Raw genomic sequence first — 253,454 nt, 5'->3', positions numbered from 1 at the left:
CGTTGAAATAGACATAATTGTCAATATTCGATTTGCATTTCACGTCTAGCCCAAAAATTCAAGTTTTTCGGGCAAAATAATTGTTTAAAAAATGTTTTAATTAATTATATTACCGGAACTCTTTAGAAATTTATTGTATGCGTCCGGAACTATATAAGAATTCCGTTAAAATAAATAGAACTGTCGATATTTGAACAGCATCTCACCTTTAGCCCTCAAAAGTAAAGTTTTTCGGACAAAATAATTGTTTAAAAAATGTTTTAATTAATTATATCACTGGAACTCTTTAGAAAATTATTGGACGCGTCCGGAACTATATGAAAACTGCGTTAAAATAAATAAATCTGTCGATATTCAATTAGCACTTCACGTCCAGCTTTCAACATTCAAGTTTTCCGGGCAAAATAATTTTTAAAAAAATGTTTTTATTAATTACAACACCATAACTTTTTTAAAAACTATTGACACACGTTTAATCGGCATCGCGGAAAAGCGACAACAATACTTCGAGAGATGCGAGTATTGATGCCATGCCCTTTTTTAGAAAGGATTCTTACTTCTCCCCCCCCCTTTCTCTCTTTCTCTCTCTCTCTCTTTCTCTTCCTCTCGTATATTTTTTATTTGGCTCTTTTTTCTTTTTCCCTGATTTCTTGTAATTATTTCAATCAGCTATCAAAAGTGACAGTTTGACAGCTGAAAATGACACGAAGTGAAGACAGTCACAACGCACTTAACAACTTTATAGCGAGACAGCCAATCAGCATCTCGGAAAAGCGGCAACAATAAATTCGATTCGATTTAACATCTCCTTTTTTAGATAGGACTAGAACATGCACGCGCTTCGCGCGCGCCAACTGTTATTTTTTTATTTGTTATTACACCCTGCATAAAATTACTATTGCATATAACATATATACAACTCATTTATTTCTTAAACATTTCGGCCTTTGAAAAAAGGTTACATAGCTTAATTACATAATAACATAGGACTCTTAATGACTATTTACGCTTTTCTTTGTCATTTCTCGTCTTTAATACATTTTTCATCCATTTTGTACCTATATCTACCTCTGATAACATTTTCCTAACAGAGAAATTTTGTCTTCGCAATTCTGTAAATTCTTCTAATATTGGTTCTAAAGTCTCTACTTTTAAATTGTATAGCCTACACTTTTTCCTTTTTCCAATATCTATTCCCTAATGCCTCGTTTCCGCACTTAAATCTCGCTATCATAGACTAACTCCCTACTCTTATTTTACCCCACTAAAATATACAAAAGCTTCTCATCTATTTTTATTTCTTTGTACACTCTATTATATTTTGCCCATATTATTTTTTCATATCTTCCTTGTTTTTGTTCGTCTCTGTTTATCTTTCTAACCCTTCCAGTGAGAAATAACCATCAAATCGACATCAATTTGATTTGATCAATGCAATTTATATCAATTCTCCCTTAATAAGATATCAATTTGATGGGTTATTTTTCTAACTAAGTTATGTATATACATAAAGTTTTTTCATAGAATTCCTGATAAGTTTCAGAAATAGTTCCGTTGATTTATTTAAAAAAAATTGATATTTGAAAATATGAGGTGCTATTTTCCCCTGGCACCTCATTAATAAAAATTGAACGTTTTAACAGCAGTTATACTTGCACCCGTAATAGTTCTAGAGTTTTTGATAGATTTTAACAATAGTTCTGTATTTTACATTAAATATATTTAAACAATTTTTTAATTATACGGCTGGCACCGCACTAAAAAAGTAAACTACCATTTTATAGCGAGTTCCAGACGATTACATAGCATTTTTCAATAGTTCAGCAATAGTTCCAAAGCTTTTTGCAGGTTTCGTCGACAATTCCGGTCTTTAAGCATGTTTAAACAATTTTTTTATTAGACGGTTGGCACCGCACTACAAGAGTAAACTACTATTTTATAGCAAATTCCAGACGAGTACATAGCATTTTTCAATAGTTCTGCAATAGTTCTAAAGCTTTTTGTAGATTTTGTCGACAGTTCCGGTCTTTAAACATTTTTAAACAATTTTTTATTTGATCCTGTCTCGCACTATCAGATATGAATATTACGCTATGGTATTTAAACTTCAGCCAATTTTATGGTATCTGATAGGTATGTGTTAGTAATGTAATTGACATTTTTAAATTTTAGAGTTGGGTTAGTTAATCTAATTTTTAACTAAGTTAATGAAATTTAATTGATTATGAAATGAATTCTATTATGTTAAAAGTTACGTAAATAAATACTAATTCTATTAAATTTACGTTAAGATTAATTTGTTTCTAGTTAAAGTAAAAGTTAATTTTGAGAAACTTTTTTATATTAAATTAAAAAGTCATATGATTTGTTTAAGTTAAATTACCAACATAATTACAATATTATTTGTCAAATATATTTAATTTTAATATAATATTTTATTTGTAAATCAACTTACAATGTCGCTCTATTGTTAACCAGTAATTCATGACATGTATAAATACTTATCCTTAGAGGTTTAGAAAGAGGTTACTTATAAATACCATTGTTTGTCAAACGAACTGTCGATAAAACCTACAAAAAGCTTTGAAACTATTGCAGAAATATATTGGAGAATGCTGTGTGGTTGTCTGGAACTCGCTATAAAATTGTAGTTTACTCTTGTAGTGCGGTGCCAGCCGTCTAATAAACAAATCGCCTAAAAATGCTAAAAACCGGAACTGTCGACAAAACCTGCATAAAGATTTGGAACTATTGCAAAACTATTAAAAAATGCCATGTACTCGTCTGGAACTTGCTATAAAATGGTAGTTTACTCTTGTAGTGGAGTGCCAGCAGTCTAATAAAAAAATTATTTAAAATACTTAAAGATCGAAAATGTCGACGAAACCTACAAAAAGCTTTGTCACTATTGCAGAACTATTGAAAAATGTTATGTACTCGTCTGGAACTCACTATAAAATGGTAGTTTACTCCTGTAGTGCGGTGCCAGCCGTCTAATAAACAAATTGCCTAAAAATGCTTAAAGACCGGAACTGTCGACGAAACCTGCAAAAAGCTTTGGAACTATTGCAGAACTATTGAGAAATGCTATGTACTCGTCTGAAACTCGCTATAAAATTGTAGTTTACTTTTGTAGTGCGGTGCCAGCCGTCTAATAAAAAAATTTTTTTTAAATACTTAAAGACCGGAACTGTCGACGAAACCTGCAAAAAGCTTTGGAACTATTGCAGAACTATTAAAATATGCTATGTACTCGTCTGGAACTCGCTATAAAATGGTAGTTTACTCTTGTAGTGCGGTGCCAGCGGTCTACTAAAAAATTGTTTAAAAATACTTAAAGACCGGAACTGTCGACGAAACCTGCCAAAAGCTTTGGAACTATTGCAGAACTATTGAGAAATGCTATGTACTTGTCTGAAACTCGCTATAAAATTGTAGTTTACTCTTGTAGTACGGTGCCAGCGGTCTACTAAAAAATTGTTTAAAAATACTTAAAGACCGGAACTGTCGACGAAACCTGCAAAAAGCTTTGGAACTATTGCAGAACTATTAAAATATGCTATGTACTCGTCTGGAACTCGCTATAAAATGGTAGTTTACTCTTGTAGTGCGGTGCCAGCCGTCTAATAAAGAAATTGCTTAAAAATGCTTAAAGACCGGAACTGTCGACGAAACCTGCAAAAAGCTTTGAAACTATTGCAGAACTATTGAAAAATGCTATGTACTTGTCTGGAACTCGCTATAAAATTGTAGTTTACTCTTGTAGTGCGGTGCCAGCCGTCTAATAAAAAAATTCTTTAAAAATGCTTAAAGACCGAAACTGTCGACGAAACCTACAAAAAACTTTGTCACTATTGCAGAACTATTAAAATATGTACTTGTCTGGAACTCGCTATAAAATTGTAATTTATTCTTGTAGTGCGGTGCCAGCCGGCTAATTAAAAAATTCTTAAAAATGCTCAAAGACCGGAACTGTCGACGAAACCTACAGAAAGCTTTGTCACTATTGCAGAACTATTAAAATATGTTATGTATTCGTCTGGACCTCGCTATAAAATGGTAATTTACTCTTGTAGTGCGGTGTTAGCCGTCTAATAAAAAAATTGTTTAAAAATACTTAAAGACCGGAAGTGTCGACAAAACCTGCAAAAAGCTTTGTCACTATTGCAGAACTATTAAAATATGTTATGTACTCGTCTGGCACTCGCTATAAAATGGTAGTTTACTCTTGTAGTGCGGTGCCAGCCGTCTAATAAAAAAATTGCTTAAAAATGCTTAAAGACCGGAACTGTCGACGAAATCTACAAAAGCTTTGACATTATTGCAGAACTTTTAGAAAATGTCATAAAGTTGACTGAAACTCGCCAAACAGTGGTACTTTACTCTTGTGGTGCAATGCCAACAGCCAAATTAAAAAACTGTTTAAATATATTTAATGTACAGAACTATTGCTAAAATCTATCAGGAACTTTAGAACTATTACGGGTGCAAGTAGAACTGCTGTTAAAATGTTCAATTTTCATTAATGAGGTGCCACTGGAAGTTAGCACCTCATTTTTTTAAATTTTATTTTTTTAAATATTTTATGTATTCGTATGGAACTCGCTATAAAATGGTAATTTACTCTTGTAGTGCGGTGCCAGCCGTCTAATAAAAAAATTGCTTAAAAATGCTTAAAAACCTGATATGTCGACGAAACTTGCAAATAGCTTCGGAACTATTACAGAATTATTGAAAAATGCTATGTACTCGTCTGGAACTCGCTATAAAATGGTAGTTTACTCTTGTAGTGCGGTGCCAGCCGTCTAATAAAAAAATTGTTTAAAAATGCTTAAAGACCGGAACTGTCGACGAAACATATAAAAAGCTTTGAAACTATTGCGGAACTGTTAGAAAATGCCATAAAGTTAGTTGAAACTCGCCAAAAAGTGGTACCTTACTCTTGTAGTGCAATGCCAACAGCCAAATTAAAAAACTGTTTAAATATATTTAATGTACAGAACTATTGCTGAAATCTATCAGGAACTCTAGAACTATTACGGGTGCCAGTACTATATTGTTACTCCATCGCTGTTAGAAGGATAGAGAAGAGACGTTGAACCCCACGACAGTAACACATATTTATCAAGTAATTTTTAATTATCTTAATTATCTTTTTTGCCAATACATTAAATATAATTATAATTCTTTTTTTTATTTGTATTAATTAAAAAATTAATATATTGTTATGTAAAATGTATATTTTTAATTGCAGGTACGTTTAACTGAATACCATATCTAATTGTATATAATTGTATGTGGCGCCATATATAATGCTGTGTTAGTAGTGCATTTTGTATATAATTATATATAGCATTATATACAACTATATAGTCATATATAGCCATATATATTAATGTGTCTAATCTGGGTCCATATATAATCAGATATAGCACCATATCTAATTTTATATAATTGTATGTGACGCCAGATATAATGCTATGTGAGCATCCTATATATAATTATATATAGCATTATACATGGCGCCATATACAATTAGATATGCAGACTTGCCCGCTAGTTAGAGCGCGGCGCCGTCGATAGGCGGCGTACTCTCTCAGGAGCAAAGTGCAGTCGATCGGCTACATAAAGATCACTCGTAGCGTGGTTAAGGCAAGCAAAAATTAGCTTCTTGTTCCTGTCTGATGTGGAAGAGGACTGCCACTATTTTTATGATTTACTCATTAGAAATATCTATATATGGTTATTTATATATAAATATTTATATATCTGTATATGGTTACATACAATCTGATTGTATATAATGTTAATTATATATAATCATATATGATTATATATAATTATATGTGGTTGTATATAATTATATATGGCTATGTGGTTATATATGTTTATATATGGTTACATACAATCGTATACGATTGTATAATGCCATTTTTTTATATGATTGTATATAATGTCATTTGAAGATCTGAAGAAAATAATGTTATTGAACTTTTACGAGAAAGAAATCTTGATATCTCAAAATTGAGTGTACCAATTTATTTGGATTGGTTGCAATTGAAAACTCACATTAATATTATCTCATGAAAAAATAATTTAGATATAATTATATATAATTATTTTTTCTCGGAAAGATTCATATATAGACTCAGTTGTTCTTATTCTTTCATATATGAAACTATATATGACTTTATAGGATTATATATATATCTATATATGATTACTCAACTTCAATAGGTACAATCAGATATGACCTGATATTATTATATATAATCATATAAAGCATTTGCATTTCTTCAGATATAAGCCGGCAAGAACAATGGAGTCCATATATAAAAATATATATAAATATATATAAATTATATATAAATTATATATAGTGCCCATAAATAATTTATATATAATTATATATGCTGGTATATATAAATCATATATAATTACATATAATTATATATAACGTCATATATAATTATATCTAAATTATGTTTTCCTGAAATAATATTAATGTGAGTTTTCAATTGCAACCAATCCAATTAAATCGGTACACTCAATTTTGAGATATCAAGATTTCTTTCTCGTAAATTCATTATTTACATTATACATAATAATTTTGTTTTAGTAAAATGAAATTGTATGTAGGCACATTGTAAAGCCTCTTGAATGGCAAACTGGATTTACATGTGTGTATATTACATATGAATCTGATCTGAAGAAAATAATGTTATTGAACTTTTACGAGAAAGAAATCTTGATATCTCAAAATTGAATGTACCGATTTAATTGGATTGATTGCAATTAAAAACTCACATTAATATTATCTTATGAAGAAATAATTTAGATATAATTATATATGACGTATTTAAATATATTTGATTGATTTTATTGATCTTTCGACTGATTTGTGAATGTATATGTACTTAACGTTTTTTTTTTTTTTACTTTTATAAGGTTTTGATAGAATTTATCTTCTTTTTGTAAAAATTAAGTGATAGTGTTCCTTACATAATTTTATTTAAATTGATTTATTTATTATACATTATTCATTTTTTAATTATAAACATATGTAGATGTACATAACATTATTAATATTTATATTGAATATACATGTATACGGCAATCATATTTGTTAATGCACATATGTATAAATTCTAATAACAATATTAGTAAAAACACAATATAAACACAACAAATAACATTAATATAAATAAAATTATATATGTATATACATATATACAGGGTGACAGCTAACTGGCAGCCAATCTGTAATAGATAGATATATATAGATATACTAATAGATAGATGTATAGATATACTAATATAGAAATAAACATAAATATATATATATATATTTACGTTTATTTGTATATTAATATATCTATTAGTATATTTGTATACATCTATCTATTAGTATATCTATATATATATATATATATATATATATATATATACATATATCTATCTATTACAGATTGGCTGCCGGTTAGCTGTCACCCTGTATATATGCATATACATATATAATTTTAATTATATTAATGTTATTTGTTGTGTTTATATTGTGTTTTACTAATATTGTTATTAAAATTTATACATATGTGCATTAACAAATATGATTGCCGTATAGTCATGTATATTCAATATAAATATTAATAATGTTACGTACATCTACATATGTTTATAATTAAAAAATGAATAATGTATAATAAATAAATCAATTTAAATAAAATTATGTAAGGAACAAACTATCACTTGATTTTTACAAAAAGAAGATAAATTCTACCAAAATATAACCAAAATATATTTTTACCTTATAAAAGTAAAAAAGAAACGTCAAGTACATACACATTCAAAAATCAGTACAAGATCAATAAAATTAATCAAATATATTTAAAAAACTTCGAAAAATCCTCCAAAGAATAAAAATTTATTCGAAAATTATTTAAGAAATGAAAATGTTTACCAATTATAAATATTGAAACAAAAACTTAACATGTTCGAGTAGCATTAATTATATTCTTGTATACTTATCAATATCAATAACATAATATTTATACCTTCTTTTTTCTTATCTTATTTTAATCCTGATCCTTATCTTGTTTCCCGTTTCTTTCTCTCTTTCTCTCTTTTTTTCGTACCACACAATTTTTTTTCTTAATTTTATATTCTCAACTGCGAGGTTATTTAATTCGCCATACAATATTTTTAGCAGTAATGCCTGTAATTGTCAACTATATATTTAAACTTATTATAATAAGAACTTAATTAATATACATACATTTACATAACAATATATCAATTTTTTAATCAATACAAATAAAAAAATTATAATTATATTTAATGTATTGGCAAAAAAAATAATTAAGATAATTAAGAATTACTTGATAAATACGTGTTTCTGTCGTGGCGTCCAACGTCTCTTCCTTACCCTTCTAACAGCGATGGTGATACAAAAATGGTTATATCATAATATTATTATATTAAATTAAATATGTCATAATATATTGTATTAAATTTCAACTTACTTTGTTAAGCATCAGTTAAACGTATCTGCAATTCAAAACAAATACTCTCTGCTATTTTATAATCTTCCAGTCTAAGTAATTTTTTCCCGGTATTTTTCTTGCTTCTTTTTGTGTCTTTCCGTCTCTCGTTAAACAGTCAAACTGTCAAAAACTGTCAACTATATAAACTGTCAAACTTCACACACGAACGAAGCGAGTCAAGCGCGAGACAGCCAATCGCGATCGGAATAAAGAGGCAACAATGCAATCGCGATTAGCAGGCAACTTTAGGGTTACATGGCTATTTTATAAGAGGATTGAACTTTCAAATCTTTTCAGAATTTTTGAGTCCATTAAAATGGTTTAATAAAATGTAGATATACATAAAAAGTTAAGTTCAAGTTCCAATTAATTTTATAAATATCCGTTCATTGGACTGATTCATAGGAACGATTCGATCAATCAATATACTTAAATGGTCAAACTTTAAAATTTTTTTCTTTAGATTGATAATGATAATACATGTAATAAGTTTGAGATGTAAAAGCGACGATATGAATATCTCTAAGTATAAAGATTGCAACGAAATATAACATTCCTGGCTTTCTTTCAGTTCTTTTATCCAAGCTCGTTCGGACGAGCAAATTATTTACTAAAATCAGAAAGATGTTACTTAAGGTGTATTTACACTAGGGACTCGGACCGGGCCGTAACCACTATTGTAGTCGAACCGACTACAAAAAACAAAAAACCGGATTAAAATATTATGCAGGCTAGTAGACAGGAATCATAACCGGACCGAAAATTTTATTTCGGTTTTTGAGCCGGGTTTTTTAAATGTTATTTTATTTAAGTCAATCTGTCATCAGTCGCTCTATTTTTAATATGTCTAAACGTTTTCTAACTACAGACACTGTGTTGCACAAAACAATTCTATTAACCACATATTAACATATTAACAAAATAGATTAAAGAAAAATTTTTTTCTATAATTTCTGAACATAAAATAAATGCAAAAGAATGAGATCTTATAAGAGTAAAATTTTTTTATTTTTCTGCTTATACTATAATAATTTTTGTAAAATTACTGTTTTTATAGAAAACTTATAAATAATATATAATATAATAAATATTTTATAACTTTGAATCGAAAATCTAATGAGCACTTTGATGACTATAATCGTAAAATTTTAACTCAAAACATTGATTATTAACGAAGTTATTAAATAAAATATAAGTAACAAGCTTAAAACGATCAAACGACTAACTGCAAGTTGCTATTGACGAAACGGAGGAAAAAAAGAAAAAGTTTTATTTATAAAACCTAAAAACTTCTCAATAATGTGTAACTTTTTATTTGCAATAATAAAAATGAATTTTTACAGTGTGCAACTTAATATACCAATTGGATTAGTTGATATTTCTGTAATTGAAGAAGACTGGTAAGGTGACCAAAATTTAAATGATTACGGTCACACGGAGAGAATTTGTATAAATTTTTATACGTTTAATAAAAAAAGCGTGTTATTTTATTAATATTAATAATTATTGTATTAACTTTTTTATATAACTATTATGTATAAAATGCTAACTTTGGTAAATAATTTTGTGATAATTAATTCTGTACTTTGTAAAATAAATAATAATACACAGTAGTTCTGACAGTAAGTTGACTTTGTGATTTATTAATAGTTATAGCAAAAGCTAATGTTATCAAAAAATATTTTTACTTAAGTAAAAGAATATACCTATATTTTTGCAAAATAATTGATTTATTCTGGTGTTTTTAACACAAAGTTTTAATATTTCTGTTATATAACTACTATATTGCTAATAATAATCTGTAATAATTAATTTTATGTCAAAATATAAATTTACGTTTTTAAAATGGTGCATTCGATTTGATCTTCTCTATTATGTCAAAGACCCTGAGATAAATCACTTTTTTATGTTAAAAAAAGTTTACTTAGTTATATAATATATTTTAATAATTTAAATTAGTTATTCAAAAAATGCTCAAATGGTAAAATTGTAAAAATTGTTAACAAAATCCGATTCTTTTTTTATTATAATTATACAGAGGAGAAGGTTGTAATATGGCCACTCATTTATATTTTATTTAATAACTTCGTTAATAATCAATGTTTTGAGTTGAAATTTTACGATTATATATTCATCAAAGTGTTGCTCATTAGATTTTTGATTCAAAATTATAAAATATTTATTATATTATTTCTCGTAAATTTTATAAAAATTATTGTAAAATATAAACTTTTCCCTACAAATTGAAAAAAATTGAAATCTGTACGGTTTTTTTGGGCGAAGTTATTAAAATTTTAAGAAAAAATGGTCATTTTAACTTTTATCGCTTGTTACTCGTGAACAGATCAACGTACAGCGCTCAGCAAAAAAGCATTGGAAAGCTGGAAGTTTGCACTTTCAAATGCTATTATTAATTTTTTTATAAATTTATTTTTTCTAACAACAAATCGCATTTTTACAGATTACGTAAAAAATCGCATATTTTACGGTTTTCATTTATTTCAATGTATTGTCGTGAAAAAAAATCCAATCACGTCGTTAAAGCAAAGTTTTATAGTACGATTACTTCCCAATAATACACACTAACGTTCTTTGATCAATTACTGCTTGTAAACGTTCTTATTTGTTTATGCACCTCTCAATAATTTTTTGCGGAATTTTGTGCCAAATTTGCCTGAGCTCTTTTCCCAACTTATCAATTAATATTTGAAAGTGCAAATTTTCAATTTTCCATTGTTTTTTGCGGAGCACTATACGTTGATCTATTCACGACTAATAAGCGATGACAATCAAAATGACCATTTTTTCTTAAAATCTTAATAACTCCGCCAAAAAAATCGTACAGACTTTAATTTCTTTTCAATTTGTAGAGAAAAGTTTATATTTTACGATAATTTTTATAAAATATACGAGAAAAACTTACTGCACCCCATGGAGCGCGTTAAAGAGTGAGTCCCAGATGCGCACAGTAATAAACGGACACAGCAAGCTGAGTGAAACAGACACAGTAACAAACGGACACAGACCAAACGGACACAGTAACAAACGGACACAGTGCGAAACGGACACAGTAACAAACGAACACAGACCAAATGCGCACAGAGCGAAACGGACACAGACCAAATGCGCACAGAGCGAAACGGACACAGTGCGAAACGGACACAGACCAAATGCACACATTGCACATGCGCACAGACCAAATGCATACACAATGCACACAAGCCTTCGGCCCCCCTCCCGCATCCACCCCGTCCAAGTCGCTAACCTATATGGACTTTACTCTGCTTGCAATGTACATGGATTGCATTTGGTCCGTGCGCACGTGCAGTGTGCGCATGTGCAGTGTGCGCATTTGGTCCGTGTGCATTTGGTCCGTGCGCATTTGGTCTGTGTCCGTTTCGCACTGTGTCCGTTTCGCTCTGTGCGCATTTGGTCTGTGTCCGTTTGTTACTGTGTCCGTTTTGCACTGTGTCCGTTTCGCTCTGTGCGCATTTGGTTTGTGTCCGTTTGTTACTGTGTCCGTTTGTTACTGTGTCCGTTTATTACTATGTCCGTTTGATCTGTGTCCGTTTGTTACTGTGTCCGTTTCACTCAGCTTGCTGTGTCCGTTTATTACTGTGCGCATCTGGGACGCTCCCGCGTTAAAGTATAAAAATTTTTTAAGACAAAACACGTTCTTACTTTTAAAGAAATGCCGAAAAGGGAAAAGGTGAGTATCAAAATCTGACAAATGCTCTTTAAAGTAGAGATGTCAAGCTTTAAAATAAAAAAAAGAACTTTCCAATACGATAAGTTTTCGCGAAGTTACAATTATTTGAAGTTGAGTGAAATTTTGGTAAAAATTTTTGTTGCGTTAATTTTGTTGCTCAGTGTATATATAATGTGCTTTCAATATGCCAATGCACTTTGTCATTATTCTATCTTTTTTACGTTCATTAAACGTAAAACAAGAATAAAATGAGAAGAAAATACGCTAACTTCTTTAGAAATGTGTTCTGAATACGAGTCATACAAAGGTATTATATTTTATTAAATCAATAATTTTTTTAAATTAATTTACATATAATTTTTGTATTCCAATAAATTGGTAAATATATGTAAAGAATTACGTAAAAACGGAAGAGATTGCTATTGAATACATGTTTAACATTATTTAACAATTCCACGTGTCATTTTATTAATCTTTAATCTTTCCTTATTTACGAAACCTTTTTGACGCAATACGTGTCAAGGTTACTGAAAAATATATAAATTCTTTTTGAGAAGAAAATTTTATTAGTAATTTATTAATACATTATATGTCAAATCATCTACATATGATTACACTCAATGACAAAAAAAACTTATAGAAAAAAATTAAACATATATGTTTCCTTATTATTTATTATATGTATTAGACGCCAAAGAAGAATAAAATAATAAGAAAACACGCTAACATCTTTACCCACATAGCACGTAATATTACTGTGATATTATTATAATATTACATGCTATGTGGATAGAAACGCGTTCTGAATACGGTCATAAAGTACAAAGCCATTATTTTATTAAGTCAACAATTATTTTTAATTAATTTATACCTTTGTATTCTATTAATAGTATGTAAAGAATCATGTGAAAACGGAAGAGCAAAGTATAATGGTGCACTGTTAAATATACAACATGTTTAACGTTATTTAACGATTCCACATTGTCATTGTATTAATGTTTAATCTTTCCTTTACGAAACCTCTTTGACGCAATACGTGTCAATGTTAATGAAAAATTTATAAGCTACCAAGTGTATGTAGAAAATTACGTTTCAAATGTAATTTATTAATACATTATATGCCAACTCATCTATATAGTTTTGGTTAAACTTAATCATAAGAAAGACTCAAGAAAAGTCAAACATATATGTTTTTTCTTATTTATTATATATAATTGATATTTAAAACATCGATTTATTCTACCAAAATTTTATTATTTATATTTGAATGCTGAAATGTCTTCGGAAAAAAGTTTTCATTACTCTTGTATAAATGATGTATGACATGTATTACAGTAAAGAATTTTATTATTAATTGTCTGTCAATAAAATAGGTTACTGATTGCGCTTAAGCAAATAAATTGCATACATTGTTTGCAGAAAATATAAAAGTTGTCCTAAAATATGTCTTAATAAATCAATAACTTTTGATAACAAACATAAATATAGTATAGTGCATCAAAAAACTATTATAATTGAAACAATATTATTGAAAATTATTGACTGTGATTTTTTGTCCTTTTTCATATCCCTAAATATTATAATCTTTTATATCTTCTTTGATATCCTCAGGATAAAGTGTGCTGTGTGGGTTTATTCTTACTTCATGGGCGCGACCAAAATAGTTTCGACAACACGCAACAACTGATCCCGCAAAGAAGCCACCACACGGACACCTGTAAATATTATATATAATCGCTGGAAATAATAAACTGTAATTAATTAGAACATTGTATCTGCTGTTTTGAAACCTTTCCGTCCTCCTAGCGAGTTAGTTTGTGCGCGAGAACGAGTCGATCGTTACATATCAATATGCAGATATAATATCAAAATTATGGAAAAAATGTTGCAGGTAAGGGTTATAAGAATCACATCTAGTATTGATGTTTCGTAAATAAAAAACTTATATTTTGCATCACGATATTTTCCTTCGTATAATATGTAGAAAAAAAATAAAAACAGTTTTTTACAAATTATTTGTTATATAAATTAAACCCACGCTTTCGATTGCATTAGAACTCGATTGATTTAATTGTTATTGAGATCTGATAATTTAGAGTGCCTGCAAATCGTTTACTCGTGTATAATACACAATGTGATTTCGCGCTGCGCTTTCACTTGATGCAAGACAATGACATGTATCTTGATATACACATTTGTATATTTATTATATGTTTACTACATTCCATTTAATTAAACATAAAATAATTTATTCTTTGCCTACTTTACATATTAATAATGTACATTGATCAATCGTTTCATCATTTTTTCATAGAATTCATGGCAATAAAATAAGACAAGGTCACATTTGTTAGCTATAACAAAAAAACAATAGTTTTATTTTCTTATCTTAAAATGTTTTAAAATATAATATATTATGACATATGTGAAATGTTTTGTACCGTAGCAAAACGTTGTAAGGACCCCTCAAACATTTTACCAATTTTCATAACAAAAGGTTTGTTGCCTCTTAATAACAAAAATTGTATTAATTTTTGTATATGTAGAGGAGTTGCGTACCACCGGACATCATATCTACATGCGGTAACACAATATCAACACAATATCATTTGAAAAAAAAAAAATTTATAAATTATTCTCAGTTATGTATGTATGTGTGTGTGTGTGTGTGTGTATGTGTGTGTGTATTATATTAATTTTTACATTTGTTATTAAAGTTTATAAAACAGTTATAGTAAACTACGATGTTACTTACGCAGTGATAAATATAAGATTATAATGATCTGTAATTTTTTGTCCCATAAAATTAGAAAAGAACAAGTATAGAAAAAAAGATAATATTATTATAAAATGTATTAGAAGTTCCTCAGTATTAAATCCAGATGATAAGATCTGAAAAGACTAATGTACGAGTATAAATGTTGAAATCAATTAAAAAATCACAATTTAAATTAGATAACTTGTTTAACAATCTATTATACAAAATATAATTAAAAAATTTTTAACTACATTTTTAACTACATATTTTAGAAACAAATAAATTCATATTCATCTTAAGAGGATGCTAAAGCCGTGTGTTTTACCGACATTCTGTATTTATCACTTAATTTCGAATTGAATTTACAGAATTGATAATCCTTTTACACTTTTAAAGTACGTACACAAATAAACCCGGGGACGATTAGGTAAAGACCAAAAATGCAAAAAATTTTTTAAAGTTTATTTGTTCATAAAAATATTTGCTTCAAAATACAAGTTATGTAGCTTATACGTACAAATAAATGGTGTTCCCGGGTTCGGAATAGATTGAGGAATAAGATTATAATCGTCAAATTACGATTACAAGCCGTACAAAAAAGATATTTTAAAAATAGAAGCGCCTAAATGAATAAAATTTTTGATCACATAAATATGTTTTTTTACGGCTTGTAAACGTAATTTGACAAATATAGTCTTATTCCTTCTATTCCAAACTACAAGACACCATTTATTTGTAAGTATAAGCTATATAACTTGTATTTTAAAGCAAATTTTTTCATAAACAGAGATAAATAATGACTCTGCATTATCGACCTCAATCAAGTTTGATGGGCAGTTTAGAGAAGGCCTAGAAAAGACACTTTTTGGGGATTTTTTCTTTAAAGCTACAGTATTATATTTAATTTATGAATATTGGCACTGTGTTACATAACATTTAAAGAAGATTTTTAAAAAATTTGAAGTAAAAATATTAAAATTTAAAGAAGTTAGAGTTAATTATAGAAGCCGGTTAAAAAAAAATACTTTAAAACACGTTTTGCGGTGCCAACTGCTGTGTGAAGCCGGATCATGTGAAACAGATAAATAAACAAGATTTAATTTGTACATGAAATTTTCTAGTCCTTAATCAAATATTTTAGGAAAAAATTAATTTAGGACAAAATGGCAGCTGTCAAAAGTCAAACATCCGATTTTCGTTAAAAAAAATGCCTATTTTTTGTACATAAAATTGAAAATATAAGTAAGAAAAAAAAATTCTATGATCAAGGACTTGCATTTTATGTTAGAAGAGACGTAAAATTTCAGATTGATCGGTTGAATAGTTTTTCAGAAATCTTTGGTACCGTATTTGAAAATGCAGTTCTGAGAAAGACGCGTTTAAAGTTTTAATTACTGTTTACGTATTTCATTTAAAAATCATGTAATCAATTTGAATAAAAGGTGTATTTTTAAACTTACACAGAGTCATCAATTTTAGGCCCATATAGCCATAGAGCTTGTATTAATGAGGGGGGCCATTGTTATATGCCGGAGTCTGCGCGGGGAGAATCGACAGAGACATGAATATATTCTCATAATATTCTGTCTCTTTTCGTTGGACATCCCCACCACTCCGTTTTCTAAAAAGAAAGAAGCGCACATACGACAGTACGACAGGTACGAGCCTACCTACTTGGTGCCTACTTGGGCCTTGGGCTGTTACAATTAGTACAAAAAATACACACGAAAGTAATACTGTACATTCATTGATTGGCATGCATCTTTTAGATTCTAAATTATGTACCACTTAATAAATGTACAGTGTTATCTTTGTAAGCAATTTTTTTTCGTATGAGTTTGAGAATTGGGCCTCAGATTGTATAGTTATGAACCTGTTCCCACACGAAAAAAGACAGAATATATCCACCTCTCTGTCGATTCTCCCCGCACGCATAACTTTTTTAGCACATTTGATCATTAAAGTATTTGTAAAAACGTCATCTTGTGACAGATATTATTGACATTTATTGACCCTTCATCGTTTTCACGAATTTAATGACTTTGATTGATCTATCAATTTGCGAGAATTCAAGATACTCAAGGGATTACATCAACGCACAGTTAACAAAAGATACGGTACATTTCCAAGAAAACCAATATTTAACCAATATTTGCCAATATTCCGCCAATGTATTTTGCTACTAGGGTACAAAATATATTACTACTAAATCTTCATTGCTGAATACCGAACAACGGTCAAAGTTTGTTACTTCAAAGTTTATTAACAATAAAATATTTAAGAAGCAATGTGTTAATAAACAATAATATTGATAGATGTTTTATGATTCCTTCAAACTTTTTGATTACTTTAAAAAAAGTAACATCAGACGCAACAAATCCATATATTCAAGAAAAAAAGTGTCGAAAAAGATATGTTGAAGTTAATAGGTTTATTGTAAGTTTGAATTATATACTGTTTTTATTGTATTACATTGTAATGATAAATTCTTTAATCCATTTAGTATTTAGCTATTTAAATAAACTTTAGCTATTTAAATAAAACAGCATACATTACATTTAATATTTTCTAGTTAATTAAGTTATGAACGTTTTGTTTAATTAAATAATTGGTATTAAGCCTTAAATGCCACACGGGTGCAAATTTGCCCTAACAAAAATTTCATTCTTAAACACGTGTACGTCCTAATGATTTCGACTCACTACGACAAATATGTTATTGAGGATTTCAACTTAATAAGATATTCCAATCGCGTTATACCTTTCGTACAGGTAATATTGAAAGTTGGAATTGGTGCAGATTTGCACCCGTGTGGAAACGACGCTCACAAAGTACGGTCCTAACAAATTTTGAGTATTGTGATTTTTTTATAAATAAGCAAAAAAAGTGTATTCAATAAAAGCAATTACACATAATATATCATTTTTATAAAATATACGCATTATATACGTTATTATACATATAACATATATGTATATAATGTATTACAATAAAATAGCATTATAATGAAATTTTAGAACTTTATTCTAACTTATCAAGAATAAATAAAAAAATTTTTGTAAATGTTTTGTTCCCACATTTTTAACTCTTAAAAAATTACCCTATTTTCAAATACCTTTAAAGAATCTTTAATTTCTTAGGATCAATCGAGGCATTTATAAAAATATAAGTTTAATCTTCAATCTCCCAAAAGGTTCATGCGAATATCGTTGGAATCAAAATAATGATTTTTTTTAAATTCAATTTTTAAAAGTCGTTACGGTTTTGGTCATTTTTTAGTAAAAATATTTTTTTTGGTTTACAAGTTACTCTATTGCATTCGTCAGGAAATTGTATTCCAAAAATATGCACCTTTAAATTAAAATTTAGTTTTACTTCATTAAGATATAGTGTGTCAAAAAATTAAATCCTAATTTGCATCCGTATGGGTACAATATAATATAAATCGGGGTGTGATATTTAAGGATTAAAATTAATATTATAATATAATTTGATTTTTGTCATAACGTTTTCTTAACTTTTAAAAGCCGCACTTTTGTCGGTTTTAAAACACAGTCACTACATAAAGTCAGAATGTATAATTTCACAAATCAAATTGACAAGTAATTTAATAATATTGATGTTCAGAAGCATCTATAAGATCTCCTTACAAAAAACTGTAAATAATCTATCACAAAAAATAATACTTAACCCTTAGTAACCATACTTAAACTCAATATACGTACACACTAATGCGATTTGGGATTTTGCATTTTTAAAGTTGAATAATTCCATAAAATAAAAAATTAAATTTATAGCCTATATGTTTTTTGGGGTAAAATTTTTTTATAAATACAATAAATATACCTGTTAAAGCAAAAAATAATTATTTAACTATAAAAAAGGCCAAAATAAAATAGACATTTTTAAAAATTTAAAAGAAGTTTTAAGCGATACAAATTCGCATTAGGGTCGATTGTTTCAACTTCTTGGTAAATTTACCTATCAGGTAAATATATGTTTGTCTTTATTTATTTAAGAAAAGAAATGAAGATGGACACATGCTTACTTGGTAAGTAAATTTACCAAAAAGTTGGAACAACCGGTCCTTAGTGTGGTTACTTCAGGCCAGGATTCAAATCTGAATCTTTCAACATTCTGTATGGGTATGTTCTCAAATCGACTATCAAGACATATAATATTAGTTTTTACAATAACTGATACGAGTTAGAAACTTTTTCTTTCAAGCAACGTAATATCAAAAACAATTAAAATAGGACTAATAAATAATTCAAAAAACCTAAATACACTGAGAAAAAAAATACTAGATTCAAATAAATATTTCTTGAAATAGTGCTAATAACATTATTTTATAGAAAATCAATAATATTTATTTAAAACAAGTACTAGTTTTCTATAATTTAGAAAATATTACTTGTTTAAAATAAATATTATTTTCTATAAAATATATGTTATTAGCACTATTTGAAGAAATATTTATTTGTATCTAGCAATTTTTTTTCTCAGTGTATAAATTTAAAATTTAGATAATTTGAAAAATAGTCGCCAATAACATTACAAAATTGGAATTAAAAATTTTTTTCTATAAATGTCACAAAAATTTTTTATTTAAGTTGCCAAAATTATTATTTAAAATATAATAAAATATAATAAAAATTATTAAACGAATATAAAACAACATAAAGATATGATATACAATATTTATTAAATGTAAATTTATAAATAGAACTTACTTGGAAAATATTAAGACTCAAAGCAGATATTCCAAATATCATTACAAACATAAATGACATCTCAAAGTTAGATATTATATATTCGGAAAACCTTTAAGATATAAATTAAATAAATTGTTATTACGTATTTAACAGAAATATTGTATTACAGAATGTAAATACTTACATTATTGCCTTTCGATGAATATGTACACCATACAAAAGACTATTATGAATCAATTTTTTGTTTTTAAAATTAATACTTCGAATGTAAATTTCTATTGCTTTCTTGACACGATAACTGCAAATAATTTAGCAATGAATATTAAAAAATGTCGATGTCTCGAAAAGAAGTTGATAGCAACAAAATTGATATAAAAAATAGTACATTATGTAATAAGGATGGAAGGTGGGTCTTTCTGGCATAAATTTTAAAGAAGAACCTGTGTTACACACCATAGTTTTTGTTACGTGTTAATGTTCGCTCTCTAAGGGGATGTTGGAGTCGTCTGTTTTACTGATTAAACGCTCATTATCTTTGGATACGCTTTGCTCTTAATTGATTTCATAGAATTGTAAATCCTTCTCCAGAATTGAAGTAGTATAGACAATAACAAAGGGTAAGTAATTACAATTTCATATAAACAACAAAAAAAAACTTTTGTGCAGTTGTCTCCTGACTTTAATCTGCAGCACTAACAAAGGAATGGACAGAATTGTCCCTCACCAATTTTAATAGACTTGGATATGTTGTAAAACATGAAAAAAAATTAGACCTATATTTCTTCTTTTAGTCGCGTATCTTGACGTTTAGAAGTTAAAACCATCCCTCGAAAATAACGCATTTTTTGTTTTTGGCAAATATCTTTAAAATCTTTATTAATTTAAAAAATGTGCCGATTGCTTAAAACACAGTCCTTACGTGAGCGACCGAGAAGAGCGAGATAGTAAGAGAAACGAGCGAGATAGGAGTAACAGGAAAAGGATTGGATGCAATTCTCGAGCCTTCAGTGTTCGGCGCACAGACTTCTATAATATATTATAGAAGTCTGTGCGTCACGTTTTGTTTTGGCGGGGATTTGAAATCAGGGTCCCAGACAGCACCTAAGACTAAAAGATGACGAAAAGTTGACATTTTTAAGTTATCTTTTCGTCACAGCCAAAAGACGTCAGTAAGACATCTTTTCGACAAGTCGAAAAGGACAACATAAAAAACTGATATCTTTTTGTCATCTATTTTTTGTTACGTTTTCGGCAAACTAATAAAAAATGATAAAAATATATTTTTGACAAATCTAATATAGTTATTATTTTATATTATTATTTTAAATTTATATTTGACAATAAAATCATTTAAAAAACTACAAGAATATTTTCCATCGTGCATGTGCTTACAAAGATAATATAGAATTCACTTATATCGACCGAGTACTTTGTGTCTGACGATCTGAGAAGAAAGCAAGTGTAGCGTGTAGCGAAAATATTAGTTTATATCTATGGTGTAGTCGAGCGGAGTTAAGCCCTGTCTTAGTTGGTCTTAGTGCGTGGTTAATTGAAGTCTTTCGGGCGCGCGAGTGTTTACGGACATATTTAAAACCGAACAAATTTTTATATGTGCTTTTTTGGCAATTGGTAATGGCATAAATTACTCCGGAGTTTGCGTCGCTGTGTGTTTGCTCACTCTACGATGGGAAACATAACCTCCAAATGACAGGTACGTTTTTTTCTGAATACACTAATCCACTTTGTTTACTTTCTTAATATTGGTTCAAGCCTTTTTATCTATTTTTATAATTGATTGTCAATCAAGTCGATCCATGTCCATGATCTTGTTACAGTTTCCTTAATGTACTGGACTATATAAACAATTTATTTCCCATGGAACAGTCACTGTCAAATATCAATGAAGTGGTGAATAATATAGAAAATAAAACACTATTAATAGGATATATGACAATTCTGTGCTCGCTGGACAACAAGTAGTCATCCGAGAAATTTCAGTAAATGATTATGTGTGTCGATTCTGATTTAGTCTAATTTAGTTAAGATATTGCAATATTAATTTATACATGCGATGTTTTATATGCGTCTTTTTAATTTGATTTTTTCCAATAACACATATTTATTTGTTAGGGTGATATGTACGTGTACCGCCCAGATAGCACAACGAATTCGAAAAGAATTCTTTTTGGGCACCTAAATTTTGAAATGAAGTCTTTTTCTAATCCACTTCTGTACCAAAAAGGATTCTTAAGAGTTCAAAAAAAGTTTTTTTGTATGTCACCAATTCTGAGCTCCTTTTGTAATGCATATAAAGTTCATTTTATGTTCTATAAGAATTTGCATTGAATTTAAAATTATTTTTTAACAGTATTCTAATGGAACTTTATCGAGATACTTTTCTGAATTTATTATGATTTCTTTTATAGTACAAAAAGGAATTGCTTTTTCGTGTAAAAAAGGGATAATAAAGGATTTTTCGAAATATAGGAAATGTTAATTTAAAAATATACTACTACAAAAATAGAGATTTTGGTATATTATTATTATAATTGAGAAACTCTCTTATTGTTACTATACATGTATAAATTATGTATAAAATTTTCGCATATTTTATTGTAGTATATTATTGAATTAACATTTCCTGATTTTATATAAAAATAATATACTTTTTTACAATCTTTTTTTACAAATTTTTTATTAAACACATTATATGTTTATTATAATAAAAAAAATATTTATTTAATTATATATCAAATTTATGACAAATAATATATATATAACATATATAATAGCGTAAAGTATTTATATACTATTTAGATAATAATAGTATTTTTGACAAATAACAAAGAGATATATATTTTTATGTTCTTTTTAATAAAATAAAAAAATGTGTTATAAAAATGTTTTGCTTTGTCAAAAAAAAAAGTAAAGAGACACTTATATTTGTTATACCTTTCTGTAGCGTTACGGCTCTTTATAAGAATTTTAATATTGACTAAATTATATAAATTCATAATAAATTTGTATGCGGTATTCTTTTTGAACTAATTTCAAATTAATTGTGTGAATTCATAACGAATTTGAATATTGAATTCTTTTTTAACTCATTTTGACTAAATTATGTTAATTCATAACAAATTTAAATGTGGTACTCTTTTTGAACTCATTTTGAACAGATTACGTAAATTCTTAAAGTATAAAAAAAGGTGAATTCTTTTTGAACTTAAAAGGATCATCTGTGCTATCTGGGCGTTTATCTACCTACCAAAGTTTGAATTGCAAGCCTAATATATGATCAACTGGAACCTGTGGTACCATGGCGATCGAATTAAAGTGATACTAATTGTAAGTGAAGACCGTGAAGCTGTTGGCACTTCACTTTCGATCATTTGCATATGCTAGTGGAAGGAGTAGATAATCTAAAGTATGTATATTAAAAATATTTAGACATTATATTATTTAAACATTGTCTTAAAATTATAAAATCTACTGTGGATTTCTTTGGTCTGGTTTTAGAATATTAACACAAGAAAACAACATGGAAAAATTATTGTACCATTGCAAGGAGTGATGCAAATGATTTTAACAGTTATATGGACATGTCACAAGTGAAGCAATTATCTGATCAAGTAAGGACACACATTGTATTTTTAACTCGTGTCCTACAAACATTTTGTCAGATTGATTTCCCCAAAAATTTCAAAAGTAATTTAGTTACACTACATTTTTTCTAAAACAAAGGTAGTGATTGTGACACAGTGACTTGTGTGTCTGCTCTCTGATTACACGGTTTTGAATCCAAGTCTCGGGCAGAGAGCAGACACACAACTCACTGCGCCACAATTGTTTGTATGGATAAAGCTTTTTTCACATTATATTATAAGAGCTAATAATTAATAGAATTGTTTCTTTGATTAAGTATTTTATCTTTGTTTGAATAAAGGGTTCATCAGATTCAGCATATGTTGGCCTAGCGGATTTCAAACAGGCCTTTTCGAGTCAAAATCCAAAATATTTCAACCAGTTAACGGAGGGATGTTTAGTGTTATCAGAATTGCATCCTAAAGTAAAGTATGTACATCATAGAAATATTTGTAGATTTAGTATAAGCAATATACTAAATTATAATGATTTAAGATATTTATATAATATTTAATTAATGTTTATTATTAATTAATATTTTAATAAATTGTTTAAAATAATATTTACGTAACATTTGTTAAATAAATATTTATATTTATATATTTTATTATATTTTTACCCTTTTATTTAATGGAAAATTTTATTTTAAATGCCGCTTTTTATCACGTCCATAGGACGTCCATAGAACGTCCATCGGACATATTTTATGGATATAGCATGTCCACCAGTTTCATAAACCAATATCCCATGGACGTCCATAGAATGTCCAAAGAACATAAAACGGATGTTCTGTGGATATCCTCAATATCCGTTAAGGACATCTTATGGATGTCGTTAGGATATCCGTGTGCTGTCTGGGTCTTTGGTTCTTATTTATGTTAAATAAATTAATTTTGTTATATTGTGTTAATAATTGTGTTTCTTATATTTTAAGAAATTATGCTTTGCTTAACGCTGCTTTGCGTTGTGGTGGAGTAAAACGCCAGCTTATATTTGCTCCATGAAAAGGATAGGGGCGATAGCGAACAGCTTTTAAACGCTGCTAACAAAAATTTTCATAATTTCTCCTTGGCCCGCGTTTACTACTTACCATAGTAATTTTTATCATAAAGTTTTTTACGTGTATTATAAGTCTATCACAAGGATTAATTTTATTAAAAATATAAATATCTTTATAATCCCTATAAATATAGTTATTTAATTTTTAATTAAGAATATAAAGTTGAAACAAACATTTTATTTGGTTGTCATTTTCATTTTAATCGATAAAATTTTGTAATGTATTTTGAAGAAGCATAAATTTTGTTTCGAGCATATGATAACAGCTTCTTTTAAAATTTATAATGACAGTTTACGGCGTTTAAGACTATCATCAAAAAAATATTTTTTATTAAAAATAATCGTTATTTATTAAAAAAATGAATTTAGTAATCACTTCTTTAAGCATTAGAACTGATATTTTTTGTACACATGTACGTACACACATACTTTTTGTCGTTAGAAAATTTTATTTTCATTAAAAAAAGTAAGGAACTATCATAACTCGAAGGAAAAATTTAGCGTTATGTGTCGCTTGTGTGTAGCCATTGTCGCTTGTTGTAACAACTCCCCCCGCTCGCTTAGCAATCTCAAGGTTCAAGCGCTAGGGAGGGGCGGCCGCCCCGACCGGCAGCTTAGCGCGCTTGCATTTGCCGGTAGGCCGGGCTAATACATAAAATTTTACAAGTCACTAACTTGTTAACTATTGCGAAAATGGAAAAACGGTAAGGACTTTTCTGTTCAGTTTTATGCGCTCTACCTGCTTATAAAAATTCCATAAAAAAATACCAGACACTCTGTATATATGTATATATTATATATATGTATAAGCCTATTATATATATGTATAAGTATATAACTTATATATATGTATAAGCCTTTAGATAGAAAAAAATGTAATTTATTTTCTTAATTTTACTATGTTAATAATTTTGATTATCACATACATATATTTGAATATTTATAGTTTTTTACCTAGCAATTGTAAACATTCCACATACATGTTGACCACATGTAAGGAGCATTGATCCTGTTGTTACAAATGCAGTGAATCCTATGCAAAAAGCTGCATTTATGTGAAATTGCTGTATATAGTAATATCTTTCTTGATCAATAAAGTATTCAGTAAAGATTTGCAGGCGACGTGATCGAGACCCATTTGTAGATAAAATAATATCAATAAAATCTGGCCATAATTGGACGCCAACAAAAATAAGTAAACTGCAAATGAGATCTACTAAACAACATTAGAACAAATAATTACTCATGTAAAGTAATCTTTTTATAATGTAAATTTAAGGGGATGCTGGAGACATCTGTTTTACGGACAGAAATTTCTGACAGTAACCCAATCAGCAAAACAATATTTAAAAAATGTTTTCAATAATATTTAAAAAACATTTTAAAAAAACATTTATAAAAACGTTAAAAATAATGAGATAATTTCCCTTTTTTTAATTAAAAAAACGTTTTTTTAAATGTTTGGACAATATTTTTTTAACATTTCATAAATATTTGTTTTAAAATTTAAGAAAATGTTTTTTTGACATTTGGTAAATGATTTTTTAAATATTTACTAAATATATTTACAACAAAAGCAAAAAATTGATTGCATTATTAAATAATTTTGATAAATTCAACGTAACCTCATCAATCTAATAAATTTCTACGATAATTTTGTAAAGGGGAGAAAACTATAACATGATTCAGCCAAGCCACAGTATCTGTTAGAACATATTTAATTTCTGCGCCTGAAAAACCCGTCACCCATCTAAGTGTCAACCACTCCCGACGTTGCTTGACTTCGAAGATCGTACGCATCCTAGTGCTTCGTGATAATCCATGAATACTTTATGTTAATGCATACATATTTGTTATACATTATTTCAATAGATATTGTCAGAAGGATGAAACATGTATAGTTAACTTATATTTTTATAAATGAATATAAATATAAAGTATTACAATTTTTTACTGATTTTCACATATGCGAAAGAGTATGTGAAAAATATGAAAAGATCTATTTCTGCTCTGTTCGTAAAAAAATAAAAAATAGATGTCATTTCTTATAATTTTTGGGTATTGTTAATATGCCATATTGTTTCAATAAATGCAATGTTGTCTTAATCTCCACTTTCTTTATGTTCCGATGTTTCAATCTGTGCCTCAGAGGTTCTATTTATACGCTTTTGTGACTCTTTCATTACATAGATTCACTTCCTCTTTACACTTGATTTACGCTACATAATTAGTGAAGCTTTGCAACCATAATTTAAATATTTTTTTATATATTATTTTAAACAACTTTTTAAATGCAAAATAATTATTATATAAACATTAAATGAATGTTACGTGAATATTATTTTAAACAATTTATTAAAATATTAATTAATAATAAATAAACATTAATTAAATATTATATAAATATTATATAAATATCCTAAATCATAATTATTGTAACTTAAATATTAAATCAATATTAGATAAATAAATATAAAATATTATTTTAAATAATTTTTTAAAGATAAAATAAATATATAAATATATAAAGATAAAATAAATATATAACATAAACATTAAATAAATGTTATATCAATATTAATTTAAACAATTTATTAAATTGTTAAATTAATATTAAATAAATATAAATTAAACATCATATAAATATTTGTTATTATTATTTCAAATAATTAATCATTGTAACATAATTGTACCTAAATTATTATTTCAAATAATTAATCATTGTAACATAAATACTATGTATTAAATAAACATTAAATAAATATTGCGTAAATAATTTTCTTAAACTATTATTTGTAATAAAAAACTAATTATTTTTAAATATTAAAATAAATGTTAAATAAACATTTTATAAATATTTTTTTCTAAATCGTTATTTAAAATGAATAATTTATATAAACTAAATATTAAATAAATGTTAAATAAACATTATTTGTACAATAAACATTAATAATGTAAAAATAATTAAAAATAAATATTTAAAAAACATAAAAAAAATATTGCTTGCTGATTGGGAATTTTTGTATTGTAATATCTTTTTATTTCTTTTATAGATCTTTGAAAATCTTTCTTAAAAAAGAAAATATATACGCATTACTACCAGTTTACGGAGCAGAGTTTATACCAAAAACGGAAAAAATTGTTGATTTGTTGTCACATCGTAACAAAATGGTTACGTTCAGAAAACACAAGTGATCAGTAAGCGGTCAATGATTATTGGTCCTACTGTTAGATCTCTAAATTTAGACCAATTATATTAGTGAATTACTTAACTGTTGTGCAACGGTTGTGTTTTCTGAACGTAGCCTATGTTTGCTTAATTTAAAAGTTTGTACTTACAAAATTCGTATCCATAGCTTAGTAGACAACAGGAACGAACAGTGTCAACTTTTGAAAATTAGATTTTGATTAATTAAAAGAAATTGCGCTACGAGAATTTAAATTACATACCCGTGAAGACTCAATAAGTAAAACAATATTAAAAAATTGTTTTTCGTTCTCGATATAAAGTTTAATTCACAAATTGATATTAATATGTGTACTTTAATTCTGGAAAAAGATTTCCAGGTCTCTATAAAAGAACACATATAAAATTTTATTAATGATGTGCACGAATAGACTCTACATTATCGACTCCGAGCAGGTTTGAGAGGCAGTCCAGCATTCCCTTAATTTATGTACAATTATAGGATGACACAGGACTGTCATTTCTGACCCCAGTGCAGCGTAAGTACACAAGCAACGCGCCGTGTTGTATGTGGTTGTATACGCTGAATGCACATATTAGACTTGACGCCCTTTTATTCGGAAGCGACAATATTATGAAGTTAATTCTATTTTTCAGGATTTCTATAGTGCATGTAACGTATTCTATATACAAAGCCGAAATGCAGCTAACTTTATATGGCCAGACATTCCGCGTGTATATACGTCTCATCTGAACGATTCGCGTGAATGTTACATCATACAGATTTTGTATGGATATTCTTTTCTTGCAACGTCCTTTAGTAAAAGTCTGCTACATGATATTTGATAAAAGTACATACATTTTATTGTAATAAAAATATAAAAATAAATTCATTTTTTAATAACTTTATTTGTACAATATGAATTTATTAATTATAATTATTAAAATGTATATATATTGAAAAATATTTTGAAACAAAGTGTACAAGATATTTTAATTTTCAGTATTTTTTAATTTGTTGTGCTTTTAATTTTTTTATTTATATATAATATATCTAAATTTAAAAAAATTAAATGTTGCAGTTCAAGAAATTAGAACAAGATGTTTTTATTAAATGTTGTTATTAAAATTTCAGATTTGTTAATATGTTATAGATATAATAAATAAAAAGAATTACTTACTTATAATAAACGTAATTGTATAACGTTTTGAAATGTTTCCATATCTTTCAAAGATGGCAATTTCATTATTGTCCATTAAGTCATCATAAATGAGCTGAAGTTGTTCTATTAAATACCTTAACTATTTGTTTAAAAAAATTTATTTTAATTTTTATTATTTTTTTTAAATAAAAAATAATAAAAATAATTTCTAAAGGTTGTAAAATTATGTCATGTGAATATTTATTAAAATAGATGTAATTAACTTACTTTGTCACTGTTAATGTAAAACGAATTGTATGTAACAGCTAAAGTAATGATACCAAATGACAAAGAACATAACTTTATAACATAATCTGTTGTACATTCTGAGGTCACAAGTATTATAAACTGTAATTAAAAACTTTGTTAAAAATATTAGTAGCATTATGCATTACATGTCTTCATTATTTACCACTTTAAACATAAACCTGATCATACATTATGTTAATGTTTTATTTATTAAAACCGAGTTTTTGAAACAATTCCTACTGTTAAAATTTTTGGATAATAATAAATTATTCTATTTTTAATAATATTTTACTAATAACTATTTTAATAACATTTTAATAATATTATACAACAATAAATTGTACTTATTTAGAAATAGTGCTTTATTTATTTAACAATCAATCTATGTCTATTAATATTATTTAAAAAATAACATCCCACTCAGTAAGATATCATTAATATAATGATATTTTATAACACGTAACGTTTTCAAATATGTAGTTTTTACTATTGTATACAATGTTATTATAAAAAAATATTTCAGTAAAACGTTAAAAATAATGTTTGAGAAAACATATTGAAAACGTTTTATGAGGCTAAATGTAAAAAAATAAAAATTTGTTAATGTGAGCAGGCTCAGAATTATTTTTTTGTGTATAAGTACTAAGATTTATAACAAGTATTTGATTATTTTTCATTTATAGGACATAAATTTAATAAAACAGTTTTACTTTAAGTATTTATTTTATATATTTTACTTAAAGTACAATTGTTTTACTAAATTAATGTTTTATAAATTAAAAATAATCAAATATTAGTTGTAAATCTCAGTACTTATACACAAACAGATAATTCTGAGCATTCTTACATTAACAAATTTTTATTTTTTTACTTTGAGGCTTTATAAAACGTTTTCAATATATAATTCTTTTAAATATTATTTTTAATGTTTTACTAAAATATTTTTTACTGCACATGGTATTTTAATTTTCAAATTGATAAAAAAGTCCTTGAGTATTAAAATAATCTCTACATTATGTAATATAAATGTAGTCAGAAAATCGACATACCTGAAATATAATGGTAGTTACAATAATACTATAGCAACAAAATAAGTAAAATCGAGCAAATTTCGATTGTTGGTAAGGCCATAGACCAACCATCAGCAAAGAAGAACGATGAAGACTGAAATATTTATGTACGATATTGGTCATCTTTCTACTAACGTTAAATACGTTTAAAAAAGATAAAAGAAACTGAAGTTCGCTTAAGCCCTCTCTTAAGTATTAAAGAAATATTAATATCTTTATTTTTTACATTTTCTCTTTTTGTAAAAAATGTTGAGGTACTATAAATTGTGCTATAATATAAGTGCTATAATATAAGTGCTATAATTTATTTTCTACAATTTAGTCTAATCGTGCAGTTATAAGATAATACAAAATATTTCCATGTGCAATTGAAACACTCGCAATTTAATACTATAGCATGTATACGATAGTCGTCGATTACATCGAGCCAACGCCAAGAGAACATCAGATGTTTCTTTCTCATATGAAATATTGAGAAAGAATTTGAAATAAAAGTTACGCATATATTAATGTATATTGTTACGCGCGCCGTCCGTTACACTCCTCGACCGTGAGTTAACTGTCCGATCATGAATATTGATCGGCGGCAGCAACCAACTGCAAAGCAGCTATAACTGCATCGCGCAACCCTACTCGCAGATGCTCACGCGAGTAGGGTTGCGCGAGCGGTGGGAGTATCTGCTGTCTTTTTTCGTTACAAACTGTCACTAGAGAAGGAAAGAGATAGCAGATCTCCTACCGTTCGCGCAGCTCAGCTGGCGTGGCCATTTGAACTGACATCGCTGCTGCCAAGCAACGAAAATAAACTAGTTCAAAAGAGATCGCGCGTTTATTCAGACGTGTCACGACATTAATCTGTACTTGTTCTGAATAAAGTTCTTTGGTTTGTTCAGAAAAGTGAAAGTATGTTTTCTTTCCGTCCGTGGACACGCAAAAAACATTTTAATCGGTCGTTCGGGATTCTATGATCGGATCTTCTACAGAACACGTGAACACGTGGTCCTTACCACAAGGACCACGTGTTCGCGTATTTTGTAGAAGATCCGATCGTAGAATCCCGTGGTCTAGCGTGAAAATATGTGAAAAAGTGAAGAATGGAAAAAGCGACTTCCACGACGCCTGCGACGGAGGAAACGTCAACGTCAGGGAAGAGATGACACGGCGCTCCGATTAATTGTAAGAGAATGCGAGCTGAGACACCTGAATCTACATCGAAGGTGATAGTTTTACGTGCTGTCCTCGAGGAAATGCGACTTCTTCGGAAAGAACAGGCGCGTCGGGAGGCGGAGTTCTCGCCACTGGATTTCGCCGATGCAATGAGAAGCTGCTGCGTCTCCAAGAGAGTTTTTAATACACGAAAAAAAAAATTTTGATAATATGTTAATTCTCGACACATAACTCTTAAAATGGGATTATAGAGAGTTAAACGGATATAATTTAGTTGCATGAAGAAATTTTATGTTGTTTCACCAACAACAATATATTCTATGAATTTTAAATCGCCCAACGGTCTGCATCGAATCTTAGTAATGAATATAACTTATCTATTAAATTTAATTTTTTAGCTGTATTTTAAACTGCGCGCCGACGGGTTTCGTCGGACTTAAAACACAGTTACTAAACTAAATTTTCGATGCTTGGGAGCATTTTAAAATCTCCCCTTTTGCCTTGGTGGTTGAATTGGCTAGGACGCTCGTACGGAATGATCGACGAGAGTTCGGGTTCGAACCCCGGCTGAGGTATTATTTTTCGCAATAAATTAATAGTTTTTTGGTGAAAGTAGGAAAAGGGAGATTTTAAGATGCTCTTGAGCATCGAAAATTTAGCTTGGTTGTGTTTCAAGTCTAATGAAACCTGTCGATGCGCAGTTTAAAATAAAGCTAAGAAATTTAACTTAATAGAAAAATTATATTCATTACACTAAGATCTGATGCAGACCATTGGGCGATTTAAAATTCATTGATATGTTTAGCATATATCAGTCGGTGAGAATTAATGTACTAATTTTGAAAAATATATTCTCATTATTGAATAACAATTTTCTTAAATCAGATAAAAAAATAAATAAAAAATAACAGTATTTTTAAAGAAACAATTATTACTTTTTAAAAATCAAATCAAGTTATTCTTATTTGACAATATGTTATTCTTAGAAAAAGCTGTTCATATAATTAAATTGAATTATTAAGAGTATTTATTTACAACAATTCTTTTTTCTTGTTTTAAAAATTAAAGTATTAATTGATTAATCAATTTAAGATTAATAATGTTTTACTAATTCTATCAAAAACTGTAAAAAATTGTATTTATTTATAAAAAATTATTTAACTGTACAATGAGAAAAAAATGTTGTTAACTTGACTAAATTTTTTAATTAAATTAAATTTTTTTAGTGTTGAAAATTTGAATATAAAAATTTCAATTCAAGAGTAATTTTTTTCTGTGTCGACAAACGAAGCTCAGACCCCGATTCGCGCGTACGACGAAGCCGTTCTTATGCAACTCGGGGGCGTGGGTGCGAGCGCATGCAAACGCTTTTGCGTGAGCGGATATTTAAATAAAAAACCATGTAATTTCAGAATAGATACGGGGTCGGATGTGTCGGTTTTGAACGCCAGAATTCTCTTAACCGTCTATACACTTATTTTTACTAACACAGTCTGTATTGACCTTCTTTTGTCTTGTCCATTTTTTAAATATTAAATACATGCAAAAAAATATGAAAAAATTTCGATAGTTATTTTAGTCATTTATTAAAGGGGAGTCAAGCTGCGTCTATCACCAGTCTTGTTGGTACAAAAGTGAAAAATTTTGCTTGTTTCCTTTTGGGGTCAGTATACAGACGTAAGGTTAAACAACAGTGTATTAAATCTGCAATTTAAAATATCCTACTGAAGAAATGGGATCGATAATTTTACGTGTTTATGTCTCACAATCAGTTTCTCTGGGCAAATTTTATGTTGTTTTGCCTATCTATGTCGCGAATATTGGCGACAATTGCATACTCGGAGAAAACGAGAATTTTAGATGAATTATTTGAGAGTACTCTTGATTTGACGAAGAGCGAAATAGAGGAGCGCGGACTAATTTGTTCTCGAAAAAAGACTGCCCTCGGCTTTCCGGCTCTCTCGCGGATTTTTTAGGAGAGTTCTCGCAACCAAAAAATTTTTTTAAAACAAGTTTTATTTAATTTTTTGGATGAATTTGGTGATGCCTTTTCTCAGAATATTATTGGTGGAAATTGTAATGTTTATGTCATAATATAAGATTGTGTAATTTTTGTCTTATAAGCAGGTACCTCGCCGAATTCTCCTTATACACATACAGTCGGAAGTGAATAAAAAGTTATTGAGGAGTCGAATAACCTATGGATTTCCCCGACGGTTTTGATTAAAAAGAAGGACGAAACAATAAGATTTTGTATGGATTATTGGAAGTGAATTCTGTTACAATAAAAGACTCCTAATCACTTCGAAGGATTAATTCATAATATTTTGTATTGTTTTAGCGGGGAATTGGTGATTTTGCAACTCTCGATTTGAAAAGTGAATATTAACAGGTAAGCTTTAGAACCTAAGAATTAAGAAAAAACTGCATTTTCCATTAGAAATAGTTATGTCTTTTGTTTTTTGCAACGCTCCACAGTGGGGAAAAAAAAGCTCATTTTTTAGACAAAAATTTACAGACAGTGTAATTCTCAACTGATTTTAAGGTTATTTGACTTGTTTTACTTGTTAAGGTGTGCTCTTTGACATAGTGCTGCGGCATTATCGATACAAAGTTGAAATACAAAATGGCGGATAAAAATAGAGCGTCAAAAGTATTAAAATGCTGTCTAATAATGCCTTTTCGCCTATGATATCAAACATATTTACTTCAAAATGGGTACATATATGTTTTTTGGTCCGCGGCACATGAATTTGAGGTCAAACTAAACATTCAAAGATTACAATTTATTATAACATTTATTGTAAGGTTCAAAAATACTAAATCTTTACAAGAATCATGGATGTACAAAAGAGCAAAATTATGCACTTAATGTATTATTATTTATCTGCCATTGTAAGGGTTCTTCTTTATTAATAAAAATTTTTTTTGTTTTAACGTAACGAATAACTTTTAGAAAGTAACTTTTCCATCCCTCGTTATATAATGTATTATTAAAATGCACAACGATACACACTACCTATTTACATTTTTATTAATTTTAAGGAAAATAAAAAGAGGTAAAAAAATAACCTTATATTGTAGTATATATATGTAGTATTTATTATACGTTACAGATAATTATAATTTTTTTTAACAGCACATTTACACCTTTTCTTTTAATTCAAGTTTAGTACACTGTAAAATTGTGTGTGTGTTATTAATTTTTAACGATTATTCGCTGATTTTTATCTTTTAATAATGTTGCATAAATTATAATAATAAAAGGCTCAAATGATAAAAGGTGGTTCTCCATTGATTGCAGCTGATACTTTTTCGTTTCTCAATATTGTCACATGATTACCGTCGACGTAATGTATTTGAATCGTATTTTGAGTAACCTTAAATAATTTTATTTTTTATTAATCCCAAAAGTTTTGATAACTTATCGCAACAAGAAATTATTATAAATTATTATAAGTATAACTTTTTAAAAATACCTTATGCAAACCATAATCTTCATCTGTCATTGATATATTTAACGGCTGTGTAGGTTTTAGCAAGATTATAGGAGATTTAATTGGTGGCAAAGTAGAAGGATCGTAGTACCGAATAGCGGATGAATATTTGTAAACTGTAGTACACAGCGTTTTTAAATTTGCTGGAGATAGTGACCTATTCATAACTAAAAACGACCTTGCGAAAATATCGTATCGCTCCTCCCAGGTATTACATTTCTCCAATTCCATTACAATCTATCATATTACACATTTTTTTAATATAAAAATTTACATTAAAACAAAAACCCATAAATTACAAAATTATAAAATAGAAAATAATATTGATAATAATTTCCACAAAAAATACAAAGTATATTATAAATGTACAATAAATTTGAACTTATAAATCTAAGAAAACGATTATACCTCTTTACTAGTTCCTGGTGAATAAATTTCCATAATATTAGTTAAAACAACAAACTGAAGATCCGTATCGTTAGAATTTGAGGTAAAATGTTTGTACATCGTTCTTATTTGTTCAGGAGTACCATCGATAAGAACCAAACGGCCTTTAAAATTCAAAGCTTCCAATCTTCTTGTTAACTCTATTGCAATAATAGACCCGAAGGAGTATCCTACCATTATAAAGTCTTTTCCATCTTTTAGTTTTGATAATATATGCTATGCAAATATTAAAGTAAATGTTAAAATATTTTTTTAATTTGATGCCTTAAAAAGTAAAATAATGAAAACTATGTAATTACAATATAAAGTTATTAGTGCGTTTGCTTACATTGATAAGACGATCAGTTGTCTCCAATATGATGTCTGTAGCATCGATGTTATTTGTGTTATAATGCAAAGACGTTGCTGAAAATTTAATATCTGCAGCTAAATGATTAAATACGGTTCCACAACCGTCGATTCCCGGTATGAGAAACACTTCAGTTATAGTGTTCTGTTTTTCGGTCAAAAGATCAAAACAGTTTTCTGAAATAAAATCTTTGTCTTTTACAATACCAACTGGCAATATCATGACATCCAACTCTTTTGCATCAAGATATTCATTCTGCGTATTATTATCACTGACGTTTAGATTAAACATTTTGCTAAGTTTTGCAAAAGTGAGGTTATACACTTCTCGTGAAGTGAGAAAAATGTCAAATTCCCGTTCCAAAGTTTGTTTGACTTCTATGCTCATCACGGAGTCCATTCCAAGTTCAGCCAGAGATGTATTTTGACTTACAACTTTCATGTCTTTTATATCTGTAACACAAATAAAAAGTTATTTTGACTTGTACTGTAATGTAATACACTGCGCTTCAACGACTCATTCCATTCCCCTAGCAAGTTTACATAGGATAAGTAACATATTCTATATAAACTCGGGAATGGAACAAATTGTTGACATGTAGTGTACTACCAGTAACTAAATATGTAAAATAAAACTAAATAAAAGATACAGTAAATATTAAGAAAAAAAGGAAATAAGAACTTACTTAAAATATCAGCGATAGCTTCTGTCGGAGTTTCATGTCGGATAAATCTCGACTTTTTTTCAGCTATTACCATACTGCTCACTACAGGTTGGCTTTGAAGTAAAAACTTATCAAGTTCTTCGAGGCAGTAGGAAATTGTTTGTTGTGAGGTACCACCAATAATCAATTCTTTCTCACCTTCCTGCATGTCAGCGACGAGACCCACGTCACCAACAGCTCCCCATTGAATTGCTAATCCAGGTAATCCTTCCTCCACTCTCTTTTCACAAATTCTTTCCATAACAGAATTGGCCATGCCATAATTAGTTTGTCCAGCGTTTCCTCTGCCACAAGAAACGGAAGAAAACACTACAAAATGTCTTAGTTTAGCGCAATACTTTCTGGAAAGTTTGTCCAAAGTTTGCGTCGCCCGAGCTTTTGACTGAAAGGACTCTGCAAATGTCTCCACTGTTTGATTCTTTAGAACATCATCCTTCAACACCGCACCAAGATTGAATATCGCATCCACAGGTGCTTCGCTTTCCGCAGTTTGCAAGAGGTATTCACAACCTGCGAAATCAGCGACATCGATATTCTTGATGATTAGCACATTTACACCATACGATTCCCATAGTCGAATCTTCATGCGTTGGTAATCGTTTTTTATGCCAGTTCGTGAAACCAATACTATATTTCTGGCACCACGAAATATTAGCCAGTCTGTTAACTCTAAACCAAATCCACCCAAACCCCCCAATATAATATAACTTTTATTCCTGAGACAATAATAACGACGATATGCCATAATAGGCTCATTTAAAGGTTTATTTCTGCCCATATTCAATAAAAATTTTACAAATTCAGTTTCTTCTGGAAAAACTCACATGTTTTCTGTTAAAAGAAAATTTTAAAAAATGTATTCAAGTACCCAGTAAACACTAATTCGTAACATTTATGTGATCATTATGGAACAATGTTCCACTGTTCTCGTAACAGTTACGTCATTTTCCAGTTACAATTTGGTCAAAATGTCAGCATATTCTGGGCAACAAAATCGGAAAAAGAGAGAGGAAACATATACATAATGGTTTCGTATAAAATAACATTACTTTTACGTATATGAAGTCACATTTACGTATAAAATAACGTTACTTTTACGTATAAGCTGACTTTTACGTATAAATTAACGTAAAATGCTCGTATAAAATTACGTACCAGAAAGATTCTTCTTGTAACTATTATGTCGTTTTTACTTTATTTTTCTTAAAAAGGAATTCCTTACCGAAGCTAAAATTTAGCCATAACAGCTAAGATGTGTCTTTAAGACGTAATATAAAATACATATGCCCCGAAAGCTCACTATGATAACATAGATTGATCCGGTTTCTGTCACCGTGGGTGGTCTGTTTATGTAGCCTTTGGAGTGTAAATTGCATTAGGAGAAAGATGCCGCGTGCGTCGTCTAGCGGCAATCCGCCAACTACATACTTTTTAAATTTATATAATATAGAATAAGTTCTAATCGGCTGATATGTAAATAGATTTTACCTGGTTCAAGTAGAATGTTATTGATTTTAATAGATTGCGTACATACTAACTACAAAACTGTTTTACTAAATGCAGTATGTTAACTAAAAAGATATAATAATTACAAGAGGCTATAATCAAAATTTCCGCATAATTGTAAATTATTTATTATTTAACAAATTATTATTTTTATTTTTATTTAATAAAATTATATTTCTTCTTATGCTTAGTAAATAATTAATAAGTAATAATAGTAACAGTGGGAAGTCCAGAATGGATTACAGTGATTCACGTGGCACGGAAGGTGTTAAAGATATATGATGTCGTAATAACATTATTACATTTATGCTACATTAACAAAACTTTTATGTTAAGCTCATTGAAGTCATCAAAATTACATAATTGTTACGTATTAAACATGATGTCACAATAACATTATCACATTTATGTTGCATTTACAAAATTTTTATATTACGCTCATTGACGTCATCAAAATTACGTAATTGTTATGTATTAAACATGATGTCACAATAACATTATTACATTTATGCTGCATTTACGAAATTTTTATGTTACGCTCATTGGCGTTATCAAAATTACGTAATTGTTATGTATTAAACATGATGGCGCAATAACATTACAATGGTAACATCACATTTACGAAACATTAACATTTGGCTTATTGACGTCAACAAAATTATGTAAATGTTACGTAACTATGCAACAAAATAGTGACAACACAGACATACGTAACAGTTATAGTCTCGTTACGTCAATGACATACTTGTCACATTATTAGTTCGTTGTGCTGGTCTGTAACATTTATGTGCAATATGTTTTATAAATGTTCCGTAAATGCTCACAGTGTGTTCATTGGGTTATTTGTTATAAACATGGACATATTATACATGTTTCCGTCGTGATTTATTTCAGGCTAGGATAATTATTTGTTAATTTGTTTATAACAAATTGTAAAAAAAATTTTTTTTGCAACTAATTGTTACAAAAATTATTGCAAAAAACTGCATTAACATTTTTTCGATATCGCAACTTGTCCTTATTAGCTTTTCGTAACCAAATCTTATTTAGTAAATCTAAGGCAGATCCTTAATAATAGTACCTTGTAAGGCCCTTGTTAGTTTTTCATAACAAAATCTTACTTAGTAAATCTAAGGCATCCTTAATAGTACCTTGTAAGGCCCTTATTAGCTTTTCGTAACAAAATCTTACTTAATAAATCTAAGGCATCCTTAATAGTACCTTGTAAGGCCCTTCCCAGATAGAACACAGAAGTCACAATAATGTCATTTGTCACTTAATTCATCATGATGATGTCATAAGAGTACCTTTTATGTACTTATAAGTGACAAATAAAATCACAATGACATCATTATGATGTTATTGTGATTTTGTGTTCTACCTGGGTTATTAGTTTTTCGTAACAAAATCTTATTTAGTAAATCTAAGGCATCCTTAATAGTACCTTGTAAGGCCCTTATTAGCTTTTTGTAACAAAATCTTACTTAGTAAATCTAAGGCATCCTTAATAGTATCTTGTAAGGCCCTTATTAGCTTTTCGTAACAAAATCATACTTAATAAAGCTAAGGCATCCTTAATAACACTTTGTAAGGCCCTTGTTAGTTTTTCATAACAAAATCTTACTTAGTAAATCTAAGGCATCCTTAATAACACCTTGTAAGGCTCTTGTTAGTTTTTCATAACAAAATCTTACTTAGTAAATCTAAGGCATCCTTAATAACACCTTGTAAGGCTCTTGTTAGTTTTTCATAACAAAATCTTACTTAGTAAATCTAAGGCATTCTTAATAACACCTTGTAAGGCTCTTGTTAGTTTTTCATAACAAAATCTTACTTAGTAAATCTAAGGCAACCTTAATAGTACCTTGTAAGGCCCTTATTAGCTTTTCGTAACAAAATCTTACTTAGTAAATCAAAGGCATCTTTAATAACACCTTGTAAGGCTCTTGTTAGTTTTCCATAACAAAATCTTACTCAGTAAGTTTAAGGCATTCTAAATAATACCTTATAAGGCCCTGATGTGATAATATTAAGGTAGCCCTTTTTATGGCATCCTTATTAAATCCTCATCAGGGCCTTATGCTACATAAAGATTTCCCTAACTATTTTCTATTCGGGATTGTGCTCTTCCTGATTCTATAAGGATCGCGTAAAGTCGTGGTCGCGCTGCACGTTGGGGTCGATTTCTTTTTTTAAGTGTCCAATCCCAATCTTCTGCGGAGTGCTTGATACACACGTCTCTTCAGGACGAAAAGAATGAAGATCAGTAGACCTTGGAGACAATTGAAGACGTCGCTTGTGTAGAAGAATACGTAATGCCAGTTCTCATCTAAATATTTTGTCACGAAGAACGACAGCACCTCACAAATCCAGGACATTCCCATGACGACGAACAGTTTGATGTTCATGATAAATCTATTAAAAAATAATATAAATAATCCGTTTGTGAAATAAAATTTTAGATAAAATAATTTTACATAAATATATAAAAAGAAGAATTTCATTAAAAAAATATTTTTCTCTTTCCAAAAGTCGATTATTACATTTTTGATGACATTCTTTTATAGTTTGAATCTTGATAGAAAGAGAATAGATTAAAGATAACTCGTAAAAGTTTTTATTATTATATCAACTGTTTACGAATTTTAAATAATTTTTTTCAAAACATTTTTCAAAATTGTTGTCAAAATAACATTTCCAGTTTTATCCAATTAATTCAAAATTACTAGAAAAAGTATATATTTTTTTCTCTCGTTCGAATTACAATTAAATAAAAATTTAAACTCTTAGATTTTTCTGATAAAATAAAATCTCGAAAAAAGATTAATTTTTTTCACAATTTTGCCGTTTTTTAATAAAAAAGTTAATTAAAAAAATTTTTTAATCAACCTTTTGCTAGAGATAATTTTTACAATTTAAATCACGACAACTTATAGTGACACTTTCATATGCCCAGATTTGAAAATAATTATAAAAATTTTTTTTATGTTTAATAAGATTTGTAAAGGATCTAATTTAAACATAAAGAATAAAAAAATAATATAAAGAATAAAAAGGCTTACGTTTATAATTGTAATTTTAAGTTTTTATGTTTTTTAAAAAGATTTCTTAAAAAATGATACAAAAATGGTACCAAAATAAAAATACTTCTTTAATAATTTAAAGGTAAAAAACCCAGGTAGCAAGGTGTCGTCTAATTGACGTCATTTTTGGTCATTTTATGACGAAGTAGACGTCACTAATTGACGTCTTAATGACATTAAAATGACGGTTTAATGTCACAGACCGTTGACGTCACAATAAAGATGACATTTTAACGTCATTTTTATGACTATCCCAGGTTGTAAAAGTCGCCGTTACTTTGACGTTTTAGAAAATATTTTGGGTATATGTTCTATATATGCAGTACTTGCATTGTGAAAATATTGAAATAACATAATTATAATGTAAAAAAAAAATTTACGTTGTTTCTCAACAAGCATCGTTACCCACCACACTGTTACGTCCGGCTAAATCATTCGCACCGTCCGTTACGATCATGTGGAGCATCGCGCCGAAAATCGTGTTGCCTGGTAGCTAGGCGCTGACGTTCACGCGCCGTAAGCATGCGGTCCATACGGATGGCACGCATGCTTAATCTAAAACGCTAATTATAAGCAAATTATCGAAGGAAGCGTAAAATCTCCAAAGGGAAGCGACCCCCTTTTTTTTGCAGATTCATGTTGAGGCACCTCAGCCCCAGACTGTTAATATAAACTGCGTAAGTTAATTAACCAAATTAATGATCGATAATGATTCATTAGAAAGGGGACAGGGCTCTACTGTTGCGCGTGGCTGTGCACCCGCAATCGTGGGGAAGTATTCGGCGCGGGGCAACGATGGCCGAGCGTCTTTAATTAATGATAAATGACTTCAACGGACTTCGGGAGCGATAAGAAGCACGCGAAACCTCCGTGGTCGCAAAGCGTCGTATCCCGAAAAACGAGAATTAGGAATTCGTTCAATTAAAAAGAGCGGGCGATAGTCCCGCGCCGCGCAAGTGGAGAATATGAGCGCGGGAACGGAATCCCATCTGACGAAAGTAAAATCAGATACAAAAATTGACTAATTGCGGAAATAATTGACAGGCGTCAGGTAATTTACGACCCGCCGCTCATAGCTCTTCACCCCCGATTACCCTCACTTTAAAGTATATAAGGCGAGATTTTCAGGCGAAACACGGATTTGCCTTCTCGATTCTGACAAGAGTACGTAGCGAGTCGTTAATAGAATTGCTTTTCGGACTTAGATTATTTCCGCGAGAATTGAAATTGTGATCACGGACTTAGCCGTTCGAGAGTGAAATAAAATTGCAAAATTCGGACTTTGACTATTTCCGCGAGATTATACTCCGGACTTAGCCGTTTGAGTGAGAATTAAAATAGTGAATTTCGGACTTTAATTATTTCTGTAGTTTCATACTCAGTTGTGTGAATCGAGGCGGCAACTTCCGCACCTAACCATCTCTTACGTTTCTTTCTTTTTTTTTATTATATAGATCCGATTGCGAGCGAGTATAAGAAAAAGTGTGTAAAGGTGCTAGAGTTCAACGCTGTTCCCCCTTTTTTTTATATAAAGTGAGTGATTATTTCTAATTCTGAACGATTTTTTTTGTTTCTTTCCCCTTTTCGCCTAGTAAAGAATTATACGGAGGAGAGTGAGATTCGCTCGCGCATCGGGAGGACTCGCGACGTCCGCGCGTCTTCCCCGATAGCGCGGCCACGCCGGTCCCCCCTGCGAGAGCGCGCTTTTCGCGTTTCCTCGGAGGGGTCGGGCGCAGACCCTCTCTCTCTCTTTCTCTCGCTGACCGCATTTCCCGTACGAATCTTTTGTGCCGGCGTAATTGTAAGGCGATCAAGCGGTTAAATTATTCACGTAATAAAGATATCCCTATCCCATCCTCATTTATTAGCAATATCGAACCACGCGTTTTACGCATGATAATTATAAAGATGGCATTACTGCGTTCAGAATGGGCAGATCACGGCGAGCCGGACGCCGTATTCAATTGAAGCAGCTCCAGGCCGAATACGAGTGCGGAGGAGTGTTCGACCCGCGGGTATTTTTGCCTCCACTCCCTCAGGGGCTAGTCAGAGCGCCAGCGGCACCTCTCCCGACATCTCGAGAGCTTTTTTCGGTTCGCGCGCCAACACCGCCAACGCCGCCTCTCCGCGAGGCTGCCGCTAACGCCGGACCATCGACGGCCGACCCGACGATCGTGCCCTTCAGTCTAGGCACCCCTCCCCAATCGGACTATCAAGGGCCCGTAATAATTGAAATCAGAGCAGTAAGGTCGGATACAGTTATCCCGGCCCGAATGAAACTAGTTCTACCAAAAATAAGCGAGTTAAACTAATATTATTTTTCGTTCGCTTTCTTTATCATATCTTATTCCGCTCATACGCTTCCTAAAACCCCCGCCGGACGTAACAACACCATAGCCACATCTGGGATTGCCTAACTTCCGCGGTCACCCATCCAACTCTGAACCGCCGTCGACGTTGCTTGACTTCGAATATCGTACGCAACCTGGCACCTCGTGATGATCCATGAATACTTGATGTTCATGAATACATATTTGTTATAGATCAGTTCAATAGTCAGAAACATGAAACTTGTAGTTAACTAATATTTTTATAAATAAATATAAATTTACAGTTTTTTTTCTGATTTTTACATATGCAAAATAATATGTGAAAAAACTTATAAAAATTTTTACTCTGTTCTTTTAATAAAGCTAAATTTATACTCTAGACAGTACGCAATATTTATAAAATATTTATAAAATATCAATTAACTGACGTTATTAATTAGTCAAGAATATAACGTCGAAAATACGTTGTAGGATGGATAAATGACTGACGTAATTAATAGGTCAAAAAATGACGTTACTATTACGTCTTAATTTGGTAACATGACGTCCGCGACCTTAAATGACGAATTATTGGCGTCAAGTGGACGTCACCTTGCTGCCTAGGAAGCTATCAAATTCGCAACAGACATTCTATCGTTATATTCTGTCCTAACTTATATTCTATTTATTATTTCTTGTATTCGCTATAACACTAAAAAAAGTTGAAACGTTTCGCAATCATTATAATAGCAATAGTTATTTGTATGTAGCTAAATCAAACTGTATTGGTTATTTTTAAAAGAGTATAACTAACTACTCAAAGCTGAAATCAATGGTGTATAAACTAAACATGGTTCTAAACAAGCACGATTTTATTGGCGCATTTCCAGTTTTAGTTTCAAATACCAATTCTCGTGCTCTTGCGTAGATGCAGTAAAATTACTTCGAAGAAGTAGTTTCAACGAGGATAATAAAATCGACACTAAAAGTCCAAAAACACATGTACCCAAAATTTACGTGCACTAACCGCAACTGTACTTCCAAAGTTTTTTTTTTCATTTATGATTGCATCCGAAAGCAAAAAGAAAATCGATGTTCTTTTACAAAAAAGTTGAGCACTTGAAAAAGCACTCACCTCTTCCTGTCGGAACGGAATTGTCTGTTTCTGGAATCCATAGGATCCGTAGTTACCCTTCTTATTTCCGCTTTCACCTTATTGTAATACGTCAGTGTGAGGATGAAAAACACCACATTGGATATTAGGAGAATCATCACCGGTCCAATAAAGAAAGTTAATTCGCCGTATGAATTTCGTTTTTCTGTAACATTTGTAATTAAAATATTTAACAAAATATTCAATTAAAATATTTGTCTACATGAAGAAAATTTAAACATAAATATAGAATAAAACTATTGTTTTTGTCCGATTTTAAGTCATTTAATTACATCGTTTTAATTAATATTAACCCTCGGAGGACGCGGAGACAATTTGACCCATACATCGACTTTGTTCGAAAATATCTTTAAAGCGGTTTTAAAATTGGTTCTAAGAAAAGCAACAAAAGCAAAACAACAAAAATAAAAAAAATTTAGGGAAATTTTTTTTGCAAATTTTTTAAATTATATATGTTAGTAATTGTAACTAAACTTTTAAACTATATAAATTTATTTTAAAAGGTTCGAAGTATATCTCAAAATTTTTTTACAACAATCGTATTGAGTGTCTTTAAATGGCAGAAGATGAAAAGAGTGCGCAGGTTACGTTGACTCAGTGTTCGAAAAAATAGGTGTTTTCCGAGAGTTAAAAAATTTAATTTGATGTGCTCCATTATACAAATAAGAGATGACGTGACTATGAATTAAAAAATATAATTCAATAATAAATCTTAGGCTTCGAAAACCGTCGCTTTGAATAATGCAGATTGTTTATTAATCAAAATTTTTTCTTACTTGACCGTTATCGAGTGCAATTACTTTGACGATATAAATGATGAATGATACTTATTACGCAAGCAGTTAGTTTAATTGCATTTTATATATCGAAGAGCAATGATGCTTGAATTTACTCTGGTACGATCAATACAATTGCTCGAGAAAGTTTTTAATTATCGGATAATTGTGAAACGATGATAGAAAGAAAACTTTACATTTGCCTTTCCCTCGATACGATCAACTTTAAATGCCGAATTAATTTTGTGATTGCAATTTATCTGTACCAATTCTCAATTTTATTTATTCCCAATGTATAAATTATAATGGCAAGGAGGCGCGAAGAAATAACTAACGCCGCGTCAAGTCAGCTTTCGTTACAAGAAGTTTGTGATTCTTCTAAGAACTCCGTAATTAGCATTGACAAATTTGCGTTACGTCATTTGAGACAACAGTTGGTTGTAAGTGACTCACCTGTAAACCAACATCTCGTATTGCCAATATCGGGCTGCAGATAATCTGGCAGGATATCCGTGTTGTCGGCAACGATAGCGAAGATTGACACCAGGAAAGAGAGGCCCCACGCATACAAACAGTATAATAGAAACTTTTTTCTATCCTTGCGCGCCATCGTATTCGTATTTCCACGTAAAACGCTGTGAAGAAGATAAATTAACATTATCTTATTTAGTTCACCCGGCATACAGCACAGGACTTTGTAGTTATACTGTAGCAACATTGTAATCTTGTAAATTGTAATGGAATGTTTCAGAACTATTTCATTCAACACTTAAATATAGATGTGCAATATAATTTTAATAATGTTGCAGTAATATTTTTAATTATATATTATGAAAATTAAAACTAAGATTTTATGTATAAGGAAGAATTGCGAAATTTGTAACATTTAAATTATGTTTTATTATATTTCACATTTGATATATTTCATAATTGAGATGCAAATGAACGTTGGAAGTTATAGCTTGATATTTAAGGAATTTATTATTATATATTAGACATTTCACTAATAACAAATGTATGTGTTATAAGCTTTTCTGTAATATGCAGAAGGTACAATTTAGGAAACCGGTTGCCTGAATTGTACTTTCTTTGAAAGTATTAAATTTATGAATAAAAATAATTCAAAATATAAGATTAATAAGAAAATGTGTGTGTGTGTGTGTGTGTGTGTGTGTGTGTGTGTGTGTGTGTGTGTGTGTGTGTGTGTGTGTGTGTGCGTGCGTGCGTGCGTGCGTGCGTACGTGCGTGTGTATGTGTGTGTCACGTAGCCCAAAAATGAAAGTGCATGGATATGAGCATGTGTTCCTAAATCGTACTGGTACAAAATAGGAACTTATGGTATTTAGGAAATTTGGTAAATTTTATAAAAATATCAATTTAATCTTTACAATGTTTATCTGAAATTTATATGTGTTATGAATGTAAAACATTTTACAATACCTTCTTTTAGAAACACATAAAAATTCAGTATAAAACAGCATAATTACATTATTATTAATTACATAAATTGATTAAAAATTCATATTAGTTGTACCTATTTTTTTTTTAATGGTGAATAGCATGCACAAAACAAGATGTAACCTGTTGACTACTTATTCATATTATTCATTTTTTACTTACCGTATTATATATATCTTGGTTGCTAAATGTTGTTTATACTAAGTAAAACTATAAAATATTGAAAAAGTACGATTTAGGCAATTATTAATATACTTTCAGCAACTCTCTCTTAAATATTTGTGTATGCGTGCATATTTTTTGATTCTCATCAAGTTTATAATTTTATACGAGTCTTCTACAGCTCTTAAGCACACGAGTCATAATTAGTCATGTGGAGTTATTTTAAAAAATACTTAATATAATGACAATTTCCGTAATTAAAAAATGTGTGTTTTCAATCAAAATATAATTCAATTGAATAATTTTGTATTTACAACAAAATAATATTAAATGTTTAATGCAATTTTCTAAGGTACTTTAAAAATTACATTATTAAAATCAATATTAGTACATTAATTCTAACCGACCGTAATATGTTAAACACATCCCCAATCAGCAAGCAATATTTTATAAATGTTTTTTAAATATTTATTTTTGATTATTTTTACATTATTAGCGTTTATTGTACAAATAATATTTATTTAATATTTATTAAACATTCATTTTATATAAATTATTTATTTTAAATAATTATTTTAAAAATATTTATAAAACGTTTATTTAACGTTTATTTAATATTTAAAAATTATTAATTTTTTATTAAAAATAATAGTTTAAGAAAATTATTTATCTAACATTTATTTAATGTTTATTCAAAATTTATTTTAAATTTAAAAAAGTATTTAAAATAATATTAAAAAAATATTAATTTAATATTAATTTAATATTTATATTTTAATAATTAATTATTAAAAATAATGATTTAGGGCAAATATTTATATAATATTTAATTAATATTTATTTAATATTAATTTAACATTTTAATAAAACGTTTAAAATAATATTTACATAAGATTTATTTAATATTTATGTAACATTTATCTAAACCTTTAAAAAAATATTTTAAAAAATATTAAAAAAATGTTTATTTAATATTGATTTAATATTTATGTTACAACAATTAATTGTTTGAAATAATGATTTAGAGCAAATATTTATATAATATTTAATTAATATTTATTTAATATTAACTTAACATTTTAATGAAACGTTTAAAATAATATTTACATAAGATTCATTTAATATTTATGTAATATTTATTTAAACCTTTAAAAAAACATTTTAAAAGATATTTAAAAAATGTTTATTTAATATTAATTTAATATTTGTTACAATAATTAATTAATTGAAATAATAATCTAGGACATATATTTATATAATATTAAATTAATATTTTTAGAAATGACATCTATTATTTATTTTTTTACGAACAGAGCAAAAATAGATCTTTTCATATTTCACATACTATTTCGCATATGTGAAAATTAGTAAAAAATTTATATATAATATAAATATAATACTTTATATTTATATTTATTTATAAAAATATAAGTTAACTATACATGTTTCATCCTTCTGACAACATCTATTGAAATAATGTATACCAAATATGTGTGCGTTAACATAAAGTATTCATGGATCATCACGAAGCATTAGGATGCGTACGATCTTCGAAGTCAAGCAACGTCGGGCATGGTGGACACTTGGATGGGTGACCGTTTTTTCAGACGCAGAAATTAAACATGTTCTACAGGTACTCTGTGACTTGGGTGAAACATGTATAGTCTTCTTTCCTTTACAAAATTATCGTAGAAATTTATTAGATTGGTAAGGTTACGTTAAATTTATCAAAATTATTAAATAATGCAACCAATTTTTTGCTTTTGTTGTAAATATGTTTAGTAAATATTTAAAAAATCATTTACTAAATGTCAAAAAAATATTTTCTTAAATTTTAAAACAAATATTTACTAAATGTTAAAAAAATATTTGTCCAAACATTTAAAAAAACGTTTTTCTAATTTAAAAAAGGGAACTTATCTCATTATTTTTAACGTTTTCAGAAATGTCTTTTAAAATGTTTTTTAAATATTATAAAAAAACATTTTTTTAATATTGTTTTGCTGATTGGGCTGTTAAAGACACATATTGTTGAAAGTGATATAATTCCGAGTATATGTTAAGTAAAATTCCGACATTCCAAGCTTGTTTCTTAAAGTGACACTTTCAATATTAATTAAACGATAAACAAGGAAAAATAAAATTGATGATAAGGTGAATGACACGTGAGTAACATTTGAATATGACATCAAAAAGATTGCACACAATCCGATTCATTACGACAGAATCGTTCTTAATTCGAGGAAGTTCATTGATTTAAGACTGCCGTAAAATTTCCGTGAATACCGCATGAATATCACATGATTTACTTTTTGATCTTCGTGGGGAATGAACATCATAAAAAAATACGTAAGAAACGGACTCATGGAATTCTCGATCAAGTAAAAGAGAGAGAGACAGCGTAACCAGCCAGCAAGCATTAAGATGTACCGCGGCATTATCGCCGCGACCGACGTGTAGGAAGTCTATTTTCTCCGTATATTTACAAATCCCCCAGCTAGAATAGCATCTTGAACACACAAACGTTCGTAACCGACAGACGAGATACGTCCAGTTCCGAGCAATCGTCAGGTCGTTCTTGGACGCAATGTGTCCTTGTTTCTTCTTTTTTTCATAAAAATTTGCGAGTATTTATTTTTGACAGAATCTATTTTTCCAAGAGATATTACGTCTATATTTCTCTATGATAATTCTTGATTGCAATGTTGACTTGTCGAAAGAGAACAAAAATTAAAAAATACTTGGTAAAAAGTCTCTTTTTCTGAAAGATTTTTTGAACCCTTCATGAACTGAATACTTTCCTACGTGTTATGCACATAATGGCGGCGCTATATAAAACGCGTTGAGTCATTTCAGTGTTTAATGTTTGGCAATGTATTGTTTTTTTACCGGCCGGCATACGTAGAACACAATGAATTTTCGTATAGATAAGAGACGAAGGAACGGCCACGGTAATAGGAGAGAATGAGAATGGATGAAGACGACCGATGAGACATTCTGTGAAAGGTCAATGGGGCAATTGAGATAGCATTGGAACAACTATCGGATAAATGAGAAAATACAATTTGTGCGCAATGACATACTTCATAAAATTATTTAAAAAGGCCGGCTAGGCCGACTTCATTCCATACTTAAGAAAAGACAATTATTAAATTTCTGCTCAAGAAAATTATTGCGTCATATCATTTATCCAATATCTTCGATTACATTTGATCTAATCATGTGATCGTGTATGACTTACCCGAAAGTCCTCCACATGTCGAAGCACATGACGTTAAGCCAAAAAAACGCCGATAGAGAGGAAAAAAGCAGGATGTAAGCTGGAAAAAACATTTTCCTTTTCTTTCGTTTCTTCAACGCTGTTTATATACCAAATATTTCTTAGTACAAACCTAAAACTTTGCATGTTATACAATCGAATGTGAACCAAGTGATGATGGACAGGCAAGTGAAGGCCAAGAGAAGGCTGACCACATGGCACATGAGCGTTTTACCATGAAGATTTTGCAGACTTGGTAAGCACACATACACTAGCAGGGTCATCAGCAGAAAAGCACAACTGGTGATCTGTAGGGCGGTGTTCATCTGCCACCTGTTAGTTTGGAAATTAGGGAGAAATGCTTTTTATATTTCAATGGATATACGCGTGTGACACGAGGTTTATCTAACGCTCGTAAGATTAACCCGTTCAATGTTATAATTTTCATCAATTTCATGGACATTGACAAATGTTTCTCTTTGCTCCGGGTATACAACTAAAACGTTTACAACTCTCGAATACTGGAAGATCGTCTATTGTACCGCGGTGCTCCAGCACGCTACGTTTGTTTGCGAAGTTTAAACAAATCAAGCCTGCCTGAGTTTCACCAAATTTGACAGAATTTGCAGTGGGAGAGAATGTACCTGAATGCATAGAAGTGCTCTACTGATCTGTGCCAATAGAAATCTAATACAACGTGTATTCGGTAATTCCTAGAAACTCAACACAAGCGCATATTTTTCTGAAATAACTTTCCCAGTATCACAGAGCGCTTTGGCAAATTTACATTTAATATAATCTTTCTGTTCGGTTACATCTATCAAGATAATTAAAGCTAAAGCGATGCAGAATAGAGTCTATTTAATAATAAGGATATATAAAATGTAATTGTTATCAGTCGTGTACAAATAATACATTTATAAGAATATACATAATTAAGAAAAATGAAACTAATATACCTTAATAAATCATTTTGTGTTGAGGCGTTGAAACATACGAACAAATACAAACGGTCGTATTCCAATCTGTTGTAAAGGATGTCCATGCAGTACTCGCTCTGGCTGTAATTCTTGTCATAATTCTTGATGGAAACATGTCCCTTTGACGTCAGCGACCAATCTTTCTTTCTTGGATCGATGAGATCCATGAACTTGCTGTACTTACACGGATTCCCAATCAAGACTCCGTAGTCTAAGCAATCAAATAAAGGTTTATTAATTTTGTGTCTCCGTGCGTAGGATTCTCGAGTCGACTTGTTACAATTGTTATTGATTACAGTTTCCCCCAAAAATCAAAATGCGACTAGCTATGTCCTATAATTTTTTAAATATTGTATATAAATCTAGTTTCAATATTACTTCATCGTATTATAATTAAAAAAAAATTTTAAAGTTAAAGTTAAAGTTGCAAAATATTAAAGTTGAAAAATATGTAAAAATGGATTTTTTTTACAATTTTATTGTAAATTTTTTAAAATCATGACATGATAAAATTTAGAAACTAGATATGTATTTTGCATTAAAGAAACTATAGGAAATAATTCTTGTTCTGGTTTTGTATTTAAAAAATAGTACTGTCTGCAACGAGTGCTGTGAGTCCGGCTATTGCCTGTAAGTGCAGGAAACGGACGCACGAAGACGAGTGCATTCACTCGCATGAGCAGGCAATAGCCGATCCGCACATATTGCATAATATTTTTCGTTATTTGTGCGTCGAAGTGTGGGCCTTGAGTGTAAATTGACAGGTGAGAAAAGAACCATTTTTGACGCACAGGTATTGAAGAAGTCATTTTTGTTCTGTGATATCTACGTTGAAAGTGGTCCCTTTCGTGTTACTTTTCTGAGTAAAGTCACGGATTTCAGCATTTCTCGCAGTTTTTGTCTTCCAATACATGGCGTGAATCGTGCCGAAAAACTTTTTAGCACGACTTTTTTAGCACGTTTGATCATTTCAGCCACATTTCAGCACGCATATGGGCGTCGTTTCACGACACGTATATAATCATTCTCGCAGACACTACCCAAACTATCGACTTACCGATGTTTCGTCACTTTCGTCACGAATCTAACTCTGATCTGTCAATTTACGAGAACTCAAAACACTCAAGAGTCCACACATCGACGCATGGGTAACAAAAAATACGATATGCAACACGGACGTAGCGATTTTTTATGCGGATGAACGCACTCGTGCACAAAAAGCCGATTTTACGTTCTTGTCATATAATGTACTATTTTTTTACATTATATATATATATATATATATATATATATATATATATATGTGTGTATTGTAATAATAAGATATAAATCAAATAGAAATAAAATAAAGATAAAAAGTTAATTTTTTTTTAAAGCAATAAGCGTGGTTAAATCATTAAGTCTCGTCTACATAATTGCACAGGCCGTGTCACACGTCGTATGAGAATGTCGCAGATGTATTGTAAGGTTGTCGCAGTCACGAGGAGTTGATCCAACTTCAACTTTCTGCGACTGCGACAAGCATGTCGCACGAAATCGACCAATTAGCGTGGTTTTCTTAAAAATTCCAATTTTATTTACTATTTACAGATCTAACCCACCATTCTAATATTTGATTCACTAAGCAAATGCGCATATAAAAATATTAATTTAAAAAATTGCAAAGTTGTAGAAATTCTAAAATTAATAATAGTTGCTGGGCGTCCATTATATCGCAATCGCCTTGACGCTGAATTTTTACGACTATTATAGACATTCATGTAGCGATATTCAAATGCAATAAACTTTCTTGTGACATATATTCCGACTGGCAATACGGCCTGTGTGACTATTGTCGAGGCTTTTGAAGTACCTTCGGTCATATTAAAAGTAGATGATTTCGTTTGATTTACGGCATCTGCGAAAGCCTCGTAAAACTCGATCGGTTTGTTAGGTACAGGGAGTTTATTCCATCTCTCAATGGAAAAATATTCATTTTCGGCACAGCACTTTCGGATGCAGGCGTTCGTGTCGCAGAATTTCAAATCTCTGCAGACGCGCGCTGTCAATGTTCGATCAGATGCAAAATCCGGCGTCACCTCGAGGCAAGCGTTATCTGCAGTAATCAAAAGTTCCTCTTTGATGTCTTCATTCTCAAACACTGGAACCATCACCTGTCAAATTATTTGGTTTTGTCTAATGTGGTTTTAATTCGCATCCATAAGGCAACAATTGTTTTCGTTTATTCTATACATGAAACATTTGAAATATTTTTATTCTAAAAAATTACGTATTGTAATATACTTATAACAAATCACAAAAATTCTTGAATATATGAATTAAAAGATGCATTTTTTTTTATTGTTAAAATTGCATCTCAGTTGATTAATTTTAAATGTATGAAGAGAAAATAATTAATTTTCAGTTAAAAACGTTTTAATGAAAATTTTATGTGTTTTTGAAAATAAGAAAAATAATTTTATTTTTGCTTATCTTTTTTCTTATTTTACTTATTATCCATTAATTATTGTTTATCTATATAAAAAAAAATTCTTAACATCTCGAGATAACAGTTTTATAAAGGAATATGTAATTATAAGAAGTTGAGAAAAATTATCTTAAAAGTTTTAGTTTTGTCTTGCTCACCGAATATGTATTGTTCCGCAGAAAGATATCATTTTCGTTAATTTTGTAGTCTACGATTGGCCCTTGGCACGTGGGTGGACCTTTGGTAGTTATTATCACAAGTTCTGTATCAATTGATCCATTTAGCAAAAATTCTGCGAAATTCTCCGATTCGTTTAACCGGGTCACGCAAGCTTTCGTGCGACTGTCAAATACTGTATCGCGAGGGCAACATTTTCTTATGTCTACGAACTGCGGAAAGGATGCATTAATTGTTTTCACTCGTTGATCTTTATTCGATCGACAATGAACGACTATTACACTGCTATTTCCAGTTACTTGTTCGTGAAGTATCTCGAGGCAAGCTGGTACCTACAAACAATTTATGAAATTGATAACTGTTACGTCCGGCAGACTCCACGATTTCCGTTCGTCAGGAAAAACTAATAATTTACAAAAGAAATTCCGTTCCAACGGTCTGCGATCATTTTTTATGCGTCTAGGATTAGTCTATTAGAAACGTAATAACAAACATAGATGAACGAAACGACCAAGTAAATAATTCCGACTCCTTTTGAATATTGAGTCAACAAATAATAAATTCTGAAGATAGAAATTCAAAAACAAACATGGGATCTAAGCAAAGTTTCACGTTTCCTCACAAAAAATGAGCAATAAAGTACCTAAACATAAGCAAAAATAAATAGCCGTTTCCTCCATCTGCAAACCATACCGTAGCACGTCTAGCACGATAGAAAAAATTATTTATCTCTTAAACCCAAAGGGAAGATAACCTACGCGATAGGTCGGATCCCTTCGATAAAATTAAAGGAATGTGGGAGAAAACAGAGAAACTTTCAACAAAGTACTCAACGTATGATTGGTCAAAATAGAAAATTATTTTTCCAATAAGAAAACGTAGAATTCACCCACCGCGCAATCCTGAAAAAGAATCCTACCAATTAGAATATTTGAAACACCTACATCTGGATCCTCCCCTTGTAAGACTCTGTATATATAATACCAAATCTTGAAAATAGTAATAGAGTAATAATCAGTTAGTTGAGAGTAGTTAGTTGTGAGTTCAGTTACGTTTAGAGTTTTTAGTTCAGTTAATAAGAGAGTTAGTTAGTTAGTAATCATGTAGAATCAGTGCGCAAGTAAACTTTAGTGCCGTTCCATCCGGTCAAAAAAAAATCCCTTCGATTCCAACGGATTTATTCGAGAACCATCAGTAATGAGTAAGTCCTACAATCACAATTTCTTTCTTTGTTTTTACGTTACCCATCTACTCCCTTCCGTTTTAATTTTTGAAGAGATGTTTCTATCATTTTATAAATAATTTCCCACTTAGTGTTTCTTGACCCTCCTCTCCTACCTCCCCTTTCGAAGAACTTCGTGTTCCTCGACTCTCCTCTCCTACCACCTCTTTTCGAAGAACTTCGTGTTCCTTGACTCTCCTCTCCTACCACCCCTTTCGAAGAACTTCGTGTTCCTCGACTCTTCTCTCCAACTACCACCTTCGAAGAACAAAGTGTTCCTCGACCCTCCTTTCCAGCTACCACCTTCGAAGAACTTAGTGTTCCTCGACCCTCCTTTCCAGCTACCACCTCCGAAGAGCTTAGTGTTCCTCGACCTTCCTCTTTGCCTCCAATTACTGAAGAACATGAACACGTTCCTCAGATATTCCCAACATATTCCTTTTCTAGTTCACCTCCTCCTTCTTCAAGTTACTCTCCCATAAGTTCTCCTGAATCCAAAGACATTCCACCCCCACTCTCCCCGCTATGCTTTATCCTCTTATAACTCCAAGCATCTCTGTTTTTCCCATCTAACCATTTAATAAACCCTTCGTTTATTTCTTTGCTCCGCGTTTACCGTTAATACTGTAGAATAAAAAAAACAAAAATCTCTTTGTTTCCCTTTCTCCGCCCACTATATACTTATTTAATATTTATACAACTATATTCATACTCACTATGCGTCTTAAATTTAATTATACCGTTATTACAAAATTGTCAAATCACGACTTCAGCGCTTATTTGTATTTCTTTTTATTTTTATTTTTATTATTATTAGAATAAATACTTTTGTTAATTTTATGTAAAACTTTATCATTTATTGTAATTAATAACGACCTCGCTCATCCCGAACAAAGACTGCACCTGGTCCGATCCCGAGTTAAAGCGATTCAATTCGTTGACTCGAAACTTGGACCGACGGACGTACGACTCGAAACGGGTTATAGCGGGCCTATCGGCACGTTGACCTATATTTTTGAGTCATAAAAAGTGCGTTCGACCTGAGGCACATACCCTCTCTTAAACTGTGTGCCTACGGGAATTCTACACGTTTTGTTACGTTCTTCCCTGCCTTACCTGTTCTCCCCGAAATATCCTTTCTACCGAATAAAGTGTAAAATCCCATAAGGCTGGACGTAACAACATCATTTCCAAGATATCTAAATGTTTTCTTGAAAAAGTTCTCTTAAAGTTGAATATAATATGCTTATTATAATATGCTTATGCCTTACGCCTTAAATCTCATTGTATAGACACCGCTTTAGACCGTGTCTAAAATACGTCTTAATGACGTCTTTATGTCCCGATTTTGGATGTGTGCTGTCTGGGAAAATAATCGTCAGATTATGACTGAAATATGATTTCGAAATGACGTCACATCATGACGTCAATTTTAGGCCATGTAAAAAAATGGTCATTTTGACGACATATGACCAGATATGACCATTTTAGAACGTCAAAATGACGTGGGCTTGCTAGCTGGGTATTATATAAAATTGCCTTTCTTTTTTATTTCTTTATTAAAGATACCTAACTTTTATCTTATTGAGCAGTAAAGTATCCTTTATCTCAACGATAAAAATGAAGAAAATTAAGAAATTAAAGACAAAATAAAAAGTGTTGCTTCATTGAAAAAAAAAGTATTTTCTGTTATATGTATTCTCTCACAAGTATTTTATATTGTCACTAAATAATATTTTTCTTTATATATTTTTATTGAAGACCCTTGACTTCTACCTTGTCACTCATCAAAGTGTCAGTTTCTTCATTTTAATAATAAAAGTTAAAGTAAAATTAAAAGAATAAAATAAAAATACATAAAAATATTACTCATTGAAAAGAGTGTATCGTTTGTCTTAATTAAGTTTTCTGTTAGGAGGATAAGAAGTTAGAAATCAATCTCCGTAAGTTGTAAAAGTGACGCCAAAATCTGTTTATGACGCTGATCACGATAACATGCCGGAAATATTTATACTAAATTGTTGAGTCTGTAGTAGTCGATCGGCAGTAGTGTGCAGCTGTATATTATAAGAAAGCTGAGCTAAGTATTTAGAATACAAAATTACAAAGATTTTTAATATAAATTTGCATTTATTCGAAAACTTTTGTGCTACGCGAAAGTAATCAGTGCAAGTCAACAAATTTGGAACTATGACTTTTTTAACACAATTTTAATGGTTTAATTAGGCCTAGTTCGGTCTCTCACTAGTCATTCTAATCTTCATATTTTCTATTATCAATTTTTATGCATTAGAGAAATACTTTTTCTTTTGTAATTTTGTATTTTTTTATGAAAACACTTGACTTCTACTTTGTCAATCAAAACATCGTAATATTAATTGAAGATAAAGAGGATCAGAGAGAGAGAGAGAGAGAGAGAGAGAGAGAGGAGGAAGAAATTCAATCTTAATTTACCTCTAAAAAATTGGTGGAATTGCGATCGTCAAGTGGCGTTGTCGTAAGATCCTTGGGTTCATCGCACTGTGGAATTCCTTGGAACCCCATAGTGGTGTTCCAATGATGAACATAAAGCTCGCTAGCATTCCTCGGTACTGAAATGCACTCCACAGTTCCTGAAAAGATCTCTCCTGGTGGGCAACATTTTGTCAGGTGCAATTCCGACGACGCTCTTGTCAAAGATAATATCAGACCGAGCAGAACGAACCTCATCAAGGACATAGTTATGTAAAAATATAATTACTCGTTTATCCAAACCAAACGATCTCTGTCTATTATTCCTTCTCTGGACATTGCTCGATGTCACGTCCAACAATGTCTACATTGTTATTCCCTGATTATCACTTATTATTACTCTATAATTATCACTTCCGTCACCTTGCAGTTTTATTTCAAAACTGCGAATACATTTTTCATTTCATATTTCTCGCGTCTCTCCTTTTCTCTCTTTATACATTTTATTTCAGTAAAAATATAATTCACGTATCGTCGATCGGTTTCTTTTTCCTTTGTTTAAAAAGAATTTCTTCAGATTTTTCTCTTATTTCTTTGATTACTTGAAATCGCATTTAATTTAATTCTTTAGAATACGTACTTAAATCTGCTGTTTACAAGTTTTATACATAACTAAATTAATATTTGCTTACACTCGATTTCACTTTGTTCATATTTCAAATCATTGTTCATCTCAAATTGCGTATACATCAGCTGATTCGAACAGTTGGTGTCCATGTAAATGCTATTAAACACCCGGGCAGACGAACGGAAATAGTTGCTATCTCCACAATGATAGCTTGAATGATTATCCTTCCATTCAGATCATTCTACGTAGAAATTTACATTATTACATTTTTAAATTGGATTATTATGTTATCATTGTAAACAGTGAAGGATATTTTGAGGCAATGTATAATCCTGTCCAAAATACATTAACGTATGATTATCCTTCGATATTCGTACTTCGCACTGTTTCGCATGAGATACGTGCGACGAACACGAACGCGCGACTCGGACTGCTGTTCATGCGCTTCTCGATCCCACGAAACCGGACAGATCACTACGAAAAAGCGAAATGAGAGACGCTTCAACTAGCCCAAATAGCACACGACATTCTATGGGTATCCATTCTTGATCTATAAAGTGAAAAGTATATACAGGACATTATACATATATAAAATAAATATTTATGGATGGATATAAATGTATGTACGTCATATGTACATAATATAAATATACTTCGATGGATTAATTACTTATACATCTCCATGTATATTGTATGTATATTGTATTTATATACATGCAGGTACGTATTGAAACATACATAAATGTACTTTCATGTACATTGGACAAACATATTTTCATGGATTAATTTAGGATGTTTTCCGATGCATGTCGAATGTTTATTGTATGTATACACGTGCACGTACGTGTCGAAATAAACATAAATGTACATCGGATGAGTATACTTTCGTAAATCAGTCATGTATATTTTTCTGCCGGTGAAGGGTTTGAAAACTTGGCGCTGCAAAAACCCTCATTTGAAGTCTGAACATATATGATCGATATAGTTAACCATCTAATTAACCATTTGAACGCTTCAAAGTATTAGTGCTAAATAGATCGCAATTTCCATCAAATTATTAAGATTATGGAAAAAGATAAATTTAACAATGAAATTAATAAGTAAATAAATTAATGCTATTTATTTTTAATGTTTTGATAAATTTAATTGCTTTTATAAAAAATAATATAATTGCGACAGTTTATAACATGTAGGTATATGTAGACAATAACAAGTACCCATATCGATGAGTCAAATTGGCGTAGCAGATAGAGTACAAGGTTAGTCATCCTAAGGTCCGGGTTCAAAACCTACCAGCGGCAAGTAAGAATAAAATAAAATAATATAATTTAAATTTAATTAATTAATAAAAATTTGTTCTAAATTTAGTATGTACTGTTGATAAAAATAATTGTTAAAAAATATAATTTTTATTTTATTTTTTTAACAACATATTGTTCACTGGGTATATATATATATATGATATACATAGAACGTGCAGTTGTATGTTTTATGGATAAACAATGGATCTCATATGGAGTGCATTTGCTGATACAATGGATATACTATAAATGCTAATTTAAGTACATGTGGATATCCTATGAACATCCAATATCCATGAACATATATATAATGTATATACATTGTATATTTTTGTGCTATTTGGGGCTATAACGTCTCGGCATACACCGGATGCACTGAGAAACGCCCGCGTGAAGAGGAGGATACCGCTTCTACAACCGTCCGATCTTTTATCATCCTTTGTATTTTATTTTCCTTCTCTTCAGCATTTTTTCTTCTCTTTCTCTCTCTCTCTCTCTCTCTCTCTCTCTCTCTCTCTCTCCTCGTTTCCTCCTTTCGATTCTATTTATCTTCACACTCATTCACTCATACGCATGTATAGTATGTCCCCTCACTTCTATTTTTTCCCTTTATGGTACCCTACTACTTTTCCTTTTTTTCAGAATTTCTCAGATTCCTCGAGTTTCCACTTGGCGTCTGTCTACTTATTGTTTTTTTAGAAGGGTCTTGAGTCATTATAATCCGAGAGACTTTTTGAGATTTCTTCGTAAATCAACGTTATTTTGAGCGACGAAATATTTATATATGTGACATTTCCGATAATATAATTGTTACTACCTATATACTTTTAACGTTGTGCTATCGTTTCTTTCTTGCCAATCTAATATAATAAATAAGTAAATAAATAAGCAAATAATGTTAATTATTGCAAAATATCTAAAATAATATAATAAAAATATATCTAGCGTGCATTAAAAAAAGAGAAGGATTAATAAGACCGTTTTAATCTCATTTGCAGCTGTAGAACTACTTTAAAAACTAATTCTGTGGTGTTGCTATGTACCCTTAAAAAAAGAGGAGTTTAACCCTACATTCCATGCCTAAAGACCGGTTGGAACAACTTCTTGGTAAATTTACCTACCAGGTAAGCATGTGTCTATCTTAATTTTTTTTCTTAAATAAATTTACCTAATAGGTAAATTTATTAAGAAGTTGGAACAATCGACCCTAAAAGTTTAATATCTGTCGATCTTTTGACTCGTTAAATTTGAAATTGAAGTAAATTTGCACCAAATGACAAGTACGCAAATGACATAATTCTTTGGGTCCAAACATGATGTAAAAATGTTAATTTTTATTACAAAATTTTTAAAAAATATATATTCTTGAGGTATAAAATTTTGTATTTAGTTATAAAAATTATAAAAAGTCATCAAAAGAGAAAAATCTAAACGGTAGGTTTCTAAGTTAAAATAATTGTACAATGGCAAATAAGTTATAATTTGAGAAATGTTATTACTGTGAATTATCAATGTTATTATTAACTAATAGAGAGAATAATATCTTTTATATTTTTCATATAAAAGATAATAATATTTTTTATATAAAATTTTATATTTTAATTTTTTATTTTACTTTTGTATACTTAATGTCTTTATTTTTTCATTTTTTTAATAATATTACTATTTTCTATATATGTAAACTACGTTTTTTAATAAAAATTATCATAATTTTTAACAAAAACTCCAAATTATTTTTTTTCTTCGCCCAAAAATACTCAAAAAATAGGTCATTTTAAAATTTAGGAAAAACATATATTTTGGAGAATTATCTTCCTCTCAAAAATTTATTTTAATTTTTTTTTCAATTTTGATAATACAAAAATGGAGAATATTTTAAAAAATGTGTTTTTTCACATTTTACTTTATTTTTGGATCTATTCAATATATTTATTGGGCCTTATTACGTACGCGTCAAAATTTAAAAATAGTAAAATTTTAACTAGCTTTAATTAATTAATTTAAAACTTAGTTTTTAAACATAATTTTAGAATGCGACATACAGTAGAAAAATATTAATTTCTTATCTAGTTTCCGACCGATATCGTAACAACGTATAATAACAAAAATTATTATAGATCTTGTTAAAAAATATCCTGGTTAAAACTTTTATGTTAAAATTTAACATATTTGCTTGTTACTTTAACATATTGCTGTTGTGTTAATTCAAGTAAAGTGTCAAATTACTAGAATAACTAAAAAAAAGTGTAAAAGTAACACAATGTGCACGTACTTTTAATTTTACACCATAAATATGTTCTTTATTATTAGTAATAGGATTTAGCTGTTAAAATTGACAGAAAAAAATGTTGAATTTACTCTATAATTAAGTTTTAACAAGGACCATTTCATTTTTGAGGACTTTACTACTAACCCTGAGATGGCGCATTTCTCGTGAAAAAGATTGACCTATTAGGTGAATAAAAGGGAGTCGCCAAGAACAGAGAACCAAGTACGATTGCATTTACATATATTATAATATTGGACTGATTCCAATAATATACACAAAAAGTTTTTATCGATAATCCTGAAACGATCTATATATGCAATTGTAAACATTTTTTTCAGCATTTCTAGAATAATTATTATTTAACATATATAATATGTTAAATTAATATATATAACGTGTTAAAATAATATTATAATTGTGTTAAAATAACATATATAATATGTTATTGTTACACGTTATACACGTTACATTAACATTATTATAATGTTAAAGTAACATATTACATGTGTTACTTTGACATAATATTTTCATTAAATTGTTACATAAAAATTATGTTAAATTATAAAATTTACATTTAGTTTTATGTTAAAATATAACATAATATTTATGTTGCTATTTAACATATGCTTAATATGTTAAATTAACAGAAAAATTTCTGTGGACCGTTTTGGACATGCGATATCTGTTAAATTTAACACAAATTTTTTTACTGTGCACAAATTCCTGACGTCATAAAATGTACCGTGTATTTTGACGTCATGGAATGACGTGAACAATATGTAGTAAAAAAAATCTCTTAAATTATCCTGTTTCTGAATATAATAACATAAAGAGACTTCTAAAAGATAATATTATAATGTCAGAATGTTAACTAATGCGTCGTTTTTTTAGAAAAGAAAGATATCATAAAACTGATATCTAAAAGATTTCTTAAATCGGATATCTTTAAACTGCAACTAGAGATAAAAAATAAAATAAAAATTTTATTTTTTTAAATTATTCTTATCAACAGTACATACTAAATTTGGGACAAAATTTTATTAATTAATTAAATTTAAATTATATTATTTTATTTTATTCTTACTTGTCGCTGGTATAGGTTTTGAACCCGGGACCTTAGGATTACAAACTTTGTACTTGCTTGTACTCTATCTGCTACGCCAGTTTGAATCATCGATATGGGTACTTGTTATTGTCTACATATACCTATATGTTATAAACTGTCGCAATTATATTATTTTTTATAAAAGCAATTAAATTTTGCAAAACATTAAAAATAAATAGCATTAATTTATTTACTTATTAATTTCATTGTTAAATTTATCTTTTTCCATAACTTTAATAATTTGATGGAAATTGCGATCTATTTAGCACTAATACTTTGAAGCGTTCAAATGGTTAATTAGATAATTTTAACTATATAGATCATATATTTTAAGAAAAATTAATGAATAGTTTATTATTCTGTTTTTGTATTTAGTACATGATAAATTTAGATTTTGTGCATTTTTTGTGCGCAGTAATTGTAGACAAACCGTTATTTTTGAAAACATTATCTTTATGATAATTTTTTTAAATATCAAATAGATCTCTCATTCAGGATGCTATAGTGTTGTCTGATTTCTGAGTCAACTACAACGCGCATGGACGGCTCAAAAATCGGACAGCATTGTGATATCTTTTATGAGATATTAAGCTGATATCATTTAGCTGTGATATCATAAGGATAACATTTTCAAGAAACTTAAATGAAACTCTTCCATGAGATATCTCAAAGATCTATCTTAGTAGACGTCTCTGATAAATGTTACCATTTGGACATCATTTCCAAGATATCTAAATGTTTTCTTAAAAAAGTTCTCTTAAAGTTTTCATTCTGACAAGCGTGTTGTCTGGGTAACTTTTACCATGAAAATAAATGTTCCATAGAGCTATGGAAGTTTAATGGATCCTTAATGGACGTCTGTATAGCTTCCATCATGAAAATAATGTTCCATAGAGCTATGGAAGTTTAGTGGATCCCTAATAGACATCCATCTAACTTTCACTATGGAAGAAAACATCCAATGGAGCTATGGATGTTTAATGGATCCCTAATGGATGTCTATCTAACTTCCACCATGGAGGTAAACCTCCAATGGAGCCATGGACGTTTACTGGATCTTTAATGGACGTCTGTCTAACTTCCGCCATGGAGGTAATCCTTCAATGGAGCCATGGAAGTTTACTGGATTCCTAATGGACGTCTACCTAACTTCCGCCATGGAGATAAACCTCCAATGGAGCTAAGGAAGTTTACTAGACCTCTAATGGACGTCCATCTGACTTCCACCATGGACATAGACGTCCCATGGATCTATGGAGGTTTAATGGACGTCCATTGGACATCCACTGGATGCCAATTTCTATGTGGGTCCCATATAGCACAGAAACCTTTCAGAGATATTTCAGAAAAGTTTCAAGTAAAAAGTAAAACATTTCAGAAACGTTTCCAAATGTTTCTGAGACAGCTCTCAGACAGCTCTGAGATAGCAAAATGTCCGCGATGCTTGCACTTGACACATTTATGAAAGTGTACTGAAAGGTTGCTGATACATATCTGCAACCTTTCTGAACATTCAGAAATGTTTCAAGTGCAAGCATCGCGGACATTTTGCTATCTCAGAGCTGTCTCAGAAATATTTTGAAACGTTTCTGAAATAATTTACTTTTCACTTGAAACATTTCTGAGATATCTCTGAAAGGTTTCTGTGTTATATAATAGGTGCACTACACGCAGAAAAAGGATTCGTTACCAAAGCTAAAATTTTTAGCCATGAAAGATGTGTCTTTAAGACACAATAATAAATATCACGTAGGCCCCGAGAGCTCACTACGATAGCATAGGTTGATCCGTTTTCTGTCACCGTGATCACAGTATAACCAGTAGCGACAGTAAGCGTTGGTATCTTTGATGTTGGGGTTTGCAAATCACGTGACGTATCGCCATATCATTAGTTGGATAAAGCACCAAATTTTAAAACAAGCACGTAAAATTTTATATATATGTATATTAAATATGTATTGTATATATTCAAAGTAAAATCTAAATAAAAATGAACAATCGATGTATATAAAAATAAATACATTAAAAACTTATTATAAGTACTTTATTATATATACATAAATAATATAATAAATAACACAACACAATAATTAATAGTAAATAGTAAATAGTAAAATTATACATATATATAATTACATTTATATTTTTGAACATATTGTTATTATGTTGCAAAATTTGTTACACACTTAACACATGTATAGTAACACAAATAGAGGTGTAGATCACATAAACTGAATTTCAGTTTAGCTTAGCTAAAAAGCTGTAAAAAAAAAATAAAAAATAATAAAACAAAAATAATTCTGACAGTAAAATAAATTTTTAGTATTTAATAATAATAAATAACAAAATAAATATCTTAAAACTAACCAATTATATTTAATTAATAATAAACTAAAAAAATAAAATTTAAAAATGTTTAAAAAATTTAATTTTTTTTAAATTTTATAAAAACAAAACTTGAAAATACAATATATATTGCATATTTAACGTTATATACTTATTGATAAGTTGGTTATTGTTGTTCAGGAACAAAAAAAATAAATTACAAACTTTTTGAAAAACATTAAAGATGTAAAATTACTAATTTTGTATGACTTTTTTGAGATCTAAAACATCTATTAGCAAATTTTAATGTATAAAATAATCGTACTCTGCTATACAATGTTAATAAATACTGTTTTGGGAATTGGTTACAGGGATGATTAAATGGTACTTCTAAAAATAATTCTAATAATTTCTTGATTACATGTTTCTGTATAATAAAATTGTTTATATTATTGAAAAATATTGTTTCTAATGTTTTGATAAATTGAACAAAATTGACATTTGGCATTAATAAATCACCAAATAAATTTTCCTCTGCAGAATTATATGCTCTATGAAAACAATATATAGTGTTAGCATCTAATTCATTATAACTTTTGGCATATTTGGTACAAATATCACAAGAATATTTTTGAAGACACTTACGGATAAAGTAACCACAAATATATCTAAAAGCATTTTCTTCCGTTAAATTTAAATGATGGTAATCGTGATTATCAAGTAATATTCTTGTTCCTCGAATAGGTTTTTCTCTAATAAAAAGAGATTGATTAAATTCACTTAAATTAGTTAAAATTTGATCTGAATCATTTAAACAGTTCCCAGTATTTATATTTGAATATTGTATGAAAAACAATTTTCTAAACGTAAAATAAAATTGTATAGAGGTTGGATTAAATGCATTGCCATTTATCGACCAAATTTTACCCAAAAAGTTTTCTAAAGAATCTTGGTTAAAACGTCTCATAAATAAATATTTTTCTGATATCGTTTCTTGCAAATTTGACCATAATTGAAGTAAGCTATTAATATTTAATTGCCACAATTTAAATGTTCTTACTTTATTAGTTATATCATTACCCAATTTACTATATATCCTTAATGTTGAAAAATATTCTTTCATATAAAGTAAAAATTCGATTTGATATTCATCACCCTTAAATGCTTGTTTATATTTTCTTGAATGATCTATTGTTAAAGAATTGAAAATATCGAACAAATTATTTATGTTTTCTATAAATGTTGCAGTAGTTGATGCATCTTCTGGTAATAGATTTAAAGAAATAAAAGTTAGTTAGAGGAATCAGTTAGTTCCGGTACTAATCGGTTATCTTTGGTTTTATCTATATTATACAAATCTTTGACATAAGACCAAGAAATATGTTCTGATTTTATCTTAATATTATTTGTAATAAAATTATTACGAACTGCTTTTAGAATATATGATGGATCAAAAAAATAAAATATTTTATTATTGTCTACTTCAAAATATGGTTGTTTGTTTGTAACACCTAGTTTTTCTGACATTTGCACAAAATTACTACCCATATCACTAATAACAGCAATTACTTTTAACTTAATTTTTTGCAATTTTACAATAGCTTGCAAAATAATTTCTTTGACATCATCAGCTTTAAATGTAGAATTAAGGAAGAAATAAGCAAGTGGCTGTTTCCAAGATTTATAATATATACCTCGCAACATAATAACAGCTGCATTACATGCTGGTAAAAAAGATTTGTCACGTCCATGATCTTCAAAACCAATAATTTCATCGAGATTAATGTTATAAAAAAGATTTGCTTTTATAGCAGCTTCGTCAATGCATATAATACAAAATTTGTCAATATCATAAAAATTGTCTATTTTATTTTTTATTATGTTAAAAATATAATCATGTAATCCTGGTAAAATTTGTAGATTTTGTATTGTTCGTTGGAGTGTTCTTGGAGTAGGTAAGCAAAATTGACTGGTTAATAATTTATAGCTTTTCGGTCCAGAGAAATAGAGTTTTAAACAAAATTGTTTAAATTCCATTGAATATTTTTTACCTTTTGCAGATTGTCTGTGAAGTTCTGCTTGAGTCTTGACAAAATTAGTTACTTTTGGAGGAAGAAATTTATTACAATGCGAATACCATTTGTTAAATGTAATTTTATTTTTTATTCCATTTTTATAACACTGTAATTTTTTTTTGTAATCTTTTAATTTTTTGTTACGAAGATAAATGTTTTGACATCTTAATTTTTTTTCTTGGACTACAATAAGATAACTTCAATTCTGTTTGCGTTAGTTTGTCCTCCATAACTTTATTTACAATTTCAATGTCTTTGCGTTTAATATCTTGCGTTTTATTTTTTACAAATATACATTCTGCAATAAAAATTTAATACAACAGAAATATGAAAAAAATAAAAAAAAAATAATTTTATTTTGATTACTTACCATTATCAATATTAATAATTTCATTTTCTATATGTGTTTCAGATATTCCACATATACTTATTTCATTGACGTTTTCTTCTGTTTCTATATATTTGTCATGCAAGGCTATTATAACATTATCCACAAATTAAGATAATTTTATTTTAAAAGTTTACATCAAATATTTTTATTTATAATAAAACAACAAAATAGTTTAGACTAATGCATTAAAATAGTTTTAAACAATAACATTTATTATATAAAATTAATAAAATTAAAAATAAATTTAAAACAAATAAAATTAACTAAAATTATTTTTTTTTATAATTTAATTTAATATTGTTTATTAAAAAAATTATTAAATAATAACTGAAATAAAAACTAATTAAAAAATAAGACCAAATAAAAATAAACTTATAAATATATTTATTTTCTAAATGTAAATTTATTAATAAAATTATGTTAACTATAAATTATAACAAAATATTACACATATATAATATATTTAGATGTATGTGTGGGGGGGGGGGGTGTTTATCTCAAGGATAAGGGGGTCGATTCTGTATTTTTGAAGAAGTGAAAATGTGAAAAGTGAACAACAGTGATTGGTGTATATCGTTAATCCTGAAAGTATACACCAATCAATGGAGAGAGTGCTACTTTTCACATTTTCACTTTCTTCAAAAATACAGAATCGACCCCAAGGACCCCGTGGCTCGTCAGTTCCACGGTATTTTGCGACTCCAAACCTTCCTTGGGTGTGTGCGCGCGAGCGAGAGAGAGAGAGAGAGAGAGAGAGAGATAATATTGCATTAATAGTGCGTATGACCACCTCTTGCACGAATAACTTCCTCCATGCGACGAGGCATACTTCTTATACGAGTTTGAATTTCGGCTTGCGTAATGTTCGTCCATTCATTTTCAAGAACTCTTTGAAGTTCTGGTAATGAATGGAATGCAGGTACGTAATTGCGTACCCTTCTGCCGAGATTGTCCCAAAGATGTTTGATTGGATTTAAGTCCGGACTCATGGGTGGCCATTCGAGTAAATTAATGCCAGCTTCATTACAGAAATTTAGAACTCTTCTTGCTACGTGTGGTCGTGCATTATCTTGCATGAATATGAAACGCTCTCCAATGAAGGGCGCATACGGTATAACGTAGGGTATTAATACATCTTCTACATATACATTTGCGTTCATATTTCCATTGAAAAAATGCAAGTCTGTATGCGCGTTGGCAGATATTCCTGCCCAAACCATAACAGAACCTCCGTTGTTGCTGTGTCGTTCACTCACCGTACAATCTGCCAATCGTTCTCCAACTCGACGATAAACCCGTTCTCGCCCATCAGGAGAAAACAGAGTAAAACGAGACTCATCGCTAAAGAGAATGTTACTCCAATCTGCGTACGTCCAATCTGTATGACTTATTGCAAAATCGAGCCGAAGTGCACGATGACGACGCGTAAGCGAGGGTCCAGTTACAGGTCTTCTTGCATAAAGCCCGTTTTTCCTTAATCGGTTTCGAATAGTATCAACTCACACGTTATAATGTGGCGGATGTCCCGTAAATTATTTCGAATGTGGACAGCTGTTTGATGACGATTTCTTAACGAGTTTAAAACAATAAATCGGTCATCGTGTTCATCGGTCATACGGGGACGTCCCGAACCGGGTCTTCGTTGGAAGGAATTGGTTTCAAAGTACCTATTGTAAGAACGTTGCACCGATGATACAGATAAATTCAATGACTGAGAAACGTATCTGCGACTTCTCCCATCTTCAATTAATGTCACGACTTGAGCAGCGACTTCAGGAGTAATTGTAGCCATAATTAATCAAATTTAATGGAGAAACGGTAATTGTTGTTTATTGTGCTTCAGGTAAAAAAGCAACAATTTTTTAAACTTAACAAGAGACAGAATTTATGTGTATAATTTAAGATTTTAATTTCAGTAATAACTACTAAAAATTTGAAATCACAAGTTTGAAAAAATTCGCTACAAAAAAGCGAAAGCACAGGAAGCAATTATGTACAATCAGTCGCGATAAACGTTTCAGGAAAAAACAAACATCCGCGAGCATCTGCTCATTTGCTTAGATACGTCCGTGCGTGCGTACGTACATACACACACGCCAGTAGGAGGATTTGTTTACTTTGGCGCGTTCGCTTAAACCAGTGCTCGGAACACTGTAAATAATGCTCTAGTTTACACCGAGCACTTGGTACGCGTATCAAATAGTGAAGTTAAGCTGATCAGCCAATGATTAAACACATTCACTAGTTATTTACTATTTGATACGCGTACCCAAGTGCTCGGTGTAAACTAGTAGAATGTCTCGACTTTTAACAAAATTGAAAATAATGTGTCATTAAAACCCACTTCTATTGCTGAAACAAATTCTTTTGACAAACTTTTCAAAACATGTGTTAGAACATGCCCAGTTTTATGTGTTAAAAGTGGAGACATTGTTTATAGTGTTCCAAGCACCCCCCCCCCCCTAGCAGATAGAGAGGAGAAAGAGAGAGAGAGAGAGAGAGAGAGAGGAGAGAGAGAGAGAGAGAGAGAGAGAGAGAGAGGAGAGAGAGAGAGAGAGAGGAGGAGGAGAGAGAGAAAAGAGAAAAGAGAGAAAGCGAGAAAAGGGAGAGAAAAGAGAAATGAGAGAATCGAGAGAAAAGAGAGAAAGAAGAGAGAGAACGAGAGAGAAAAGAGAGAAAGAGAGAAGAGAGAGAAAGAGAGAGAGAAAGGAGAGAAAAAGAGAAAAGAGAGAGAAAGAGAGAAAGAGGAAAGAGAAGAGAAAGAAGAGAGAGAACGAGAGAGAAAGAGAGAGAAAGAGAGAGAAAGAGAGGAAAGAGAAGAAAAAGAGGAGAAGAGAGAGACAGAGAGAAAAGAGAGAAAGAGGAGAAAGAAGAGAAAGAGAGAAAGAAGAGAGAAAGAGAAGAAAGAGAGAGAAAGAAGAAAGAGACGAGAGAGAAAGAGAGCAAAGAGAAAGAGAGAAAGCGAGAAAAGCGAGAAAAGAAGAGAGAAAAGAGAGAGAGAGAGAAAAGAGAGCGAGAGAGAAAGAGAAAGAGCGAAAGAGAGAAAAGAGAGAGAGGAGACGAAAGAGAGAGAAGGGAGAGTGAAAGGAGAGGAGCAAGAAGAGAGAGAAAGAGAGAAAAAAAGAGAGAAAGAGAGAAAAGAGACAAATGAGAAAGAGAGAAAGGAGAAAAGAGGGGAAAAAGAGAGAGGAAAAGAGGAAGAGAGAAGAGAGAAAGAGAAGAGCGAGATGAGAGAGAAGAGAGAAAGAGGAGAAGAGGGAAAGAGAGAGACTCAATATTAACAATCGACAGCAGATACGAGAGAGCAGAGGAAAAGCCAAAGAGAGATATATCATACCTCTCTCCCTCTCTCCCCTTCTCCCTCTCTCCCTCTCTCTCTCTCTCTCTCTCTCTCTCTCTCTCTCTCTCTTTCTTCAAAAGTCGCTGTTTTTCTTATATTTAATGTTATTCCTTATTTTATTTTTTTTTAAAGGCAAGTAAGGCAGGTTAGAGAACCAATCAATATCGCAAAAACAGTAACAATAAATTTGATTTGATTTAACATCTCCTTTTTCAAATAGAATATATTAAAAAAATATATTTATTTATTTAAAAACTACCTGTTATTTCTCCTTATTTTTTCTCTCTAAAGTTCTTTTTCTCACTCGCTGTGTCTTCTTCTAATTACTTACCAAACGTAATCTCTCGCAACGTAATCTACCTACCTCTTTTTGATCAAATCTCTTTCTTTCTGAAAAATATATATTTATTAAAGTAAAATTTTAAATTAAACTATAAATTATAACACATTTTTAGGTTGTTTCTATATATCGACCTATTTCTTTCCTATCTTACTAAAGAACAAATATACAGAAACATTATTATGCAAAATGTCAAATTTTTGAATACCTAATTGTATACCTTATTAAATACGTGAAATGGCTCTCTTTCTCTTTCTCAATCAAATTTAGTTTCTCAAATTTTTCTTTTTCTTCTTCAAATATAGGAAACTGTCAAAAATTTCTAAAAACTGTCAAATACGGAGAACTGACAACAGAAAACAACGTGAAGCAAGTCGAACAGCACAAACTTGACAACCAACAACCAATCTACATCGCCGAAAAGCGATAACAAAATAAATAACACTTTTTTGTACAATAAATACGCTAATAATGTAAAAATAATTAAAAATAAATATTTTAAAAACCATTTAAAATTATTGTGTGTTTATTGGGATGGTAATCTGCAGAAGAAGAGTGGAGAATTATACATGTGCGATTTATGATAACAATAATGTAATTAAAAAATTCCAGCACTATCAAAAACTTTAATTATCAATCAAAGCCGACTATTACCACCATTTAAGTATTTATGCGCAAATACTAATACACGTTTATTAAAGCATGTAGATAACAAAACTGCGTAGTTATTTTGACTTACGTAAAGGCACCCCACCACAAAAAAAGATTTCTAGATTTAATGCTATCACTCTTCGAACTATCATTAAATAATATTAGGATTGATATAACGTTAATTATTTTTATTGTTAGAAAAGAAATATTTTATTCTTAAATGGAATGTAGAGTTGCTTTTTGTGCCGTCAAATCACGGGAAAATGTTTTGTATAAAATTATACATATATATATGTATATAAAATATGTCCATATGTGTTTACATTAGTTTCCTTCTTTTTTGTAAAATTTCTGTTTGATATAAAAAAATAATAGTTGATACTGAAAAGACAGAAACTAATTTAAAATATAAGATTCGCATTGCTTCTTTAAAAAAACATTAAGTGTAAAAAATTGTCCATGTAAGAATAATCATAAAAATGTTTCATATAAAAACATGTATAAATATATATAAAATATGTCTACATATGTTTATACTAGTTTCTTTTTTTTGTAAAAGTTCTGCTTAATATAAAAAATAATAATTATACTGAAAAAATAAAAACTAATTTAAAAAATAATTTTTGCATTGCTTTTTTTAAAAAGGCTGAATATGAAAAATTGTACATATATAATATTATAACGTGCGCGCCGCGGAAATGAAAGACACTTTTGAACTTTAAAACCAAGCAACTTTATTAACGCGTCCGACAAGGCTCGAAACCAAAATTAGACTCGTTGTTGACAAACGTTGCCAAGAGCGTAACAATTGACAACGCTCTCGATAAAATCAATGTATCGATCGGCTTTGGAACAGGTGAGTCGCAGTCGCGGAGTATACCGGGCGACGCTCGTAACAATATTATACATATACGTGAAAGAGAAAGAGAGAGAGAGAGAGAGAGAGAGAGAGAGAGAGAGAGATTGTTAATGAACATATGAACAATATAAAAAAACATGAAAGTTGTCAATCCGTTGTAAGCTTACATCGATGTTCTAAAGATCACAATTTTAATTGGTTGACACCTACTGTACTATATAGCGAGAAACACACACGTAAAAGAAAAATCGCAGAAATTTTTTTTATAAAAAAGACGGCCAATATTTTAAACTTACAAAAAACCACCGAAAATTTAAATCCTATTTACAACAGAGTCATTAGACATACATGAACGTTTGCCTTTTACTTGTACCTTGCTATTTTTGTTTTTGTCTATCAATCAGTCTAACGGTTACTGTTCACCAGTAAAAACCTACATCGTCAATTTCAATATTTATCGTATTATTATCTTTATAAATTAACACTCTTTGATATCATTATCTGCATTATTATTATTAAATGACACGAATGTTTAATGTAACAACACGTATGTTTTTGTTGTTTTTCTTTATTATTTATGTCTAATTTAACAACAAAAATTTTTATGTTTCTGTATTATATAGTTTCTTATACTTTTTTTAATACAATTTACAGTTATAATCATGATTCGTTGACACGAATCACAATTTTATATGCAATTGTACATTACTTGAAAAGAACTCAAAGCAGAAGCCGAAACGTCGTAACTGTTATTGTCTCAATAAAATTTGCCAGTTGTGTCGTCTTAAAAAATAGTCTTATTTATTACAAATCATCACTAACAATTTTCAAATTATACAGTTGACTTTGTTGATTACAATAAATGTTTACATTATTTTTGTATGCTATTTAAATACTAAATTAATATTACATGTCAACGTTTTAGTTATGTAATAGAAACCGTTTTTAATTGTGTAAGTGTAATATAAAAATGTAATATTAGATGTTATATTAATAAGTAGAAAATTACTATTAACCAGAATGTTACTGGTAATGTTTTTGTGATATTACTTGTTACATTTGGTTGCACGACAGTTGTATGGCAATTATATAACAGTGTTTACTGGGTAGGCTCCATCGAAAGCTTGAATTTGATTTGTATCGGAACATTTTTGTCATTTTTTTCGTACGTGTCCTACGAGTGGAAGTATCACAATGTGAAGTTAGAAATCTAAAATTTTCACTTAAGATACGTCCGTGGTATGTCAAGTTCATACTAGCTCACACTCGTCTAATCTTAATTATGTGTTTATCTCGAGAACGATTAGAGATGCAAACTTGGGATAAGCATTTGTAGTATCATCAAAACACTTTAAAATGTCAATCTATATCTAAAATCAATTAATTAATTAATTAAACCTTGAAATATGCATATCTCAAGAATGATTGGAAATACAAACTTGAGATAGGGACTAGTATTATCACATGTTTTTGAATTAATTAATAATTAATTAATTAATTAATTAATTAATTAAATATTAAAATATGCATATCATGAGAACGGTTGGAGATGCGTACTTATAGGATAAGCACTAGTATCTTTGAAAGAATTCATACAGTCAATATGTATCTAAAAATAATTAATTAATTAATTAATTTTAAAATATGCATATTTCGAAAAAAATTGAAGATGCAAAGTTGAAATAAGGACTAGTACCATCATCGGCAGACTTCAGAGAGTCAATGGAGTGAGTTCCGTTTGCCTACGTTCCCGATTGCCTACTGCTTCGTTTGCATACAAATTCTGCAGAAATTCCCGATTGCCGACATTCCCGATTGCCCACGTCCCGATTGCCTACTGCTTCATTTGCACACACAAACATAATTAAGGTGCAAAATACACATTGCACACGTGACGTTACTGCACACGTGCACATTGCACACGTTATATTATTACGCTCATACACATTGCACACGTGACATAATAAGAATTAAAGTTTTTATTATTATTTATGGTATAGTAAATAATTATACGACAAAAATGAGAAATTTTATATAGAAAACGATAGGCATTCACGTTTTGAACAAAGAGATAAAATACGATAAACGTATAAAAAAAGCATTGCTAAACATTACTGTAAAATATGAAATCATATTACTCATAATATTTTATAAAATATAGTACACAATTATTTGTAATAATTTCATAGGTTTTTATTTGTATAGTAAATGAAATATTGTAATAAGTAATAACACTATATTGAACTTCTATCACTAATATGTTAATATTCTTATGGAAATCAAAAATGGAAAACACGATTAAAGTACATAAGCATATTTTTTCTTTTATTTGCTGTCTGACCTTTTAATTTTTGAGTTTCGGATAGCATTACATAAAAATCTATTTTAACATCACTATAAAATGACATTTTATTATTTGTAACATTCTGATATAATATAACATACACGGTAATTAACGAGCGAACTAACGAGTTACTTGTAACAAAGTTACAGTTACAGTTACTTTTTTTGTAAGTAATAACTTAATTTCGTTACTTTTCTCCATCTATAACGGCTACTTAACCCAGTTACACCTTTTTGGTAAATGATAATTACATATTTTGATAGATACTTTAATAGTTACTTTTTTTGAAACATGCGCTAAAATTTTTAATCAACAACCGGAAAAAGTCGAATCTACACAAAAGGAATTGTATCGATTCTTAAAATCAAATAATTGCAGTATTAATATGCTAAATAATTACGCTGCAATTAAGAAACGTTTTATTAAATACAGTACTGAATTGGGGCAATATCACAATATCCCACATAACATCGGACATTCTATGTATATGCATTTTTTCTCCATAATATGAAAAAAATATCTTGTATGTTAAATGTATATACATCTCATATACATGAATTGAATATACATTATGGTATGTAATGTGTATATCCATTAATGTATTTGGTATGTATATACAGCGTATAATGTTAAATGTATATACATATTATATACATGATTCGAATATACATTATGGTATATAATATGTATATCCATTAATGTATTTGAAATGTATATACAGCGTACAATGTTAAATGTATATACATATTACATACATGATTTGAATATGCATTAATGGATATACATATTATATACTATAATGTATATTCGAATCATGTATATGAGATGTATATACATTTAATATTGTACGCTGTATATACATTCCAAATACATTAATGGATATACATATTATATATCATAATCTATATTTGAATCATGTATTGAGATGTATATACATGTAACATTGTACGCTGTATATACATTTCAAATACATTAATGAATATACATATTATATACCATAATGTATATTTGAATCATGTATATGAGATGTATATACATTTAACATTGTACGCTGTATATACAAATGGTATATAATGTGTATATCCATTAATGTACTTAGTATGTATATACAGCGCACAATGTTAAATGTATGTACATTTTATATGCAAGATGTTTTTCCTCTATAACGTGAACTTGCACGCCCACGCGCAGGGAGTAATTTTCGCAATCACCGCTAGGTGATGCAACTTAGTCCTTTCTCCGGAGTCAAGTGATGCTCTCTTGCATATATAAGGAGGTCACTTGCAACTCCAAAATCAGATCTCATATCTCATTTTTATTAATTACCGTGCCTTAAATACGGTACCGCACGCAACAATCTTCCACAAATTTGTATCATGTATATTCTATGTACATATTATGTATGTGCAATAAATGATAAATGGACGTACATGATGTATATACATGCAGTATACGAATCATGTACATGTGTATATACTTCCGATGTGCAATGGATATTTTTCTTGTAACGTTTGCATATACATTTCATATCCAGTGGATGTACGGTGTATTAAAAAACCATATACATAGTATATACAATAAAAAATAAACTGTTTTGTGGGAAATACGTTAATGAATCTCATTCCGATAATATTTATATATTCTATGTCATATCCTCTATATGTACATTGTAGTAGAAAAGTGTGTACATTGATGTATATATAATGTATGTACATGACATATACCCAAATGTTTTATAGGTATATACACAGAATATGTAAATAATATACATTTCATATACATGTGTACATACAGAAGATCTTCAATGTACATCATAACGGTAACATTTGCACATTCTATGTATATCCCATCTATATACAGTGCATCACGGAAGTATATACATAGTATATGTAATATACATGGATGTATATACATTGTATATACTACGTATATCCTAATGTTTTGTGGGATTATTGATAAACCGTAATATCAATGTATTTTTAATTGTACAAAGTAGAATAAGAATAAGTATTTAATTTAAACTACCTACCTACAATTTTGAAATAAATAAAAAATAATTACAATTTTTTTTACATTGGAATATGCTTTTTTATAGCATTTTTTATCCGGAAATAAGAGTATCCGGAAACTACTGAGTTTTTTTTATATTTTCTATATTGCAATAAATATTTCTCTTTAATTTTTTCAATATTTGTAACCTTATAGTGTCCTTTCAATATTTCTATATACATAAAATTCAGAAGCAATTAAATCAGAAACCCATGACGTATTAAATTGCTAGAATATGAATAAAATTAAACCGGGTATAATTCTTCAAAATTACCAATAAAAAACTAAAAAATACGTAATCATTTCTTATACTCATAACTAGCAGAAATAATTTGTTTATAAAAACAAGATTGCAAATCAATTATAATGAATAGATATACAAATATTATTTTTATTTTTACAAAACTTATTGTGATTTGTGATGTTTAATACTTAAACTACAATCTTGTCAAAAATAGACAGATTTATTAAAGATAGACAGTGCTATTTCATACGTTATTTTTAACATGTAATAAAAATTTATAACGTTCTTTACTGATAATTTAGAGAGCTTCTGTATCTTTTAATCAAAGAACCTTGCGTGAAAAGGTCAAGTAAGATATGAATATAAAATTTGTTTTATTGTATATCCAGAAACTAAAAAAAATGTTCTTAAGTATTAAAAGAGCAATTGCCATTCTAAAAATAAAAATTATTTATTGCAGTATATTACATTCAATTATTTTGTTTCCATTAATATTAATTTTTTTAACAAACATTTAAATTAAAAAAAGTATATAATGTTTTAGTTATGTAACTATTAATTGCATTAGAGTTTTTTTTAATTTAAATGTTTGTTAATTGCACTAAATTATGCAAAAAAAATATAAAACATACACATTCCTTGCAATAAAAGTAATAAAAAAATTAAATTATATTAATTTAAAGCATATGCATACGCCGCATAGGTAAATAAATTATTTATACATATTTAACGCGTCAAATAAATAATTTAAAAAGGGAGAAAATTAATTAAAACGTTTATTTGAGGAGATATAAAAAAATGGTTTAGCTCATTAGTCTTGTCTCGTCGAGATAGCCCAGTTTACAAAAAATTCGTCTTTCCAGGATGCTTAGTTCCTAGATTTAACGATTTCCCTAGATATTAACGATTGACGTAATTTGAACGCGCCAGTAGGCCTATTCTGTAACTCATTAAGAGGTGTCGGTATCGTTATACTGTCGTTACACAGCTTTTTTACCATATAAAATATCTGCGCAACAACTGTATAACGATACCGATACCTCTTAACGAGTTACAGAATAGGCCGTCAGGTTCATTTTGTACGCGGGTGTCTGGCCACGCGCTAGCAGACGACGTGACGTGCACGCGCGCACTCGTCGCCGGCCGCCGCGCCGCTCTCGAGTAATACTGCTTTTATTAACACGTTTACAGTGGTCAATCTTTATGAATCGCTTTGAACTTTAGGAAAAGGTTACTTTAACTATTTAATAAAACGCTGTCAAAATTTCAGCTCTTAATATTCATAACTGTAGCAACAGTAATTAAAAAAAAAAAATTTTATCTCGGCTTCTAAGCAAGTTAGGACAATGTTCTTTTATTTAAATTTAAAGAAAAATTGCACTTTTTAAATACATCTTACCCCATTTTAATAGCGTTAATATTTTAAAAGTGATTTGATTGTCAATTAGGCTTATTTTTTACACGTTTATTCGAGGCACTTAATTCCATTGCACACATTTCGCAATACCAATATACGATACTGCAACTTTTTAAGAAAAGAAAAAACTTTGGTTCAGATTTGTGCATGACTTCAAAAATGTAGAAATTAAATTTTAGTGGAGCGCGTTTTGAATAAACAATTGGCATTACTCCAAAAGTTGTTAATATTTTTAAATAAAATTCGGTGCACATTTTTACCGTCATAAAAGAAGCTATATTTTTTTACAATTTCAAATGCTAGAGTTAATTTTTAAAAAAATTATTAACAATTTAAGAAATGGCCTTTTTTCATAGTTTTTTCTATTTTACAACCAAACTAATCGACCGATCTTAATGAACTAAATTTATTATTATAGATCTGCTTAATACCTACAACTTTTGTTCGAAACTTTTTTCGAGTCCGTTTTTAGTTTACGAGACGCAAGCAAAAAACTGCTTTATTCTCACTTCAACCCGTAATTTTGCAATAATCCTCACTTTTTTGCAAGTGGCAAACGTACCTATCTTAATCTACGCACATTAATTGTGCTTTACGCACAGTCAAACCTGAGTTACCAATTTTTTCCAAAAACGGCCATTTTTCAGTCTAATTCCGCTGAACTAATCGTCCGCTCGTGACAGACGACGTAAACTATTTAGCCGGACGTACGTAACAGATAGGACTTTTTAAACAAAAACTAAAAATAAAACTTTAAAAATTAAATGTAAACTAAAAAGTGTCTTCTATCAAAGAGTAAGCAATTTTTATAATGTTATTTTATATTTTGTTAAAATTAATGTTTTGCAACGTAATCATAAATAAACGTCTAAGAAATTGGGCTCCAAACTGGTGTTTCTTTTTGTATTTTTCTAACATAACTTATTTGTACAAAATATTTAAAAATTAATTGAGAATTGCTAGAAGCCTTTTATTTCGATGTAAAACTTTTTTTGTTAATTACACAAGTATCTTATGCTTTAATAAGATATGCGCTATTGCACGTTTATGTAAGGGAAATTATGAAAATATGGCGCACTTCAAAAAAGTTAAATATTTTCAATAAAAAAATGTTTTAAATATGATAAAATAAAGAATAAAATTAAAACTGAATATCTTACCTACTAGCATGTGACTGATTTAATAAAATTTTTATTGTATAATACTTGAAAATATTGCGTTTTAGAAAACGTTTATTTGCACCTTAGTATTCAGCACATTGTATAATGCGGCACATCGTGATTTCTACATTAAAATATTATTAGAATTAATACTATTTTCTGATTTTATATTAAACTAGTACATTACAAGCGTGAATTTATTTTATTTTATGTATATTATATACCAAACAAACACGTTTTAGCACGGTTATATCGTTTTCTGGTCACTATGTAAATATCTTTGTTATATAACAGCGAGATGGCTTTGTGATGCAACCGTGACAACTTAATATAGTAATGAAATTTTTGTTACAACTCATTATTATATATTTGTTACGTAACCCAGATCTATAAATTATATGTAACTAAATCACATGCATGTTTTGTTCCATGATTAAGACGTAACAAATACAAAATGTAAGTGACGTCACAGAACCATTTATTAAAAGCTGTAAATTTTATATGATTTTGTTACGTTTATATAATGTGTACTGTGTTCTGTAACGATTATATCACAAAGCTCTAAAATTGTTTGTTCTTTAAAAATGACATTACTAAAATGTAATACAATTTCGCATAAATAACGCATCAAATCCTTTAGTTCCACGCCAGCCCTTATGAAAGTTTGTCACAAAAATTTCGATACCAGACACCTGGATATAGTCCACGGATAATTATTTTTGTGCCAATAAATATTATTTTTAACTATATTAAATGTTTAATAAATAGTGCATATATACAGTAATTGTCGTCACAATTAGATTCTCACTTGACACGATCCACTCCGCGTATCTCCTTGATTGAGGACACATGCAAACAAGAAGTTATAATAAGATAAGTATAATACACTGCAATACGCGTATAATTTGTTTATACAATACAACAATTTGGAAGATGTATATTATTATTGCAATTATTTAATACGTTATCTCCCATATCCAATAAAAATTTTACAAATTCAGTTTCTTCTGGAAAAACTTGCATGTTTTCTGTTAAAAAAAAATTTTTTTTAATGTATTCAAGTATAACTAACCCACCAAACACCAAGTTACATGTAACATGCCTGTTAGTTGTAATTTTCCACTTAACAATGTAATTGTAATATAACACGTGTGTTATATTACAATTATATTATTGAGTGGGAAATTACAACTAACAAGCACGTTACATGTAACTTAATTTGTGTTTGCTGGGAAACTTAATTGAAAAATTCACGATTTTACTTCAAGTATTATGTGTTTTAACAGGAAGTAGTTGTCTAAAATCACCACCTAATATAATAATTTTTTCACCAAAAGGAAAATCATTATTCATAATATCACGTAACGTTCAATCTATAATTTCTAAAGCATATCGTAGTGCTATTGGCGCTTTATCCCAAATAACAATATCTGTTTTCTTTAAATATTGAGCTTAATTCCTTTGATTGGGTTTTAATGTTAGATGTCGAATCAGCAAATAATCATTAATAATGGAACTGGTAATCCAAATGTTTTATGAACTGTATTTCTTCCTGATAATAATGTTGCTGCAATGCCCGTGAAAGCCATCGTACATACATGTTTATTATGAATTTTAGCTAAATAATAAATATATAATTGTATATATAAATATTTTACTTGAACCACCAGGACCATCAATATAGAAACAATTACTATTATGATTACTAATATCTAATCTATTTAATACAAGATGTACTATTTCTTTTTGTTTATTATTTAACTGTTGGTATTGATTGATACCAATGTCCATAGCTTTTTCAAATATTATGTAATCTTTTTCCTCATAATTTTCTGTCAATTGTTTTATTTGTGGAAAATTATTGAAACTTTTATCTTCAATAGAAAGTAAAAAATTAATTTGTGCATAAGTTTTCTGTTGGCCTTGTAATATACCAAATTGTCGAACATAATCTTCTGACATTGCTACCTTAAAATTTTCCCAAAGCTTCTTAGGATGTAATAGTTGACAATGTAATAATATACGTAGAAATAATCTTTGAAGTTGTCTTGGCATCATCCATCCAATAGCTTCATTGTTCGTTTCCAACATCATCTTTAATTAAACCTAAAGCTAGACATGTCGTTGAAAATAATTGACGTACTTTTCCATTTACAGTTTTTAAATCATAGAAACTTGTAGCTCCCTTTACAGTAAGTAATAATAGTCGTAAATGAAATAATTCTGTTGGTGTTAAACTAACAGAATACATTTGTTCTGTACAATTATAATGACTTTTACGTTTAACCCAATGTGAAATACTTTTTCCATTAATTTTTTCTTTCTTAAACGTAGAATATTGTGTAATTTCTACATATAATTATTGTCTTGCTTTTTCATCGCAAAAATTTAAGGAAAAGTAATCAATTAGCATAGTAACTTGATTCAAAGCAGACGTCATTGCTTCTTCAATATATTATAGCTTTATTTTCAATTATAATGCTTTGTTGATGAGAAAGATGGATTGGTAAACGTATTATAGCATGACTTTTTTCTTGTAACTTTTTTTCGAGAATACGCCAAGTGGCTTCTACAGGATCAACATAATGAGTCTCTATTAAATTACTTATTTTGTCATGATCAATAATTATATTGTTTGTTGTTGGCTCGATTGTTATAGCAGCAACATGTCTTTTGTAGATATACTTATACAGATATTTAACCGATTTGATACTTGAAACTACTTCAACATTTATATGACAATTAAAAATGATTAAAAAAATAGGACAATATGGAACTACATAACAATTGTCAACTATATATCCACCAGGACGTTCATAATTTTTACCATTATTTTGTCGACGGTAATAAGGATAAGCATTTTCATTCATTCTAGTTTCTTGGAGATATGATTTAGAATAATGTTTCAAACATTTTTCATCTATCAAACATATATCTTATAATTAATGGTATGTAATCTTTGATTTTCAAGAGGATTAGGAATTTCAACAGAAATATATTTGTCAGCGATTTGGGAAGTTGTTATTTTGTAATCGTATTTTAAAGTAATTAACATATGAACATGTGGTAAACCGCGTTTCTAAAATTCTATGACATATACAAAGGCTGCTACTTCTCCAAAAAATTTTTGCTTTACAATCAAATCAATTAAATAATCTTTTTTAATATTAAAAACGCGTTTATAAGTATCAGGTCTATCAGAAGCTTATTGACCAGGCAAAAGATTCTCTTCAATTTCACGCCATCATTTAGGATTGCAAGTCATAGTAATAAAAAGATCTGGTTTAACAAATTTACTAACAATTGCCATTGCATCTTGATAATTTTGCAACATATTACATGGTGATCCTGTAAATGTGAGTGGAAGTATAATCACTATTCCAACACGTCTATTTAAATTATTTACTCTAGTTTGTAATATGTTTCAATGTGTAATTCTCTTTGATGATCTTTACAATAATTTATTCTGTCTTTTTCTATTTTAACATAATTGTCTACAAGCCACTGTTGAAATAGACGACGGCCTAATAAAAAAACATTAAATTTGTCACGAACAGTTATGCAATATTTAGTATATTGATTTCTAGATATTCGTTTACTACTATTTAACTTTGTTAAGTCACTATGCCATCTTTAAGTACTATATGGATAAAATATGGATAATGTATCCATGCATGGTTCAACATTTGGATCCATAGAACTAACCTTTTGCAAAGTTTTAGTATTTTTATTACGTATTGTTACATATGATTCTAGAATTTCTTCATCGACAGTTGTACGAAAAACAGCAGCAACTTCATTGGTTCTTTGAATATTGTATCGACGTCGATCCATACCTGGTTTTAATATACATGGTAATTGTAATTCTGGCATTAATTCTCCAGATTCTATTTTTAATCGTCGTTGATTCTCTAATTCTTCACCCATTATTTGACAAGATTAAACAAATACATTTGATTCTCTTATTATATGTTCAAGATTATGTACAATTTCAAAATCTAAACCTGAATTATCAGTAAGACGATAATTTATAGCTTCATTAACATTTATAATAAAGAGTTGACCATACGTTGGATTTTCATTTTGAGCAGCATATAATAATGTATTTATTTGATAATAAATTTGCCTTTGTATTTTGAAACAATATGGATCTGATTGGCTATTTTGAAGATTTACTAAATTTGCGTTATTAAATGACGCAAATAAAAATAAACTATTATAATAACTTTAGATATATGTTGAAAAAAATTATTACATTCTGCGTGACTATCATTAAATATAAATTATAAAGAAATTGTGGAAGTTGCAACAATCTTGAAATGAATTTTCTTCATTTAATATTTTTGGAATATATGATTATCTCTGAAATAATAAGAATAGAATTTACCCACGGATCGAGTTAGCCCCGGTCTCTTCTATATTTATAGATATTACAACAGTATCAAGAATCTTGCAAGAATTAAAAAGACAAGAAATTGCCTATTGAGATCAAGATATAGTAATTCTTGATATTAGAGAATTAAGACAAGAACGTTATTCTTGTCTTGTCTTTAATCTATATCTATTACTAGCTTTGTCAAATGTCAGATATGATAAGCACGTACTATGTGATAAGCATTTATATAAATATCATTTCGCAATAACGTATTTATCAGTTAGCAATTTAAGCGAAGAAATAGATATTACTCTTTAAATAGATTTCTTACAATAAAAGGTAAGTGCCCGCACTATTAATGGAATTCCGATAATGTAATAAAGTGGAAACAATATGGATATAATTGTTAAGTGGCAAATATGCAATAATCATTTGAGCACATGGATAAAAAGAGAATATTTTGTAAAATGCAAATAATTACATTTGATTGTGTGTAAATGTATAAGAAAAATAATAATATAAATAGAAATTAGAGAAATTAAAAATAATATAATTAGAAATTTTAGAAATTAAAAATGTTTTTTATTATAAAAGCTCTACAGCAGTTATATTTCAAAAAAAATGTAATATCTTTTTTCTTTTGAGCTGACATTACAGATTTCATATATGTATTTTAAAAAACATTGGGTTTTATTAAAATATTACACATATTACCATTTGAATTTTGGTAAAATAAATTTGTTTCATACATTATCATTGATAAGTTTGGAAATAAAAACCAGCAGGGATTGTTTATTGCCGCTAGTAATTAAATCCAAAGAAAGACAACTATGTAGTCGACTGACTGGCTAAAATTCCTTTATTAAGTTAAATAATACGATGCCGACGTTTCGACCATGGCATTTGGTCTTTCTCAAGTGATTGTGCAAATTGATAATTTGCGAGACTACAATCATTAAAAGTCCGTGGCAGCAAATTTACAAACAATTCTAAAATTATAACTATTACAAATATAAAATTATAAGAAAAAAATAAAATAATATTAACAATAAACATTAACAATTAACAATTAACAATGAACCACGTTTGATTGGCAATCTTCGTGGATTTTGCATTGTGAAAATAACAAAAGAAAAAGAGAGATTGCCAAAATATTTTTTATAAAGAAGAATTATAATACCATAAATTTAAAAAGAGACGCTGAGAATTTAGACAGTGTCTATAACACGGTAATAAAGGCCATATAATGTTTACTTTCACTATTCAATAATATATTGATGTACAGAAATATTCAGACTCTTGTTTGCGCTCGTACACGCTTGGCGACAAATTTAATTTTGTTTTGACTTCCCGTTTTAAATGAATTTGACTATTATATTCTTTATTATATTCATTGTTTCACTATTGATTGACAATGAGATACATACGTTCTAATGTATTACCTTTATGGCGTTTTCATTTTTTTTTACATTTTTTTTTTTAATAATTATATATTTGTGACCGTTATAATTTTAGAATTGTTTGTAAATTTGCTGCCACGGACTTTTAATGATTGTATTAGTCTTGCAAATTATCAATTTGTATTCTCTTGAAAAGAACCAAATCCCATGGTCGAAACGTCATAATTATTTAACTTATAATAAAGGAACTTTAACCAGTCAATCGACTACATAGTTGTCTTTCTTTGAGTTTGAAAGTATTTGCGACTTTTTTACATTTTACAGAACATTTAGTATTTTCTAGAAAAGTAGAAAAAGTCGTAGAAAAGTTTGAAAATGTAAACAGACAAGATAAAACTTAAAAAACCAGTCTATCTTTTAGATTTCATTTTGAAAGTATTCTATTTGTAAATTACATAAAATTAAAATTTAATATTTTTTTAATAATTTCTTTTACTTTAAAACATTGTAAATTAGTAAAAATATCACACAAAAGTAACTTAACCCGGGAAAAAATACTTCTTATATGCTCGTATATGCTCATATTAGAAGTAATTTTATACGCTCATATATGGATTTTGTCCGCAAAAACTCATATATGGTCATATATGTGATTATCTAATCATATTCAAGCATTATATATATTTAAATAAGTTTATATTTGGAGGTATAGTATTGTGATCTGAACATATATAACTCCATAAGTTTGTATGTAATTATATATAATTTTAGTTTTATTTTCTCAATTTTTGGAAGCTCTCTTTAAGTTGTAGAGACTCACGATGTTTCAAAAAACGAGCTACATTTTTCTAAAATGCAAAGATTTAAAAAAAATATTTTTTATATTTCATATTGAAAAAATTTTTTATTGAACCCTTATACCATTTATTGGAAGTTTCGTGCTATGTCAGTACTCCGGGTCCTCGAGTAACCATCGTGGAATTTAATTCGCACTTTACAGATAATAAACGGTTCTCTATTATTCCCTATCCCTTCAAGAACGTCCTTAAACTTATTCTCGCAATAGCCAGCCCGATGGTCGACGTTTCCCCTCTCTGCTTCCAACAGGTTAAACTAATTTAGGGCATCTACGTCAGTTTCGAAACATCTTTGTATTTGAGCAGTTTCGTGTTCAATCTTTATTCATCATTATATATCTTTGATCTTCACTGTTGTACAATATAACTTGTATTTTTATTATAGAAGTTTGTTAATAACGATATATGAGAAATGTTATCTTAATATAAAAAAGAATACGAAGGAATTTTCGGTATGACAGTAAGATTAGTTATTAAATATGTAAAAATTGTTAGTTTCCATTGTGTAATAAAAAAATCATGTATGCGTATATTTATATTCATATTATAAATTTTTTAGCTTGAAATTTAAATGAAAAAATTTTACTTTTTTATTGTTTATAGCGTATGTGTGTACAAGCAAGTTGTTTTTTTAATACTTTAATATTTTGAATGTTTCTTTCCTATCTTTTTAATACAAAATGTATGTGAGTATCTGTATTTATCCGGGTAATCCGGGTATATAAGAGTTAACATTTAAGAATATTTGCGATTAAATTTAAGGTCTCAAAAAAATTTATTTAACGTATTTCGAACGTTATTCAATTTTTCAAAATTTTACAGCACGTTTCAGATTATTATTTAAAATCAAATATAAATAAAAGAAACATTTCTCTTTTAGGTCTTTTTTTTGTCTCAGAGATTCAGGTTACCATAAAAAATTTAAGATTATTGTTTAATATTCAGGAGCAACGGGCGGATTGTAAAATATTCAAAGACAGAGATTCCTCGAAGATTCAACGGCAGATTAGAGGGAAAAATAGGATTATCAAAAATCGTTTAAGGATCCAACAATCGAGGAATCGCTACAATGGCTGAAGGAACGTCGGCGGCTGACAATGAAATAGTGGAAGAAACCGCGCCCGATAAGACGCAACCCATTACATTACATATTCCATTGCCATATGCAATGTTGCAACGTTGCAGCAATGTTGCTGCAAACTATTGTGCTGTAGAGGTCAAGGTCATTTTGTCAAAGGATACGCCGGTCAGGGAAGTCATAAGCAATATTAGAAGTCGGCCCAAGAGAAACATCTTCACCGTGCCGCCAAACGGGTGGCTTAAAGAGAACGGAGAATATAGGTTCGTATATGATTAACGTTTCACACGGTTAGTTCGTTCTTTTGGTTTTTTCTGCACTACCAATCTTTAAACCTCTGATTGACCACCTGTGAGACGCACGCAAACAGCCTCCAAATTGGAAATATAATAAATTTTTAGAAACGTATAAGTGAAGTGATTGCAAATAAATAAACATTCGAGATATTATTTGAGATTTTAAAATATTACATCTGATATATTTATTTTATTATTTACATAATTTAAATTTTTGATTTTAAAGTCAAAACCTGTTATTTAACAATAATATTTAAAATTATTAATTAATATTCCATTGTAATCACAATGAAAATATTATTAAGTATGTTTATTAAAAATATTTTTGTTGTCTATCTTAAATTTTGTATGCTGCCAGATTTATGTTTAATGGTGCCTAGTGTTAAAAATTAATAAACTAATGATAAATATCTTTTTCAAACACACAAATACTTGATAAATAAACTTGATAAATAAATAAACTAAAATTATATTAACATAATTTCAATTTTTTGCAAAAATTCTGTGGTTTTGTTGTAAAATTATAAAGCAAACATTTTAATGAAAATAAGTTGACTTAAAAAAACAGCGAATATATTTGTTATTGGAATTATAAGCATTAAAAGTTAGTAATTTATTTTATTGTTATACATTCTAAAATTTTTCACCTAAAAGCTGTTTTGTTATAAAAGTTTTTTTTCATCAATTGTAAATCCAGCTTTCTGTTAATCTGCAAAGTAACTGTTATTAAACCTAAAAAATCGAATTTAAAAGATCTCTTAAAAGCCATTTTTATAGTAAGAATGTGGTTTTTCTAAAAAAAAAGAAATTAAATTTTTCTGTGTAGAAACTAAATAAATTCTTGTCATTTAACGTTACAATTGATCTAAAAATTAGATTTTATATTACAAGCTAGATGTTTTTTATTTGAAAAAATCAAACTGACTTTTTGATCTGTAAAAATTTTTTTTCAATTTAGAAACTAGAGATATATTGGGCTTGTTTTAAGCTATACCCTGTTTCGTTACTAAAAGCGATATTTCATTCGCGACAGAGGTCAAATATTTGTTGGACTGAAAAGCCAAATTCTATCATCATAAAAGCTAATGTTTCTTGCGCACCAGTTTTTGCCTTATAAAAAGCTAACCATCTGTGAAATTGATTTTATAAAATATAGATAAATTTTTTTTACTATTTTGGAAAGATGTGAACAACAATAAATAAAACCTTTTATCGCTCATTAAATATTTCCAATTTTTCATACGCTTTACCAAATGTAACTGTCATAATTTGAATTTTAAGCGCCTTTTCTGTTTTCCTTTTTGTCCTTTCATTCCGCTCCCCCCCTCTCTCACTCTCTCTCGCTTTCTTTCTCTCACTCTCTCTATTGATAATGTCGATATTCACGCAATTTGAACAAGATCTTTTCTATGAGCCACTCAAATATGCATATTTATAGAATTTTACATTGCATTTGAAATGCAAAACGATGCTTGACTGTTCCGATAACTTTAAGTTAAACGTACTGAACAACTTCAATTGCAGTTATTGACCATTTTTTTGAAACTATAAAGTGTCATATTAAATAATATATTACATCAGAAAAATTAATTTTAATTAGAAGTGATTACAAGATGTTCTATTATTGGTTACAATGAAAAACAGGGTAGTTCTATACATAAAAAAATAAGTTAAAGACGTAAAATAAACATAGATTAATTATTTTGGGATGCATCATTTTTTAGATAATCAAATTTTTAAATATTTTGATATAAAATATAAAATATCTTCTAAACCACTATAACTTTTTTTACCATAATTTTATCTGAATATTTTTATGCACCAAAAATAATAAAATTAATAGCGATAATAAAAATATCTAGCAGTTATTATACAATATTATATAATATGCAATATAAAATTATGTATTCTTTTTATAGTATTTATATTTTTTACATTAATTGATTTAAAAAATCTAAAATTAATAAATCAAAAATATAATAAAATTATATAGAATGTTTATTTATTTTTATATGCTAAATGGTTACACTAAATTAACAAAGTTTATTAAAGATAACACGGTATTTCAAATTTTACATTTGTGGAATATATGTTTAGCATCAATAGCTCTATAATGACGCCACAAAGAGATAATGTATTTAAATGTCATTTTATAAAATTAATAATTTTTATTAAAATTTTGTAAAAAAAAATCAATCTATGACAGCCGATGTAGCGTTATATTTTATTAAATTTTGATAACACTATTATATGATTTAGTTTTTTACCGATTTAATGTACATAAAATAGCTTATTAAAGTACATAATTAAGCACATAATCTGCAAGAGTTAGTTAAGCATAAAATGTAAAATTTTTATTTCCTATATTTAAAATAATATCTATAATTATTTAAGAAAAAATGATTAGAAAGTAACAACTCGTTATTTTTTTAGTAACTGTAAATGTAACAAGTTATTTTTCAAAATCAATAACTTGTAATAATTGTAATTAGTTACTTTTTAATGAAAAAACTGTAACTGTAACTAATTATTTTTACAAAGTAACTTTCCAAAACTTAATTTTATTTACCCTCTTCCCGGCTCTCTACCCATAGAATTAGAAAATTATGTTTTTATTTTATTTTTTCAAATTGTTATCGGATTTAAATTTAAAAAAATAAAAAACAATTTTTTTATTTTATAAGTAAAAAAAGGAAACAAGATTATATTAAAAAAATTTTTTAGAGGAATTAATTTATATATTTTGTGGTTATTTATAAACCAAAAGACATTTTTATCCTTTCACACAGCTCGCTATAGTCTTTAAAAATTAAAATATTACTTTTTAAATTTATTTATCACAATTACTTTTTTCAAAATAACTAACATTACCTGTGTATTATTATTATTTTTAGGAATTTAATCAGTGTCTCTTTTACACATTGTCACGTTGAGTGTTGCTGCTCTCAAAAAATCATCAATGGCTGATTTTCTGTCAAAATGTCCCAAGGAACAAAACAGTTCTTATATTCCATAAAAGTGACTACAAAATTATACAATTGTTATATGGAAAAGAAAGAAGATCCAGTAAAGCGTCCTATTATGGATAAGAATGGCAACAGATTACATTTCAATCCTAAACTTCAGATATGTGATTGGCCGTGGCAAGCAGGATGTCAGATATCGTCATTGACCCCAACATTCGACGCCAACAACCCCGTCACCAAGTATTACGACGCCAACCACACCGATACCGACTACTCCAAAGCCACCAACCCCGTCACCAAATACCCCAACAACTCCCTCATTGAATTCTTGTGTTTTTTTGATGGCAAAATACATTTGCTTCTTCATAAGACTATGTGCGATCATTACTATTTATGTTCTAATGGTATAGTAAATTCCATCCCCCAAACATCCTACACAGAATAAAATATCTAATAGATATCTAATAAATATCTACATACCCACATAGAAATGAAACCTCCAGTAGATGTCTAATGGACGTCTGCCATAGAAGTTTAAACTTCCAGTGGACGTCCTATATAGAGCCATTAGAAATTCCACAGTTCCGCACTGTGGACGTCTATTAGACCTTCAATAGAGGTCGTCAAAGAGGTCTATTAGACGTTGTGTGGATCATTAACAGAGGCTTCACGGAGCCTCGATGGATGACTTACGGACGTTTCGTGGATCATTAATAGAGGCTTCACGGAGCCTCGATGGATGATTGACAAAATAAAAATTTAAAATAAAAATTTTATTTCTTTTAAATTATTTTTATCAACAGTACATGTGTGTTATATTGCAATTATATTATTGAGTAGGAAATTACAACTAACAAGCACGTTACATGTAACTTTGTGTTTGCTGGGATATTACATATCTAATGGATATTTTCGACAGATATTAGGGATATCCATGAATATATAGAAAATATTCATTAGACATAATATAAATATCCAAATGTCCGCAATATAAGATCTAGTAAATATCCATGGGATATATAGATCAATATCCAATCGACATTCATAGCAGTATCTAGTGGATATTTATGTAGATATCCACTGGATATTCTATAGATGTCGACTGGATATTGATCTACATATCCTATGGATATTTATTAGATTGCATATTGCGGACATCTGGATATTTATAGCATGTCTAATGGATATTTCCTATATATTCATGGATATCCCTAATATCTGTCGAAGATATCCATTAGATATGTAATACATATTATGTTCTGTGTGAGATGCAATCGCAATTTATTATTCAATCCAGTTCTTGGTGTATGCAATTATCCGAAAAATGTAAAATGCAATGCTCTCATTCCACGAACTACGGAAATCATGTCAACTATCCGCTCATTAATTACGACGTCGCCAAATCCGCCATTGACTTCAACATCGTTTTCTCCAAAACCGATAGAATCAGTAAAGTCATCTGCCTGTTTAATTTGCGTACCAAAGATTAAGCCTTACAAAGTTCTCCATAAGATTTGGTGCCATTATTATTATTGGTGTACTTGGGGCATAAAATCTATGGTGCCAAAAAAATGCAAAAGCCTTTTAGTATTCAATCCAGATATCAGCGAATGTGATCGCCCAGAAAATACAGATTGCGGTGACAGAAGTACTCCATCGCCAAGACTTACAACACCTGAAGAATATACAACAACGACAACACATTCCCCACGAGATCCCAATAAACCTCGTGAGAATTGTCCTCCAAAGGATTCAACAGAAAAAGCGCAAATAGCTCATGCATGTCTATGTACCCAATATTACGAATGCGTAAACGGTGAAAAAATATTAAAAACATGTCCAATAGGCAAGCATTTTGACTACGTGAAGGAAATTTGCGATATGTCGGCAATAGTAAAGTGTATTCGGCTGATACCGATGTTCGACATTTCAATATTTGACGTTCAAATTGATGACTATAATATTACATCCCAGTGAACACATTTTATAGCGGCAATATAACATGGAAGTTACAAGTAATTTAACATTGTTATTCTTGTGATATGTAGGTGCAATATGACATGGAAATAACCTGTTACGTAATATTTGTTATACGCAAGTGATATAGCTGTTATACATCGTTTTGGCGTTACAGTTATTCAACAAAAATTGTATAATCGTAACATAACACGTTCGTATCAATGTTATTACGGAACGATGCGTCGTAGTTGACTCAGAAATCAGACAACATTATAACATCCTGAATGATAGATCTATCAAATAAAAAAGTTTTTGTGAAATATTTCATTAATATATTTTTATCAAGGTGATCAAGACTGGATCTTTGAGTTTAATATTATTTTTCATCAAAATATGTATATAATAATATATACTATTTTGATTCATTAGACTGCATGTACTGTTTGTCTTGAAATGCAATCCTTTTCTGTACCAATTGCAAATATGTAAACGACTTAAGTATCATTATTATTAATTAAATTGATAACGTAATCATATATTATTTTAAAATTTTAGTTTAAATAATTAATGCAATTCAAGAGCGACAGTATACGACATAGTGCAAAAGAACATAAATTTACATAAAAAATTATATTAGGCATAAGCTTCAAATTAACATATAATATTATGTAAATTAAATATGAATTAATAATTAATTTGATTTTGAATTGAAATAGAAAAATGGACAAAAAAAAATTTATAGGAAATTGTTTAAATTATTTTATTTTATTACATATAAAATCATTTTAATTAAAGAGTAATATATAGGACTTATTAAATATTATTTAATTTATTTAAAAATTAAAAAATTTATTTAATAAGATCGTAAATAACTTTAATAGTTTTTATTTTCTGAACTTCAATAATTTCAATTTCCATTGAAAAATTTAATTGTTTAATAATCATTTTATAATTATTAAAATATTGAATATAAAATAAATATAAACAAATAAGTATCATATATATATAAAGAAAAAAAGTAATAAATATACTAAGTAACATAGTTAACATAAATAATTATTAATATATATATAAACATTTTGTTAATATTGCTGGCAGTGGCTAATCAACTGTCCAACAGCGTTTGCTACACTATAGCTGTTCACGGAACTTGCTATCACTACCGCGCTATTGGCTCCACGAACAGTTCAGATAGCGTTAGCGTTTGTAGCGTTAATAGTGTCTCCCCAAACGCACCCTAGATATACTATGTCTATGATTACTAGAATCAACTACTTTGGTACGTGACTACGTGTGCTCTATGGTAGCGGTTTACTTTCGTTCATCGTGCTAGTGCTTCGACATAGTTTTGGTGTTCGAATCTATTCGTGAGATCATAGACGATTCATCCGACGAGTGCTCAAGGAAGGACTCATTTTCATCATCTTTAGAGAGACTCAGCCACACTGCTGTGGTACATCACCATCGAGAGACTCACGCTCATCACGCTAAGCGCACGCCGGCGCCGCGTGATACCGGCTCACGGGCATCATCGTCTTCACCGGTAACAATTAATATAATTTCTGCCGAGTGAGTGGACATTATTTCTTGACTATAGACAATCTCATCAGTGCTCCCAAAACTCAGAAAACACGTGTAACGTGTAATAAGTTAAGATCTGTAAAATATACGGTACGACTCGGACATCTCGGAGTCTACGTGACACGTAATTGTTGTGCAATTAATTAAACATCCTTTCCACGAACGTCCTCTCACCCTGCATAACATCCTCAGGGGCATCCAGCGATCTCTTCGCAGAGTTGCGAATATTATCTATATGAGCCAAATTACTAAAATTACCTTACGATAAAAAATCGGATTCCGTTGTGGTTGGTCCTATTCTTATTAATACTATAATTAGACATATAAGATTTACCTTTTATAAATAAAACTTACAATTTTTTTGTATCAAATATAAAGTACAATAAAATATGTATATTATAAAATATATATATTTTTACAGTTTTATTCTCTATTTCAGCAACATTTTAATTTCATTATTTTTTTACTAAATATATGAAGAACCATGTTTTTATATCAATTTTATATGGTTAAAAAACAATAAAAAAATTATACGTATTTCTATACAACTTGAAGCAATTATATACGTATGCGTGCATGCGTGCGTGCATGCGTACAATTCAATTTTTTATTATCTACGCAATCTTACAAACATATTTCAAATGCAATGTTGCGGTTGACATGTTGCAGAAATATTATTCTTGCATTGTTAATGTGATATTACTTTTATCATGTTTTGGAAATATTCTTGAAATATTGCATCTAAAACATTTTTTTGTAATATTGCAAAAACATACAAATATGAAATCAAATTTTTCTTTTCTTTCTGAAAGATTACAGAAATATAGCACATGCAATATTACGAAAAATATAAAACCAAACATTTCAAAAATATTTCACATGCAAGTTACAATTAAAATGTTGATGAAATATTTCTGTACCATTTCCAACCATTATAATATTTCAGTAATATTACATGTCGTGTGGAATTATTATTAATGAGTTAAATTTTCGTTATTAATTTAAAAAATACATTAATTCTTAAATTACTACTTAGGCTTGGTTGCACGAACATCATTTTAACTTTTTAGGGCCGGTTGTTCCAACTTCTTGGTAAACTTATCTACAAGGTAAGCACGTATCTATCTTTATTTCTTTTCTAAAGAGTTAGTTGTTCCAACTTCTTAGTAAACTTGTCTACTAGGTAAGCATGTGTCTATCTTCATTTCTTTTCTTAAATAAATAAAGACAAACATATATTTACCTGATAGATAAATTTACCAAGAAGTTGGAACAACCGACCCTAAGTAAGACTTAAGCCGGGTCTACAATGAGTCAGTAGTCGGTAGTCGGTAGTCGGAAGTCATAAGTCTTATGCCGGGGTCTACGATGGCAACAGGAGTAATGGAGTAAAAGTAAAGCGAGGTCTACAATACACGGAATAAGCATGGAGTAAGAAGTAAGACTGGGCGTAAAAAGGTTAATCCAGTGTAAGAAAGCTAGCGTAAGGGCGTAAGCAAAGTAAATTATTTTTATTTTGTCTTACTCCTATTCCTGCTTTTCTTAACGCTCAGTCAATCACAGCGCAGAATGAAATTACCCTACTCTTACTTCTTACTTCATGCTTACTCCAGCTATTGTAGACCAGGCTTAACAATTGACCAACTAAAAACCGGGAGTAAACAAAATGGGCAAATCTCATTTCATATTTTGTACTTCTTACTCCTACTTCATTACTCCTGTTGCCATTGTAGTCCCCGCATCAACCTAAGTCGGTGATTCTATAATTTTTCACATCTACAATGAGTCGCTTTGCAAAGAGCATGTTGTGAGTGTGATGCACTCACACAAGAAATGTCGCAAGCGATATAAGGTGTCAAATGACACCTCGCGCGCGGACATCGCCCGGCCTACATACCGGACGTCGCACCGGGCAATGCACCCGATTGCTTAATAGACAACACCCAAAATCTCCTGATTTTGGGGTGGAATCTGCATAGCTAGCAATTGCTGGCTAAGCAAGAACATTGACCAAAGGCCAGTGACCGGGAAGTACCCTGCCCGGTTATACACCAAAAATCGGTGTATATAAACACCGAGGTACAGACAACGAGCGGGCTTTGCTACACGTTATACAGCGACGAACGTATGTCGCTCCGTTTTTTATATTTGTCACGGGTATTAACTAATTAAGTCAGTGTAACTCAGTGTAATCAAACCATAGAAAATATATACCCATTGTTATACAACAAACGGCTACAATCTCTCAAGAAACCTGACCCGAGGAGTAACGACAGCAATCCCAAAATACCTGTGACCCTTTATCCACCAAAGGGCCACAACAAGCAATACTGGCAATGAGCCGATACTGGCAAAGCATATGATTGGCCAGTTGTACGAAATTCGGTGTCTTAGAAGTTGGCTGTTGGCCAACTCTACCGATTCACCGATTCAGACTCACCGATAGCCTTTCCAACCTCGAACCAACTTAAGATTGTACATGACTTAAGACTACAGATTACCGACTAGCGACTTATTGTAGACCCGGCTAAATATGTGTTTGTCTTTATTTATTTAGAGAGAAAAATAATGATAGACATATTCTTAAATCTTGCTTAAAACTAAAACAATATTGGTGTAATCAGGCCTTAGCCGCTCAGTAAGCGGTTGCGCTATTGAATGGACCCAATGATTCCCTGGTTTTTTTTACTGAAATTCTTTGCATGGCCCATATTTCCTTTGTTCTTTTCGTTAAAAAAAAGAAAAAAGAAAGAAGTGCAAAAAATTTCAATTAAAAACAGTATATATAAAAAATTCAGTTAAAAACAGTGTATCTATATATGTATGATGCACATAAAATACGCGCGCGCGCGTGTGTGTGTGTATGTGTGTGTGTGTGTGTGCCACATTTACTTTTAGATTCTTACTTATAAAATGTAAATAGATCACTAATGATGTCAGAGGGACTAAACATTTTGTTGAGACAAAAGATACAAATCTGCTTCTTAATAAATATTTTTCATGAGATGTAAAATAAATTGCAAAATAATATAAAAATGTATTATTATTAATTCGACAAAAACATGTAATTACCAGTATTTAGTAACAAATGAATTGAAATAAATAGAAATTATCATTCTCATGCTATATGCTAGTCTTGACTCTGCATCAAGTAAAAAATTGTATAAAACATTTCACTACACGTACAAATTTGTTGTACATTGTGAAGAGTACATTATATGGTATAAAAATAATTTTAATTTTAGTAGGTGTGAGAATGGAGCAGCTACAGACAGCGCTGACCGCTATCAAAGTACTCCGTTCTAATGTTGGGCAAGTGTTTGAGTCCCTAGGAAATGGTTTACGAGTAGAACATGGGGAGGAGAGTAAGGAATCCAAGTACTTGCTTGAGTTACAGGAACTGTTGACTACTGTAAATGTTAACTTGAGGTAACGTTTGAAACCAGGTCTTGTATTTCATGAGGAATTATAAAGGACTATAAAAATTAATTTATGCCGCTTTAAAACACTTTAGGGATGTAGAACAGGCGATAAGTAGTTTAAATCCTCCACCTGGTCTATTTAATTTAGCCAGCACTACTTACCTCAGTCAGGAGACCACGCAGGAAAGACAGGCGTTTTATAGCACGTTTGTTAATAGCTACAAATGGACGGATAAAATTCACGAATATAGTAACGTTGCTCAGATATTGCTTAGCCAAAACTCACTAAAAAGATCTTACACGAGTGCAAGTAGAACGAAGAGAGGAAGATTTCCATTAGCTATCATAATGTACCTCAGCAGTAAGTGACTTCGAGTATTTCTCACGAGGCACAATTAGTAGTAAGCGATAAGAGCAGCACTTGTCTTGAAGCATGAATTGAAGCAGGAAATGTCCCGTCCGTTTGCGTCAAATGCAGTGCTACACATTACTCTAGGACATGTTCTGAAAGCGATAATAGCGTTTAAGGGACTGATGATAGAATGGGTGGTCAAGGGTTACGGCGAAACGATGGACCTATGGACGGAGTCCAGGCACAAAGTCTTCCGCAAAGTAACGGAGAACGCACATGCCGCGATGCTGCACTTCACTCGCCTACATTACCCGAGCTGGCAGTGCAATCGTTCATGGTACCCAGTAAACACATTTTATAGCGGCAATATAACATGGAAGTTACATGTAATTTAACATTGTTATTCTTGTGATATGTAGGTGCTATATGACATGGAAATAACCTGTTACGTAATATTTGTTATACGCAAGTGATCTAGCTGTTATACATCGTTTTGGCGTTACAGTTATTCAACAAAAATTGTATAATCGTAACATAACACGTTCGTATCAATGTTATTACGGAACGATGCATCGTAGACTCAGAAATCAGACAACATTATAACATTCTGAATGACAGATCTATTTGATAATAAAAAAAATTATTATAAAAATAATGTTTTCAAAAATAACGATTTGTCTACAATTACTGCACACAAAAAATGCACAAAATCTAAATTCATCATGTGCTGAACAAAAACAGAATAATAAATGTATACTATTCAATTTTTCTTAGAATTATGATCTATATAGTTAACCATCTAATTAATCATTTGAACGCTTCAAAGATTAAGTGCTAAATAGATCGCAATTTTCATCAAATTATTAAGGTTATGGAAAAAGATAAATTTAACAATGAAATTAATAAGTAAATAAATTAATGCTATTTATTTTTAATGTTTTGCAGAATTTAATTGCTTTTATAAAAAATAATATAGTTGCGTCAGTTTATAACATATAGATATATGTAGGCAATAACAAGTACCCATATCGATGAGTCCAATTGGCGTAGCAGGTAGAGTACAAGGTTCGTCATCCTAAGGTCCCGGGTTCAAACCTAGCAGCGGCAAGTAAGAATAAAATAAAAAATAACATAATTTAAATTTAATTAATTAATAAAAATTTATTCTAAATTTAGTATGTGCTGTTGATAAAAATAATTTAAAAAATGAAATTTTTATTTTATTTTATTTTTCTTTGTAACTGTTGTGTGACGGTTAAATAACATGTAATTATAACATGTTATATTGCTGAGTCGGAAATTGTAACTTACATGTAAGTTACGTGTAATTTCAGAGTAACGTAACCTATTATATTCGGTTACATTGCTGTTACACTGCTACTATATTACTGTGTTCACTGGATATCGACAGTTCATTAATAATTGTATATTTGTACACCGCAAAGTAATACTGTACCGTTATAAAACCGGTTGGATGCGATTCTGTCATCCGTTATCTAAGAATTCCTAAATGCGCGATACACGTGATCGTTATCACATTATTTTCTCTTTTTTTCCAGACGTGGTTTCACAGTTCAATCAATTTGTTCAGCGAACCGTGCAAACGCTGCGGTTTGTACTTGCACTTTCGAATTCTGGAACCTTATCATCAGGAATGCAAACCATAACACAGGCTATTCGAAGCTTGCATTTTAAATAAATAATCGATCTTTGGTACTTTGTCAACAGTGTAGAGTAATATTTAAAACGTAACGACTTGTATATTTTTTCTAAATACATTTATTAGTTAGAACGTAGTATATATTAAAATGTAAATAAAATATTTTTTTCTATTTCACTACGTCATATGCTAATTAATCTCATGATAAAATGATAATAACAAAATGCGTAGATTTTTTAATGGTTTTCATTGAGGGATGGTGAGGCAAGTAACATTTTCACAGAGAATGTAAGGGCTTTTATAAAAAGAATTCAGTTACATAACATTTAATAAAAATGCAAATTGCACAGAATCTTGCGCGTTCTATGACAGAAAAATTGCAAAGTATCGGACCGTACATTAATCCGAAACAACATATCATATCACATGACACTGCCGATGAAGATAGAAAGCTAATTGAATACACAACTAGATCCCGTCAGATTTCGATTAATGATGACGCTTTGAATCTCAATGAACTTATAATTACACGGTAGTGAGACGACGAAAAGAAAGTATAAATCGAACTTGACGATTATCGGTTAGCGGAGAGAACTGGGCAACAATTATGTAACTTTTTCTTTAGGACGGAAACGTGAAAAGTGAAAAGTTTCGTGTAACTATCTCTTTCTATTGTGTTGAATAAAAAGAGACAGTAACTTGAAACTTAACTTTTTACGTTTCCGCCCTAGGGAAAAAATTACATGATCGATACCCTAATGTTGGTGCTAACTTTTAATATTATAATATACAAATGAATGGGCACGTAAACGTTTTTTTTCCTTTAGCTCTGCAATCAATATGTATTTTTTTTATTCCTTGTTATCTATATCCTACGTATGTATACCACTCTTAGTATCGTTATATGCTATGTAGTTTTACATAATGCTAATTAATATTATATGTAAATATAATTACGTTATAATATACTTTTCACATAACTGTACACATTCACATCTTAGAATGCGTTCGGAAAGACGCTATTAACGCTATCAGCATCAGTCTATCTTTGTTCAACTTTTAATGAGTAATAAAGATAGACTGATGCTGATAGCGCTAATAGCGTCTTCCCAAACGCACCCTTAGAATATTGGCGCCCGCCTAAAGGGCGCATCGTTTGAGTGGCAGTGAGCTTATTTTACAAATCGTTATTGTAATCACTTACTTTTTGGACTGTTCGAAATTTCTCGTTTATCTTATTTTTTTTCCTCTTCGTTTTTGTTGCTTTCTTCGAAGGCTATAATGTTATAAGACTCGATGAGTTTTTAATAATTGGCTTGAAACCATTAATACGGTCATTGCTTATCTTTTTTTTCTTTATCAAAGTCGTGATGAGTGCGAAATACATTATTAGGGCTTCGCGTTTAAAAAGTAGTCTTTATAATATATGCATATATGTATATATGTATACGTTATTACAATTCTTTTAGAAACGAATTATTTGTTTATAGTTATTATATGTGAGTCAGTTACAGATACGTGAATTGTTTTTTTTTTTTCGCGTAAGGGCTAAGAAGGGCCTTTCCGCTGAAGACGTTCTCCCGAAAGACGAAAGTTAGACAGGCGGTTTTACCGTACGCCACGCGGACGGAAAGCGCCCTTCGTAACTCGCTTACAGATCTCGCGGTGAACTTATTTTATATTATACGGCATACTGCATCTCGAGGGTAAAAATTGCCGCGCGTGTAAATGATATATCCCCTTTTCTTCCTTTTCTTTTGATGCCAATGTGATCTGTCTTTTGTGAACACATATCGCAGCATGCCTTTTCTCTTGGTGAGGTGTGGTGATCGAAAGAAGGCTGTCTCACAGGTTGCTGTCGCGCAGCGCAGACGAGTCGAATTTTTATAGGCCGCGATATCAAACGCGTTCGAATTTTGTCTGTCGTTCAGCGACTGTAACGCAAAGATTCGCGTCGGGTGCCGAGGAGCCTCGACCGGTTCGAGCCGAATTAATCGCATATCACCCGGGCGCTTGATATAAACTGGATGCGATGGAAATATAATGGCATTAAGTATACTCGCGGTCCACGACGTAATTGTACAGTCATCGCAAAGATGTGAAAGATGAGAAAGAGGAAGAGAGAAAGAGAGAGTTTATTCGCCTGTTTCGCTGAAGTTTCCAATTATATTAGTTAGCTTGTTTACGCCGTGCTACTATTACCTAGTAGCTATATATAGTTTCTATAATGTATTATGCGCTTCTAGCCTAGCTTTATCGATAATTAATATAGTATTTTGAATTCTCTGATAATACTCAATAATGCAAGGAGATCTACTTTATCATAACTTTTTTTTTTCAGTTCATTATAGCTTTATTGCCTTTCTCACTGATTCTGTATGTTTTGGACAGCTTATAATTAAAAACTTCCTTGGTTGCTTGTTCGAATGATATCGTTTGCACGTAATTTCGTCTGGATCTTGTTTTTCTCATTCCGTCTTTTTTTTTTTTAATCTCTCTATCCTAAATATTATATTGCGTTTACGTCGCGACATTCGAAACAGCATATCGATTCAAGCCATGTTTACCCGCAAGTTGAACTGCTCTATAAGGAATCATCGGGAAGATTTATTTTGTAGAATTTAAAATGCTAATCATCGAAATCAAGGATCAGCTGTTTGGCTTTTTGTTCCCTCCCTTGTTTAACATTCGTATTATTTACGCTGTTAAATTTAAAAAAGAAAAGCCTTTTGTTCCTTCTGTGAAAGTCTACAAAACGAAAAGGGACTGCTTTTTTTCGAAAAACCAAATTGTTCCGTCAGACGAATTCAAAAGAGAAGATATATGAAGAAAGGAGAGATCCTTTCAAACCGATCTCCGATTTCGATGATTCGTGACTCACAACTGTGCAAGATGAATAACCGCCGGTTTCTTTCGATTTTTTGCCAGATAGTCCGATCTCTAGGATGCAAGGCTAACGCGAGGAATCTACCTGTCGCTGGACTATCGGTTCGGGGTGACTAGATTCATTCGTGCTGCGGGTCGAGTTGAAAAGCGACGGGGGTAAGTCATCCGTGCCTCGTATGCAACGTAAAACGACAAACGATAGAAGCCACACAGTGACGGGATGCAATCGCCGCCGATTCCGTTGGTTCGTGCTGTTCGCGAAAAGAAAGGGGGGCTTCTCGAAGGAGTCACGATGCTCGCGCACCGATGTTGACGTCGGTATCTCCATCGTGGTGTGTTTTTTTTTTGTCTCTCTCTCTTCTTTTTTAGGATCTAGAACGATTCTGAATCAATGGAGATATATGCCCGTCCTCGTTCCGTCCTCGCTCGTCGATAATGCTACTTTATAGCGGGAAACGAAGTTAATAATATATATATATATATTTCCGGTTATACAGGATTATCATACACTTGCTGTGTGATCCAGCGACGTCTCTCAAGTAGAAGTATACAAGTATATACACACGTATGTACAGCACGTAGGGAGGAATCTCCCGCTGAGTATGTATCCCGAAATATCGAATCGCGTGCACTTCCGTTAAAAAGATCGATAAGGGTGGAGGGTAGGAAGAAAGGTCAAAATGATGGAGTAAGAAAAGGCATGCCTCTGCGCAGACTGGCTGCTGGTTATTGATTTTCCGGATTCGGCCGGGAAGGTGTCGATTCCTGTCGCGGTCGAGACGCATCGGCGATCGCGAATTCGCGCGGTGATTGAAATCCAAGGTTCCAGATTGTAATTTTGACAGCGAAGCTAATTCGCGTAGGATTCTTGAAGAAAGAGACGTTTCGGCGGATCCGCTTTCTTCCTTGGTTTAACGTCGATTTGTTGCCGATCCGTCGATTTCGAGCGGCTCGAAAATATATTTGAAGATATTCAACGAGCGATTGAGGAATCGACACGTCCGCTTGGGGCCGAAGCGTGTAGTGTACCCTGCGTTATCATGAGATAAAATATGGCTGATTGGTTCGTGAGACAATTATACTGCGGTCGAGAGGCACCGTATGAGTCCGACGACGTGATCGCGAACGTCGTTGAGATTGCGGCTAATCGAAAGCTAAATTCTCCGTTTCTTTTTTCTTTTTTTAAAAATCCTTTTGACATTAAATTAATGCGGTTGGTCGTCGATGCCCAATCTGAGAATCTTCGATACGAGTAAGTCGCTAGTACTTGTTCGTTAACGCGCTGTTACACACCGCGACTTGTGAAGGCAAGTTATCTCCCTTTTCCTGTCTCCCGGAGATTTCAACGGAAAAATCGCTGGCCTTCCCCCCAAAGCGGACTTTCCGATAAGATAGGCAGATTAAGAGGGATCGAGAGGGGGAATGGGAGCAGAAATTCGTTTTGATCCCTCTTAATTCCCCGGTCTCCCCGAAGCACCCTTGAACGACAAATTTCCCCGTCGGTCGGTTTAATCGAATCTCCTCTAAAACGTTCGGATCATCGGAAAGGGAAGGGCTCGGTCGTTCGCTCGTTTTAAATTAATTGAGACTATTCCTTTCGCGAAAAGCGAACGAATTCGAAATATGTACTTCCGCCTCTCCGGCGATTACAGCGCGTACTCTCGCTCTCGTTAATTCCGGAATCGAGCGCCGGGAATGACGAAAAGAAAATATCACAGTGTCTCGAGGGCAGCTCGTAATCTTTTTTTTTTTTTAAGTCGCTGATTTATGGCAGTCGCGCGCACAGTAGTACACCGTCGTCGTCGTCACCGTCGTCATCGTCGTCGTCGCGGAAGTAACAGCGCACAGTCTAATAATTACACAACACGGTGCGATGAATCGTATGGAGGACAGTGTGATACAAAAACGACACGTAGTCCCGACATGAGTCCTAGAAAATTAATGATATAAAAGTGAAGATATATATAAGATACACGTTTTTTTCTCCCTCCTTCGCTCCTTCGCGGACGAAGGGGGTTTACGACGACGGAGTTGGGGAGGGAGGAAGGGGATGAATCGGGCTTTTTGCTTGACCGCCACCCTCCCCCCCCTCGCGTCCACCGTGGATTAATTACGTTTCGATATCCTTCGGAGTCCCGAGTGCACTCGCGCGTGTAGTGCGGCGATTCTCGCGATTATAATCACGTTCCCTCTTCCCACAGCGTACTCGTCTAGGCACAAATCACTTTCGCAACAATTTCGGTTAAGCTATCTCGATTCGCGCGCGCGCGCGCGCTCGTTCCATCGTCGCTCGCTTAACGTTTACGCACCGGTGTCTTCATCCGATTCAGGGGAGGACCTTAAGGTAAAAGGGGGTCTCTCTCCGTTCTCCGGAAAGGAGAACCGTCTCGCATCCCGCCCTCGCGTCGTCCCCTCGAGATAGAGAGGCTCACCCCGCCATAATTATCTTATTATTCGAAACATTCCAGGCCCGAATCAATTTGTCTCGTCGCCCGAGCACGCTTCGAGACGAAGGCTCGATCGGGGAGGGGTCTTGATCTCGTAAGCGCGGCATTGGAATACCCTTTTAACGACTATGATCCTGGACAATCGTCTCCCAAGTCACTCGAGCAATCGTGTCGTTTAGTAGCCGTCCTCCTCGCAAACGATCGAGGAGTCACGCCTGGTCGGTTAATTGTTACCGGAGAAAATATCGCGATGCCTCGTTTACCCTAATATAATGTTGAGGTATATTCTCATAATAATCGTTGGCAATATCTCCCAACGGTTACCCCGATCGACCCCCGTGTGCTCTTCGTTGAGCTGATTCAGCTCCCTCCCAGAGAGACAGACAGACAGACAGACAGGCAGACAGACAGACAGAGAGAGACGCGATCGACCAACGAGGAGCACTCGTTCCCTCGATCGACGTACCCGCGATCCAGCGGATGCTGCGCCTCGCGAGTGTCCCACTTGACCGCGTCGTTCCCGGTTCTCCCCGGTTCTTCCCCCCGGCGTCTCCCTTCTCAGTGCTCGTTGTAGTACATCGTGTCGCTCGCCGTCGTCGTCGTCGTGTCGAAACCCTCGGTCGCGGTCCAGCCGAGGCTGGTCGCGCGGCGCAGGCTGTGCCGCAGGAACGCCGCGCACGCCTTGCTGCTCTCGGTGATGATCTCGTAGAGCTGCGTCTCCAGGCTGAGGCTGCTGGTGGTGAGTAGCAGCGGCAGCGGTATCGGCGCGTTCATGATCACTAGGTTACCGATATTAAGAGGAGCTGTTTCCCGTTGTCAGACACCGCTGTTCGGAAAGCGTGGCGGGGGAAGCGGGGGCGGTGGTCTCTCCGGCTGAGCGGGAGCGACGGAAGAGCGCTCGGATCCAGCTGCAAACACAACTGTGGGGTGCACGTTAGTCTCGCTCTCGTACGCGGCTAAGTAACCTCCTCACGCTAACACGCGCGCGCGGCATGGCCAACGTAACGCGCGTCGCGTGTATGTACGTTAATTTCACTCGCCAACTACAATACGGTAACTCCGAGCACATCGCTAAGAAGTGTGTATAGATATGTGGTAAGGTATCTCATGGAGGATCAACGAGCACAAGCCAAGCGGTCTACTCTGCTCCCAGCGGCTGCCTTCCCTCGGTCGAGTTTAATTAACGTGATGGATTTCGATATATGTACGCGCGACACGAGCGAGAACTCTCTTTTTCTTTTTCTTTTTTTTTTTTAATGCGGACGAGTCGTCAACAAAGGAATACGATGCTTCATCGTTACGTTTTTTATTTTTTTAGCAATCACTCTTGAAATTGATTACGGTATTGTGTGTAAGCTCCTTCTTTATAGCCGCTACTCTTAGTCTCAGAACTAATCCCATGCAGTTTTAAGCGAACTTGTAGAAACTGGCCAAAAAGAAGGTTGAAGATCTGATTTTGAAATATTTGCGAGGCAACTAGAATATCTCATTACCGCCCATTGACTGCGGATATTCTTTAATTCTCAAATTTCGAACAAAAAGTATATCGAATAATATTACCGTTGGCTATTGTAAGCTTAGAAATCCGCGTAAATTTTCCATATCTGAATTATAACGGTGAATTGTTAATTTGAAAAAAAAAAAAATACTCATTCATATGTTGATAAGAATACATTCATATCCTTCCGGCTATTTTAGATACATTGTAATTATTGATTGCTTTACACGAGACCTGATCCGAGTGACTTGAGGTTTTCAAAGCCAAACGTCCGAAACGACGGGAAAGTTTAGCGGTAGATGCGGGATCAATTTCCTTTTGCTCTTAACGCACACTAGAGATTACATTCATGCGCGCATGCCCTTTACACATTCATGCTGGCGAAAATTGATTGTAGTACAGCACCGTACTAAAATTAACAGCAACGCCAAGTATATGTACATTGGCCTAAAGAAGAGTCATTGCATAACGAAACAAATCTCTCCTCGCCCCCGGGATTGCTTCACAGATTGCTACAAGATCGGTATAATACGTGTCAATGAGGAATATAACATATATTCACATTGGCCTGCCCTCCTTTAAACTACTACAAAGGCCAGTGTCGATATAGCGCATATAATATACGATAATATAATATTCGTAGAAACGAAGCAGTACGTGAGTGTCTACCACTTTCTCGTTTTTCGTGTGGTCACGTATAACAGCGTTAATTAAGTCCAAGTGTGTAGATACGATACGGGATGGATAGTTGTCGTGTGTCGCACAGAGATGAACGACAAACGGAGTGTGTGATATGTATGTAGAGCTTATTATTCTGAAACACAATCCTTTACAGTACGTTACAGAGGTGTCGCGAGGGAGATATCGTCAAGAATCGTCAGCAATGGAAGGCAACGCGTTTCGTGATAAATGCTCGACCGTTCTCGATTCGATGTGTTTAACGTAAAAGTCCTGTTGTACGGTGCGCTTGCTTTTCTGTATCTACATATATTCTCCATTCAATTACTGAATTACTATTACTGTGTATATACGCGTGTGTAAGTACACTGTCAGAAAAATAAGCTCTTCGAAACCGAAACTCCAGCGGAGTTTACGTCACGAGAATGCCTAACGCAAGCAGTGTGAAACAAAGAAAAAGCTAAAACAATAAAGGTAGAATAGATGCTAAATGTCAAAACCTAAACCATTATGCCGAGTGTGAAAACGAAAGTTTGTGAATTCGAGCGGGAGAAAGTATCTGGTGAATCGATGGAGGCAGATTTAATCTGAAGTTGAATTTTCCTCGCAGGCAAACGGGAGCTTAAAAAAAAAAGATGTCCGTTTGTGCAATTGGTTCTAATTGGTGACGAATGACGTTACGGATAGATAAAAATCTCTGTTCTTTCTTATAGTACACCGGTATTGATCTACTTCGTAATATTCTCTTTCTTAATTGACTGCTGTCAATCGCGAGAAAAGGTGAATAAAGTTTGATATAGTGATTTCTCGCTATGAACACTCGCGTGTGTCTTGTCGTAGCGTGAAGCGGCACAATGTATAGTTTGATTGTCGTATAACCAGCACTTTGACGCCTCTGCACTTTCTGACTTTATACTGAAAGCAGAAAAGAAATGTTCGCAAATAAATTCAAAACAGATGTTCCACAATGAAGTCTACAAATCAGGAAAAACTTACGAACATACATATAAGGCATTATGATGCATGCAAAATGATGGATTATGCGCGTAAAGCGATATACGTGGCAAACAATTCCTGTACGCACGATTGATCCGCATCGATTCGCATGGCAGCCGATGCTCTTAAAATTTTCCGCTTACGCACGGGCGTAACGGTGCTCGATTTCAGTGCTTCGATATATGCGCGAAATGACGTAGCAGAAATTTAATGCATGATTGATGAGGTGATCAGGCGTGAAACGAAATGATTAAAAAACAAATGTAATGCGTAGTGTGTAGATAAAAAAAGAAATGAGTAATATGCGGTAGAGATGTGCGAATCGAAATTTTTTGATACCGACTCGAATTTCATTCGTTTGAATTTGAAGCGAATTGAAACAAATTAAATTGAATCGCTACGTGATACGCATTGATACGTACTTTTATTTAACAACATTACTGTTGTTAAGTTGAATATTAATTTACGGAAAATAACAAAAGATTTCTATGTTATACGAAAAATAATACTAATTACATTGAACAACATTTTAAATGTGATTTTATAAGATTATATCAATATATGTAATTTGTGTTAAAATCTTTTAGATTTGAAATTTTTTAATCGTAGCTCGAATTACAGAGATCACAGTCCGAATCAAATTGAATCCGATTCGTACATCTCTAATATGCGATTCATGAGAATGAAAAAGTCTAATGCAGTATGAAAGATTAACTCTGAGAAAAGTTCAACTTCGAGTTACGTTTGGCGGGGTCGACCTACGTAAGTTTCTTTATTTAACGAACTCATTTCACACAAAAATATCATCGACGAAAACGTGACGGTCATCGTGTGTCGACGGGGCAAAAGTTACGAGGAATCGAGCTCGCCTGCTGAAAGCGAGAACACCTGATCACCCCCAATCGTCGCAAGGTCCGAGAGAAAAGGACGTATCTCGCGATTTCGCACACCTGCGCTTAAAGAATTGTTTGTCTTGGACAAAGAGAGAGAGAGAGAGAGAGAGAGATAGAGATGACAGGGGATTACAGAATTATCGTGTCACAATGTATCGTGATTGATGCTGGTCAGGTTGTTTTTTTAAAGCCTTACATGAATCAGGATGTGGCTTCTCCTCTGCCACCATCAGGGCTGCGCTCTCTGCTGGCGGTATGTGTCCCTCTAATGCATTCACACAGTTTAGCATGCTCCTGTAAAACATCACGCGACTTGTCCAAATTTCTTCCACTTCTTTAAGTCACATTTCTGTTGATTCTTTTTTTTTTCTCTTTTTTTTTTCCTCCTCACATATAAATTTCTCTTTCGATGCACCGGCTCGATTCGGTGTGCCGTGTTGCGTACAAAAGTACACGGCGAAATTTGCGGCCTAAATCCTATTGGATAATTCGCGCTCTCCTAATTTTAAATCGCTCACCGTCCGATCCGACGAACCGCGAGTCTCGTGGAGCCAGCTACACCGTTATTCACGATTAGAACTATGAATTTATATCGGACATGAAAATATACCGCAATCAATGATCAAGCTGAATCATTAAATATGATGGTACATGATATTTTTTGAGCAATGATTGATGATTAAATGTAGGAAAGATAAAGTAGCTACACAGATGCAAAGAGAAACTTAAAATGCGATATTTACGAGGGGAAAATGTAGATTCGTCTTTTAATGCAGATCGCGCGTTCTAAGAGCGTTACGTGACGGAATAATAAATGCAAGGGAAACGATATTGCTCCGCGAACCTGAAAACACTCCCAGCTTCCACTGGCATCCCAGATGATGCCCACTGGCGTTTATTCAAAACACTCGGCCCTACATAAATTGTTCGACACGTAGAACAAACTAAATTCGCTTTTCTCCTTTCTTATTGACCGCTAACTCGACAACGATCGCTCCGTAAATTCACCACGGGACAATGGATTCGGTGATCCGTGGATCCGCCGGGTCCGGGGACGGATTCACGAATCTTTTGAATCCGAGTAACTCCCGACGAATCCGTGCGCGTACCCACGGATCCACGGATGCGGCACGTGGATTATTACACTCGATATAATGCACACATGTATATGTAATTAACGATTCATTTCACAGTTTCTAATCTTGTACTAAAATTATACAACGTTTCACTGGCCTGTGTAGTAGAAATTTACGTACAATATACTTACTAAGAATCAAACATAATACTCGGCAGCCTGCGTGTGTGTGGCAAGTTACACTCAACAGAAACTCATCCAGATAATCTCCTACCAGGAGGACCAAAAAGGAAACGTCCGTAATTTTTCGTCAAACGAAATTATGATACACACATATATTTACATGTCTCTCTTTTAGTGTAGTAGAAGAAACGATTTCTCTCTCGTGGAGTCGCCGCACACATCGACTTCGACCCTCGCTTCGCGTTGCTACCCGCTAATGAGAGATTCAAAGTCGATCCCTGATCGTAAAGGCGTAAACGCACGAATGTGGAAGGAAGAAACTCAATTCGGAATAATTAAATAAAGAAACAGATTTATTTTACAGCATTAAACTATAAGTCTTAGTCGGTGATGCCGAAATATTCGTTAATATGTATAATGCTAACGAGCACAGTCTCGAGATCGAAGTTTTATAACGTGAGTTTACACAGTGCGTAATCGATTAACAGTTTTACATTATAGTGAGTACTACAGTTCTCGTGTCATCGTTATATAACAACCCTAGTAGCAAAAAACATTGGCGCGATATTGAAAAGTAATATAAAAACAATATTCCCAATATTGGTCCAATATTGTAAAGTTGACGCTTCATCTTATTTAGCCAATTTGTCTAAGAAGAAATATTGGTTCAATATTGGTTCAGCATTGGGCCAATATTGAACCAGTCGATTTTTCATATTGGACATTAATTGCATTTTAATTTGGAGCCAATATTTTATAATCAATATTGGCGTTACATTGGGAAACATTAGAAAAACATTGGCCAATGCATTCCCAATATAACCAATATTTAACCAATATTAGCCAATAATGACCAATATACTGCCAATGTATTTTGCTACTAGGGAGTATATATAGAGTCAGTAACAGTCTACGATAGTCTTTTCTTTTTTTGTTTTTCCGAATGAACGGCCGATTCGATTGCTGATTAAGAGCGCGTTCTCATTTAGAGTTATGGTTTATCGGTAGCGTGGGTATGGTTGGCAGTGGTGGCGTCAGATAGGACGGTCTCCTTGCTAGAGTTAGTGGCGAGCTCCTCTTCCCTGTAAGACAACAATGTTACATGGCAAGCGAGCCTCGAATCGTTTGGTGTTTTCAGACAAATCCTATTTATTTTCGCGCGAATCTGTCAGAATCAGAAGTTTGTTTCGCTAAGACGTGTACAGATCCTATGATGCATCCTACGCGGACGAAAATAGAAAAGAAAACGTTCTTTTGCCTCTCTAGCGTGTTTTCATCGTATCTCGAACTATCACAGGTCTACTGATCGACTGATATCTCTAAAAACATATTGCACTCCCCGATAAAATAGTAATCGCAACAATAAAAAATAATATTCAAGATAAATAATGTGTAATCTATATCTAGAGATTCTAATCGAGAGCATAACGTAGTAAGTTACTAATTTGAAGTTTAATTTAAATTTTGAATGTGGTCCATTCTAATGGTGGTTACAGTTAAATTTTATATTTCGCCAACTAAATAATTTTTCAAGCTCCGAAACCGTTCCTTTATCACAAAATAAAAGTATTATCGGACCGATATATATATCAAATTGCGCTAATTGCGGTTTTAACATTCTCTTTTCTCGCCTTATAGACAGAACTCTGTAAGATAAAAAGAAAATCCAGTTGCTAACACAAGACTAGTTAAATCAGACTGTTGAGATACAACTCAGCATAAACATTTGCTTTAACATTGTTACAAGCAGAGCGATCGTATTGTTAGTTTGTTACTCATTAAGCAAACAAATTTACAGGCGAGTGAGTCAATTCATAAAACACTTAGTATTAGTATCTTATAATTTCCCATCACCGTATACCACCGCTCCCGAAAGCTTCTCCTGCGATAAGTACAAACGTGTTGATACGCGAGAAAGCGATAAATGCACTACCTTCGATACCAGTATTAGCCATCATCTAATTATAAACACGATAACGTTACGCTGACGATTTTTAATTGGCTTGCCTCGATAGCAAATACATCGAGGAAACTTTCGCTAAATCATAAGCAATGTAACCGGTCACCGGGCTTAGCCAACCTGACAGGTATGATTCCAGTTTGAATCGCTGATGAATGTTTCGGCAAAACCTTGATCCGAAATAAAAACAGAAGAAAAGAAATCGGAAGGGAACGAAAAATACACCTCGTATATACGAGTTTATCGAGAGAGAAAGAGAGAGACAAAGAACTGATTAAAAAGAAAAAAGCAAACTTGTCGACTCTCGTCGCACAGAAATTAATTAAATGCCCGGGCCGCGCATAAATTCTCACTCGCGATGTTTACACGACGAACGGCGATGTAAAAGCGATGCAAAGCGGCGGTCTCTGCCGCATTCGCCCGGCCTTTAGTAAAATTAACTCTCCATTTTTCGAGGTTTCGATATAATTGATGAAACTCTGGCTCTTTCCCAAAGATCCCCGGAATTTTTCCGATACGTTTCGAGCAAACGTTTCACCATCGCGATCCAAATTCGCATCACGCAAGCAATTTTTTTTTCAGAATCCCAAATATCGTTTTAAGAATTACATCGAGAGGTATTAGGACTCAAATTGATTATAATTGGGGTAAAAAAAAATGGTTACGAGACTATTTTTTCATGCGCTAAAGACGCGAAATTGATATTTTGTCTTCCAACTCCCCTATTTTTGAATTGCCAGGATCTCTTTGGAAAGGAGCCACGGAGTGGTATCGAACTTCCGAAAGCGGGGCGTTAAATTTACAGAAGTGCCCCCGCTCGCCGTTCACAAACACGTTTGTGGTATCGTGTCTCTTAACACAACTCAGGAATCACTTTGGTTACGCCAAACAGTATAACGTAAGCACTAACGCATGCAGTCGCACAGCACAGCGCCATAAACTCGTGCCAACTATCGACATAAAAACTTTTCCAAGACTCTGCCTGTCGCCGAAACATTTAACTGGGCATTGTATAGTAACGCTAAAAGGAGCATGCTGTAGAATACAAGGCTCCAGGAGGAAGTCAAGCGATCGGGGCTGTTATGTACGTGATCCCGACCGTGGCGGGCGGGCGGATTTCGCGGAGGAGGCAAAAGTTTGCCTCCGTGTCTCGCTGGAAGCGCGGCTAAGTACGATCGAGGAGATTGTAAACACGACAATTTATTCCGGGGTAAAAAAAAAAGAAAAGAAAAAAAAGTAAGACTCCCGTACGGCAGTGATAGAGTGCGGAATTATGCGAACGCGGTCGGGATTGACCGCGGACGCGGACGACGGTTACGTATCGATTACATAATAGCCCTGACGAACTTTTTAGAAACTGTGAAATGTATCTCCACAAAAGAAAGAACGAACAATTTATATATGGTAACAACTTGTACGTTTCATGCAGCTATATGTATGTATGTCTGATTCTCTTGGTCAGCCTGACCGAAATATACGCATATAAGACGGAGACTCGCATTAGCTGATAGTAGTAAGAAAGATATGTTTCGACATGCCAGGCCTTTGGATTAAAGTCATGATAATCGCGCGGCCGGGTCAGGATTATTTTTTAAACAGTTCAACAGAACTCGTACGTAATCGTGTCTCGACGATTTGCGTCTAAACATGATAATAATAAGAAACGGCAAAGCAAGGGAAGAAAATGTTTATTTAAATTTTTCTTCCGTCTCTTTTCTATATTTTAATCGCCGACGTCTGCGGGAAACTTTAAAACCAGAAAAAAAAAATGGTATATTGCTCGTACACCGAAGGAGATTACGGGTGTTTAGTTCAGCGCATAAAAAATAATCCCTCTTTTGGATGAAACTAGTGGTGTCTTTAGTCATTTATCTTCATGCAGTTAAGTAGTAATCGGTATACGTTCGGTATAATATAATATAAATCTCGTAACACAAAGCCACCACAGTAACAGGAAATGTGTAGTAGCAGGACTCACCCATAAAGTCTGCTGTCCCGCAAGCTGCTCCTGCTCCGAATAACACAGAAAGCACAGTTACGACATATCGAACACAGTCGTCGTCATCGTAGTTAACGAAAACACGGAAATCAACGAAAATTATCCAGTTATCCAGAGAACCATGAAATAATCAATTTATTGAAATGATACATGTACAGTAATGATACATGTACGTCAAACAAACAGAATATATTCATTTGGCCTTGAAAATATAACAATAAGACAGCAAAATCTCCGACTCCGAATGAACAACGTGTCTCTTATACATAAACTCGAAAGAAATCGCAATGTATATTGAGAAATCAAATAAATCGGCATATATTTTACATGACTGATCGTTTCTTCTGCGTAACAAAGAGCAGACACGTTTTCAACGATCCTCTTTCGGAAATGTAACAGAATTATCATTTGAACTGCTAAGAGGATCAACAGCGAGAGAATTGATTTGTACTTCGTTCGCAATATTTCGCAAATGAGATGCTAAAGTTACGTTCTTTGGTGTTTACACTTTTCGGAAATCAATAACCTACGAATGCTGTTCTATTTTTTTTTTTTTAACGCTTTTCTCAATACAATAATCTCGTTTACATGATTCGCAATGTCGTGCACGTTATCTCTTCTAATTGCTATCGGTTAGTGTTGCGTCTTATTTCGCAAGTATATGTAAAAATGTATGTACGTATTTTCCTTGCAACAGCTTAACGAAAAAAGGAATTCGAAATATTCGGGATTTGCAATAAAGAGAAACCAAGCACGTGACGAAACTTTCAGGCGAAATTTACAAACTACTTTTTCAGCTTGTACTTATAAATATGTACAAATAATGTCCCCGTATATAAGTGGAAACTTAATTTCCATCCCCTTAAGAAAACGAAACTTTATCACAGTTCAACTTCTGTTATTGCTTCGAACAAGCAGCGATGCATGCAAAAATGCGTAGCGTAATATACTATCCCGAGAATAGAGTTATAATACAATAGATAGAATATATACGCGATTGTGTTAATGAATTACAAAATTTCTCCTTGAAGATTTTCGAGAAATCTCTAATACAAGTTAACATTTTTCGTTATCGAATGTAGACGGACGGATGAACGTTTGGACGGATGTGATAGCAGTACAATGTACACCAAGTACGATATGTAGAATAAGTTTATCTCTCTAGGTCTCCTTTCTTCGTGCAATTAACGGTTAATAAATTGTGCGGTTAATTAGTAAAAATTTCGATTCTCTTAAAGTTAACTTTAAGACCCACGTACCCAAATATGAGTCAAGTCAAAAAAGGAAACGGGATACAGATTGAGACAGAGAGAGAAAGAGAGAGAGAGAGAGAGGGGGGGGAGAGGGGGCTATCGCGGATATAAGCTATACATAACGTATATACATGTATATAGAGATATATACCAGAGACCTCCTTTTGAAACAAACTAAAGAAAGGCGAATGCAGAGGATATATACCCAACTATGATGTATATATCATTTTATCGTTATTATCGTTATTATCGTACGTACTGGGGAAGTAAATAAGTTGTCTATGTGCTGCATACCTGTCGTTACCATGCCTGAATAAAGCTAGAATCTCTTCGAACGTTTTATTCTTGGTCTCAGGAACCTTCTTGTAAGTGAAGATCCAGAAGATGGCTAGAAATGCACTGAACGGTAGGAACGTGTAATTTTCAAGGCTAGTCTGTAACACACAAGCACCGCGCGTAAGTTTATATGAAATCGGATCCATATCCAGTACGATATACGTCGAGGCGCGCTATCACGCTAATGTCATAATTATATAGAGCTCTGACTTTTTCCCCCGTTACGTTTAATTATTTGCAATTATTCAATTATTCGTATAAAATTCTTATCAAATTAATATTCAAGCTCAAGCAAAGTAAGAGAATACACGGATAAAAAACGAGCCATAAAAAGATCTTTTTCTTTTTATCTATTTATTCTAACGTCTCATTATATCCTTCCAATTAATCAATTATTGTTTCTGTTGCTTTCGTTTTATTACTGCTAATGACAGTACAGTTGAATACGTTCCGTATTATTAAACGTATTATATAAATAAATAATTTTAATTATTGCTTGTTTCTTGACTTCTGGCTGTATTTCCTTTTGATTCGTATAAACGTCCAATTATTTGCCTCGCAAGGGGAGGAAGTTTACTTAAAACGAATTGATGGCCGTGGTCGCCTTACCTTCATGCTTGGAAAACCGATGCCAACCAAAAAATTAGCCATCCAATTGACGAGAACCGCAATGGACATGGCGGCGGGTCTAGGGCCTTGCGAGAACAGTTCCGCCGTGATCATCCAGGGTATAGATCCGGGCCCCACGGCGAAAAACACGACGAAGCACAGGGTCGACACCACCGAGATGTAGGACATCCAGTCGATCATTTCCTGCACATAGCCAAAGAACTCCTATCAGGCAGTAGAATTGTGTTCTTCTTTCCTGAGCAGCTGGAGGAGCCTCAGGAAAAAAAAAAAATTAAAACGAAAGTACTAGCCAGGAAACTCAATCGAAAAAACTTTGGATAACACATGTCGAACTTATTGCGTAATATAAATCGTAAATGCCGCATGCGGTGCGCAGCTCAACCCTGTGTAATGAAAGGCATTGGCATTGACAAAGTGATTGCGGTAAAGTATTTTGTATAATGACAGAGTGCCTTGTTATGTACAGTACAATCTCTCGTTAAGCGGTGAAGCACGGTACGCTGCTTTCCGTGATGAGTGCCAGGATTTGCTTTGACCTCAATTAGATTATAGATAATACGATTAATCGTACGCATGGAACATCCATGCGTACGAGCGGTACTCTAATCGAGCTATCTTAATATTTAATTCATCGAAATGGCCGTCTTTCCTTAAATAATTTTTGCGTACGAGAACTGAAGCGTTTCATTTGTTTTTTTTTCCGTCATCTTTTTAGGAGCATAAGATGCGAATTTATACACTCTTGTAATTAATAGAGTAGAAGTAATTGCTATTGCAAAAAGTGAATTTTATTCACGAATCCCGTAATGTATGAAAGTGTCGGTGTTAGACATTCAGCCACTGGGAAACTATTAAATTTTATATGCAAAGGATATATAACTAACACATACGTGTATGTATCAGAAACTTTGCGCGTATGTTAATTGTTGATGTAATGTGATACATAAAGAGTGACAGGTTTGAGCCAAGTAGAGAACATAGGCTGATTAATAAACGGGAAGTAAATCTCCTCCAGACAGTCACGAAAGAGGTCGTCATTGGTGAAGGGGAGGAGGGAAGCGGGTTAAAAAGCAGAACTATTAAGCCAGAGTAACAAAACGGCGTGCGATATACACGATACATGCGACACTTGACGTTAGCTTATTACTGTCAGATCTTTCTCACCTTCTATCGCCGATTACGTTAATTGCGCGTTCAGAAAGGACGAATTCAGCATTAACGATAGAAAAAACAATTGCTAAAAATACCCTTGTATCTTTAACAATTGTCTCGATGAAATATTTAGGCGTGTAAGACACGTACGCACGTGTCCATGTATCGAGATATAAAAGTCTCTACGGCGCAAATAAGAGAAAACGAGCATGCGGGCGTAGGACGTGACTTATTGGCTAGATGAATGGCGGGGAGAAATTAAAATGAGTCGACTCTGTGATGCAAATTCGTATAGATATAATGGTGATTCTCACTGTCGGTGCAGTGCCGCACTCCAGCTGTGAACAAAGTGTTAAGTACACCTTTCGCCAAGGTGCATAGAGTGTCAAAGCACAGATACGTAGCTACAATTCACGATCTTTGTGATGCGATTTTCCTGAGTAAAGCATAGTTCTTAACAGCACGGACAAGTATTAATAAATAAAGTCGTCATTTGTCAACAGAATCTTTAACTTCTCGAATACTTTTCCAACGGGACGTAAAGTGTTCAACGTTAGTTATTCGATGTAGAACGATATATATTTACATTATTTTATTATAAATTCATCAACATGTTTTAAGTTAAAAGAGTAATCTTGTTTTTTAATTTTTGTAAGTAGGCTTTTCAAAGAGACTAATTAATGCAAATGTAAATTATACGTCTACGATTTTAAGATATTTTTCTCGTCTTGAGATAATTTTCTTGTAACAAGTTTTTCACTTATCATTATATACACTAGGAGAAATAGTTTTGCAATTGAAATTTAATTTGACTCTGAAATTTAAATATCTGCCACTAGTTTTACGAATATAAACCAAAGTAACACTAAATATTTTTTTTTTATGTAGTCACTGCAGCAACAATTTATGTACACGATTAATTGATGAAATAGCGACTCAACTATATGTTACACAGTTATATAGAATTCATACAAATAAGATATGACACTTAAATTCTTTCAGTTTAAACTTTTTTTTAAATAAAGCATATAATTCCATGATGAGCAATCTACTACAATACACTTTTTGCATCAATAATATATTATTCATTGAGACGATTTTGTATAAATATGTAACTACTACAATACACATTTTGCGTCAATAATATATTATTTGTTGAGACTATTTTGTGTAGTTATATAGAACAGATAAAGTATTCATATATTTATATATCCTAAGGAATAATTATTAGAACTGTGGAGTAGTGTAGAATGACTAGTTGAATTTAAATCTCAATCAACTCAATTTTTTGTCGCCTACATTTGTTACTAAATATTTTTCTGTATTACTATTTATCTAACGAATCTATTACGTTTCCTTAGTTCATATAACTTATTTATTCTTATTACAACTTTATAATACATGGTTGAGGCACTATTCTCAAATTTCTAGTTACTGCAGATCTTTCTCTGAATGTTTAAGTCATTAATTACGAAAAATCGTACAACGAACATTCGCAAAAAAGTATTTACAATTTTAGATTTTAGTATCTACAATATTGAATTTTCATAGCTTTTCATTTTCGTAGCTTTTTAAATTATTGAATATACAAAGGACAAAAAAAGTATAAAAATAAAATTGTCTATTGCAATCATATCTGCTTAATTTATCATAATAATTAAAATAACAAGTACGATTAATATAACAATAAGTAACAAGTGTAATAAAAACGCGCTAAAATTTCAACTTACCTTTATGAGAAACGAAATTGTGATGAATATTGAAAAGATAAACATGCCACCGAGACCGTACAAGTGCAACGTACGCCTTCCTGTCCTATCCATGAGTGGGATAGACACTAGCGTCATACAAACCATGATGGCACCTATGCCAATGGTTGCAAACTTGGCACTCTCGTCCGTTAAACCAGAACTAGTGAACAGATTCGTGGAATAATAAAATACCTGGAACGATAAATTTTACATCAGATCGCGCTCTAATTAATGAAACTGTAACAAACACGAAAGAGAATACTTACGGCGTTGATACCCGAAAGCTGCTGCGAAAGTTGCATAACCACACCAATAACGAGAGGTGCTCTTAAAGTTGGACTGCATATAAGCTCTGTCATCGATATCGTGGACTCAGCTTGTTGAGCTCGCTCCTCCGCTCTCATCTCCTCAATGTCTTCCTCCACTTGGTTACTGGCTCTCAACCTTCTCAAAGCTTTCCGAGCCTCTTCCTCCCACTGTTTAGTAATGAGCAAATATCTGCAATATAATTTTTCTCTTATTAACAGACTGCGGATCGCTAGTGTGTGTCAATTGTATCCAAAGAACCACAGAAACGTAAAAAAAAAGTCGTGTATTTCGTTTTCGCTGAAGCCTTTAAGAGACACAAGACTTTCTTTAATTATAATATTATATTTTCAACACGCACCTTGGAGATTCCGGGCAAACTGGAAGCAGCAATAGCTGTAGAATGGCAGGACAGATAGCTAGTCCTAAGAGTACGGGCCAACCCTCGTTTGTTCCAAGGATTTGCTCGATGCCCAGCACCTGGGAGACCAGGAGGCCCACCGTAACAGCGAGCTGATTCACCGTGCCTAGGCCGCCTCTTAGGTTCAATGGCGCTATTTCCGATATGTACATGGGAACCAACGAGGTGTTCAAGCCACAATTGACACCGATGATGAATCGTCCAAAGAATAGCATTTCGTACGACTCGGCAAGTTTCGTGAAACCCATTAGGCACGCCCCCACGATGCCCAGCACGTTGTTTAGCAGTAAGCCTCCCTTTCTGCGATTTAGGGGGAAAAAAAACAGTATTAATTTCCGTCTCTTCTTTTCATTTTACGATCATCCAATCAGTTACCATTGTCCCAGAGATTTCCAAATTACGGAACGCGATGTTACGAAATATCGTTAAGAAAATTCCGCGTGACATTGACGCGTATATATTTCTGTATGTATACTTGTCGGAATTTTCGATTGAAGAGATAGATTGATGAAAGAAAAAAACATAGTATTATAATTTTATTTGGAAAAAAAAACGATACGAATTTTATAATTTGGAAAGCACTGGCCTCTCGTCAAAATAGTGCGAAATTGATGTGATTATTGCTGAACCAGACACCGACCTGCCAAATCTGTTGGCAATTGTCCCTCCGCTGAAACCACCCACCATACCACCGATCGCGAATATGCTCACGGCCACGGAGTACAACGTCTTAACAGAATCATCCGAAATATCCTCCCCGTACCTATCCTTGTACACGTCTTTCATAAAATTCTCTATGTTCTGTAAAAACAGTTTGAATACAGTACATTATACAGGCGTTCGCCTATGAAAATTGTTTGAGACGTGTATAACATGTAAAACCGCGAAAACTTTACGTTGACAGACGTACCACTTCAGGCGCGTTAATCACTCCAGTGTTGTATCCAAACTGCAACATTCCCAATACGGCTGCTAGTATCGCGTACGACAGGAAAAGCGTCAGTCCCTGTAAATATCCGGATATACTGCGTTGCGTGTAAAATTTAATTGTCAAACTACGTAACATTTACTATTAACATTTAGCACAACTACATGTGTGATATAAACAGGATTGAATAGTACCTAGTTAAAAAGTTAAAAGTTAAATAATAAAGTTAAAAGAATAAGAACTTTTAACTTAATTAATTTAAATAAGGCAATTTTTAACTTCAACTTTGTTATTTTATATACTTTATCATATGACTTTATTTACGAATAAAAGATTTAAAATTGTTTTAATGATCCATATTATAATTATTTTCGGTAATCTGTTTTAAAAAGTACGATTTTTTTTATTTAAATAACAATTTTCAAAACTAACTTTTAATTTAACTTAATCTAATTTAAATCCACATAAATTATAAATCGGTAACTTCAACTTAATTTAGTTTAAAAAAAAATTAACTTATGTAATTCTGGATATAAATCATAAGAGGAAGGGAAATACTACTGGTGGGGTACATAGTAAATACAAGATAAAATAAAAATACAAGAACATATAAAGTTATTCCACAATTTTTATTAACAGTAGCATACACGCATGTCGATAAAAACATACATACAGCGCATACAAAAAAATAATGAAAATCATAAATCTAAACTCAGCATTCGCTAAAAAAAGAACATACACACATACACACGATCATCTACGATGTATAGCGACTCAAGTTCTAAAATAATACATAATAATAAAAGTAAATGCATAATAAAATAAAACATATGAAAGTAGATAAGATAAAGAAAAGCAATACATTGTGTCTAACACCGGAAGTCACCTGCTCCAAGAGCCTAAGTTTCCGCCGATGGGAGTGCTCTTCCAGTCTATTCACGTACTCTCGTAATTCCTCTATCTCTTCCTTGACCTGCTGTACCGTGTCTAGTTCTTGCTGCGTGTCAAGAAAAAGAAGACCTCAAGTACATACTAAATGTAATTTTTACATTATTGAAAAAGCGGTAAAATGCTCTTTCAATAACGTAAAGAATTTATATTCATAGACACGAAACGTTCCGCTATGAGATTCTATATTACTTTAATCGTCTTTCGTTACACAAGAAAACGAATTAATTTGTATATATTTGCATATATATTTCAAATTATCGTGATTTAATATTAATATTATTATATCCTACAATTCTCTATTTTTAAATAAATAAAACAAATAACTCTTCGAATCTTTTTTATCAAAACGAATTATGAAATTGCCTCATAAGATTTTCATTTTGCATCTACAGATACGTAAAACGTATCTAGATATATTTTTCACACTTAATACACTTAATAATTTAATATCTAATTTAAAAGAAAACGACGACAATTTAAACGAAACCAGCATGAATTTGAGCCTTCCCCTTTAGAGCAAGATCTTCGTGTATCTTTTTTCGTCTCGATATTGTTTGCAAATTTAAAATCAGTGTAGATTCGTATAAACCCCCCCAAAAAAAAGATTAATTCAGAGACACGTCGGATAAAGAGTACCTTAATCGTAACCATGTCCCGTTTCACCTCGCTGACCTCGCTCTGACAAGACTCTACGCTCTTCGTGAGTTCCTGCAGCTGCGTGCGGATCTCGCAGAGAGCGACGGTGGTCTCCAGCTGGCGGTCACCCCGCTGCAGCTCGTCCAGCTTGGCACTCAGGTTCATACTCATAACGCTGACCTGTTTCTGCAGACTGTCCCCACACACAATAATCCCCGCGTGAATCTCGCTGATTCGTACGGGAGAGCGGATCGACAACATGGTCGAGCACACTGACACTAGACGTTCAAGGCTAGAGCTATGTATTGCCTAGGTCCCTAAGATAAGTCCAACTACCTCCGCGCTTAACTGCCGAGCCTCTCCGCCTGCGAGACCGTTTAGCGCGGCGCGTTTTATGGTGCATATGATATTTATCCATATCGCGTATACAGTACTTGAAGTATGAGGATGCGGAATTATGTGACGTTGTGTAGAATGATTCGAATGAATGAGACGATTCGACAGGTGCAAAGTGCAGAACACCTTTTCACCCTCGTGAGCTCTAAAGCGCAGCGAGCCGGCGTTAGCTCGGCAGCCATGGGAAATGTTGGGTATAGATATTGTAATATATATATGTTATTTTATATATATATATATATATATATATATATATATATAATTTATATTTATGTAGTAAATATATAATATTTCATCAAGTTGCAGAAAACAGTAGCAGACAAAACACAAACGCCACTAAAAGCACGTCTAGGGTGTGTGTGGTGAGTGTGAAGGGTAAAAGACACTACTAGTGGTAATATACACAGTATAATATATATATGAATAAAAAATATTCTTCGCAGCTGTGCACATATTAGATGGAAGTTTGTGAATTCGCGTGTGGGTAGATAGACATAAGTAGATGTAAGTGCCTCTCAATATTTTCTAAAATGTCGAAACGATACCTCTCTCCTCGTCCGTGAAAAGTCTTACGATACCGCGAACCTAACCGTACCGCCTTTGTACTCGCTTCTCTCGATGTATGTAATTATTTCTATGGCCACGATGACAGGCGTGAATGTGCAAGTGAATGAAACATGGCTGATATCTCGCACGCGGTCTATGTGTACGATACGTATACGTGAATGTGATCATGAGACTTTCGAACGACTCGGTGAATTGGCAAACTCATCGATCGATGTGCACAGCCAAGCAGAAAGGGTGACTTAAGATGAGAATGTAATAGAATAGAGAAAGAGAGACCGAAGGGTTTTTTTTTCTAAGATATATGATAAGTGACAGATGAATAGCAGAAATGAATGAGCACGTGATTTGGAGGCGTGAATAGATGAGACGGAAAGTAAAAGACACGGGGAGAAGACAGAAAAAGGGGGAAGGGAGGAGGGGAGTAAGGCAGGGGGTAACGGGCAGATAGACATAGACGGAAGTATGTACACTTATCAAGCAAGGATTGCACCACCTTCACAGTCGAATAAACGGAAAACGAACCAAAAAAAAAAAACGAATTTGAGAAAGGGAAATCGAGGATTTAAGCATCCAAGAATTTTCATTCGCATTCAGGAATAAGTGCAGGTGGTGTTGTATGCATCCAAAGATTAAGAGAGATTAAGTTGACGTCGCAATACGATACTCGATCGACTTTGCTGTTTGACAAGAAGCGTAATAAAAAATGGTACAATTCTATTTTTGATTTATGTACATAAAGACAGAGACAAGGGAGAGAAAGAGAAAGAAGGGTAGAGAGAGAGAGAGAGAGAGAGAGAGAGAGAGAGAGAGAGAGAGAAAGAGAGAGCAGTGATGATGTTGTCATGTACCTGGGAGGTAGGGAGACCATGGCTGTGTTCCGAAACTACAGTAGCCTCTATGCCTCCCCACTCACTCCTCTTGATTCAGTATTTCGTCTTATTCTCACAAAGATCTATTTGTTCTTTGCTTTGTTCACACGACATATGTACGTACGTTGGATTATCCACCAAATCCAATCAATTGACTCTGAACTGCTTGTTGTCAAGTGGTTGTCCACAACGGTAACGTACACGGCGGGAGGGGGTATAAGGCCCGACGACGCCCGCCCCTGCCTCCTCTCTTATCTCACTCTGTAAAACTTTACCTAGTTTGGAAACACAGTCGTGGTTCAGTCATAAAATCATGTCATAATGATATATTCGCTCGCATTTAGTAACCGTGACGTCCAATTCGCTTCTACATATATATGTTTTTTTTTTTTCAAAAAAAAAGAGAAAAAAAAGGAGACGGAGCCGTCACGTGTGAAAGAGAGACTTTTTCACACATCACCATGCGACGCACCGCCAGCTTACTCACCCCTGCCTAGCCGCCCGCGTCCACAAGCGAGCTTGCACAATTCGAATGGCCCATCACTTTATGCGGAACGAACAGTCGGCAAAATAATTTACAAAAATCAGCATGACCTCATGAGTGTGATAAAGAGAAACGAGACACGTACACAAATAAGTCACAGCGACGGCACATCGAGGGGGCAGCTGAGTACAGTAGTGCGTCGTCTTACGGACACGCGCAGCCCCCCGGAAAGGATCGTGCTCGTTAAGCTAACTATTTGCGTTAACACAAAGGTGAGTGTACATTTGGTATTGAGAGATTACTCGGAACGCACGTGGATTCTTTCGGTGAAGTTGTGCAATACGCCGTCTATTGGGTCGACACGGATAGGATTTGTTTTTTTTTTCCTTCCCATTTGAAACATCATTTACGATTACGTGGGCAATTTCGTTGCAATCGCGATTCTTTTTTTGCCAATGGCAACAACGGAATTTCATCGCATCGTTGAGAGCTAATTGCCTGTGTCTCGCCGGTGTGCATGACGTACATAAACCGGATGCCATTACCGGTTTTCCCCGGTCTTTACTCCTCATTTCGAGCGCTGCAGCGACAGTGCTATTGCGGGGCTTATTTGTGCACCTGACTTCGTGAGGGAGGCATGATTTTCGAATGGAATGAGCAATCAGTGGTAAGCCTGCGAGCGCCGCAGCCAAAAAGTTCAAGTAACAAACGGGGTATATATATCGGTAGTGTCTGATCGTCGACTTGTTATGAGACCGAGGGTGTGTGGTATGTACAAGAATAAGTTTAAGAGCGAGTGTGATTTATGTATAAATGATGAATGGCATGGCACAAAGCCTTGCATTGCATTCTCGAATACATATAGAGTATCTATATAAAAAAAATAATAAAGCGGGTAAGACGTCCGTTTTCTTTCTTCCTTTTCCTTTTTTTCCCCTCTTTTCTTTTTTGTTTCGCCATTACGTGTTTTGTCGTAAGGTAACGGCACCGCCACTTAGGCCGGAATTACCTGGATGCATTTGCAACACAGTTAGGTTCACGAGAGAACGATGTTTATGGAATGGTACGGTCGTAAAGTCGTTTTTTCGTCAGTAGCAAAGCTTATATGAGATCGATAAAATAAGTGCTATCGACTCGGGAGAGGCGGGGGTAGCGCACTTTAACACAGGCGGACAAAAGAGAGCGACTAGTGTCCCCTTGATTGGGTATGCGAGTCTCGAGAGCTCATATACACGCCGCTCTACTAGGCTAAGTTACTCGTGAGAGATTCAAAGGGCCAAGTCTCTCGTGACCGTTAACATTAGCACGATGGAGCTCCCATTATGCGAACCAGCGGACGAGCGTGTCGAAATAACCGAATTCCTGCGACAAGAGGGGATACTTGGAATATCGATAAGTAATCATTTTATATTTGCAATTAAATTGCCTTCTTCAGATAATGTAATCGTAATTAATCTGATTTCTTTTTTTGAATTATCTCGTTACAACACAGCTTTCCACATCGCAATCCTATTGGATGGGAAACGCGATTGTCCGATTGAGATTTAAAAATGTGCGATAAGTTTGATCAAGAGAGAGAGAGAGAGAGATAGCAATGTTAGAAATAGAGCAAATCGAGGATAAAATCACTCGGGAGCTGAACGTTCGAATAATGAACGACTCTATCATGCCACATGAGATTTAGGCGATAAGTATAGAGAACTAAAAAAAGAAAGGTTTCTACGCTTCACTCGTCATGGAAAGAGTAAAGTATGATTTCTATACAAGACCCTAAAAAGAGGTCACACTACTAATGTGAAAGTCAATACAGAATTCTAAAAGGCTAGACTATGTTAGAATAATATTTTAAATAGAAATTCTTGAACGCATTCTCACTCGCAACATTCGCGGCGGCGTTAATCCTCCACGACCGCCGTTGGAGAAGAAAAGAGATTACGTGCAACATCGAAAATTCAATTCCCTTAATTTTACGTGTTATTTCTCTGGAGATCATAGAAACCCGTGTTCGGTCGTAGAAGCTTAACGTTGCTCAACTGGCACGAACAATGCGAATACTGGTAAGCTTTTAACCACTTGGATCTGACGATTTTAACAGTCGTAAGTGGGATTTTTTTTTTTTTTTTTTTGCAAAAATCGCGAATAGTTTGCAACGTTGTGGTCGCCGACAGAAGTAGATGAAGTTCTTCGCGGTGGCCACAGATCCTTCGCAAACTTCTATCGGCGCTGCCCAACGTCCAACAATCCAGATAATTCTTAGAGACATCGGTGGCGACGCCAATTTTCCTTGGATAACGTAATTCGTGTTTTGACATCGAGTTGTTGTAAAAGCCTTGTTGGTTTTTCTTGATAATGGTTACGTGAGCCTAGAGTAATTGCATAATCAACGATAGTAAAAAATTTCATGGATAATTGTCCTCTTTTGCGTAGCACAAAATCTTAAACCTTTCTCTTTCTAAACGTAAGAAAGCAGTGTAAGATAACATGACTAGATTGTTTCTGGATTTTTTTCTGGATTTATAGATTCTCTCGCCCCCTCGAGAACGAGGGAAAAGAACGGTAATTATCCGTTTTGTTTGATATCTCGTATCTTATCGGGAAAATCAACAAAACTTCGAACAACGATTCTCCTTCCTCCTTGGCTTAGTGTAGTTAACGGAAGTTATCTCGATAAACGCGACAACCGGTGATTCGTAGTGGTGTAACACCGACAACTGAGGGCTAGAGGAGGATTCGTCGTCTACGTATTGAGGATCACGTAGCGCGTACGTAGAACGTACCTTACAAGCAACTCCCGTAGAGTGGCTTCATCGTCCTCCTGTACCTCTTCCTGCGTCTCATTACTGTACGAGCCGCGGCTAGGGTGATGATGGCGGTGCTGCCTGCCGGACCTGCCGCTCGGGGGATACTGGCCACCGTGCTGCCCGTGATGATGGTGATGGTAGTGCGCCGCCGAGGCGTTGGTGCTGGCCGAGTGCAAGTACCGGGCGACGGTGTTGCTAGCGCTCGCTCGCCCCCTGGTCAGCTTGTGGCCGGTAGCCGCAGGAGGCGGCAGTACGGCGCCTGTACCGGACTCCACGTGGCTCCTGCGCGCGGCATAGCGCTCCTCCTCCACCCTGACGACGACGACGTCCCGCTGGCGTGCCCGATCCGACGGCCGCCGATCGGCCGATCCGCTACGCGATCTTGCGCCGCCGTCGGCCCTGCTACGGGGGATGGTACCACTCCTGACGACGGCGATCTCCTCCCTGGCACCCCAGAAGTCGCTATCTCCAACCTGTACCCCGAAGTCGAGACTTCTCCTGCTGCCGCCGACGTTCTCCTCCTCCTCCAGCTGTTCTTCCTCCTCCCCCCGCTGCCGAACGGCGCGACCGGCCGGCCGGTCCGTATCCTGGGACCGGCCTGGGATCTCCTCGTAGAGACACTCCGAATCCTGATCCGTCGCGCTCTGCCACAGCTGATTTATTGACTTGAAGCCGCGTGAATCGGCCATCGTTCAAGCTGCGTCCAAGGACAAGAGAGACGGAAATTGTGACGGAGACCGTGACTCTCGAGTTCGCTCGTGCACCCGTGGCGCTTGTGCATGCGACAAATTAACGATTCTGTGCAGTGCAGGCGGCGAACCTTTTGTATCGCGCAACGGTCACTTGTCTCTATACTATTCAAAATTGTAACGCAGACTTTTGCGCAGAACCCGTATGCGAAACCAGCGAAACGCGGGATACAGCAATTGCGTATATCGCGTATATCGCGGCACAACGTCAATCTGCATACATTCGCGTATGACAAAAAACGCTTTTAAAGTACCTAAAAATTCAGCTAGATACAGATCTGAAAATAAATGTTTGTTAGACCACAAAATAACTACAATATGCGGGACGTTCAAGCTGATTGCTGTAAAGGCGTCAAAACATTTTGCAACATCGTTAATCGTGCCTCAACGTCCTCCATATAATTATTTCGACGGTGCAACAAAAATTCATTTGCAGATCTCTGTACCATATTAAATTTTTAGACTCGAGAGCGAAATCGTTCTTCCCGTACTGCAATGTGAAAACGAAATATCTCGATGACAGCGGAATTCCTCGCTAATTGACAAGGTGTCAGCAACGTTGGCGCTCTCTCCCCAAAATTTAAATCTCGTGGAGCGTCCGTATAGCATCTGACGGGCATGCGCATACTAATTAATAAAAGGAGATTTCGGGAGATGTGTGTGCGCAAACCAGGCCAACGGCCGTCTGCCGTCGCAGACGACGTGCACAAATAATTCACGGGGAGTTTACGCGCGGCAATGCGCATACAAAATATGCAGCAGCACGTGCCGTCGCTGCCGCTGCTTCCGCCGTTACTGTTGCCCGCGGGCAACAACTTTCCCTCGCTCGCGCCGCTAATAATATGAGACGCGTCGAGCGAAGTAAAGGATAACTGAAATAATAGCGTCTGCCTTCCGAAGTGCGATCCCGGCGGAACGGAAGTTGTCCCCCGCCCGTAGGGATGGATGTAGACGCTAACAAACTAAACTCATCACATTCGGACGGCCGCTAAGTGACTTGCAGCGACGGGGAGGACGGGGGAACGATCCGCGACTTGCGGGGTGTCGCCCGTAGGCGAATTACAAAAGGGCGAGGGTGCATTGCGCCGTTCTTAAAAAAAATTGCACCGCGGCAATTAATGTAAACGCTTCTACTTTTCTGTGCGTTTCATTGCAGGGTTAAACCCTCGAGTGTCGAAGGGAAGAAAGCGCAGTCGTTGCGAGTAAAAAAAGATTCCCGATTCTCCTTCCCGCGAATACGATGATAAGGGGATGAATTATCGTCCGGCGTGTACAAGGATTGCCGCGGTGATGGAACTCTATAATTTGTAAGGTCCACTTTACGGGGAGGAAAGGCAGACAGGGCTTGATATTTAAAGGGGACAAATTACGGACTTAGCGCCCTAAAACTTTCACATAATGATTCAACGTCGGCCTTTTTAATGATATAAAAATAGGCTCGCGTACGAACGAGTAGTGTGAGTATAAGCGGACGTACGATCAAATGTACGTGGAGCTTCGAAGATTTCCGTGCGGAAACGTTTTACTTGTAATGACCCGACGTATTGTATTCGCAGTACGAGAGAGAGAGAGAGAGAGAGAGAGAGAGAGAGAGAAACAGGCCTCACCGAAACAGGCCATCTATCATAAATGAAGAAATACAGACTCACCTTAAAGAATTCGCAAGCCATTGTGCCCAGCGATGATATATCACGACACGACTCGTTTCGTCTCGCACCTGCTCCACGCCTCGCCCTCGACGAAGAAAGAACTCCGTGGATCCGATCTATCAGCTATCGAGAGATCGCTTCGCGGCCGTGACGGCGGGAAGGGACAGCGAAACAACACGGAAAGGGTAGGAAAAAGGGGGGCGGGGTGTAGGTACACGCGGACGCGGATGTGAGACGGCGCGGCCACGGTGGAAATCCCAATTTCCACCCACGGGTATACGGAGAGCGCACCGACGTATCACGCCTTCAGACGGGCCTCCCCCCGTTCCTCCTCGATCGATTGGACTTGTATCGGGGCTCGGTACAAGGCGGCGGGTGCTAGGAACCTGTAACAAACGAGCAAACCGTTAGCCTCGCCGGACCAAGATTGTCCCCCGGAGTACTTCATCGATTATGTATCATCAATTAAGATACGATCGAAATCCGATATACGATTATTATCTCGGACCCTACCGCTAACGCTATTATCAGCGTCTTTCAAAGTCAATTTCTTTTTATCGCAGCAATTATTCATACACGCGGCAGCGACATTATTCTGGTATGGAGCGCGAAGAGGGAGCCTACTTTTCGGTAATTCTTTTGAAGAAAATTGTTGCACGTATTCCTCTATGCTTTCATACGTTTGTTTGTACATATTTAGTAAACATCTACAAATTTTGGCTGGTTGTTTATTAGGCTTTGTATTATGTAAATTTAGAAACTACTTTTTAAATCGACTGATACGATTCGTCAGAAACTACTCAAGCTATTGACTTTGCATATATGTAAAATACATGTTTGTTGGCAGAACTAGGATTATTACAATATCCATAAATTAACTATTTTTTTATGCAACAGAGGTTGTAAAGTAGCGTCAGTGGTTTTGAGAAATTGTGTTAGCCTTGACGCGTTTCAACTTAAAAAATTGTATGTGTTTTTAAATTTATGTAACACACAAAAAAATAATAAACATTTAGCCATAACAAAATTTCTAGATATTTACAACTATAAATAAGTAGATGTGTAAAAGCGTAAAAAAATATAAGCAGCAGTTGTCTTTAAAAATATCCTCAAAAAATAGACAAACTTTTTCGTACTCCAAAATACTTCTTTAAAAACAGGCGAATTTAATTAAATTAAATCATAAATTATAAAATTAAGAGGAAAAAAAACAGCTTTTTGTTACAATCTGTAATTCTTATTGTTAGTATATTAGAAGGTAACGCTTACAAAAGTGGAAAATGATAATGCCATTTCTATATAACAATAGGATTTCAGGATGAGATAAAAATCCTTATCTAAAGTTGAGCTACGGATAATTTCCAACTGAAACGTCAGCTGAAGTTAACTACGGCTTAACGCATTCTATAGCTCGTTCTAAAAGCAGTCTTTACAAGTGACATAAAATCAATTAAACCAGTTAAAGCCAAGTAACGTTTATGGAAACATCAGCTTCACAAACACTGTCTCCGTCTAATTAATTTTATTCATATTCGTGTAAGTTTTATATAAAATTATATATATATATATATATAAAATATAAAATGAAAGAAAAAAAGAGGACACTTCTTCGCTCGAAGCACCACAAATTATTGTTTTCAAGTCCTACAAAGTTCACCTATATCTATACCTGATGACGCACAAACTTGTAATCAGATAGGCAAATGGACAGAAGGACTTTTTGTAAATCTATAGGCTGATAGAAAATTTATTGTAACAGGAAAATGGCATCTGCAACACGATCCCGACTGCGTTGTGAAATTTTCTCTTCGTTTTCCGCGAAACGTGGCTAAGACACTGCAACTACGCGGGATTATATTTAAAATTACATATGCCATTGATCGGATAATTATTGGGTATTTCCTTGTGTCTCTCCTTCGATTCCTACAACGTTATAGTCAGCTACTAGTATCTTGACATACCTTGACAACAGTTAATTTCCAGAAGCCAATAAATTCTACAGATTCTTTTTTATCAATATATCCTATCTATACTCTATCTACCATAAAAATTAATACTATTTTTTTTTTCACGCACTAAAGAGAATGCTAATCGAGATCAGAACGTTTGCTATATGCAATTACTTTTTCACTTTATAATTATTATAAATAACCTACGCACTAATTTCTTATAGGTTTTCTTTGCAATTTTAAATCCCGAAAAGACTGACTCGAATTAGAGCTCGTTACTGCATGAGCTCTGTTGTTACACAGTAGTTTTTGGACTCGAGAAGCAGCAATTGTTAACAACTAGGCACGAATACGCCGTTATCGTCGGTCTACCCGGTGTCAAGTCATGGCTTAGAAATGTGTCAGCGTTCGGCTCGGTTGGATCGCATCTCTTGTCCCTGCCATGAATATTGTACGTGAACCGCTGCCGCTTTAAGCTTTAAACGGCCATGAATAACCAAATCGGTCGAGTCAGGACAACAGAATTTCCTAAGAATATAGAATTGCTGCACGGCGACATCCTTTGTTAAAGTTTTTTTTTTCGTCGTCCGTCACGTGAATAAATAACAAAAAAAAAGAGAGAGGGAGGGGGCATTCGTTGCGTGACACTTTCCTCACGATAAAAACTCGCGTACGATTTACTCATTGATCAAAGTTTATTTTGCCGTACAAAGCTTTCGGTAAACGTAATCAAGTGATTTCACGGAGAAAAATTTATCGTTTCAGGGGGAAAACGATAAACACGATTCGATTAGCGGCATGAAAACAATATAGACTCTCGTGCTCGTTGCTTATGCAATTAGTTGCTTATTTCTGTTGTTAAGGCACAATTAACTGCGTGCTATAATCGTCCTGATAAGAGCGCGAAATTGCGTAAAGATATTCGAGCATCATAAAAGAGAGATGAATGCTTTACGATATGTTTTTATCGCATTGCTACTGTCATCGGCACGTAACGATGATAAAGTAATGATAATAAATAAGTTTTAGAATTCAATTAAAAAGCCATTAATTTAATTAAACAATTTTAATTTCAATTTTAAGATGACAAATATATCCTACTCGGAATCGCATGGAAATCCTTCTTTTTTTTTTCCTTCTGATAAAATATAATACAAAGACATAACGAGGCACGGCGCGCGTAACACGTGTTCATTTTACTTACGCGGAATCCAAACTAATGCGAGCGACTATATACTCTCCGCGCAGGTCGCGTCACATATTGCAGCGAAAGTTTCTCGCGCGGCGAAAATTCCGTTTCAGAGGAAAATTTGTCCGATCGCGAAAATTCCGAGAGCGTCCAGACAGACGAGCGAGGAAAAACCAGTTCACGAGCACCGACACACGAGGCACACGCACAGCAGGCTTCTGTTATGATGATCTACAAACGCACTCCCGCCTGTCGTACCCGTCGTTGGCATTCTACTGGCGGAATACGGGAAAGTAATCCGTCGGCCGCGCGGAGCCGTGATACTTGCGGGACGGCAAGGCTGCACTTCGCGTTGCATCCGGCTGCAAGTGCGCCGAGAGCATGCAACGCGCGGGTTCGTCGCGTTGAAAAGCTCGTTGTCGCCCGTTGATGCGACGCGACTATACTGAAATGTACAGAAATTTATTCGAACCTCATTCTCTCTGTCTCTGTCTCTCCTTCTCTCTTTCTCTCGCTCTCTCGCTTGCACTCTCCCAGTTCTGCGGGTTTCTCCTACCACCGGATTGACCGGATCACGTGCACGCACTTTGCTTTCATCTCCGTTCGACTAATAGTTCGCGCACAGCTCCGTTCTCCTTTCATGTCTCCCACCGACGCTTTACCGTCAAGGTGGTTTGCGCGCGCCAAGCCTGACGGATCTGTGTCTCCTTCTCCCTCTCTCTCTCTCTCTCTCTCTCTCTCTCTCTCTCTCTCTCTCTCTCTCTCTCTCTCTCTCTCTGTTTCGCGGTTTTTCGCGACGTTTCGTACGCGAGGATCGAGCGCGTAATGCAGAGACACGACACAAATAAATTGCGTCTATTAATTCTTTATTCTTTTAAATCATTTCGATGTAATACGATTCTTGTATGTACCAGCCAACAATTACGTTTGTGGCGAATATACAGCCATCAAATTATAGCGGTAATGGAAAATAAAATTGTAGAACAAACATCGAAACGTAAAGTAACGTAGGAACGCGATCGGGAAAAATATTTACGGAGGGAGGGAAAGCTACAGCCTTGAGAGAAGGATTAGGCAGAGCGAGGATCGACATTCAGAGTTTAGCAAGTAAGCAGAGCGGACACCAAGACTGACAAATAAAGACGTTCTTTCCGAGACTTGCTTTCCGTTTCAAATCTTTTGATATTTCGTCCGCCCGTCGAGATACCTAATCCTGTGAATCCGTTCCGCAACACGCGCGATATCCATCAAACGTTTATCGACTATTTTTTTTAAATCTTGACAGACAAAGATTCTCTAAATGAAAAAATAAATGCTAATAATATAAAAATTTAATTACTTATAATATTGATTCTCTGCAAAGAATTATGAAAGTGCACGTAAAAATAAATTTTCTAAAGTTCTCTCTTTTGTGAGTAGATTCTTCTGTTCGACGAATCAAATCGATTTTCTTTCAAAATATTGTAAAAATTATTGCAAATTAGTTTTTATTGCGACTTTCTCATAATTTAATTTGAGTTTTTTTCAACATATGTTGATAAAAACTTCATTCGTCTTCGCGATTGCGTGAATACACTGTGGGAATTTTGCTGCCTGTTTTATGAATAGCCTGTGTATAATGTGCATCATTACGTACGCGCTGTAATGTTGATTTTTCATGTAGACTATCTCTAGCTATCAGTTTTGTAGAGGTATTACCGCATAAATTAAATTCACCGTTTCTACGAATTCATGCGGAAAACTAGCCGTATTGTCAAGACTATTTTGAAGTAAAAGTTAAGCGAAAAATTTTACAGATAAATATAAAGATATTTCTTTATAATTCAAAATTTCAAATAGATTACTAAAGCAGTTTCAGAACCAGCATCCTTGAAAGAAATATTCCAACGAATTTGTAGTAAATTTTTTAAGGTAAACTATTATTGATTTATTTAAACTTTGTGCTTAAATAGCTTAGTGAATAGTCTGCAATTAAATTGCATCTGCTTGAAATTAGACCAGAAATAAGATCTTATAGTTTACTTGAGCATAGTGAATTTAATTCGTGAAAGCACTTTACATATTTAATTGGGTATACTTTTTATTAAGAAATAATTTATTTTTAATTGATCAAGATCTATACGTCCTCCTTATTGATTTTCGGGCAGCTTTCGCGAGGAAAGAAAGGCCTTTCAAAAACGGTTTAAAATAATGTCCTTTGCTCCGACTGATAGCTATTGAAGCCAGATCGGCACTTATACCGTAATGATCTTAACGAACCTCATTCCGAGCGTGCCTCGTAAATGTCACGAGGGTTAATTCATCCGCATTGAACGCAGCGTGCCTCGTAAAAGAGGAAAAAGACGAGCGTCGCGCCTTTCCCTCTCGCAGTCGCTTCGACGAAATTTAATAACCGCTCGTTACCGCGAAAGACGCCGAGAAATGTTCGCGAGATCATCTCGCGAGAGGATGTTACCCGTAGGGGGACAGAATTTACTTGCACGGGAGATGCAGCGGGAAAAGAAGGCGAGACGTCGTCGGCCGACGTGTCGCATGGCGCGTCGAGATGCCCGCAATGCATCTTCGGCCACGACACATCGGCCGACAAGTTTTTAGCCAGCCGCGGATTCGCAAAGTTCGCGGCGCTTTTGACGAACGTGCATATGCCCGCGACCTACTTGGCCCCCGTTCCTCCCCCTTCCCCCCCTCCCTTCGGTTTACCCCTCCCTCGATCATCCCGAAAGCCCGAACTTTTCATTCCCGTGACACGCTCTTCCCGCGTGCATACGACCTCCTCCGATGCAAATTTCGTGTCTTCGTTCTATTCATGCGCTTTTTCTCCCCCCCCCCTCCCCTCGCTACTCGACCCTTAGTGCACATCTCGCCCCGGAGGAGACTGTCGGCCGCGCCAATTTATTACACTGTACTTCACCGGTTGTAACTAGGATGGGGACCCTCGCTAAATGCTGTTATAAGGTAAACACGCCCGGCTGCAGATCGGACAACAGTATGACGCGACCACTCCCACTCTTTTAATTACAGTTTTAATAATAAAGTGCTCTCTCTCTCTCTCTCTCTCTCTCTCTCTCTCTCTCTCTCTCTCTCTCTCTCACTCACTCGTTTGCTCTCACTTTTGTAACGCCCGTGTGAAATATTAACGCTTAAAATAGAATAGAATTTTGAAAGAGGGATAGATGGCCTCTCTTTCGTTGTAAATATGTAATTTTTATTATGCACCGGATGTGAGTACGCAGGAAACCGTTTCTCGCCTCGGGCGGCGTTCGCAAATTCGGCCGAAGGATTAATCTTCCTTTCAGAGCAATTTTTTTGCGGGACCACACTCTCCCTCTCCCTCGTCGCAGTTTCCCTAATTCACAAACCTCGCGCGATAAATATTAATTAATCCCGCCCGAAGAAAAGCACAGTCTTCTCTATTCAATACATTCGAGATTTGTCCTATTCTCTATTCGGCGCATCAAGGGCTACCGTACGTTAATGCATACGTAATGCACTAATACGTTCGCGAAGATGCATGTGCATCTATAGGCGCGCCTGGTGTAATCTCGTATATCGACGAACGAAAGCCCGGAGTGTTACGGTATTCCGGTGACCCATCTCGAAAGCCGCGAAAGCCAAAGCCGCTGACATGACTAACGAGATTAATGTCCCGCGCGTCATTAGCTTATTCGGTATGCCCCTTAGATATCATCGTCTCGTCCCTCGCCGGATTATACACCGAGGATACGCCCGGCAAAAGCGTGTCGCAGATGCGCAAAGAGGATTCTTCCTCTTCTCGCTGACGTATCGGTCGGGAGTCGGAGTTTTTACCGAAACCGGGGCAGAGAGAGAAAGAGCGAGCGGAAACCATGGCACGTACCGCAAATAAAATAAGGAATGAGGAGCCCACCTTCGGTGGCGGTGGGCGCTAAATTAATAATTTTCAGGAAGGAATTTTCCCCGGCGGAGGGATAACCGTGCGCAAGGAGTTGTTATGCATTTTTTAAGACCGTATGAACGGCCGTATATCTTCGGAGATACCTGCGGAGTGAATACGCCCCTTTTCCGAGCGCTCGAATATGTTTTCATGAGAGGCTTTAAAAATTGACAAACGTTACCGGGGGGGGGGCTAAATTATTCCGCGCGCGCCCTCCTTCCAAAAAAAACGGATAATGGCTCGGAAACTCGGGCATTCATTCACGCGCGACAGGTGATCTAAAATCGGCGGAAGGGCGAACGCGGAATTCTACCCTCCCTCGCGGAATTTATTCACGCTCGTCGTTTAATTTAAGACTCTCCCCCCCCCTCCCCCCTCCCCCGAGAGAGTCGGAACGGAGAATCTTTTTTATTTCAACGTAGAGAATCCCCCGCGGACCTCGCGGCTATATCGGGTGTCGGAATTTAGAATGTTTGGAAGAAAGCGACGACCTCCCTCGACATTTTCGCTAAGGAAAAATTAACTCCGACCGGCCAGCGCGCTATATATCGATTGTCTGCCAATTCTAGGACGTTCTATAGATCCACCCGTGAAATAAGAACGGCCTGATACGATCATTAAGCCGGGGGAAACCGACGGGGTTTGCCGAGGCCCCGTTGCGCGCGCGGGGGGGGTTAAAAATGAATCCTCGCACCTGGGGCACCCACGGCACCGGGCGCCGCGAAATTCCGAGATTTCTTCGCGTACGTTCCCGAATCTCATTAAGCCAGGCATCGGAGGGAGTCACGCGAGCGACGGGAATCGTGATATTCTGACGGTGGGGGTGCCTGAAACGCGAATTCGAATAACGCGATGTTAAGAGGCCTCGGCGTCGCGGCCGTTGCGTTGCAACATATTGGCGGTGGAATTCGAGTAAACCGATCGTTGACGTTTATCTCACCCAGAAAGTGCCACCCCTCTCCCGTGTGCCTGCCACGCGAGAGGAAATCCTCCATCATATTCTCGCGCGCGGTCCCGACGCACAAGTGTCCCGAACGCGCCGGATAATATTTCACGGACAGGATCCTAAATTTAGAGCCCGAGTTTTCCCCGGGCGAAGCTACCCCCGCGATTGACATTCCGATAGTATCAAAAAAAATATTCATTCGCGCTATCGCGAAAGATATGACGGAATATACATTTCATGCGGCCGAATGACAGATTTTACGTAACAAGCGCGATCAATCTATCTTTACTCCTTCACGGAAAGCTCGCGATCGCACGGGGGAGAGAGCGGAAAGACGATCCGGATTACACGGAAAGGAAAGTTCGCTGAGGGGGGGTGCGACGGAGGGGGTATTATCGACGAGTTTCGGAAAAAGAAGTGGAAAAGAGGGAAATGCAAGGGAAACAGAGACACGCGCGCTGTCGAGTCGCGAACGCCAACCCTCCGCGATGCCTCGCTCGCTCGAGGTTGAACTCGAAACGCGCGGCATCGAACGAGAGGGTAGGGTCGCGGCGGAGCGGAGTGTGCCCCTCGCGCATTTCCCTTCGACGGCTGGTAGCAACTCACTCGCCGCTGGTCCGCTCACACGTTATTACCCGCAACACGAAGGCACAAATCTCGCCGTCGTTCTGCTAGGCCGATCTTACGAGCGCCGCACGACGTTGCGGACGTCTTGTATTATCGATTGACGAAAGTTATGTGGAGGGACTCGCCGCCGGGGCACGGCGGCGATCGTGACGCGAGCGAGCGAGGCGAGCTGGGCCGAGAAGAGAAGAGAAAAAGGGAGAAAAGGGTGGAAGAGAGATCGGAGAAGCGAGTAGGCGAGAGCGAAGAAATTCTTCTCACCCTCTCGCCGTCCTCCTCCTCCAACCTCCTCTCCCTCCTCCTCTTCCTTCCTCCCTTTCTCTTTCTCGGTTGCCACGCCGCCCGACTCGTTTATCTTTCGATTTCTTCGCACCCCCCCGTTCTCGTGCTCTAGATCGCCGTCGGGAAACGAACGAGGGGAAACGAGAAGCGCACCCCCGAAGCGGTTACTCGACGCAAAAAAACTCGCGGTAAGGGTCGAGAATACGCGAGGTAGACATGGCTCAGGGATAATGATGATGATGGCTCGCACTCACCCTCACGGGGTTAGACCGTCGCGGTGGAAGCCTCGTTGGCAGCGCGGACGACGAACATGCTCGCGTCGGAAACGGCAGTAGTGGCAGTGGCGGGACTGGTGGCGGCACCCACGATGACGACGACGGCGGCGGCAGCGGCGGCGGCGGCGGCGGCGACGGCGGCGGCGGCGGTGGCAGTTACGACGACGTCGACGACGCTGTACGCGGAGAACGCGGCGACGTTAGCGCGAACAACTGACGACGACGATAACGAAGATGAAGATGATGACGATGACGACGACAGCGATGGTGACGGCGACGACGACGACGACGGCGATGACGACGACGACGACGAGTAATCACTTCCCACCTCCGTGCAATCCGGGGAGGACACCATCTCCTCCTCGCCCGTGCGATCGCGTGCACTCCCGACGACGACGACGACGACGGCGCCGACGTCCGCACTACTGCTGCTACTGCTGTTGCTGTTGCTGCTGCTACTGCTGCTGCTGGTCCGCGCAACTACGACCACCACGCTACGACTACACCACCGTGGTCGCGCTACCACCCCGAGTAACATCGTCGCAGTGTCATCGTCGTCGCGTCCCTCGGCGTGCGCTCCGTTTTTTGCGTGTTGCTGCTGCTGCTGCTACTGTTGATGATGATGATGCCCCGATTGGCGCTCGATCGCACCGTATGTGTGGGCGCGAAAGAAAAAAAGGAAGAAAAAAGATCGAACGCACAGGTCGCACGCACTCTTTCGTCGCTCTTGCCTTCTCTACCCCTTTCTCTCGTTCTCACCCTCGTTCACATTCGTTCTATCTCTCTCTCTTTCTCTCCTTCTCTCTCCCTCTCTTTCTCTCTCTCTCTCCCTCTCTTTCTGTCTCGCGGCGATTACACGCACGGGGACTCGCAGAAGACGGTGCTCGTCCCCCGATCGACTGCACGACACCGATGCCCGCTGATGCCAGGAGACGCCCCAACGCGGGGCACCCAGTTCGACGTATGGCGAGCGACGGCTCACCCCGCGATCCGCGTCTGTGCTCGGCCCGACTCGCGCAGTGCCGTAACGCAAGCGGGACCACCCGCTCTCGGGGGGTAGGTGGTCGGGCGCCACCACCGCCCCCTCTCCTCCCCTTACCCCGCGTCTCGCGCGCCGCGACTTTATCTCTTAACCCTTCCTCGAGCGTGTGCCGCACCCGCGCGATGTCGTCCTACTCGACAACCCCGAGAGAGGAACCGGAGTTCCCCCTTGACGTCCTCTCCGATTTCCGTGCGCAAACGATCTCTCGACGATCGATCTCTCCGTCGATCTCTTCTCCCTCCCTTTTTTTTCACCTCCTTCGCAGATTCCCAAATAGCAGGACCGCGACTGGGGATTATTATCGACCTCGGCGTTGAATCAACCGGAGGCGAGCCGTTCCCTTCCCCCCCGCGAACTCTCGCAAACTCTCGCACGTTCGCACGTTAGCCCGACGATGACCCTCCCCCGCGCCCGGAGACGCGTTTCCGTCGGGTTTCCACGCGAGGAAAGGCGAGAGCGCGTTTAGTCACGGGCACCGCGAGCCTTTCGAGGCGACCTGGCGCCGTCGGGCACTCAGCGGCAAGGCGGGGGGCTAAGGAAGCCCTTGAAATCAATAGCCGCCGCTACTGCCGCCGCCACCCTGATCAGGCTGTGCTCTGCGCTGCATCCGTCGCTCCGCCACCACCACCGCCGCCACCACCACCGCCACCACCGTCATCACCGTCGCCGCCGCCGCCACCTCCTCTCCCCCCCCCCCCTTCTCTTCCTCCTCCTCACTCTTTCCCTCTTCCCGTATCCCGATTTATCTGTATGGCGTGACCGAGGAAGTCGCGTCGTGCCCGACTTTAGTTTCCAACCGAACGTCTCTCGGTGCCGAGCGTCATCGGTCACCGAGTGACCCGATCGCGGAAGGGGGATAGGGAGCCCCGCGATAGGGGTGTCGTGGAAAACGCGTCGCGGCTCTCCGATGACCGCCGACTAATTCCCCTTGCCGTTGACATTAGGGGATCGTCGGGGCTTCGGGGTCATCCAAGGAGGACACCGTGTACCCTTCGACTAGTACGGTGAACGCTCCGAGTCCATGTCCGCCTGAACGACCAACGACTAATAGGATTTTCTCTTGCGATTACCGAAACTCATTGATACCGCCGATTGCCTCTCGATGCCGCGACTAAAAGTCAGTGAAGTCCCCCGTTAACATTAGACATTAGCATTTATCGTATCCAAGAAACGTTACTGCAAAAAGCCTCTAATCTCTCGGCATGTAACGTGTGGTAAAGGCCAAAGCCCCAACGTTTACGGCACTAAATCACGGAGTTGTCATGACGATCCTTATCTAAACTTCCTCGTCTTATCGTATTTCCCTCTATATGCCAGCTATATTTAGCAACGTGGCGTATCCCGGGGCACGCTACTGCCAAAAATCTTTGATGGATTTGCGCAAGCAAAGGTCTAACGCGATGTAACGAGAGCGAGAATGAAGCTTTTCATGTAGAACGAGAGATTCAGATCTCTCGCTCAAACCGATGACGTAAACACCGAACGGGAAACGGGATATGAAAAAGCTGAACTCACTTTCCCCTCCCCCTTCCCGCGTCCCTCCCCTGACAGTTCAGGAGGTCTTATACTTTGACGTTCTTACCGCAATGGGTGGACCGCGACCTTCCGACGTGACCGAAAATATAGACGCGTAGGGAGACGTACGTAGATTGCGGTCTGGTTATGAGTTGACCTACTCCACTTTAGAGATCTACCTACGCGCTCTCTTTCTAGGGATGCTACCCCTTTCAGAAACTGTCTCGCGCGTCACGAGGATGCTCGCAGGAATCGTCCCTCTTCTTCGTTCATTCCATCGCCTTGAATATCGTGTGAAGAAATTTGTTTTTTTAACTATTGTCAATGCTATTAAAACTCTATATCCAGAAATCAATATTTGGATTCTAATATTAATCTATTTTAATCGAGTACTTTGGTTTCAAGTTATGTGTTTGAATCGGTAAGTCAGAGAATTACACGTGTAACTGTAAGAAATGACTATCTTAAGATGACTGTAATTCTATTCGTGAACCTATCATACCTCTCTGCAAAATATTATCGAAACTGGCGTATCTCTGCGCCGCGCCGCAACGTGCGTCATACATGCACTCTCATTCTTGCTCTTAAAAGAACTTATCGTGAACCATGATATATCGGATTGCAATTCTGTAACTTCTCATATCTTAAGTTCTTGAAGTAAAAAAAGAAAATGAAAAATAAAATAAAAACTAAGGTAATGTTAAATTAATATTAAATAGAATATTAAATTAATTTTAATAATAATTTATAAACTTAGATTAAAGTTTTAGGACGTTTTCGACGTATAATTGAACGGACATAACTGTATACTGTGGTAACGAAACATCAAAAAGTCTGCATAGTACATTCTTTAATAGAATACTTTTATTCAAACACGAGTGTTAACGAAATCGCTGTTAATAGATTATTAATCGCACGTGACAACATGGTGTCACGCATGAAGCAAAACCGCAAAAACTCTCGATAATGATATATATATATATAATTATACGTATAACAATCGTATATAGATCATATACAACAAATTCTTGGTATATCTGTAATAAAATCTCACTAACGTAGTAGTAGTAATAATAGTAGTATCTAAGGGATGTTTATGCACTGTGCATATACTAATTGCATCGCTTCTTTTTTTTTCTACGGAATATGGAGAGTACCTCTGGTGCAAATAAAACGCACGAGATGAGAAACGTGCATTTGCCTTCTCTTAGGCACGAATATACATACATACATATACATATATAACATACACATATATATACATACATATACATATATGTATATATGCATGTGTATATACACATATATTGTTTTACAAAGACGCGACATAGATCAGATTCGAATTAACGAACTGCATAATTAATACACAGGGTATACATGTAAAATATATATATGTAGGGAGAGATAGAGCTCGACTTTACACGATTCAAGATCTAAGATCGTTCTCTCGCGCTGTAGGAGCCGCTGAGTTCTCCTCGCGCGCCAAAACCGAACGTTTTACAATAGGAATGTGTCTTGGAAAATAACGCTATTGTAGAGAAGTCCGAATAAACTGCCTCTCCGAATTAGAAACTCGTACAGCGATAAAAATTTCACACCGACATAAAGCACACGCGTCAAACGCGCAGCGAAAAAACGCATTTATACAGTGTCTAATTTAACGGCAAAACGTATTCTTTACATCTTCCGCATGCATATTACAGAACTACTACGAGATGCACATGGAAATTTGTAGCTCGCTAAAAAAAAAAAAGATTGCCGAAAAGGCGGTGTAAAAAAACTCGGAGCGACAAAGGAAGCCAGTAATATTAAAATCGTATTTTTACGCTATATTGCCTCTAAGTTCTAAGGCACAGTTATATAAATATCTCTATATCTGTGTGTGAAATGAGTATTACGTGCTGCAATAACAGTAGTTTAATGTGACAACCTGCGGTTAACTCGTTATCAGCTCGTAAAGCTTGAGCGACTCGTTCGCTTCGGACTCCTCTCGACAAAAATTAATATCGTATCCATGTATAATTGTCGCGTCCTCAATTTGGACGAGAAGAGAGGTGCAAAATTCAAAACCCTTCGATATTTGTCTGATTTATCCGAGATATATCTTTATTCATTATTTTCGTAAGACAAACATAAAGAAATAAAAAGTACACTGAAGCGTCGAGTAAGTTCAATGCATTTTATAACGTTCTCTTTCTCTCGCTCTCTCCCTCTCTTTATCATTTATACCAACGCTGGTGAGATAAAACTATCACACAACCAATTGTTGGATCATGAACCACTACTCTTCAGCAGCCAGCCTCTACCCCCCCCCCCCTTCTTCCCCTCCGGCCCCGACTGTGTTTATATATTTTTTTTTTTCAAATGGACACAATATGTACAACGGAGAACGAGAACGGCGCCTGGCGCGGATGCACCGAGGCAGTGCAAATCGAGCGAGCGTGGGCAACAATCGTTCTCGGTACACCAGCAACTGTGGACACTATTTCTGCTGTCGATTGTACAATATTATTTATGCGTGACTTAAGAATTTTATTATACGTAGAGAAAGATGCTATGACAGTATAACAGCATCCTCACTCGCTCATGTGTGATCTCTTGCACCAGTACGGTTCGGCCTATTGCGAATAAGTGTACAAATTCGAGAAAGAGTGCGATAACAATTAGTAATTGGTAACTTATTATTTCCAGTACGCGAATAAGATTTCAAGGCGTTGAGCAATGCGAATGACGAATAATTAAACTTTGTAAATATGTATACACGAGATCATTATTCGTTATTCGCGAATGCATTTTGCTCAGCGTTATTTCAGGGCACAAGACGCGAGTTACAGAGTACAAAAAACCCTTTACAAGCACAAAAATAAGGATGTAACTATGGTAAACATAAACCGAGCGTTACTTAACGTGTTCCAATTAAGTTCACGTTCTTAAAAAGAAGACGAAAAATTAGAAAAAATAAAATTTAAATCAAGCATTTTACCAGGTTAAGCACACACCCGTAACGAGCATAATTCTATTAATGTAAACCACTACCGTTCGTGTTTATAGCATTTATTATGAACATTCGAGTAACGCAACGTTTGGAGTCTGTGTCTGCGATCGAACGATGGCATATGACGGCAGAAGACAGGCTAAAAAAACTTGGGGGCGGTGGGGATACACTGAGGTATACAATAAGATACAGGCTGTTCAGATTAGTTTTCCCAAAAAGTAGCCGAATATAACCATGGCTATGGCGACGAGGATACTAGTTGTTGTCGGAGATAACTGGCTATTGCTCTGTGAGGTTAGTCCTCTGGCCGCTGCAAGATTACCATCATTGCCCAGTGCTGTGTTTCGCCACTTCATTAAATCTTCCTGTAGACATATGTATACGACTGTGTTGAGATTTCTCGCGACTTTTAAAATTATGTTATATTTCTCTTTTTAATTAAATTTTATGTCGATTATTTATTAAATCATTCCTAGAATGTAGGAATAGAACAGAATTGTCAACTTTATATCTTTTAAATAAAATATAGGTAAACTCGACTAATACAAACGCAACACGTTTGATTCATACAAATAATATATGTGAAAGTACGACAAAGTCTATGTAATAGAGTTAACTTTGCTTTAATACTTGCCCTAAGTTGAAGATTTTCCTTCCTAAGCGTGCTTTCCTGTACCCTAAGCTGATTAACCTCTTGCGCAGCTTTTAATAGTTGTTCTTCTGCCTCACCAAGAATCTGAAGAAAATCACATCGTTTAGAAGTGATAAACGATTATTGGTGTCATACACCAATAAACTAATACCTACAATACACTAATATCTTACCTTTGGCGACGATTTAACAGAATCGCCGACTGTTTTATTCTTTCCATTAGTTGCATTAGAGTCTGCCTTAGTTGCTGTGGAAGTTGCAGTTGTTTTAGTTGTACTAGTAGTAGTACTAGTTACAGGATTTTCAAAAACGCATTTCAGTTTAGAGTCCATTAACTGGTCTGGATTTATGTCTTTCCACTAAAAAAGAAATATACAAAATTTATTAGAATAGAAATAACTTGTTTATTTCAAAGTTGAAGACAACGACCACTAAAATAGTAAGCATTACAGTTTATTTTATTTGTTGATACTTATATTGATATATATCAATAAATTTCAATATAATGAGTGTTACACTCTCTTACCACATCAATTGGATATTCATCATCATCATCATCTGGTGCTACCACAGTTTGCACCATAAATTTATGTTTGTTTTTTTCAGATGGATCAAAATCGTACGGCTGCAAACAGACTGTAATAAAACGGTTTATGATATTTAACTATAAAAGAATAGCCTTTTTTCTGAATTTTACAAACATAAATATATCATCCAAGAAATACATATGAGAGAATTATGAGATTTCAATAAAAATATTAGAAAAAAAATAAAATTTGAAAATATATAAAATTTGTAATTTAATTAATGCAAACTGACCTGCGATTTCCGTCACATCTTTGGGCTTCAAAGCTCCCGAATTCGGGCGTACACAATATCTTTTCGGGGCAGTAGTTTTTATTTTAAAATATACTTTTTTATTTGTAGGATTGATTAATTTTATATACGACGTAACAGGGCCACCTGTGAACGGACCTGCAACAAAATAAATAACAAAATTAATTATTTATAATGACAGCTACTTACGCGCAATTCAGTATCGAACACGTATTTCTTTTGTAATAATGTAATATAAATAATGTAGAGATCGTGAAAGTCAAGAACATGTGGTAAAAAAAAGGAACGATCCTGGAAAAGTACAAATTCAAAGTACAAAGAATATGAATATGTAAATATTTGACACAGCAAAATACTTTTTTATGAGTTAGTAATATCTCTAGTCAGTTATTATGTAATTAATAAAATCCTTCTTATACTCTACAAATATCACAGTATCGTGTGAAACTACTAGAAATTACTTTGCGGTTTTTTCTCAAAAAAAATTCGCTAATCAAGATCAATCATTCAGCATTATTTGCTAGTCATTCGGTTATTAGTCACCGTTTTATTAAATAACATTTAAATTCCTTTTGCAAGTAACGATACAAGCAAAATTCGTTAATCGCTCTCACACAACCAACGTAAAAGTCAACCGTCTTATAATTGTAATTACTTCATTATCGTTGAATTATTACTATGTCAAGTTACACAAGACACAGATGTAATAAAAATGTGATGTCAATTTGTTACATATATATGCAAAAGAATTATACATACGATAAAGAGAGGAGGAGGAGGAATAATTAAGGTGGAGGGATGAATGATTGCAGATTGTTTTCGCTTTTCAAGTGTATTTCAATTCCGATAAAATCGAGCTCGAGAAACAGCGATACGCCACGAACGATTGGCGCCCGAGTGTTTGTCTCTTTCTAACAATAAGTACGTACGTACGACACGCATTCGGCGCGCCGGTCATAGTCGAAGGACGTTACATCACACGATTTAAACATAATTAATAAGTCCCATTTTCACGACGATCGGTAAAAACGAGCGAGCAAACGAACGAACGAACGAACGAACGAACGAACGAACGAGCGAGCAAACGAATGAACAAACGCGTAAACAGACGTGGCGACCGTGACGATCGAGGTGCTAAATGAAATCCCACATCGCGTGGGCGGTGCTGTGCTGCGGACAATAAATCCGCAAAGATCCGTTCCGTCTCGCGTGAGATTCGGAAGGGACCATCGAAGAGCCCGCGGACGCGCGTAGGTGGACGCAGGGAGAAATCGGAGAGTTCAACGTTCCCACCGCAGGTCCGTTCGAGAGAAAGAGAGAAAGAGAATTCTGGGGGGGGGGGGGGGGAGAGGATCGTGAAAAATTCGTGCGGCATTATTCGGAGAATTCGCGATCTACCGGCGGCCTCCTGTCCCGCGAGGCATAAATAAACGAAGGCTCTTATGGATTACCGTCGCGTACGGCGGCGACGGTGGCGGCTAAGTAGAGCAGCGGTATAAATTCAATAAATGGGTTTCCCCGTATCGGCGATCAGCGATCATCGTCCGCGGTTGAGCCCCGAGGTAAACGACGGCGGGCGGTCGTACGACGCGGAGCGCCGATCGATGGCACCGGGAAACGATCGACCGATCTCTCTTTCTCTCTCTTTCTTTCTTTTTCGCGCGCGCTCCCCTTTTCCGTTAACGGGTGGGAAAAAACAACGGGCTCCGGAAACGCGGTAGCGGTCAGAGAGGGCGCGGGAGCCCGTTCGTCGTCACCTGCCCGATCGTCTCTTCGACGAGAGATCCTCCTCGCGAAGAGAATCGGGACGGGCGGACGGATGGAAACGCTCGGCCTTCGCGGCGCCGCGACGGCGGATGACAATCAGCGGATTGCGGGAGGGACAGATGGGGTTAGGTACGGGGCCAGCGAGGTACGTCGCACACGCTCGTCGAGGCCGCGGCGACCTCGAAGCTGCTGCCGCTCGACGCGCGCTACGGTCACGCAGCGTGGCCGAGGAACGCGCGAACGAGGAACGTACGTACGGCCGCTCGGGCGAGCCAGCGAGCCAGCGAGCGAGCGAAACGATCTTACGTCATCTTGACGACGTAGCTCCGACGACGTAGACCCCGTTGTCGTGCACAGTTCCTCCAGTCGCCGGACGTCGCTCGCTCGCGTGACTCGCGATAAAGCAGCCTCCTCGGTAGGAGAATGACGTGAAAGACTTAATGATAGAGAATGAGAGGTGCGGGTGGAGTGATATCCCCCAGGATATTCTCTCCCGTGGTTTTCAGCGTACCCCTGAATCTCAGTTCGTTTTGAGGTTCGATGATCAAAACTTGTTCCGGCTTCTCGACAGGCTTGGACATCCTGGCGGTTTAAAACGGACTCGTACTTCCCGACGGACGAGCAGGGCTTTGTTGCTGTCTTCCACCACCTCCTCCTCCTCCTCCGCCACCGCCGCCGCCGCCGCCGCCGTCACCACCACCACCACCACCACCGCCACCGCCGCCGTCACCGCCGCTTCTTCTTCGCCTTCTCCTCTCCTCCGTTGTCGTCGTCGTCGTCGTCGTCACCGCCGCCGCCGCTGACGCCGTCCGCTGAAGCGCCTACGGGTGATCGGCAACGCGTCGGGCCCCCGCGTATTGACGAGTCACCTGGTGCAACCTAGCTCTCGTCGTCGCGATTCCCCGCGTTGGCCGTGCACAACGTCGTGTGTCTCGTCCCCGAGAACCGTACCGTATCTTTCCCGAGATTCCGTTGGACTGATTCCGATTCGCGGCTGACGACCGATGCGCATGCGCCGCACCGCTGCGCGAGGTGTAGGAGGCCGTCGCGTTACGTCACACGGCTCCGTTGGGATTGCATTGGACTTGGGGAGAGATTTCGCGAATTGAGAATTAAGAACTCGACTCGATTCGAACAATTACAATTTCAATTTCGTTCCGATCGTTTCAATTCTAACGATCCTCGAGCCCTGATCTGCGCGCGATCTGTTCGTTCTCTCTCGTCCAGCACTGCACTCCGCTGTGCGTGTTTTCCTCGTGGCTGCACTCGCCTCCGCGCTGTCTGCACTCGAAATGATATGCGCATACGTAATCGCACGTGCGATAGACGAAGAAAACGTTAAATAAGGGTGCAGAGGATTCAGCTACTCTCTGAACAAACCGTCCGTTTGTCTATTTATCTCTATTTTTTTTCTATCTTCTCTATCTCTTTCACGCGCACCACTTCTTTCTCATTCCACGAAATATTGAACCTCGCTGAGTGCGTAACCTCGTATTCGTAATGTTTTATTAATGCTCTGTATTATTTATTTATTCCGTCCGAGTTTGTCCAGGTTTAAGGCCGGTCTTATAGCAACTCTCCAATCAAAATCTATTAGGTGTTAATATTTTTTAAATCTAAATTGAGATAAAGTTAATAGCTCGTAAAATTAATTTCGTTACTAAAAGTTGCATACACATAATTGCAAAATTTGAACTGATTAGTTTGTTTTTTCTTGTCCATTTTCTGCAAATTACAGCTAATTTATTATCTATGTAAAATACATATGTAATAAACATATGTACTTTTAATTTTTTAATTAAAATAATGAAAAAATTAGAGAGCCTTTTAAGCTGAAGAGAAGTTTTGAGTTTTCGATAGATAACAATTTATAAATTTAATCGTCCGTTTTATCATCCGTTTTAATGTAGTATATATGTATATAAATTATTCAGAATTGATGAACCAATCCTCTCGATTCCAATTCACCTGTGCTTGACGAGCATGCGCAGAACAAAACTGTTGCGCGCGTATTGTTTGCACGCGTGTTTTCTAACCTGACCGGCACTCGGAGAATGATTTAAAGATTACGATTTAAAGTGATACTCTAGATTATACAAGATCGAAAACTTAAAATTGGAGCAAAAAAAGGGAAAAAGAAGTAGAACAAAATTCAGATGTAAAAGTGTGCGAGACAACTCTTTGGGTTGTAGAAACATTCTTAAAAGAACCTTGTATTATTGATACTCCAACACGGTCGGGATAAAAGAGACTCCGATCGGAACTGAGAATCGTTGCGAACCTGGACCTTTTGCCGCTTTCGCCCTTGTAGCTTGACAGGCGAATCGGTTTGCGATGGAAGAGTGGACCATGACGCCAAACTCGAACGGAGATGTTTTTCGAAATCTATTGTTCTCGACAGATAGGACGCTCGTCGAGACCAAGCAGCTACAGTTTCTCTCGATTTACGACGGTAAGGAGCGTGGTCGGAGCTCGACAGAGTTCATCACAAATGCTCGCCATATACAGGTAAACCTCTGTTACAGAAAACAATGCTCTTCTTGGAGGCACTAATATGGTCGACTTGTCCTGGAACGGCATCCTCTGGCACTATAAGGATCTCTCGGATTTCTCTCGGGAAAAAGCCAGCTTGGTACAACAGCTAGACAGTGGGGTTTGCGACGCTGTTTACCTGACCAAGAACAAATTTGTCTGTGTGGGGGACAGTGGGGCTGTGCAGATCTATGAGATAATTCAAACAAACAAGCACGATCAGTTTCAGCAACTCGCATATACCTGTCAGCACGACGACACAGTCTTGACAATATCCATGTTTGCCAACCAGAGAAATATTGTCACTGGAGGAATGGATTGTTGGTAGGAAAGAAATTTTCAAAATGTACAACATTTTGAACCAAGGAAGAGATTATTAATCTTATGCTTGTTGTAGTTTAAAAATTTGGGATGTGGAGGATTTGATTGCGACTTACTCGTACAGCTTTGCACATACAGACATTATCACTAGTATAGATGTAAAGCCTATGTGCAATTCTATATTTGTATCCGTCTCTTTAGATAGTGAATCACTATTATGGGACTACAGACTACATCAACCAGCTAATTGTATATTTTATCTTTAATTGTTTTATCCTGCATCTTTAAATTTGTTACATTTTTTAATTTTTCTTTTTTTTTCAAAGGTATCTTTAGGAAAAATAATTGCCCATTATCGGCAGTATCTTGGAACACTAATTTGGATCATCTCATAGCAATAGGCACAATCGACGGCAGCATTGTATTAATTGACACAAGGAAAACGGAAACTCCATTATTCGAGTCGACCGAATGCGATAGGAGCATACACAAGTTACTGTTCAATCCAAATTCAGAAAGGTAAGAATTTTTCCAGAAATATCAATTTACTTGACTGTACAATAATTTATACAAAATGTTTCTTATACAGTATGTGTTGTAATAATGATAATAAATTTAGGATAATTTATCTATTTTCCAGGAAAGACCAATTAGCATGCTGTTGTGATAACGAAACAGTAAAAATATTTGATAGCTATAGAGAAATGCTGCAGGTGTATGAAGATAGCAGTCATAACGATTTTGTACGAGGACTCGCATGGTGTAAAGATGATTTATATTCATGTTCTTGGGACGCAAATGTGATTAAACATGTAGTACATATAGATAATTAAAAGATATAGTCTAACAACGATAATTCAAGTTAATAATATATTGAAATTTTTTATATTAAAGCAATTTTTTACTTTATAACAAAATATTAAATTTATTGAAATACACCTCGATATAATAAACATTCTCTCCTCACCTCAAAAAATCGAAAACTATACATTACGTATTAACAATGAAATATTGCAATGTCGCAATTTAGGGAGATGTTAATGTGAAGATTCACAAGAAATGTGCATTCAATTTTCAGATCATATCTTTGCTACAATACGAGAACGGTGATACAAAGTATGACGAATATTAAGTCTATTTAACACATTGAAAACATTCCTTTTGCATTTATTTAAACTTGATCATTGCTTCAGACATTTCTACAACGTAGTTACGATACTCTCTGTTTGTTCAATATATTCTATTTTATTGCAGAAAAAGAGAAAAATATTCGAAATATAAAGTATTATCACTACGTATAACAGTAATGTAAAGGAGTCAAGTGTCGATGTAACAGAAATTCCTGTAGATCCTATGGATCTTCGGAACAGAATCGCGTAATACTCTTAACATAATTTAAACAAGTCTTTCTTTTCCTTTTTGCGCCTACAGTGTGTACGGTATATCAAATATCCAATAGGATTTTATTTACAATAGTCGATAACGTGACAACGTGAACAAAATATCACAAATAAAACTTTATCATTATAAAATGTCTAAAAAAAAGTTAGAAAATCATTTCCAGTAGTTGAAGGTGATATAAATTAAAGATATACTATAATGTAATATATGTGTATAGTAATTCTGGTAAAATAAACATGCAACTGCTCTGTGATGCATAGAATTTACGTACATATATTGTTTGTACCACAGAGAAAATTGCGAGTTACTTCTCCCGAACACACAGTAGATAACAGTTGTTTATCGTAAATATATTTTGAACATTTAAATTTTTGTTTTTATATTTGTTGTACTGCAATTTGTAGGACTGATTTGTAGAACAACTGTGCATAAATAATTTCTTGTAAGTACATTAATATCAAACTCGTTTATGCATACAACTTACATGAATAATGTGAAATTCATCCGGAAAGAGATGTAGCAAGAAAGACAGTATAATTTTACAGAATCTTCCTTCACATTATTACTATATATCTCCCATTTTGTATTATGCTGAATTCGTACACGCGTGCACGCATATACATGTTACTTTGAAAAATTAAAAAATGTATTCAAGTCGAGCTGATGTGTCGTTTTAATTAAAAATACTCTGATATTCTATTGATATGAATCTTCATTATCTCAGCTTTTAACTATCAGTGCCCCAGATTAGATCTGCGATTACAAATTCTATAGCTACATGATCGTTCTTGCATATAAAAACTTGAAAAGAGTAGCGTACATAAAGTTAAACATGATTACTGTTTATTCATGGGAGAAGCAATGTATATAACATGATTGAATGTGTATCTAATGTGTTGAATTGCACATTGAAGATTTCATACCGTATTGAAAATATCAGGTCCTCAAACAATTTATATCTGTGGCACCAAGTTTATAATAACGAATGTTCATGTCGATGAGAATACATGTAATATACCAAATGGCTGCATAGTTTCGCTCAAAGACTATCTGCATGCGCACTTTGTTCATTGTATTACAGAAATTATTAAAATCGTTATGTACAATTGTCTTTTTATATACTGAGATATATTGCGTTGAGACTAACGCGACATGTAGCTCTCATATCGACATTCGCCATTGTTACTTTTATCTATGTATAGCATACATAGAATCGTATATTCTGCTGCTTATTATGTCAGTTTTTTTTTAATAACACGATCTGTCTTTTCTTTTCCCATATTATTGATAATGCTTATCCCACATTGTTGAGCATTTATATGTATTACAACTCCTTATCATCGTCTTCTGGTCTTACATCCCCATACATCCAGATATTGCGATGATTGTGTTTCGCGTCCTCCTCAGCTTTCTTATATTCCTCGATCTGCAAATAATAACACACATACGTATAAATATAAATAATTAATATTCTAATATACATATATGTATACGAGGGTGGTCTGAAAAGTTTCCGATCTAACAAAGAAACAAGACATTTTTTTCTTCAAATTTATTTTTATTTTTCAACATAGTCTCCTTGTAATTCTACACACTTCTCCCAGCGATGCTCCCATCTTTTTAACCCGTCCAAATAGTACTCGGCGTTTTTCTCTGCAAAATAATTGTTTACGAAGGTGATGGCCTCTTTATTTGATGAAAATCTCTGTCCTCCGAGCGCAACGTTTAGCTTAGGGAACTGAAAAAAGTCACTTGGAGCTAGATCTGGTGAGTAAGGAGGGTGGTCAAGCAGTTCAAACCCTAATTCGTGGATTTTCGCCATGGCAACCACTGAGGTGTGAGACGGCGCATTGTTTTGGTGAAACAAAATTTTTTTTCTGCAAATGTGGCCGTTTTTCCGCAATTTCTGTCTTTAGCTTGTCAAGTAATGATGAATAGTATGCTTCTGTAATGGTTTTTCCTTTTTGAAGATAATCGATCAAGATAACTCTATCTCTATCCCAAAAAACAGTCGCCATCACTTTCCTAGCCGAAAAAAGTTTTTGCTTTTTTTGGAGCTGATTCCCCGTTCGCAATCCACTGTTTTGACTGTATTTTTATTTCTGAGGTATAATGGTATATTCAAGTTTCATCTACAGTAATTAATCGGCGCCAAAACTCTGATTTATTGCACCTAAACTGCGCCAACAGAGCGTTGGAAAAGTTCATTCAAACACATTTTTGGTCTAACGTGAGCAAACGCGGCACCCAACGCGCGGACAGCTTTCTCATGCCTAAATCTTCATTTAATATGTGACAAACACGTTCTTTAGACATATTCATAGCCTCTGCTATCTCTCTCACTTTAATTCAACGGTTGTCTACCACCATTAGGTGAACTTGAGCGATGTTATCGTCAGTGGTTGCAGTTTTTGAACGTCCCGAGCATTCATCGTTTGCCAAGCTGGTACGGCCACGTTTAAATTCAGCTGCCCAAAATTTCACAGTGGTAAATGATGGTGCAGAATCCCCGTACACAGCATCCAACTCGTCTTTGATTTGCGTAGGCGTATTACTTTTCAAAAACAAATATTTAATGACGGCTCGATACGCGATTTTTTCCATTTTCACAAAACACTCACATCGACTCACTCAAACGATTGTCAAACAACAACCGCGCGTCCAAAATGGCTGAAATTTTAAAAGATACCTTTTAAAAGATACGCAAACAAATTCCCTAACTTTTGTTGACAAGTGCTACTATCTTCATGTTGAGGTCGGAAACTTTTCAGACCACCCTCGTATATATATAGTGTAAAAACAATCAACTAATAATTGGCAGGTCCTAAGTTTGAAAACTGTCCAATATTCCTCAGTTTCATAAGAGATTAATTAAAAAGTTAAAGCGATGTCATGTGGCTCGCATAAGTCATAGATCGCGTGTTTAAATCCACATCCCATATATAGATTTTTTCTAAAATCTAAATCTAAAACTATTTAAAGCAAGCACACAATAAGCTTTTTAGCCTACAATGCATGATCTTCAGGCATTATTAATTAGAAAATTAAAAATTATGCCTGAAGAAGTACAAAATGAAAATGGTAACCACAGGGATTCATATTTTAATAAAAATAATTTTATCGCAGTTACAAGAATACGGCAGAAATGGACTTACCAATTTAGTAAGTCTCCTATCTCGATGCTTTTGAACGTGCAAGAATCCGTCGGAAATAAGACCTTTTCCGATATCTTCGTTTGTACTGGGATGCATCAGCGTCACAGCAGTTACGTTGTTGCCTAACTTGTATTCGACATTCAAGAGCAGAATTTTATCCAATACGTCTTCTTTAAATGCGTCCACTGCCGCTCTCTTGTCATCCGTCTGTAAAATATTATCATTAAACGTTTACAGATGTCTTTTCGTTGATAAATGTATCTTTGAAAAATAAATTGTGTAAGAGATGACGTGTAACTTTATTATGAAAGCGATCAACTGGTAGTAGTCAGTGGGTCCCAAGTTCGATTCCCTGATGACCTCTATTTTATCAAAATTCTATAAACCCTATATACATGTATATATAATCTTTTACTTACATCACTTGGAAGAGTCACACAAGCCAGTGCATACTCGTGAGCGTACGGCTTGTCGGTTGCAAAGCGCGCAGGCAAATCGGCAACTCGCGTAACATTAAGGGTTTCTCTGTTGCCGTAATCGATGTAGAACACACTGACATTGGTACCGGAGACCTTCTCCGTTTTCACGCGATACCATTGATCGTCCCCGCTGAATTTCGCAACCGCTAGATCACCCCTGGTTGGCTTATAGGCACCGGGAAGCGGTGGATTAGCAGCCAACTCCTGGCGTAATTGTAAAAGCATACTCTCCAACAGGGTACCCTGATCGACGAACTGAGCGTAGAAATGTAGATCGTCGGTAACCTCGGAGATCACAACCTTTTGATAATCGATCTTTCGCTCCTGCCCTTCCTTTTCGTCCACTATCTTATCGTTCTCCACTGGCGCTTCCACGCGATTCTTCCAGATCTGCAATGTAAATCATATATTTAAGTATATAAGTTTAAGTTAAATATATACAAGTTTCCTTAAAGGGATACTAAAGCTGTTCTGTTTTATCGATTATTTTGCTTATTTTTAATTTACTAATCTTTTAATTGTATTTACAGAATTAAAAATCCTTTTCCACAATTAAAGTACAGACGGTAACATAATGCGCACGTAAGAATTTTATATAAAGAACGAAAAATAATTTTAATTTGTAAATATTAAATTTTTTTTCGTTTTTAAAATTCTTACATGCACATTATGTTACCATCTATACTTCAATTGTGAAAAAGGATTTTTAATTCTATAAATACAATTAAAAGATTAGTGAATTGAAAATAATCAAAATAATCGGTAAAATAGAACAGCTTTAGGATTCCCTTAATACATTATTTAATAATTCAATACATTTACTTACATTCAATTTTTTTGTTTTTGCACGTTCTTCTGCGGCTTTAAGAATTCTCGTGAGTTCTCCTGAATCTGGGAAATTCACAACCTCTGCCAGACCTTCCTCAACAAGAGCGACAGACATATTAACGTCGTTCACCGTTAACCAGCCAATGAAACCACTCAATTTGGTCTCCGTGTTCTCGATCTTAATCTCCACGTCTCGTTGGAAACAATGTTCCTTGGTGAAGGCGAGAGCTTTCTCGCCACATTCATCTGCTTTCACCACCCCACCACCAGGTAATGTTCTTTGACAACGCGGAGTTCTTATTCCAGCCAGCACGAACGTGATAACGTAATCCTCTTTGGGAAGATAGAGCTTCAATCGCGACCCACTCGTCACGAACTCAACCACCGCTCTGATTCCCTGCGCTCGTTTAAGCGATGTCAAAAACGCTTTCGCCTTCGAGGGATCGTTCGAGAGATCCACTATTCTGTGAACTGGAATGTCTTTCTTCGCGTGCAGTCCGTGTTGCGATTTTTCCGCCTTGCTTTCAGCCACTTGCAAGAGATTGTAATGAGAGGAACGCTGATCGTCGTTCTGTCTATACTTGACCACTCGCGCGAGACCTCGAGCGACCAATGCCTCTGCGATGTTCCTATTGGCATGGTAACAAGATAAAAAATATTAATTATTAATAATTCTTAGTGCAAACCAGTAGAAGACAAATAGATCTTACAGAGATCGATTTATGCTTACGTTTTGCCACAGGTTACGGTGCAGCATAGCTTCTCCGGAAAATTATCCCTGGCCGGCTGTGTATAATCGACAACCACCTTCACATTTTTCCTAATGAATTTCTCCCGCAAAAATTCTCGCGCCTCCAACATCCACGGTACGTCGTACAAAGGTCTGTAATCTTTCGGCCGAGCAGTATTGTTGCCGTCTTCGGTGTTCCTCTTCTCACGAGTGGGCGGTCGAATACTGCTCAGAAATACTTTCTTGTTTTCCCCGTTTTGTGTTCGGACAATGAGAGCGTCCGCGTTAACGATCTCTACAACGGTGCCGGTAAACTCGATCTGAGGTCCAGACGGTTTGTAGTCTTTCCATAGGCGCAAACGTGCCTCCTTCGCGGCCTTCTCGGCGAGATACAACTTTTCCGCGCCGGATCTACTGTTACTGATCGACCAGTCCTGGCATTTTGCGAAACCCTCGCTCAGAAGAATTTCCGCGATGTTTCCTAATGCAAACAAAAAAATAATAAATGTAAAAATTAATTTCAATTGTTTCGAATATTTATTGTACATAATTTGACACTCAATTGCCAGATTTATTTAACTATAAATTTACCCTTAGGATGAATAATGCTGCCAATAAAGTTATTATTGTTGACCGACTCGAGTACTATCTCTACGTCCCTATGTAAAAGCCGCGACTCCACAAAGTATCTAGCTTCGTCCGCGTAAGGATCGCCGACAGAATTCTCGCGACGTCCGTTGGGCCAGCCAGGACAGCGGACGCCCGAAATCATCAACGTTATGTTATAGAAATCGGGCAGGAGAAAAGCCTTCACAGTGGAGCCGTCGAAAACGAACTCGATTACCGCCTTGATCGGTTTCTTGCCAAATTTCTCGACCAATTTCCGTGGATCATCGACGGTCCATTTGATATCTCGTATGTGCTCGGCGGTCGGCGAGTCCGACCACTTTCCCTTCTTCGCGACTTTCGCGATATTTTCCAGTTCCACCAATCGTTGCTGCTCAGCCGTGGGATTACGATTGTCCTTTTTGACGGTCACCAGACCCTCGGACACCAAAGTTTCGATCACATTCTCGCCATTCCTGTCTGTATAATAATCACGCAATTAGATGCATGGAAATTTAATTTTAATGTCGACTGCCGCAAACGACAGATACCTTTTCCTAGCCAGACAGTTCCATATGTTCTAGGTGTATTGAGCGATTTCTCAGTGGCGAAGGTAACATCTTGACCAATCAACTTTCGGCGCAGAAACTCCCTCGCTTCCCAGGCGTACGGCTCATCTTTGGTCTCATCCGTGCTACACAAGTACGTAAGAATAATTAAATTATTATTTATAAATTATTGTTAGATACCAAGACCTGCTTTGATATTGGGTTCCTTCGTTTATTATTAATATACTTATAAAAATATTTTCTTACTTAAAAAATCAGTAAATTAAGAGAAAATTTATAAACGGTTCTGTCCAATACACCATTATATAATTTTACCTGTCATTTCCTTTCCAACGTTCCAATTTTGGAGCAGTAATGTTGCACAGAGTGATCGTCACTTCAGGCGGAGGACCACCCATAGGTTGTCCACGGATGACAACGGTGTCTCCCGAGGTCACCTGTAAAATTAAAATTTTACATCGCAAGGAAGCCCAAGATATCTCAAAAAATATCCAGCACCATGTCTCAATTTAGACCATCAATTACGCAATTGCTAATATCTTTCATAGAACTTTTCCGAATCGGCGACGCACCCTATCATTGCTTCGCGAGAGATAAATTAAAAAGCGACAAAATCCTAATTCTCATTTACGTGACGAGTAGCATCCGATGGATGCTCCAAGCACGTAGCAGGCCGCCACGGCGACGATACTCCAGATCGCAACCATATGTTCTACGACGTAACTGGTGGGATCAACATCATGTCGACGCGGCGCAAATAGAGATAGCACGCAAATAAGCCGCCGCGCGGGAGAGGCCGGTGGCACGTTCGGATCCTCACCTGCTTCACCACCCCGTTCCGCAATTTCACCGGTGCCTGAGGTGCGCTCATGGTGTCGCGTGATGACCCTCGACGAACGAGAAGATCGGTGTGCGATCAACGTCGGTGCGATCCCGTTCCAGCGATCCGCACGTGCGCTCTCGGGTATCGAGGTCGGTACGGTAGCAGCTGCGCTCGTGACTCCGCGATTTATCGCTCGTAGCGTGTCGCGGGGGGAAAAAAAAGAATAGGAGAATCACTCTCGCGGGCTGTGGACGGGCTCAGGAGTGACGAGTTGTCATATTGGCTGGCGACTCGCTGGGCAGAGACAGGCGACGACGGCCCACGGGCTCTCTCGCGCTTCCTTATACACGTATATCGCACACGACGGGCTGCTCGTCTGCGAGGTGGCTGCTGGCTGCTGTTCGGCGCGAGCGCGATCTACACACCGCGGTGGACACGCTTCGAAATTTGCTTGGGCACAGTGGTGATGTGGCAACACGCGACACACGCCGCGCGACACGGTGTCGCACTCTACGCTCTGCCTTCGACCTCGCGTGCACGAGAGCGGCCGGTCTGCACGAGAATTTAGTGCCAGGAGGTTCGTTCGTTTTAGCACCTCTGCCACTGCACCTGGCGAACGACGATAATCTCCCCCTTACTCCTTCGCCTTCCCCGGTCAATTTGGAGTATCACTCCGAGTGTAGATAGTGTGGAAGAGGTGCTCTCGAGAAAGAGCACACTCATTCCGTGAAGAGGTTAATAGCGTTTTTCACTGGCAAGAACTAAGTGCGCACTAGAAACTCGTCGAGTTCAGGCGACACTGTCGGAGTGCACTGAAAGTGCGAGTTTTTTGCATTCCCAACTAAACACGTCTGTTATTCTCAGTGCCATCTCAGTGCAGTTTTGTGGCGTATTTGGGCGTATTGTGCTACTGTATAACCATGGAAAGTTTGACCGATTTGACTATTTCTTTTAAAGTCAACAATGATATAATAAATATTACTCTTCTTCTATTATTTTATAAGCTGTTGTTCTTGCAACGCGAAAATGACTTTTGAACTGTAACAATAATATAATATAATTTTTAATATAGAACATGTAAGTCTGGCCAGTTGGTGTCGTTATTATTTAAAGATCTCCTTTTTTTGAAATTATAAATATTTATTTACTATTAGCATACATTACAAGAAACGTTTCGACTCTCTGTTTGGGTCTTCTTTAGTATTCTTTCGATTTGTAAACAATATTATAATGTTCTCAATCCAAGGTCTGATTAAAATAATAGGCAAGCGAGAAGAAAATCAATAAAAATGTATGTATCTTAAAATCTTTATTGTAAAATTATTAATTAAAATATTATATATTCCTTGAAATTATTAATTATGTATCATATTAAAAATATATAATTATTAATTATGTATTATATTAAATATATATATATAATGGATTATAATGGATATTATTTGTTTACAAAGGAACACTGTTTGTTGTAATATATGCGAATAATATTTATAATTATAAAAAAAAAAAACCTTTAAATAATTATAACAACGTCCAGCCATACTTATATAGTTTATATTAGGAATTGATTTTTATTTCGGAAAAGAGCTTATGAAATAGATAAATATAAAATAATATAATATATTTGTACATATAGTGTATATATATAAATTGATAAATATAAAATATAATATATTTGTATATATATATATATTGATATTTTTATACAATACGTATTATTGTTTTACGTAATGCAATAATTTGCAGAAACAATATATAATATATATGTATGTATGTGTACTTACATCCTTATCCGCAAGGTTATGCACTACTTGAACAAAATTTTCGATCTTTGGAATTTTTCGCGGATCTTCTTTTAATAAGTCATCTTCATCACTACTGGATGATGACGAAGAAAGCAACTGTAATAGTCCAAATGCTAATCGTGCATCTCGTGAATTTGAAACATCGTCATTATCCCGCGAAGCCATATTGCACTGAACTGACACCGTCTCTCGGAGCTCGTGCCGAATTCTCGCACTATAGTGCAAAAACTCGGCACTAGACTTCCCAGTGAAACAGCGCGCACCGTCTTCGTGCGCACCGAAACGTCCAGTGAAACACATTGTCCGCGGCTGGTGCGCACTGAGTGCGCACTAGTGCAGCCAGTGAAAAACGCTATAAGTTAAACTCGTAGGTGTGAGAGGACTTTAGAACGTTGCCGACACGAAAAGTGTCGCGAATATATTTGCTAATATTTTTTAATATAATATATTATATTAAACATTTATTAACTTTAGAAAATTTCTCAGACCTTTTATAAAATCAAACACTTTCAAAATGTCAAGAGAGTAAGTAAAAGTTGACATCTTTTAAAAAATTTTATATATATAAATTCTTTCTAAAATAACTTCAGATTTCTCATTTTATAATTTCTTTGATGAAATTTTATCAAACAAAAGTTGAAAGTCATTTTTAAAAATCAGAATAAATCTTAGAATTTTTAGAACTTTAGATTTTACATATATGAAAAATTTCAAGAAAAAATATAAACATTCTCAATATTTTTGAAGAACTCCAATTACACGCACATATGTGTGTATGTATCATGTGTTATATTTCTCATACTATCATTAATTTCAATTGTTTTAATTAATAAAAATAACTTTATAACAAAACCAAGGTTTTAACTAAGAAAATTTAGAGTTCAAAAATTTACTAGTAAATTTATCAAATTTCTGTATTGAAATTTATTGAAAAAATCTAATAAAATATGTAGACGTACTCAGTATTTCTAAAATGTTATAACTGAGTATGTTATATATATTAATCTCATGTTAATTTTCATTTTACTTTAATTAATGAAAATAGCTTCAAGTCTAGGAAACTATGTAACTAATGTTTTCACTGGAAAAATATCGATTCTAAATTTATTACTTTTATTAAATTTTTCTAAAATTTAATGTTTAAATTATTTTGAGTGCAAATTTAAATATTAGAGATTAATATTGATATTTTTATTCTTTAATGTCACTATGAAACAGTTCTAGAAAAATAACTTTGACTATAAAATTGATTTTAATTAAACATTAAGTATCTTAATTAAACATAAGTATTTTTTCTTCTTAGAGATTATTACAAATTTCTGGAAATCAAGATTAGGAATTTCTGAAAGAAAATACTTAGAAATGAAATGATTTCTTTTTTTTTATTGCGCACAATATGTTTACATCTTTATTCTACTTTTAATTTAAGATATTTTCAATGGAATGATGTAAGTGTGAAAATAACACGTAAAAGTATAAAAAAATGTTAATGCAAGATGAAAACGATATGTAAAATACAAGAGGATGAACGTTTCAAATCAAATGACGAGCTATTTTTTCTTGTCGATAGAATTGTGCACGAAGACATATCTACTAGAGGATATTCTGTTAAGTTGCTACAGAAATCAGTATACCTCTCCAGTGAACGCAACATCAAATTCTGTCGGCACTAAAAACAGAGTGAAAAAAGCGCCCGAACATTAAAATTAAAAGAAAAAATTGTCCCTCTCGCGCTTTTCACGGATTTCTAAAGTCTTTGGATTCGAGATTTATTATATTTGTCGAGTCTTGCAGTGATAGGTATTAATTCTAAACTTAATCTACTTCCTCCATCCTCGACGCCTCCTCCGAGTCACCCTCCAACGTCGGCACTTCCATGTCCATCTTCTCATCTTCGGCATTTGACGTGTCCTCGTCATCAAAGCCCAAGCCGAGTTTGATCATTCTGTAGATTCTGGATGCGTGCACCTGGGGGTCCTCGAGCGCGAAACCAGACGATAAGAGAGCAGTCTCGAAGAGCAACATAACTAGATCCTTAACAGATTTATCGTGTTTGTCTGCCTCGGCCTTCTGTCTCAGATTCTCCATGATGGGATGATCGGGATTGATCTCGAGATGCTTCTTCGCAGCCATATATCCCATGGTGGATGTGTCGCGGAGCGCCTGCGCCTTCATAATCCTCTCCATGTTCGCCGTCCAGCCGTACTGTGATGTGACGATACAGCAAGGAGAGTCGACCAGTCTATTGGAGACTACAACTTTCTCCACCTTCTTATCCAAAATATCTTTCATGACCTTGCAAAGATTCTCGAATTTTGCCTTGTCCTCCTCGCGCTTCTTCTTCTCGTCTTCGTCCTCTGGCAATTCCAGACCTTCCTTCGTGACGGACACCAGCTGCTTGCCATCGAACTCTTTCAGCTGCTGGACGACGTACTCATCGATGGGCTCTGTCATGTATACGACTTCAAAACCGCGCTTCTTTACGCGCTCCACGAACGAACTGTTGGCCACTTGCTCCCTGCTCTCGCCAGTGATGTAGTAAATGTGCTTCTGGCTCTCTTTCATTCTACCAACGTAGTCCTTGAGCGAGCACATCTCGTCGCCGGAAGCGGAAGTGTGATATCGCAGCAGCTCCGAAAGCTTCTTCCTGTTCTGACTGTCCTCGTGGATACCCAATTTCAAATTTTTACTGAATTGTTCGTAGCACTTCTTGTAGTTCTCCTTGTCCTCCGACAATTCTTCGAAAAGCTCTAGGCATTTCTTGACTAGATTCTTTCTGATGACTTTCAAAATCTTGTTTTGCTGCAGCATCTCACGAGAGATGTTGAGAGGTAGATCCTCACTGTCCACGACGCCTTTGATGAAATTGAGATACTCTGGGATCAGGTCCTCGCAGTTATCCATGATGAAAACGCGACGTACGTACAACTTGATGTTATTCTTCCTCTTTTTATTTTCGAAGAGGTCGAAGGGCGCGCGGCGCGGGATAAACAGCAGCGCTCTAAACTCCAACTGTCCCTCCACGGAGAAGTGTTTCACAGCCAAGTGATCCTCCCAATCATTGGTCAAGCTCTTGTAGAACTCGCCGTACTCTTCCTGAGTGATATCATCCGGATTTCTCGTCCAGATCGGTTTCGTTTTGTTCAACTCCTCATCTTCAGTGTATTTCTCCTTAATGGTCTTCTTCTTCTTTTTCTTTTCATCCTTCGGCTTGTCCTCATCTTCATCCTCGCCAACATCCTCGATCTTCGGTTTGTCATCCTCCGTCTTTTCTTCCTCCTTTGTGGGCTCCTCCTCCTCGTCTTCGCTCAGCTCCTTGTCACGCTCCTTCTCGACGACGAGCTTGATGGGATAGCCAATGAATTGAGAGTGCTTCTTCACGATCTCCTTGATTTTTGATTCCTCCAAATATTCTGTCTGATCCTCCTTAATGTGTAGAATGATTTTGGTGCCTCGTCCAATTGGTTCACCATTGTCGGGTCGAACCGTGAACGAACCGCCAGCAGAGGACTCCCACAAATATTGTTCGTCGTCATTGTGTTTGGAGATGACGATGACTTTATCAGCTACGAGATATGCCGAGTAGAAACCCACACCAAACTGACCAATCATGGAGATATCAGCGCCTGCCTGCAGAGCTTCCATGAATGCCTTTGTACCGGACTTGGCAATGGTACCCAGGTTATTTACAAGATCAGCTTTGGTCATACCAATGCCACTGTAAAATTAATAAAAATTCAATTTAAAGACAACTGTTATATTAATATATTGCATGCATATAAAAAAATATTAAATCAAGTCAGCAGTTTAATTAAAAACAATTTTATTATTTCAATAAAATTTCAATGAAACAAATATTCCATTAGAATAAGAGCATGATGTATTTAATTAATATTATTATGTAGATTGCTAATGTAACCTAGTTTTTTCTGTCAGAACTTAATTCTATGAAAGTTCAATACTTACGAGTCAAGAATGGTCAAAGTACGGTCGTTCTTGTTCGGGACAATCTTAATGAACAATTCTTTGCATGTGTCCAGCTTAGATGGGTCCGTAAGAGATTCATATCGAATTTTATCCAACGCCTAGACAGATTTACAAAAAATATTACGTTATTAAAAAAATTTTGTCATATAATTTATCATTCAAATGTGTAGTTATCTTTAGTTACAATTACCAAAACCTATGTATCACAATCAAGAAAAAAAATTCGAGAACATTATTATATAAGAATTCTAATTACGATTTTTAATCTATGAATTAGAAGAAAAATTGGAAATGATATTATATATGAATTTTAATCGCACTTTCCAAAACTACAAATTATAATAAGGAGGATAATTCAAGTACATATACATTTTTATCCCCCAATGTATATCGCAATAAAAAGAAAAATCCGAGATTATCGCATACAAATACGATATAAAAAATTTATTAAATTCGATAGAATGTTAAATGTGTCGAGGAATACTTGAATATGTCAAATTGAGAAACGAGAATCGGAATAATATTGAATAAAGCCAACCGAAATGTAGGGCACATGGCGTCGACAAAGAAATTTTTTCTTAACCAAATCAGCACAAGCCACTTACATCGGACGAGTTGGAGATTAATTCTCGGATGAAAATCTCCTTGTTCGAGTAGAAGGTGTTGATGATCAGGCTCATCAACTGAGCGATCTCGGCCTGGAAGGCGAAGGTCTCCACCTCGCCGGCGTCCGTCATGCTCACGTCCTCGGGCATTTTCTCGCAGGATTAATCCGAAAGCTGCGGAAACGCGGAATAAAAGTCGCAGATGCCACACCTCGGGGAATTACGAATTCCTCCGAATTACCGGAACAAATTACGCTAGAGGAGAGTAACGGAGAGACTCGACGAGACGATGTGTCACGCACGCGGTCGCAGAAACGAGTGTCCAATGGTGGCGCGCGGCGTCGGCTTTTATCGACGCGGTTGAATATTCTAGAAGGCGCCGACGACGGAAGCCCGCCCGGCTTCTAGAACCTTCTATCAAGCGCGTTCCTGGCGGCCGAGTCGTCACGTTCGTCGTCCGTCGCGGCGAGTCGCGACCCGTGGGGAAAATCGTCCGGATGATTAAGCGCGCCGAGTCACGCGCAACTTTTCGAGCGGAACGCGCCCGCTCGCCTCGGCCGGTCGCCCAACGCTCGCGCGACTCGCGTTGTACAGGAAGCGCCGACATTCTCCGGCTAATGCTGGCCAATCTAGAATCATCGCGATAGGTCGACGCGTTTTCTTCAAAATAGACGCGACAACGGCCTTGTGTGGTGTGTCCGTGTGTGTCGGGTGTACGCACGTGCACACAGCATCGACCACGCTTCCACAAAAGCGTCGCCTTCTACCTTGGAGCGCTTGGGATGATTTTAGGCGCGAAAAAAGCGTGTAAAGAGAGATAAACGCTTTCGTCTTACTCAGCTGATTCTTTGAAATTGTGCTACGAAAATTTTTCGGCATTAAAAGATAATCGTAAACATGGCCGTGGAAATAACTCTCGTAATGATACTCTGATATCTATACATATATATATATATCCGTAATCTGTAAATTTTCGAAATTCCTCCGTGGATTTGTTGCTTGGAGTACTCGGAGTCGTTTGATGCTCCGGGGAGTCGTTTGAGCGACACGTGGGTCGCGGCGTCGCGGGCTTCTCCCATTCGGTCGTTGGAGATTGTCCGTCCGTCCGTCCGTGAGTCGTCTGCATTCTGCATCGGTGCCGCCCGCCTCTTCTTATCGGGGAACGAGAATCATGGATCCCGACGTCCTGTCGCGGCTGATACCCCAGAGCAAGGAGCAGGTACGGGCGTCCTGCAAGAAATGCGGCTACGCCGGGCATCTAACCTATCAGTGCCGCAACTTCATCAAGGTCGATCCCAATAAGGAGATCGTACTGGACGTGAGTAGCACGAGCTCGGACAGCGACGAGAATTACGTCACGCCGTTGACGGAGCTGCGCGAGCGTGAGCTGCGGAAGAAGCTGCGGGAGGCGAGGAAGCGGCGCCGGGAGAAGAAGAACGCCAGGAAGAAGCACAAGAGAAAACGCGAGAGCTCGGAGAGCAGCGAGTCCGAGTCCTCTGAATCGTCGTCATCCTCGTCATCGTCGTCGTCGTCGTCGTCGTCGTCGTCGTCGTCGTCGTCATCGTCGTCCTCGTCCAGTGAGGAGGAAAAAAGACGCAAGAAAGAAAAGAAGAGGAAGAAGAGCGCCAAGCGTGGGAAGCGCAAGAGACACAAGCGGGATGACAGTTTGCCCGGGCGCGACGGCGACAGGAAAAGAAAATGAATTGTTTATGAGCTCCCCGGGTGTTTCGTTCCTTCTAGTTCCTTCGGTCGTTGAATATTGATGCATAGTGCGTGACTGTGACATTTTTCGTAAGTCGCGTTGTGCTCCGATTTCCCATCGACGAGGGAACATCTCACTCCAACTCGAACCTTGTAATTAAAGGAATTCTAGAAATATTTTTTTCACTTATACAGAGAGCTGTGATGTTCTGAATAAAGAATAGCAGAAAACAAGAGCGTACTGATAAAATCGCTAACGGTTTTTCTATTAAATTATTAAATTGATTTCCCTCGTTTATCTCTTATATCATATCTTCTTTTTTATATTTTTTTGTCCTGTTATATTTTATCTAATCTCTAACGTAATCTTTAGCAAATGTAGATATTAAATACGTTTATTCTCATAGTTTTGTGTTATCTTGCGAAGTTTTAGACGCGGAATGACGCTGCAAAACGCTCAGGTCATCAGTAGCATACGTGTCTATTCGTACACGTTTTCTAAATATATTTTATGTGTTTACGAAACGTACATAAAACTAGCATGTGCTATTTGTACAGTTTTTTTATTTATTAAAAAACGGAAAATAAGACTGTCATAAGTTTCTTTTATTGTTCGAGAATTTTATTTTTTTAATTATATATTATTCTTTAGAAACTATTATGTATAAATTTCGAATTTAGGGTGTAAGAATTACATTAAAATGTTTACGAAAAAAACCGTTTATTTACCGGAGTAAATATTTTATCAATTTGAAAATGCCGGTAACAAAATGAGAAATTACATAATCGTGACAGATATATATATATATTTCGAGCATTTTCCGTCGTATTATATATAAAATTCTGAATAAAGGAAGTGATCCATTCGAAAATAACTGTAACAATACTAAAAATTCAGTTCCATTCAAATAAGGGCCTAAACACAATGCCAGGCAATAGGCAATAGGAATAAAAATAATAAAAGAGAGAAAGAGAGAAAGGATCTCTCTTTTTCTCTTTCTTTATTTCGTGTTCCTATTGCCCGTTGCCTGGCATTGTGTTTAGGCCTTAACTCTCATAACTCTGAGAAAGTATTCTGCGAGCTGATGCTTGTCCCAACGTTTTTTATCACATTCTTTAGAATGTCAGAGGACTGAAAGAAATGGTATGTTATTGACAATTTTTAGAAGCGCGAAAACACTACATAAACAGTCGAAGTGCTGTACGTTTGAAAATTATTTGGATTATTTACGTTTTATATATACACGAATAAATGAAACTTTTTCATATGGACAAGCAATGTTTATAAAAATTATTATTGGATAACATACAATGCAAAAAATAGTTAAATTAAGATTGTTAATATAGTTGTCTTTAGCATTGATAAAATAAAAACATTAAAATTGAAAAGCAGGATATAATTTTCATAGATTATTGTCTACGTAAATGACATAAGACATAGTTTACATAGTTTGTAATACAGATTATTTATATTTTATAGATTAAACAATTCTGAAAAAATCTCCTAACTTATTTGAAAATGTCAATAAGAAAACGAGGGAAATCAACAACTGTCGTTCGCGCCAATCGATCCAGTGCTCCAATGGCTGACTCCATAGCACTCCATAGGCGTTCATAGCGATTGTAGCGACTCGAAATTTTTGTTGACCATTGATATCGATTCGATGCGTTTATTGTCAACTTCCAACGCAATTCAACTTCCTCAACGCAAAGGTTGAGGAGAGAACGAGATATTTTCTTTTGGGATCATTTCGCGATCGTTATGACGCGACACGCGAGGAATTGCACCGCGGGTGCGGTGTACACGTATCACGAGAAGAAGAAGGACGCCGCGGCGTCAGGTTATGGTACGAACACTCAACGGGTGGGCAAGGACTCCGTCAAGGATTTTGACTGCTGCTGCCTGACTCTGCAGCCATGCAGGAATCCAGTGATAACGTACATATCTTACGGATTATGTGACCGTTAAGTTTAACGCCCGGTGAAAAGCGCAGACAATAGGAACAGAACGAAGGTGTATAACCTCAAAAGAAGTTGGAAAATAAAAATTAAATGTGTCCTATTGTTCTACATACCTATTTTTTTTATCATACGCTGATACATGGTTTTTTACAGATTGAACTCTATCACCTGTGTTATTCTTTGTTCCTACTGCCTGTACTTTTTATATATTTTTATATTTTCAAAAGGCCTCACATGTATTTACATATTTTTATACTGGGTACTCTTTATGATCAAAGATATGAAACTGTTGTAGGAAAGACGGCTATCTATTTGACAAAGAGGCAATATTGGAGTACATTTTGACAAAGAAAAGAGAATATGCAAGGAAACTGAAAGAATATGAGAAGCAGAAGCAAAAGGAAGAGGTAAGATTATAGATGAGCTTTATGAAAATCATTGAATATATAGAAAGGTTTAAATAATTAATATATTTACATTGCCATATTTATTACAGGAAGAATCACAAGAACAGACAGCCAATGAAGAACTAAAGAAGCTACAAAATTTTCTTAAGAGTGAAAAAACTATTGTATCGAGCAGTCCTAGTACATCTGATGGAGATTCCGTGTCTAATATGAAGAATGGCAAAGACAAGGTGTTACCAAGCTTCTGGATACCCTCAAAGACCCCAGGAGCAAAGGAAATTTCTTTACAGAAACCTGACAAGACTATTTACTGTCCTGTTAGCGGAAAGCCGTTGAAAGTAAAGGATCTGATTCCAATAAAATTCACAGTGGTTAAGGATCCAGACGACAAGAGATCGCTTATCGTCAAACAAGCACGATACATGTGTCCCATTACGCATGATGTCCTGGGCAACAATGTTCCTTGTGCCGTAATAAGAACAACGTAGGAGCAACAAATAATTTTGCTTGAATCTTGAATATTGAATATTTTGTCATATTGGTTGATTACTTAAACCTCTTGCATTTACAGCGGCGACGTAGTCACAGTAGAATGCGTGGAAAAGTTGATAAAAAAGGACTGGATTAATCCTCTAGATAATTCCAAATTGACGCCGTCTGATATTATTCCTCTACAAAGAGTAAGTGATATAAAAATAGTATAAACAATATGAATAATCATCGTAGAGAGTAATATTGTTTTCCACTATTTTCCAGGGTGGCACTGGTTATTCATCTGTTAATGATTCCTTAGAGGGCAAGCATGAAAGACCGGTGTTGCAGGCGTGAAGAACCACACGTTTTTCTCATCGCTTGATTGTTTATAGATGTTTTTAACTTTGTCAAAAAGGTACAAATTTTAATCTAAATGTAGTTAAGTATTAATTTATGATCATATATTTTAATTAATTTACAAATTTTTACAATAAAACAAACTGTGTTTCTAAACATAACTTGATATGTATCACATTTTATTAATAGACATTATATTACATTAATAGACTATACTACAATATATAGACGAGAGTTATATGTGTGTAGAAAAAGAACTGCATATACGATTTTATTTGGTGTATTAAAAATTAAAGATTTTATTTTATATAAATTTTTTTATACATGAAAAATCAAAATTCAAGATCTTGCTTGTAAATATCTTGCTAATAAAATCATTTAGAGACGAGCAAGAAAAAAATATGGTATTTAAAAGTTAATATAAGAAAAAAATTAATAATTTAAAGTTTGCATTAAAAAAATAAAAAACTAGTCGAAGTTGCTGGATAAGCAGCATTTTGTTAATATATATTAGAATAATTAAAATATTTACATGTGAAAGAGAGAGAGAGAAAGAGCAAAAAGAACTGCATGTGCGATTTTACTTGATATATTAAGGATTTTAAATTTATATAAAATTTATATAAATCTCTGTATATGAAATGTATTATATATGCATGTATCATATGTGAAAAACCAGAATTCAAAATCTTTCCTATAAAATAGAATAAAATATATTCAGAGACAAGAAAGATTCTGAATTAAATTTCGGGTTTTGTGAATGGATGATATAATAGAACCGTCAAGTAGAATTACATATTAAAAGTAATGATTGAATAATAATTAAATTTAAATAAGAATTTCAAAATAATGTTTGGAAAATGTTTCACATAAATTGTCAAATATATATAGTAAATCATCTATATTAAAATATTCATTCTACATATACTGAAAACGATATATTTTAAACAAACGTTTTAATGCAGTTGGATATTATTATCATATATTCTTATTATCTTATTTATTATTATAAAGATAATTTTTTACACATATTTTTACATCATGCTTATTATTATAAAGATATAATTGTGTGTGTGTGTGTGTGTGTGTGTGTGTGTGTGTGTGTGTGTGTGTGTGTGTGTGTGTGTGTGTGTGTGTGTGTGTGTGTGTGTGTGTGTGTGTGTGTGTGTGTGTGTGTGTACATTAATTTATACTTCAAAGAAGGAAGAAAACAAGTTGAATTGTCATTTAAAAAATTTTGAATTTTGAATTTAAAAAATTAAATATTTTTCTTAACTTTGCACTTTTTCTTAATTATACTTAATTTTAAAAAAGTGCTAATTTGTGCGCTAATTGTGAATGTTTGCATTAAGCTTTTTTCTAAACTAATGTTTTACTTATTCTATCATATTTCGTCAGAACTTGTCACTTTTACCCCAGCCAGGCCATGCCTTTATCGCATCTTCCGATAGACGAATGTACAGATTGTAGACTTTGTCAGCATTATTCTTCTGAGCTATACGAGCCATATCCTCCAATGCGATCTCCCATTCTTCATTATTGGCTATAGTAATATTCGTAGACTCTTCATCTATTAATGACAAAAAACAAATTAATAAGTGATTGCGATAAATAAGCAATATTTTGATTTCTATCTGGTAGAGGGAATGTACAGAAGAAAGCATACAAAGAGAAAGCATGCATGCTCGAGTCTTTTATCGATTTTCGAGGTTTTTTATCAGGGTTTGCGAGTTATCAAATTTTTTTTTTAGTCATTGATATAGATACGATAATATAGATAACCCAACTTGTAAAGATTTAATACACACGTAACATTACTTTATTATTATTATTTTTTGCCATTTTTATTTTACTTATCAATTTTCTAACTGAGCAAAAAAGATATTAAAATTATATCGATGGCATAATAAAGCACAAATTATCACTAATTTATTTTTAAGAAAGTTATGTAATAAAAAAAAATAAGATAAGGAAAAATTAAATTGAAAAATTTTTCTTGGTATAATTTGAGTTTTCTTCGTTTTTGTGGCATTATAAATTTATTTAGGATAATTTGAAAAATTCTATATTATATAAAAATTATACAAAATTTAAGAAATGTAGGCCTAATTTTACATATGTAAAAACTCACCTTGCCAGGTAACGCCGTAGTTCGTGCCTTGTAGACCTGGAAAGATGATAGTTTGCAGCTTCTCACACAGATTCGTGAAATTCCTCGCGATATCACTGTCGATATTAACTTTGCGCACTTCTTTGTAGCTCCATGGATTCTCCTCACTCGAAACATGTATCTTGAATTTCATCTTAACCATCGTCACTTCAATTCAGCAAACGCTAAAGTGGAAAGGAACGTTCCAGCAGGGAACGTCGATGTTAGAGATTTATAATCCAATCTCTATGGTGACAAAATGACAAGATAAAAACTTTCGATTAGTCTGTCGCTTTTGTCAACTTCTCTTCAATATATACTAAATGAGTATTACGTTATCAGAAAGAATCCAAGAGTCGCTTTAACCAAAAATGGCATTTCTTCTTTCCTACTTTTCACACGTCAGTCTAAGTTTGACTCATTATTATTTATCAAAGAAAATTCTCCAAAAATTTATATTGAGTAGTTCGTTTGACAATCTTGAATATAACATAATATTAATAAATTCTTTAATGTTTAATGCATGGATTTTAGCGGCGAAAAAGATGTCATTTAAATGACTGAAAGAATTCTAAATCTAAATCTATTTTAGAAGGCATCTCATACAAATGATAATTTTTAAATATTATTTTGAAGAGATTTTATTAGGTCTTTAAAAATTATTCTGAAAAATGTGTTCTCTTAGTAAAGCTCGTTGAGTAGTTTTTAATTAATGAATTACTACAATGTAGGACAACGCAGCCACATTCATTTTTGTAATAAATAAATTTAGTAAATTTTTATTTTTAATATTAAAAAATTTAAAGCAGCATCAGCTTTTAGATCGCTAAAAGATCTTTTCGAAAAAGTGCAAAACATTTTTATTATCTTAGGACACAGCAAAATCTTGGCAAAATATAAAGGATATTTTTTTATTTATGTATGGCTCAAACATAAAAAAAGTTTGATATTTTATCAAGTAAGCGGTTCGAGCGTGGTTCTATATAATTATTTTGATGATCTAAACAGAATTACTCTTAAATCTGTATCTAGCTAAATTTTTAGACATTTCAAAATTTTTAGCAAAACCGCTCGTTCCGTGCAGTGGGAAAGAACGGGGACGGTGGCGCCATCTCGGACGGCGCGTTTCTCTCGCAGAGAACGCGCGCTCCGCCGGGTAAGCGGCAATCTGCGTGACGGCAATCGCCTGCATTCGCTGAGTTCCGACGATTCGCTCTCGTGCTCGTCAGGTCTGCGCGCGCGTTCGAAAGACGAGCGCGTTTCAAGTGTCGTTGTGCGTGCGTTCGTTCGCGTTTACGTTTCATCTCGTGTCACGACACACGGGAAAGAGAGAGAAAGAGAAAAATCCGTCGCTCGGGTGTTCGCGGATTCACGCGGCGCGGGAGATCGCGCGTGCCTCGAAACACCGACGACGACGACGACCGTTGACACGGAAGATGTGAGTGCGCTTAAACTTCCGCGATTTCGACAGCGAGTTATCCGCGAAAGTTATATCTCTGGCTTATCCATCTCGACGCGCGTCTCGCGACTTTCTTCTTCCGTTTAGCCTCGTTCGCGAGCGAATTAAGCTTCCGCGCACGAATTTTCGGTACGCGGCGTGCGACCGGCGGATTATGTGACACTCATCGCAGCCGACGATAAATAACGTAAGTAGGACGTGTAAATGCATCGATTGTGTGCAAGCCCCGCGCGCGCGAGCGCGCTTAGCTCCAATTTAATCGTTTGCGTACCACTACCGGGGCTTTATGCGCGCGGATAATAGAAATTCTTATTGCCGAGGCGTAGGCACGAGGTGTCCCCGTCCGAGGACTCTCCTCGAGCTCTGAACGTTCTCGCTGCGTGTAACGTACGTTTCTTTCCTTCGAGCGATTTTTTTGCGAACCGCGAAGATTCGAACGAGAGTTTTATTACTCGTAGTAAGAAGAAAAGCGCGGGAATTTCCGACTGGAGCTCAGACGGAAGATTGAAAAGAAAAAAAGGAGCGTTCAATCCGAACAGTTCGGACACTTGGAAATTGAGCGCTTGATGTAAATCTGTTACGTGAATTTCACGATTTTACTTTAAGACTTTTGGCGGCGAATACGCGTGTTTTGTGTAAAAATAAAATGTTATTTCGCACCTTTTTTTTACTTAGTTGATTCATAAGCTATTTGCATTTCAATTGCACGATTACTTCCAACGTATATACGTACATAATTTTGCGTTTTAGCACTTAATAAAATTTGATGATTCGAGCTGTTTCGAGCGAGGTAAACGTTCCACATCTACGTTTGGTCACTAGGACGTTTACCTCGTTCAGTCAGCTGACATCGGTCGCCGGCCGACGCGCCTTCGCACGCGCGCGTGGACGCGGTCGTCGTCAAATCCTCGCGAATTCCTCGCAGCGCCCGCTTGCAATTTGCTCGGTGGTCCGAGCAAGTGAGGCGAGCGAGAGGACAGCCGGGGGGAGGGGAGGGGGGATACGGTTCAACGGCTGAAGGAACCGGGAGGCGACGTATCACAATATCACGTCGCACACACCAGACGATGATATAACGCGGTCGCGTCGCGACGCGGCTCTTATCGCCCGCCGCGGACACGCACACGCGCGCGAGCGTGCACCCGAGAATCGCGCGTGTAACACGCACACGCGCGCGCCTCGTGGCACGAGCGCCGGTCGCGAGATATTTCCCGTCCCTCCCCCGTGAACGTGGACATTGACACGTTAACTGCCATTAAACAATTTTGCTCCCGGCGCTATTTTTATATCGGCGCGCACATGTTTTGTTTTGATTTTTATTTCTACACTGGAAAAAAAAAAGATTGAATAGAACAAACCGAGCCTCTGGATTGAGTAGATTTGTTTACGTCAATCGCAATCGAATTGAATTGTGTAAAAATTTAGTCTAATGGGCAATCTGATGCAAGAGTTTTAAGTGAAACATTTAGTCAATAGTAAAAGGTTAAGACAATTAAAGTGTAGTTAGGTGGACATTATAGATGTTCCTTCGACTACGGTAGAGGTTCATCTAACTGCATAGCATGAAATTTTAACTTTGGAATAGTAACCTATTAATTCAACTTGGTCAAACATAACTGTATTTTTAGTTTGTTTAATACAAATAAGATGTTATAAAAACATAAAGATTATGTTGCAAAAATTAAAGCAACTAGTTTGCCGTAACTCTGGAATTGCGTTCGCTTAACGTTATTTCAGTGGCTAATGCTGATCCTTTTTTTATAGCGTACTTAAATATTTTATTTTAATATGTTTTATTGTATTTATTCTTTATTTTAAACTTATAAAACTAATGAAATTTTTTAAATTTTGTTTTTCTCTTGAAGAAATTAAATTGGCGAATAGCTGATATCTACGTCTGAGTTAACTGATATTCGGCAATTAACGTATTAATAGGATCGCGATTTCGTCGCGCTTTAAATTGAAAATCTAATTTTTTAGAACACTTGAAGGAGAATAAAGGGGCTTTTCATACGAATCTGAATTTAATAAAACGAACGGCTCAAATAACCGCGTATTCCACAGTTGACTCTAAAAAGGGGTTTAGGTATGCATAGCTTGGTTACGCAAAGTCGCATTAAAATTCCGGCGAAATAATATATGCGCTTCTAAAAAAATTGATTTATAATTTAGGAAAAGAGCCGAGCTCCTCCGTCTATTACTTTAGAAATTAATTTGACCGCATTTGATCCGTTCACTCAGTGATGTCCCGAACATCCCAGTTAGAGAAGCGCGCGGTCGGTGTATTCGGCCGAGGCGTCGCGGAATATGTAAGTGAGAAATTATGCCGTGCGTATCAGTCGGTCGGTTGCATAATGGTTAAAAAAACGATGAGGTATAGAGAGCCGAGCGGCAATGCGCGATTACGTAAGAAGACAAACCAGTTGCGGGGAGCTCTGAAAATGCTCTTTCTATTTTCACGCGCCCGGGAAATTTTATAGTTGTCGCGCGCAGTGCGGTGTTTTCATTTCTAGCGAATCATCCCGCGGGTTTATTGTATTCGACCACGCCTTGGTTTTTCCAGTGACGTTGTCTCCTTGGCCTTCTTTTTTTCCTCTCTCTTTAAGGCTGATCGATATTCTTTCTTCCCCGCGCGGCGCGTCTCGAGATCTCCCGTTTGTTTACCGGCTTGTCTCGGTCTCTTAAAAAGATAATTAACGTTATACACGTATACATTGTTCATCTGTTACATCGATCGGTTGCGTAACGCAAATTCAAGGAACGGAGAATAATTCTTTTCATTAGAGCGATGATATGGGTGCTTGACCGCCGGTAAATTTCCGCATTACATATTTCCTTTTCCATATTTCCTTTTCCTTCTTCTTTCTTCCCATATAGATCTATTGCGATTCTGCGGATGACGAATGACAAGCATTAAAGCGAATTCCTTGTAATTAATTCGTCCTCATGATGTAGCTTTGATCCTCATTTAATTTGCCAGCCGTAAATTTCAAGTTCAAATTAATTCTATGCTCGAAAGGCCTCTTAAGCTACCGATTTATCAAAGTATAGTTTATAAGTAGAGAATCAAACGAAAAGTAAGACAGATTTTGAATTGCTTGTATATACGATTCGGAAACTGTTGACACTTTCCTTTATCGTGATTAAAGAGGCTTGCGATTTTAGAAAACTACCTTGAAAATGTAGTTCTCTCTCTCTCTCTCTCTCTCTCTCTCAAATTCCCGTATACGGAGAGAATTTTCTCTTGAAATTTACTCTCATAATCTAATTGTGGGATAATGTGTGACCTCAAGGAATTGTACTATACTTTTAGTACATTTTACTAAAAAGTATAGTAAAATTCCTCGAGGTCACACATTATTCCACAATTACCAAATTTTGAGGGTAAATTTTAAGAGAAAATTCTCTCCGTGTAGATGACTCGACACAGGGGAGAGTTGTCGAGTGCTTAAGTTACTTTTATCATGTTTCACATTTGATACCAAGAGCGCTTCCGTAAGGAAATTGAAATTGACTCCAGCTAGATTCGCCGACGACCGCGTGAATGAAGTTTCAAACGGCGAGACGTATGCCTCGCGCGCTCGACACAAGGGAGAGTTGTCGAGTGCTTACTACTTAAGTTACTTTTATCATATTTCAGATTTGATACCGAGAACGCTTCCGTAAGGAAATCGAAATTGACTCCAGCTAGACTCGCAGACGACTGCGTGAATGAAAGTTCAAACGGCGAGACGTATGCCTCGCGCACATGCATACACATATAGTACATACACGCCGGCGTGTGTAGCCGCGAGATATGCACTTTCACCGCGAAAGACCGATTGCTCTCGCGATCCGTATATCCGCGTACGCCACAGGGGGGGATCGCGGACGATTTTTTCCGCCGGCGGCCGGCGCGTTATCCCGAGAAGCAGATTACTTATTCAAGGTTGGTCGAGGAAGCCGTCGCCCAACGCCGGCGAAGCCTCGCGAGTGCAGCAATCGATTCGCGAGTTTTTCCCGGCTATCCTCTCTCCGCTCTCTCTCTCTCTCTCTCTCTCTCTCTCTCTCTCTCTCTCTCTCTCTCTCTCTCTCTCTCTCTCTCTCTCTCTTTCTTTCTTTCTCAGGCGAGGAGGCGTTATGTAAGAATCCGCGAGTCGCGACCCCCGCGCGAACGGCGATCGCGAATTGTGACCGATTGACAGAAAGCAAGAGAGAGAGAGAGAGAGATCGTATTATCGAAGGCGCCGGGCGATATTATTACGCGAGGCGCGATAAACCTACGAATGACTCCGCCGCGGGAAACTCGCGCGAAATGAGATCGCGATGATCTCTCGCGGTGTTCCGTATGACCGCGGAAAGGAAAAAAAGAATGCATTTGTACGGCGCATCGCGCGGGAAACCACGCGATCGTCGGCGGAGTTATAACGCGGAGAGGATTTCAGCGAGCGGAATGCGATCGATCGCTTTTAAATCCGCGAGAGCGATCGCCGGGATTGCTCGCTTTACTCGTGAGTCGCGCGCGGGAGGGGCCGCCCCGATGGGAAAATGACCGCCGCTCGGGAATTGCTTTGATATGAGGTAATGCGCACCGCGAAACACGCAAGATACATTACGTAACGTGTTAAACGTGTGTGTACACGCGACGGCGACCGGCGGCCGCTGGTATATATTTATTAACGAGCGATCGTTTAGCCGTGCGGTTTCCGTCATGAGGAAACCGCCGGCTCGCCCCGATCGCCGATTTCCAAACTCGCGCCAACGCGACGGCGAGTTTCAGTGGCCGGTAACGAAGTTTAAGGCCCCTTGGCGCGAGCTTAAGGGCCCTTAAACTTCGCCACCTTCGCCCTTAATTGCCCCGGGGCAATTAGCTTGAAATCGCTATTCGGTATGACGAGGATTCACGGCTGAAGGAACCGGTGTAAGTCGCTGGTGTCAGCCAATTTGAATTAAAACGTGACAAACGATCGATTACCGGCTGGTTTAATTCCGTTTATGAAATTCCTTTTGAAGATGTGCTTTGTCGAGACTGCTAGAGAGACTTGCGATTTTAGAAAGCTATTTTGAAAATCTAATTTTCTCTCTCTCTCTAAAATTCCTGTAAATTACATTGATGCAAAGGAGAGTTGCTTACCGCCTATTTTCAAATTATTTTTATTATTATATTTCTCATTTGATATTGAGAGTAAATATGCGTTGAAAATTGTAAACTGATCTTTATCTATTATTGAGTTGTTTAATCTTTCAGCAAATTAATTTATTATTATAAGTCTTTTTGCAACATCCTGCCGAAGATACGATTTAACAATTGATTTAACATCATCTTTGAATGTGAGGAATTTGTACAGTAAAATAATTAAAAATATAAAAACATAGTAACTAATACTTATTTTATTAATAATTTATTGCGAAACGCTTAAATATTTAATAATTAATAAATAACAATATAATAATAAGCATAGAAGATAAACACAGCATTTACATTATTAGTTTGAATGTGTTTTTGTAAATTACATATTGTTATTTATGTTGATTATGAATTTTATTTTTATCGCTTATCAATCTTATATTAATATTATTTGTTATAATTAAATTTGTGATGATACTATTTAAGAAACTTGATAGAAATATCGATTTAATCCTTATAATATGTATGCAAATATGTGTATACAATGAATATAAAATATACTTTTTATGAGAAAGTATAAAAATACATTATGATTACGTATAAATTGAACTAAAATTACAAAATATTAATGAGGTACGCATTTACTAACTTTTTTCTCCGTATATTGAACACATATATTTTTATTGCAATATACGTACTTTTATACAATGCTCGGTTTGTCTAATTTACATAATTTATTTCACATTTGAATCTGATCATTGAGTTATCGGCGATCAATTTTCTCTGTCATTCATACGCAAGCTGAATGCCCGAAAGGGAAAGGGTACAGGCTCCAGCCAGCGAACTGTACACTCTGAAAAGGTCAAAGTATCTCAAATGCAAATCGCATTTAGATCCGTAAGGGTATACCGGTCAATACAAATACGGAACGCGGATCCGGCCGGCCGATCTGTTAACGGTCTCTCGGTAATTAGTTTCACGTGGCGGGACAAAGAAAAACCTGTGCAAAACGTGAAATGCAATTTCGGTTTTCCGTTTCGTCGCGATGAATTGCAACGAAACTGCAGCCGCCAATGTCAGGACATTCAGTAACGTAAAGGCGCACGTTTCGCTTCAATCGCGGTCGGTCGCCCGTGTTGATTTACCGGGCGAGCGAGATCCGAAATCACTCGGTTCACTGCATTCGCCGCGGCGATATATTACATATATTATTCGCGACGCAGACATTCAATGTCGACAGGTATCTTTCGCGGAATCGCGCCACGGCTCCCACGATCTTTCCTTTCTTTCCTACGCCGAGATACCAAATCGCGCGCGCTCTCCTCCCATTTTTACAATTTCGCGAAACCGGTTACTACGGCGCGTTATAGCGGCCGCATTAATCGGGAAAGCGCGCGACTTGAATTTACATAACGGAATCATTGCGAGTGTTACGTTACACGCGGCCTTGATTGCGTGTGTGCGCGCGTGCGTGCGTGCGTCACAGGTCAAGCGCAGAATTGCAGAAAATCGAAGGCACCCGGTCGGCCGATCGGGCCCGGATGTGCACCGCACTTCAGGAATCGAATTACGTAACTTTACGCATCGATATAAGGAAATATGAGGTCGCCTTGACATTGCTGACTCGCGCGAATGCGATGCATTCGTTTTCGGTGTTCCCCTTACTCCTCTGCCGCCCCCTGAGTGCTCGCGAGTGCGGAAATCGACACTTCTGATACATTTCAATGGATGTGCACTAGTCACACTTTTTTCTCACGCTAATCATTGTATTTTTAGATTTTTTTTCGTGCTTTTCCACTTTTAACGTTGTTTGAATTAATGACGTTAATGCGGAAAGTATCTCTATACACTGAGAAAAAAAGTAGTTAATTTGAGTAAAATTTTCAATTTAATTAAATTTCTTTGATTAAATATTTATATATTTTAGTTAAATATATAAATATTTGAATTAAAGTTCAAGTATTTTATATGTTTAAGTTAAATGCATAAATACTTTAACTGAAGAAATTTAATCAAGTTGAAAAATTTAGCTAAATTAACTATCACTCTCACCATCCAATCTCGCATAAAAAAGGCATTATATTAAATTTGGTTGATAAAGTGGTTTACCCAATAAAAAAATTAATTCGCAATCGGTCATTACACTACACAGGCTTCAGTCATTACATAAATTTAACTGGGAACATATCAAGATTCTAGATAACGAATCTTCCTATTATAAACATCTCATCTGAAATGGTACATATTAAAAAATAGAAGCAAGGATTGAATAAACAAAATGACACGGATTTATTATCGAAGGCATATCGTCAAGTCTCAAATTTATTCCCTAACAACTTGTACACTTATACACTTTTCTTTGCTTCCCGATTCTTATCCCCACTCTCTTTTTTCCCCGCTCCTTCATTCCTTTGGCTCCCACGTTGCCTCAATCCCAGAATTCCACCATCACGTCACTCAATTTTGTACTTCCAAATAAGACAGTTCAATTTAATTGTTAACTTTTTTCTTTCTCTTCCATTTGACAATTTGTTCAACATCATTGGGGACTGAGCTCGAATGTGTATGTATTTATCTTTTTTATTTTTTGACACGATAATTTTAATAGATCGTTAAAATTTTATGATATTTACGGTAGATGACAACGACTTTTCACGAATCGGACTTTTTGAACAAATAACGAATCGAAATTCACGAATCGAAATAGTTTCTTACAATCACGAACAAGCCACAGTGTTGAACCGGTGAATTTGGAAATTCTATCTTTTTATAATTTTATGTGATTAACTACATATCTCATATATTGTAATTTTTGTATTTTTGTTGATCAGCCGGATTAATATTGAAAATGGTCTGATGGCAGACCGAAACGTATATTAAAATTTGTCGATTATATACAATTTTACATGGAGAACTAATGCCTCTTCTTTCTATCAATTGATAGTTAATCATTAGAGCCTTTCGAATCTTAAGTTTTTAAATTAACTATTTTTTTCGCAGTGTAATAGAACGTTTTTTTTTTATTTTAAGGAGATTATAACTCTTTTATTCGATTGACCCCTGAGCATAGGTGTATGATTTGCATGAGAAAAGAACTAACGAAGTTATTATTATTATCCAATATTAAATCTATTCTCATTGCAATTGTCGTAAATTTTTTTTGCGTGATATCGCGAAATTATAAAGCAATTATATTAAGATTACTATGTAATGTTTTTTTAACGTGATTCTATAAATTTATAGCTGCATATTTTGTTTAAGGTAATCGTTATTGTCCGAAGTAATATTTTTTGAAAACGAAAGATTTTATTTAATTTCTTTGATGGCTTTTTTCATTATTTTGGTCATGTTAATAATAAAATTCTGAAATACCCCATTATCCTCGGGACGAGCACACAAGTGAATGACGGGGGTGTTTTTGTGATTCATCGATGCGACGGCGATAGGGGATGTCATCGGCAAGGCATTATCCGTCAAGCACAGGCGCTGATGATGTTTATGTAATCACGTGGTTAAATTGTTGCACACTGCGTTGTCTGTGTGCTTACGTAACTGGAATCGCATTCTCACGAGAAATGGGCAGATATGTTACCACTATACGCGCTTAAGGGGGAGGCTTAACGTGCGTTCTTCCACGTGCAGCTTGCGAAAAGCTCCGCATTCGTAAAAACTTTTGCTATTTCGTCGCGGGAGTTTCATAATTAAATTTATACACGGAGAAAATTTTCTCTTAAAATTTACCCTCAAAATCTGGTAATTGTGAGATAATGTGGAACCTCGAGGAATTTTATCATACTCTTTAGTGAAATTTACTGTACTTTTAAATTTTACTAAAGGTATAGTAAATTTTACTCAAAAGTATAGTAAAATTCCTCGACTTAACACATTATCCTACAATTACCAGATTTTGAGGATAAATTTTAAGAGAAAATTCTCTCCGTGTAGGAATTGTGTAATTGCAAAAATTGTACTTCTTTCTTGCAGATACCGGTACTATGAGGCTGCACGAATGGATGATGTATGAGACATCCCGAAGCAGATTTGAAGGTATTTGATGATATTACGCCATTATTTGATATTTTCAATTCTCGTTTTGCTCCAGTAAGTTGACATACTCAAAAAAGATGTGTAAAACATAAGAATCAAGAATACATACTTTTTTCCTTTGAATTGATGGATTAGAATGGTTTACTACCGAAAGAACCGGGGAAAACTGGGATTTTCAGAGAATTGCTTTTTTATCCTTAAAAATCATTAATTTTTATCAGAATTTTATTAGAATTTTATCGATACTTGGAAATTTTTGGAATTTTACTTATAAATTTAAATTTTATCTCTTTCTGTCTTTTTCTAACAAATTTTTTATTTTCACATTTACATATATTCTCTGTGATTTGCAAGTTTTTATTAAAAAATCAGTGATGATAAGAAAACAATACATTGTTCTAAATTGACGTCGTGTGTTTAATTACGTTTCGTATTCTGTACTTTTTGTGAGCTATATTATTACGGACAAATCGTTATATGCTATTTAATTCATATTATTTCTTTTAGTATTTTTTTCTGAAATGAATAATACTTGTAATAAGAAAACTAAATAATACTTTTATATTCAAAACTCGAGTAACTTTTCTTTGTACGATTAAAGAACATTAAAAGGTATAGTAAACAAATTTTATTTTAAAGTTGCATTTAAAAAATTCTTTAATTTTATCTGGAATTTTGAACAAAATAGAAGGGGATATCTTAGAGAATTCTTGTACAAAATTTAAAGATTATTTGTCAGGCTTTTGTACCTACACAAAAAGTCGGAGAAATCGGTATGGTTATAAGTGGAACATCGATTCTGTTGCTTCAAGGGCGCAGATGCTCGTTATGATGCGACAATGGAGGCTAACATCCTAACAAGCTCTCAGTGCACCTGACATTACTCTTATATTTCGTTATTGCGCCGGCATTGTGCATTGATATTATTCCAGGAAGCGGCAACGTTTATTTCTTAGACGTAATTTCCCATTGCGAATGGAAATAATATTAGAATTCATGAATAAATGCCGGCCACTTAATTATAGATACATCGACACGTTGCTTAATTGTTTTGATTTTTACGATTGTTAAAGTCAGTTCTAACTGCAAATTATAGGCATTGAACAAAGGGATCTTTGTTCAATCTCAACGGCACTTATTTTTTCCCTATCTTAAATATCGCTAGTCGATCGCCTTTTCTCTCTCGCGTTGTTACTGAATCTTAATTTGTACTTAATTCGCCGTTCTGTCCGTTTGAGCGTAAAGCTCAACTCGCCCTCGCTCGTTGACGCATTGACGGACAAACGATAAGTCGTCGTGGAAGACAGGCGTCCAATTATAAAAATTCGCGCGACGAGCGAGTCAATTAAGACTTAATAATTTGACGCTTTCTCGCGATGGTTTGCTTGCAGGCATTGGTATGTTCCAGCTAGATGAATGGACGCATGGATGGGCTCGATGCGAATTTAAGGGTGAGTTTACGATACTCCGTTTATTTTCAACACTGTTTTAGCACTAGAAGTACCAAACGATTATTATTAATTGTTTCTATATTTTAAATTAATATTTTACTTCTTTCAAAATATTCCTGTAAAACAGAATGTTAGTTTAGATATTTTTATAGTAATTTATTTGTTCGATCTTTTTTAGTGAGTAAAAATACTTTGGTACTTCTAATGTTAATGTTTTCGAGCAAACAAATTAACGCTTTCTCTGATGGACAATGCGATTGCGGCGAAGAGTGATTGTCGATGAAAAGAAAATAGGAGTAAGATGATGTCACTGGGCACTGAATGTTACAGCGACAAGATGACACCATGATTACAGTTGTTTCCGCAAAAGTATTGTATTACGGGGGGGGAGGGTCAGTGTCAGCTTACCAATTAATGTTGGAAAAACGAATTCCGGAATCGTTGGTCAATTCGGAAATTCGAGGATACAACCTCCTCACATTCTCTTCTCAGCGATGACCGAAGTAAATTGATACTTGATATACTCGAGGTGTGCGAAGACATACCTCAGTCTCCGATCCCTGTCTGACGCGTAAATGTTAATAACGGTGCGTCAATTATGCCTTTCCCCGATTTCTTAATCGTGACTTGATTAATGGTTGCGAAGTACATAATATGATGATTCAGTTACGATACAGACAGTACTGTAATCGTGTTAATTTTATTGACGAGATATCGAATGTTTAATGAATATATAAGTAATGAGGCAATTATATGCCAATATGCACACAAATGCGATTGAAAATTGTAGGATTAATTTCTTTTCCTCTAAAAATAAGTATTAACGTTCCGTACACATGTTGTTTTTCATCAGCATCTTCTTTACACACGTTAAGTGAATAATTGCCGAGTTAATTTTTATTACATTGAGAAGTAAAAATGATTGCAATTATTATAATTCATTTTGTTTTTATTATCTTAATATTTTACTATATTATATTTAAAATTATCATTTGTGTAGTAAAATTTTTCACATAATTGGCAAAGTTATAAATATGATATTACTACTACTAACATTATCGCAGTAATAATTATACAAATAGAGGTCTTAACTCCATATTTATTATACCATGCAATTATAGTAAAAAATACCTGACACTTCTCTTGATGTACAATTATGCCTAAAAAAAGTTTTTCAACTTTTATATATTTTAACATCTCTACGAAATATTTGTATAGTTTATTTAAAAAATTGTATATAATAATATAATTAATTACAGAGGTCTTAATTTTTTCAAAGAAAATACATTCGCAGAACAATATTGTCGTGTGTACAGAGTATTAAACAATATTTTAAAAACAATATTTGTTTATTTAATATTTAAGAAATGTAATTCAAAATTTTATGCGTAGTCTTCAGAACAGATATCGTATTTTTAATCCTTTTTCCTGGCTTATGCCGGTGTTCCATCGACCGCCATCGAAAATACGTTACGCAACGTAAAAAGGAAAATATCGCGCATTTTATTTTCAAATTTCGTCGTCGGCGACGTTAACGTGCGGCAAGCGTTAACGAAGGTCACAGATCGTTATTGAAAATGCGAATAATTGGATAAATGCGCGCGCGGGTGGGGAGTGGTATATGAAATCACTGTAAATTAATCGACGGGAAGGCTGATCTTCCGCTTACCGAAAAATCACGCTAATGAGTGGACGAGGGAGATTTGGCAGAGGGACAGGGGAGAGGGGGGATCGAGCTGTGGTCACTTCAAACGTCAATGCCGATCGTAAACCGGACCCGTATCACACAAAAGCGTATTGACGATAATAATTAACGCTCCCGTTACAAACGGCTGTACAGATGCACGCGCGGTCGAGGCAGGCTTAGCTCGTGTAATTAGCGCTAATTAATACAATGCAATCGGCTCGGTCGCGGAATCTCGACGATACGGATTTAAGGGCCGAAAAACGCGATTAAGTCGAACGGGGCGTCTAGAAACATATATTTACGTGCGTGCGCGTGTGCTTTTCATCGATCGCCGATCTCGGGTTGACGCGCGACGATCTTCCCCGCTTTAAAACGCGGCAAATCAGTTCGGCAATCATAATTTTGCTTATCTCGGCTCTTTTCTCACGACAGTTTACATTCCTTTCTTCTATTTTCCATAAGCAATTTGAGTCTTTTTTGGCACAAGCGTAATTTTACTTTTGATATTTATTGAATAAAAACTTTAACATTTATGTTAAACCGCTATTTAATGTACCAGAGATTTTGGAAAGTGGTCCTGAAAAAAAAAAAACTTTTTTTAAAGTTTAGAAAAAACTGCGCTAGATCCAAGTTGCCTATGAAAAAAGTAAAGATATGGTTGCCTCGAAGTAGTAAATATTCTTGATTGAGTTTGAAAGAGAAACTAACAAAACGCACTATCAGGATTGATACAGGTGTGATTAGCGATGGCGGCATAGCGTGAACAATTAATAGCTCACGAAATTAAAGCGGTATTCAAAACTTTCTTGCAGCCGGTTACCATACAGTTGACAGCTATTATTATTGCAATACTAAGCGAATTGCGCGCAAAGGTAAACCGGTTAGCCGAAGGCTAATGTTTCGAGTATCTGTGGTAAAATAAATAACATAAACTTGTGGAAATACATTAAAAAGAATAATTCTGCGCGGAAAGAAATGCGTCGATCGTTCGTTTTGTGCCTCTACCAGAATGTGCAATATTAAAATGTTAACTCTGACTGATTACGTTGTACATGAATAAAGTTATGTAAGGCATTAGGATAACGAGTATTAATTAGTTGGTTCATATATTGTTACGTATAATACGATGACATGTGCGTTAATTAATTCTAGGAAGGGCGCGAAACGTACGATCCGTTAGAAAAAGTTCAATAATTCATATATACTTTAAACTTTTCCATATGCATATACAAGATGAGTTTTTTTAATTCGTCGATTGATTAATCATGTTATGCGCAGAAGCAACTTTACTTTGTAAAAACTTGATTTATGCATCTTCTCAAACTTTATTACGCATGCGATTGTGCAATCGATGAATTAAAAAATTTGGCTACATTTTCACAATCTACATTACTTGTTTACACGTTTGTATTTTATTCGAAAGAGATGTTTTTCCTGTGAGTCTTTTTTTTTTGCTGCAAAGTCAATGAGATGCGAACTCAAAAATGCTTTAAAACTGTTAATGTGTCTGGAAGGCATTTTAAAATTATGATGCAAATCATATAGCATATAACGATCGATTGCTACCATCGTACTCTTGCTACTCGCGATTTCTCAATGCAGGCATAAACAGACAGCAGGAAAATCGTAAGATATAGTTTTTCAAGCTTGCACGCGCAAGTTTTATAGAGCCGTTAATGACACGTTTCTTTCGCGACCGATTATTATTTAATTACGTTATTTAGTTAGTTTCAATAATTTAATTTTTAATGGATTGTAACAATTTAATTATGGTCCACTGAGACAGGCAATGACATATCGTTACACGCTTTTAATAGATCGATTTTATATTTTTCTTCTTGATAAGTTTTGAAAATCTTGTCTGCGTGTAGCATAAATTTTGACTTTGTTAACGATAATTTATACGTTTTAGAAAGCAAAAGTTGAGCGTAAAGTTCGCTTTGTACAAAAAAAAAATGTCGACTAAATTTTCAATTCGAGTATAGATAATATTTTCCATTTAGTAACACAAGTTGATAGTTTTATCTTCGTTTTATCTTTGTCATTTATTAAAAAGCTAAAATAATGCTATGTATTAAAATTAAATATTTAAATACTTGAATTCAAATTGACCTCTGCTCTCGCACATATGATTCTACCGTATGATACCATTTTTCGCTGTTACGAATATTCGAAGTGAATACGCTTTTACCTAGCGATTTAGTCGCCAAGAGAATCCTCGCGACGCATCCTCCCCGCCGTGGGGGTGGCTGCTCAGGGGCACACCGCGACTCGCCGGGTGTGCGATTCTTCGGCGGCGCAGGGCGGTTTTAGTCACTCCCACCTGTGCCATCGTGACCACGTGGTATACCCGTCGCGACACCCCGGTGCAACTCGACAGCATCACCGCCGACGGCGAGTACCTCTCGCGTCGTCGGCGGAGGTGCCTCCTCCGCTTCCACCACCGCCGCTACCGTCGCCACCACCGTCACACAATCGAGCCAGCACCACCGTCGTCATCATCTACTACCCGCGTACCTCAGTACCAACCGGACGACGCGTCTGTCGACGAGCGCGAGTTCGAGAGGAGAGTTCTCCTCTCCCCCGATCATCGACATCGCACCCGAGGACTCCGTACATAAAAGTAAAAAAAGGAGTTTTGCAATAGCTAGCAGATATCGAGCGAAATAATGAATAATTTTACTTTTCTACATATATTTAGGAAGATAAAGTTACCTTGAATATATTAATCGGCATTGTTTTACTCGATTATTTGGTAGCCGTTAGCAAACTCTTGTTTCAGTGTGACGACGACAAACACTCGGCGAAGACTGTATAGACCGGCGCTTCTCTGGTCCTCCGGTTTTCCCTCGTCGGTCGGCTGTCCGCTCGGCGAGGTCACGTGCCGGCCAGAGTCTCGCGGGAGCTCGCGGCACGCGACCCGTCGGTGGACTGAACTCGCCGGTGGTACTGAACGCCCGGCACGAGCACCTCGTCGTCGGCGTCGAGGAGGCCCGACCCTCGAAGTACGAGGGCATCGCCCGGCAAGAGGGAAGGCGACAGGTCCTCTGGCCTCTTCTCGAGGATGTCGCCGCCTCCTCGTCGTCGGCGACGACGTGGATGTACGCGCTTCTCGGTAAGGGGGGGTTTCCCCGCGCCCATAAAACGGCATTTCTCGCGACGTGCGAAATCTCGAATCTCAATGCCGGGAAATAGAAAAATTGTTTCAGCCGCGTGCGCGTTTCAGCTAATGCATCTGAAGATTATTCGGCAGACTCGTCTCTGCGATTCCCACAGACGTTGGTTTGACGACGAAATGTCATACGCAAATCAGATTTATTTGGTTACGAACTTCATCAAAATTCTTTCAGAATTTTCGTACGATGACCTTTCAAATTGCCATCAACAGATGCTGTATAATTTACAAATTATTGTGGATTCAATAATGATTTTTAAGCGAAATCGGTCAAAGTGTTTTCTTATTGATTCGTTTAATTGAAACAGTGCTTTCCTATTGGTCTCTCTCGATTCGAGACTTTCGAGATCTTGTGACATATTGCACGGCGCTGTCCATCCGTTTTTCATCAACGCGTCAGACGTATTATGTCATTATGTAATGATTACTGGAATATTCTCGTCGCCTCAGGTACTGTTTTTTTTTTCCATTGTCTTGCACTGAAGCACATTCACACTAATCTCGTCGCGCGTCGACGTTCTTTATTACGGGGCTACACAAAGAATCTCTGTCTCCGGAGCCTTGCCTTTTTTGTTCGTCATCGGGTGTTTTAATCGATGACAATGAATTCCAATTTTTCAATGATCGATTCGACGGCATTGTCTCATCGAAATACTTTCCGCGCTCTCCGACCCGGCAAATCGCAACAGGTGCCCTCCTCGCCCGGAGTCCGTTATGTCATTCGATGATGCCAGTGGCATCGCGACCGCCACATTTCCATCGATAAAGACCCCGACGAAGCACGAAGCGTTATCGAAGGCCGCGCGCGCGATGTCGTGGAACTCCTAGGTAATGTCATTGTCACTATTATCTCAATCGCGTCACGCGATTGCGTTCCGTGGACTTTTTTCTTTCCGCGTCACCGAACGCGAACCGGGGTCTCCTCCTCGAGGAGCATTCGCCGAGAGCGAGACAGATCTTTATCGCAGTTTTATGTAACGCCAACCACACTGAGATGGAATTCCATCGACTTACCGTATACGTACGCTTCATCTCGCGGTCGTGGCAGAAAATAAAGAAGAAAAACGCCCAGCTCGTATACCGACGGGCGCTTTCGTAAGACGAGAAGATTATTTTAATTAAGAGGGATAACGCGTAAGAGTTCTCGTGCCCGATGCGGGAATTGTTATTAAATCTTCTGTTATTAAAACGCGAAGTCGCGCGTAAGGCAATGCACATCTGTCGAGGCTCGATGAAGAAGTCATCGTGTGCGTGTTTATCCATAATCACATTTAAAATAAATAATACGCGCGGTTATTATGATTTTATTACCGCAATTTCGCCGGTTTTTTTCTTTTTTTTATATAAAAATAAATAAACGAGAAAGTCGCATGAGGGGATTAGGCAACGTATCGTTCGAACGAAGATAGATGTCTGAAATATTACCTCGTGGGGAAACGTCTCTTACTCTCCCACTGAGAAACGGCCCGCGCATTTAACCCCTAGAACTCGTCTTTCTGGGCTTAAGTCGTCCAAGATGAGCGTTCCTTCTGTTTGCAGGTTTGCTGTCGTCGGCCGTCTGTATACCGCGTACGTGCTGTTAATACGCCGCTCGAGCGAAATGTCATAAAAATCCGGGAATTGCTTGGCAGGCAGCGGCACGAGGTAGCAATTAATGCGCGTCCGAAGGCGGATGATTCGTTGCCATCATCATCATGGGTTTCGCGTTGATTGATCGCCGATTTCGTCGGCCGCCCGTCGCCGTGGTTCTCGCCGATCTAGAGTCGATCTCTTGCGCAAGCATCCTTTGTGCGTTCTCTGCAATGCAGGAGGGCAAAATAGCACGTGCGGTTTTTTCTCTTTCTTCTTTTTTTTTTTTTTGAGAGAGAGAGAGAGAGAGAGAAAAATATGCCGGAGAAGGCGTCGATATATTACTTTCACGTTTCGCCGTTGGTGTAACTTGCGGCTTTCGGCACCTCGAAGATGATTCGCCAGCTGTTTTTCTCGCGACGTTCGCAGGAGAAGGTAACATGCCTTTCTCTCTTTTTTTCTTCCTCGTTTCATTTCGTCGTTATTAATGCTCTATACGTGCTGTATCGACGCGCGTTCGCCGGAGTCGCGCGAACGTGCACTCGTAATCGCAATCGTCGATGACATTGGCGTTGCTGTCACTCAAGGCCGGAGATTGCGGCGTTACGCACATGCGACAGATTTGTCCCGTTTATTTCCCCGTTGTTACAAAACGCGGTCGTCACACGAGTTTCGCGGTATTGAATTGTTACGAAATCGGTCAGCGACGCGTAACGTCGATGTAGGAGGAAAAGAAGATATAATACAATCGGGCTCGACCTCTGTATTTTCTCACCCGTTTCACGGTGCCCCGCGCCTGCATGATACTCTGAAAATTAATCGGGCGTCTAAAATGACGGATTGCAGGTTTGCAAAATTGCGCTTCTCGCGTGGGCTCGCGCGAGTGGATAATTATGCCCTGGCTCCCGGATAATTACCCGATAGCGGCTGACCATATTTTACGTTACGCAAATTTATCATCAGGAAATTATCGGCTGTGCAGCCGTCGACGTGCGTGCGTGCACGCGCAAGGAGCGTAATCTTGCTGAAGTTTGTCTAAAAATTCACAGCCAGATACTGAATATAATTTTGTTGGACTGTTGAAACGACTATGGAAGTTGTTCATGCATGACGGGCAATGCTGCAAAAAGTTTTTGACATTCCAGCTTGAGCGTCCTACATCATTACTCTTTAATGGTCCGACAAAATTATTGACGAATTTTTAGTTACTTTAGCAAAACCGTTTTTTCCTTTTTCTACTCCTAATGCACACGCGGATATTGCGAAATGTCGTAGACCATAGGACATGGCCAGAGATACAAGAAATATTGCTGCCGAGCCGTTCAATATTAAAATTGCCGCTGAGATTTATTTTGAATTTATTTTGAATTCGCGAGACTCATCTCACTTTGAGATCTCTCTCGTTAGAGAGTAACGGGGAAACTTTCGCACGTCGCGAGCGTTCGCCTGCCCGTCCGGGTCGGAAATTCTTCAGTGGCGAATCGCTCTATCGTTTTCCAGATGAGGGTGATCTACTGCCGGACACTAGCAACGACGGCGTCGTCGAAAATGAGGACGTGGTGGTCGCCGCAGGCGATGGCGCCTGCATGAATGATCGCATGCTGCACTATCATCAGCACCAACATCAACAGCATCCCCATCAGCAACAGCAACAGCAGCAGCATCGTTATCATCATCATCATCAGCTGCATCAGCAGCATCCGTCGGCGGAGCCGGAACTGGACGAACTCCTGCGATTTCGCGATACTGGAACCACGACCGGGTCGGGACAGGGACAGGAGATGGTGGCGCAGGAAATGGCACAGAGCTACACGCAGCTCCTGCACTCGGCGGCGGCGACGGTGCCGGCCCAGGAGGCGCAGGAATACATCTCGCTGGAGGAGCTACGGCCGCGCATCCATCATCAGGAGCATCATCGCCCCGTACACGACACTTGCGCACAATTGGCCACGTCCGCCTCGCAGCTCTATCATCAGCATCAGCAACAGCAGCAGCAAGGCGACGGCCAGCACCAACAGCAACACCAACCAGATTACTTTAATCTCTCGTCTGTGCAGGAGTAAGTGATTTGGTTGTCTTGTCGTATCTGTCGTCACGAGCAACAGTAACATGAAGGACAATCTTAATTAATGTATACATGCAATGTATGCGTGTGTGTGTGTGTGTGTCGTCTTCACGCGAATGCCGCCGCGATGTCAGATCGGATTATGCTTAAGGCCGGAACTGCGACGTTGTTTTGCGCGTTATCATGTTATTTATATCGCATTGTGTGCGACAACAATCGATAAGCCTCTCGACATAATCTGCTGGAATCGGCTTTGGAATTATGACCGGTGTTGTCAACACCGAGTCAGTTATCCGAGTGATTTCAGGTATTATGATACTACCGGAGTAGATACTCCGAATGATATCTCGATACACCAAATATCCGGGCAAATTAACAAAAAAAAAAAAAGAGAGAAAGAGAGAAAAACACGGTTTGCATTCACGTAATTATCTTAATAAACTAAGTCGCGCGTTGCGCGGTAAAATTGGTGATGAATTTTTTTTCTCTACAATTCGCGTGTAAAACAAAAGGCGAAACGAAGGACGGTGTCAGTCAGCATTCACGCTCCGACGAATCTAAATGGCGTACGTTCATAATAATGCATTAAAAACGACGTAATATAAAGCGCGTCGTTTACAAACGAAATAATGAGTGATCGGAATTCTCTCTTCTCTGCAAGCCACGATTGCTCTCGATTGCATTTCTATTTCGATCGTCGTAGCTCAATCGACAGGAACCAGTAGAATTTCGCGCTTTCTATACATTATCGCTCTTTTGTGACTTTTTCCATTTCCCTCGCACCCCGAGTCGTGATGCATTACATAATGCATCTCTTTATCATTGTCTACCGCGACGAATGCGTTTTTTATGCGCTACGTTGACCACTCGAGCGGACTCGCGCTCTATCGCTTTCCCGTCCACGCCTTTGAAATTAATTTCTTTTTCTAAGCAAACATAAACGCCAACTCATGATTGATTGATTCCGATAAACCTAGCTAATGTAATTATTAGATGTTGCCACAAAAATTTTGCCGGTGAAAATTATTATATCGAGGTGAGATAAGAAAATCATCATCTCGTAGACAAGTCGCGCGGCTGCACTTTACATTTCGGAAATTGATGTGGAATCGGCGAATTAACTCGGCGATTTACGGATTACAGTTACTTGAGGTATGTCAGATGCACGCGAGTTCTCGTCTATCGCGTCGCACGCGACATAACGTCGGTGCTGTTGTATATCTACGAATAAATAAATAGATTACGCTAATCGCCTGCATTACATCATAATTCACGGAACTATCTACCATTGTCGATGGCGAGATGATCGGCAGACCTTGGTTACTCTTTTTTTTTTTTTTTTTTTTTCCCAAGCAGCTAATACGAGCGACCGTCGCGTCGGTTTGAAACTAACCAAAGCAAATAATTTTGTTAATTTCATGGTAAAATGACGGTTTTAATCATAGATCGACTTCTAATTGTGGATCAAATACATACGTTAAAAACATAAATATATTAAGCTATATTTAATTATTTTAATCCATAATTGGAATTTACATGAACATTTTTGAATATTTTTGTTTAATATTGAATATATAACAGTTTTTTTTTGTAATTATAATATAAATTTACTGCTTACATTGACGTTAAGAAATTTTTTAAACGTTTAATTCTTATTCATCATTTTAATCTTAAATGATAATTCATCATTAACTCACTCTTTTTTTATTTGCTATAATTATATTTAAGGGAAGATTTTTCAGAGAAACTTATAAATTATATAAAAATAAAGAATAATCTTCAACTTTAGAAAATTTAGATCATGCTTGTGTTCAAAACACTATGCGATTAGCTGCATGATTATATATCGGACTTGCCGTATTCTTATATGCGTAAATGCGATCGACAACGCGATAACGCGATCAAGATTTAATCGATCGGCAAAAAGTTTTACATACGTTCAAACAGGTAAGGTAAATCGAGAGATTGGATCGATATCGCTCGTAGGAACTTATAGATCGTAAAGTCGCTGACGATAGTTCAATACTCCCGGACGTGACGTTGGTGCAACTATGCATTACAGGCCCCGCACACGATTAATGTATTTACGTACAAAAATATGCAGCTCCATTGATGACCGTAACTTTCCCTATTCCCTCGAGTCTCGAAAATGCTGTACAACATAAATCTTGATAACTGAATGGCTCGTTACTCAAAAGATAACGATTAGAAATTTTTAACGACATCATATACAATTAAGTTTCTCCTTCAATAATTCTTTTACAATAATTGCACGAACATTTTGCGATTTTTAAATCTTTTCGTGTATGCGTTTATGGGAAGCATTTTTTTCATCTGTACGATTCCCTCAGAACACCGGGGAAACTTAATCACGTGTTACGTGCGAATGTTACGTACGTTATATGACTTAACGCAGTGACTTCATCGGTGTATTCAATCGACAATCACGCTACAAACGCCTTTTAGCGGTTTCTTCTTGTATCGCAATCGCGATTTTCGATTAGCCGTCTAACTTTGCGGCTTGAAATTGGCTGCTTGCAGAAATTCGTGCCCCACGGTTTATTTCGGCGAGATAGGCACGGGTTCCGGGGTGGGAGAGCTAACCACCACCTCGGCGGGGGGTGGTGGCGAAGGTCTCACCCCGACTCCCGCCCCCGCCAGCAGCAGCAGCAGCAGCGGCGGCAGCACCGCCAGTACCACCACCACCACTCTCAGCAGCCCGAGCACGACCACTACAACTACCACCACCACCACCACCGGTACCAGCAGCATCGCTACCATCCCACAAGTTGCAACGGGGGCTGAACCGCCCCAGCACATGGAGACACCCCCGACGATGGTCCCCGACCAGCAGGCACCCGCCTCCGGCCATCACTTTCACCACCATCACCATCATCATCATCACCATCATCATCGGCATCATCGTAGCACACCCACCACGCCTAGCCATGGACCGGCGACCGACACCTCGGATGAGTTCGCGCCGGTCTCCAGGAAGCGGAAGCTCTCTTGCCAGTAAGTTTAATCCGTAATTTGTCGAAGACCCTTGAAGGTTCGTGCCTCTAAGAAATTCATGGTTGATGTCACCAGTCTCTCTCGAACCAGACGAAGTTGACTAAACTTAGCGATGAATCGTTGAACATCGTTTTATCATGGTCCGTCAATGATAATAATATATTATTAACAATAGATTTTTAGTGTCTAAATTGAGTAAGTACGTAATCTGCACTGAAAAAAAAAGTAATATATTCAATAAGATATGTAGTTGCGGGCTGCCACCTACAGGTATACTTAATACAATAATATATGCCATTGCAATATCAACATTGTACTTGCATTAATAGCAAATATTATTGTAGTGAGTATTTTAGGTAGTTGGCAGCCCGCAATTACATATGTTATTGGTTATATTATTTTTTTTCTGTGTGTAAATACATTTAAAAAAGCAAAACTGTAACAGCAACTTATTTAACTCACTCTCTAAATCGAAATCACTGAGAAACAATGCCTATATCACTGATTATGCCTACGTACGTTACTAGTTATAAGTATGGCATTAAATTCAGTAAAATTTCACTGATTTAGAGAAGAAAATTCGTCTTCTTTCTCCCAGAAGGACCATCAATTTAACGTTTGTGAAAGAGACCAGGTGAATCCGACTGTGAACGTTTCGGTGCGCATCGTCGTGATCTTCGATGAACGAACAGAGAGGAGGAAGCGCTAGAAATGAGACGCTCTCATCGGAAATTCTTGCGCGAAATCTCGCGGAATCACCAACGTTTCTTTTGTCCGTCGCGTCTTGCTCTCGCGGGAGGCGAACACACGGGTATACCGAAGAATTGGCCGTGGCGAGAGTGGCACGTTTGCCACGGAGCACGAAGCCAGCGTGTACGGTGTTCGCTCCGTGTTAGGCTCCACGTAGGTGCGGAAGTCGTATCGTGGAAATATTACACATTAGCATGAAGCGCGAAGGGAAGCCCGCCAAATGTGCCAAGGAGTCTGGAGTCTCTCCCGCGAGCTGCGGCGACAAACAATTCGCGGCAACTAGCGACTTAGTCTCCCCCCCGTTTCCCCTATCCGCGATACCTGTATTCCCCGACGCCGATGTTTCGTGATGTTTCGCGCGAAACGTTCGGCGGTTTCGAGTAATTACCCAATCAAAGTGTCGGATACGCGGTCAAAGGGTTAACTTAATCGTTGCAACAGAAGATTCGTCTCCCTCTCTCTCTCTCTCTCCCTCTCTCTCTCTCTCTCTCTTTCTCTCCCCCGAGATCCCGATCGGTCGAAATTGCCTTCGGCAATTACCTCCATTGCTTGTTCACGCGGGCTCGGCACAGCTGATTACACCTGTCAAATGATGACATATCGAAAATGCGATTGCGATCTCTTTTTCGAGCGTTGCGAATATCCCGCTTTGAATCATACACGTGTCCAGGATCCGCTGAAAACATTTTTTGGCCTCGTCTGAAATTGAGCCGGGTGTAAAGTGCGCGATTTCGCATGGCGTCAACATTTCTTGTAATACAAATCTCTATGAGTATGCAATTATTATGCAAAATTTAACATGCGCGTGTTAAACGGGAACCTGATCTCGTGTCGTTAGCAACGTTAAAATTGCGTTAGCGCGCACTGTTTTATTATGGCAAATATTTATATCTCCCGTTTCCGAGGCGAGACTTTTGCAGCGAAGGAGAATCGTGTCGACATATTTCCTCGCGAGAACGGGAAACCCACGTGCGACTTTTCGAGCTCGAGACACAAAGGAGAGGGCCGGGGGAAAGAGGAAGCTCTACACGAGCGAAACTTCATGAAATTTGCCGTCAAAGGGGTAACACCCTCTGCGAAGATCGTAATATGCCAAAGAAATTGTTTTCCTGTGATGTTTCGACCGAATTTAGTCGCCGCAAAGGGACTTCGCCAATTACGTACTTAGATTACTACGTGCGTTTAATCGGCAAAATTGCATCCCGCGAGAGAAAAGGCACTGGAATTATTGTGTTATTAAAATTAAAATAATAATTTAAAAATATTTTTTATAATATATCTATTAAATCTCTTGTAATTAATAAATTTATTTATCGAATTTTTCTTCAATTTTATTGTTCAGCTTTTATTGTTCGTTAAAGAAGCGCTATCGTCTGTTTTAGTGTTGGAAACGATCTCTTGGACGATCTGGGAGACGACGCCAAATCAGTTCGCACAAATGACGACAGTAAGAAGTAAGTAATTACGTAAAATGATCGAAAAGAAAAAGAAATATATTTAGCACACGGAAAAAATCAAGATTTCCCAGCGAAAACACGATCGAACTTTTAACGCAATCGGCGATTACATAGTATTATGTCAGATATTGCCAAGGTGAGTGCTACCTTGACCTACCTCGGTTCTTTGCTCCGGCTTCATCAGCGACGTCACTAAATCCAATGTATTTACTGCTGCTAGGCGATACAAGTCCCCCGCAAAAGCAGTCATTCGGTCACGAAGTGTCACGGTTTTATCGCTTATCTATTATTGCGCACAACAGAGATAACAATTGATTCTCAAATTGAAGAATTTATATTGTTGTAGATATTTGAAAAATATTAAAAAATTTCATGAAAAGCTATTTAAGCTCAAAAATATCAAAAAACGAATTCGGCCCTTTTAAATCCAATTTCCTAAAAATGTGACGTGATAGAACAATCTTACTTACGAATTTGTTTATTCACCTGGTCTGATTTGCCATCCAAAAATTTATTTAATTTTATCTGAGTATAATTGACATGATAAAAATATGCCAACTGCAGGAATAAATTTAAGCCTGTTTTATTTCGACATCCTTACGCTTTTGTTATTGTTATTTATTTAATATTTGAAAATAAGTATTATAAATTCTTTATATTTTTAATTACTTTAATGTATGGTACTCTTTCAAAAAACGATATGATTTATAAAGCTTATAAGTATGACTTAGGTAACCAGTTGCCTAAGTTATGTTTTTTGCAGCAGGTAAATATCTTTTCCCAAAAAGCTTTTAATAAACTAATTTATTGATAAAGAGATTAAACATTGTGATAGTAATTGAAATATCAAGCTATAATTTTCATCGTTTATTTTCGTACAAATCACTATCAAATAGAGAATATAATAAAAAATAACTTGAGTGATATGCATTTGGCAACTCTCTTCTGTTATATTATAATATATATGTATATTTTTATAATATTATACGTATTTGGTAAGAACACACATAGAACGGTAACCGGTGGAAATTTTAAGTACTTGGTTAACACACGTTTTACAGATCCAATGAAGCCAGATTATAACGTCTAGCGGATATTACGATAACTATTACGATATGTCCACTTGAATCCGTTATGCGATATAATTATGTGATATAATGGGCCGGCGTATAGAGTTGAGATCGAGACCAGTTTTCTCCGCCACAACGATTTCCGCCGTGCAATTTATCCCTCCCTTTCCTTGCGGGCATAATAAGAGCACGAATTCTTGGACAAATCGTGCGCTGAAAAAAGCGTCGTTTTGCAAAATCAAATCGCACTTTTCCCATTCCATTTGCGATTGACATGGGCCGCGATCTCGTCGTTGTCACGCACGTGACTGCTTAAAGTCTGTCGAACTTTTGAAAAAGCGGTGAGAGGTGAAAGAAATCGATGTCAAAAGATGCGCGTGGCTCTCTGATCCATATGCATGAAACCTTCGCATAAAAATCCGCTGTGATCAACAAAGTGGCTGTGTTACGTTGTTTGATAACTCTACATGTTTCGATCTTTGTTTACATGAAACGAACGGCGCGGCGTGAGGTTTCCATCGCGTGATTAATGCAATGAGCATTCACGCGATCATTATCTTTTATATTTCAGAAATACTGGGAAAATAATAATTTGAAAATCCGCCCATGTCGCTCTCTTTCGAACAAATTTAAAAAAAAAACAATTTGCGAACTTTTGTAACAGCCATAATTCATATTATTGTAAAATATCCCACCCAAACTTTCTATTTTATGCAATTTCGAAAGCTGTTATGCTAAACGATGATTGGACGATTATTTTTATTATTCTATATCTATTTTATTAAGCATTAATTTTAATTCTAATATCCGTTGTTAATAAGCTTATAAATAGTGCTATAAAATATGTACAAAATATCAGCTACATGTTTCTCATACATACAGTGATCCAGATTATAAATATTACAATTTTATGAAGTGAATATGCTAATTTTATCTCCATGTTTATTTAATTTTACGAGTTCCCTGTTTAAAGGTCTCTGTTGGTACCCAATAAATTTCTCATTTTCTCACTTTCATTTTCATCTCTGTTAAAATTTGGCGAACTCGACGGCACTGATGTTTCTGTGCTTTCCGCAGGCAGAACCACAGCGAAATCGAGAAGCGCAGAAGGGACAAGATGAACACGTACATCACCGAGCTCTCGGCGATGATACCAATGTGCCACGCGATGTCGCGGAAGCTGGACAAGCTGACCGTCCTGCGAATGGCGGTGCAGCATCTGAAAACTATCCTCGGCGCGGTTACCTCATACACGGAAGGTCACTACAAGCCTGCGTTCCTCAGCGATCAGGAACTCAAGACGCTCATACTTCAAGTGAGTCAACTTAAACAACGATTGCGTAATACCTACAAACAGTTGCGGGAGACCATTTTAAATTTAATTTAATTTCTCACGATATACCGATAGAAAAACGATCGGACAATGCATACCTTTCTCACCGTTCTGCGCAACGATTGACTGCGAAAAATCGACAAACACTTTTCATAATTGTTTTATTACAGGAAGTCGCTGTCTTAATTGTTTTTCCTTTACAAGAAATCAATAGATTATGTTCATTCGCGTCTCGCTTAATTCTATAAGTGACACTTCTGGAGCAAAAACGTGCGACGGTTACGCGCTAAACGCTATCGTGGGATCGGACAATTCACCGAAACCGCAGTTCGGTTAACTTGAAATTCATTTATGACGCGTATTTTCGCCGCGCGATTCGTAAGAGGCCGCGCTCCGACCTGTATATCTTTTGTAATCCTTTTGCACGAGATCGAGCGGAGCGAAACCGGCGGGTAACTCCCTTTCTCCCGCGTGCTACAGATTTTTATTCGGCTTGGTCTCGTGCCGGACGCGGCGCGGCGAAAGGAAAGCATGCCCGAGAGAAGCATGTAAGATTTATAGTATCGCGCTAATGGCAACCCTAGGCCGAGGCGTTCTCGAATCACCTACGCCTTTAATTCCAAACCAATTAGCGCGAAAGAGGTTCCAGGTGGTGGAGAACGTGCGTCAATAGAGATTTTCTTCTCCTCGTAAACGAGCCTGCACACAAGCTTTTTTGTGCGTTCCGAATGCTTGGCTTCTTGACGAACGCATTGGCTCTCCCCAGCCTCTCCGTGCGTTCCGAAAAAGTTGGTGATTAACATGTAACATTTATTATAATGTTACGTTATTTGGCCGTAATACAGATCTCTGAAATTAATTATCGAAGGAATTATATTGGACGTTCGAGCTGGATTCTTGCTGGAACGTGAAAACTTTTCACATCGATATGCAAGCCTTATCATGCTTGAGCACACTACATAATTATTTTTGTGATTCAACCTAAAATTAATTTCTGATCTGTATCTAGCTAAGATTTTTAATGTAGCAGTAGAATTGTTCCAAAAGCGTTGTAGAGCTTGAAATATTTTTTTTTCGCTTAGATTGATTTTTAATAAACAACTTTTAAAGATCATTTCTTAATAACTCGATGGACACGCAAATTGAAGGTAAAAATTTATGCTTTTGAAAACTGCGAGCCGCTGCATTTCTTTTTTTGGGGCTTGAAATTCACTGCGTGCCAACGTGGTCTCGGTTCTTTAATTGCGACGAAAAGCGCGGTGTATTGGTTCACGACAATAGAAATGTATCGGCCGTTTATGAGGCGTATTACGCCGCGTGTCTGCGAAAAACGAGGAAAAGGAACCTCGGCGGCCGATAACTCCTATTCACCCTAGATTCCGCGCTCGTGCTCGGCGCGCTGGTGCCGCGCGGACCCGGAGATTTCTCATTGTCATGTGTACACGTATACACTCGTTTATCTTTCATCGAGGGGGGAAAGTTTTTTTCTTTCCCTCCTCGTTCTCGCGCGTTTCCGCCATAGGAAAATATATCCGTAAGTGAATGACCACGCCCGGCATACCGAGTATTAGATCGGCTACGTACGACGTGATTCTAAGCGCGTGGCATAATCGCCAGCGCAAATCGTGTCCCTGTTGCTGATCGGTGCGGTTTATTGCCATTGAAATCTGGCTGGGAGCGCATTGGGAATAACGTTAAGTTACCTGCTGATTATAGAAAAATCGGAGCGCGAATAAATGTACACGCTTATCGCATTCGAGAAAAAGAGAGAGAGAGAGAGAGAGAGAGTTCTCTCGGGGTTTTGACATTTCTATTCTGACTAGACGAACCTTACGACCTGAGGCAACGTAGGCGCTCGAGAAACTCGAGCATGAACCACGCGCGGAATCGCATTGACATGGATTAATTAATGAACGTTACTTGCGATGGAACGATACGTTGAATCTCGCGAACCTCGATTATGTAATGCGAACGGTGCTGGTAACGTTTAGCTGGTGCAACGATAAATGATACGCACGTGCTGAGACAATTGCGGCCGACGACGCAGCGAAATCACGAGCGAAATGTTGTATAGAATTTCGCGTGGCTGAGTACACGTGTGAAAGAAAGTTAATTCAGCTTACTCCGTCAAAATTTCCTGTACGGTCATTGATCACGATCTTCACTATTAGGCTTGAGGATTTTCTAAAAATTAATTTTATACCATTGAAAATTGCGATTTTTATGGGATTTTAATTCAATTTATATATCAATTTAAATTTTATCTCCTTTTCAATTAAAATTTAACCTTAGATCTTTTTTTTTTTTAATGGAAAATGTCGACAATCAATAAATATGGCATGCACTGTTACATTCACGTCTCGCGTGACTTTTTTACAAAAAATCAATGACAATAGAAGACAATATATTGTTCTAAATTGACGTTGTGTGTTTAATCATCTTTCGAATTCTATACTCTCAATAAGCATAGATCCGTGTACGGGAATAAATTGCTGTATGCCATATTTATTTGTTTAGTTTATAGATACCATTCCTTTTTAATACTTTTTAAAATTTAATATTTAAAATCTAAGTAACTTTTCTTTGCCATTTTATGATTAAGGAATTATAAAATAAATTTATTTTTAAGTTGTATTAAAAGATTTTCTTGTCTTATCTGGAATAAAATTCGGAAATTCTCAGGAAATTTGATTACTAAATTTGAATAAGTCCTGAAATAATTATGTTGTTTATCAATGTTGCGTTTACTTATTAAGATCAACCAAAGATTGATGTGCGAAATTGTTGTGCTTAGTCAGATCGTTTAAAATCTCTATTTTTGAAAATGTGGCTGCGGCTGCAAAATTGCGAAAAGTTCACGATTAACACTTAGAATAATGTAATAATAAATATAAAATAGACTTTCTCTCTCTAGTAATTACCACTTATTTTATTATCAAAAGTATTAAAAATACTAACAACAGTGTTTTTAATACTTAAAATAAGTATTAATTACTGGCCAATTTAATACTGTCTAATATTACACTTTTATAAGAAAAGCTTTGTTCTTCAAAAGTCAAGATACGCGATGCGAATTCATTGATTGTGATTAACGATTTGTTCCCTACAGTGTAGCATAATGAAAAGCAGCTTGTCTTGTTTCAGGCCGCAGAAGGTTTCGTCTTCGTGGTGGGCTGCGATCGCGGAAGAATTCTCTACGTGTCCGAGTCCGTCTCGCAGACTCTCAATTATTCTCAGGTATATTGAATTATATCGCGTTGCACCCTTCTAAATTTTTGTGTTTTGAAACTTAACGTTAGTGAGGCGTAAGAGAAATATCGCGTGAAAGCGAACGTGCAGCGCGCGCGTAAGAATCTCCGCTCAATAGCTAATTAATCGCAATGTCCATACCACCATTAGCCTCTGTCTAAATAATGTCTGCTGCATATTCATCTCACAGATTATAAATTATATCTTGAAATGGGTATTCAGTATATGTGTGTTTGACCGACAGCGATCGCTATTGCCATCGTAACGTTGCTTATTTACAAAGTTGCTCAGTAAGAATTTAATATGCGTTGAAATTGATCCTTGCTAAAATTTTTTGTTCAATTTTTAAGATATCCGAGTGTTAATTTAATAATACGCTTGTGTTATTTGAATTACTAATTTGATTTGAATGTTTATTATCTATCGTTTGCCTTTCATGTACTTTTTTCACGATTTAATTAGATTTCCCCGTTTCGAAAATTAAAATAATACATCCAATGACTATAGGAACCTGACGAGCATTTGAATTACTGATGTTTATATCAAAATATCGCTAGAATATTACGAATAGATAAATATTAAAAATACATTTAGACAACAATTTCAATTTTATTAAGTAAAATGCTTGCTTGGTTTTGGTATAACCGAATTATATCGCTTTGAATTTTTATTGGATCATGAATGTTAAGGATTTTTATGCCACAGGGTGACTTATTGGGTCAAAGCTGGTTCGACATTCTGCACCCCAAGGATGTTGCGAAAGTAAAGGAGCAGCTCTCGTCCTCCGATCTCAGTCCGAGGGAGCGACTGATCGACGCGAAAAGTGAGTACACCAGAGCTGTTGCTGCTACAACCGTAGCTGTTGCCGTTGCGCGTCTCTAGATTTCGGCTCGGCGAGCCAAATCGCGCGGACATTAATTTCTCCGGCCGCGTGCGAAGACTTTCCGCCTTCAAAGCATTAATTATAGCGCCTTTCGACGTTGCCTCACGCTTGACGCGTCGATCATTGCGAACGCAAATTAGTTGCCACGCGCATCTCTTCCACCACCTTCACCTGATAAATGTCAGTCGCTCGGCAGCATTTGCTCGCGTAAGCTTCGTCGATAAACATCTTTGAACTGGCGTGCCTACCAGATAAAAGCGTTGCGAAAGCTCGGTTGAGGAAAGGAGACGTAGAGTTGCCGAACGAGTCTAATGCTGGGATTCTTCAGATGTTGCATCGCGTCTGCGATCTGCAAAGCGTTTGGATCGTTAAAATATTTAAAATGCTAATAATAATTAATTGCGACGCTAATACCGTGTAATAAATATTCTTTTTTCTTGCGTTTGAGATGTGAGAGATATGAAAAATAAAAATAGCAAAGAGAAATATTAGACGTACGATAAAAATAGAAAAAAGAAGAAAATGTGAAAAATGATAGAACGATGAACGGGACTATTAATCGACAGATGGATCGTTGCTGTCATCGTAATTGTTTCAGCCATGTTACCGGTGAAAACCGACGTGCCCCAGGGTGTGTCACGACTTTGCCCCGGTGCGCGGAGATCCTTCTTCTGTCGGATGAAGCGTAAAGTCGACGGAGTCCGTTGCGGCGAGATGCAGGTGAAGGAGGAAGCTGATACCGCCGCTGGTTGCCAGAGGCGAAAGAAGCAACAAAACGTAGGTGAGTGCGGCTGATTACCCGAAGATCGGTAATCCAATCAGCAATCGCGGAAAAAAAATTGAAAACTCAAATCAGTCATCGAGCACGTGTAAAGAAAGATTTGTTAAAACTTACTTTTTATTTTGTATTTTATTTATTATACATATATTATATTTATTTTGAATTTATATATTATATTTATATTATATTATTTATTCCTTTTTACACTTTTTATATTGGTGTTTATTTGATTATATTTATTTATTGCAAAAAAAAAACAATATTTCTTTAACAAGAGAAAAATCTTTGATTAACGAACCTTTTATTTTTTATAAAAATGATTACGCAAATATACACAGTCCGAACATTTTTATGTCTATTGCATATTTTTTCAAATTCTTTTTTCTAAAAAAAAAGGGACTAAATCTAAGTTGTGTCCTCTTCTCCGGTGATGGATTTAATTTTCTTTCAAGAAGCAAAACACCTTGCAGGGCAGAAAATGATTGTTACGATTTAGAGTATTTGAATTGAAAATCGATCATAAGAAATTCTTTTTATTTCTTTTCGATTTGATAGTTATAGGAATATCATTCCCTGCATTATCATACGACTCTGATCTGTTGTCAATTTTACTAATAGATTCTGTATCATTTTCACGAGACTTCTTGTGTTTCTTTCAACGTTTCTTCCTCTCACTTTCAGAAACACCATCATCTGATACTCCATTAATTGAAGTGTCATATCTTATGGAAGGAACCAAATTTTCAATTGCACCATCTACATTATCAATATTACTTAAACTTAACCTATAACCTTGTGAATAATCAGATTTTAAAGTGGCGCATATGAAAGGTGGTTTGCTCCTATTGTCAATTTGATTCACGCAACATTTTACTTCCTGACCAATCTCCATCAAATCACCTAACCATTCCTCAATATCATCAGGTTTTGGAATAGAGATGGTATAGATTTTGTGCACCAGCACTACAATGTGATCCAAACCCTTTTTATTCACTATACCTACAATACAAAAAATAGAAATTATTATAAAAAAACATTTTATGAAAATATAAATTAACAATATAATAGAAATAAATTATAATTTATACAGTTTAATAAATTAATTTCAATTAAAATCATAAAAATTATTATAAATTAGTATTTTATAAAATAAAACAATTACAATAGAAATAGATTACACAATTTAAATAATGAAAATCATTTTATGGAGTAACACACAATTTGTACAGCATAAAAATATAATTTAACTTACCTTTTAGGAAAGTTCCAATTGTAGGACAAAATAGATAAAAATCTGCTTCAACGTCAATGTGAATAAAGGGAGAATCATATAGAATCTCTCCCAGATTGCTAAGCAATTTAGGGTTTCTAAAGGCTAACACAAACCCTTTCAATCTAAAACACATAATTATTATGTTAAATTCTTTATTACAAGTTTTCTAATAATTATATATATAATTATTTATGAAAATAATCTTGGAATATTCTCCTAGCATATTTTTATCCATGCATAGTATCTAATATATTATTTCCAGTTTATCACATAGTTTTACTTGAATATGCAATACATGCAGGTAGCAAATCTCAGTAATATAAATAAAATAGCAATAAAATAGTAATTACTCAATTCGATCTTTTTATTTCACAGATAAACATTAAATAAAATATCTATTAAAGCGTATAAATCTATAAATAATTGAAAAATCAGACATGGAGATTTTATGCCTTTGAAAAGATATAGATGAATGCGTACTCTTTGTCGTAAGTATTTAAGGACGATCTCAAAATATGATTGACACCTCGCTGAACGTTGTTCAAGTGGTACGGATGTAACGCGAGGTGTTTGATGGTCCTCGTGAAATGCACGTGAGACTCCTCGTCTTCCAGGACTTCCAGGAGTTCACTAAGCTCCAGAGAGCTCCACGTAACTTCGCGATTCATTTGAAATTTTATCTCGCTTCAAAGACAATTTGTATATTGATACTCGAGTATTGCTTAAAACGAAGGATACATGCCGAAGGAATATTCCTATGTGAAATGACAAATGACTATATCATAGGTTAGGACGCAACGTTTTTGAGGTCAACTCCATTGTTCGACTCTTCTTCTTCTTCTTCTTCTTCTTCTTCTTCTTCTTAAAAGGCCCTTGATGGTAAAACTTACTTTTTATATTGTATTATTTTATTTATTATACATATATTATATTTATTTTGAATTTATATATTATATTTATATTATATTATTTATTCCTTTTTACACTTTTTATATTGGTGTTTATTTGATTATATTTATTTATTGCAAAAAAAAAACAATATTTCTTTAACAAGAGAAAAATCTTTGATTAACGAACCTTTTATTTTTTATAAAAATGATTACGCAAATATACACAGTCCGAACATTTTTATGTCCATTGCATATTTTTTCAAATTCTTTTTTCTAACAAAAAATAGGGACTAAATCTTATAAGTTGTGTCCTCTTCTCCGATAATGGATTTAATTTTCTTTCAAGAAGCAAAACACACCTCGCAGGGCAGAAAAATATGATTGTTACGATTTAGAATATTTGAATTGAAAATCGATACATGCCCAATCGGCAAATTTGTCGCATATTTGTGACTCATCAAAGATGAAAAATAGAAACCGTGTAGTATTGCAACAAAACACCGGTGAAAGGATCGCTGATATATCCTCATCAAATACCTCGCCGGCAATCTCGTAAAGTCCCGATACTTTCCCTTACTTATCGTATCATCTCTTCGTATAGTGTACAATACAACAATAATATATTATATACAACATTATAATATAATGTAAAATTAAATATAATATAATAATATAATAATACAATATGTAAAATTAAATATAATTTGTATTTGTAAAATTTGCGATTTTGAACAGCGAGTCTGCACGAAGACGCGTGTTTTTTAGATTGGAAGTATTGCGTGATTCAGTGCACGGGTTACCTGAAGTCCTGGGCGCCTGCGAAGATCGGTCTCGAGGAGCAGGAGGGCGAGGTCGACAGCGAGGCTTGTAATTTATCCTGCTTGGTAGCGGTCGGCCGGGTCCAAACGATGATATCGACGACAACGTTGCTATTGAGGAAGCCCCATTTGAGGCCCATACAGTTCGTCTCGCGGCACGCAATGGACGGCAAATTTCTGTTCGTGGACCAAAGGTCAGTATACCGAAATCATAAAGACGTTACGTGACCGTTAAAGATGGTTAGTATAAATGAAAATATCTGAATCTTTTTTTTCCGTCATTTAGAGCTACTCCAGTATTGGGCTTTCTACCCCAGGAACTGCTTGGTACTAGTATGTATGAATACTATCACCACGACGACATTCCTCACCTGGCGGAATCTCATAAAGCCGCGTTGCAAACTTCCGAGCGCGTTACCACGCAGGTGATTATGATAGTGCCGCTTATCGTTATCATTCCGCAATCATTACTCCATAGTGATAATGAGAGTAAAATTAATTTTAAGACATTAAAATTGTTAATAACTGCGTGATAGTGTCATCGCGTTTTCACAAATTGATTATTGATTAACGCAAAGACGGATCAGCGATAATTCGGATTCTGCGTTCTGATCTTGCACGTGTTATCACTTTTTACAGGTCTACAGGTTCAGGAGCAAAAGCGCAAACTTCGTGCGATTGCAGTCCGAATGGAAGTCCTTCAGGAATCCATGGACCAAAGACATCGAGTATCTAATCGCCAAGAATTCCGCTATTTTGTAAGCAACAATTATCATTTCACGCGTCGTATAAAAAGTTTGTCACCGTATAAAGAGTTCTCTGTCGTTTTTTCAGCTACGACACTCATCCAGATGGAAATAACAGATCTGAGGACTCGAGCGTGCAGGACAACTATGATTACTTCACGCAGAGTAAGTGCGATGTAAAGCGCGACGTTTTGAAGCAATTAATTAAGGGATTATGTTTAATTTCTTTCGTAAACAGGTAACGGTGGGCTGGAAAGACTGATCTCGAGCCATGTGGAAGTAAGTAAAATCGGCCGACAAATCGCGGAGGAGGTACTGGATTTACAAAGACGCGGAGAAGACTCCTCAGGCAGCAGCCCTGGCCCAGTGACGGAAACTAGTTTAATGACTACTGAGGTAAATATTTATGAATTTGACTAAACACAACTTACGTAATTAATTAATTACCTTTGATTAAAGCCACAAATTACAACAACGATGACGACGACGTCACCGGAAAGAATACCTGACGTTTCCCAGCCGGGCGGCATTGGCAGCGATAACAGCAGCAGCAACCCCACGTCGACGTTCAACCACGTAGCGAATAACGTGCAGCTCAACAGCATCGCGAACGACCAAGGTCATACCTATTACTGTCTCTAAGGAATCGTTTCTTGATATGTAATGCGTTCATTCAAAGATGGAAAGAAATAGAAAGCGACAAGAGAAAAGATTTTGTTAGCGCGTGTATGTGAGAACAATTTAACCGATTTAATACATCTAAGATTTCCTTTCAAAAAAGGCTAATCGATACCCACGCAGAGTATAACATTGATTCTGTTTGTCCAACCACGTACCCATATTAGCGATATCACGCACAACGTAACATCCACCTCCTTTCAGGCGCGTCACGAGACGATGACATGATGGACATGATTAGCGGCACCGCGATTAACGAATCACCAAATCCGATCCCGTCCGACGGCAACGACGAAGCAGCGATGGCTGTCATCATGAGCCTGCTGGAAGCGGACGCGGGTCTGGGTGGTCCCGTGGACTTTTCTGGATTGCCATGGCCATTGCCATAATATGTACGCATTTTATAAGTATACAATTTTAGAAACATCTTCTGGTCAAACGAGCGTTCCGAACATTCGAACGAGACCTGGTGCTGAAATGGTGCTTTTAAAGTATAGGACTCTATTAAGTTAAGCGAATTGTAGCTTCTAAACGGAACTTCTAAATCGCGATCAATTAACTATCGTTACTTATCAATATTCGGATTTGTAAATCTGTATGCTTTCATTCTTTATCTATTATTTGTCATTGATTTCTCAAAAACGACAATTGCTTTGCAAAAGAGGCGGCAAAAGATTTTGCATTCAACAGCAAAAGATGAATAAATGTTGACGAACGCCCTCAAAGATTTACAGTGGTGTGACAATAGTGTGGATAATAACGTACGAAAAAACTAACGTTTTGGTGACAAATTAACGTTATACATGTAAATATGCAGGCACGTGATGCATGTACGCGTGATATGCCATTTAAGTGTACCTAATTAAATTGTAGGAATATCTGTATGCGAGAACTTTCTATAAATAAATCTTTTAATTCGGTGAACGTACGAGATAAGCAAAGTTTACTCGTTACGTACGCAAATATGGACTCCCGAACGTACCATCTAGAAATAATACATCGATAACTAAATTATACGATGCTGCAATCTAGCAATCCTATATGTTTTATTTTGTCATAACGTACGATTCGAATCTGTGCAAAAGTATCGTAATATTTCTAAGAGACACGAATGGAATGTGGTAAGATAAGGATTTATGTAAATAACATGACATTACACTGCTGTAATTTATTGTCCGATATTTAAAAAAAGATATTCACAAATATTCACAAGACATTATGGATATTGAAAACGACGTTTGTTATAAATAAATGATAGTGAATCTCTTGATAAATTCGAGGTGATTGTGAAAATTTCTATCCTGTAATAATTTTAGAATACAAATAGAAAGGTTATTATATTCTAAAGAATTCGTTATTAGAACACATTTTGGTAAAAGTTCACAAATTAAAAAACTCTCATTCTCCAGAGAAATATAATTCGAACAAAACAAAAGAAATAAAACAATTTTAAAGGCTTAAATTTAAATTCGCGATATTAGAAAAATACAATTTGACAGATCGAATTAAATTTCGAGGTGCAAATTTTGAAATATAACATTTTCCGTATGTTTCTACGTTAATTGCTATCAGTGTGTATAAGCTCAGGCGAGAGTTTCTTTTTTCTTATATACAAAGTGAGAGAAACCATGTAATTATTTACATCTATGCTAATAAGAAAACTGTCATATAACATATCGTGTACTCCGATTTATCAATGTCTAGATAAATCATTCAGATATTAACGGTGTTGATATCTCTAATAAGTACAAAATCGTTGTTAGATGTTTAATAAAGAGAATTTCTCATGACTGCAAATATGGAAATTTATCATAACTGTTTATAAATACTCATATTTGTTAGAATTGCTGATTAAGAAAAATAACTGAGAAGTGAGATTGAAATAAGTTATTGAGTGTATGTAACTCATAATTGTCAAATAATATACAATAACGACGCAATTTTTGAGGTTTAAATACCTAAGATCGATTTACAGAGTATACAACAATTACAAGTATACGTTGCAATAGATTGTGTTTACAAATAAAATGTTTTTATGTTTCGTATCATATGCTGTTTATCATATTTTCATATCGTATGCATGTAATTCTATATAATTATTTCGTATTTATCATTTAACGATTTTATTAATCGTACAATTACAAAAAATATATATAATTATAAAAATACCGTAGTAATATCTTAGCTGTACATTTTTATTATATAGATAAAACTTTATTATATAGAAAAAAAATGAGTCTAATTTATATTTAACATTTTTAAGTGTTTTTTTTTTTTACTTAAAATATCAATTATGATTCTGATTTTATCGTTTTTTTCTTTTTAAATTTTTTTGAGGCATAATCAAGATTCAAATTACTCGAATCGCTATCTATTGCTGATGTAGTTTCCCTGTGTTGAATCTCTTCAGGCTCATGTTTAATCACTCGGGAAATATCATTCATTAGATTTTCACTTTTAATTATAATTTCAGAATCGGAATCTTTCAACACATTTGCATATTTCTTCGGACTCGGACTTTTTTTCCTTTCTTTATCTGAAACGTTGTCATCACTAATTATATCCTTTTTGCTCTTAATTTTAGATTTCGGCAATGAGTCTCTTAAAGTTACTGTGTGTTTCTTAGAACATTTTTTCTTTTCGGAAGTATCATTGTAAAAATCTTCTGTCAGAAATTTAGGCATTTTAAAGTTTTCATTTAAATTTTCTACTTTAGTCTCGTTACTTAATAGTTGGCTTTTTGATTTTTCATTAGTAATTCCGTCTATAAGTGGATCTTGTTTTTCAATTTTTATTGTAACAACGTGATCTGATTCCAAATCTGACATTTTCATAGGTGATTTCTTGTTTTTCTTATGCTTTTTAAATGCGTTGTCTTCTAAACTTGAAGAGAGATCGACTATATGTTTCTTATGTTGTTCTTCAGATTTAATATGCTTGGAAATAGTGTCTGTATTATAAAATACTCCTTCATTTTTGGTCTTTGTTGATACAGTTTCCGAATCGGATTCAGATTCCTTCGTGTATTTCTTTTTCTTTTTCTTTTCTGTTTTAATATATTGCTCTTCTTTTTCAGTTTTAATATTTTCGAGAATGTTCTCTGTCTTACAAATAATTTTTTCATTTTCTATCTTTATTAATACAGTTTTTGAATCAGATTCCTTAGATTTCTTATGTTTTTTTCTTTTTGTCATCTCAGTTTCACTATCTAATGGAACAGAATTTTCTCTTTTTACAGCTTTATGTAACTGCATATGTTCATCTGAAATTGTATCATTACTAAGTAACGACTTTGATACTTTCTTGCTTTTCTTATGTTTTTTAGAACTATTATCAACTTCTGAATTATTTAAATAATCATCAGTATTTAATACATATTGTATATTTTGGTATTGCGATTTCTTTTCGGATTTGATAGTTACAGGAATATCATTCCCTACATTATCATACGACTCTGATCTGTTGTCAACTTTATTAATAGATTCTGTATCATTCTCACGAGACTTCTTGTGTTTCTTTCGATGTTTCTTCCTCTCACTTTCAGAAACACCATCATCTGATACTCCATTAATCAAAGTGTCATTTCTTATGGAAGTATCCAAATTTTCAATTGCACCATCTACATTATCAATATTACTTAAGCTTAACCTACAACCTTGTGAATAATCGGATTTTAAAGTGGCACATATGAAAGGCGGTTTGCTCCTATTGTCAATTTGACTCACGCAACATTTTACTTCCTGACCAATCTCCATCAAATCACCTAGCCATTCCTCGATATCATCAGGTTTCGGAATAGAGATGGTATAGATTTTGTGCACCAGCACTACAATGTGATCCAAACCCTTTTTATTCACTATGCCTACAATATAAAAAATAGAAATTATTATAAAAAAAACATTTTATGAAAATGTAAATTAATAATATAATAGAAATAAATTATAATTTATACAGTTTAATAAATTAATTTCCATTAAAATCATAAAAATTATTATAAATTAGTATTTTATAAAATAAAACAATTACAATAGAAATAGATTACACAATTTAAATTTTTAAATAATGAAAATCATTTTATGGAGTAACAATTTGTACAGCATAAAAATATAATTTAACTTACCTTTTAGGAAAGTTCCAACTGTAGGACAAAATAGATAAAAATCTGCTTCAACGTCAATGTGAATAAAGGGAGAATCATATAGAATCTCTCCCAGATTGCTAAGCAATTTAGGGTTTCTAAAGGCTAACACAAACCCTTTCAATCTAAAACACATAATTATTATGTTAAATTCTTTATTACAAGTTTTCTAATAATTATATATATATATAATTATTTATGAAAGTAATCTTGGAATATGTTTCTCCTAGCATATTTTTATCCATGCATAGTATCTAATATATTATTTTCAGTTTATCACATAGTTTTACTTAAATATGCAATACATGCAGGTAGCAAATCTCAGTAATATAAATAATAAAATAGCAATAAAATAGTAATTGCTCAATTCGATCTTTTTATTTCACTGATAAACATTAAATAAAATATCTATTAAAGCGTATAAATAATTGAAAAATCAGACATGGAGATTTTATGCCTTTGAAAAGATATATAGATGAATGCGTACTCTTTGTCGTAAGTATTTAAGGACGATCTCAAAATATGATTGACACCTCGCTGAACGTTGTTCAAGTGGTACGGATGTAACGCGAGGTGTTTGGTGGTCCTCGTAAAATGCACGTGAGAATCCTCGTCTTCCAGGAGTTCACTAAGCTCCAGAGAGCTCCACGTAATTTCGCGATTCATTTGAAATTTTATCTCGCTTTAAAGACAATTTTTATATTGAGTATCGCTTAAAACGAAGGATACATGCCGAAGGAATATTCCTATGTGAAACGACGTAGATCATAGGTTAGGACGCAACGTTTTTGAGGTTAACTCCATTGTTCGACTCCCGCTGCGCTAATCAGCATCGGCGCCATCGGCGGCGTCGGCGGATAAAATTATCAATAGGTTTGTTCCTTTTTTCATATCGCTAGATTGAACTTCTTGCGTGTTCTTGCGCGGTTTATCTTTTCTCCTTTTTTCTTCAATGTGAAAAGAAAAAGAGGAAAGCTGAACTGCGCAAAAAAGTTTTTAGCGTTCAAGTCCATGGCCTATGGATGTGGAAAAGGAACAAACCCAATCATTAATCATAACAAACTACATTGAGCGATATGTACTTATGTATTCGTTGCGGAGAATTATTGTTGAAATAATTATTTAATGTGATCAACAAAACTTCTCGTTTTATTACACGTTACACCGTATTGTAATTAGGAACTGCATGTGGATTTAAAATACCGAGTCGCCGTCGTCCGGCAATCATGAATTCGAAGAAGACTATAACCTTTGGCAAGATCAGTGCCAATTTAGATAAACCGGAATCAGAGGCACCGGTCGAGACTTTCAGCTCTGGGGGATTCGGTACTTTCGGTAAAAAACGCGAGGAGAACAATGTGAAGAAGATGGACGAGATCAAGCCGGAGGACGAGGAGGAGACCCAGAATATGCAGAAGATGATGGGTATCACGGGCTTTGGTAAAAAGGCCAAGTCCTTCGACGTGCAGGAGATGATGGAGAACATCACCAGAACCATCAACAGCAATAAGGCAAGCACGATCGAGAAAGAGAAACCCAGCGAGATCGCGGAATCTAAAAAGGACGAGATGAGCGACGACGATGACGACGACGACGATATCATTGGTCCACCTATACCATCTCTGATACCCGTCACTTCGGATGCGACTAAGGATTCGAATGCAGAAAAGAAAGATGAGGAGAAAAATGAAAGCGAAGATGACGATGACGAAGAATTGTCTGAAGAGGAAGAAGAGGTGTGTATAGTCAAAATGTTAACTACTGGAAGAAAGAACCTGGAATTTTCAGAGCCATTCAGTATCTGGTCAATGACCATTGGAGTGCATCCTTATCATTAATTATATAATGCAGTATGACATTCATATCAATTCTCTATCTGTAAAGAGAATAAGAATGATTGCTTTATTCATCACCAAATGGATGATCTCTAATATTCAAATAATTATTCAGAATGAGATACCAATCTTTTGTCTTTTATAAAAATTATAATTGTTTTCTAAAAATGAGAGTTTGGCCTCGACTAAATACCTATTAAATATTCTCTCTCGAGTTTTTTTTCTCTTTTACTTTTTCTGCTTTTTCACTTACCATACCTATATTACATACTATTACAGGTAACATTAAGAGACAAGATTCCCTGTTCTCACGAAGTCTCAATGACTCACGGCACAAAAGCTGTGATCGCCATCGCCGCGGATCCATCCGGAGCTCGACTAGCCTCTGGTTCCATTGACTACGACGTCTGCTTCTGGGATTTCGCCGGCATGGACACATCTATGAAGAGTTTCAGAACATTGCAGCCTTGCGAGAATCATCCTATTAAGTGCTTGCAGTATTCCATGACCGGGGACGTGATACTGGTGGTCTCGGGCGCGGCGCAGGCTAAAGTCCTGGATCGGGATGGCTTTGAGAAATGTGAGACCGTCAAGGGCGATCAGTACATCACGGATATGGCGCGCACAAAGGGTCACACCGCCAGTCTGAACAGCGGCTGTTGGCATCCGTTCACCAAGGAGGAGTATCTGACCTGCTCTCAGGACAGCACCTGCCGAATATGGAATTTGTACAGGCCGCGCGGACACAAGAGCCTGATAAAATGCCGTGCGCAAAACGGCGTGAAGACCATCCCCACCACGTGCGCTTACAGTCGGGAAGGCGCAGCCGTTGCGTGCGGCTGTATAGACGGCTCGATTCAGATGTGGGACCACAGGAAGAATTTCGTGAATCCGTCCCTCGTGCTGCGCGGCGCGCACGCATCGTCCAGCGAGGTATCGAGCCTGAGTTTCTCGTACCTCGGGCAGCTGTTGGCAAGCCGGGCCTGCGATGACACTCTGAAATTATGGGACTTACGGGCATTCAAGGCGCCGATCTTCGAAGCCAAGGGATTGTTCTCGCGTTACGACACCACGGATTGCATGTTCAGCCCTGATGACTCGATGATCATCACCGGGGAATCCTTGAACAAGGGAAAGACGACCGGTAGGGTGCTACTCTACGACAGCAAGACGTTTGACCTGATCAGAGAGATCCCTGTGACAAACTCTCATGTGATAAAGACTCTGTGGCACCCAAAGTTGAATCAGGTGTTCGTCGGCTGTGGCAACGGCATCGTCAAGGTGTACTACGATCCCAAAAAGAGCATGAGAGGCGCCAAACTGTGCGTTGTCAAGACGCACATGAAGCAGAAGCACATCGAAATAATGTCCACCCAGCAGATCATAACGCCCCATGCGCTTCCCCTGTTCCGTCAGGACAGGCCCAAGTCGGTTCGCAAGCAGATGGAGAAGGACAGGCTCGATCCGGTAAAATCGAGGCGTCCAGATCTGCCCATTACCTCCGGTCAGGGCGGTAGAGTGGCATCCTCTGGAGGAACGCTCAGCTCCTATGTCATACGCAATCTCGGGTTGAGCAAACGGATAGAGGATGATCAGGATCCAAGAGAGGCCATTCTGAAATACGCCAAGATAGCCGAGGAGGAACCGTACTGGATCGCACCTGCATACAAGAAGACGCAGCCGAAAACGATTTTTCAAAACGACGATCAAGATAGCGGACCGAGTAATAAGAAACAAAAAACTTAGATTTATATGCGCCTTGTGTATATACAGATTATATATAATACGTATCGTGTAATTATATGTATCCATGTAAATATAATCGTGATATTTCTGCTCGTAGGATGCACAAAGAGAAAATGAAAACACTTTTATTATCGTGTCTTTTGATTAATTGGAGAGAAATGTAACTTTATCGGAAGCATTACATTGCAGCATATTGAATATTCTATACTGGAATGATGCATATAAAAGGGGATTTATTCCTATTGTCAATTTGACTCGCGCAACATTTTGTTTCCTGACCATCAAATCACTGCTATTTCTCCGTATTGTCAGATTGTGGAATAGAGATGATATATATTTTTTGCATCGGCACTACAATGTGATCCAAATTCTTTTTAGTGATTCTTCAGAAATCCACTAAGTTCCAAGGAGGTAACTTCACGATTTATTTTAGTTTTTATTTCATCTCAAAGACAATTTATATTGAGTATATTATTTATGTATTTAAAAAAAGTATATATATTTTATAGGCTGCGATCCAATTGCGCATAGATTATGTATAATAATCGGTTATTTGCCATTGGATAGTTTTCAGGTTTTTCTTTTGAAATTTAATTCAAACAGTTTTTTAAAAGTGCTGTTTTATTTATACAGTAATTTCATTATAAGAAAATAATCGAGTTTGGTTGGTATAATCATAAAATAATTGATAATTCAATATAAAAAATACTTGATTTTTATATATTTCTGAAAAACTAATTTTATAAGAATTTGATATTAAAAAAATGGAGAGCGATCCTTTATTGTCTTCAAGAAAGAGCGATTTACTAGACAACAATTGGTCTGTTCTTTTTAGCTGCACTGATGCAATAAGTTAGAATGAGAAAAAATATATTTGTCTTTAACTTATTGCACCAGTGTAATGCCCAGTCTACAATGAGTCGTTGGTCGTTGGTCGTAAGAAATTTAACCAATTATGTTCGGTTATTCTTCTCTAAGATCAACTGTGATTGGTTAAATTTCTTACGACCAACGACTCATTGTAGACTGGGCATAAGGCCGGACTACAAGGTGTAGTAAGCCTTATGCCATAAGAAATTGACCAATTATAATCGAATATGAGAAGAATAATCGAATATAATTGGTTAATTCCTTATGGCATAGGTGAAGGCCCTTATGCCGACATGCGAAAAGGTTATGCTACGTAACCTTACGTGATCGTCTGACGTGCAATCGGTTCGAATTTCGAATCTACGACGTATTTGTGCGGCTGGAGGTAGAAATTGCGCGGGTTCTTGCGACGTAACGATGAAATAATCATGTTTCGATTAGTTCGAGAGCAGTTTGTGGCTCTAAAACTTCAAGCGTTCTCAAACGGCTTTGAATTGTAGATAGAAACCGCATAAAGATAAAAATTTAGTTGTCTTCATCATATAATTGTTTCTTTCCCGTAAACATGGCTAAGAGGAAGAGCTTCAATCGAATACACGGACGAAACTCCAGGCATAGATCCAACGACTCTTTTGGTTCCGGATTTCTCGATCCGGATACAAACATCGTGGATGAAGGTAGACACGTTTTTTTCCTCATCATTTCGTTTTGCAGCGTTTTATTGTCACAGATGAACCACCATGAAAACGTAAAGTTGATTTTAATTTGATACTTTTATGCACCGCTTTTTCTACAGGACGAACATTCTGGTGGAACAACTTGGAGGAGGATACATCTCCGCGGCATTCCCACATTTACAGTGTAAACGAGACGCCTGGACAACTGAACGAACGTTCAGAGTTGAATTCTACCTACGGTTCTATGGAATGGTGGAAAAATTTGGAAGCCTCTGGCAGCAAGTCCAGTATTTCAATGAGACGCAATCTTAGCGCAGGTATGAATCGTCAGAGCATTCAATTTTTTTTTTTACTGTAGATATTACAATACTTATAATATACGTTATCTTTTTAGAGATAGTTAAAGCCAATATATTGCAAGTTTCGACGTCCGAATCGGAGAAAGAATCGATGCATGACTTAAGAAAGAAGAAAGTTTATCTGAAGGCAACGAATAGCAGAAAGAGCATTAACAACGCTTTCTCAAAAGCACTGAATGAAACCGAGACAACTATTCCATTAAATTTACGGGGGAAACGAGTCAACTATTCTGAGTTCCATAGTGATTTGGATAAAGATGTCTCACCTCAGAGAGAAAACTTGCAGGAGGACGAGGAGGACAGTAATTTGAGCGCGACTGGGAATATTTTGAAATTGAAGCCAACTATTTCTAGAAGAACAAGACGAAACGCGAGTACAGATGATCAAAATCCTTTTCAGGATGTACTAACAGAGGGTGTTCTGAGTGGCAACGTCACGAGAAAATCGATCGCACTTCAAAAAGAATCTTCGAGGCGTTCGATGCATGGAGATATTGATACGAATAAGGATTGCAGTGGCGATCATGGGAAATCTATGAGAGCATCTCAAGCAATACCGCTAGAGAGTATCAATGCTATCTCCTTGAATTTGCCACCTCCAAATGTCGAGGACGCAGCATCTGAGGCCAACGTTGAGGTGATCGTTCAAGACACCGATGAGAGCACCGAGATCGCTCCTAGTCAATTTTTGAAGCGTAAATTTGCCTTTGGACAACGCACACGGAGAAGCGTGGGAAAAAATGCCTTCACGGATGCTTTAGCCGACGATAGCAGCTCGAGTTTGTCTGATCTTAATGAGAAACAGCGTAAATCTACCTTTCTACAGCGCACACGAAAAAGCGTGGGAAAAAATGCTTTCGCGGACGCTTTAGCCGACAATAGTAGCTTGAATTTGTCTGATCTGAATAAGGAAAATGATTTTAACGAAGCACCATTAATGTCACTCTCGCCACTCCGCCCTTCAAAAGAATTATCCATCAATAGATCTAAAAATAATATCACGCTCGAGAAATCTCCAATTCGTCAAAGTTCAAGATTGTCTCTAAGTGCAGCTAAGAAGCAATCATTAAACATACAAGACGTCAAAAATAATATTGAAGCGGTCGATTTGAGCAGCTCGTCCACAGATAACAAATCTCTCAGGAGAAAAATTTTTGAAGCCGTATCTTTGAAGCCAACATCAAAAATTTTAGAAAATTCACGTAAGAGTCTAACTAAAGAGCCTAACCCGTTTGAGGAAATACTTAGAAAAGATGGTAATATTAGTACAAGAGAAAGTCACGTTTCAACTGAAGACAATCATGGTTCTCTCGAGCAAGACAGGTCTACGATAAAGATTATCGAGGTACGTGGAGCTGTAATGGAAGAAGAAAACTTGCAATCAAAAGAGGATGAAGTTGCAAACGAGGAAGAGTCTGAGGAAATATCCGTTACGTCGTTAAATGTCGAGGAAAATGTACCTAAGAAACTTAATGTATCATTAGAACTCAGGGATACACAACTGGCAAACAGCGATCTCGCAAATATATCTAAATCAAGTTCTCGAAAGAGTATAGTAGCTACAACGTCAGAAAAACAAGCTTCTTTCAGCCGCAAGTCCATCAGAAAGAGTCCTTTGGAGGAACATTCACATACCAATACAATGCTATCTGTTGGTAGGTCAAGTACCAATAAGATAATAACACATGCAATTGTAAACGATGATGTACATAATGATGTAGCTGTAGAACAAGATTTAAGTACGCCCAAACGAGTGTCTAAATTGATCAATCCTTTTAATAAGGAACTTCGTGTTGTTTTAACGCGTATCAGTTTAAGAAATCGGCCTGAAACACCAAAACAATCCGCGAGTAAAAATACGCAGTTGCCTAAGCGATCTCTAAACTGGATCAACGAGGAAGATGATGATGTATCTGTAGACTCGGAAATAAATATTGGCAGTGTCTCGGAAATAATAAGTTCTACAAGAATTTCAAAAGTTAGTACAAACAATATAGAAAGGCACAAAAGCACTATTACGCCAGCTGAAATGGCTGATGATACAGAAGAACCTGCGAGGCAAACAATTCAACCAAATTCCACTTTGACGAGGGCTGAAACGAGCAATAAAATAGTAGATCGGCAGAGCGTGCAGATTTCAAACAGGACCAGTATTAGAGAGAATAGAGAAATTGGACGTAAGGACAAAAGTTCGAGCAAATCTCAAAACAGTCGCATGTCGATTAAACCGTCAACCAGCAAAGGTATTTCTGTTAGTAAGGTAAATTCATCATTGAAAAAGATAGATGATTTCTTCAAGATAAAACAAACTTCAATAGCGATGGACCAATCGAGCCAAGACGCGCAGAGATCGCAAGTCTTCGAAAAAATGGAGAAGATTAAGTCTAAATTAGAGAGAATAAAATCTCGAGAGATGGCCGCGATGAAAATAGCCATAACGGATGAGAAAAAATCTACATTACAAATGAAAAAATATGCGAAATCTGTAATGCTTAAACAAACCACGAAAAAGAAGTTGCTTGCGAAGCCTATGAAAGTAGTGGATAAGGCATTCTTAGTAAATGGAAAAGTATATAGAGCACCGAGGCTTCCGCGTCCGAAACACTGGGTTACTGATCGTTTCTACAAGTTTCTGTGGAATCGTATGGAGCCGAAGTACAAATTGGCAGCAAGAGTAAAGTCCGAAAAATTCGTACAGGAATTGGCCAAAATAGTCGCTATCATTGAACGTCGTAAAAAGTACGAAAGTTATAAGACCGAAATGGATGCTTTGATGAAGGAAATGGCACGGTTAAATATTATCAATACTCGTAATGATTTTTATCATTTCTGTCAGGATTTTCTGCCGTATGAATTCCGCGTTAAAGTCGTGCCTATGCTAATGCCCGGAAATAAAAACAACATTCCTTATGATCCAGAAAAGTTACATGTTCCCATACTCGATACCGAGTGAATGACATTAAAGATATCAATGCGATATAATATATTAACTATTTTTGAAGCTGTTTGTAATGTTTAGAATAACGTTGAGTGTACATATATGTAATTATAAAAATATTATATAATGTTACTAATACACATTACTGATAATATATTTTTGATAAATGCAAATAAAATGTAAAATATATTTTTTTATTACATAATCTGTAAGCTCTATGTCAATAGAAAAATAATTTTTGTATTTTTTTTTAATTCTTATATAGATTTGAATTTAATTAATTTTTGTGTTAATGAGATAAAGAAGATAGTTAAAATTTTGAAATACTATGAAATACTATTTATATTACCCCTTTTTTTTTGTTAAAATTTATAATTGGTGCAACCTATTCATCGATTAATTTAATTATCTTAAAATTTGCTTGCATCAAAAACTAATTTACTTGTAAAAGTTGTTAAGATTTTCTCATTACTTTGATATGAACGAAATGTAATGGTTCTCACCCCTTTGACACTTGATACTTTCATTCGTACTTTAAGCAAGCATTTAGTTAATCAATCATCAAGTATTACCGTGTTTTTATGTACTTATTCCGGTTTACATGCGCGTACATTATTTGCTTATATAATCGCATTATATGTATATAAGTCTATTGTGATATCTCTACGGTTATAAATATCTTCCTAATCTCGTTCGCTCTGTAACGACAATCTTTTGCCTGAGTAAACACCTTGTTTTTCCACAACGTTCACAACAAAAATTATTTATATTGCTTTATGACGCTGATAGATAGGACAACATTAGGCAAGTTGTCAAAGATCGAGCACGTGTTAAATTATAAAAAAAAAAGATTATTTAGTTTTTTTTCTTGTTAAAGCTGGTTTAACTTAATAAATCGGGATTAAAACATTCTTTATATTAAATTAAATCTAGAAAAAATGTGTAATTATTGCTGCATTTGTAAATTTTTATTAAATTTATAACGGTACATTTTCTGACAATATGACTTTTGTCGTGATATATACACGATTAAAAAATTGTTTAATTTATTTTTAGCAAGAAAGTTAAAGTTTCAAAAATAACTAGTTAAAGTTAAACAATGACTTATTTGAAATTAACTAAGTTAAGTTAAATGTAACTTTCTAAGTATATTATTTAACTTTTACTTTTTTAATTACTACCCAAACCTGAGCTATAGTATATTTAAATAATAAAAATAAATAAGATTAATAAATTGATAGCTCTAATGTTATACAATGTTGGCCCGATTTGTAAGTATTCCAATTATACAGGTAAACGTATCGCATTCATTCCGCGCCAAACGGCCGTGACGCGCCGACTTTGCAAATATTTGCAACAGATCGAACGTCGCATTGACGTAACTGCGCTCATGCAATTCGTGACGCATTCGATAACGAAACTCGAGTATAACTCAATGTAACGATAACCAGAATTTACGTTTTTAATTATTTAGTTTCTCATTGTCGAGCAAATTTCGAATTTCTATTTTTAACATCCATAATGAACTTCCCTTCAAAAAGGATAATGTTTCCCAAGGTTTTAATTAATCACGCGAGCGTACGTATACACACGTACGCACGCATACTCCACAATGCAAGGCCTTGTTTGAAGTCTAATCTCTATAATGGAACGGCCGCCTCAATTAGGCGAGACTTATTTTCGCCGGGCCGCGATGTTTGAGCGGGCATTTGTAGCCACGCGACACCGCCACGCGCCGCTCGTTATACCCCATCGCCGACGGCGATTGTTTCCCCTCAAACCCCGCGAAAAAATGATCGGCGAGTCCGCTCGGCTGGACGCGCCGCAATTATTGCGGCGCGGCGAGTGAATCACGCGAGAGACGAGAGATTTGGCCTTCGCGCAGCAGCTCATCCCGACCGCCCTCGTTTTGCGTCAGCAATCACAGTGACATTACGATTGCGATCTTTTCGCAGACTAAACTAAGAGGGAACGAAGTACGCACGTCGCGGATTTTTCCGGAAAATCCGAGTCGGACTTCTTTTTCGCAATCGTGTCAGTTCCATCATCGCGGGCTGCCCGCGGCGAAACGCTCGCAAACGATAAGGCGTGATTGTCAGTTCGAGATAACAACGCGAGTCCGGGAGAAGGGGGAGATTTATTACAACCACCGAACGATTAACTAATCGGAAAGTGCACTCGCGATGCACTTTAAATCCGGGGCGGCGGAGAGATCCGGGGGGGAGGGGGTGGAGGGAGCGATCCTTCCGCGGCGACGTGCTCTCGTATGTTATGACAATTATGAGTTTTCCGCGGGGCCACTCGGGGGTGGCACGTGTCCGACGGCGTGCATCAGGGCGAAAGGGACGGGGAGTGAAGGGGATGAAGAGAGGGGGACACGCACGGCGCGGCGCGTGCCGCCGCGTGAGAACGGCCGCGCTCACACGCGTCACACGCACACGACGCGCACGTGTGTGCACGCAGTCGTGAGAGAGAGAGAGAGAGAGAGAGTAAAGCGCGTCGGTTCTCGCGATTTACCCGCTCTCGACTTTCCGGTGCATCCTCGGATAAGAGGCATCGATTAAGTTTCATTCACGTGCGCTCCGGTCATTCACGTTATCGCTTCGATCGAAGGCTTTTGCTATTTTTTTGATACGCGCGTTTTAGATTGAAGAAGACCGTACAAATTGCGAGATCGTAGAATGGATAGCACTGGACTTAGATAAAGTGTGCTGGAAATTTTTGTAAACAAAGTCCCTTGATGTTAAAGAGAGTAAATTATTTTGTAAGATATTTTTAATTAAAATTTTTCTATCATTATTCCGATATTTACATGTAAAATAATATTTACTGAATTTCAAAGGGAATTTTGTTGCAATTAAATTGCATCAAATGTATTGATTACATTTAATATACCTTCTTCAATGTATTGTATTTAAAAATACAACACATTTAAATGGTCGAATAAAAAAAAGTTAATGGCATTTAAAGCGCCTATGCGCGAAATTTTATTTTAGTGTATCTCACTGTAGGAATTTTTGAATATTTGACATTTTGTAATTGAAAAGCAGGAAGATGGGCAAACAAAATTATTATAAAACGAATAAAAGGTCTTTGATAAAGGTTCAAAGCTCTGAACTAATAATAAAATGAAAACTTTATAAAATTGTCGTAAATAATTTGAAAGGTTGTATGTGAAAAAAAAATAATAAAATGACAAATCGATACATAATACCATTTATTTTATATTATACGTATATGGAACGCACGGTGTACGCGTGTGTTTGCGTAAACACGCGACGAGTCTTAGCGACGGCTTAGCGAAACTTTTATGATAATACCGCGTTTATCGCAACCCTTTAATGTCTCATCCTTAATTTTCCCCGTCTGGCAAAACGTTCTCCATATTTGCATACGTGTGGTAGTGCACGTGCGTACACGTGCACGCGTATGCACGCGCACACGCCGACTCGTGCTCCGTCCTTATTCTTATAGTTGCAACGCGCGTTTATGCAGCGCAGGTGCACAATTCACACAGAAGTAATATTTTTGACAAATAATCTATAAATAACAATAAATTAATAGACGGAAACCAAGATAAAAATTAAAACAACTCTCTCTTTCTCTCTCTGTATGGTTAATTAAAATAATCTTGAACTTTGAATCTTTCGATTTACGCGCATCTCGCGATAAATCGAATACTCTCTCTGATGTAATGTTACACTATCAGTCTGCAAATGCTTTTTCGGTGTACATGTGTACGAGAAAAATAGTAATCCAATGTAGATATCGAGATGCAATTGTCTGTAACGGTTTGCTACTTGAGTGAATTAATTGACCGCGTGGAACCGCGTAAACCGTTAATAAAATTATCACGTACGTACATCGGCGTTTTATCAATCAGCGACTGCCGCTCTCGGCGGTAGATTTTCTCATTCAATCATTCGTGCATTAATCCAATTCGTTCTTATTCTCGCTTCTGTATTTCCCCACGGGCCATTGAGCACTCGTTCGTTCGTCCCTGTCGCGGAGCTGGACTCCCATGCACGCGTGTTCCTTATCGAATTGCACGTTGATCAATCGGTACTTTGTACTCTCCGCTTAGACAGATGGCTCTGGTTTTGTTATTTGTCACTTGTAACTTGTTTTAAATTAAACAGCAAGTACAAATATCTCCTTTCCCTGTTTCGTATAGTATTTTAAATTATTTATATTTTGTTCATTTCTTTATATATCATATTATTTTTGTAAACACGAATAGAGAAACTAGAAGAAATATAGGAGCAATTTCATAAATATATATTTGAATAAATGCTAGCTTTTCTCCAACAATAATTAATTAGCGGAAAATACATGGAGAATCAGACAAATGTTTGAAGAAACGAAAGAGAGAGGCGCTAAAGCTTGATTGTAAATTATAAAAGCGCCATTATAATTTAACTGTGTTCAAACACATGTGAATCACAATTACGAGTGACCTACATTTTCACGAGCAAATGAATAGATATTAATTTTACGGTAAATTTCATTCGTCAAAGTTCGTCCTAAAACACACGTAAAACATACGTAACGCATGCCTTTCGATTCCGGAAACGAGGAAACGAATTTATGCCCTTTGAACCCTAACATTTTCGAGCAAAGCGAAATACGTAAAGCGGCACGACGGGAAGAAAATTAGAGGCAAAGCGGAAAAGCTCAGCGAAGTGAGAGATATTCCCTTTTTTCGAGCGGAAAATTCTCTATTGCGTTAATAAGTGGCTTTGGTGTATACAAAAGCCGGGCGCAATTTGCGAAATGTCACACAAGCATGCGGATGCACGTTTAAATCCGCCGTGTTTTAGAATTACGTGGTAATTAAAATCAATCCGGTCGGAGGGACGGCGGCGTGCCGCAAACTGGAAATTGCTATTACGTCAAGCCGGGCGTAATTACCGGTCGCTCATTAGTCCCCATCTCCGCAAGGGTTAAATGCATGCCTCGAGCACGCCGGGGATGAACGGGCAGGCCGCGGAAGTCTTTCCGCGTCGCTCGCGACGACGACGATGGGACGGGGGTTGCGGCGAGTGCTCCGGACTCGGGGATGATCGTGCGGCGTCGGGACGCCGCGCGCCGCCACCGGAGTACGGACAACGGACGGGGCGCCGCCGGGCAATCATAAATGGGGAGGCGCGGCGCTTCGCAGCGGTATTTCGTCGCGTGACGCCGTGGCGTTCGCATCGATCCGGAGCGACGACGGCGCGGCACCGTAGGCGACGAACTGTAAGGGCGGATAAGAGAGGCGCGCACGAGGGCCGAAAATCAATCCCGGTCAGCGTGTCGGTTTCTCGTGTTCGCGGCGAGGACAGCGGCGATCAGCCTTCGAAGAGGGATTGTCTCCTCGGGGCGGCGACGACAGAGAGAGCTGACGACGACGACGACGACGACGTTCGAGAGAGACTAGATCGTCTGAAGCGATGCTGAAGAAGTTCCTCGGCAAGTCCGGTCGCAGGATTCTGCGGGTAAGCGGTTCTCCAGGGTGTTGCTTGTCGTTCTCGACTGTTGCACGTTTTCGAGGGGGTTGCGCGCGACCTAGTTTTCTCCGAAAGAGAAAGAGAGAGAGAGAGAGAGAGAGAGAGAGAGAGAGAGGCGACGGTGAATCCACCTGGATTCACCTGGACGTGTTGCGAGACCGGTTTCCAATTGACGTTTCGCGTGAAACTCCACGCACGCACCGTGTCGTGAAAGATTAAGTCGCACGTACCAACGTCATTCCGCCTAGGCGTGAAATTTTCGTGCGCGACGGTCAATTATCGCGGATCGATGTCCTTACGTGTCGTGGCGTGACTCCGTGCCGACGGATAATACTAAGCAAGTTGACCTTTCCAGCGACACGGGGTGCACTTTCCCTCTCCCTTCCCTCTCTCCCTGGTTTCTCCCTGATTTTTCCCCCTCGCTTATGTTATTCAACGACGGCGCTCTCTCCGCTTTTTCAGGCGATCAAGAAGCTGTCCACCAGAAGCCGCAAGGCCAAGAGGTCATCGCGCAACCCCAGCTCCTGGCACACGGCGATCCCGGACCTGGAGACCACCTCGCTCTCGTGGTCCCTGCCGTCCCTGGACGCCAAGAGCATCGACACGTACATGACGTACGTCGGCGAGAACCAGGATGACTGCACGTCCAACTGTTGCTGCTGCGACGAGTACGAGGAGAACCAGAGGAACGAGAACCGGGAGAACGAGATGATAATCTAACGTCCATGCCGCTAGGCGGGCGTCGCGGATACCGGCGCCCTCGGCTCGAGTTTGTCCCGCGATCGAATTCGCCGGCCGAATCGTCCATCCCGGCGAGGGTGGCGATGTGAATCGTACGCGCGTCGTTCGAAACGAATATTTAACCCTTAACTGGTGAGTACGAGTACTCGAAGTTTACCCCCTGTTCTTTTTTTCTCCCCCCCCCCCCCCACAACGACGTTTCGTTTTTCGGCGCGATGATTGTAGTGCAATGACTGTACCAAAGAGAACGTCTATCGGGACCTGCAACCGGTTAAGGGTTAATCACGATCCCTCCGTAATCCGTTCCACACTCGCACACACACAGACACATACACGAGCGCTTTTTAATAAAATCTCCATTATTTATCTTATTTTTCGATAGATACGTGTCGAGAAGCTCGTACAGCACAGAAAGATTGCAAAAATATTTCATTGCGAGGTAACAGAAACGTCGCAATGGTCGAGCGTTGCGGCAATATTACAAGGCAATGTGCTTTAGCGTTTCCAAATATTGGATTAACACGTTTTTTCAAGAATATCACGTGTCCCCGCATTAACTTTTAAACAGAAGAATAAAAATACAAAAAAATGTACTATCAAAATCTCATTTACTTCAGTCTCCGGACTCAATTTTGGTAAATAATTTTTAGAATGCATTTGAAAAATCTTATAATGTTGCGCGTCTTATATTCCATCTCGTGGTTCTTTAATTAGAATTTTTTAATTAACTTAATTAGTGTAACTCCGTCCATCGGGGCGGCTGCTCGCGGTCATAAAGTATACAAGACATTAATTCAGCGGACATTGCTGAAATAAAATCGCAAAGAAAGCCTGTGCACGCTTCTGCGCTGTACGGGGGGGGGGGATGGAAGACGCTCTGTGGCTGGACCGCGGATTATATAATTATAGCCGTAATCTCAATTCCCCCGGCGTATCGTCGAAAGATAAGAACGCGAGGAGGAGAGATGACGTTTTATTTCCAGTTTTAGTCTTCCAGTCTAGATTTATATTTTCCAGCCTGTATATTTTTCCACAGCGCGAGTCGCTGACGCGCGGCTCGCGCTCGCCCCGATCTCATTTAGCGCCATTAATTTCACAATACAGCCGTATCTTACGTATTACTTTATTTATTACCGCGTATAAACCGACCGCGATTGTTGACGACGGGTCTATGTTTCCTTTTCTCTTCTTTCCCCTTCTCTCTTCCGTTTCTTTTCGTCGCGCAAAAGTAGAGAAAGGAGCGGCGCGACCCCGCTCCGCGCGTCATCGTCTCTTTCGACATAGAGAATAGCAATATGTGACGTAGTACAAAAAAATATATACATGTGTATATATATATATATATATATATATATATCGCCTAGCGTGTTATCGACGAACGTTCGCGCGCGTCCCGGAGAATGACGTCCAGAATTTAATAGGACTTTTCCATCCGTCAACCGCGCGGCGACGGTTTTATCATATCGGGTCTAACTTGTGGATCACTATTTTGCAATATCACGTGTTTTTCGGTGTCACGAATCGTTTTTTTTTTTTTTTTTTAGGTGACCAATTACTCTCGCGAGCCCGTCCGCGAGTACGGATGTCCCAGACACGCACCAGCACGCGGCGGGACACTTTACTGTCCAGATAATTTATATATATATACTATATATCTCTAATTGTGAACCCCGAGGAGAGAGATTTCTCGAGCGATTAAACTAGCGATTAGAATTGAACAATCACGATATTTAGGATAGGAACCGGGGGGAAAATTGAAATTCCACCCACTTCTTTCACTTAACCACACACCGACGCATTTGTCTGTCCGCGGCACCCGGGGCTTTATACGAATCAAAATGTCAGAGATTCGATCGAGTAGGGCACACCTCGATTATATGCCCCCCCTCCCTCCTCCCCGCTATTTATCCGGGGCACAGATGAGATTTCTAAGAAACAAAAAGTTTTCGACTTTTTCGATTCACGCAGTGTCACTTTTACTTGTATAATTGTCCTAGATGTTCGATACATTTCGCGCGGTCGAGGTGCATCCGTTATATTAGTCAGCCGATACAACCGACCCTCGATACAGGGTATTAAACTTGTTGGAGTTTTCAATTCCGAAGGGGGAGAGCCGCGCATTTACCTAAAAAACACGAGCCATTTTTATAATTCTAAAACGATTCTACGAACGATCCTCTTACGTAAGATTTATTTTGAGTATTTACGTTTCGCCGAATATCGAGGGTATACTTATGCAATAAGTCGCACCGGCCTGATCACTCGTACCGAGTTCTTCTATTTCCGATCGTTTCCGGCACCTTTGCTCAAGGCGCGCAAAAGTCAATCTTCACCCAAAAAGTATCGAGATACGTTTCCATTCTTCCTACCGGGTTGATTTGTAAAAGGAAGAAGAAGAAAATAAAAAAAGAAAAGAAAAGAAGAGCTTTAATGACTTACAATCTATATGTATAGATGCAGAATTTATATATATACAAAGAGGAATTATTAAAAAATATGGATGTACAATATGGATGATGCGTGTTGATATACTTTATCGTCTCGATAAGGCTGTGACTTTGTAAAGCGGATGTGAGTGTCGTAAATAAAAATGGTTTTATTGACAATTCCGGACGTGTTCCCATGAACCCTCCCTCCCATATCATCACATCGTAGGCCTTCATTGATCGGCACGACGCGCGGTAAAGGTGTTACACATGTGTGCGCCACAATATGTATCGCAAGATACACCGGAGAGTCCTTCGTTTGAATTGGTAATGGATATCGATCCCGGGCGATTTTCTCATTACTGGCGGTATAACGATCACGCTGGAGAAACATGTAATAAGAGTCGGTTATACGTGCCTCGCTACGGCTAACTTATAGTATCGTCTATGTAATTCCACGTTGCTTCTAATAACGTTTTAACGACACGCTGCCCCACTTTCGCAAATGTCTTGGGGTAACAATAGTCTGTACTTATACCGCTAGGGACTTGATAACGATTTTCCCTTTTTGATATCGGGTTTTAACGTGCAATTGAAATTCGGAGCCATAAATTTCCTTATATCTCTTAATCCTCAACGGTATTATAGAGTTCCGTTTAGTCCTAAAGTGCTATTCTGGGTGAATCTTCATTCAAATGGATCAATTCAAGTTTATATTACAGTTTTTGTGATTAAAATTCTAATAGCTTCTCGCCTTTAGTACTATTTTTTATATTTTCTTTTAAGATCTTTTTGAAAGAAGTGTAATAACTATAAACTTGAAACTTGGTGCAGTTGATGTTTGAATGTTCTTTATAAATTTTTTCAAACATTAGAAAGGATATTTCTTGCAAATTTGTACGGACGTATTAAAAAAGATATTGGCTTGTTGGTCGTGAAATTCCTCGATGCATTAATTGTCAAAAATAGAAAATTAAAATTCCTAATTTATATAAATGTAGTTCTTGTTTGACTGAAAATTCACATTCAAGATCTGTACTATTAAAAAATGTCAAAAAAATTGATTTTTTGAAATCTGAAAACAAATCTAAGAACTAATCTTAATTATGCAGTAGAATTTTTATCCAGGGTCTTATTAATGTAAAAAAAAAAGTATAAGAAGCATTTTAAGGTTAAATCGAAGATTCCTTTAAAGGTCTCTTAAAGAAAGCCTCTTGAGAGTCCCTCAAGAAGTTTCTTCGAAAATCACTTAGAAATTTAATTACATCTTACGATTCTTAGGAGAAACTCGACGCTACGGTTTCCTGAATAAACCACTCGCTCTGCATATACCCTCGTAATTATATCGCTTTCCTCGCGATCGCGCCTCTAAAGTGGCGTCGCCCGCAATTTTAATGTAGGTCGAGCAGCTCGCACTACTGACACTGAGAAGACGATCGTTCCACGTCCAACCACGAGCGGCGTCAAGTTTTGACAGGCGACCGGGCGGACGCGTTTTTTTTCGTGCGATTATGCGCGCGTGCGACCCACAGGCGGATCGCGCCGCGTACGTAACGAGCACGCTCCGGACAATGGGGGCGCACGTGGCAGCGCAATATCAGTAATTCCCGAAAATTGGGTTTTGTCGACGCTGCGCCGTCTAAAGAACAAAAGTAGCCGCTAATCATTGGAGTTCGTTAAAAAAGGAGAGAAAAAAAGGGAGGAGGAGGAGGAGAGAGATGCGCGCGGGCGCACACGCAAACCGTGTCGCGGTGCTAATGAGTTGCAAAACTGGTTTGCGGATATAATGCGAACGGGAAGGATTGTTCCGCATTGTTCTACGTGTCCGAGAATATTCCGCATCTGCGAAAGAGTTTTGCATGAGAAAAGGTTTGCGCAGCGGCAGCGTGTTCTTCGCCCCTTCCTCCTTCTCTTCTTCCCCGAAAGCGTAAATTCTCGCCCACAATTTCGCTTGAGGGGAAAAACGCACAAAGCTCGCTCGTTTGTCACGTATGACACGGCGATGCGAAATATTACGACATTACATGGTCCGAAGTTATTTCCTTTTCCTCGTAGTAATATTAATGAATCCGCGACTATCATTTTCTTCGACTTTCTGAAGCGGACGCGAAATGCGTATATATATATATATATTTTTTTTAAGGACGTGCTTAAAAGTTTATCCGTATTTGAAACAAAAATGGAAGGAGGTACGATAAATGTCAAAGAGAGCCGTTAATTCCGGTGAAACCGCAGTCGCGTATTAGACTTCGATCGAAATGTATTTTCTGCTTTCGTTCGCGTAACATTAGCGACACTCCGATCATCTCGGATGTCACACAAAAAATATGTCAAATAAGTATAAATTTTTGCTTGTAGTACATGAAACGATGATAATCGTGTTTATATACATATAATCTAGTCTTCTTGAAAAAATTCGATAATCTCAAATTTCAGCAAAACATTATATTTTTATTTTAATATTATAAATCACCTATAAAGTGCGATATGATTATTTATAATATTATTAAAAATTGTAATTCCCGATTTAAAGATATTTTCAATTCGATATTCTTTCTTCTCAACTCATAAAAATTATTACTAATTATTGAGAATACATTTTTCTGAATGAAACTACTTACGTAAAATTTTTTGTGTAAACAAAAATTACGTCTGTTTAATGCTACATAATCTTATCTCAGCATTTATCATTTTGAAAATAAAGATATTCCCAAAACAAAAATATTCTTTTTTTGCAAGAATATCGACGATAAAAGCTGAAATAATCGCAATCAGAAGACGACTGCTACCGTTTGTTTTTGTCGTGCTTTCCGCCAATTCGGCCACTGGCGCTTCCGATCACAAAAATCGTAAACAGATTTCGTAATAAGTAGAATCGTGTAAACATCAAGAATGTTTGGGCGATATCGAGTGTTTAGTGATTTCACGAATGATCGATGAAGGACTCTGATTTCTTGCGTCTCTCCAGGAACTACGCGATTGCGTAACGAGAATGCTGAGATTTCCTAGATCACATATATTTTTGGTTTCCTATGACTCGCGTGCATTTCGATTCTCGGGAACGCGTTATTGGAAAACTCGGGGGAAAAATGCAAAAGGGGAAATCACAAGCGACAAGATTCTATATTTGTATACTCCTCGTGTTTTTCCTTCCTTTATTACAAAATCGTATTGCAAAAATACTTGGATTTCTCCCACACACGGAATACACTGAGATGCGTAAATGGCACGGTTGCAAATGCGTATGACGGCGACGTATTCTTTTCCTTTTTCCGTCCCTTTTTTATTGGCGCTGGACTTTACACGCTCGCGCAATCGTTTATCACTACGCGACAAGCGCGAGTGTGACGAACGAGGCGACGCGTGAAGGAGAAAAAACCCCGGTTACAGAGTGTCGCCGGTTACGAGATATCCGATAGAATTACGAAGTCTTATTATTTACAAAAAAACGTATGTACAATTTGTATATACAATTCTTTCCCTATCAATAAATATTTTTTTTTTTTCGGTTAGGTACCCGTATGACTATCATTATCTCACTCATTGAAAATATATTGATATACATAGATTCGATCATTGTGGAAGTTCCTGAGATACGTTCCAAGTATCAAAACATTGTACAAAATGTATATCGTATGTACATGGAAGCTGCAAAATTCGCGGCTCATGTTACTCTTGTTTCATTCCGCTAATCGTAAATATTACAAACTGTATAATTTACAACATTAACAATTCTCGGGGGGGAAAAAAAAAACTTACATTTCGGAAAAAAATTTGGATCCAATTATACATGAAATTATATTAGAACAGATGTAATTTTACAAGCCGATAAAATTAGATCTGCTCTGATATAATTTGATCTATTTTGATACGAATTTTTTTCCCGGATTGTTAACATGAGCGCGAATGTATCGTCGTAATTAAGTCTTATAAATGAAAAGGTCGGCACAAAAAGTGATACAATTTACATTCTTCTCCGTGGAAGAACACATATATATACAAAGAGCGTTTAGAGAGGCGCGTATCTTACATATTTTATTTTTAAAAAATTGTATAAAATTATGTTTGTCACGTCCAAAATTGTATCACCCTTGCGCCAAACCTTCGTCGATTGCGCGTCAAGAGTTCACGGTCAGTACGCAAGTTCCGCACCCCAGGGTCGATAGGGTTTCCCGTGCTGCTGCTGGGGATACTGACCCGGGTACTGACCCCAACCGAGGGTGCCGCCGCCCAGAAGCGGCGGCATGGCACCCGGGCCAGGCGGCATCCCGGCGGACACCGTGCTCGGCGGTGGCTCGTAGCTGCTGGCAGTGGAAGTGGACGTCAACGTCGTGGGAGCCGCGGGCATCGCCGTGGACACGGCTGACGGCGGGTGCTCGCGGTGGAAGCTCTGCAGGTGCGACAGCAGGCGCAACCGTAGGGGATCCCTCTCGTCCAGACCCTCCATGGTCACCAGGTAGCGGCCGACCTCGGCGGCGCACTCGCCCCAGCCTACAGCGTGATAATCCATGGCCAGCTTCGTGCTGTCGTAACCCTCCGGCCCTGCAATTGTGATTTGCGTCGCGATTACGATGATGATCTTGATAGCAAATCAATAATAATAATTGTAATAATAATGAATACGATGTAATAAAAATAGTATAGCAATATGATAACTGAATAAGGCTGATGAGAGTTGCATTTACAAAAATGCGCAAGTTGAAATGCAAAGACTTTTATATTTTACTAAACATATGAAACGTTTGACTCTTTGGAGTCATCTTCAGCGTACTGTAACAAGACATCTATAAAATCCGTCAATTTCAGCCTGACTGAGCCCTTATCGAATTGCCGCAGTGACATCCTTCGGTTTATGAAGTGTACTAACAGAAGAGATAAAATACTGTATCCCGAAGAGATTGAGAAAGTAAAATATCGCGCCATACTTTCACTAGCCTTATTCAATTATTCGTATTATTAAATTTCGAGAATCCAGCGAATTATCATATTTATGGGTTTTAAAAGTAATCTATTCGAGGATTTTAAATGCGCGCGGTGAGGAAAGTCTTCTCACCGAGATAAATTTCTAAGCGAAACTTTGAAAAGCAATCTCGGTAGTTAGAACTAGTAGAAGAAACTCTGAACGAGATGGAAGCTGATTTAGCTCAAAGTTAAATTAGATTTTTAAGTCGGCCGTTATCGAATTCTTCGGAGAGGCGTAGATACAACGCAAAAGATCAAGGTGCATTATTTTTTAACACTGCACGCAGATACGGAAGTGCGTAGAAAACTCGGGATTAAAAGCTCTATCAGCATGTCTTTCTGCGAAACGATTATTTGAAACGTGAATTTCGCTTTTTGTTTTCCCGGGAAAATGTAGACGAAGATGCCTCCCGAGGAGAAGGGGAGCAGGTGTCATCGGAAGATGATATCGAGGCTTTCCCCGACGGCTTTTCCATCGAATCGCTCTGCGATCGGGTCGCGCTGCAGATTGACAACGTGAAAGTGCATCTGCGGACGGAGAGAGTCCTTTGTGCATTTTTGGTTTTCGCGGCACAACAATGGCCCCGGGCATACGTGCACCGAGGCGAGATGGGCGCCTTGGCTTTAGTAGCAGGCGGCTCATTGTGTATAATGCGGAATGGGACAGGTAGCGTGGGAATCGTTTAGACCCCCATAGACCGGGGGGGCCTCGTACGAGATACATCACACACGCACGCACACACCGTGAACGGAGTGGAGTGTCCCACGTTATTATGCAAGTTCTCAGACCGCCCTATGCAAACATCACTTACTGAGAGAAAGGCTACTGCTCGCGTATATGTATGTATATCGTAGTACAGCTCTCGTACGTCAAATCATCGCGCAATCGATCATCGCTAAAGCCTCGATAAGTAGCCTCGAGACTTCAAAAACGTCTATACGAACGAGGCACGTCCGGAATTTACTTACATTAAAAAGGAAACAGGAGTTTGCGCGGTGTCAATCAAGGAATGTCAATCAAACTCTCGGAATGTTGTAAACCAGTGAAATTTTTTTGCGCTCGATAAAGTCTCTTGGTTACACTATCGTATGTAGAAATGTAAGAAAAATAGTCGTCTCGCGAGATCTTAATCTGTAATTGAGAACGAGGCAATAGCGAGGCAACGACGCTTTATACGTAATTTTCGAATGTTGTGTCAACTTCGCAACAGCGCTATCGGTCCTCGCCGCTCCAAATGGTTTTATTTGGCGATATTAAATTTAATATCGCTCACTTTTGGGGACGGGACGCACCCCTCGCACGCATTTACAAATAAGAAGGTCGCCGCGAGCGAGCGCGCGCGCACACACACGCACACAAGACTACGTGCACACGCGTGGTGGTGCGGTGCGTGTCCGTGCACGCTTATGCGTAGCGAGCTAGCTGGTTTCCCACAGGGCTCGACATCTGCCCCAGGCCTACCGATCCGCCGAGCGCGCCTCCCTCGCGAGGGGTGCCGCGCGGGACACCTCATCCCCGGGCCCGCGCGCCACCAATCGTGGGAACACCACTTCCAGAGAGTCGTTGACTTCCTGTGCTTCCCACAGGATCTACGCGCCCGGTCCAGCACCTGCTCCTGCGGATCCCGTTTACGGCCGAGCCTTCTCCTCCGCGGCCTTCACGGGAAACCATATGCCACTGCTATGCCTTGCGATTTTCTCTCTCCACGGCACATATTCTTTCGAAAATATTTATCCTCCGATCATACGATGAGAGAAAACGAGAGAGTTTTCTAGTTAAAAATTAATGTCAGTAAAAATAATATATATGATGTTAACATTATTACGTTATTAAAGTATTGGAAGTATGCAACATAAAGTTCTCTCTCTCTCTCTCTCTCTCTATCTTTCTTAATTTTTCAATCAATTTGCAAATTGATTAAATTATTGAATTTCCCTGTTGTTTTTAAAATTTATAAAAAAGTAATTACAAACTGAAATATGTATACGCTGGCTGTATTTAGAAATATCATGTTTAGAATATCATATCGTGTTTAGAAAGGCGTTGCGAAAATAATACTAATCTTGGAAATCTCGTTTACGAATCCACGTTGGTAATCGCTCTCCCGAATCTGTTTAATAAGGAAACACAGAGAGACGACAGATGGGCATTCGGTTACACAGTTACAGTTAGCGCTGTTCGCTCTTACGGCCAACAGGTGTCTTCCGGTGGAAAATAAAGGGCCAATAAAGCGCCGACTAACAGAAAGACGTAATAATGGACGTAAGAGCCAAACCCGACGCGAGTGTGTGAGCGTAGCGCACCTTCGCGTTTATATACACACCGTGAGAGATCATTAATGAGACCCCGGGCCCGAGGAATCTCGAGCGCGGAAAAGGGGTGTGCGCGCCGTCGATCCTGGCGGGATCGTCTTCGAGTTCCGCTATACGCGAGTTGCAACGGGAAAGGGCGTTTCTTCCGGATTTCGGGGATCTTATTACCCGACACCGTTACACCTCCCGACGTACACTTCCGTTACGTAATGTTCCGCGAAAAGAGAAAAACAACAAGTTCCACCGAACGATTTTGCGAGCGTCATCAAGTTGACATATTGGATTGGCCGGATCAAGTCCTCTACCAAGTTTTACTGCCCCTAACATTTTGTCTTGCTGAAAGATTACGGAATAAAAGTAGCACCCCGGTGAAAACCGGGAGTAACATTAGACGTTCGCACTGGTGCGACTTAATTTTAAAGCGAGCAACTCAAGCGAGCGCGACGGGAAGGTGAGAGAGGGTTGAAAGGGACGGCGGCGGCGATTCTTACCCTTGCTGCGAAGCGTGCGCAGATGCTCGACGGTGAGCTGCAGAATCTCGGCCTTCTCCAGCTTTCCGCTGTGCGGATCCCGCGCTGCCGCCGGGACCAATCTCCTCAGCTCGCCGAGGGACGCGTTGATCCTGTCGCGCCGCTTCTTCTCGATCATCCCCCTCCTGCGTTTGCGCGACGCGTGCTGGCATGAGTCTCCGCCGGGCGAGTTGCATCTGCAACGGGGAAATTTCGAGAAAGGGTTGAGAAACGTAACGGCGCACAAACAGTCACAAGACGTTTTTCCCTTTCGTTTTAATTGTACATTGTTGACCTACCTCACGGAACGCGCAACAACTCGCTCATTAATTTCGACCGTGCTAAAACAATGCCGTCCTGATTGCGATTTTATCGCGGGACAAAGGGACGCAATATGTCGCGGTCGTCGGCAAGCGACCGACAATTCCCGAGGAGCGATTGTTTCAACGAGTTCGTTAAGGGATGTTTTAATTATATTTAATTAAGAGTATTTTCAGGTACGTTTAATTTCATGCGCTGAAAGAAACTGGAAATAGCTATTTGATTGTGCGCATTAAAAACACTTCTTCCTTCGGAAAGAGAATCCGTAATCTTCTCGTTGACATACTCGATTATTGTACGAAAGATCTTTCTTGCCTTTTCTGTAACAATTAGCGCGATTGAGGGGGTAAAAAATATACTTACGGCTCTTTGCCGCTTTCCTCCGAGAACACATCGTCGCAGTCCGAGTCGCTCATGGCTCTCTTCAGATTTCTTTGCTGGTGTCCCTGATTTTGCTGCGACTGTTGCTGCTGCTGTTGTTGCTGCTGCTGCTGCTGCTGCTGTTGTTGCTGTTGTTGTTGCTGGCCATTATCCTGACTCCTCAACTCCGTGTCGATCTTCAGCTCCAGAAACTCATGATTGGAGCGGAGCTCCGACAACTCCGGCCTCATGCCCGGTATGTCCTGGTGCCGGATGTCCTGATGCCTGGCGATGTCGTGCCTCGACAGCTCCTGGTGCCTCTGCACCTCCTGATGCCTCTGCATCTCCGTCGAGTGTCGCAGGTCCGGTCGCTGCATCTCGTGTCGCGCCAGCTCCTGACTCCTCAGGTCGCCGGGGGTCGCAATCGCAGCGTGTCGGAGCTCGCCGTGAGTGACGGGCGGACGCATGTCGTGATGGTGACGCATGTCCGGGTGCTGCGGGGGCGGCTGATACGGCGGATGATGCGGCGGCGGCGGGTAGCCCCAATGGTGACCCGACGGCGGCGCCGGCAGCGTCGACAGGTGACCGGGCGCGACCGCGCCGGAAGTGATCTCGGAGGACAGCAGAGTGCTGTTGTCGTCGGAGCGCGCGACCACCACCCGCCACATGTTGCGTCCGTGAAGGAGGGAGGACTCAACGAGGAATGGATCGACGCGATCGATAATCAAGCCCGGTTCGAGGGCTCGTGAAGATGCTCAGAGTCGACGACTATGACGTACGCTACCGCCCGATGCGACACGTTGTTGCCATAACGATGCACGGGGAAGATGTCATTGCAGCGGACACATCGCGGTCGAAATGACGATGAAGAATGACCGTTAGCAGCCCTCGATAAACATCGACCGTGTCAATCGGTCGCTGCAGCAGGTGACGGAAGTGTCGCGATCGAGCGACACTGACAACTGTAACTCGCGAATGACACCGTTGTCATCGGATGAACATGATGCCACGTCGCTTGGTTTTCTTTTATCCGTTTAAAGTTCAAACACTGTTCTTACACAAAGATCCGTAGAATTCCTTCAGATTCAGATTAAAAATCATTCCGTCTTCACCAGGTCTATTGTCTATAATCCAAATGTCCCATCGAGTAATCGTGATTGAAGAACACGAGGGCTTACACGACTCACAAAATCCTGGACGATGTCTTGTTGCTGGACGTCTGGCAGTGGTTCCATACACAAATAAAAAAAAGCGAAACTCGTAATTAACTCGCGTAACGGGGTTTCCGAATTGCGGGGGGAAAAAATCCGAATCCGGAGGGCCCCGAACTCGGAGGTAATTTCTTCACGGACGATTGAAGGTAGCGCGCGCGACCTCGTCACCTCTTGCGGAAGGTCAGTGCCGCGCGGCGGGCGGGACGGCGAAAGGAGCACTCGGTCCTTCGGCGGAGCACTTGTCTCTTGCGGCGGGAGTTTATCAGCGCCCACGTGCCGCGGCTACCCGCGACGCCGCTCGCGGTCGCGTGCGCGCTCGTGGAGGAAGAAGCGCGCGGCCGGGCTTGGACGCACTCTCGGCCGTTGGCTGTCGCCGCTGTTTGGCTGCCGTTGTGCTTCTGCTGCTGCTGCTGCTGCTGCTGCTGCAGGATGTGCGTGTGCACTGGTCGCGTGGCGGCCGACGTATGTCGTGTGCGGGAGGACGCAGGGACGACACACGACCGCGTGGTGTATCGGCGATTCTGGTGGGGATGATCGGAGGTGTGCAGCCCTCGGGATGGGGAGTGGGGCACCGCGCGTCCATCCGAGGTGAAAAGCACCCCGCACGGCAGAAAGAGAGACGAGAAAGAGAGCGAGAGGGTTGCCGCTCAAGGGGGAACGTAAATCGGGAGGGGACGACTTTCGTGGGAACGTCCGCGGCGACTCGTGCGTGCGTGCGTGTGTACGAGCGTGTGGGCCCTTGATTGTGCGACTGCCGGCCGGATCCTGCGCTGCACTCGGTCAAGGAGGCCAAGGAGGAAGCGATCCTCTCGTCCGCCGTCTCGGCCGCCAGCGGATGTGCGAGAAGAAAGGGACCGGAAACGCTCCTTTTCCCGAGGTGGCGTGAATTCCCATCGTTTCCCGGTATTATCGTTTTCAGATTATCGCGTCGCACCCCGATATTGATTCTCTCTTAAGGGGACGATTGTCATTTATGTAAACATCTCCTAAGCAGCGCAATATTTCTGTATCGACAGATTCTATACGTGAAAGTGTACAATATTGTTATTAGTCTCTGTTATTAATCTCCGCCAATGTGAGATTAATTTTAAATTAATAGAGTTCATAGAGTTTGGAGATTGCAAGTTTCCAAATGTAGTTTATCAAAGTTTTAATCACGTCGAAATACTTAATCTACATCGAATCCCTATAATACCTCCGCAAGCGAGGGGTCCCCGTCTCTTATTCCCTCGAGAAAGAGAGAGACGGAGGGAACGAGTAAATAAAATTGAAAAGACTCGGTAAGACAATCGGCCGGATGCCTTCTCCCCAATCTCTACGAAAAGGTGGACGCGCGTCACCATGAAATCACTCCAGTGCCACCCTCGCTAGATCAACCCCTCCCTCCTTTGCGTTCGCACGCTCGTGCATACGTCGCGGAGACGTTCACGCGTGTCGGGAGTACGGAAGGGGGTCGTTTGCAAGGGTAAGAGAGAGAGAGAAAGAGAGAGAGAAGAAGGAGGGGGGGTGCGATCGCGATAAAGTTCACACAGGAATCGTACGCGGCACGCGCTCGCATGATTATCGGCGCCTGGGAACGGAGCTGACTAATCGTATCGTTAACTTTTCAGCGGTGATCGACCGGGCGCGATTACGCGACGTGAAATGCGGAAAGTAAATTGAAAGTCGACCATGGGAAAAGGTGGCCCGAAACGAAATACATATTCATTTGTGTCAATGTGGAGATGGAATCACGTATTATACATAAAAATCCGAATTAAGCCCAAACCAGTAATCGACTTTTATTTTCTGGAGTTTGAGTAATATTCTTAAATAATATCCTACATTAAATTTTTCTTGCAGAGCAAATTTTTTTCTAGTTTTAAAAATTAGAAAAAGAAAGCGAGTTAAAAACCGAGATTAAAATCAACCTACATTGTCGAGAGAAATGGGCCGCAATGTTGTGCGGAAGGATTGCAAAGAGAAAGAGAATTTCACGCAATGTTATTTTCAAATCTAAGAAATATATTCATTTGATAGGTCTTACGTTGTTTCTTACGTTTTCATTTTTCATCTTTTAATGTGAACATAAACTTTTTTATATTTACGTTAGAGAAAACCGAATAAGTGCGATTGAAAGAGATTCACGAAGCTTTTATCGAAGCATTTTAAAATTAAAACGGAGTACTATAAATATTGCAAACGCAATATTAAAACGCAGTATTTTAACATAATGATGATTGTCGCGTGCGGCGACATTCTCGCTCTTGTAGTATGCACGAAGGAGGAAAAAATTTCGATCCTGTTGGATTGTAACACGCGAATTATCGTTTCCCGAGAAACTGGAAATATCGTAAGGCAACGGGGATTAATGCAGATTAATATCGCGCCACGTCTTGCACGTAGAAAATCGGCTTATTTCCCTGCAGCGATTGTATCGCCCGGCCGGGCGATGAAAACGGCGCGACGACGACGATCGCAGCGGGTATCGCGAGACGGTGCACCACGTCGCGTGCACACACGTCCAGCACACGTCATCACGCGATCAAGGGCGCGAGAAAGGTAAAGAAAGAGAGAGAGAGAGAGAGAGAGAGAGAGAGAGAGAGAGAGAGAGAGAGAGAAGAAGCGAGAGAAAGGGAGGAATACAAAGTGGATCGCGTGCCCGTTTCTTTCTTTTTTTTTTGCGCCTCGCACCACCGATCGGCCATTCTTCGTCGCCCCGAATTCACGGGAGAAGCCACCCTATACGAATAGTCCTTATTCCTCCGCATTATGTAATATCTTTTTGCGCGGACCCGCCGTACCTTTTAAAGCCTCTCTTGGACACATGGAGGAACGCAAGAGCGCACCCGGTTCCCATGCACAGTATCGCGTGACCGCGCGCTCCCCGCGGCTGGAATTTTACAAAGGGATGATGCAAATCCGACCGGCGACTCTGTCAGAACATGAATTTCCGCAGAGAAGATCCCCTTCGATAGCTTCTTTTTTTTTTTCATACGTATCGATACGCTTTGAAGTGGCTTGTTATCTCTCGGCCGCGAGTCTCACAGACGATGATTTACGCATACGTCACGTCAATTTGCGCTGTACGAATTATATATTTGGTTCCACAATTGAAAGGGTCGATTTAAACGGAGCCCATCTGACATCATTTCCGGGAAATCTCGCGCGATTTATCTTCGACCCGATAAATGGAACTTATTCGTGCGCCGGGGTATTTTCTGCATTGCAGAGGCAAATCGGTAGAACGCAGTCAATCGATACGGGAAGCATTAAGGCGTTCGTCCCTATCGAAAAAAAAAAGAAAAGAAAGAGAGAGAAAGAAAGGGCTCAACTCCGTCTCTTTCGAGAAAGAGAACTCTGTGAGTCATCGGACACCATTAAAGTGGCGCGCATGCAGGTTACGATATCAATGACTTACATCGTTCCGTATTACGGGGCCGTGAGTAGGGCCAGAGTATCCGTCCTCGTACTTCCGGTCCGCACGCGACTTCTGCACGTGAAGACACGTGGCGCGAATCGAGGTGTTTGCGTACACGCATCGCGCACGCCGGGAGGAGTGTGCGTGCCCGCGTTCTCTCTTCGAGGGAACGGCGACGACGGTTTTTTTACTCCTTTCCCCCCCCCCCCCGCCTCATAGCGTTTGGGATCGCGCTATTTGCGCCGCGCGCGATAATGCTGCCAGATAGAACGCGAAATTACACCTGACCTTACCGCAAACGAGCGGAGCACGCGCTCGCGTGGGCGGCGACAAAGCCATTTGCTTCGAGGGTGACTAGGAATTTCACTTATTTCCGGATAAATTGGGAAACAAACTTACACGCGCTGTTTATTGAAATTAAAAAAAAAAAAAGAGAAAAGATGTAATTTTTACGCTTCGCAAATTTTCGAGGCGACGACGTCTGGCGCCTCCGACCAGCCGAGAGAGAGAGAGAGATCGAGAGAGAGAAACCCGGTACTTTCTATCGACAAATATTTATTCATAATTTCGTTTCAATCATGCATATATACGCGCGCCGATGTCGAGTGGATTTAGCCGCTGGTCAGTCCATCTTCTGGACAAACAAGCGCCGCGCGCGGGAGGGCGTATAAGGACACCTCCGTCCCAACGTCATACAAAGCACGCACACACGCACGGAGCCGACGGTCCCCATGCGTAAAGCAAACATGCATAAAATTACGTATTTCGTGGCTGCGTGTACCAGCTCGGGCGGATGTGTTCTTAGAAAAACACGAGGCACGATTGATACCGGGATGGACGGACCGCGCCGCGCCGCGATATATTTGCCTGATCACGGTCGATCGCGGTTGCAACAATATTAGAATTTCCGCAGAATCGCCTGGAGTTCTCTCTCCGCCTCCTTCTCCCTCTCGCGCGCGTGTTTCCGCTTTTTTTCCCCTCTCTCGTGCGGTTGTTTGTCGAGGGAGAGCAAAGCAGAAAAATCCGCAACATTCCGTTTTGCTGATTTCCACGGATATTTTCAATTGGCTCGCAATGTTTTTTCTTCGCGGTATGACTTTTTCAAATGTCTTCTTTAGAAATTTGCAATAATAAAAAAATGAGTCTATCTCTCAACGTTTTTTGTAAAGATGTTTATTATAAAGATATTATTATAAAGAAATATTATTGTGCAGTTACGTTTGTTACTTCTCATTGTGTCATTTTAACAACTTTTATATTTATTAATATTTTCTCAGAAAGATTTCTAGAGTTGATAAAGTTACATCAATATTCATCATAAATATGTTATCTTCTCTCTCAAATTATGATTTAAAAAATACATATTTATAATTTACATATTTTATGAATTGAGTATAAATATTCTTTTGTTATAATTGCGGCTGTCAAACATATAAAAATTTTATACATTATTCTATTATTATGTTTAAGTATATATGTGTAAAATTTCAGCATAATTCTCTTTACAGCTTGCAACTAATTAATTTTTTTATTTGCTCTTAATTTTTATATAAAGTTAACACTTATTTATGCAAATTTGATAAGAAAAAATAGTATTATGAATTAAATCAAATTTTTTACACGTACTAATAAAATTTTATTAAATAGTGCATTTTATTAAATAGTTAAAAGTTATCTACCTAAATTATTCATCCAAATTATTCGTTGTTTTTACAAATCACGTTGTTTTGGCAGAATTTTATCAGAAAAAAAACCAAAAAATAAATCTAAAGAGCCTTCAGTTTTTGAACTTCGATAACTTTTAGCTGTGTATTGCAGAGTCAAAACATCCGTAACGCAGTCAATAAAACCGGTACTCTCTCAACTGTTCGGCAACTTGGGTCTCGCAAAGGAAACGTAACGTGCCGGATGGACCGGCTTTCTGGTCGACAAAAGTTAACGAGGTGTCGACCGAGGCGGTGGTCAGTCACTCCCCCGAAAGACCGGCAACTTGACCGGCCACCACCGACAGTTGGCGGCCACCGACAATCGTCCGATAATTGGCAGACATTGTCCCGCGCACGCGGCAGCCAGCCAGAAGCCGACTGTCCTTCTGCTTTACGATTTGTTGATCGCCGCCGCGATCGTGACGCGGACCGATTGGAAATATGAATTTATCACCGATCACGTTACGGCGGCGATGACTGGTCGAACGGTGATATCGATTATGAGGCGTTCGTATTATCCGCGGTCCGTTCGCTCCTCCTGATGTTTGCCCTCGTAAATCTGCCGCGATGACTGAATGTTGCGCTGCAACAACCTCGTGAAATCGAGAAAATCCGGATGAAAATATACCGTGAAAATTACGAGCGTATTTCACGAAATTAATGTGTTAGTCTTATTACACGTAATGGACATTTTATTTATTTATTTATTTTTGTTAATCACAGACTGTTACTCATTATATTCAAAATATGTATTATTTATATAAACGTATAAGTTATTTGTTTCGTTATTCGTTATTACTACAAGTTTTGATTTATTCTCTTTGTCTTGATTTTCATTGCGCGCTATATAATTATTTATTAAGAATTATATTCTTAAAAGAAAAAAATTAAACTTTTTCTTGCGCATTCAAAGGATAGAATAACGTTCTGAAAAGAACTTTTTCTCGATTGGTTATTTAATAAACTTTTGCCGTTAAGAGCTCGATTAATTTTATTCAATTGAATCACGTGTATAATAGAATTGTTACCACACAAGCGAGACGTTTTTGTTTCCCAATTACAGACATATAGGGAGGATTTTCCCGATTTCGTCGAATCACGACGTCTGACACCATCTGTGTCCCTTGCGTCCCTTTGAAGAATTGATCTGCCACCGGCAAGTCGCATTCGTACTTAACATTAAATTAATCGCTTTCGATTACCGTGCTATCAATTTTTGCGGCAAGACTTTGTCCCTAGCAGTTTAATCTTTAGAAGTCAAACTAAATTAAAATTTTTGACAAAAGCTTACTCGTTTAGCCTACCTTATTATAAATAATTTCAATTAACATTTATGTTTTATATGTTGTTTCAATAAACTAATTTATTATTAATTTTAAATTTTAATTACTTTTTGTACATGTGCTCGTAGAATATATGTCGGATAATTTAATGTGAGCGTTTAATCGAAGCGTGGGCAAAATTTTCGTATTTCAAGATGGCTTCACGGATCATTTGCCACTACTTCCCGTCGCGGTGAGAAAAATGCGCGCGTTTTTTTTCCGTTTGAAAAAAAAAAAAAAAACAGCGCGTTTGGGGAAAATAAAATGCGGTACTCTCGAGCAGCGCTGAAACTAAATTTAAATGCGGTGCACCCTACAATTACATCCCCATTTGAAAGTCGCCCCCAATCGTCATGGCGATTCGCCGCGGTCCAAGGCGGCTCAATTGCGGGGCAAGTGAGCGGCGCGATGTGCGTGCGCTCGTATATTAAACAATTTTTTTGACCGCGATTTTAAAAGGCGACAGCTGTCAGTCCGGCTTGACAGACCGAGACTGCGACGCGCGAACCGGACCGGACACGGGCGGTTCATTAAGCGTAGAACTTCCCGGAGATTTTTTCTTTCAGCGCGTTTACAATAAGACCTTAGCGAATAGCCGTGTACGCGTGCGAAAGATTCACAAGTGGCCGCGTTTTGTATTTCACGTTGAAACGACCGTAAATTTACGTTACGCAAAATTAATTATTATCTAATTATTTTGTATCATTAATCTCATTTTACGTATTATTTAATGTCTTTATATATATTATAAATCTATGTTATCATTACAAAGGAGAATTCATATTGTGCGATATTGTTTATTATCGTCATTAAAAACTGCAAGTGTTAACTAGATTAATTGGCCATTATTCATGCCAACGCAAGAGGAAAGAGATATTGATGTTTACAGACGTTTGCGTGGCTATTGATATTTATAGATATTAATTATTCGATATTTCTATCAATGTGAATCGTGCGATGAATGGAAGAGCACTTTACCGCAATTGCCGTAAAATTCATTCTCTTTACTTTATCGCGGGGCTGTATATTCTATTTGCGGAATTTTTATCTCCTCCCCTTTTTTTTCCCTCGTTATCGTGATGTATACCTCTCGATGACGGCAAAGTGCGCCGCATCTACCGCGTAGCGGTAATCAACCGGGCGATCTCCTCCCGGGAGAGTTCGAGGGCGATCGATCACCGTCGGAAATTTTACAATATCACGCGGCACACCGCGCGAATTAGGATACATGATCGATGACTTTCCAATCGCCGCGCGGCATTGTTCGGCCCTAAAGGGTCGCCCCGCGGGCTCGTTACCTTGTACTCGTCGAGGCAATTTCCTGACCGGTCGAAGCGACACACGTTACCACTGCCGTCAACGTTACGACGCGGAGGTCCGTCGTACGTACGATCGCTCTTGCGGTCTGGAGCACAGACGGCGTATTATCGCGTGGGTCGCACGACGAAAAATATAACAACAATCGATCTTCAGGCGCGCACACGTGCGGAGCGTTAAATTGAGGAGATATATTTTTTTTTCTTTCTAAATTACCGTGAAATACTTGATGGATAGACAATGAATTTATAAATAAATCAACGAGAGAAAAGTTCGATAATTCGATCGTGTCTAAGTGAATTATTACGAAGAGAATTGAAAGTATTGAAATTATATAAGCGTAAAATATAAATGATTAACATTACGTGTATATATATAAAATAAATTATACAAGCTGTTTTATGTGTTATTTGAACAATAATCCATGGATTAAACGTAAAATAGATTTGATTAGAAAGAGAAATATATTCATATTTTATTTTTTATTATTAATATATACTTTTGTTCTATCAATGTTAAATATCAGTCTAGATTTATTATAACAATAATTGTTATACTTAATTATTATTTTCTGTTATCTAATTTAATTATAATAATTTATAGTACTTATAATATCTAACAATAAGTTATCAATTTTTTTTTTAGTTTTGTAATATATATAAAATCTAAATTCTTCGAATTGTGATTATTACGAAAAACTTAGGAGACTTGGAATTTTGATGAAAACTCTGCCGATCATATTCTTTTTCTACCTTGTCGATTTTTGATATTTGAAATTGACATATGTTATCATATCTTGATAAGAAATAAATATAAAGCTGCTAAATAAAATTCAAATTGATTTTATAGTTTAAATAGAAACCTAATATTATACAATTTACGCAAATAATACGAATTAAAATTGGGCAAATCTTATTTCAGAAATATACAGGAAAAATTTTTTTAATCGCTGGCTGCGCCGATACATGAGCAACCATGCGCAACATAACCTAAAATTAAAACGGAGGAGAGTATGTGTTCACGTGGTGCTCGAAGTATAATCATTAACTGATTTTATACACGAATAAAGTTTATATCTTTGCTAATTTTAAAAAATAAATATCATAAATATTACAAAAATAATGTTGCGAAATGTTTGTTAAAAAATAATTTCAATACAGAAATTCTAGACACGTGTCGGTGTTTAAGATTTTATAGGTTGAAAACTTGTTGATGTACAGTAATATGTTTCATTATTATAATAATACATTGCGGACTTCTAGCTAACGAGAAAACGAGCGAGAAAATAAAAAGCCGCCGAAATGTCGGCCGCGATTGACAATACGGTGAAACACAAGAGTCACAGGGACCGCAATGCGGGTCGCAAGGCAGAAAAGAAGAAGGCCAAGAAGGAACACGGACTCCAGGAGTTGTCGGGCAAGCAGAGGAATCCGAAGGCATTCACCTTCCACTCCGCGATCAAGGCAGAAAGGCAGTTCAGGCGAAGGCAGGACATTGAGACTAAGAAGCAGCACGTACCTTTGATCGATAGAACACCCTTGGAACCGCCGCCGGTCTTGGTTGCTGTGGTAGGTCCGCCGAAGGTTGGAAAGTCGCTGGTTATTCAATGCCTGATTAAGAGCTACGTCAAGCAGCCGTTGACCAGTATTCTCGGCCCAGTCACCATCGTGTCGGGTAAGAAGCGAAGGATCACCTTCATGGAGTGCAACAATGATGTGAACAGCATGATTGACATCGCCAAGGTAGCAGACCTAGTGCTTCTGCTGGTGGACGCCTCCTTCGGTTTCGAGATGGAGATATTTGAGTTTCTGAATATATGCCAGGTGCATGGTATGCCCAGAATTATGGGTGTTCTCACTCACTTGGATCTGATAAAAGATGCACGGAAGATGAGGAAGATCAAGAAGACGTTGAAGCATCGTTTCTGGACGGAGGTGTATGCCGGCGCGAAACTGTTCTATCTTTCCGGACTGCTGCACGACGAGTATCTCCGGACGGAGATAAAGAATCTGGCGCGGTTCATCTCGGTCATGAAGTTCAGGCCCTTGAATTGGCGCATCACCCATCCCTACATACTTGCTGATAGGCTAGAGGATCTGACACCGCCGGAGTTGATCAGAAAGAACCCAAAGGTCGACAGAAATGTCAGCTTGTATGGGTAAGATAATTGAGTTGTCCATTTTGAGTTACTTTCAAAATGGTTGCATTTGAAATGTATTGGTATCCCTCTACTTATGATTACCTTTTGAATTTTTTTACAATTGGCATGTTATTGTCTAAATATTAACTAGATTATAACAAAGTTGGCTAAGCATTGATCCAAATTTAATATCATCCTTATAATACTAAATAAGAATTATTTTTAAGAATACTCTTTTTTTTAATTACTTGTTGAAATAAGTTTTTGTTTAAACTAAATTTTATAATAGTACATATTACATAAATTATATAAATCTTTTAAAAGAAATTTGCAATTTTTTCTAAATAGAGGGAAAATAAGATCATATAATTGTTTTTAGTAATATAATAATATAATAATATAATATTTGCTTCTAGATATGTCAGAGGAATACCACTGAATAAGGAGACGTCAGTTCATATACCTGGATGTGGGGACATGAAGATCAAGGATGTGAATTTTCTGCCAGATCCCTGTCCACTTCCGGAGCAGATTAAGAAGCGAGCCCTCGTGGAGAAAGAACGACTAATATACGCGCCGTTCTCCGGCGTCGGTGGCATAGTTTATGACAAGGATGCCGTTTATGTGGAACTGGGCGGTAGTCACTCCTACAAGGAGGAGGACACAGGTTTGACTGGCGCTTTGAAGGACACGCAAGAGACGCTGGACCAGAAACTGCAACACAGCGAGCTGAAACTGTTCAGCGACGCCGCGCCGATAAAATCACAGGATGTGGACGAAAGTATGGCTCCTTATACGGGCGAACTGGTGACAGAAAACGGAAGAGTTCGACGAAGAGTGATATTTAAAGACGAAGCGGACATAGAAAACTTAAATAAGGATGATGACGATAATCCCATAAAACATAATGACGAAGACGAAGACGACGAAGATAACGAAGATGACAATGATAACGAAGACAGCGACGATGACAATGATAACTGCAAAATGGATGAAAATGATGAAGATGAATCGAGCGACGAAGAGATTTTAGAAGGATCTAATAAAAAGGGTGTTAAAAGAAAAAATACTGAGGACAACAAAGTACAAAAGAAAAAGAAAAGAGACTCAGTTAATTCAGCCAATGAAAATGACGATGCAGATTTCGATGAGCTTGAGTTGGCGTCTGATAAGAGAATAAATGTTTCTCAAGAAAATGCAGGAGTGTATCATTCCCTGAGTAAAGAATCAGATAAATTGATAAAAAATAAGATCTCAGAGGCATTGAGTTTTTTGGAGGCGACAAAGACAAATATAAAGCAGGACATTGATGACGAAAGCTTCGATGAGCTCAGTGACGAGGACTCACGCGCGGGATTAGAGATGAATGATGAAGATGAGTTCAGCGATATTGGAGACAAAGACGATGCTTTCGAAGAAGAAGACGAAGAACAAGGAGAAGAGGAAAGAGATATCAAGATGGATGAGAGCGACGAAGAAGTCGCGGATGAATTTAAGTGGAAGAGGAATTTAACCGAGAAGGCGAGAGAAGCTTTTGTAGATCGCCAGCGAAGCAACAAGAATTTGATGAAAATGGTTTACGGAGTGTTCGATAAAAGCAACGCGATGGAGGAAAAAGAGGATAAGGAGGACGAGAAGCCTAGCGAGGATATCGGCGGAATATTTCACGTGGTTCAAGAACAGCAAAAGCAAAAGATACACGAGCGAGAGCTGCAGAATCAGGAAGAGTCCGTTTTCTTCACGACGGAGAGCCCGCGCGATTGGCTGGAGGAGGAAAACAAAGCGTTGCTAATCAACTATTTCGTGACGGGCAAGTGGAAGGAATCGGAGGACGCCGAGACGCTCTTGAAGTTGGACGACGAGGAGGAACTGTATGGCGACTTTGAGGACCTGGAGACCGGAGAGAAGCACAAAGGTGAGACCGCAGCTCCCAAGGAGTTGCCGGCAGACGAGGAAGAGGAAAAGAAAAAGCTATTAGAAAAGAAGAAAAAGCTGAAGGAGCAGTTTGATGCAG

At 36.3% G+C, this 253,454-nt stretch overlaps 20 protein-coding genes, 4 long non-coding RNA genes and 1 pseudogene across 56 annotated transcripts in view; 12 read left to right on the top strand and 13 right to left on the bottom strand.

The window, feature by feature from the left end:
* Positions 1-12,169: 12,169 nt before the first annotated feature.
* Positions 12,170-25,871, bottom strand: LOC105832733. Its single transcript, XR_004963658.1, has 6 exons — positions 25,378-25,871; positions 19,907-20,020; positions 19,741-19,831; positions 15,005-15,150; positions 14,691-14,823; positions 12,170-14,603 (listed from the first exon to the last, which is right to left on the bottom strand). It is a non-coding gene; the product is annotated as an odorant receptor 49b (long non-coding RNA).
* LOC105835296 lies at positions 21,160-34,357 on the top strand. Of its 9 annotated transcripts, none has more exons than XR_004963666.1 (7): positions 21,161-21,433; positions 21,558-21,719; positions 22,953-23,146; positions 23,239-23,351; positions 23,666-23,793; positions 33,426-33,551; positions 33,640-34,244. It is a non-coding gene; the product is annotated as an uncharacterized LOC105835296 (long non-coding RNA). The 9 variants fall into 9 exon arrangements; XR_004963662.1 differs by lacking the exons at positions 33,426-33,551; positions 33,640-34,244 and adding exons at positions 28,042-28,149; positions 28,268-28,516 and having other exon boundaries at positions 21,162-21,433; XR_004963663.1 differs by lacking the exons at positions 33,426-33,551; positions 33,640-34,244 and adding exons at positions 28,067-28,149; positions 28,268-28,516 and having other exon boundaries at positions 21,163-21,433.
* Positions 34,358-34,453: 96 nt separating this feature from the next.
* On the bottom strand, positions 34,454-38,195 carry LOC118646029 (fatty acid synthase-like). The gene is made up of 5 exons (XM_036288259.1): positions 36,277-38,195; positions 35,571-36,043; positions 35,204-35,458; positions 34,778-35,032; positions 34,454-34,678 (listed from the first exon to the last, which is right to left on the bottom strand). The coding sequence occupies exons 1-5, from the start codon at positions 37,091-37,093 to the stop codon at positions 34,568-34,570; spliced, it is 1,911 nt and encodes a 636-aa protein (XP_036144152.1). The 5' UTR covers positions 37,094-38,195; the 3' UTR covers positions 34,454-34,567.
* A 1,034-nt stretch (positions 38,196-39,229) lies between these two features.
* On the bottom strand, positions 39,230-59,073 carry LOC118646028 (G-protein coupled receptor Mth2-like). Its single transcript, XM_036288258.1, has 9 exons — positions 57,343-59,073; positions 53,648-53,998; positions 52,875-53,175; positions 51,002-51,233; positions 50,176-50,375; positions 50,025-50,103; positions 45,617-45,798; positions 44,349-44,532; positions 39,230-40,236 (listed from the first exon to the last, which is right to left on the bottom strand). The coding sequence occupies exons 1-9, from the start codon at positions 57,604-57,606 to the stop codon at positions 40,014-40,016; spliced, it is 2,016 nt and encodes a 671-aa protein (XP_036144151.1). The 5' UTR covers positions 57,607-59,073; the 3' UTR covers positions 39,230-40,013.
* Positions 59,074-66,825: 7,752 nt separating this feature from the next.
* On the bottom strand, positions 66,826-67,641 carry LOC105836447. Its single transcript, XR_004963668.1, has 2 exons — positions 67,413-67,641; positions 66,826-67,340 (listed from the first exon to the last, which is right to left on the bottom strand). It is a non-coding gene; the product is annotated as an uncharacterized LOC105836447 (long non-coding RNA).
* A 3,204-nt stretch (positions 67,642-70,845) lies between these two features.
* On the bottom strand, positions 70,846-72,128 carry LOC118646031. The gene is made up of 2 exons (XR_004963669.1): positions 71,334-72,128; positions 70,846-71,163 (listed from the first exon to the last, which is right to left on the bottom strand). It is a non-coding gene; the product is annotated as an uncharacterized LOC118646031 (long non-coding RNA).
* A 13,588-nt stretch (positions 72,129-85,716) lies between these two features.
* Positions 85,717-91,181, top strand: LOC118646030. The gene is made up of 2 exons (XM_036288260.1): positions 85,717-87,810; positions 90,738-91,181. The coding sequence occupies exons 1-2, from the start codon at positions 87,539-87,541 to the stop codon at positions 90,808-90,810; spliced, it is 345 nt and encodes a 114-aa protein (XP_036144153.1). The 5' UTR covers positions 85,717-87,538; the 3' UTR covers positions 90,811-91,181.
* A 487-nt stretch (positions 91,182-91,668) lies between these two features.
* On the top strand, positions 91,669-92,848 carry LOC118646090 (probable chitinase 10). The gene has a single exon (XM_036288383.1). It carries the CDS (start codon positions 92,064-92,066, stop codon positions 92,784-92,786), a length of 723 nt encoding a protein of 240 aa, XP_036144276.1. The 5' UTR covers positions 91,669-92,063; the 3' UTR covers positions 92,787-92,848.
* A 2,702-nt stretch (positions 92,849-95,550) lies between these two features.
* Positions 95,551-98,542, top strand: LOC118646017 (annotated as a pseudogene).
* A 1,515-nt stretch (positions 98,543-100,057) lies between these two features.
* Positions 100,058-139,774, bottom strand: LOC105830790 (glucose transporter type 1). Of its 13 annotated transcripts, XM_036288216.1 has the most exons (15): positions 139,435-139,774; positions 130,278-130,663; positions 127,856-128,576; positions 122,763-122,955; positions 122,038-122,172; positions 121,158-121,253; positions 120,888-121,048; positions 120,188-120,547; positions 119,787-120,018; positions 119,500-119,712; positions 116,597-116,821; positions 115,946-116,085; positions 114,378-114,407; positions 109,378-109,475; positions 106,360-108,207 (listed from the first exon to the last, which is right to left on the bottom strand). In XM_036288216.1, exons 3-15 carry the CDS (start codon positions 128,566-128,568, stop codon positions 108,203-108,205), a joined length of 2,601 nt encoding a protein of 866 aa, XP_036144109.1. In that variant the 5' UTR covers positions 128,569-128,576; positions 130,278-130,663; positions 139,435-139,774; the 3' UTR covers positions 106,360-108,202. The 13 variants fall into 13 exon arrangements, with proteins under 13 accessions (XP_036144106.1, XP_036144108.1, XP_036144103.1 ...); XM_036288213.1 differs by lacking the exons at positions 106,360-108,207; positions 109,378-109,475 and adding an exon at positions 100,058-106,036; XM_036288215.1 differs by lacking the exons at positions 106,360-108,207; positions 109,378-109,475 and adding an exon at positions 100,058-106,036 and having other exon boundaries at positions 122,062-122,172.
* Positions 139,775-142,854: 3,080 nt separating this feature from the next.
* LOC105837541 (vesicle-associated membrane protein-associated protein A) lies at positions 142,855-149,221 on the bottom strand. The gene is made up of 6 exons (XM_012682409.3): positions 148,775-149,221; positions 146,479-146,634; positions 146,186-146,295; positions 145,833-146,018; positions 145,642-145,743; positions 142,855-145,372 (listed from the first exon to the last, which is right to left on the bottom strand). The coding sequence occupies exons 1-6, from the start codon at positions 148,842-148,844 to the stop codon at positions 145,205-145,207; spliced, it is 792 nt and encodes a 263-aa protein (XP_012537863.1). The 5' UTR covers positions 148,845-149,221; the 3' UTR covers positions 142,855-145,204.
* Positions 149,222-149,835: 614 nt separating this feature from the next.
* On the top strand, positions 149,836-154,381 carry LOC105837540 (methylosome protein 50-like). Of its 2 annotated transcripts, XM_036288222.1 has the most exons (6): positions 149,836-150,715; positions 150,789-151,119; positions 151,193-151,365; positions 151,443-151,635; positions 151,757-151,876; positions 154,155-154,381. In XM_036288222.1, exons 1-6 carry the CDS (start codon positions 150,598-150,600, stop codon positions 154,195-154,197), a joined length of 978 nt encoding a protein of 325 aa, XP_036144115.1. In that variant the 5' UTR covers positions 149,836-150,597; the 3' UTR covers positions 154,198-154,381. The 2 variants fall into 2 exon arrangements, with proteins under 2 accessions (XP_036144115.1, XP_012537862.1); XM_012682408.3 differs by lacking the exon at positions 154,155-154,381 and having other exon boundaries at positions 151,757-152,025.
* Positions 151,649-161,878, bottom strand: LOC105837539 (staphylococcal nuclease domain-containing protein 1). The gene is made up of 10 exons (XM_036288208.1): positions 161,492-161,878; positions 159,705-160,745; positions 159,200-159,321; positions 158,867-159,009; positions 158,301-158,795; positions 157,710-158,190; positions 156,978-157,608; positions 156,092-156,541; positions 155,673-155,879; positions 151,649-153,943 (listed from the first exon to the last, which is right to left on the bottom strand). The coding sequence occupies exons 2-10, from the start codon at positions 159,753-159,755 to the stop codon at positions 153,842-153,844; spliced, it is 2,682 nt and encodes an 893-aa protein (XP_036144101.1). The 5' UTR covers positions 159,756-160,745; positions 161,492-161,878; the 3' UTR covers positions 151,649-153,841.
* Positions 161,879-162,875: 997 nt separating this feature from the next.
* On the bottom strand, positions 162,876-166,428 carry LOC105838378 (heat shock protein 83). Its single transcript, XM_012683903.3, has 3 exons — positions 166,105-166,428; positions 165,479-165,597; positions 162,876-165,230 (listed from the first exon to the last, which is right to left on the bottom strand). Exons 1-3 carry the CDS (start codon positions 166,252-166,254, stop codon positions 163,328-163,330), a joined length of 2,172 nt encoding a protein of 723 aa, XP_012539357.1. The 5' UTR covers positions 166,255-166,428; the 3' UTR covers positions 162,876-163,327.
* Positions 166,429-166,756: 328 nt separating this feature from the next.
* LOC105838421 (protein SREK1IP1) lies at positions 166,757-168,390 on the top strand. Its single transcript, XM_012683972.3, has one exon. It carries the CDS (start codon positions 167,276-167,278, stop codon positions 167,804-167,806), a length of 531 nt encoding a protein of 176 aa, XP_012539426.1. The 5' UTR covers positions 166,757-167,275; the 3' UTR covers positions 167,807-168,390.
* LOC105838412 (nitric oxide synthase-interacting protein homolog) lies at positions 167,820-171,259 on the top strand. Of its 2 annotated transcripts, none has more exons than XM_012683960.3 (6): positions 167,820-167,958; positions 169,286-169,743; positions 170,063-170,174; positions 170,264-170,658; positions 170,746-170,854; positions 170,931-171,259. In XM_012683960.3, the coding sequence occupies exons 2-6, from the start codon at positions 169,568-169,570 to the stop codon at positions 171,000-171,002; spliced, it is 864 nt and encodes a 287-aa protein (XP_012539414.1). In that variant the 5' UTR covers positions 167,820-167,958; positions 169,286-169,567; the 3' UTR covers positions 171,003-171,259. The 2 variants fall into 2 exon arrangements, with proteins under 2 accessions (XP_012539414.1, XP_036144100.1); XM_036288207.1 differs by having other exon boundaries at positions 167,830-167,958; positions 169,336-169,743.
* A 993-nt stretch (positions 171,260-172,252) lies between these two features.
* On the bottom strand, positions 172,253-173,999 carry LOC105838428. Its single transcript, XM_012683984.3, has 2 exons — positions 173,137-173,999; positions 172,253-172,575 (listed from the first exon to the last, which is right to left on the bottom strand). The coding sequence occupies exons 1-2, from the start codon at positions 173,315-173,317 to the stop codon at positions 172,400-172,402; spliced, it is 357 nt and encodes a 118-aa protein (XP_012539438.1). The 5' UTR covers positions 173,318-173,999; the 3' UTR covers positions 172,253-172,399.
* Positions 174,000-174,379: 380 nt separating this feature from the next.
* On the top strand, positions 174,380-212,702 carry LOC105838385 (protein cycle). Of its 9 annotated transcripts, none has more exons than XM_028190618.2 (17): positions 174,380-174,800; positions 183,705-183,767; positions 185,159-185,218; positions 193,150-193,708; positions 196,256-196,729; positions 198,862-198,933; positions 201,084-201,321; positions 204,469-204,576; positions 205,294-205,411; positions 206,070-206,252; positions 209,166-209,427; positions 209,520-209,658; positions 209,873-209,991; positions 210,068-210,144; positions 210,218-210,375; positions 210,439-210,598; positions 210,862-212,702. In XM_028190618.2, the coding sequence occupies exons 2-17, from the start codon at positions 183,716-183,718 to the stop codon at positions 211,044-211,046; spliced, it is 2,964 nt and encodes a 987-aa protein (XP_028046419.1). In that variant the 5' UTR covers positions 174,380-174,800; positions 183,705-183,715; the 3' UTR covers positions 211,047-212,702. The 9 variants fall into 9 exon arrangements, with proteins under 9 accessions (XP_028046419.1, XP_028046424.1, XP_028046417.1 ...); XM_028190616.2 differs by lacking the exon at positions 174,380-174,800 and adding an exon at positions 181,905-182,283; XM_028190617.2 differs by lacking the exon at positions 174,380-174,800 and adding an exon at positions 181,907-182,283 and having other exon boundaries at positions 204,484-204,576.
* Positions 206,528-208,418, bottom strand: LOC118646014 (DNA-directed RNA polymerase I subunit RPA43-like). 2 transcript variants are annotated; one of them, XM_036288206.1, is made up of 4 exons: positions 208,006-208,406; positions 207,505-207,647; positions 207,115-207,251; positions 206,530-207,008 (listed from the first exon to the last, which is right to left on the bottom strand). In XM_036288206.1, the coding sequence occupies exons 1-4, from the start codon at positions 208,191-208,193 to the stop codon at positions 206,976-206,978; spliced, it is 501 nt and encodes a 166-aa protein (XP_036144099.1). In that variant the 5' UTR covers positions 208,194-208,406; the 3' UTR covers positions 206,530-206,975. The 2 variants fall into 2 exon arrangements, with proteins under 2 accessions (XP_036144098.1, XP_036144099.1); XM_036288205.1 differs by having other exon boundaries at positions 206,528-207,251; positions 208,006-208,418.
* A 220-nt stretch (positions 212,703-212,922) lies between the features above and the next one.
* On the bottom strand, positions 212,923-215,497 carry LOC105829444 (putative histone-lysine N-methyltransferase 1). The gene is made up of 3 exons (XM_028190625.2): positions 215,283-215,497; positions 214,778-214,920; positions 212,923-214,519 (listed from the first exon to the last, which is right to left on the bottom strand). Exons 1-3 carry the CDS (start codon positions 215,459-215,461, stop codon positions 212,949-212,951), a joined length of 1,893 nt encoding a protein of 630 aa, XP_028046426.2. The 5' UTR covers positions 215,462-215,497; the 3' UTR covers positions 212,923-212,948.
* Positions 215,498-215,582: 85 nt separating this feature from the next.
* Positions 215,583-218,630, top strand: LOC105829443 (gastrulation defective protein 1 homolog). 2 transcript variants are annotated; one of them, XM_036288204.1, is made up of 3 exons: positions 215,583-215,668; positions 215,975-216,531; positions 216,910-218,630. In XM_036288204.1, exons 2-3 carry the CDS (start codon positions 216,022-216,024, stop codon positions 218,374-218,376), a joined length of 1,977 nt encoding a protein of 658 aa, XP_036144097.1. In that variant the 5' UTR covers positions 215,583-215,668; positions 215,975-216,021; the 3' UTR covers positions 218,377-218,630. The 2 variants fall into 2 exon arrangements, with proteins under 2 accessions (XP_036144097.1, XP_036144096.1); XM_036288203.1 differs by lacking the exon at positions 215,583-215,668 and adding an exon at positions 215,689-215,873.
* An 830-nt stretch (positions 218,631-219,460) lies between these two features.
* LOC105829445 lies at positions 219,461-223,405 on the top strand. The gene is made up of 3 exons (XM_012668293.3): positions 219,461-219,923; positions 220,043-220,240; positions 220,318-223,405. The coding sequence occupies exons 1-3, from the start codon at positions 219,812-219,814 to the stop codon at positions 223,233-223,235; spliced, it is 3,228 nt and encodes a 1,075-aa protein (XP_012523747.1). The 5' UTR covers positions 219,461-219,811; the 3' UTR covers positions 223,236-223,405.
* A 4,976-nt stretch (positions 223,406-228,381) lies between these two features.
* On the top strand, positions 228,382-232,056 carry LOC105829442. Its single transcript, XM_012668290.3, has 2 exons — positions 228,382-228,697; positions 229,172-232,056. The coding sequence occupies exons 1-2, from the start codon at positions 228,653-228,655 to the stop codon at positions 229,427-229,429; spliced, it is 303 nt and encodes a 100-aa protein (XP_012523744.1). The 5' UTR covers positions 228,382-228,652; the 3' UTR covers positions 229,430-232,056.
* On the bottom strand, positions 230,975-242,139 carry LOC105831016 (hairy/enhancer-of-split related with YRPW motif protein 1). Its single transcript, XM_012670825.3, has 3 exons — positions 240,345-242,139; positions 239,643-239,857; positions 230,975-236,418 (listed from the first exon to the last, which is right to left on the bottom strand). Exons 1-3 carry the CDS (start codon positions 241,007-241,009, stop codon positions 236,009-236,011), a joined length of 1,290 nt encoding a protein of 429 aa, XP_012526279.2. The 5' UTR covers positions 241,010-242,139; the 3' UTR covers positions 230,975-236,008.
* A 7,854-nt stretch (positions 242,140-249,993) lies between these two features.
* LOC105831018 (ribosome biogenesis protein BMS1 homolog) overlaps positions 249,994-253,454 on the top strand; it is a 5,215-nt gene continuing 1,754 nt past the window's right edge. The window contains exons 1-2 of the mRNA XM_028190941.2: positions 249,994-251,458; positions 251,857-253,454. The exon at positions 251,857-253,454 is cut by the window's right edge and continues 1,754 nt beyond it. Of these exons, the coding sequence (XP_028046742.1) occupies positions 250,602-251,458; positions 251,857-253,454 (2,455 nt within the window). The 5' untranslated portion in view covers positions 249,994-250,601. The remainder of the gene's footprint in view (positions 251,459-251,856) is intronic.

Source organism: Monomorium pharaonis, chromosome 6 (genome assembly GCF_013373865.1).
Source record: "Monomorium pharaonis isolate MP-MQ-018 chromosome 6, ASM1337386v2, whole genome shotgun sequence".
Lineage (NCBI taxonomy): Eukaryota > Metazoa > Arthropoda > Insecta > Hymenoptera > Formicidae > Monomorium > Monomorium pharaonis.
This window is presented reverse-complemented; position numbering and strand designations above follow the sequence as displayed.

Bases quoted from the DNA above. Each gene is read 5' to 3' on its own strand.
- LOC118646029 (XM_036288259.1), bottom strand. From the start codon at position 37,093: ATGGGCAGAAATAAACCTTTAAATGAGCCTATTATGGCATATCGTCGT. The intron at 35,459-35,570 runs GTAAGCAAACGC...ATATTTGCATAG, and splicing joins CAACTGATCGTCTTATCAAT to CATATATTATCAAAACTAAA. The intron at 34,679-34,777 runs GTATTTTTAAAA...AAATTATTTAAG, and splicing joins AAGATTATGGTTTGCATAAG to GTTACTCAAAATACGATTCA.
- LOC118646028 (XM_036288258.1), bottom strand. From the start codon at position 57,606: ATGTCCTTGATGAGGTTCGTTCTGCTCGGTCTGATATTATCTTTGACA. The intron at 53,176-53,647 runs GTGAGCAAGACA...ATAATTTGACAG, and splicing joins TGCGGAACAATACATATTCG to GTGATGGTTCCAGTGTTTGA. The intron at 45,799-50,024 runs GTAAGTCATACA...TCTTCTTCACAG, and splicing joins GACATGTGGAGGACTTTCGG to CGTTTTACGTGGAAATACGA.
- LOC118646030 (XM_036288260.1), top strand. From the start codon at position 87,539: ATGGCTGAAGGAACGTCGGCGGCTGACAATGAAATAGTGGAAGAAACC. The intron at 87,811-90,737 runs GTTCGTATATGA...TATTATTTTTAG, and splicing joins AAAGAGAACGGAGAATATAG to GAATTTAATCAGTGTCTCTT.
- LOC118646090 (XM_036288383.1), top strand. From the start codon at position 92,064: ATGTTCTGTGTGAGATGCAATCGCAATTTATTATTCAATCCAGTTCTT.
- LOC105830790 (XM_036288209.1), bottom strand. From the start codon at position 128,568: ATGGCCGATTCACGCGGCTTCAAGTCAATAAATCAGCTGTGGCAGAGC. The intron at 121,254-122,037 runs GTATTGCTTTTC...GGATATTTACAG, and splicing joins CTTCCGGTGTTAGACACAAT to GGACTGACGCTTTTCCTGTC. The intron at 116,086-116,596 runs GTAAGGCGACCA...TGTGTGTTACAG, and splicing joins TCGGTTTTCCAAGCATGAAG to ACTAGCCTTGAAAATTACAC.
- LOC105837541 (XM_012682409.3), bottom strand. From the start codon at position 148,844: ATGTCCAAGCCTGTCGAGAAGCCGGAACAAGTTTTGATCATCGAACCT. The intron at 146,635-148,774 runs GTACGCTGAAAA...ATTTTGTTGCAG, and splicing joins AAACGAACTGAGATTCAGGG to GTCCGTTCACAGGTGGCCCT. The intron at 146,296-146,478 runs GTCAGTTTGCAT...GTTTTATTACAG, and splicing joins AGATGTGACGGAAATCGCAG to TCTGTTTGCAGCCGTACGAT.
- LOC105837540 (XM_012682408.3), top strand. From the start codon at position 150,598: ATGGAAGAGTGGACCATGACGCCAAACTCGAACGGAGATGTTTTTCGA. The intron at 151,120-151,192 runs GTAGGAAAGAAA...TGCTTGTTGTAG, and splicing joins ACTGGAGGAATGGATTGTTG to TTTAAAAATTTGGGATGTGG. The intron at 151,636-151,756 runs GTAAGAATTTTT...TCTATTTTCCAG, and splicing joins TTCAATCCAAATTCAGAAAG to GAAAGACCAATTAGCATGCT.
- LOC105837539 (XM_036288208.1), bottom strand. From the start codon at position 159,755: ATGAGCGCACCTCAGGCACCGGTGAAATTGCGGAACGGGGTGGTGAAG. The intron at 158,191-158,300 runs GTAAATTTATAG...TGTTTGCATTAG, and splicing joins CAGCATTATTCATCCTAAGG to GAAACATCGCGGAAATTCTT. The intron at 157,609-157,709 runs GTAAGCATAAAT...CCATGCCAATAG, and splicing joins ACCGTAACCTGTGGCAAAAC to GAACATCGCAGAGGCATTGG.
- LOC105838378 (XM_012683903.3), bottom strand. From the start codon at position 166,254: ATGCCCGAGGACGTGAGCATGACGGACGCCGGCGAGGTGGAGACCTTC. The intron at 165,598-166,104 runs GTAAGTGGCTTG...AAATCTGTCTAG, and splicing joins TAATCTCCAACTCGTCCGAT to GCGTTGGATAAAATTCGATA. The intron at 165,231-165,478 runs GTAAGTATTGAA...TTAATTTTACAG, and splicing joins ACTTTGACCATTCTTGACTC to TGGCATTGGTATGACCAAAG.
- LOC105838421 (XM_012683972.3), top strand. From the start codon at position 167,276: ATGGATCCCGACGTCCTGTCGCGGCTGATACCCCAGAGCAAGGAGCAG.
- LOC105838412 (XM_012683960.3), top strand. From the start codon at position 169,568: ATGACGCGACACGCGAGGAATTGCACCGCGGGTGCGGTGTACACGTAT. The intron at 169,744-170,062 runs GTACATATCTTA...AAACTGTTGTAG, and splicing joins TGCAGGAATCCAGTGATAAC to GAAAGACGGCTATCTATTTG. The intron at 170,855-170,930 runs GTAAGTGATATA...ACTATTTTCCAG, and splicing joins ATATTATTCCTCTACAAAGA to GGTGGCACTGGTTATTCATC.
- LOC105838428 (XM_012683984.3), bottom strand. From the start codon at position 173,317: ATGGTTAAGATGAAATTCAAGATACATGTTTCGAGTGAGGAGAATCCA. The intron at 172,576-173,136 runs GTGAGTTTTTAC...TGTCATTAATAG, and splicing joins CTACGGCGTTACCTGGCAAG to ATGAAGAGTCTACGAATATT.
- LOC105838385 (XM_028190616.2), top strand. The intron at 198,934-201,083 runs GTAAGTAATTAC...TGCTTTCCGCAG, and splicing joins ACAAATGACGACAGTAAGAA to GCAGAACCACAGCGAAATCG. The intron at 204,577-205,293 runs GTATATTGAATT...TTTATGCCACAG, and splicing joins AGACTCTCAATTATTCTCAG to GGTGACTTATTGGGTCAAAG.
- LOC118646014 (XM_036288205.1), bottom strand. From the start codon at position 208,193: ATGAATCGCGAAGTTACGTGGAGCTCTCTGGAGCTTAGTGAACTCCTG. The intron at 207,648-208,005 runs GTACGCATTCAT...TATGTGTTTTAG, and splicing joins TTAAATACTTACGACAAAGA to ATTGAAAGGGTTTGTGTTAG. The intron at 207,252-207,504 runs GTAAGTTAAATT...TTTGTATTGTAG, and splicing joins AATTGGAACTTTCCTAAAAG to GTATAGTGAATAAAAAGGGT.
- LOC105829444 (XM_028190625.2), bottom strand. From the start codon at position 215,461: ATGAATCGCGAAATTACGTGGAGCTCTCTGGAGCTTAGTGAACTCCTG. The intron at 214,921-215,282 runs GTACGCATTCAT...TATGTGTTTTAG, and splicing joins TTAAATACTTACGACAAAGA to ATTGAAAGGGTTTGTGTTAG. The intron at 214,520-214,777 runs GTAAGTTAAATT...TTTATATTGTAG, and splicing joins AGTTGGAACTTTCCTAAAAG to GCATAGTGAATAAAAAGGGT.
- LOC105829443 (XM_036288204.1), top strand. From the start codon at position 216,022: ATGAATTCGAAGAAGACTATAACCTTTGGCAAGATCAGTGCCAATTTA. The intron at 216,532-216,909 runs GTGTGTATAGTC...ATACTATTACAG, and splicing joins TGTCTGAAGAGGAAGAAGAG to GTAACATTAAGAGACAAGAT.
- LOC105829445 (XM_012668293.3), top strand. From the start codon at position 219,812: ATGGCTAAGAGGAAGAGCTTCAATCGAATACACGGACGAAACTCCAGG. The intron at 219,924-220,042 runs GTAGACACGTTT...CTTTTTCTACAG, and splicing joins TACAAACATCGTGGATGAAG to GACGAACATTCTGGTGGAAC. The intron at 220,241-220,317 runs GTATGAATCGTC...TTATCTTTTTAG, and splicing joins GAGACGCAATCTTAGCGCAG to AGATAGTTAAAGCCAATATA.
- LOC105829442 (XM_012668290.3), top strand. From the start codon at position 228,653: ATGCTGAAGAAGTTCCTCGGCAAGTCCGGTCGCAGGATTCTGCGG. The intron at 228,698-229,171 runs GTAAGCGGTTCT...CCGCTTTTTCAG, and splicing joins CCGGTCGCAGGATTCTGCGG to GCGATCAAGAAGCTGTCCAC.
- LOC105831016 (XM_012670825.3), bottom strand. From the start codon at position 241,009: ATGTGGCGGGTGGTGGTCGCGCGCTCCGACGACAACAGCACTCTGCTG. The intron at 239,858-240,344 runs GTAAGTATATTT...TCCCCGTTGCAG, and splicing joins GAGGAAAGCGGCAAAGAGCC to ATGCAACTCGCCCGGCGGAG. The intron at 236,419-239,642 runs GTAAGAATCGCC...TCACAATTGCAG, and splicing joins GCGCACGCTTCGCAGCAAGG to GGCCGGAGGGTTACGACAGC.